The sequence below is a fragment of the Platalea leucorodia genome, assembly GCF_965183815.1.
Source record: "Platalea leucorodia genome assembly, chromosome: 4".
Taxonomy (NCBI): Eukaryota; Metazoa; Chordata; class Aves; order Pelecaniformes; family Threskiornithidae; genus Platalea; species Platalea leucorodia.
In genome coordinates, this window is record NC_138826.1 from 4,313,163 (window position 1) to 4,573,789 (window position 260,627).

Here is a 260,627-nt window from a genome sequence, read left to right on the forward strand (position 1 = left end):
ACCATTGTGTGTCTGTTTGAAGACACTCGAGAGCTATTTGCAAAATTTTGATCTGCCTCTAGTTGTACACTTAAGGCATAGCTTGGGCTTTGGATTTAGAGAAGTTTCCTGTTGTAATAGTTTGCTCTAAAAGGCTGTATGAATAACACTAGAATGATCCAAACTGTTCCAAAGGACTCCAGGGAAATTAATGCACTCCTGTGCTTTTGGTTTTGAAGCTAATTTTTTTTTTTTTTGTCTCGGTGAGCTACTGCTTCCCTACAAAATTGTGCACACTGCTTCATTCTTCTGAGGCCCACAGAACCAAAATTTCAGAAGGCTAATTTATCTCCTGAAATTTATAGTCCTATTTCTAGATTAAAAGGGATGTGTTCGGTTACCCTTGCATATAGATTTCTCCTCCTCCTCTCCAGGACTCTCTTATCTGACTCATGTCTCCAGACGTTAGTGGTTTGCCCCTGAAGTAGTCTTTCATCTGTTTATGGCTGAACAGTTTGTGTGCTACTGGGGCATGGCATAATAACTGCATTTGTATTAAATAATTAACATCAAATGAAACAGATTTTGCTGTAAATGTTATTCCAAGCCAGCATTACGGAACTACATTCAAATGAATAAACGCACCCAGGGAAACGCAGACAAGTTCCCCCAAAATGAAACAAAGCCCCAGTCCCCTAACTTTCTCTGGTGACAAAGATCTTCATTCAAATGCAGAGGCAGATCCCCCAGCCTCACTCGGGATGAGCCCTCCCTCGCAGTAAGAGGCTCTAGGGAAGTCGATGGGGTGTCTAGGAGAATAAGCTATTGCTCAACCATGCTGAGCAGAATTAGTTGCATACAACACACAAGCGATGAACTGATTTAATTTCACTGTCAATCAACAAGGAAAAAGGGCCAGCATAATGCAGATAGTCGCCTCTCTTCAATCTTGAGAAGAGCTTTGGGGGAAATATTGTAAATGTCATAATACAATATGTTAAATATAGTAGTTGAAATACTGTTCTGCAGCCAAATTCTCTTCTTAGACACATACACAACTCCCACTGGCAGGAGCAGGAATTGTGCGGGGTAGCCCCAAACGAGGAAAATCTTTTCCGGGGAGGGAGGGAGGGAGGGCTGGTCGGTGTGTGCCCTCTCAACTGAGCGTCAACAGCGACTTGTGGATATGAAAACATTCAGGAGGACTTTGAAGGCTAACGAGGAATAATTTTGGAAGAGATTTCTAATCTCGTGTTCCAGGACACTGGACCAAATCCTAGGTCAAAGCCAGCGTTTCTGTTCCTCTGTACTAATGAACCGAGGACTAAGTAAGCGCAGGAGTGAAGCCAAGAAGACCCCAGTCCTAATCCTGATTTTAACACTCTCTGTTTGTGGTTGCATGCAGATGACTTAAAGCTGCTTATCCCACACCGTGCAAAACCTTAAACGTAATTGTGCTGATAAGGGCAGCAGCTGTGGAGAGGCTGAACGCAAGGACTGTGCTTCCCATGTTCTGAGATCGCTCTTTCTCATCTAAAATTACAACAGCTGCACAGGCAGAGATTTGCTTTAACTAACGCCGTTGCTAACCAGCGAGCATCGACACTGCGAGGTCCCCGGCTCCAGCACTTCCAGCTACAAACGGCTTCCAATCAGTCAAGGCTTAACAGATGGATGAGACGAACAAATGGGGCAAAGCTTTGCTGTGGGGGTAGCTAATAAATACAAACAGATAAATATTTTCCTGGTAGTGATGGTTCCAGGTGGTAGCTTAGTCTTTGTAATTATGAGAAAACTAGGTTTTTGTAAGGAAGATGAGGACAGCAAGGAAGCATACTTCTGATGATTCCGGGACACCGGGATCGCCTGACAGGAGAAGATGGTTTAAATAAAACATCGTGACACCAAATGTGTCATCATCCATACTTTCCATTCACTACACCTGTAAGAAGCTCGAGGCATGCTAAGGCCATATTGTGATACATTTGATCGTATTCTTCTGTAGAAGCTGCACAGTAATTAAAGAGCCCAGAGTAATCAGCATGTGTGGACCCTGAAGGAGGTGTGAGACCACTGAAGGAGGAACGAGCCATTACAGCTCAGTGCAGTATAACTAGATCAATAAAAAGAGGAAGGAAGAGGCACAATCCATCCTTTGGACCTTTCCTATGTAAATTTGTCTAATGCCTTTAAAATCCGTCTTTTTTTTTTTAGCATTGACACACCAAGGCAAACTAGTTCCACAATTTAAGTAGATTTTATGTGAAAAAAGGGGTTCCTGGTATTTGCTTTACCAACTGCTCAAAAGTTTCATTTGGCATTCGCTTATTCTTAAATTGAGTAACGCATAATCGCTCCCATTACACCTCCTCCATGCCACTCAGGCTATTACAGATCTTTATCATATTCCCCCTTCAATCACCTCTTTTTCTAAGCTGAGGGGGATACAGGAGAACTGCACACAACGTTGAAGAGGTGAGCACGCATGAATTTATATAGTGGCATAATGATGTTGTCTGGTTTAGCGGTATTTTCCGGCGGTTGTGATGGGCTAAGGATATAGATGGAACAGAGTTCATAGACAGACGTAATGCCTTTTATTACACCAACTTATATAGCTGGAAAAATTAAATGAGCTTTCAGGCACACATCCCTATAATATTCTAGTTGCCTTTCTGGCTGCCTGTGAGCTTTGACTGATGTTTCTTCAAACTATCAGCAGTGGCTCTCAGATCTCTTTTCTAAGAAGTAATAGCTGAAGAAGAGCTCATCAGTGAGTATACAGAGGGAAGGCTGTTTTTTCCCTTTGAGCTTATCAGAGTTGAATTTGATCTGCTGGTTTGCCACGGAGTCATTTGGCACCGTGAGACCCTCCGCAGCTCTCAGATGGCTTTGCCTTTGACTTTTGCATCATTTTGTATCACCATTTCATTATTCATCTGTTTTCTGGAGGAAATTTGTAAAAGGAAGTGAATAAAACGCAAGGGTCAAATTAGTATATGCGTTTCTTCTGCACTAGGGCGCAGGTATTGATGGGCTCAATAGCTATTCAGAATGAACAATCACTCCAACATAAGAGTTTTTACTGAGGCATCGGCGGCTCTTTAAAATTGCAGTTCATGCGTACTTCTTTCATGCTGGGTCCCGATCATTACAGTTTCCAGCTGAGCAGCTGTCAATTTGGGCTTACCTCGCCTCTAGGATCCCAGTTGGGAAAGCCTTGTTAAACTCTCGTATTGCAAAGCAATCAAACATCTTTGTTTGTTTGTTTGTTTGTGATGATTTATGCTTTGATTAGGCATTTGATATTACACTGGTTAGGGTAAGGTGCAAGCAATCTCTTGAAACAGTGCCAACCCTAAGTCAATATTTCATTAAGACTCATTTATGAGAGAGCAGACGAAGTACTACAGTGAGGTCTCTACACGTTTCATATGCATCTATTTGGGTAAAGCAGTTGATTTTTTACAATATATTTAGATACTTGGTATAGTTATAACTGGCACAATTCCTAAGGTAAGAACAGTGATAATGATAAAAAGTGTCTTTTATGGACAAAATTTATTCTACTTCCCTACAAAAATGTGATTGTAAATACGTGAGCGTAAAGACATCGATACTGCTGTATCTGCGTGCATGTATAGACAAAGCTCTACAGAACAGCGGGAAAGTTGAAAGAAGAGCCTGGGCGATATTGAGACCAGGCTGTGCTGCCTGTGGCAGGATTTATTTATATTATTTTTGGCAAGGGCGTATATTTCCTCCCCGGCTTTTCCCTTGTATTCAATCTCTTTGCTTTCCATATCGCACACGGCTCATCCCCGCTGTCTGACCCCCACTTGCCAGCTCGGCCGGGGCGGGAGCGGCACCGGCGTCCGTCTGCAGCGGTGCTCATCCAACGTGGGACAACAAAAACGACAACAGCTTTTAAGACAATGGAAGTTGCCAAAAAGTAGATACAAAACCAAATGCAGAGCCAGCTGAGAGATATAAAAAGCAGAGTACGGGCCGGGTGCATTGCAAGAGCTCTCCTTGGCAGGTAGTGTCAGTTGAAGGGACGCTGCCTGTTTACACTGATGGGTGCACACTTTTCCTGGAGACCCAAAGGAGAAAATGTGCTTTGCTCAGATGAGAGTCCAGAGACACCTTTTTACCCCAAAAGAGATCTTTCTCAAACTCGGTAGCACCTTCATGCACCATATGAGGGAGAAGCATGCAAGTAAGTTGTTGGCCAGATGAGGACACGTCCGCAAGATGAGCTCCTCGGCTGGTACCCACTGACAAGGAAGGCTTGAGCACCACAGAAAGCCTTGTGTCGAGTGAATGAATGAAGTGAAATGTTAATGCCGGCCCTGACAAACAGTTGGCACCGGTGCTGCTGGGGAAGATTAATGCCTCCCTTCTCCTTACCTGCACCGACATGATGTTCTCTGACACTCAGATCTAATTGTAGGAGCTGAAGTGTAGGAAATGTCACCCTCGCTTAAAACGTTATCACGTAATCAGTCTGCGATGATGTGGAGACAAACAGGAGGTTAACAGATAGGTCTTTATCTTCTGCATGCGGAAGAAGGTCTGCGTGTCTGCCGCAACGATAGCAATCGCTGTGGTATGCGCTTTCCTGTGCTGGGAGGGAAATTATAAAGTGAGGTCAACATACTCGATGAGATGCTGCCAAAATATGTATTTCCTTTCTACAAACCTTTTTTGAAGAAAAGCCTCATGCTGGAGACTGTAATTAATAAAGGAAATATTTATACAGTGCCACAAAATTTACCAGTCACTTTATAAACATAGATGATCCATGTTCCCTGTCCCAAAGCACTTACAGTCTAAAAAAGGCAAGAGACAGAGAGCAGTTTAGATGAGGGAGAGAGCAGGGATAATTAATGGTGAGAAGAAAGAGGATGGGTTGCAGGAAAGGCTTCGTGAGGAGGGAAAGCTTCATCCTGGAGATGGAGGAGGTTGTAAGGTGAGGATGGAAAAGTTGAAGATTAAGGCAAAAGTGTTTTGAAGGGGCAGGTAAGGATGTGGGCACGCATCTGGGAGCAGAGGTTCAGGGGGCGATGCTGGTGGAGGGACTGATGAGAAAGCTGTGGAGGGGCTGGAGAGGTCTGGAGGGGCAGAGGGAAAGGAAGATGTTGTGGAGCAAAAGAGCTTCAGGCCGTGGGCTGTCATCGAGCAGCAGCGTCAGCGGAGGGGATGAGTGGAGGGCTGGAGAGCCCTGTGAGCTGGGAAAGGCGAGGGGAGCTAAGGGAAAGGTGGAGAGCCAGCGATGGAGAGGGGGAGAAAAGACAAGGAGTCATTGCAGAAAATGCTGAATGAATGTGCGGTGGAGAGAGGAGAAGTAGGGACGCAAAGCTGCAGAAAGGAGAGGAAGCGAGATAAAGGAAAGGAAGTTCAGGCAGCAAGAGTTAAGAACTTTGCCATTGATTTTGGAGACAAAGGAGGAAAATAAAGAAGAATGATAGAGAAGTGAGTGGGATTAGGGGAAGTGCTTGAAGATAAGCAAGGCAAGAAGGTAGAAAGCAAAAGACAAAGGCGGGCAGGCAGCACCGGGGAAGAATTAATTAGGGTCGGGCAACTGGAGGGGACAGTGAAGCAACCAAGGAGCCCGATCCGCTTCTGACATTGTAATTTTTCTCTTCTGGTGGGAAAAAAGAAATTAAGATTCCCTTCAAATAGCTGGGCAGTAAAACTGGGGCATTGCGACTACCCCCAGCCTGTCACTGCTTGATTGCACCCCGCTTGTGCGTTGGCTGGTGGCAGCAGCAGGGTGGGACTGCAGTAAATACTGCAAGGGGCAACGCTGCAGCTCCGTAACGCTGGGGGAAGCTGGTCCTTACCCAAAACCCGCAGAGTTCAGGCAATTCAAATATGCAGTAGTTTCCAATATTCCCTCAGAAAGATAAAGCCTACGTATGGCTGAGTTTTGAAGTAGTAAAATGCCACAGTATTTTTAGTCTTTGTTTGATCAAAGAAAAATGAACCAGATAGACAAGTAAAAAATTACCCAGGAGCTGAAGTCACTGGTGATGTCTTTTATTGCGCTATCATACAAATAGGAAGGATGTTCTTTTCATCTGACATAATGAAAAATGTATACCCTTTTCAAACTCACTGGTATTAATTCTGAAGTTAGCCCAAAAAAAAAAAAAAAAAACCCAGACGTTACCTAGAACTTGACGACTTCTGATTAATTTAATAGGAAAAATCTCTTGATATCAAATACCAGCTACTGTTCAGGAGAAGGTGAAGAGAATATGAATTTTATTTTAAACCCATCTATTACATACAAGTAATGATAAAGAGCAATTTTCAGACTTTTCTCGTACTAATATTTATTGTTCATATTAGATTAATCAGGATGGAAGTGTTCTCATAAGAGGTAGGGTTGGTTCACTCCTGAGTAGGGGCAGCTCAGCACGCTATCCAATCAAGTAGGCAAAATAAGATTTTTATCCCACGTGAAAAATGTTTTCTACTCCAAAATACCAGTGCCTTTGCATCACGGAGGTGTCTGCCGACACTGGGGCCGCGTTGTGCAAATTATGGGGGGCACTTTGAGCAAGCCGTCCTCCGTCCTGCCTTGCTAGAAGTCCAGTTGGAGTCCAGAAACAAAGTGGTGGTGGTGGTGGTGTACGACTGGGGACAGACGCCCACAGTTCAGTGACTTTCCCAGGGTCGCACAGGAAGTCTATGGCAGAAATAAAACCTGAAAGCAGATCTCTTGGGTCCTGTCCAGTTCCTTAACCAGAAAACGCTCTTGCCACATCCTGTGCAAGCAAAGTCTACGCATGTGTAGCAGCCCCTGCAAAGCAGACCTCGAGCTACGGTAACAGCAGGCTGTTGGGTCTCCTCTGGGCTCTCGCTCTGCACTTTTTAAAGCTGATGGCGAAAGTCCCGCTGAATTGAACGGCCAACAGTCAAGCCCCGAGGTGCTTTCGCTCTAATTATGCCTTTCATTTCATTTGGCATGATGTCAGTGAAAATGCATTCCTAGCACACAGCCCGTCGTGGTTTTGAAGCTAGTGATGGCCATATCTAGCCCATGTTTATAGCCTTGCCTTTGTACCTTATTAGTGCACCTTTACACTTCAGTAAGGAGAAGCATATGCTTTCACAGGCAGATTTTTATGGCAATTCATAAAGGCTTCTTTTGAGCTATGGCTTATCATAAACCGCAGCAGAAGTTAGTGCAATTTTGAGCTGAATTTGGAAGGCAAAAGAAGATCCCTCCCAAAATACAGTTTAGGGATACATTACTGCATCCACAGAGTATTCCCAAATAAATGGGAAAAACAGTTCCTGGCTGTGCCACTGGGTGGTACGTGGTGGAGGTGCAGCCGGAGAGAGCCTGGGGAAACTCTTCTGGCTCTCAGTGCAGATACAGCGGAGAAGTTTGCATTCCCTGCATTGCAGCCACAAACTCTAGAGCTAATGCATTTACAGGTTCTATTCGGTAATTAGTGTGGTGGTAGACCACACATTCTTACTTTTGACTGTGGTCACCATTGATCAGCTATACGTGATCCAGAAGCTGAAGGCTTTTGCTGCAGTGTGTAGCTAATTACATTAATAATTTTCTATTCAAGCGAATGATGGAGTGAAGACAAAACCACCAGCCACAGCCTGGGTTCTTGTGATACTGAGATGCATGGAAGCAAGGAGAAAGATGACTTCAGGTCTTGCTTTTGTCTTAAATTTGCATCAAAAATCACAATTTTATTACAAGTAGCTTTGCAGACTTAATACGTCTGCTCCCATGGTTTAAAAAATGCCAGTGTGAGCAAGTGATTGTAAGCAAGCGGCCCTTTGGCTGCAGAGCCTGACACAAACACTGGAGCAACGAGGACTTGCACGAGTCTGACCAGGCAGAAAAAATCAACAGGATTTATTATTTGGGTTTGAAGTCCAAATTAAGAAAAGAGCATAAAATAGCAAAATACCATGAATAGTGAGAGGAAAGTCTTTTGGAAACAGTTTGCATACTGTGTGATACTCTGTGCAGAAAAGGATTTTGCTTACACCCAGTGTGGAAATGCTCAGCTGATTTTCCCTTTAGAGCAATGTTAAACCCTGAATCAGGAAAGCCAACCCCCACGCACATCCTAAAGGGCTTTCCTGATGACCGATACTTTCCTGAACCGGGGCCATAAGGTTTGCCTTTCATTTGAATTTATAGCTCAAAATGGGTTGAATTGGTTTCTTTTGACCTTTTCTTTCTGTGCCCATCCCGCCCGCGTGACCCCGACCCCCCTGAGCCAGCAGCTCATTCCAGAAGCACAGGCTGCCGAGGCGAGCTGGTTGGGTCCAGAAAGGCTGGAAACCACCAACCCGAGGGATGTGCAGGGATAAAAACACCCGCAGCCCCTCCTGATACCGGTTCGGGTGTGGTTTTTTAATCACAAGCCAAAGTGGGCTTTGCCCTGGAAATGGCATTGCACACAGAGAAACAGGGATTTGTAGGTCAGAGACCGAGATGCACCAGATGAAAGGGCACGTCCTCTTTCTTGCAAAAAGGCCTTGCACGCCGATCAGGTGTTTATTGTTTTGTGCATTTTCATGGTGGGTCTTTAGGTTAGGAAGATGAAGCAAATGATGTTCTCATGTTTGCATTTGATTTGTCAGCTGGGATATTTAAAATATTTTTCTTCTGGGTACTCAGTGTTGCTTAGAGGCAAAAAGAGGAAAATATGTGGAAGTGGCTATGAGATGCTCCTGTGTGGAGTCTGGACGTACAGGTTCCCGAAGTTTCTTGCCTAGCCTGTGAAGCGCTAGCCATTCTTTCTGTGGACCTATCATGTTTGCACTCTTTTTTTGCATAAGAATAAGATTAAAATCTCCTTGGTGACCATGCCTCCTTTATTAATCCTCCCGGTGTTTTTACTATTTAAATTCAGACCAGTTTTCTATCCTGCCTCTATATGCTCTCTCCTGGAAGGTGTGCACAGCATCGCTGCCAGGGGAAGAACTGCCTTCCAGGAGCCTGCGGTGGCCTCATCCCACCGCTTTTCCACCGTCCATTCCCCACAGATTTGGTGATGCCAGAGATGGTTCAGGGCTTCTCAGCAGAAAAATGCAATTTCCCCATCCCAAGGATGACAGGCTGGACTCAGACCTCTCATGCCATAGGAGAGGACAAAACTGGGAGCTGTGGACATCCAAACTTCTTCCCTCTTCTGACGTTTGCTAGGTTTTTATTAGGGTCACCTGTATCTTTTGTTTTACTGGAGTAGCACTGTGTAGGCCTCTGCATGCTCGAATGACTGCATTTCTGTTGCAGCAAGGCTGCTTCTGGGTCCGGGCTGTTAATGTGCTCGTCGCTGCGGTACGCGATGGAGGGACGACCAGGGACGACCTGGCCCAAACTCCTCTGGAGCGGGCGCGAGCGCGGTCCCTAGCGAGACCCTGCGGTTTGCTCAGTACTCTAAAGGCAACCACGCTATTTCGGTTTTCTCCTTCGGCACGTGTATTGCCGTACCTCTCTTTCTCTCTTTCACTCCGTCTTCGTGCTCTGCGTGCATTTTCGGAGGTAAAGGTGGAGGTCTGGTCTCACAAGTTCCAGGCCAGTGGGACATTATAAAGGCTTTCACTTCGGGTGGCGAGGGAGGCTGTGTTTGCTGGGGAGAGAAAGGGACAGGCTCTGTTTTTGACAAACCGAAAGGTCTGTCTGTTGAAGCTTTTTTTTTTATCAGAAGAATCTTTTCCATGCTTTCCCCCTCTTTATCTCTCTCAGTAAGGGGCAAGCAGGGAAGGAGACAGTTTTCGAGGAATTACGCTGCATGAACCCTTCCTGTCCGCAGTCAGTTTTACCAGTAGATCCTTATCCAAACCTCTGGGGTGGAGGTTTCCTGCAGGTGGAGGCAGAAACATAGTATTTTTGTATTTCAAAGAGAGGGAATTTTTTATTTTCTAACAGTTTTCTTGCACAATAATAATCCCCACCACTTTGCAGGATCCTTGTCGTAAAAGACTTCTGGGATGGATTAAACTCCTTGGCACCTCCTCAGTGATTAATCAATCTCAATAGGCGTTTATTGCTTTGTTCACTACAGCGCAGGAGAGATTATCCCTTAAATATACTTGACTCTTTTGGTACCATTCAATTACACCAAAAAGAGCCCCAACACATATACAATTATTTTGAACTACTTCTCCAGCGAGGAGCAATTGATCTTTGAGAGTCTCTTCCTCTTCTTGTTATGCTGATTAATAGCCTTGGAGTTAGTCCCTGAGAGGAAAACATTTCCAAAAATAGATGACAGTTTCCATCTTCGTATTTTAATCCCTCGAGGGCCCTTTACATCCACAACGAAGCCTGGAGGAATTTTCCCATTTCTCCCCATCTTTTCTAACCTCGCCACCTCCATGACGGAGCCACCCGGCTCCCAGCCCAGGGAAACGAAACGGGAATCGTCAGTGCCTCTTTGCTCCCTTCCTCCATGGAGCAGAGGTCCGGTCACAGAGAGACGGACGGCTGCTGCCGAATGGAGGGAGCCCTTCTCCCCCCGAAGGCTCACAGGTGCTGGGGGGCATGGGACAACCTGTGGCTAAAAGCCAGGGCAGGTCCCTCCCATGACAGCAGAAGGAATTTGTCCATGCGATGTAGATTTTTAATGCTGCTGAATTGCGATATTGATCTCATTCTCCCATTAGGGAGGAAATAACTTGAGTGGTTCACGGCAACTGGCACTGATATAACCCACGGAGGTACTTCATGGCATCTTCAGAGCATGCGTTTGGGAAAAGTGCTGGTGGTGGTGCCAGTTCCCCGTTGCTGCTCCCCATCAGCACGGCTCTCAAAATCTGCATTTCTGTACTACCCTTGGTTTGGAGTTTGGTTCACCCATGACACCTTGTCTGCTGCTGAAGTTGGCCAGCCGGGACTGCATCACCCAACATGGGGGTCCCTGCATGAAGGAGAGGGTCACATCAGCCAGACCGATTCAGCATGGTGTGTGCTGCTGGAAGTGCGGTACTGGGGCTCTGGGGCAGGTGAAAAGATGTTTCACCTCCCCTTAGGGCCACCCTGTGCGTGCCTGCGTCCCGCGAAAGGATGTCGATGTCCTCGTGGTGACACACCACTCCGGGGGAGGACAAACACGGTGTCAGAAACCAGTGGCCGTGGCAGGGGAGGAGGGAGAGAGCCCGGTGCTTCCCAAGCAACTCTCCTCCAGTGCGGAGAGAAGCTGGAGCATCGCCCTTACCTACTGCGGTGGATATTCCCGGGTAAATAACGACAGACGTCCCAGGAAGGGGGAGAGGGCGGGTGGCAAAGACGGGGAGGGTGCCGTGATGAATTGCAGAGCGTGGCCTGGGGAACCCACCTTCCCGCTGGAGACGAGCCCATGCAATTTCCTACTTTTAAACATGAGTCTTATATCTAATTGTACACTGATAGCTGCTCTCATGGCGAGCAGATGAGTCTGCTAGTCATTTTGGAATTGCATATTGTAGTTACTCTTATCCTAGGAAATTTTTTTAATATTATCCCATACCAAATGAAAATAGCCAGAAGGAAGAGGTGACGGTAAATCTCAGACCTTCCCATCAACCACGAACAAATAAAATTTACTGTATAAGCAAAGCAATGCTGCAAAAACATCCACTGGCAAAACATACAGAATTGGAACAAGCTACTCCCCGGCCCATATGCTTACAGGGGATTAGGGCCTCGGAGCAACCAGCCTTGCTCAGACATTTGGGCTTTGAAGCTTTACCTCTGTTAGCGCACGCCACAGCAGATGTTGTGTAGCCGTTTCAGCAAACCACTTAATGGAGACAGGCAGATCTGCCGCCTGCGTTCCCGGAGTGGAGGACGTGGTCCTGCATCAGCATGGGTCCAGCATCCTCCCTGCACCATCCCTGACACCGGGGAACCGCACGGCGAGCCCAGGTTGCCACCACGGCAAGTGGTGTGGGCCCAGCCGAGCTCCCCAGAGCAGCCCCCCGTGTGATGCGCAGGGGCGCGGGACAAGGGCAGCACGGGACGAGCTGCGGGGAGAGAAGGGATTGCAGCTGATGGGGTTTGCATTGCCGCAGCATCGCACGGGCGTGGGGATTTCAACGAGGAATCGGCTCCTTTGGTGCAAACGGTGCCATGCCTCAGGTCCTGCTCGTGAACCGCTTTGCTCTCACCAGGAGAGGAGCAGGGCTGTTTGCTTTCCACGTCTCAGCTCAGGGCGTGCAAGCCCTGGTGCTGGGCGAGTGCCGGTGCTGCACATGTTTTCCCTTTAAAGGGATAACACGGTGTCGGTTTGCAAACAAAATAATGATCTTTTGTTACTTTTCAGGAAATGATTTTTAATATACTTTATTGAAGCGAGGGAAAAACAATTTAATTGTGAGAGCTGCTGTGAACCATATTTAACCTCCGAAGTACTAAACGGAGTGTTTTCAGATAAGTTATGGTTTTTAATCTAAGTTAAACCATTATGTACATAAGCACTATGTTTTTGCTATTCTAATAACTGCCAGCTTGGACTTACCAATTCTTTTTTTATCATCTTTTTCGTCTCCCAAGACAGACTGCTCCATTTGAACTTTAAGCAATATTTTACATTTTATTCTTCTTCATTTCTTTCCTACAATGCGCAGTGCAATACTGTATTCTTAAATCTGAGCATGATTTCCCTCAGCATATCTGTAACTTACTGGCTTTCCTAGGAGTTTTGAAATGTCTGGATAAAAGCCCTGCTTTTGAGAAGTGCATGCAAGTGGTCGCATTTCATCTGTCCTGGATGGCATCCAGCGGTCTGTTGTTAGTTCAACACTCTGATTAATATTTTACATGTACTTTACTAGCACTTGAAATGAAGTTTCTTCCCTGCAAAGATTAATTACTGAATGAACGGTATTGAAACCGTATTATTCTCGTAATTCATTTGGGGAGATAATCTTGGTAAAACATGAAGTTAATTACGTGACGGCAATGGAGAGGGTTTAAGATTTACACCGATTCCCCTGCCCTTTGAATAGCTGTCCTTAGGCTGCAACAAAACACTCTACAATAACAATTCCATGTGTGAGGCAAAAGAGAACATTTTAAGACAGAAAACTTGACTTTTTAGTTTATCGTTACATAAACATCACATCATTGCGGCTCCTTCCCAGTACTTTGTATTTCCATTGTGCCTTTCGTGCAAAGACCCAGAAATGCTTTACAACCACTAATTAATCAAAGCTTCTCAACAACGCTGTGGGTAGGTCAGGTCCAAGGGCCCGGCCGCAGCAGAGGCAGGGCGGGCACAAACAGGTTAAGGCAGGGAGGGAAAAAGCAGAGACGAGAGGAGAGCCCCGGAGAGCCGTGCTGCTTCGCCCCGGGCACGACTCGCAGTTAGGTCATCCTTACAAGAAGTATATTAATAACTCTTGTTTATTCCCACGTCCGGCGATCTTTGTTATTAAAAAATACATCAGAATCACATACTCTGTTCCCAGCAAACAATAATCCAGAGACAGTAATTTTAACAAAACTTCTTTTCTTAAGCGTTTTCTCCACCTTTGCAGAGAAATGAACATTTCTTCTCACACAAACCACTTTTCTAACCACTTTTCAAGTGTGCTCCAGGGACGCCTATGGTGCCTAGTCCCTATCCCACAGCAGCACCAGCAGCTACTGGCATTGCCCAATAAATGACAAAAAGCGGTGAGCACAGGTTGGGCACTACAGGGTTCAGGGACCCCGATGGAGTTGTCATTTCTCAGCTTTTATTCTCAGCCTTTTTCTAGTTAATTCTGAATATCATTTACCAAGTCTTCTAGCAATATTGATTCAACAATATCACGTTTAAAGTTATCCCCCACCTTACAGAACGGGAGATAAACAGCTAATCAGAGCAAACACCTCGCCGAAAGGGCAGGAGCCATTAAATGGCCCATGCAAGCTGGTTCTTCTCTCCTGCCTCTGTGTTCCCCTGCCCAGGCTGCATGAGGCTGCCAAACGAGGCTCACATATCTCATGGCTTGGTCATTTCACGTACTCTTCCCTTGGAGGTATGGCATTTAGCCAGCAGGAACTCCAAGCCCTCCTCTCTCTTGGTGGACCAACTTCACTCTCCAAGATCCCAGCCCTCTGTGGAGTTCCTGCCTATCAATGATAGGAAGACAACTTTTTTCCTTAGGATGGTTTCTTTTAGCATCTTCACCTGTCTCAGTTCTCTCCCAAACACACCTGAAGTATTCTCAGTCTCTAAAAGATCTCAGATTTTTTGGATTCTGGGCCTTTCAGTGTCCTTCAAGAATATCATCACTCAGCTTGCTACGCTGAAGTCAGTGACTGTCTATCCACAGCCTCCGTTGCGTTGAGCCCGAGTTGTGGGGTTAGTGTGCCGTGAGCAGGTCTGTTCTCAGGGAGGTGCTGCCAGCATTTGTCTTCCAAGCGGTATGAGCACCAGCAGGTTTAGTCTACAAGCAAGAAGGTCTGCAGAAAGAGGCCCATCACTGAGAAGACCTGTCCCCACATGGGAGCAGATGCCCTGTCAAACGCCAGAGCCATTAGACCGGCTCAACTGCAGTCCCTCAGGCTCTTGCTGAGACAAGCTCTCTCTTTACCACCATCGAAACACTCAGTGGCTTCGCTTCTACAATCTGTCCCCTCTACCACCCGCGGAGAGGTTTCCACCTTCGTTACAGGAGCCTGCACGTGCCGCTGGTGATTTCCTCCAGAGCTCCTGGACGAGGAGGTGCTCCCCCGGGGATTGTTTGCTCTGAGCTGAGAGGGCCCTTTCAGCAAGCAAGGATAACAGGGCATGCCCCCTAAAAAAAACGCTGCCCCCTAAAAAAATTGCTACCAACATAGGAGTTTATCTCTGGGACATCATCAGTAAATGATGATGAAAAAAATACTCTCTTTGGGACTGAAACCGTCAGCTTCTAAACTCCTCAGGAGGCTGCAGCACAGGGACACAATGTAAGGGAAGAGAAATCAGCGCTGCAATCGTATTTCTACTTTGTAAGTCAAACAGGCATTGTCTTACGCAGCCTTTTTCCACTGTAAGTCAGCTTATGACAACGGTTTCTACCAACACCAGCCGCATGCTGGCAGACTCCCTGTCTCTTGCTTGAAGATAAAGATTACAATAGCATCTGGGTGGAGGCCTGGGCGAGGAAACGCTTCCCACAGCATCTCCCGGGATGTTGTCCGGAGCCGCGGCAGGCAGTACCCGGGGGCTGACGGCCCTGCTGGGATTTGCAACGCCCGACCACCGAGCGTGCCAGCAGCCAGGTCTCGTGTCTCGGGAAAGAGGAGGAGGCAGGTGGGTAACTCCACTCGTGTCGGCTGCAGGGCTCTGCCACCGCACCGGCCGGTGCAGGGGCATGGAGGGAAGCGGGTCTTATCGCTTCCACTTATAGTTGGAAAAAAAAGAGGTGCTGAAAGACTTTGCAAGGTCGTGCCCAGGGATAGAGGACTTGGTCCTGCTTCACGCTGAGCACTCTTTTTCCAAATCAGCCAAGTCCTTAAGCATGTGAGTAGCCCTGATGAAATCAGCAGGATTACTCCTGTGCTTAAAATTAAATGCATACTTAAGTGCTTCGCTGGACTGGATCCAGGACTTGGGGAGAAAATGCTGTGCCGCTCACCAACATCCCGAGGAGCTGCTCCCCATCCCTGAACCCCAGAGGTGGCCGTGGGTCTCCTGGCAGATAAAAGCAGATAAAGCTCCATCGGCAGACGCCAGATGCATCCCACGGCAGCGCCTGCCTTGAGCACGGCCGCGTGAGCGCCTTGCAAAAGTTTGGGAGCTCCCTGGTTAGAGGAGCTACAGGACCCCGTCACCTCCGTGCAAGCGAGTCTCGCTGGTGCTTCCCCCCGAAATAAGTCGCACCGCTGCCGGCAGACAGCGGCACGCCTGCCCTGGGTAGTGAGCCCTACCCCCCAGACTTCGCCGAAGTAAACTCTTTGTGTATTGCTCGTCAGTCCTGCTGTCAGATATGCTCACAGTGCAGCGTATTCACATTTTTCCCTCCCTGACCCTCAACATCTCAATTTTCTGTCTGCCTTTGAAATCTTGGCTAATTAGGAGGCTACATGTTCCCTGTGAGACTGGCCTTTTGTGCAGAGTTTGTAATTAGAGTGACTGTGCAGTGCTCTATTAATTGCAAGAATTGTGATTTTTAGATTAATGAGTTAATTGCTAATATCTGCATACGACATTCCCTCAAGATGTATTACATTACAGTAAATAAACCTTGTGTCTGGAATGGCAGACATTAAAGGAAGCTGCCGTGATTAGTTTGAATACTTTAGATAGCTAAAATAATATTTACTCAAAACAGAATGTGTGTAAAACTGGATTTTAGAGCCTTTTCTTTCCCCCAGCCGCCCTCGCTAGACAACATTTATATTTGATAGCTCGCAGACAGGAGCTGCTGGGATGCTGCTCTTCCCGTAGAGGTCCTCCACCGCTTCCCCAGCCTGTCCTCCCGACCCAGCCGAACCCTCCCCAGCTTCCACCGGGCGCCCTCCATCTCCAGTGATGCTTCCTATCTCCGTTAGCCTTGATCCCACAGGCTGCATTTTGTCCCGGTTTCCTCCTGAAGGGATGCACCCGCAGCGTGCAGCGGTTGCTGCCGTCCCTGTACGCGTCCCCAGCCTGCAGCGCAGCAGCACGCAGGAGCCAGGGAGGAGCTGAAGCTGCAAAAGTTGCAACAGGATGGAGCGAATGATCCATATTTAAACTCCCAGGCCACTCCTGCTTAACTGTTGTGGAAAAATCCCATTGGAAATGTAACAGCCGGAGCTAGCCAAGACCTTGGTAACAGCTGAGTGATTTTCATCAGACAAGTAGCTGTTTGCTGAAAAGTGTAATTTTGGGACAGCTGAAACTATTTGCAAATTCATCATGATTTCAGGAAATAGTCTCATGTAGAAGAAAAGCCTCAAATGAAAAAGTTTCACAGTCTTCCAGTTTGGCACTTTCTAGGTTAAGCGCCTCTTTTTGTTTGAAAATGAAGTTTGATTTACATATTTATCTAAATTAAATAAAAACCTGCAGAGAATGAACGCAAATGCGGGTTAGCATGACACAAGCCCTTCTGGGTTGGCTCAGAGTAGTTCTTTCCTTCTTGTACTTTCTGTTTATTTGTTTAAACAAAACCTAGGCTCTACCCGAAACAATTTCCCAGGATTTGAGTTTATCCGCAGACTGAGTTATTCACATGAGTTATTCTCTTACTGGATAATGCATAGAGATAAAGGGAGGATGGGTTAATTCCAGTAACGAGCAACTTTCTTTCTGCCTGGCTCAGCATCAATATCCAATATACTTCTCAGAGGCATAGAGAAAAGTTGATATGGAAATCTGCCATTGCATTCGTGCTTTTTAAAGCTCCTGTTTGCTTACGCTGCTGGGAGCCAATGCAGCTGAAGCACCGAGGACTGTTCCCCCAGCTCTCCCTGCACGCCTCCCTCCCGGCAAACCGTGTTACCTACCCATTTCCCAGAGAGACACTAAACACCAGAGGCAGCTACGCTGCTCGTACACACCTTGTTAAATTTAAAAGTTCTGCTTTTGTGTTGCTGGAGCATGAGGTTAATGTGGTAGAGACTAATTCCGACGAAAACAGTCTCCTATTAATGGGTTCGGGTTGCGTTTGGCCTTGGGATGCTTTGAAGGGAGCTCTTTCACCAGGCTGATACGGCATGCAATTTGGGCACTGTCCTTGAGCCTGACGTGCAAGCAGAGCCGAGAGTCGTTTTTACCAGCGTACGTAAGTCACCAGGCTGCAGCCAGCCCCGGCAGCCACCCTACAAGCTCTGGGGACCCCGAGGTGGGACGCCTGCGGGCTCCTACCGGGGAGAGGCAGCTGCCGGCTGCTGCCCCTGCTCGGCACAAGGCACCTTCCGACGTGAGTGTGAAAGGGCACGGGTGTCTTTTCGTTCTGAAAAGCACTGGGCATGGCTGGGCTGCTTTATGGCTCCTCTAGTCACAGCCATTCTGCCTTACCTGTTTTCTCATTTGCTGTGAAATGTCAGGACTGGACGGAGGAGGAGGGCTGGATGTGGGGTGCTGGGGCCAAAATCATCAGTGTTGGGTTCTGTGAAAAATTGGGCATCGAGGCCAACGGTGAGGCATCCGATAGGACTGATGCTCACTACCTTCCTTGACAAGAATCACATCCGAGTTAGCCCCTATAGCTTTAGGTACCTGATTTTTAAATAAGATGGTTCGTTACATGAATTAAAATTTCCTTAGTGCTATTGAGAGAACAGTAGCATTAATGACAATCAAAAAATCCTCTTCACGTGTCAAAGTATTTTAGATTTTATCATTATGAGCCTGGTTAGTCAAAACTTCAGACTGCTCTTCCGAGAAGAGCAGCTGCCCTCCATGTTGCTGCCTGCTTGTGCATATGGTTATGTCAAGACACATGCTTTAGAGAGGACTGCGTGGTGGCTGGGCATTATCCTGCCTTGGGAGATCCGTCTGTATCCCAGATATCCACCCAAGTACTACCGTACCTCCCAGGGCTCTTCATCGCAGGTACTGTGGGTGTGCTTATTAAAGCCTTTGAGATACAAAGGTATTGTAGCAGAGGCCGTACAAGTACGCAAGATGAAAAGAAGAAAGTGTCCCAGACAAGGAAGGGTCCCATACGAGACCACAGCCTATATACACATTCCGTAGCTATGACATGTTATCACAGCACTGTTAACTAAAAAAGTCACCTTGGGGTGTCCTGAGTCTCACCAGGTTCTGTCTCTGAACCGCATGGAAGCTGGACTCCAGGCACTTCAGACTCATTCTTGCATTGCCGATGTGTCAGACAATGTGTAAGGTATCAAGACACTCAAAACATCCTAGATGGATTGATTCTTAGTACACTGAATCCATGAAAAATTTGTTGGCCAAGAAGGATGGAGCAGGTATGAAAGAGAACGGCAGAGACGGAGTAGTCGATCGGCAACAGCTTTCCTGTAGCAGCTGTCTCCGTTGTGCCAGCCCCTCCGCTCTACTTGTTGCCCACTCCCTCCAAGTGGCAAAGATTGACATCAGAAGCCTTCACTGGGTCTGGTTTTGCTCACCTGGGATGAGGCACCAGACACAAGCAGAAACTTGCTCTTTTTCCCCTAACGTGCTGAAAATCACTGAAATCTGGAAGTCCACCACGGCTGTGATCACGCTAATGCTCCGGGCATCCTTGATAACCTTTTACAGACACGCATCTAGGGAAACAGCACTGCTTAGAAGCTGGCTCCATTTACCCGTCACCACTGAATCCATAGTGCTCGTCAAAACGTGATGTAGGAAAGTATCAGAAACATCTCGTACTGGAACCTCCCTAAAACCAAGGCAGAAGAGTGTATGTACAAAAACGCAGGACCCAGCCGAGGGCTGGCTGCGTCACGCGCTTCCGCGAAGGTGCTGGAACAAACAGGAGCATCCATCACGTCTCTCTTTTGGGAGGTTTTGTCCTGACCGCAGATCCTGGGCATCGGGATTTCCTGGGGATTTAACGGCAAAGGTTGAAGGCATTTCTCTGACTGCCCTTTTCTGAAGTCTAATCAGGAAATAGGACCATAAGAGACCAGATTTTCTGTGCCTTTTGTCTTTCTCTTTAAAGGACTGGATTCCTACAGCTTATTTATTGCTGACCAAAAAATAAAATGCTTACTTAGAAACTAAGGACCGGTCTTTGCTGAAAGGTCTGCGGCTTTAATATAATTTCTGTTAAAGCAGCAAAAATCCTTGTGGGGACACAATTCAATCGCTAAAAGAAATGCGTACACCAGTGCAGCTTGTTCCAATTCGAAAAGTAAAATAAGCAAGATGGTACAGGGCGTGTTTACACCGGTATAATTATATCACAGTAGGACTTCCAGTGTATAACTGTTTCAGTTTAAAAAAAAAAAATCATATCTCTAGCTGTCACTGCTATAACAGTAGTACTGTTCTCGGGCGGACTGTCCTTTGCTTCAACGCACGCAATCTGGCAAGGAGCAGCTTCTGGAAGGATGGGCTGAGATTTGGCTCCGGTGCTTTGTTTTCCCCTAAGCAATCCTTCCTTCTAAATGGCGAGGAGGAGGGGTGAGTGCAGGTAGCTTTGCTGCTCGTGCATGGGTGGAATCACTCCCAAGTGCCCGATCGACCTCTGAGACAATGTCCCTTCTTTAAATTCCCAGTTAGAGATGGTGGCCGTCCCTACCGGTGATCGTGTCCATCGCAGGAGACTGCGTTTGGTCGCTCTGGGTTATTTAGATTACAGCGGCAGGTACAAGGCTCACACAGCTCAGGCCCCTTTGTACTGCACCGGCACCGTATAAATGCCGGGCAATCCATGGGCGCTGCCTTATCTGCATTTACCTCGCTCGGTCTTGAGCTGACACCACGCTTGCTACCTCTCTGGTGACCAGAGAGATTTAAGACCCAATTGTACTATCAATGAAATGCAACTTTTGCCTTCCAGGCACTTAAATCCTTGGAGGACCTCGTTCAGGGCTGCACTGCTTCAGTTTTATGCCAGTAACTTCCTAATTAGCACAAAAACGAAAGAGCGGTGCTCTGGTGAATAGGACGCTGGCCGGGGACTGGTGAAACCCAGCTTCTCCCTGAGCTACCGAGGGACTTCGTGTGAGTTACTTCATCTCTTTTCCCCCAGTATTTCTCTTGACTCTTCAGACTGCAGGTGCTTTGGGACGGAGATGATCTTCCTAAGAGCAGTCAGCGTAGGAAGGACAAGGTCGGCTCTGCTGCCTGGGCCCGCTCTGGTCCACCTCGCCCCATCTCTTGTCTCTAAGAGGGGTCGCAATGGATGCTTCAGGAGAAACTCTGAGAAACAGCAAATGCCCTTCTGCCTTCCAACAACCAGTGGTGTGAGGATTCCCCGAACCCAGAGACCGTGTCTAGATGGCCATGTGCAGTAATCACTGATGGACCTGTAGCCCGTGACTTTATTTCAGCCCCATTTATCCCACGATGTAATTTGGCTCCACAGCATTTTGGTGGCAGGCTGTTGCACAATTTCATTTTCTACTACGAGAAAAGATTCTCACTTTTAAAACCTGATACCTAATTGTGATTCGATACAGTCTTCTGTTATAAGAATTAGCGAATACTCGTTCCCTATTCCCTTTCCCATACCCTTCGGGGTTTTACAGACATCTGTCATACCCCCTTTGGCCAGCTCTTTTCCAGCCAGATCTCAGATGATGCCCCAGGCGCGACTGTAATTCAAACAGCGAGCGACAGCTAGAACAAGGCGGCCGTGAGTCGGGTCCAGCCTGCCTGCAACACGGCGCTGAGGACTACCAGCAAAACGCATTTCACTTCAACCACCAGTCGTGGCCATGCAGGGCGATTACCAGTGTCCCAGCGAACGGCAAATTACCTGGAAGGCCCAGTTCACCCTTTCATTTTGTTACCAAACTCTTTTCTATTGACATTATAACGTTAAATCTCCCAATAATTGGCTTACAAAACACTAACAAATGTGGAACTAGAGACTGGGTGCTGTAGTATTCCCTGTTAAGATATTAAAGTACGCTGAAAGCACAGGCAATTGAAGCAAGCCGGCGTTTATGGAAGGCGAACGTTGAGGAGGCCCACGGCAGATAAGGGGGAGGGAGCAGGAAGGGCTCTATGTGTCTTTATCTAATAACTATTTGTTTAGAAACACCTGGCACATACATCAAATTAGTGCATCCAAATGCCCTTCAAACTTTAAACCAGACAGATTGATTCAAGAACCTTTCATTAAACTTTCCTGGAAAGATTAAACATCAGCCGTGTGTTATATCAGCAGAACAATTCTGCTCACACGGCGATGACATTAAGATATTTTATAGAAGGGGTATACAAATGTGTATGCACTCTGTGAGGCTTTTCTCCAGACTCACGTAAGAAGATAAAATGAATAAAATGGGAAAAAAAATACCCCAACAGTTCTGCATAATGATTTCACACGCATGCGGGGGCGGGGGGGGAACCCAACAGGATTATCAAAAGAGAAATTTCTTGTATGTTTGCATCCTTTTGCTCATGTTCGCAAAGGGAAATGGATTTGAGAATTTCCCACCGATGTTGAATTCAGTGTCTGTAGTAGGGCAGAAGTAATACGTATTGCCTCTTTCTAATCATCGTTTCAATGCAAGAGTTCTCAGCATGTAACTCCTTTTCTTTCTCAACGGGAAAAAATTTGCCAAGAAGGGATAACACCAACATATTATGAAAAATATCAGCCGGTGCCTAAATTTGTGCGACTTTGTGAAAATCATTCAAAATCTGTATTTAATTCAATGTGAAGAAAGTATGATACCGAGTGACATCACAGAACAACTGTTACTCTTACAATCAATGTACTATTGAATTAAATCGGTTTATATATTGTATTAGAGCATCCCATGTGTTTTGCTGGTCTTACAACGCATTTGTTGCTGCAGTCGATGCCAGCGGAGGATTAACGTACTCCGATAAGGCGTGTGGGTATCCCATTCCCTGCCGGCAGCCCCTCTGCCACCCCACGCTTGTCTCCCCAACACAACCACGTCCCGGTATTTAACAAAGAAATATTTAACACCACTGGAGTCTTTTCATCCACAGATCCCGCAAAATGCAGCGTCATGATTCTGGGAGGGAAAACCTAGCGCTGTAACCTCTGCTGCACGGTGCACCGAAACAGTAATATATTAACACGAGGTCGTAGCCTGACAAATGCTTTTAAGACGGCATAAGCCAGCGCTGCCATAAAACCAGCCCTGCACTCCCTGCCCCGGCTGCTCCTTCCCACCCGCCTCAGCCTCTCCCCGCGCGAGCACGTGTCTCATGCGGCTGAAGGCGGAACCCGGTTGGGGATCAGATCCAGCTGAAAATAAGCCTTCCCCCCCCCCCCCTCCTCGCAGCATTAGCGTTCAGCTGGATCGGTTCCCTGATCCACTTCACCTTGCAGCTGCAGAAATGCTCGTGCTGGCAGCGGGAGGAGGCAGCGCGGGCTGGGAGCGCGTGGCCGGGGCCCAGAGGAGCCAACTGCTTCTTGAGGCACTTGCAGCAGCAGCTGAGCACAAGCCTGCAGACTGGCTATTTTTTTAATAGGCTTGGGTTTCTTTCAAAATTAGAAAGAACCGAGAGAGTTTCTGCACAGACTGCAAATAACCCGCACCTTTCCAACTAGGAGCTCAAAGCAGACCATAATCCCACGGCAGGGGATAACCGGGATGTGCAAGCCCTCGGCCTGCGGAGCTGCTCCCGGAGGCGGAGGGCAGAGCAGGCAGGGCGGGCAGGGCAGGCAGGAGGAAGACAATTTGGGGTCTCAGAGCCCCCACAGAGCACACACGACCACCCAGGTCAGTTTGGGATCAGAGCCTGGGGGACCCAGCACCTCGAATACCAAGGCAGCACCGGCGTAAGATAACGAGGGCTGTCTCCCATAAGAAACCCACTTGAAATACTCCCATGGGAGCGGGGAAGCAAAAATGCTGAGAAATATTATTCCTGGCAACCTCTGAACTGAAAGCTGCCTTGATGGCTTCTTTTTTTCTATGACAAGCAAGATTCCCCATGCTCTTCACCAGCAAAAAAAGACAAATCCATTCACCCTCCTTTCCCTGTGTTCCTACAGAGAACTTGTGGCATAAAGGAGTCCTTTTCCTTCACAGTAAGTTAAATACTGTTACGGTATGAAACTCCAGGTCTGTAGCGCAAACCTTTTAAATGTGTAAAAAATAATGTTACAGCAATTAAATACTAAAAACAAATTCTAAAAGAGGGGGTGGGGAGGGGAGTTGCCGATCTAATAAAGACCATACACTGCATTTAAGAGCAATTTTTTTCTACCCGTGCAATCCTTCAGACTGGATGACAACCTTACGGTAAATTATACAAGAAGTCATCTGAGCCACCCTCTTAATGAACTTACTTTTACAGGATTGATACCAAATGTTGGATTTTTGACTTCACACTAGAAGTAATAGTGCTCGATGGTGCTTGTATACCCGTGTCAGTCTGGTGTGAGATCAAAACTATAAGAAAAACAACCCCTCTTCTAAACGCTTAGCTCCAGAACAGTTTACCAAATATGTTTTGGAACAAATTCATCCCCGGTTTCCATCAATTACAGCAGGGAAATGAAGGATGCGTTTCTCTTAATGCATTTTAGAGTTAAACTAGAGTAATAATATTAAAAGCAGAGCACACAGTAAAATAAACCAATTAATTTCTCCATGCTCCAAATATACACTCACAAAAAACTTTAAGGAAAATTCCTTAATGTATTCATATTCCTGCTTATTGTATCTCTATCTTATAGACAGTTAAACCAAACTCTAGGCTTCACTTTCTAGGTCAACAGAACCGGTAGAAAATGAACGTTTGCTGCCACTAATTTGTAAAAAACCATGAGCACCTTCTTAAACATAGATGATTATTTTAGTATCCATTATAAGCTAGCCAACATACCTGTTCAAAACCAGTTACGTTTTAAAAACTGGTAGAAAATAAATGGGATATTGAGATTGGTGCTGGATACGTGGCATTATTCAACATACAAATTTCATTTCTAATGATCACGCGTGGTCTCTGGCTCAGAAGGATCTAGGCAGGGTTTGTGTCTGCCTGTTCCTACACAGCAATGAGTAACTAAGTGGCACAAACACTTGGAGCAGTAAAATAACTGGGCTATTCTAGTCAACAGATACTCGCTCTAAATCTGCAGGGAGAGATGCGTGCGCTTAAATTTATGCACCGAGAGTCATCCAGCTGAAGTCACTCTGACTCCTCACGCTACATAAAAGCTACGCCGGAGCATCATCTCGGCAGGATCAAGGCCCATATTTGCATCTGCAAATCAACCTCTTTAGGAAAACCGGATTGTAAATTTTTTTTTTTTTTTTCAGTTCCCTTGCAAGGTCTTGAGAGGTACCGGTGTAGCAGGAGGTGCTGCACGCGGGCTGAAGTGTGGAGGGAAAGCGTGCTTGTGCTCCCGGCTGGTGGAGTGCCTCCTGTGCCGGGCATCCAGCCGCTCGGAAGGCAGCATGTGGGTCAGGAAACAATATCTGAACATCACCGTCCTCCTGAATACGCTGCTCATAGAAACCAAGTTATTCACAAGAGAAGCATGTAATCCCTTACTAAAAATAATTACATCTTCATCAAATATAACTATTACAGACACAGGGGCTACGGGCTTTCTGTCGTATTTTAGCGAGTAGTTAAGCTGCACCACTGGACGAGCACAGCAAAGTTAATCAGCAGCAGCAGGGAGATGCGTTATTTCAGCAAGCGAGGTGAACCCTGGCTGACAGGGAAAAGGGGTGCCCCGTAAACCTTGCGCCCAAACACCCAGTTCCCATGTTGGAAGGACTCACAAGAAGTGCATTTTTTTAAAGTTCATTTGATTTCACAAAAAAATTCTGCTGGGAGGGCTCAGTTCCTAAACAGCGCAAGTAACTTTTCAGTACAGCTACCGATAGGTTCAAATAAGTAGAAGAGAGGGCGAGGAACAGCGTGGTTTTGCTTTGCTTTGCAAGCATCCCTCATAAACAAAGTTTTCAGGACTATTCTAGCAGGGATTATCTGCACAACCACCCCTAATTATTCCTTAAGGATGGGAGCCTCAGTCTTTTAAAATATAGTGAGAGAAGGAGGAGATGGGGGGAATCTGCCTTTTAGATAACAGCCTAGTGCCTGAAGCATCTGTCCAGAAAGTGGATAAAAGACAGAAATAATCCGGAGGAAAGAGGCCAGAAGAGAGGTCTGCGCCGCGCCTGCCCGGGCAGCGGGACGATCCTCCTGCCTCGGCTCCTCGGGCTTTCCCTGTCCCGGAGCTGCTGCTCCCGAGCGCCGGGAAGGCAAAAGGCCCCGCTCCCAGCATCCACCAAATTCTGCACAAACCAGTCAGGTACTGGAGGAGTTTAAGCTCCTTCAAGGTTGGGCAGCAGCTGAATGGAAGTTTTAAAAGCTACAACTTGAAGTTAAAAACCTATCGTTTCAGCCCCCCCCCCCCCGCCCCCCGAACCTACCGTGTGTCTTCTTTCCTACCATCTCATTACAAAGGCCATTTCACACTTGATGAATGTTCGATCGCAATCCAAATAGTTTGAAGAAAAATCCACATGCCTGAGGATTGCCCCCTGCTAAACTCAAAGACGCTTGCTTCAGAGCTTTCTCCTTTATGACCCGTAATCTAATTGCTCTGGTAATGAAATAATTATTTGTGTCTTTGGCCTCAACGTATGTCACTTACTTTGTTTATATCAACATTATTTATTGGGAGCAATTACTGTTTTCCTGTCCCGCGTCCCCATTCATTGCATATATAACGTTTAACAAAGCAAACTGGCTAAAGCAAAGAGAGATGGTGGCTGTGGTTTAAAAAAATCACCGCTGAAACGCCGCGGGTAAGTCCTCGCTTGGTGTAAATTGCTGTTACGCATTGCGGCCCAAGTCCCACGTGCTAAGGAGCTGCCCAGAATATTTTGACAGGTAGCGGCGTTGCTAATGATGGAAATTCAATAAATCCTGATAATACGGAGACTGTGATTTTCGTGGTGAGGTTTCCCGCAGACAGGCAGGGTTTTCTCTCCGGAGGGACTTTTGCCAAAGGGAAGAGTGCAGAATAAGACGCGGCTTCCAGCTGAACGCTGCTAAAATTTTGCTAAAATCTGCTCGGAGGCGCCTGACTGCGCCCCACGCCGCGCAGAGCCTGGGTATCACGGGGCGGCCGCGGCCGTCTCGGCCCCGACGCCCCAGGGGATCCCGGTGAGCTGAGGCTTCGGAGGCTTCAACTTCTGCGGGCAGGGGAGCAGCTCCCGGCAGCAGGTGCTGGGAGGACAAATGATGGACACGGTGTAAACACCCAGCCGGGATCCACAACGCGCTTGTAAGAATCACAATCTTTAGGCTCTTCACCGTCTAATTTCACCCACAAAAAGTGAAGCTCGCTTATTAATGTTGATGGACAATTGATCTGGTTGAAGGGTTTTATTTGACTAGAAAAGGAATGTGCTTTTTCACAGGCTGATTGAGAAGCACGGGATATATATAATGCAGAAGGCTCGATGATTATACAACAAAAAGATGGGATCACCACCTGCCCACACTCTTGTGATAAGCAGATGAAGAACGTCTGTCAAAACATTAATTCCCAAATCTATGGGGGTAACGCGGAATACAAATACAAATAAATGCATGTTGGAGTGCGCTCTCGTTATCTCGCATTCAGCCGAACGCCCTGGCGTGATTATACGATAGTCGCATCAAATTGGGTGCTCGGCGGGGATGGATGTGTCAGCCCCTCCGTCTTTAAGATGTCAACGGCGCGGGCTCAGCACGCCTGGTGGCCTTTATTCCCCGGCCTCACGACATCCATTTCAAACCCGGCGCGCGGGGCGCGGGGGGCTACGATATAATAACTGCACAGTCGAGCAGACGGACGCGGCCGGGGATGACGGCGATACAAAGGGGCGCAGGCCAGACTTGGGCACTGGATGCCGGGGGCTGTGCTGGGGTCCCCCCCCCTACGGTCGCCGGTCCCCTCGGGGCTGGATGCGGGCAGGGCCCGGGGCGGGGTTGGGGGGGGGGGGGGCGCGGAAGTCCCGCGGGCGCGCAGAGCGCTGGTGGCCGAACAAAGGCGACCGCTGGCCCTGCCCGTCCCCCCCAAGCCCCCACCCCGGGCCGCCGCCGAGCGCAACAGGCTCCGCGCCCCGCGGAGCCCCCCCCGGCCCGCGGGTGCGCCCGGGGCAGGCCCGGTGTCCCCGTCCCCCCCCGGTGTCCCCGTCCCCCCCGGCCCTGCCGCGCCGCGTCTGTTTGTACTTTAGCTGATCCACTAATCCCCCGAGAGAGCCTATTTGTAGTGAAGAGTATCTATAGGGGGCGAGGCTGGTCCATGTGGGTTTGTGTCATTGGTTTGCAAGGAGAGACCCCGCCTATTGCCCAAAAAAAAAAAAAAAAAAAAGGAAAAAAAAAAGAAAAAAAAAAAGAAAAAAAAAAAGGCAGCGAGAGCCCCTACCTCTCCCTCCGCTCACCCAGCGCGGAGAGGGGGAGCGTCCGCTCCGCCCAGCGCCGCCCGGGCACTTTCCCCCTTTTCTGGCTTAAAAAAAAAAAAAAAAGGAAAAAAGGAAAAAAAAAAAAAAAAAAGAGGGGGGAAAAAAAAAAAAAAAGAGCCAGCGACCCTCCCCCCCAAGTTGCAATTAGCATCCTCCCGCTGCTGCTGGGCGCCGCGGCGGGGCTGCGCTGCCCCCGTCCGCTCCCGGCGCGGCGGCGGGCGGAGCAGGAGAGCGGGGAGGGGGGGGGGGGGAAGGATTAAGTTGGGTTTTTTTGCCTTTTTTTTTTTTTTTTTTTTTTTTGTGCGGTGTGCGAGCGGGTGGCGTTTTTAAGGTGGATCTCCGGCAGGCAGAGCCCGGCGGTGGATGCGGGAAGGGATGCGGCGTTGAAGCGCGGTGGCTGCCGGCGGCCGGGCCGAGGCGGCCGGGAGCAGGTAAGGGGGCGGCGGCGACCGGGCACCCAGCGAGAAGGACAAGGGGAAGGCGAGGACATCTTTGCTTGGCTATCCGCGGGCGATGGAGGAGGGGGAAAAAAAAAAAAAAAATTAAAAAAAAAAAAGAAAAAAAGGGGATGTGAGGGGGGGTGTAATGGTGGTGGGAGGCGGCCGCGCAAGTTACGCGGAGGAGCGGGCGGGCGCGGAGCGGCGGGGTGAAGTGGGAAATCTTTTGTTGTGGCGGGGCCCCGCATTGTTTACTTAGTGCCGAGAGCCGCCGCCAACATCTGCCGGTGGATTAACGGGGCGGCGGCGGCGGAGGAAAGTTTGGGCAAGGGGAACCCCGCTGCGCGGGTGCGGACGCCAGCTCCGCGGACCCCGGCCGCCGCGTACGCGGCGGCCGGGGTCCGCGGAGCAGTCGTCCGCGGACCCCTGCGCTTGTCTTTTTTTTTTTTTTTCCACGTGAATATATGTTTATTTTTTTTTTAATTAATTTTTAAATGTTTTATTTTGGGGAAAAAAAAATTTTGTTTTTAATTTTTAATTTTTTTTTTTTTAATATTTTGGCTCCATACCCGCACTCCCCCCTCAGTCACTCAGCAGCGCGGTGGCGGTCCGCGCCTCGCTCTTTCCTCCCCCCCCGCAGGGCTCAAAATGCTCCATTCCCCCAGTACTTATTATATATATATATTTTTTTTTTTTCCCCACCTCCTAACTTGGAAATTTTTAAATCCTCCCGGATATCACTAGGAAGGAAAAACCAGAGGGGTTGCGCGGGTGCGGGGATTTAAGCGTGCTGCTCTGAGGTTGTTCTTTTCACCAAAAAAAAAAATATATATATAAAAGACCCCCCCCCCCCCCCAACTTCTTGGACTTGCTGAGGGGGAAAGAATGGCCTTTTGTCCTGCCGAGGGACGTGCCCCCAAGGTAAATCCTGGCCGGGGCTCAGCTCTTGGTACTTTGCCGGGTCCCATGGCCCTGCCTGGCCGTGCTGGGGAGGAGGAAAGTGGGAGATGGAGATCTCAAAGTAGTAGAAGTAATTTCTTCTTTCAGCTACACTTCTGCGCTGCCTTTGAATTGCCTGCAATGAATGTACGTAGCTCTAATTGAAGTACTTTAATCATTCACACTTGATTAAGTCTACCGTGACCAGAGGAGAGGGATACGCGCGGCTCCCCAGAACGTGAGGGATGGTATGACATTTTAATCCTGTGTTTTAAAAAACATTGGCGAAGCAGGAAAAATGAGAGCCGGTGACGGTTAGGTATAATGGACCGTTGTTTTCATACAGATGGTGGCTTACCGACGGGAATGAAATTGCAGTTATTGCAGATATTTTGGGGGGGGAGCACGTACTTTTCAGTTTGTTTAAGCGGAGTGAAGAAAATAATGATAGACGAGATGCCTGGTGACAAAATGCTTTTGTTCCCGTTTCCATCAGTGCATAAGGGCGCCGACCTGCTTTAGCATTCTTTAAAGGTCTCTTTACCAAGGAAAATTGAAGACGGTCTCATTATAGGAGAGTGTGTTCGGAATACTATGAGGTATTTATGAATTCAGAGGTGATTGTTGAATCGCAGACATTTCAATTACACATCCTGTAGTGTAAAAAAAAAAAAAAAAAATTTATTTGTGGCAATGTGTTCTGTAATCTGTTATTACCATAAAGCTGATTTGTGCGCGAGCTCCGGAGCCGGCCGAGGGAATGGGTTCGTCCGCGGGGCCCAAATCTTGAACAAAGATTTGTATTCTTCGCCTCGCAAAACTTTCTGCTGCAGGGGCAGCCTGAAGTTGCTATAAAAGCGATTTGTTTGGGAAACGTCAGCTATCGTCAAGTATTTTTCTGGAAAGTCTGGCGTTGTGAATGCAGGAGGGTATTTTTAGAAAGGAGCTTTTTATTTTTGGACGTGTTTGGGAAACCCACCTGTTAGTCATTAGCGGGGAGCGGGGACAGAGGTTGGCTTTCATCGTTAGCGAAGCCGGGCGCATCTGGGGGCTGCGGGCGGTTGCTCGCTTGATCAGGCTCTTCCAGATATGGGCAATCAAAGTGGCTTTCCCTTTAAAAGTCATAACCCAGTATTTCTAAAACTGAATAGAAGTGAAGATAGTTTAGTCAGAGCGGTGAACCACTCCTTGTGTTTTGAAAGGCGGCTTGCAGGAGCCTTTGACTTTTCATTTTTCCCCCAGAATTTCAGACCGAGATGCTTCCTCGGACCAGACTTCTTATTGTCAACTTTAGAGCGTACACATTGTAGATGCTGTTTTCTTGCCGTCAGCTTCCCCTGCTTTTAAGGTAGTTTTCGTCCCAGCCCAGCCGGTTTGGGATGCCGGAGGTCTGGGCGGCCCGGGAGCGTGCTGCGCCGCAGAGCCGCAGCCCCGGTCCCTGCCCGCTCCCTCCCACCCGCTTTTCGAGGGCAGAGTTGTGCCCTTTTCCACTCGTGCTTTTCTTAGTGGGAAAATGTTCAAAGGAATTTCCCCATAGCAAAAACTGGAGCCGCAGACTGTCGGCTCTAATGCTGTCATTTCAGTACAGAGGCTTGTCGCTGGGGTCCAGCGATAATACTCCTCGTATCAAGAAAAACATCAGCCTCAAAGTATGAGGTCCCAGGCACGAGTTGGAAGTAGCGTACCGAAACCTTTGGCCAGGAAAGTCGATTTATCCGTCAGGCTGGCTGCAGTTCAAATAAAACTTCTTCAGTTCAGCTGACTCTGGTAAGAATATGCACTTTAATGAAAAAAAAAAAAACACAAACCTGAATCTGGGTTTGCCCAACCTTTTGGAAAAGGTAGGTTAATTCACGCTGCTTTTTTTTGGTGCTGTTTACTAGCTGTGGGAACTGAAAGTGGCTTTGTGTTTAAGCAGAAGAAATGGAAAAGCTTCGCTAAACACTGGCAATTTGCAAGTGTTTTGTTAAGATCTGGTGGATGCTGCTGTCTCATAAAATCTGATAGGTGTCATATTTACTCCTCACATAAGAGCTAGCAAGGATTCCTTTCTTTGCTTGATGATCTAGCTGTAGTAAGTTGAAGAAGTGGAGAGTGGAGCTGCTGGTGAGGAGCTCTTCAGACTGGGGTGATCACACCTGCCCTAGGAATTTGGGATTTTTCCGTGTACAGCCACCCCTTGCCCCAGCAGCTTCCCTCTCCCCCCACATCTGTTTGCAGCTTCCCCCCTCAATGAAATCACCTTTTTGTATGTATGGTTATTCCACAGAGCTTGCGAACAGCACCCTGAGCCAGTCTCCTAGCTCCTGGGGCTTGGGTACAACAGGGAGTAAGGAAACGTGGCACGGATCTTAGTAATTTTTATACTTGTTCTCCTGCTCCAACAGGAATTACGATTTTGTCATAAGAAGGATAAAGCCCTGAAATATCTTTTATTTCTTCTGCACATCCCACTTAACTCTTAAAATGAAAATTATTCTTGCGCTGAGGGTGTTTAGATGATAGGCTCTGACGGGGGAATGGCATCAGGGCTCGCAGGCGAATAAGGACCGTGCGGGGTGGTTGCTGGGGTCCCCTCTTGCAGGGAACACGGAAACTTTGGAGGGGAGGTTTTGGCAAGTCACCCCTGGTTTCGCTCTTGACTGGGACAACACAAACATTTTAGCCGGGAATTGGTGTTTTCTGCACCGCCGTACGTGATGCTGAAAGATGAGATTCCGAAACGCGCTGTGTCACAGCCACGTGCGCCTGGGCCAACTCTCGTTCCTCCTCCCATCTTCCCGTGGCTCGTGGTTTTGTTCCTTCTCCTTTGCCAGAGGAAGTAAACTAAAGGTAAGTCTTAAGTGGAAGGGTGAAAAATGCCATGGCCGTGCTTAGCCCCAGCGAGGGCATGGAAACCAGCCCTTCCCGTTGTGCCGTGCGTATCTTCTCTTTCTGCTCAGTCCCATCGTGGTGAGGAGACCGGGATCTTCGGCGCTTTACAGAGTACCGGGAAGGCACCGGATAGCGTTTTCCGTGAAGTCGGCAGGAGTTTTTGGTAACAGAGCACAGGAGAATCAGTTGTTATTTAGTTCTGCGACGACCGGTGATGCTTTATGGGTGTGCGCTGCCCTTTCTTGCACGCTGAGCCCTGGTGGTTCCTTAAGAACCAGGAATTGTTTTCACAGGAATAAACAGCTGGAGGTTTTTAATTATTTTTTGTTTCTCCTCTCTGAGGCGGTAATGCTGGTGGGATGTTGCGTTTGGGAAACATGACGGTGAGATTGCAAAGAGAAAGGTGAAGACCTCTTGTTTGGAAAAGAGGTACTGGACTGTTGAGAAAGAGAAATCCCATTTTTGTCATGTATATCTTCAAGGCAAGAGTGGCCTGAGTCCAGATTTGCTCCAATCTCACCTAGATTTGATGCCCTACTTGAACTTTTTGTGTTGAGACTGCAAGATAATCCTTGCTGCGTGGGATTTGGGGTTTGCTTTGGTCAGTTGGATTTGTTGGGCTTGGTCTGGTGAGGGGGGAGCACGGTGGTGATGCGTGGGAAGATCTTGGTGGTCCTGCTGGCAAAGTTGGTGGTGTTTTTTCGCTGTATAATGATTTGTTAGTACCTGCGTTATATTACTTGTAACTTCCATGGGATTATTAAAAAGAAATAAAGCCGGAATAGTTGGAGGGGAAAAATGCGTGGTGGAACTAGAGTGGCCTGATGGAGAGGTTTGCACCTGCACGTCTTGCAGGTCAGCGCTGGTGGGTTTGCTTTGGCCAGTCTGAGGTCTGCAGTTACGTGTCCTGCACGAGGAGGAGTGTGGCGAGGAGCAGTGCCAGTGGTTTCCCCCAAAGATCAAAGCTGTGGTGCCGTCCCCATCAGTGCCGCATTTTGGGGTGTTTCACATGTGTGTCCTCCGGGGCGGGGGGATGCGTGCAGCTCCTGGGGGTGGGCATGCAGCTGCTGTCAGAGCCCTGCGGCAGCCGTGGGGAGGGCTCGGCATCGTTAGCGCAGGCCTTGATGGACCCGCCAACCCCTCACGGAGGTCATCAGTGCTGCTGCGTGGTGGGGTTGCCCACTTCTGGGATTTTTATGGGGTTTTTAGCCCATCCTGAAATTCCAGGCAGGAGAGGAGCCCACTCTGGGGGGATGCCGGAGGCTCCTGGCTGCTCGGCGGTTGTGCCGGGGGAGGACATTCCCTGGGACGCCGTCGCCTTTCAGGGTCCTCCCCCCGGCTCCACAGCTGACGGGAGCTGTGTGCGCTTGCATTACACGGTTGTTTTGGATAATTCAGCCTTGTTTTTCAAATACATGGTCTTCTGGGTGGATCGAGGTAGGCATCTTGATAGGCATCCGTAAAGTCCCATCTGTTCTGGGACTTTACTGTAAAATGCAAATAAAAAACAAGTTACTTGACTACATCAGTAGCAGATTTTAATTATTAATGACTTGCTCCTCCAACCTTATCTGGCAGTAATTTCATGTGTACTTTTAAGCTTATGAAAACCAGTGGTCCTGCTGAAAGTAACTGCCCTGCTTGCATCTGGGCTTCTGCCCATCCCTCCCGCCAGAAGCAGGTTTTATATGGTTAAAGCGCCCTGCTTGGTTGTTGAATTTGGGGCTCTGCTTCCCCAGGTCCTCTCTCTAATCCCCAGCAGCTGTCAGAGCAGCATGAGATGAGGAGGGACCTTTGCCACCACGGTGGCCCAGTGAAGGCTGACCAGATCACAGCCTTCCTGGGACCCAGGTGTCGAAAGCGCAGGGTGCCTTGGCTCTGAGTTCTCTGCAGAGATGCTGGTAGGACCCTCGCTGGATTGAGTTTTCACACGAGGATCGCCGCCGTGGCTCCCGTGTATGTTAACTTGTGTAATGTTGTCAAACACTCAGCCACTCTTTCTTTGCGACAACACATACCAATTACTACTTAAATAGACCCCTGAAGCACAGCGCGGAGGGAGAATGCGTGGATTATAGACATAATATTTACAAGGAGCCAAGTCTTTAATGAGACCAGGAATAATACAGATGGATTCTCTGTTGCTAAATATAACAGATATGTAATGGATGCTGCCTATCATTTTTTTTTTTTTAGCGACCCGTTCACTTTGGAAGAAAGAGGAGCTTCTGTGCTGAGGAGGTTGGCACAAAATTGTAGGATACTCCAAAACTAGCCTGGCTTTTGGTTATATATTGTAATAACTATAGTGTATGGCTCTGCAAGGTACAGGCAGTCCTGGCTGGGGCTGTGTTTTAGCCCCTTTGAAATGCTGGTGGGCTTTGGGAAGAGCGATGAGTGTTGGAGGAGTGCGGGATCGTCCCCGAAAGAGGCAGAAGGAGGAGGTGGCAATCCACTAGTTCCCACGTAGCTACGCACTGAGGGAGCCGGTAGCATCGTTGTTAGGGCAGAAAATAAACAAAACTGACAATTAATCACACAGCTGGTTCCCGCGCAGACGGTGGGTGTCACGCCGTGGGGTGCGATGAGCTCTGCAGGTCCTCAGCCTGCCTTTATAGATATTCTGGTTTATATTTAGGGGAAGCCGCCACATATGTACCTGGCTAAGGCTTCCCCAAGGCACGAGGTCTCCGTGGCCGCCTTATTCCTCTGCGGGTGATGCACTGGGAACGCTTTGGGCAGGAGGAGCTCATAGTTTATGTTCCAGATAAAGTGTTTAATTAAAAATTGGCCTTCTGCAGGCCCCTTTGAATAACTGCATCTTGGCTTTCCTCATCAACTCTCCTCCTTGCTTTTATCAGCGTACCCTTTAGTTTTATGATGGTATATGTGTGCGGGGAGGAATGTCCTTTATTTGTGTTAGCTGGAGGGAAAATGCTGTAAATTCGTCATTAAAAACGTGCAAGGCCAAATATAAGAGATAATAATGGTACCTGTAGAGCTGTCATAAAGTGTCGACTTTTTTAGTATTTTTATGCTGAAAACCACGTTCTGCATGAGAGGGGATGTTGGAAGAAGTCAGCAATTTAAGCAAAGTAATTAGGCTAAATACTAGATGTTACACTGAAAAGTTGAGAGACTTGAGCTTTGCTGTGATTAGTTGTGGGTGAAATTAATTTCAATTCCATATATTAAAAAAAAAAAACCTTTTCCTCAGCTTTCATGATCTTGCAGTTATCTGAAGTTTCATGATCCCACAGCACAAGCTCGCGGAGGTTTTATATTTCCCACTTGTCTGAGCCAGCACCTCTTTATTACAGAAATGGGACAGTGCACCAGTCGAGCCTAGAATCAGGGTATCCAGAAGTTTAGTACTGGAATACCTATGCTAACTTCAACTTTTGCCCTTTGCTAATGACAACAGCATTTCCTAGATGAAAAACCTATTCTACCTATTTTCCCTTACTAGAAGGAAACAGGAGTTTTTTATATGCTGTAATATTATTCCTAGGTGAAGCGCCAGGATGACATATTTTTCCCATCTGCAATGTTTGAAGAGCAGAAACCATATATCTCTATCTCTGTATCTGGACAACAAAAGTTATGAGTATTAGAAAGAAGCGGCATAGGCAGATTTGGGGAGACAAAGTGCAATTTCAGTTTTGTCTAGCCAAAAGTTTGACATACTTCTTGAATTTGTGCTTTCTTGGATGTGGCCCAACTTCACTAAATAGTAGTTCCAGCCTTGCTTGGAGTATGAAATCTCACTCTTGTTTAGCCCCGGGCAGCGAGGTTGCGGCCGGTGATTTTTGTTGAGGTGGTTTCTGAAAAAAATGTAGTCGAGTGATGTATCGGGAGGAAGAATCTGGCCAAGTGGGTCTCGGCTTGCCTGCTCGCCTCCAGCCATCGCCCTTCCAGCCCGTGCTCCGGGCTGTTGAAGGTGCTGGGTGCCAAAACGGGGTGCACAGCCCTTACGATCCGGTCAGCGTTGCACATCTGAGCGCCCGAGAGGGGAATTGATAGCGGAGAATAGAAATCAGAGCTTGAGGAAAGCAGCACAGGGATGCAGAGAGAAGCTGTGGCCGGTAGTGATGAGAACAACAAGCGGTTTCTGTAAAACGTTAGAAATAAAACTAGGTTACTAGGTGAAGTTAATAGAAAAAGACAAACATATTACACTGTTTTGGGGGGAAAAGTAATGGTATGTTTAGACCCTGTTATGATTGTGGTAGAAGTGAATGTTAAACAGCAACTGCTTTAGTCAGGCTTTTGTACGTCAGGCCTGGCGTCTCTCGTTGAAGAGGTTTACAAGAGTAAACTGAGCCAGTAATGCGTATTTTTCACCGAGTCTTGAATTTGTTGAATTCCTCACGAACCGTAGCGATGCTGATGATGTTCTAGTATAGAAAAGCAGCAAACGGGCCAGGCTGAGTAACTCAGACCTGTCAGCTTAACGTGAGTCCCGGGCCAAGGATTCGAGGGGTAGGGGACCTGTTTAGTGAAGGAGGCGATGCACTCAGTCTCCATCAGCACCAGTTTAGGGGCAGCACATTCTTTAGAGCTAACTTCTCTTTTTTCATTTAAAGAGCTCATCAATGGGATTGATAGAGGTAACTGTGGGGGGTTTTATTTACTTAAAATTCCGCAAGAAATGCAGCTTGGTGCAGCATGGCTTCTTTTGGCTGGGGATGTGCAAAAGAGAGACCGGCTGAGCCCTGGCAGAGTGTCAGTTCTCAAAATACAGTTGTAAAATCAGAAGTAATTTCCAAACATCTATTTCTAGCAGCCTCTCTGAGCACTCGTTTTTGTCCTTACGCTGCTTAACGTGTTTGCGAGCAACCCGTGATAAGGCAGAGAGTCACCCTTGCCAAAGCTTGAAATGTCACTAAGATTGGGAGAGCGGTAAATAATGAAAAGGAGTGACCGCTGGTAAAAGCAATTTGTATTGCTTGGATACAAGCAGGTAACATTTCTCAGATGGCCAACTGTAAATTTCTCTATCTAAGAGCAAACAACGCAGGCCGTACCTCCAGGATGCTGTCTGGAGAAATCATGTCTTTACAGAGGAGCAAGGAGTCATGAGCGAGCGGCGCTAATATGATATTATGGCCAAAGGTCTTGTGTGCTCCTTGCCTGCGCTGGCAGGTGGCTGCCGGGCTGGAGGAGGGACGTGGCAGCCGCCCTGTCCCCGGAGCCTGTCGAGGAGGGGCTGCGGAGGGCTGCGGGAGCGCCGGAGGAGCCGGGAAGGAATGCAGGGGAAGGGTCCAGGACCTCTGTCTGCTCGACTTATCCGGGAGAGTGTTGGGAGGTAAATTGATTAAGGCAATTAGCATTGTCGTGGGGAAAATAAATTGAATAATAAAGAGCTCTTGGGTCTGGCAGGCAGAGTTTTAACAAGACCTGATAGCTGGAAGATGAAGCCAGGGAAAGGCTGGAGTTGAGGTCTGTGTTTTCGGCACCGCTGATGGTGGAAGAGGCTGCTGAAGGTGCTGGCGGTTTCTCCACCTTTGGAAACGCCGAATTCAGGAATGTTTGTTCATTGGAATGAATGATGCTCAAGCAGGGATTAACTTAGGTTAGTTAGTGTGCAGTGTGTTGGGCTGGAAAATCACAGTGGTCTCTTCTGACCTCAAAATCCATGAAAGCCCATCGTTTAATGAGAGCATCCAGGTATTTGCAGATCCCAAGCACCAGCGTTGCAGATTTTCTTTAAGAGGGTGACTTGCAGAGAGGAGACCTGTGTCTGAAGGTGGAGATTGCAGGAGGTGACCTTTAGTGCTCAGGAAAGATCGCAGGTTCTTCATTTCCCACCGTTTCCCTAAAAAATCCCTTGTGTCCATCACAGGGATGAGGTACCTCCAGTGTCAACACCAGGTACTTAGCGCTAGGTGAGAAGCTGGCAGGGGCCGTGTTAGCCTGTATTATGGCTAATGCCTGCGTCAGATGTGAATGAATTTAGGTGCAGGAAGGAAATGAGGGAGGATTACTTTCTTTTTTTGATAGTCGTGTGCTTTATCTAATCGTGCAGAATTTATTCAAACTCAGAGTCAGCTCTTGGTGGCCACGGGACATCAGAAATAACTCCAGCCCTGGTGGGAAACTTGTGAGCAGAATAATATGGACAGGAGTACAAACTGATCAAAATGGGTCAAACACAGATTTAAAACTTAATTTTATGTTGCTTGTATCGTGGTTGGAACAAAACCAACACGTTTGTGTGCGAATTTATTTTTAATTTGAAGCGAGAATGTACAGCTGGATGCGTGCAGACTTAGTCTGCTTTTAGGTGAGTTTTCACATCGGTCTGTCCATCTCATCCGTCATTCACGGGTGAGGTTTGTGGGATCGCCGGGCTCCGGTCCGTGATGTGCTTGAGTGTGCAGGAGCTGTCATGGCAGGAATGTTGTTTCGGATCCCCTCAGTGTGTGTGTGTGTATGTATCCACACCGGTATGTGTCTGCCTTTTTAGGTCTAAAAGTTGAATATGTTAAAAGCCTAGCTGCAAAGAAAACGGGGAGCGCATGGAAACATTAGGCGGTGCGTGGCAACGTTTAATGGTTTATTTGGGCACTCGAGGTCTCCGTGCGCTGGCTGACCTCTGGGAGCGAAACTGGAGCAAAATAGGAATCTGTTGGTACAATTAAAAGCAGGATAGTAAGATGGGCTCGCATGGTAACACAGCTTGGGGTAATGCTGTGAATTAAGGCCATTTAGATGGTTGGCTTTGTATGATTTAGCTTAAACAAACAAACATCGCATTAATCTCATTACTCAAGCAAATGAAATAAACCTTTAAGGCACTTAAAACACGCCGATATTAGTTAGCTGTCAGATCAGCGAGGCCCGTTTCCAGACAGCGCGTCGACTCCTGCGCGTAACGTTACTCGCACGTGTAAGTGCTCGCAGAACAGGGAGTTACTCCGGGGGCGGCGGTGGGGCTGGATGTGAATTCAGTGGGAATTGCAGATGCAATGGGAATTGCGCTGGCCCGGCTGGGGAGAGCCGGGGGCCCAAAGGGTGAGAGGTCTTTTGCTGCCGAGTGTCGGGCACTGTTCACCGCCTTGGCACTGGGCATCCGTGTCTCTGCATTGTTTCTTTATCCTTCCGCTATAAAAGATGCAACTGCAGAAGTCCTTGTGGGAAATGTAATAAAAATCCCTAAAATTGTCATTAGAAGTGATGTATTCCTATGTACCATGTCCTTACATCGCTCTGGCAGTGTAATGGATGTGACAAACCTACGCCTGGAGAGGTTGGTGATTTTTTTAGTGTCCTGCACGTTGCGCTTTCCTTAGAGGAAAACATAAGAATTGTATTAACTTCGATGTGTTAGGCTCGCGCAGGAATTTTCTGTTGTCTTTAGGTTGCATTTGTTTGGGCTTTGGTTAGGCAGAGAAATGACTGAAGGACGTGTCAGGTTTATAAAATCAAGAGTACCTAGCTATTTTCATACAGATCTCTTAATAGAGATTAAACACAAAATAAAGCAGAATGCATCAACAGTGATATTCCCATAAGCAATATTGGAACTTGTATGCAGTGTAATTATATTTTGTACACTTGCCAATTAAGCAGTTACGCTTTAGAGAAAAATTACTTTCAAGAGATGGAAGAAAAGTATCGCAGTAAATCAAATAAAATATACATGTGTTATAGGGTTTTGTGTATGCAGCTAAAATTTTAAAATTTCCTGCTGTGTTCAGGTTGCAGTACGCGTAACGATGCTCTGTGTCCTGTAGCTTTTTGGGGATTGGAAAATAGCAGATAGGAAAAAAAAAAAGGTGTAAAAAATAAGTTGCTTGCTGGGATAGCTGTATGCCACGTGAAGCTGAGATGCTCAGGTGGTCCCGCTCTCCATCCTCACCCCTGCTGAGCTCCTGCCCGGTCACGCTGCCCCGCGGGAGGGGACGGTGTGGGTACCCCCAGCTCGGGTCCCTGCACCCCCAAAGCCCGGGTGGCCGCCCCGCAGCTCCCGGCCGCTGCAGCAGTCACCCCTGCTTCCCCAGTACCTCTTGTCGTTCCCTGGTTTGGCTGGTGCGTTGGAAAGGGGCACTCGGGAACGCCTCTGTCGGGCTCGGGCTGGTTTTTTGCCGTTCTCAAACAGTTTTGCTGTGGCCGATCTCGGGGCAGCCGCCTTTTCACCCCACGCCCCCTGCAGCAGCCCACTGCACGATGGCGTGGGACCACGCTGAACCTTCCTTGGGATTAAAAACCCTCAAACTAACCCTCTCCCAACAATTCAAGACTTACTTTTCTTCACCTTCATTGACAGCGATGGCACCCGCAGCGTGGGGAGTATGAAATGTCAGCATTTTGCTAACAAATTGGTGTTTGCCTGTAATTTCAAGGACCATCCTTTGGTATCTCGGGTACCTTCAGGGGTTAGACCTGCTTTGAGGAGCTGTGCAGGGCAGTCACTGAAGTGGTCGTTTCCTTACACCGAAGGGAAGAGAGCCTTGCTTTCCTCTAGGTATCGGTGTTTGTACGTGCGGTGGTGGGATAGGCACCCGATGCCCGACGTTGTGCCGGGGGAGTGATGCTGTGTTCGTGTGCTGCAAGCCCAGACCTGAGTACCTAAAATAACCTGCATGGAAGTGTACCCAGAAACGCCGGGTTTCCAGCGCTGGGCTTGCTGGGAATTACAGGGAACTCTGTAAAGTCATAAGGAAGTTACCAAAGTACTGTTATTTGCTGAACAGGCACGGTATCAGTTCAATATCTGGTTAATTCTCTTTCCTAATGTAAACTCAGTGCAAGGTGTTAGGGAGTTTAAGTTGCTGATAGAAGTGATACGAGGTTTTTTTTATTATACTATGAGGTCTTTATTTGAGGATTTCAAAACGTCTTGCAGAGCAGAGGTGGATTGAATGGGCTGGCCGAGACCATGCTGTGTCTCCGGAGCGGGGAGAGGGGAGCTCTATGGCTCTTGCTCCCCATCAGCTGTGGGAGCCTTTGCTTTTCTGTTTTTTTTTTTTTTTTTTCCCCTCTAAATCACTGATATATATATGTTTTTATCGGTAACCCACAGCGCTACTTTAAAAATCATTTTCTATCGTACAGGATTAGGAAGATCTCACTTTAAATGTGCCAAACAAATATAGTGAAGTAAAAAACCAACCCTCAGAAAACTCAAGATAAGGTCCGCTGGGAGGAAAGCGCTGCAGAAGACTTTTCCTCGTGTTGTGGCTGGTGGCCTGGCGGCCGTCCCTGCCTCACCGTAAGCCGAGGGACGCATCTGGCACCGGGACCTGGCTGCGGCGCCGGGCTCCCCTCCTGCCTCCCCGCGCGGGTGTGCGGCTGCAGCTTGGGTTCGGAAACAGCGTTGCCTCAAGTCGTAGGGCGTAGGTATGTACGTTGGGTAGGGGAGCAATTTCTCATCAATTTAATGATTTGGTGGTGGTCCTTGTTGAAAGGATACAGCATTTTCAGTATAATCCCCTTGTATTTTAAGGGTTTAGCCAGCCCAGGGCGTAGCTCCTGTGATGTGCATCTTTCCCAAAACCAACTAATTTTTAAAAAAACAAAGTTTTCAGATAGTTCTGACGTCCTTTCCTGAACTCTCTAATATAAAAACAGTGCCCTAAGTGAGATTAAGAAGGAATCCAAGCTAACCAGGTGTTTGCTTTTGAGGTGTGGCTGCATTTGTGAGGCACAGGGCTGGCAAGGGACAGTGTTGCTGGGGCCGTGTGAGCCTGAGCTCCATTCGACACACTGGGCTTGTGCACCTGCAGCTTTTGAAATAAAATGTTTGTCATCTCAACTGCTAATGTTTTAAATGTTAATGTCTGAGTGTGCCTGGCATGGTTTGTTGTGTCAGTGTTACAAATCTGCACGCTTTCAAAGACTTACAGAAGGTGTTTGCATGTAAAAGCTTTTGATGAGAGTTTAGTTTGAAGATGACAAAATAGAACAGTAAAAGAAAAAAAAAAATTGAGTGTGATGTAGAATCGGGTTACCAGCTGCCCTCCATCTCCATTCTGCTGGACCCCAGCTTGCAGCATCACCTTCCCGCGTGGGTTGTGCCAGCCTCTGCCTTTCCCAGCTGCGCTCGGGGGAGGATGAGGATGCTCTTGGGCAGGCTGCCGCTCGCCCGCTGCCATTCCGTGCCTGGTCTCCGCTGCATTTCCATGCCCGGTCTCTTGATGCCGGCGGTGAATCTCTTACCTTTTACTTCTTGGTTTCTGACGCTGTCCCTTTGCTGTGCTGCCCACTACTAAGTGCCGAATGCAAATTGATGACTGCAGGGTTGTCTTTTTTTCTCCTCAAGTCCTGTGCATTTGGTTCTTCAGGAGGCTGGCAGCCGAGGCGAGTTTATTTCTGGCGGTTTATTTTTAGCGTGATGCTTCTGGCCCCGCTGTTGACGCTGGCCGTCACTTTGCAATCCGATGGTGTGGAGCGGCGTAACACGGCGAGTCCGTGTCTGTGTGCAGGTTCGTTTCTCCGGGGCATTTACCTTGCTCGTCCCTGACGTGCCTGAGTCGGTGGGTATGGCCACCGAGCTCCGTCCTTGCACGCAGCAAGCAGGTGGTGTTTGGAAACGATGAGCGCTAATTACAGGATGCAAGCAGCAAATTTCAGAGAGGGTAAAATAAATACGCACCTCATATGTCCTGGATGGGTGCATTTTACAAAGTGTTTCTTGACGTTGTCACAGATTTGCTCCTGGCTTTATTTGCAGCTGCATTGCTTCCAGCAAGTTTGGGGGAATTGTCCTGGTATTACAGTCATGGTTTTTTCAGATCATGCACTTCATTGCCTTGAAAACCATACCATGAATCCCACTAATATAGTGAGTCTGAATTGGATCTGGTGTCATTTTTTTCCACCAACCTAGCACGAGCATGCCTTCCGCTCAAGATGCAGGACTTTGGTCGAATTGAAGAACTTCCTTCTCATACCTTGGGTTTATCAATGCTTCGTACCCTTTCCTTCTCTCCCTCCCGGCGGCCTGGCCACCTCTGCTAATTTTAATTTGAGAAGAAATAAGCCAAGGTATGCTCTGAGTATAAGGAGATATTATCACAATGGAATAATTACATTTTGGTACTTGATTTGATTTGTTAGCTGGAAGAGTAGTCTGAAAGCAGAGAAGAAAATGAATGCGTTGTTGACTGCAGGAAGTTATTCATGAGTTTTTACTTATGTTTAAAGGAATTCCCCTTGTGACCTAAGTAGCAGTGCGATTTATGGCCTTTCACATTTGATAGCTGAATAAATAAATAGAATAAAGACAGGAAGAACAAAAAGAAATGGTACCAGGTTTTGTGGGTGTAAAGTTTCTGTTGTGGAATGCAGGAAGCGATGGCTTTCAAAAACCCAACCAGACGGATCAACAAAAGTAATGCACGCGTTGCATTGGAAAAAGAACATGATCTCGGTGTGTTTTGCGTTAATTGTGTTATGGCAGGAGAAATGCTTACGTACTCACACGCTCTGTATGGGGCTTGTGTTATGTTTCTATAATTTTTCCATAACTATCTTCATGTAATATTCCTTCCATGGCTGCATCTCCTATTTCTGCTTCCACAAATCAAGAAAATAGCATGATCCAGGAGGGAGAAATGGTGTCTCTGCTGGACATCTAACGTTGGGAGCTGCTGGTGCTATTCAGTCTGGTGGCACTGTGGCAGATGGAGGTGGAGGAGGACGTGGATCTGCTGGACACGGGTTAGGAAACACTCAAGAAGTGAAGGGGCTACGTGGAGGTGAGGACAGGTTTGGACAGGACTGACTCCTGTGGAGGGGACTTTGCAGCCATCATTGGAAAGTTAACTGAGAAGCCAATCTGAGTGGAGTCAGCGTGTCTTCTGCTGCTGTCGTAGAGGACATGAGGTTGCATGGCCCTTCTGCAGACCGGCCTCCTGAGATGTGTCTGTCTCCCTGGGTTGCTCACGCAATGGATCAGAGTCGCTAAGTACCCGTCTTCCAGAAGCGTGCTCTTAGCACCAAGCATGCGTTATCACTTGACTATTAAATCTTGTCACTCCTTACTCGGTGTTTTTATGTTGTGTCCTGGGTCAGCAGGGTGCAGTAAAGTGGAAGTAAAGGCAAACCTCCTGCTCTGGCTCGGGCAAACGTTGGTGACGAGTGCGCTGATTCTGTCAGAGGAAATCAGGGATGCTCCTGCGCCTTGGAGCAGTGACGGGGGCCAGGCTCCGCTCTCTGCCGCGCTGCTGTAGTAATGCTGATTTACACCAGCCGGCCATGTGATCCAAAACTGTATTTCAGAGTAGCTCGGACATGGATCAGACTCGCTGCGCTTTCGGGAAGCCCATCGGGCAGATTTCATACCTTTTCCAGGTGACATGTCCTGCTGTTGGCAGTGGCTGGGAAAAAAATGCCAGCCAAAAAGCAGCCCGCTGACATCTCCCAGGGCTTCACTTCATGAGTATAACCTTCAGGGTTTGAAGGTCTTCTCCTCAGGGGAGAGGCCAGCTTGCAAATACTGTATATAAAATGTTTGGTAGTTGGTTCCTTCATTCTTTCTTTGGAAAGGCAGAAAGGGAAAGGAGTCCTGCCTGAAGTCCAGACCACTCGTTTCTGTGGACAAAACCTGCAAGAAGACCTTAGAGAGGCTTGGAAAGTACCGTGGACTGACTGACGTTGATTTAAACATGAAGAAAGCTTAAGTCTTGCGCTCCTCTGTGCTGCCGACCAAAGGGATTGGTGGGACTGGAATCCACAAATTGGTGGGGATGGAAACTACCAAAGCCGAGTTGGTCCCATTTACATCTCAGCCGTTTGGTTGCTCCTGCATTTGTGTGCTACCGTGTATAAAAGCACCTGGGTAAGCGGAAAAGCGGAGGTAAAACACACATTCCTTGCTGACTCCACACTGCAGAAGAGTCTTGGTCAAGGAGCGCTTTCCAGGTGCAAGGAATGGGAATAATGCTGCCCCTGCTAGGAAGAAGATTAGTTGTCTTTGTGGGAGCTGGAAAATGATTTGGACTTTGGACAGGGTAGAGCAGATTCTGTGCTGGCAGGTGCTGAGTGCCCTCACCTTGGAAGATGTTTCTTGCCATGTCTTTCAAGAGGCTGTATGAAGAAACGAGCTTTCACGTGCGGTGTTGAGTTTCTCTGGGTGCGAGCGGTGTGGTGGATGTCCAGCAGGACCTGCTGCGGTGGCCCGGCTGGCATGAGTCGCACAGAAGATGTAATTTGGGGGAGCGATAGGAGGAGCTCAGGGGTGGAACGGTGACTTATTTTGTGTATGTGAGAAACCCATCAAAAGTGATGTGCTTGACTACGGCTGTATTAAACTTTCACTGGTTTTACTTCAGCGACGTTCATGACGCTGATCATCAGTGTTGTATCAGCAGAAGGTATTGGTAGAGCCATGAAACATAGAGTGGCTGTTCACGGAGGGGTTATGTATTGATATTTATCGTTCCAAAGGGGGTCTCTGGGAACCCCCAGAAATCTTGGATGCCCTTTGCGATGGGTGGTGGAGGGCAGGGGAGGGGACTGGGGGCAGTCACTTGGTTGCCCCTCACAAGTTGAACCCGCTGGCGTGTATTTTCCATGGTGGATGGGCATGTATATGATCACCTTGGAGAGAGCATCGCTTGTCACAGGCAAGGTTGGGAAGTTGGGTGTTGAAGCCCAATGCGAAGTTCCTCTCCGTCCTTAACTACATTACGTTCATTTACGGCGTGATGATGAATGTCACGCGTGAATCCTCCAAGAAAATGCTGATTGTGGTCCTGGCTATTTTTGGGCAAGCTTGCTTTGGACGCCTTCTGCGGTGTGATCAGCACAGAGTGCTGCCAGTGGGCTGCCTTGTGTCCCCGTTGCCTGGCACGGACACACCTTCTGCAGGACTAAGAGTCCCTTCAGTAATTTTCTGATTTTTAAATACTGAGTGTAAGCTTTAAGTAAGCCAGAGTTGGTAGTGATCGTGATTTATGTTACAATGGCCGTGCTGTAATTTGCTGTGTTATGCACCAGAAAGTTGAGAGCATTAGGATAAAGTCTTTCAATAATGTGCGACAAATTCTCATCATCAAGGAGTAACTGTTGTATACGTTGTGTTGAGTAATTATAGAGTACAAGGAAGATTTGATATAGGAATTGTAGCTTAATCTCCTGCACTTCATTACATTTTCCCTGTGGTGGTAGCGAGAAATGGGAGGTATATTTTATTTTCCAATTTGAGTATGCTTGCTCAGGATGGCCTTGCTCTTAATGTTGCTTCATGGGGGAGAATTTACAGTGGGGATTTCCATTAATGCTAATGAGAGTTATGCCCATGCACTTCACTGGCCCGGTGATAGAGGAGGAGAAATAATAATTAAATTCTTTGTCTCCTAAAAAAATAAAATGACCCTAAAATGTCCAGTATGTCAGTGGGAAGTAACTGAGAATGGGAGCTGCCATCGTTGCTGCCCTTGGCCGTTCACTGGTAGCTGAGAGGGTTTTCCTCCGTCTTCTCTGTTCCTTGAAAGAAAAGGGGAAAGGAAAAAAATCCAGAAATGCATTCTAATTGAGGAGAATAATGACTAATCTAAGGATAGGATATTGTGATTATAAAACAAAACATACAGGTTGCTAACGTAAAGTTGTCTGAAATGAGTTGCAGTAGGTTTTCTTTATGCTCATGATTAATACACTCTTCCATTTAAAGCCATTAGGTATAGTGCTGCACTTGATTTAAAGTAAGTGCAGTTAATATTTTTGGCTATAAATTTCAGGCATGCTGGTAAGAAATCATCAAAAAGTACAATTCTTCATGTAAAGCAACCACAAATTCATATTAGTCCCCGTACAAAACAAGAGGCAGGTTCTTCTCCTGCAGCTGGATTTTGCTGGTTGGGAAGGGCTGGTTGCGTGTTGGGGAATTACAGCGAGCACAGCGTTAACAGGAGCTGTTGTGACACATCTTTTGTAGGGGAGTCTATCGAAAGGGAGTGAGGAAAGGGCTATACTTAATCAGTATAAATGTCAGTAGCATATTTTAATAAATTCTTGATTTTGCTTGGACTGTTTGCAATTGCATATTTAAAAGGAATCTGCCATCCCCTTTCGAAGGTATGTGACATTTAAAAGATCTGTAAAGAAGATTGGTTTGACAGCTTCAAATTACATTTGAAAGAGTTTTTTTCCTTTCAAAACAGAAAATGAATACTTCCTATTCTAAATGTCACTGCAAAGACATAAACATGTTTAATCAAATTATATATTTAATTTATGTAAAATGTAATTTTTTATTCATGCAAGAGACTCACTTGTTACATTTTTACCATCTCCAAAGCTTCGCAAAGTTGGTGAACTGCTGAATCTCTTGAATAAATCACTGCTCAACAGTTTTTCAGATTCTTCCAAAATAGCCGTCGGCTTGTCGTTGGGTCTCCCCACTTCCAAGTATTTGTGTTTCGCCTCGGGCTGCCGTGCCGCTTTCATTAGCGGAGCCAAGGGGTCGGCTGGGTCTTGGCAGGGGGAAGGGTGCAACTCCCACGGAGGAGCCGGCGTGGTTGGGGTGGTGGTGGAGGACCTCTGGGGATGGCCGGGGTTGTGGAGCCACAGCTGGGCACCAAGCTGGTCACTTGGCCTCTGCAGCATCGCAGAGGGTGGGGGCTGTTGGCCATCAGCGTGTATCCTCTTGGGAGGACATTTTGTGGTGAACCAAAGCCACCGTGATGAAGCTGCTGGGCCAAAACCGTGAAACCTCTCCTAGGGGAGAGAAAAAGCTGTTGGACTTGGTGCTCTGGACTCCAGCTTTCATGGCATGTGCATCAAGGGCAGATGTCTGAAAGAGCCCAGCAGGTCCCCAGAAGATAAGGAGCTTTGGCTGCTGGCAGGGCTGTCGGCCTTTCAGTGCTGCCGTGCGCGAGCTCGCTGGAGCAGCTATTGCTTGTCTCTGCCTCCGCCAGCAAAACCTCCCGGGCCGGAGCCGCAGGCAGCCGAGCCAGCAGTCCGGCAGCGGCTGCCTTTGAGGACGGGCTGCTTTTCAAGAAAGAAGATTGAGCAGTAATCCTGGGCGAGTCCCAAGAGCAAGAGCCTGCTTTAAGCAGATGTGTGTCATCAGGTGGTGTCACCCAGCCCAAGATAGATGGGTGTCTAGGGGCCTGGGCTTTCTTGCTAAGAGACAAAGCAATGGAAGAGGAATCAACGTCAAAAAACCGAAACTAGGGAATTCAGCTATTTTGCCTTGTTTCTGTTTTGATGTCTGCGAACTTCATGTATTTGCTGAGCAAATACAGGTGCTAAACTCATGCTTCTCCCAGAGAAGGTCAGAACTGCTAGGTCGTACCTACCCTGGTATGAATATAGCAGGGCTCGGCAAACCTTTCAGCACGCCCTGTTGTCCTGCGTCCGTGTCTCAGGATGACCAGGCAGCCTGTGGGTTAGCTCCGGCAGGCTGGAGGATGTTGTGCAGGTTCTAAAAGCCAAGAAGCAGCAAAGGGTGTAGTCATGTTACTGGAAGCCTCCTCTGAAGGAGGGAAGAGCAGGACCTGCAGACTCCTCTGCCAAGTCCTGAGCCGACAGTGGAGCGTTTTGCTCAGGTGCTGGCCTTGGAGAACTGTCTTGGTTTATACAACTCTAGTGATACCTTCCTTTTCCATTTTTTAATCTCATGAATAACTACACTTAGTAATTCTGGTTCAAGTGCTCACTGATCAGGGAAAAGTTATGGCCCTGGGAATTAATTGCAATTAACCACCACTGCCAGGCAGATCTTGGTTGAGGGCAGACCCAAACTACTGGGGACACAAAGGCTTGGGACAGATCAGAAGGCATAGTTTGATCGTGTATTTGGTAGAGGGGGGTACCCCCAGTCTTTCAGAGAAGACAGGCGTGCACAGCAAGGACAGAGCAAGCAGAGTCAGCGTGAATGCCGGAGAGCAAAACTCAAAAACCTGATGGTCCTCGGATAAATCCATCCTCTAGCAGGGAAAAGTGTCAGAAGTCTTTCATCTAAGGTAGATCGTGTTCTCACGATCTTTAAAACTTTTCTGTCCTCTTCATGTTCTCAGCGGGTCTATTTGTGTATATTTATTCATGTGGCAGATGGCCAAGCCAAAGCAACTTAAATGAGGATCTTGCATGCAAAGACCCCCATCCTGGAGCAGTCCTGGAGATTGCTCCGTGTAGATGCGGTGACTGTCAGGCCTCCCTTGAAGAGGAAGACTTTCTTGCGTAAACCCAAAGATCTGGAAGAGTTTGGATCTTTCAGCTCTTTTTTGCTAACAGCAAAGAGGGGTTGAGTGAATGAAGTAATATTGACAAAGCTATAATTTAGGTAATTAGCCAGCTGTCGTGTGTATTGAAAAGGACAGGGAATATTTCTTCCCTGGTTTGCAGTTTACTGAGAAGGGAAAAATGTATCTGACTGAAGATATGTAGGAACTCGCAGGTAGCCACAAGCATTGGATTTACCAAATGGGGGGAGACGTGCGTTTTTAGAGACCCCAAAGGGAGCTCCTGAATGTTTTCTAAGCCCTCCTCCCCCAGCGCACCTCCAGCGTTGGCCTGATATTGAAGTGGTACAGGAGGTAACAGAGAGGCTTTGTTTTGCACCTGCTAAGGTAAAATTTCCTGATCCTGACCTGCTCCTTCCCTGGGATTTGAAAGCAGCTTTTTTCAGGCGGGGGGACACCGAGTTCCCGTGCAGTGGGGTCAAAGCGTGGTCAAAAGGGTTTGTCCTTCATCTCCATCCTAATGTCAGGCTGGAACTGAAACTCAGGCTGGGCAGAATATTCTGGATTCGGGGTATATTTTATATTTATATTTTATTTCTTCAAAACAAAACAAAAAACCCTTGAAAATATTCCCAGCAATATTTATAGTTCAAGCACAGTAGATTGGTGTGGAGATTTTGGAAGACAGAGAGCAGTAAACAGGGGAGATTTTCAGTGTATTCCTCCTTTATGTTTTAGGGGAAATGCACAGTGTATAGTTTTTTTATTACCCATTTCAGTATGAAATATGTTGCAACATTAAGTTGTATATTTCCATTGAAATATATGGCAGGAATAAAATTCCAGATAAAAGGTAACTATTTGACATTCTCTATAGTTGTTGTCATGCTGTTAAAATAACACATTGGCTACTAACTTGATACGAGACAAAGATGAAGAGGAAGCTGTGTCAGCAGGATTTTCTGAGGAACCCTGTAATACCGACATCCAGGCGCTGCCTTCGCTCGCCGTACCCTTTCCTCTGAAATGCAAAAGCAGAGGTTGCCCTGAAATATTAACATCCTGAGAACTTCATTTTCTAAGTAAAATAATCCTCCCTGCCTCTTCCAAAAGAAAATATACTTGCAGTACATTTCAGCAAAACATAATGTTTAAAATTTGTTTTTACCCTGCATGTGCTCTGCTGTAGAGAGTTTAAATCTAAAATTAGAAGAAAGGGGAGGCAAACTGCAGTTCGTTAGCTGAGCTAACGAGACTTCAGGAGATTGCAGTTCTACACCGTACACTGACCAAAGCCTTAATGCTGTAAGGTGTAGCAGCATCTCAACTGAGTCAGCCAAAATTATTTTAAATGTTGCAGTATATATTTTACCCGTCAGTCCTAATTGCTGTCTTTTAAGCTCTTGCTGACCCACTACCTACCATCGATGGCCTTTGGCCCCTGTCAGGAGTACCTCCTACAGTTGCCATACTTGATGCAAAACAACCAAGTACGTGCAGAAATAAATATTTTTGCTAATGCAGTGTCCTGGTTTCAGCTGGAATAGAGTAAATTTTCGTCGTAGTAGCTGGTATGGTGCTGTGTTTTGGATTTAATATGAGAATAATGTTGATAACACACTGATGGTTTAGTTGTTGCTGAGTAGTGTTTATACCAGTCAAGGACTTTCCAGCCTCCCATGCTCTGCCAGGTGCACAAGAAGCTGGGGGGGGGCACAGCTGGGACAGCTGACCCAGACTGGCCCAAGGGCTGTTCCATACCATATAACGTCATGCCCAGTATAGAAACTGGGGGAAGAAGAAGGAAGGGGGGGACGTTCGGAGTAATGGCGTTTGTCTTCCCAAGTCACCGTTAGGTGTGATGGAGCCCTGCTCTCCTGGAGATGGCTGAGCACCCGCCTGCCCATGGGAAGGAGTGAATGAATTCCTTGGTTTGCTGTGCTTGCGCGGCTTTTGCTTTACCTATTAAACTGTCTTTATCTCAGCCCACGAGTTTTCTCACTTTTACCCTTCCGATTCTCTCCCCCATCCCACCGGGGGGGAGGGAGCGAGCGGCTGCGTGGGTCTTAGTTGCCGGCTGGGGTTAAATCATGACATATGGAATATTTTACACATCTGGTTACGTGCTTTAACAACATAGTTGAAGTCTAGTATGAACAGTAAGTCCAGCTACTGCCATGCAAGAATCTGGCAGGCAACCTGTAGAGCATGAAATAGCTGAAGGCAAAGGCGTCTAAAACAAGAGCAAAGCCAGTGCAAGTTTTATCAGCAGTTTGACGCGTTGCAGGGCTCGATGGTTCCTCCAGGCTCAGAGTCTAAACTGCCCCATACATCTCCCAGCGGAGGTGGGGGTCGTTCCCCAGAGATGCGACTCTGGACCGTGAACACCTTTCCTGTGCAAGCTGCGTGGAGCTGGTGGAGGTGCAGTAATGAGCCACGAACATCTCCGAACAGCAGACCAGGAGAAGCGGTTGGGGGCCCAGTTGTGTGTAGGTTGTTTAACAGCAGACAGCAATGGAAATGCATGGTAGAGCAGAGTCATGCAGGATGGGGGAGTGGACTTGCTGACCTACTGCATCCCTCTTTCCTCATCTCTTCCCTCAGCCAGGCTTATTTTGTCTCATTGTCTGGACTATAAAGGCTTGTGAGATGTGGGAAAGAGGGAGATCTCAGTTTCCAGAGGGTTTTTTTGTGCTTGAAATGCAGAACTGCCTGAATCTGTGCTTGTGGTTTCTCTAGTTAGTATGTATGAACATTTTCAGAGCTCTAAGGAAGCTGTATAAATGCTGAGCTTTTTGCTGCAGATGATGGTCTCGTCTGGACCACGCCGTTGTGGTCACAGATGTTCCTGCTCAGCTGGAGGTCACCATGGCCACCGTTGACCTACGGAGCTTGCGAGCGCTCCTCATCCACTCCAGTGCAAAGTTTGCCGTTGAAGGGGTAGCGAGGACGGTACCTGGGGCAAACCTGGTTGACCTAGCAGCGAGGCAGCTCAGGAAGCACCCACCAAACCCTTGCCGCTAACTCTGCCGCGCGAGCAGTGAGTTTGTAGATCACCACCGCTGTTTCTATGATTGTACATTTAAAATATTACTTAAGATCTAGTACTCGGGGAGTAACTGGGTAGGTAGTGGTGCGTTGCCCTAGCAGAAGCACTGTCTGCCTTGCCGCTGTCTTTCTGATACTTCAGACTTTCATTTCTGGTGGTGGCAGGACATGACCCTTAGCTGCGCCAGCATAGTTGTTTGGGCAACTTTTAATGCTCTTTCCTTCCAGCGGTCTGTGCGGTGAAGCATCCCGCTGTGTGTTTCCTCATATGTGCACGTCCTCTGGGTGTTATCCCCTCGTACTGCCCATTGCTGCTGATTTTCGGAGGCGGTGGGTCAAGTCCAGCGTCATCTCGTTCCTGCCCAGGCTCTCCTGGCACGGCTCCGCGCTGTTGCAGTGGAAGCTCAGGCTGTGGGGGCTGTAGCAGAAAAGCAAATGGAGCCATGCTTGTGCTTGTGTATCAAGATGCTGCACGGCCTTATTTCGGCAGGTGGGTCTCGCTGGTTTTTTTAAGTGCTTTGAAATTCTTGGGTTATATTTGAATTCCTGCTTGCGTGTCAAGGTGTTGTCCTGAAGCGGCGAGCAGTGACCCATCTCTGCTCCTGGGGAAGCCAGCGGGAGGCTAAACCCACCCTGCTCAAAAAAACCCTGCCCAGGGAGCCCCACCGAGGGCTGTAAATACGAGCTGTTATTAAAAGATCCTGGAGATAACAGTTGTAGCAATCTAACAGCAGAATGGAATAGCTTGACAGTAAATTAGATTTTTAGTCAAATAGAAGAAATGTTCGTTTTTCCATTGTAACTGACAAACTTGGTTTTTTGCACAATGCGTTATTTCTTCACTTTTCGTACGCGCATTTTCCTTGCTATTTATAGCTTTACGTGTGTGCAACTTGAAGCCAGCCAGTTTGAAATGTCCTAATCTCAGATTTTCCATAAACATTCCTGCCTGTACTGAGACCCCTGTGCACCGAGTTTATGAAAACAATCCCCTCTAGGCAAAGATTTTTCTAATTCCCTGAATATAAGGGGAGAAGTTTATAATGAAGTGCTGATACGACCTTTAGTGTAATGTTGTGAGTATGGCTATCTGCAAACATGGTAAGAAGTAGTTCTCGAGCATTTTGCTGAATAAAGGATAATTTTACCTTCGTATTGTTGCTTCTGTAACTTACTTTCACACAAAGTGTGCTTTTAAATATGTAAATAGTGCTGCTGTGACAACGTATACTTTCCAATTTCAAAATACCTCTTTCAATATGAAAAATTACTGCAAAATAATTGATTCTGCTCAAATGTCTTCTATTAAGCAGGTTTAATGTTTGATATAAGAGGCCTTGCAGAGTGTTATTTCAGACGCACACACAATAATATTCGGCTATTAGGCATTTCCCCCATATGTTAACACTTAAAGCCTGAGAGACATTAATGTTATTAAAGGGCTTCGCAGAGGCGGGCACTGCATTATTGCCGGGTGCTGTGATAATTATTAGGCTTATGGGATATGCAGGTTGTGGAGCCCAGCAGCTTTCTGTCCCCTCGCAGCGTCATGGGGTGGCGTGCTGGCGAGGGACCCCTTTGCACGGGTGAGGTTTGGGGGACGCAAGCCGATGCCGGGCGGCCCCGGGGCTGGGGCGGTGCAGGCAGCCTCAATGGCCTGTTGTGGTCCGTCCTCGTCCTTCATCGCCCATCCCAGGCTCCGTCACCCCAACCCGTTTTCAAACTTTATTGTCAAAGTGGCTGGCTCTGTAGCGTTGAGCAGTGTTTAGTTGAGACCAGGAGGCCATTGATCCTGGCATGAGAATAAAACCAATCCTGGGCTTTTTCCCGTGGTGGTGAGATGTTCCTTGGTGGACGCTCCTGCGCCGAGACCCACCGCACCAGGGAAGGGAAGATGCCAGCCACAGAATCCGGTCTTGCAGCTTTGCAGACAACTAAAAAATAAGATCATGTCCTTGGGTACTGCTGTGGCAGAAGCACTGTTTTCCAGGCTGCTGGTAGGTAAATAATAAAAAAATCTGTACTGCGGCCTGGGTTGTCCTTATGAATCAGCTGTGGATTTATACCAAAGTCCTTGGCGGCTTCCAGGTATTTTGCTGTGCTGGAGTTTCCTCTTTCTCCTGGTATCTTTTTTTCTCTTCCCCAACAGTACGTTAATGAGATTTACCGGCCCTTTGAAATGTTTAATATAACGTGGGCAGTGAGCAGCGTGTCCAGTCACTGGACCCTCTCCGGAGGCTGCTGGCATTCCCATCATCTGCGATGCGTGGCTGGGTACAGGAGAGTGCAGCGGGGTCTGAAAACACTCGGGAGTGCCCCTAACAGTTACGAGCTCACCTATAGGGGCCATATGTGTTAAGTTATGGAAGCCTGGGCCTCTTGTGGGTGCTGGTTCACTGGCAAATTGGTGGGCAAGAGGTCTGTGGGAGAGCTGGGCTGCAGCCTGCGTAGTGCCGATCCCGCCGTGGGGTTGGCCATGGTGCTCTCAGTCGAGAGGATGGTGGTCTTAGTCCTTCTCTTACCGGGAGCCCTTGTGGCACTGGTGTTTCAGGATCTTGAACTTCTTCGGGAGTCCCCATGGACGGAAATCCTAAATACACCTAAATGCAATCTTGATGCCGTTCCCACCTCCCTAGAGTTAACTTCAGAAGACTTTGGCTAAATCTTACTGGAACAGGACCACGGCTTGGTCAGCTCAGCATCTCTTCAGTCTGCTTTCAACAGCACTTAAAAAATGTTAATTGAAAACAGCACCTGTGTGCATCTTACCCCAGGCTCGGTTTTCTGCACTCCCTGGGTGCTCCAGATGACGGTTCCCGTCTCTTGGGGCTGCTGGTTGTACGGGGGTGCTGGAGCAGGATGTGCTTAGAGAACCTTTCTGGTAACACGGCTCCGTAATCGCGTGCAAGGATTGAACCGGGACCTCTGGATCAGGAGGTGTGAGTTGCTTCTGCCAGTGCTAAAAGCATTCTGTTTCCATTGCTTTTTGATTATTTTTTAGCTGTCGTTTTTAGGGTTTCTGGTACTCCAGGAAAGGTAGTTTGATGCTTTTGGTTCTAAAACACCTGACCCTTGGCAAAGGACACCTTGAAATTACTTACCTGGCTTTACCTGGCTCCTTTGTCTAAGGTAAATTTGAATACAGCTTTTAAAAGGTATTTCTCTCATGATTTTTTTTGGCTATGAGTGTTCATCTCTTCCGCACTGCTGCCGCCTCCTCGATTTCCTTCTCCAGCATCCCCGCCAGCTGCCAGGCTCGAGGTGCAGCCCAAGATCTGATATTTGGATGCAAAAATACTGGCTTCAAGTATTTGAAGTATCCATGGTAAAGGACCTCCTGGAAAGAAAGGTTTGCAGCAGGAGCTGGGAGAGCTGTAGCGATGGTGCTGCAGACTGCGCAGCGCCGCTGTAATGTTGTGTGAAATACTGTACCCTCGCATTACGTTTTAAGAAAAAAAGTGTTGTAGCAAACTGACAGTTTCCCCTTGGTGTTCAGCTAGTCCCTTCTGTACGCGCCGGACTGTGGCTAGTGCTGTGAAGGCAAGCAGGGTAGGATGATGATGATGGTGATGATAATAATAATAATAATAATAATAATAATAATAATGGAAAATATGGATCAGAAAAGGGAGAAAAGTGCAGGTTGGCATTTAGGGGGAAGAGAAGTAGTTTGTAAGATTAACCAGGCCCATCTGTCGAAAGAAGACCCCTCGCCCCGGGGTGCGCAGCCGGGACGGACCGTCCCTCCCGGTGTGCACAGCCCAGCCCGAGACGCTGCTCCCGTCCCTGTCCCTGCCCGGCTGGGTTTTCCCAGCCCGGCTGAACTCGCAGGGTATCTATCTCCACCTCTTCAACAAATTCGGGAGGGCTGGAGCGAGGATGGAGGTGAATGCCCTGCCCATGCCAGGCGGGATGGCACCGCACTTCTCCGCTCCACGCTGCACCCTCCTAATGCATGTGAGTGCTGCTAAATGCATCACCTCATTTCGTATTGCATTTGCAGAGAAAGTGCAATTTTATTGAACATTAGGATTGAATTCTTAACTGACTAATCAATTTTAGTAGTAAGTTAAAATGCCTAGTATTAATGGACAACTGCAACCATTAATCAGGGTTACAGTAGATTAACAGTTGTCAGCATTTATGCTAATAGTACTTACATACCGTGGGCTTACGGATTGCACTCGCCGCTTCCATATTTTTCTAAACATGTATAACGCTCTGGCTCTGCGCCTGTGGATTATTTTTTCCCTTCTTGGGCTCTTTGGAAACACAAGCCTAATCGACGTCGGTATAGGGCTTTTTTGCACACTTGGTTTCATGTCAAAAGAGATGGAAAAGGTTAATTTGTTCAACTATTTGACTGTTTAATTTGATCTGGTATGTGACTAAACCAAAACAAATAGAGTGTTTTTAATGAAACTATTTCCCAATCTTTGACAGCTTCCGAAATCGTAAGGCGTTAGAAAAATACAATTCAAGGAGTTTGGGTGGACGTAAATAAGAAACGCACTTCAGGATTCACTTACCAAATTCATTTTGCTTTCAGTATTTTGTCACCGTAAGCAGTTTCTTAAGGCAGTGAAGCAAAACAGAAACAGGCCTTAAACCTTCATGGGTTTTGTGAAGGTTTTTCCTTCATCTGTTTTATTGGGATATTTTTCGATTTGAAACTGGGATTTCCTAAAATCTTTTTAGTCCGTGGTCTTCAATTAGCTGATTACTATAGATTATATGTGTACTTTGGATACCTCATCAAGCTGTCTAATAGCTGGATCATATTGATTGTCCTTCAATTAATCATGTCCCCTATTTTCATTTATCAAAACCAAAATACATGTAATTAACTCTGAAGTGATATAGCTCTACCGTAAAGTGATTTTGCTACTGCTATAGAGATAACTCGGTAGATTATACTAATAGGAAATGCAAGTTGAAATTAAATTAATGGCATCGTGTCCATCACAGAAGAATAATTAAAAAAAACGAAAAGTGAGCGACCATAGCGAGGAATCCTTTGTAACGGCAGCTACGGATGTTTGTGTCTGTTTTCTTATTTCCATCTTGGGGACTTGCCATCCTTGAGCTTTTGAACGATTGCCATCAGGTCTCCAGAGGAGATGCAAGAAATGCCCCAAATTTCTTGCCAGGTGGGGAGAGGGGACCGAGAAGGTGCAGGGAGGGGAATTGCAGATTATTCTTTTTTTTTTTTTTTCCCCCCATCAGTGGGCCAATTTATGAAAAAACTGTACCAGATGACATTGTTTTGCTTTCAGAGCAACTTTATTAATTTGAATGTAATCTCTCCTTCCCCCAACGCTCATATTGAAATTGGCTCAATGTGCTTAATTCCATGACAGACTGAATTGTAATAAATAATATACAATATACCTAAACCAGCTTGCTTCAATTGGCATGATATTTATGAACAGCGAGTTTCCGAATTGCTCATCATGGCTGAGACTTTAAGCTGCAATTTTATTCATAAACACAACTGTGTGTAAACTCGGGGAGAGCAGAGTATTTGTGTGCATCATCACTCACGCTTCCAACTAAAATGGACATACTCTGTAAGTGCAGGCTTTTTTGGAATGCATTGGCACTAATTATTGAGGAACTCCTGTTATTTCAAAATCACTTTTTCTTTTTTTTTTTTTCCTTTTTTTTCCCCCCCTTACACCTTGTGGGTAGGAATACATTTGTTTCTGGAGCCAAGAAGTTACCCAGGTTATCTTAGGACTTGTCACGGATCCTTTGATATCCCTCAGGACCTTACACTGAAAACTGCTTGAATTATCTTCGTTATTTTTTTGATAGCAAGAATAAAAAGAAATTGATTTTTAAAAAAAAAAAAAACATTGGCTAGAATTTCCAATATGCTTAACTCAAATAATGTCCATGAAGATACAGATTAAAAATTATTTTCTTTGAGCTGGTTTGGTTAATCCTTGGAGAACAGGAGGTAGAGCTTTGTCAGTAGTGCTGTTTCACCACCACTTCAGCTTTCCTGCCTTAGGCACTTTGTTATCAGACATTAATATCTGCAACAGCAACCAATTATCTTGTAATTTTAACAAAGGCATCAGAAAAGAGAAAGTGCTTGTTGGTTCGATGGTCGTAAATACATAGATCACAAGCAAAGAGCCTTTACTTTTATTATGCAAAATAATGACTATGTAGCTGTTAATGGAATTTACTTTATACTATGACAATTTATACTTCTGCATGTCTGTGGAAGAGCTTTCCCACCAGGCTGTTTTGACAGCTCTCTGTAATAATATAGGAGAGTGATGTGTCTAACGAAGTCTCCGAGAAAAATACCTGGTTTGCATTTCAGAATTTGTCATTCAGCGTGTTTTGCAGTAGGAGATAGCATGGGGAAGATGCCTTCCATCTCCGGCTGCCATCGCATCCATACAGCATACCCAGGGGCTGCTGCCGCCTCCGCGGAGCTGCGGGATGGGAGAAGGGTCCTGCTCTGGTCCCAGCGAGCAGGGTCCAACCTTTAAGGAAAACTTTGGTTTTTCTGAAGCCGTGTACAGTGCTGTCTTTTGTTGGTCCTGAATCGCAGCGTATATTGGACTGCAGGGTTGTGATGCCTTTTTTTATTTTTTTTTTTTTTTTTTGGTGATAAAACTCTTCTTGCAAGCCTGACCATCTCGGGTGCTGCCTGCGAGCTCTGTGCTAACCCCATGGACGATGGGGATTTTAAGCTGTGGTTACTTGGGCTGGAAAGGAAAGACCTGCAGGACCTGTTCACTGGCTGTGTGTGGGAAGGGGCTGGTGATGGAATCTGCTCCGATAGAATAAGTGATCCATACACGCGTATGAAATGATGACTCTTGGAAAAATCTGTAAATAATGCGTGTGTATCAAAATAATGCTGTCAAGACAGTAAATGAAGTGTAATCGGTTGGGGTTCCCGTATCGGTGGAAGTGGGAGCAGTCAGCGGACGAGTCCGTCGATGCTCATGAGAGATGGCTACGGCTGGTGGTTCTCTGCTGCCTTTGCAGAAGCGCAGAGCTCTGATTTCTGAGGTTTGGGACCAGAGGGAGAGCGATTCTCACCCTGCCCTCCTGTACCACCGTAGCTGCGGTCCTCCGTCCGTCTCGGCGAGGTGCTCACGGCCAACGGCCTGAGGAATCGCCCTCTCCTGGGCTTCGGGGCTGCCCGGCGCGGAGGCGCGGGGAGATCTGGAGGTGGTGGTGGAGCACGTGCAGCCCCACCGCGGCTCGCCTCGGGGCTTCTCCTGGCCTCCGGCTGCCAGAGGGCTTTCGGGGTGCGCGGACGCTTCGTTGCGCGTTAATTAGTTTCATTAACTCCCCTCCGCGTTGGCAGGGACTTGTTTACCGGGAGAGGAGGCGGATCCCGCCACGCTGGGGTCTCCTGCCGGCTCTTCCCACCCCCGTGCCAGAGTGGACCAGGGTGGCGAGGGGGCTGCGTTTGGGCAGGGATGCGGCCGAGTTTGAGGGTTAAGTTAGGCTTTGTTGTTGTTTGTCTCTTCCTTTTCCTCAGCAAGCTTTTCTTCTCCGCTAATCCTCAGAAGCAGCCCAAGAAATGACATTTATGCATATTTCATAATGTGATTTCTGTAGGCATACGGAGCAAACAAATCAATTTCTCAGCAGCACGCTGTTTAAAAGAAACAGCAACAACCTGTGGGATAAGTTGCAGAAGCTGTTAAAATTAATTATAAATGGCAGAAGATATAACATTTGGGGGAAAAAGTGCTAATGTGTGAAGAATAATAAACATTCAGTAGATGAAAAGGAACTCTCTGTCGTCTGATTATTTAAACTTCATATATTTATAAATATCGTAACACGTTAAAACAATGTACTGCTTGCTACCAACAGCACATTACCATTTTATTCCGGAATTGCAACAGCCTCATCTGCTACCTCAAATATTAGCTTCCACCTTCCCAGGCTCGGAGTTTTACTGCAGATTCATGTCTGCGTGACTATAAAAGCACTGTAATATTTTTCCAAAAAAACCCAGGAGTCCGTCGGTGGGGAATGTCGATGGGGTTTTCCTGGTCAGTGGGCTTCAGCTGCTGGCTTAGGAGAGGTTTTTCTGTTAGGCAGGGTCTTGGGGACTACAGCGCTGACTTGCACTCGGGTGTTACAGCGTGGCTGTCGTCGATGGTGGGTGTTTTACTGGTGTCTGCTGAAGGATCGAGAAAATGGAAGAGGACATCTGTGAAGTGAGAATTGGGTAGAATAAGCCAAATCTCTAGAAAGTGGTGCTGATACAGAAGCGTTTGCTGGGGTGCAGTTAGTTTCCCTTCAGCCTTTTTTCGGTAGCAGAAGCTCCACGGTAGATACGGTCATACTGAAATATCTGATTTTTATTGGGAAGCTAGTGTAAATTTACCCAACTACAGTGGGTTTTTTTAATGCTACAGGCTGCAGTGAGAGTGAGGTAGGGCCTGCCAATGTATCTGTAGTCTGTTCAGGGTGGCTCTGGACCGCAGCGCTGTGGTTTCTGTGCAAGTAGCACTCGGGTTTCTTAAAACCGATCGTCCCACCGGAGCTATGGAGTTTGCGTCACTGTGATTTTTACATATATTGAGAAATGTGATAGCGTGGATGAGATCTTCCTTGATAACCAGGACCAATGCCACTGAAGTCAGCCAGGGTGCCGTTTCTGTACAGTGACTGTACACTTTGTACAGCCGTGAGCACGGGCACTATGGTATGAACTTCTCTCAGATTGCCCATACGGTGAAGAAGTCAGGTCATCAGTCAGGAAAATACGCTCTAATTAGAAATAAATTGTTATTTTCATCCTGCTTTTACAGATGAAATGAATGGAAAATACTCAGACGAGAGCACGTTCCTGCTCAGGATTTCTCATGGTCCGGGGCTTGGCAGTGTTTAGGTGGGAGGCTGCTCGTGGCCGGCAGAAAAGCTGCTGGGTGGCCAGCAGAAGGGCTGTGCGGGCACCCAAGGATGAGAGCATATTTCTGCCACGAAAGGGGCTCAGGGAGGTGGACGGGACACAGAAACCTGCGGCAGAGTGATATACCAAGAGTCATCAAGCCAGAGGGGTTTACTAAATCGTGGCTGGATTTTGCCCCGGTGAGCTTGGCAGGGTTTTGCCGTCGGCTTCTGCGGCACAGCGTTGGGTCTCCACCATGCCCATGAGCTTCCCCGTGGTTTTAGCAGCCTCCCGTTGTGGTTATTTCAAAATCCACCATTTAAATTCTTCTTTCCCTTTTCCCGAAGGTGCTGACCTGATAACGCAGCGTCAAAACCGCTTGGTGCCCGTCACCCCGCGGCCTGTCCGATGCGATGTGACACTTCATCCCCAACATATGTCACTCCGCGCTAGCGCGTTCTCGCTCCTCGGCTGCTCGCGGGAGACCTCCTCTTTTCTCTCCGTGCCGCCTCCGGAGCCCCGCTCCGACCTCGGGAGCATCGTGTGCCCGCCCGGCACTGGGATGCTGCACCAGGAGCCCAGCGGGGAGCGTTTGCCGAAGCCCGCGCCGGCTCGGGCTTGGCGGCCGTGACCTGGTCGGCGGCAGCGCGGCTTTGTCGCGGCGCAGGAAGGGAGCCGGGGTTGGGGAGCGAGGCCGTTTCGGCTGAAAGGCTGTTAGATTCAGGTCACTGAGTTTGGGCTGCTGCGTTTTCTGACAAAGTCTAAAAAATGCAGATTTGTAGCAACCCTATGTTAATGAATTCAGACTGCTTGAATTTTGCACTGAATAATGGCCGGAATTACCAGAGATAGTGACTTATGAGATGTGATTGAATATCATGCTTTTCTCGAGATTAAATTGATAAAATGATGTAATATCACATTATTTTTATTAGCACACTTTGATACAAAAATCTCAGTGGAGCTGAAGATTTCGTTACAATAAAACAAAGGTACTAGAATGACAAAAATATTCAATAAATTTTTAAAACGTAGTATCACATTTTAAATGCAATTTTGTGCATATGGTGAGTGAATGCAATACCTCTTTACCCTCAGGCCGCCCACTTTCATACATTAGAAATATTCTATTTAAATGCAGATTTTGATTTGCTATCTGGCATGGCATTCAAGGAGAAGAGACAGGAGAAAAGGAAGAATGTGTGCATCTCTTAATTTAATTACATGTTTCTTTTGACGTGCAAAGGTGCAAGCAGTTGTTAGGTGTAAGGGCATGCATGTATAAAAAAAAAGTGCAAGGTCGATTCGGGAAAATCTGTAAAAGAAAAGGTAACCTCACCCTTGAAAGAGAGTCCAGTGAGATCTTAGGGATGTAAATGTGCATGGATATGTATATGTGTGCATCGCCACGCGTGTCTTCCAGGCTCCCGCATCCCTCCCACCGGACGGCTGGTTCCCAGCGCCGTGACTGTGGCAGCACAGCCCTGCCAGCTCTCAGTTGAAAATAACTGCCCCATAAACCAGAAAGATTGTTTTTAGCCGAGATCGGTGCAATGATCTGGTTTCTGGTGCAGACCCATCCGGTGTGGCAGCGGGGTGCGGGTTGAGGGGCTCTCCCGTGCCCAGGAGGTGTTGGGGTGGGTGCGCCTCGTTCCGTTCGCGTGGTGTCATCCCGATGGATGTGGGTTTCTGGAATGAAAACCAAAATGGTTTCTTTATAACTACCTTAGAAATGCTGGAGATTGACTGCAAGGGGCAAAAGTGATGTAGCAAAACGCTTTGAACACCATGGAAGTGATTTTGCCATTCGATTGTGTAGAAGCCAGGGAGGTTGCGTTTGGTGTTGGTACTCTTTGTCTTCATTTGTATGTCGTACGAGTAAAAGCCTATTTTCAGAACTCAAGAATATTTGAATTTCAGTGCCCTGGAGCAAATAGGTTGAGTGGTATCAGAGATTATCAGATTTAATTCATTTATTTTAAATGTAAATTGATTTGAAGCCACTGGGAGCCATTAAAGTGTGCAGTTGTTGGCCTCCACACGTGCGTGTATTATTTCTCCTGCCATCCACCTCCGTCCATCCCTTCTCCCCATCTTTTATCAGACTGGTTTGTTCCTCCCCTCTCAGAGACCCGAGTTTGGGGGCTCCGCGCGTCTCAGCGTCGCGTATAAGGTGTGATGCCTCTTGAAGGTTTTGGCTTTGCCGGTGACGTGCTGTGGCCGCGTCCCAGACCGTCATCTCCCGGAGCCTCAATTTCTCCCCGTGTCCACTGGCGTTTCCCTCCCTTGTTTGTAACTCATAGATAATGCGGGTGTTTAATGGAGTAAGGGGGTGGTTTAATGGGGGTGGGTAATGGTGATTATTGCTGTGGTCCTGTGAGGGTGCTGGCCTGCAGTGGGACTGAGTTTAAAAGCCACTGGGCTCCCGACTGGGATCTCATCTCTGGGCTGTGCCGGGTTTTGGTGCAAAATACATGTTTTCAGGGGCTGCATGATTCACCACGAACAGCTTATAGTTTCCTGTAAATATAAATTCAGGGCTCTACCAAATAATGCCAAATGTGTATTTTTAAGTCTATGTATAAAATTATTTGATCTCTGAGAGCATCGCATTTGCCAATTTTTCTCTTAGGCACATAGATATTAAAATGATATTATGCACAATATGCGGTAGTAAAATTGAAGTTGCAATGGAAAGCAATGTTATAATTTTTTCCCTTTAATTTTAGTCTCAAAGAGTCTGTCCTTCTGAAGAAAAGGTTATTTGTCTAATATGCTGGAGAACAGTTCGCAAAATTAGATAAGAGTTATCCCCGTAAAATGAGCTGCAAAGAGAAAGCACGGAAACACTTGGGACTCTCAACCCGTCTCGGTTTCCCAGCACCAGTGCAAAGGCTTCGTCTCTGGCTCGTGGCGAGCGTTAGGGTGGGATTTGCTGGGAGGTGGCTCGGGTGCGCGGGGGCCGTCCGGGAGGATGCTCGGACCGGCACAGCCACTCCTCAGACCAGCGGGGCGGCGGCGGGAGGTATTTGAAATACGCCCGCCCTTTCCAGAAGAAGTAAATCCCAACACGCCACGCTCCTTCTTGGGCATTCAAAAATAAAAGTGTTTAGAAATGGCCGTAGCCTTAAAGTAAATGTTAATAGGTAAATAACAGACAGCTGATTTAAAACATCTGAGGACACCTTGATGATATGACCTGTCTCGTGAGTGGTTAACTTGGGACTCCTCAATTTCAGACTGATAAGTTTTGCTGGGTTTTGGGGTATTTTTTATTCCAAACGTGGTGGGGAGAGGAAGAAAATCAGTGGAATTGGTTTACGTATCGCCTTAACTACTCTCACAATAGTGAAAAGCTCTCATCAAGTATGTATCAGATTATTTTATTATGCCAACATTAATATTGGAAGCACACACGTAATCTGGAGTCAGCAGGTTCATACACTACTATCTCATTAAATTTTCAGGCAAAAGCTGCAAAAATTAATTGGAGGCGTGTAATAGTTTAGAATGTGAGCTGGCTTATGGTAATATAAATTACATGAGGAGAAGACAGTTTTATATACTGAGAGAGGGAAAACTGGTTTACTTTAATGAGAAGAGATAGAAATGTGGAGCTATTTTTTCATTACAGATGCACTCTAAACTGTTTGGACTTACTTGATGAATAGAGTTAATTCTCTGCTACAGTTCCAATAATTCATGTTGCACAGTTTAATGACTTCTAGATAAAAACAGGATTGAAATGTTAATTTCTATGAAGAAATTGGAGCGCTCTCATACATCAAGCTTTTTTTCTATTAAAGTACTAGTTAATTTCGCTAAACAAGTCTCTTAGAGATATTTCATGCTACATAGATTTTTGTATTTCTCACCTGCTTTATTTTATTCCGTTGGCCATGAGCATTGGCTACCGCAGAGCGCCACTGAGATGCAGAAAAATTTCGGTTGTACTTAACCTGCCGTTAGAAGAATTAAAAGAAGTTGTTTCTGCAGTACACACAGTGGCGTTTAGGCCTTTTGGTGTCTTCTCCCGTATTTCCAAGTTGATGCTACTGACCCACCTGGTGAGGGCTTTAGGTTCACGTGTTCACCGCCCTGTTGAGGGATGGGTTGGGAAGAGCTGCAGCTGATGCCGCCTCTGCCGCAGCCCCGTGGCGTGTGCCGGAGGTGAAGCAGCTCAGGACTCTGCTGCCTCTGCCACCCAGGCGTAGCCGGCGGGCTTCAGCCGAGGAGCGCGTCCCCTGCGGGCTACGGGGAGCTGCTGGGTGGCCGGCGACGTCTGGCTGCCGTGCTTGGACCTCCTCCTTAATTTGTTTTGACTAGTGGTCTTCTGCGTGCCGCGGAGAGGTTGGGTACCGCTGACTGATGCTTCATAGGGAGGAAATAATTGTTTTTTCTATTGCATATTCTTTGTTTTAGGAGTTTCTCTCTTAACTTGCATTTGTTTCCATTGTTCTGATTCTGTTTTCATCATCGTAGATACATAGTCCTTGCAGCAGCCTTGCCTTTCCCTCGTGCTTGGTGCCGTACCACTCACTGTTACATGCGCTCGTCTGTTTACTGTCCGTCAATTTGGTATTTGCAGTTTTATATCTGTGGGTTTATATTTGTGATATTCTGCAACGTCTTCACATGGGGACCTCATCATACAACCTCAGTTAGTAGAAACCACCTCGATCTTGCCTTTTCCATGGGATCGCAGGGCTCATCCTCCTGGTTGAGGTAACTCTTGCCCGTGACTTGCCTGCCCGTTCCCATCCATGCTGGGCTGCCGTCCCCTCTGCCCATGGCAGCTGACAGACACCGTGCTTCCAGCTCAGCCTACCCAGAGGGTTTCCTCCATTTTTATTTTGGGGTTTCGTGCATTTGTATTTCTTGCTGCGGCCAGGTGTCGCCCGCAGCGCTCAGCCGAGGCGCGGCACACCGCTGCGGCACTGTTGGGTTCTGTTTGCTTCATTGCTCGCTTCAGGTTTGCTGGGAACCGAAGCCCAGATCTGCAAAAACACTGACCTGCTGGGAGGTCAGACGTTTACTGTCCATACAGCGAGGTGATGGTCAGATGCTCATTTTTACTTATTTATGTTCACTTCGATGTAAAGCTGTTCTGCTTTTCTTTCCGCCCAGCTGGTGGGTGCTGAAGAACTTTCCCCCTTAGGCTGGTAAGATGAGGGCGAGGGAGATGCCGGGGCTGGCGCAGGAGTGCTGGGCTCCGCTGGGCTTCTTGCTTCAGGGGCTGTAGCAACCTTCTTGGTAGACTCCATAGGTGCACGTGCGTTACAAGATGACATCATTTTGGTGTTTCATCTTGGCTTTTCTTTGCTAAAGTGCCCTGGCTTCGCTGGGACCGCAGGTACCATCAGGAGGAGGACTCATGCCCGTGGTGGGGACCTGGGCTGAGTGCAGGCGCTTCGGGGGTGCGGGTTCCCTGCAGGGCTGAGTGGATCGTTGCCACCGGTGGTCCTGTCCCCGCGTCCCCCGCTCCCTGGCTGCCCGTCTTACGTAGCACCATTAGTGTGCGGGGAGACGGAGAGCCGGCGTCGCTGACCGGCCGTGCAGGGCGGGAGAGGCGCAGGCTGCCCAGCACGTGCGGCACTCCCTGCGGTTGTTAGCACGTGCTTCTTGAGAACAGGTCGTCACCTTTTATATTCAAATAAAGCTGGTTTTCGTGCACGCAAGAGAAACTTCTGACCTTGCACTCTAGACGTACAGTTTCATGGGGTTTTTGTGTGTGCGTGGAGGTGAAGAAGACATCGTCCAGGTGCAGGCTCTTGCAGAGAGGTAAATTATCAAGGTGAGCTTGGCCGGTGAGTCGGTGGCTGTGGGGACAGCACCGTGGAGCTGCAGGCGAGCTCTCCTTTGGGGCTGGGAGCGCTTCTGCCGACTCTCCTCACCCGCACCCTCCTGGTATCCATCTCCAAACCCCGGTGGGAAGTGGCCGACCCCAGCGTTTCGCCCAAAGGGGAAGGAATTTGGGGGCGTGGGGACACCAGCCAAGTGCCCGTCCAGGTCCCCTCAGCCTGGTTTCCCCCGGACCGTGCCTTGGGCTGTTCGTCCTGAAAGGCGTTTTTATACGTGGACCTTGTACCGCATTGTGCGGCCCCGGTGTCTGACACCGGATTAAACAAAGTGTCGCGCGTGCGAGGTGTACGGTACAATTATTTTAACCCATTTTGTTTTCTAGTGTGGAAAATCTGCTTAAAATAGGACTTGCTAAAGTCATTGTACCATATACAAAGGGGTTATTAAAATGCACTCTCGAAATAGAAAATAGGATTAGAAGAGACACTTTGGCTTTGAGGCCTTCTCCAGCCGAAAGAAGGCCTCGTGGCCAAAATGTCTCCTTTAATCTCATTTTCTGTTCTCTGGTAGGAATTTTATTAACTCTCCTCTCCCCCTTCCCAGCCCCCTGTCTCTGCCCACGTGCTGGTATCGCACCGCTTGGCTTTCCTCCCACGACTGGGGGCTCATAAGACAAAAGGATATTTTTCTCTTGTCATCGTGGCAAGACCTTTTATTTGTAGTCCACAAAAATCGCCTCGGAAACCCACGACCTGTTTCTATCAACCGACTTTTGGTTATTTGTAATATGGCTCTCATCTATCAGGATTCTTTGCTCTTCAGCCCTGGCGAAGGCTCATTGGGCTTCTGTGTCCTTGGTACAAAAAAACCACCTGGAAATCTGAATTATTTAATGTGAGATGCTGCATTTTCTGTCTCTGAAGGTAATTCAATAGTGGACATCTGTGGTGTGGATAACTATATATCTGTATAACTATATATATCTGTATATCCGGACATCTGTATATCTATACATTAGTTGGAAATGCAAAAACTGCATGCTGAACCAACAACTTAATGTTTTAAACACGTCCTATAATTTAAATTTGACCTTTCCTGGATAATGCTGAACTGATATGTAGTTGCTTCACAGCCTTCTAACATTTCGGTTCCTAAATGGAGTTTTTAGTTTAACATATAAAAATTTGTGTCCCAAATTAGGGGGAAAAAAACCAAATCTTGCTGTAATTCTTAATTACAGTTAATTACTGTATCTCTTAATTAGAGTCTTAATTTCCAACTATTTAACTTTAGTGAAACAAACTGAAAAGAAGCAGTCCACAGAGAACCCATCTAAAAGAAGCAGTCATGCTGTTTTCATATTTTTGTATTTTGAGGGAATTCTGAACGCATTGAATTTTATTTCTGTAATCAAGAAGGGCAGCAAACTTTGGTCGTAATTGCAGCGGGAAAATTATGGGGGGAGGGAAAAATACCCTATCTGAAAGGATTTGCATCCAGTTTGCAGGTTGGAGGAGGGAGAGAGGTGCCCAGCACCGAAAGCAGTTTGCAGAGGGTGACCTGCAGCATCTCCAGTAGGTTACTCGCCGGTTGGAGTAATAAATATTTAAAGAACTTGCCGGTGACCAGGTTTTTAAATGCGAAAACCTTTCGGATATTTACATTTGGAGCCTCAAAATCCTTCTCAGCTGGTTAACGTCGCCACGTACCCACCTGAGTGTTAACGTGAAGGTCCAGCTGTGGCCTTTGGGTTTCCTCTGAAGACGTGTGCTTCAGCAGCGTCACCTGCCCGGCCTCCCTGCTCCCCCGAGTGCCCTGGCTCTAATGATTTTTCTTTTTTCCTCCCAAAACAAAAGTAAATATGCAAAAAAAACCCCACCCGGGATGTTTGCTTGACATGCCATACCAGACATGAGCACATTTCTGCTTCAGAAAGGCTGATTCTCCCTCGGAGAAGGATACAAATGGTCAGCTTTAAACCTCATAACAAAAGGTTAATTTTTCTTCCTTGACGTCTTGCTGACTAAGTCAAACCCCGAACATGAGGTCGTTCGCTGTTTCATACGTTTCCAAAGACGGCTTTATACGCCCGTGATATCAGTTTTGTGTCTCTTGGCAACAGATTGGTTCTGGCACCCCGAGGACAGGGCGCGTTGGCATTCTTGAACTGCCAAGAGACACAAAGCAGATACCGGGGGTATTCGATGCCTTGCTGAAAATACATTAAAATACATTTGGTGCGATAATAATATGTTTTGAAAAATGAGCTTTTTTTGTTTTTTTCCCGAGCCGGTCCTCCCCCTTCCCCATTCATCGGTATGTTTTTAATGCCTTGGCTCCCGCTGCCCTTTGTGGATGGACGCGTCTATCTGGAACGCCGCTCGCCCTCGCCCAGGGGTGATGCCTCTGTCGCAGAGCTGTTTTCTTTCCCTTTTCCCTCTGCGCAGAAGGAGAAAATTGCTAGAACCACAAGATGAAAACGTTAATTTTTTTTTTTTCTTCAGGGAAACTGTCCACCTTAGAAGGAGCTGGAAATCTAGCATTTCACTGAGGTGTTTTCCTCAAAAAAAGAAAAAAAAATGTATAAAAAGAGGTGATTCTTTATATTATGGGGCTGATTATGATGTGTCTATTAGATGATCTTGGCAAAGTCTGAAGTGCCTTATGTGCATAACCAGGACGAGTGCTGAAACCATGTAGAATAATTTATAATGCACGGCACAGCCAAAAAATCTGCTGTCATTCAATCAGTGAATTAAATAAGCGTCATCCTACCTAGCTTTGCAACCGCCCCGTTTCGTTACCGCAAATTATGCGTACAGCGGTGAGGAGCGATGACCGCCGGGGAGGTGCTGCACAGGTATCTGCTTGGGACGGGAGGGATGAAGAGGGGACGGGGGGTTCCTGCGGTTTCCCTTGCCCGACAGCAGTTGCCAGGCAGACGCGGGCAGAGGAGTCGTGATGCCCGGAGAGCAGGTTCCCACTTTCTTTTGGGTCTGCGCGCCCTGCGCCCTTGGCTTCGGCAGCACCGGGCTGAGGTTTTGCATGAGGGCAAGGTGTGGAAGACCCCACTCAGAAGAGGCAGGCATGGGAAAGAGGAGACAGAGGGAAAGGGCAAAATGTTAAATTTTGAGGTTTTGAATGCAGTGTGGATGTGCTTGAGGAAATTGGGTGGAAGAGCCAGGCGGTGAGGCAGAGGTTTTGGGTGGTTTGCACGTGTGTGGCTCTGCTTGGAGGGGCTTGGGCTGGTGCAGTCATGGCCGCTCTGCCCTGGGCTGTGCAGAGCTGTTCAGGGCATCGCTGGTGCTCGCCTGAGAGCTGCAAAAACACATTTCTGCTTTATCCACAAAGGTAGAGTCTCATTTCCTTGGTGCTTATGCCACTAAAGACCTCCTGCCTGTTGTTAAGGAGGTGCTGATCAGGGTGTGCAGATACCGGTGAGATGTGTCTGGGAAGTTCTGTCTTGGTCTTCAGCTAAATCCTGATTTCTTATATGCTCAAAACAAGTGATTTTCTTTGCGTTGCTTCCTTTCATGTTAAATTACACCGTCCTCTTTGTTACATTCACAAATCATGAGACTCGATCGTCGTCTTCCAGTTTTAAATAGAGCACGGGGGAAGATCTAAGCAGGCAACTCACTCGCTCCGTGTCTACTGGGGACTTGATACACTTGCCAGCACGTACTCTTGTATTTATTCCTCTCCATTAAATTATATGCTCAAGACCGTTTTAAAATGTGTACGTATCCAATGTTAATTTCAAGGAGCCAGATTTTTAAAAATACATATACTTAAATGGTGATGGAACCCATTAAAAAAAAATCTATTTAAAATCAATTGTGTGCAAGAAGAAGTCAACAAACAAAAGGGCAGAGACAAGCATATCAGCTTTAATTTAGTACTGGATTCCCTTTGACAGGAGCCATTTAGATAGAGGGCAAAAAATTATCTCACTGAAAAAGGCAGTGATTGATCACATGTTGGTAAGTGAATCAAGTCTGCAAAAAACAGAGGCGATTAAGGGACAAAGAGGAATTATCATATTACAATGTTGCTGCCTGTCAAACCTTCCTTGTGTTGTGCATTCATGTGTCACGTTGTGACATTCGATCAGCGCTTAACTCCCCGGGACAAAGGGATGGTCGTTAAAAATCTTTAAATGCTGCTAGGAACTGTGCTGGGAGTGTAAATCCGTGTTTTGACTGCTGACAGAGATCTTTATGCCCACAAGAATAGATACGCGGGACCTGGCTGACAACTTATTAAGTAGATCTTAATGCCAGGGCCTTTCCAGCTCTTGCTGACTTTGTTGTTGCTTTGCTGGCCAAAACGGGACGGGTCGGGATGTGCCGGGGAGAGCGGGCTGGCGCGGCTCGTGGGAGAGGTAACAGCAGCTGAAAATGGGTGAAACCAAGTAGGTCAGTCTCCAGAAAATGGAAAACTGGGTGAAGCCAGGAGGTGGGCTGGTAAAATCCACTGTGAAAATCAGGGGGCTGAGGATGAGGTGGAAGGGGGTTTGTAGAAAGATGTGGGAAAAGGAAAGAAAACGCGCGAGCGGCAAAGCTGTAGGGAGCGGCTGTCCGCTCGGATGGACTTCGGGGGGTTAACAGCAGCCGTTAATGAGGCTGGAGACAGAGGAGAGAAGACGTGCGGTTTCTGTGTCAGCGTTTTCCACAGGCTAGACCCCGTTAACATCTAGACCAGATCAGCTTCGTTCGGGCGGCGGTGTTGGAGATGAGTGTCCGGGCTGCGGGCGCGCGCCGATGAGGAGTGGCAGGTACGGGGGCGAGGCAGGCTGGAGAGGCTGGAGCAGGCGACCTTGTCGGAGCACGACCTGCGTGTCTGCACCTCCCGGCTTGACAGCATCTCCTACAGCTTGGCATGTACTGTGGTGAGGTGCTGGTGTCCTGCTCCCCGCGGGCAGGAGGGGAGCAGAAGCTCATGGAGACCACGGCATGTTCATAAAAACTCTAGAAACCCAACAAAAAATGTGCTGTGCCATGAAAATTCTGTACTATGCTTAAAAAGAGTAACAAATCTTTAGTTTTTGCATTTTCTGGCTGCGGGAGGTGCTCCCAGGGTACCATCAGTGTGGCTCTGTCCTTTCCCACCCACGTGGCCTCTCCTCTGGACGCAGCAGGACACTTGGATCTCCCCCAGGCTGCCAGTGCAGGAGCTCCATCGGAAAAGCCCCCTTGCTCTGCTGTTTTTCGGAGTCATGCTCACGTCTCCTTCTCCTGGTGTTTCTGCCTCTGTCTTGCCTGCCTGGCTCTGCACAACATGTGTGGCTCCATGTGGTTTACCTGCTTGGGGCTTTTTATGGAAAAAAAAAGAGGGGGACAGCTGTGTGCCTCATCTGAGTACCAGCTCTTCCAAAAGAACACAGTTACAGATATCTGCATGACAAGGATGTGATAAGAGAAAAGCCGAAAAATCACATACCTGTATCTTTTTTTTACATAGTACATCAGCATAGTGGTAGAGCTCAGAGAACCAGCAGACATAGCTTGTGATTTTCCAAGAGCCGCTGTTTAAGCAAGGGTTGCGGGGTAAAAAAGCTTCCTCTGGATTAGAAAAAGAAAATAAGTAGAGCATCAGCTTTTTTTCATGGAAAAAGTTGGTGCTGGACTGCTCCAAGTATCTGCATCATGACTGCATGTCTGAATATTTTCATTAATAACCTGGAAAAAAGAGGTGGGCAGTGAGTTGGTGGCACGGAGGCGGTGGGAGACGGCACGGCGTCACCGGTGGGAGGCAGCCCCGTGAAGAAGGCGGCAGAGCTGAAGTTAAGCGAAGGAGGACCACAGGGGCAGGTGAACGTCGCCACTGCCGAACGCAAGGTTCGGCGCCCGGGAAGGAGCAGCCCGAGCTCCTCGTACGCATTGCTGCGCTTTAAATGAACTGTACCCGCTGGGGAAGAAGACCCGAGGGTCGCTGCGGACAGCTCGATGAAGACATCTGCTCAGTGTGCGGCCGCAGTCACAAAAGATCAAACAAGACGTTGGGCCGTAGGAAGAACGGGTGAGAAAATATGGAAAATATGGTAATGCTCTTAGGCGGTGTCCGTAGTGTCCTGATCTGGGTGTTGTGTGGAGGTCAGGCCCTCGCCTCTGTGGCACGGGAACCCCCGAGTTTTGGGAGGCGACAGCTGGACTGGGCACAGCTGATAGCGTCTCTTCTGCGTAGCTGAAAAGATTGGGACCGTTTAGAAAGATTATGTGAGTAAGAGGGTTCGTCAGAGAGGTTTTATAAACTAATGCTTGACATATTTAACCTTTCTCAAAATAGGAGAGCAAAGGAAAATCCAATAAAACCAGAGGCATGCATCGGGCACTCTGCACGGCGGCGTTTCTCCCCCAGGGCTCGCTGAAATGCCGGGGTCGTTGGGCAGCCCCCCGCACCGCCCCGGCTGCGGCCACGGCCGACCCGCTCCCTCCTCCCGCTCCTGCCATCGGAAGCATCGTCTGCTTATCTATCGACAAGCATATTTTAGCCCGTTTGACACTTTTTGGCAGCGTGTACTGAAACTGCTTTTCATACCATGTTAGAAATACAGTCAGTCACAGCGTGTTCTCCTCTGCTACCAAATCCTTGCTGAGAATCTGAAATATTTTGCAGTCACATTCAATTAAGGTGACTTCTTCTGGAGCACAGGGCTTCACTCAGCAGCGTTCTCATCAGCTTCCCAGTTTCCCGTTGTCGCACGGTCTTGATGCAAGCGATAGGGAAGCCTCATGCAGCCGGTGGGGGATCCCTGGCTGGGGATGGGGTACGTGGTGAGAGCGTGGAAGGCCGCACGGGAGGGTTTGCCGGCAGCCTTTCTGGAGGGGAGTGTGTTGCACACACATTCCTCTTCCTCACACTTTTTTCTTTGAACTCAAAAAGAGTTCTTGAACCGGGAGGGATGATTAATGCACAGATACTGAAAAGCCTAGTCGGCTTTTTAAAATTTAAGTTGCTTGGAAATATGGGCTGGCTGCCATGGAAGAGAGTGCTGTAGGAGTTTATCTGAATACAAAATACTGGAAAGTCAAATTTTACAGTCATTTAATTTGTCCAGTGTTTTCAAATAAGGATACTAAATGGATATATTTAAAACAATGTTACCTCAGGAAAAAATATTTATTTGACGGGGTCACTGCGAGTTCACTGGTACAGTACTGGAGCAGCACGATATTGTTTAAAGCGAAGATGGAGAGAAACGCTTGCTCAGTTTAAAGCTCTGGTAACGCTGCCCCACCTTTGTCCGTGGCGGTGGCAGCAAGCAGTCCTGCCGGCCTGCGGGGTCTGCGCCGTCGAAGGTGGCTTTCTCTGCACAGACAGCTTCAGCAGTCTGTTTTGTGTATGTGTTTTGGAAATTTGTCTGCTTTTTTTTTTTTTTTTTTTTTTTTTTTTTAAGATAGTTGCAAAGATTTAAGAAGCGTAGCAGCGCCGTAACAGAGCGGCCGGGGATCGTTTTCTGGCGTCACCCCAGTACATCAGCGGTGTGACTGGGAGATGTGGTCTGGGCGTTGTCAAAGAGAGGGCGGATGTTGATATACTGGCTGTATAATTATATCTGAGCCTTAATTGGTAAAAGATTAATTAAAGTAATCTAATCCATATAAAACCTGTAGAAGCAGAGCTCTCCAATGGACTGGAGGGCTTCGTTTGGTACACTGGTGATGGAGCAAGGGTGAGGGTTATCCCAGGTAGCTCACATCTCGTGGCCTGCGTACGTGTGACACCTCTTTGCTGCGGTCCGTTCGGTGAGCGCACACCTGGCCAGAAGACACAAAGAAAGGTCCCCATCCCCTTGGGCGCTAATTGTGTGTTAGTGAGCCATCACCACGAAGCGGGACGCTGCTCTGTGCTTCGTGCGTGGCGCCTGAGATGGCGGAGGGCTCTCGGTCTCCAGCAGAGCTGGGTGAGCATCCGATGGACAGCAGCTCCAAGGCCATTGCAAGGATTCAGAAATGTTTAAAAAACCCCCCTACTTCTCCGAAGAGTCAGAAGCGGCTCCAGCCAAACCAGCTCGGTGCCAGGAAACAGCTCGGATGGTGGAGTCTCCTGCCGGCATCGCCGCTCTGCCAGCAGTAATCCCCTGCGAGAGCACGGGAACAAAACTGTGCCGCTCGCACAGCTACTCCTCAAGCACAGTCTAATTAATATTAACCCCATATCGCTGCAAAATTCGCACGATATTTTTCATAGCTTACGCGCTAAGCATACCGCTTTGCCAAGGATCATACACCAAAACACGGAGTGCAGAAGTATGACGCTTGGCCCGCGCCGCCAGGTTTGCTCGGAGGTAAACAAAACCCTGGCACCTCTGCAGATGCCAGTCTGCTTTGTTTTCTGCTCCTTCGAAAGCACCGGTTCTCCTTGGGAGCGGGCTGGCGAGCCTGCGGAGGTGCGGGGACCATAGCTCACGGTACGTGCGTAGAGCCAAGCTTCAGAGCCCCAGCCTTAATTTTGGTGCCAAGCCCGATGCTTTTGTGCCGGGGAGCTGGATGCGTTGCTTGCTTAGTAAAGCAGGTTAATGCCTCGCTGGACTCCGACGTGCCAACGGCTCGGTCAGTTCAAAACAAACAAAATTCCAGTTTGGACTGAGCTGGGCCAAAATGAAATGCTTTGTTTTGTTTTTCCTCCTGGAGTTTTGGGCACATTTTCCCCACGTGAAGTTTTGTAGTTGGCTGGAGCTGCGTGTTGGTGATATGAAAGAGCTCCAGAGGAAGAGCGGATAAACATTTTGATGTCAAGGTGTCTAGCAAGGGAAAGTTTACATTTAGGCTGCCTTCAAATTAGGGGTTTTGGTGGACGCTTCATCTCTGTCCAGGAATTTTTCACATTTCCATCTCGTAATCTGTGGACCAGTACAGCCAGGTTTATAGGAGTTTTGGAAATGAATCCGTTCCAAAAATGGAAGTCGGTGGGCAGCTGAAGGCAGGTCTCTGCTGCCTCGGGCAGTGAATTTGGCTCACGTTTCCAATGTTGAGGCTCATTCTGTTCTCAGAGGAAGGATTTAAAAAGAAGTAGGGGAAAAAAAAAAAAAACCACTTCAGAGGAATTGCTGCAGGTGATTCAGAGGGGGACGCTGCTGTTCCGTCACTTCTGTTGCCCCCCTCTCACGGTGGCATGCTGCATCCTCGCCTGTGCACACAGCTCCTCCATTTGTTCTTCTCCTCATCAGTAAAGATGCTACAGCATTTTTTCAACAGCGGGAAGGCATGAAGTCATCCTTCGTGCTGTCTGTAGTTGCATTTTGATTCCTCAGAGGTCCCTGTTTCCCAGTGACTGGTGAAGGGAAGTGTTGTAATACTGTATCTGTATGTGTCTTTTGCTGTAGTTATTTAAAAGATGCTTTTTAAGTATTGCTGCCTTTAGTTATAAAGATGTTGAAATGAAGGCTACGGGAATTTGAAACGGTGACCAGAGAAATTGAACGAGTGCCATCTTCCTTCACAACTGGTGAACCCTTGGAGCCATTTTAAGCAGACCCAGGGTGGAGCCATTGGAGGTGATGATCTTTGAAAACAGGCAAAAGAAAACAACCACCGAAATGTTTGCACTGAAGAAAAAACCTACAACATGAGGCATCCGGTGGGCAAAGGTAGCTTTAAAATGTCCCAGTTCTGGACAAGCTTTGGTCAGCATTTGTGTGGTCTAGAAGACATGTGGGAAACCACGTTTCATGAGCTCCTGTGCTTAAAGAAGTGGTTGATGTTGATCACAGCTCCCATTGTTCGTCTTTTGGTGTTCCTTGGTTGCTGTAGTGGGTGTTACTCGTAGGTGATGTGTAGACGGACAGCCTGCTCCTAGGAGTAGTTGATGTGCATGAAGGGTGTCTCAGACCCCACAGCCTGTTTGCTCCTGTGCAGCTGAAGGCACGGGGAGAAAATTCCCACTAGCATTGTTCTGTGAAACGCTTTTTATTTAAGTCTCCTAAGTTTTCTAACCACTTTGCCCCTTCGTTCTCAAGTCAGTAGCTTTTATTACGAAAGCCCTGGTGTATTGATAACTAATGGGGAAATTCCCTGAGGCTGCTGAGCAGGAATCTGCCTTGATGACAGAGATGCTTCCAATTTTTAAGCAAAACAGCCTGTAAACTTTGCCATCAACTAACAAGTATGGGATCCCTGCTGTGTAATGTGTGGGATCCTGTAGTATTTTTATTTCCAGGGTGATACCCTCATGGTAGCATGTGGAGCTACAGCTGGGCCACCAAGGAGCATCCTGCTTTGGGAAGATGAACGGAGAATATGTTCCTCAGGATTGCCATGCCTAATTAGCCTCAAGTTCTGGTATTAGGAGATGTTAATGAGCTGGAGCATATAAACTAACTGCAGGAAAAAACCCCTTTTAATGGCTACACCAGCGGTAGGAAGAGTAGTGCTGCTGCGGGGGGAGCTGACTCACGGCTCGGGACCGGTGGGACAGAGCAGGGGGTCGCAGTGGCCAGCCTGGCCGCAGGGACCTTGCGGCACACGTGGGCATGGCCCGTCTGGTCTCAGTGGTACATCAGAGACGAGTCCCTCTAAGCTCGGTGATTGGTCCTTTTCTATAAAACGGCCTAATTAACACAAGGACGGCCTCTCTGTGTTTTTTTGTTCTGGGCATGCGGCCCTGGTGATGACCAGCATACCCAGTATTGCAGGCTAACAGCGTGCAGCTTCAGTTCGCACTGCCTGCTCCTATTTGTACGTTGTACTCCATTTACCTTTGTTTTTTCCCCTTTTTTTTCCATAGTGAAGATAATGGTTTAAAAACAGAAGTCGGAGATTGAATTCATCTGCAATTCTGTATAAAAATTCAGAGAGGTCACAGAAGTTCATTCTTTCTACTTCATTTTGGCTCCTTTGGCATCTTTCTTTAGAGGCAGGTGAGGAAGTTGCTCTTCCATTCTCTCTTCTTTCCACGCACCTCCATCATGCGCTGTTTTACCGTACCAGCTATTGTATTCATTATTTCAAAAAAGTGCCCTGTTTATGGGCAAGCTAAGCTGCTGCAGCGTAAGATTTTTATTTTTCATACTGGAAAAAAAGTCTTGTGTTTTTTTTTTTTTTTCTCTCATTGCTTTGAAACTGTGTAAAACAGACATGGGGGGAAAAAAAAACCATAAACCAGCTTGCCAGGCTCTTAAGTGAATTGATTGCATTGAAGAGCAGAGTTGGAGAGGAGCCAGCACAGAACCCCTGATCAGGCAAGAAGGGAAGGGATAACGCAGCCACGGCAAGGATGCGAGGCTGGAGGAGAGCTCTGAGAGGAAGAAATAATTGAGGTGCGGAGGCAAATGAGAAATGTTTGATCAAAAGATGTCGGTTAGCTACCGGCGTGGAGCGAGTCACGAAGAAAAGATGCGTGCGTCAGGCGGGGAATTGGCAGGGAGGGGTGTTACTGATGCCTCCGCAGAGCCGGGACACCCTGCCTGGGACACTGTCTGTGCTGCTAGCCACCACATCGATAAATTTAGGCTGGAATTTAAAATAAAGCTTATATTCAACTGAAGAGTGAAGTTTCTTAACTTCACAGCCCAAAGGAGTCGGTCGGTGAGGTCCCTTCCAGCCGCGGAGCCCTGGGTTCCTGTGGGACGTTTGCCCTGGGGGAGTGGGACCTCAGTAATATTTTAGCCGTAAACTCGGTGTCTTTATGCTGGAGCTCTGGATTATCCTTTTGGACTTGGTGGAGCACATCTGTGTGTGCTGCAGCCGCTAGCCTGTAGTCATGCAGCAAGTAGCCAGGGATAAACTGCCCGTCTCATCGTCTGCCAGCGAGGGGGGCAGCTTCACACGGCTCCCCATGGTCGGTTGCTTCAGCACATGGCCACTCCAGATAGGCTTTAGATCAAAGTTGCTGCCAAAGCCTGAGAGATGCACGCGTTTTTCCAGGACAGAGGACGAGCATCTGGGTACTCGGTTCTGACAGCGGCAAAATTGCCGCAAGAGTGCTCTGCTTGGCTGTCCTAAGGGCAATGCAATGAGGTTCTCGTTGGAAGATGCCTTCCAAGCCTGACTTTGCACTCCGGTGCCACCGGAGATGGCACGGAGGAGGCCACGTGCAAATGGTATCCTGCTGTAAACGCTTCTTGTGGAGGCTGCGGTGGCGGGGGGGCTCACCTGCGTGCCCGCAGCTGCCCGCGGGAGGGGAGAGCGGTGGGACGCGCGGGGCGTTTTGCAGCGGCTGCCGTTGGAAAGAACAACTCCCAGGGCCAGCGGCCAGCATGGAAGAAAGTAAATAAAGTCATCCCCATTTCAAGTTGTGGTATTTTGACTTAGTTAAAATATTTATCTAAGAAATCTAATGGGAAAATGTAAAAATGTAAGTTTATGAACGTTCCAACAAATAGGAAGAATGGAGAAGAGGCCTGGGAGAAAATACTGCAGTATTTTCATTCTTTTAATGATATCTGGCTGTTTTTTAAGTGCTTGGGGATGAAGGACTTACTGTATTGGTCTGATTACAAAGTACTCATAGAGCCCAAGTGTAACCGTTACAGGCAGTGCTCATTTTCTGACATCCCATATTCTTGCGCTCTGGAAGCGTAATACCAGCTATTCCCCATCCTATTTATTGCATCCAGCTTTTTAAGTAATGGGCCAAATAATGATTGCAGATGCTATAATCAACATTTTTTGTTAATGATTTAGAGCTCTATTTGCAAAACAATTAGTTCTGCACAGCTCCATGGTACAATACAAGAGGAATGCTCTCCTGACTTTTTATAGCCACAAGTTAATTGAAACTACAGAGCCCGGAGGGTGCAAGGCAGTCCAAGGGCGAGCCCGGGAGCCTCAGCCCCAGGCTTATGGTAGCCTGATGGGTGTGAAACGAGCTTAAACGTCGGCTGCGGACCCGCACTGCTACACACCTGGGTGCTTGGCAGAACCTGCTTGGTTCCCGATGGCAGCGTAAGTGGGTTGTAGCTGCTGCCTGTTAAAGTTGGGCTGTGCCCTTCGATCACCTTCCTTGCAATTTTCTATAGGTTCCTCGCAGCTTTTCTATAGGTTCACAGAAGACCCGTTCCGTGGACCCATGCAGTAATAACTGAGCTCTTGGGGATGGGGACCACAGGGAAACCATCCTGGTTTCTTACGGCAGCTAACGCAGAGACGGTGCCTGACAAACCCGAACGCCTGACCCATCCTTACTGAGGGGCAGATGTATCCTTAGAGCTTTCAAAAACCACTTGAAAGAATCTGCTCTTGCTATAGAAAAAAATAGATGTGCTCTGTGTCCTCCCCGCATGACCAGGACAGCGGTTGGGTGCAAAGCGGATGGGTTTTGTTGCTGCCGCGGCTCCTGGCCATACTGGACGGACTGGTGAGGTCCCTCGCTCTGTTTTCCCTTTTGTCTGTTTGGATTTTCAGCTCATGAGCAGAAAGGTCTTGATTCACGCTTGGCACAACATGGCTCTGATCTCAGCGGCAGATGCCAGATGCTGCCGGAATACAAAGAAATAATGAAAGTAACCCGAAATGTGTGAGTCAGCAGTAGGTGTGATGGGGGTGCCTCCTCTGCTTTGTCTGGCTTTCTCTGGCTTTCTTACTCCATCCGCTCTGCCTTCAGCTTTAGTCTCAGCTTCTCATTTCTCCTCCTGTTTTCTTCCTCCGGCTTCGTTCCCTTTTGTCTTTCTTTTCTGCCTTTCGCCATCTTCTTACTGCCCACTCGTGTGATGTGACCACGTAGTGGGGGAGTGACGTTCCCCACGACGCTCAGGAGAGCTTGACTTTCCTGGTAACTGGAAATCTATCTCCATTCCGCTTCAATTCCCTGGCACCCCCGGTACCATGAGTGCCGTCTTGGCAGCGGGCATTTCATTTATGGAAATTCAGAGTGTTTCTTCCTCCCATCTCTAAACACAACGCTGTGTACCGATGTCGTTGCAGAAGTGCTAACTGCAGCCAGTGCCTCTTTGAAAAACGCTGAATTGCTTTAGTTCTTCGTTGTGAATCACTAATTTTATTTCCTCCTAACACTACGTATAGTTTCTATAGTTCTGGAGGTCACCGGAGCTTTTTAAGTGCAGCCAAAAGTGTTTTAAATAGCCATTGTGCAGCATAGTGATACCATCAATCTCCCGTGCCGTTATTATATCTAGAAAGTTGGATTTGATATCCATTTTCATATTTAAAGCGAAATTACTGGCAAGCTGCCATATCCTGTAAGGCACAGAAAGTGGTAGCTTGTTCATAAAGGTTTATATGAGCGTAATGGTATTACCTATTGGTTTGGGATATTTTTCAACAAATCAAGAACTGCTGGCAGCCAAATGGTTTCTGAAGAGGGTCTTTTCTCCTTAACTGGTCTTATTTAATTCTTTCATTTCCAAACCTGTCTGTAGTCCAGCTCCAATAACGATTAGATTTTTTTAATTGGAATCTCATAAGCTTCAATTACCAGCTTGCCCAGAAATACTTTGCTTTTTGGCTTATATATATATATATATATACATGGAAAAAGAAAAAAAGGAAGAAAAAATCCAGAAAATAATAGTGGAATGTAAGTCTGCGGCATATTGAATTAATTTCCTGTTCCACTTCTGCATCAGCTAACCAGACAAATAACCAATTTGTTAAGGGCTCTGCTACTTCCTTCAATCACTTGCTCACAATACACTTTTTACATTTTATTTCCTGGTCTTTCCATTTCAATTCCTTGCATCCCCTGCAGGTCTCTCTGTTTCGGTGCCAACAGCAACATAGCCACTGAGGGAGGGCAGGGTGTGATCCTTCGCCTCCCAGCAACCCCGTCCTCTCTGTTTTCTGCAAGGTCCCCGACTCGAAGGACACCGAGCTCTTCGATGAGCATCCCGTTGCGTTCCCCTTGCCCATTCGCGGGGACCCAAACCGAGGAGCCCGCTGGTGCCGCTTTACTGCTTGGCCTTGCCTTAGCAGTGGCGGCCGGAATTACGGCTGTTTCAAACGGGTTCCCAGTTTATTGAGCCGTTTCTGAGAGCGCTGAAACAGGAATATCGCCGCGGCACGGCGGAGGGAGGAGGGTGTCAGTGGTCTGTACTGGGCAGCAGGATTAAGCAGTCATAACAGACAGAGCTTTTATTATTTTCCTCTCCTGCCGCATGACGGATTCTTTTGGAGACTGGTACAGCACTGGGTAACTAAGTGCTATGTGGCTTTTTGCTCCGTTCAGTGTATTTTGTGGGTTTCCATTTGTATTTAGGAAATTGATTCTGAACACTCTGCCAGGGCCGTCTTTCCAGAATTAAGGCAACAGGGAGAAAAAACCAACCACCACTCTGCATTTCTGGGTAAACGGCCTTAACTGCCAAACGGTTCCTTGCAGATACACGGTCCTATAGGAAAATCTGTAAGAAAAATAAAGATGTGTAATTTGAGACCTCTCGAGTAGAAGTTAAAGAGGGCTTTCAGTGTACTCTGATGGATAGGGGAGGAAGTACATCAATTCAATTGCAGTATTGTGTAGAGCATAATAAATATTTTATTACCGCAGACTATCATTTAGTTACTAAACAGCGCGGGGCAGGCTCTGCGCTCGGATGGTACCGCACATTTGCATCTGTGCGAATATCACATGAGTTCGTTTCTGTGGTCAAGGACAGCATTTGGGTCAGATTCTGCAAAGTCCCTGCATTAAATAGTCAAGCCCTGCACAAGAAAACTCTTTAGGCTGGCACCGTAGCAGCGTGTTAGGGCAGCAGTTGTTGTGAATCTAATGGTATTTTCTGGTTTGACCATAAAAATACTTTGGCCGAAGGCTGGAATTTGATAAATGAGATGAATTAGACTATTTCATTGCTGATGATACAGGATTATATGTATTTTGAAAGACACTGCGGCCAAATGAGAGGGGCGACAGCGAATGCTGTTTTGTAGGGTGAGCTGAACAGGCACAGTTGGTTAAGGAATCTTTGGTCTTCTAAAAGAGTCCTGGAGAGTCGTAGGTATTTCTGGGTTTCAGGAGTTTCTGCGGGTGTTTGCTGTGCAACACCCATGCATTTCTGTTGGAAGCGACACTCAAGCAAATTCTGAACAAAAGGTCAGTGAGTACGGATGGTCGGGAACCAACACCGGTGTGGATGGTGCGGCATTCGGCTGAAGCAGTTTAATAGCAGGTTTAGTGGTGGTGGGGGAAATAACTTGGGCAACTTCTTACCATTTGAGTTTCTTTTTTGCATTCAGTGTGATGCGAGGGAGCCAGAAAGCCAGTGGGAAAGCGGGGAGGGATCATGCCTGAAGACGGGCAGCAGCAATCTCATCGTTTTCTGGTAATCGTTTGTGAGCTTTCTGAGCAGCTACCACAGTAACTTTTACTTTCTGGTTTTCCTGCTGTCATACAGTAATAGTTTTAAATTTGTCATGCTGGAGGGAGATGCCAATATCAAACTGAGTATTAAGTAAATGGTTTTGATTGGAATTGAAAAGAAAATGTTCCCTGCCTTAAGCTAAGTTTTAATTTAACCTAATTACACAATAATGTAAGCAGTGTTTAGTTAATCCTGATAGGTAAAAATTCAGAAGTAAGGCAAGAGGCATGTCCCCACCCAGACAAGTTAAACGCTTTGCAGGTTGGCAAGGAGATGTGAAATTCCTTGCTTTGCAGGTTTACATGCGAGCGACTCTTCGTGTCCCTTCATGTGCTTTTCCCTCTGGGACCGTTTCGGGGCCATGTTTAATACAGAACCTCTAGGACACCCGTGAGTTATGGGATAATAATTCCGTGTCAGATACTGTGAGAATGAAGCTTATTTTACAAGAATTGCCTTTGATGGAAGTAGGGCCCCTAATTCAAACTTGAGTGTGTTTTAAGAGACGTATACACGCACACAATAAAATCCAGGGAGAACAATTTGCATAGAAAAGCCAGGAAACAGCTGGGCTTACAGACAGCTGAGATTTTAGGGGCTGTTTTCTGGGGGAATAGGGGGTAGAGTCAAGCAAAAGAATTTTAAATCCAGGCCGCTTTTGAGAACTTTGCTTAATATCGTATATGTTGGGATCATTTTTTAAAAATACAGCTGTGTGCTGGCTCCTGAGACCAGGTAATTTTACCTAACATTAATATTGAGATTGTTGTTCTTTGTTATTATCAGCTAACAGTAATGGTAAGAGACGCTTACTTGTCTGGGTCATATATGTATGTGTTTGCTCTTACTTTAAATTCTTTCCCATAGATACAATTCAGCACAATCAATGCCAACAAAATTATTTTGAAAGCAGATTAGATTAAAAATCCCATCCCTTACTGAGCTTCCCATTGGCATGTGAGATGATCCTTAGAGAATTAAGATTTCTGTCAGCAACACAAACGCTCGCATGAGATTGCTCAGCCTCTTGCTGGCCATTTTTTCTTTAAATACTTGACGGAATTGCCTGGCCAGGCTACATTCAGTCGGTGTAGTGTACTTCTGGAGGCTGATGACTAACACCAGAGCAGGAAAAAAGTATCTGAGAAGCGTTTTTCTGTAGAAGCATGTTTGTAAGTGGTTTTATTCCAGATTGTGTTGCTGGTGACTTAGGGCTTTCCTAGAAGGAGGTCAGGACTCTTCGTGTTGGGAAGGCGTATCTGAGCGCGGGCGGAATCATTTCCACACCCCAGCTGGCTGGGCTCTGCGTTGGGAGTATCGCGGGTTTGGTTTTGTTGGGTTTACGTAGAAACGTGATACCATTCGGTGATAATTTAAGCCCAATCCTTGCCCTCGCAGAACCAGGAGGATGCTTTCCAGTAATGTGTTTTGCGTTGGGGGACAAGAGGTTGGTGCAGGCAGCCCTGGATCAGAGTGATGGGACCCGTGCCCTGTGCTGCTCCCCAAAACCACGGTGCAGCGGAGGCAGAACAACCTCACCCCCTCTTTCTTCCCCCGGACACCCTGAAACATCAACCCCATCGTTCGGAGGCGTGACTGTGGGTTGTATGTGCACACACACACGTGCGCGTTGGTGAAACTGTAATAAAGCTAACGGGTTGGGGTCATGGCATCTATAAATGAGTCCTTTCTTCCCTGGATTTTGGTTGAACTCATCCCGCACACCGCAGGGCGCCCTTGCTGCCGCGAGCAGCCTCTCTGCAGTGGTGGAACTGGTTCTGGTCACGCACAGCGGGCGTCTGCAGGACTTGGACCTCAAAGTCTTCGAGGCAAGATCCTACCTTGTCTTTTCTACATTGCGTGAAAGCAGGTCAGAGCAGATGTGCGACTACTAAATGCGAAGGCTCAGCGTCCCCCTGCTCTGCCTGTGACCAATCCTTTTTTTTATAGTTAAGGGTAAGTCCCAAGACTGGAAAACCATTCGGCTGCCAGAACACCGTGGTTCCAGATGGTTTAGGATGATAATTTTGTAAAGGTATATTAGGGTCATTTGGTATCCTTGCCACTTCATGTATCTATTGTAGCAAATAATTTAATGGAAAAACAGGCAAGGCTGTGACTTTGGAAATAAAGTTTGGGAGCCTCCCATTTTTACTGCTTTTGTTGGGTTTATTTAAAACAGGAGTCACTCTTTTTATAGATTTATTGCCCCAGCCTAGCTTAAAAGGAGAGGGGGATGGGACAATCAACAGTGATTTATTTCTTTAATGCATTTTAAATAAGTAGACCCCCACGAACGAAGCAACGGTGCATAATTACATTACACCGGTCACAAAACTTGGGCTGTTCCTGCTGCAGGCTATTTATTTAACACCTGGTGAGCATAACTGAATGCACTGCTAGGGTTGGAAGCTGTGACTTAGTCCGGTTTTTACAAAGTCTCTTCTCTGGTAGCGATGTCTGTCTCAATTTCTGAAAGCTAACAAACATTTTTGCCATGTCTGGTGAAGCAGATGATCATAATGTTATCTTCCAGTCAAGGCGCTGTGTAGAGAGGTTTCGCCGAGCGTTGTATGGAGGTTGGCTCCTGTTGTCCTGCCTCCTTCTCCCAGCGTGAATGTGGGGAGCGGGAGGCTGGAGGAGGAGGAGGGACCGAGGGGTTTCCCTGGCTCACCCTGCCAGTAAAGAGGTGCTGGGGCTCGGAGAGCTTTCCCCCGTCGCTCACAGCCTGCTCTCTTTGCAGGGTTGCAAGTCCTGGACCTCTGTCCCAGGGACTCCTATAGCTCCGCTCGCACATCCATACGCTGCCTCTCCTCTATCCTTGTGTTCCTCTCCTATAGGCTGTGCTCTTCCTTCGGAGGAAGGGCTGCGTGGAGAGGCACGGAGCTCCTTTCCAGATTGCGATCTCCTAAATTAAAGCAAGCGAAATCGATTTCAATATTACATTTCCCTACAAGGACCTCCTGCTAATTTCTATGTTTTTTACAATTGCGTTTTCCTGTTTTTGTTTAGTTTTTTTCATCTTTATCACTTCCCTGCTGCTGACTAAAGGAGCTGCACAACAGGGGAAAGTGTGACTAACTCATTGCCTGCACGGGGGAAAGAGTGAGACTGCTTCTACACATGCTGGTGATAAATGCACAGAGTAAACAGAATGGAAGAGTGGAGAAAAACAGCTTTTTTTCCTACAATCTCTTTTTTTTTTAATAGCAATGTTAGTCATTTCTTCCAGCAAGTATAGGTTAAAACAACTTCCATCATAAGATTTCTTGCAGAAGCAGCAGTATCAGCTTAAAATTTGTACTTCCTTCTGAAATTGTTTTCAACGTCTGCTGTTGGAAGTTGTAAAAAAGAACGAAAAATGTTTTTCCTCTTTTTTTCCAGCGTCCTCTATGGTTTGACAGCAAGTCACATAGATGCAATTTTTCTCTTTCTCTCATGTGTTCAGGTCCTGCGTCAGCGTGGCAGGTATTTGCTATATCAGGTGGGAGGGGAAATGGGAAAAGGGCGGGGGGATCCACCCAGGCCTTGGTCCCGAAACTGGTTTTAACTTTGTTTGAAGTGGTGTAGATCCCAGATGACAGCATCCCTTTAGTTAAGCAATGTAACGTCGTTGATTTTAAGCCTGCTGAAATCAATGGAAAGATGCCGTGGACTGCAAAGGGCTCTGCAGCAGGTCCGGTCTCCGTTTGTGGTATAGAAATGATGCTTCAACAATTTAAGCCCTCGCTGACTGGGGTGCTAATGAACGGCCACGCTTTCCCTTCACGAACTGCTACGGCAGAGCGGCTTTCATATTTTTCCTCCGACTATCCCAGCGTGGCTTTGGAGAGTAAAGGAAAATCTCTTTTGCGTGTAAACACAGTATTGCGATGTTTGTTTAATGTCTTTGTTTACTTTGAAAGTTAGTCCCATACTAATGAATTTATAAAACCTACATTATCCATAAAACTGTCACCGGTGCAAAATCTAGTAATAACTCAGGTAATGTATTTAAACCACTGTTGAGTTTGCTCTATCCTTGAGTTGATAAATTGTATAGCTTCATTTGGTAGGAATCAGCAATTTTATGTGGCAGTTAATTTTAATGGCAATGGGGAGCCAAAGGACTAAATTTTTACCCTTGGTTTTCTGCACGTGTATGGGAATATCCTAATATTTATCGTTCGGGTTGCGGACCTGGGAAGCAGTGTGTGTGCGGAGGGAATGTCGCTTTGCAGGCGTTACGGCCGTGCTGCTCCCGCTCACAATCCAACCTGCCGGTTAAACCATTTGGGGGAATTCTCATCTTTTAAAATACGTGTCAAAAAGACAGCAGATGGCAAAAAACATCTGTCCCCAGGATCTGTCTCGCTTCACCCCCTCAGTTCTGCACGAACTTGCTGGTTGCCTTTTTTATTGTGTAAGTCACCACCATAAGGGACGATGCCAAAATCATGAACTTGGGGCCAGAGATGAGGAGATGAGTGTTTCTGAAGTGATTCTGGTTGTTTGTTTTCCCCTTTCTGATCTCTGATACCCAGCCTAGAAAGGTCCCATTTGTACAGTTGGCTGCAAGCCTATAATTGTGTAGGATCCGATCTGGGAACCGAAAATGCCTTAATTCTAATCTTAGCTCCTGCTACCAGATTTACATAGTGGTAGCAGGTCACTTTACTTCATAATTTATGTCTGTAACACTGACTGCATCCTCAGCAGTGTACAAAAAGCAGTGTAGTTCCCCTAAAGCTAAAATTGGTCTTGTAGCAATAGAAAATACCAAGGGAGGTGATGTGAGGGGGATTTATGATGCTGTTAAGTAACATCCACATTTTGGTTTTTGCTGTTCGTGAAACTGGCTGAAGAGAGCTGGGCCGCGGGGCGCGTTTGGGTATAGCTGGGCAAAAACCCACGGACATCGTTGGACCCGTGGGGTAAATGAGGGTTTTGTTTTGAGGCATCCTCCCTGCCATCGCTGCAGAGCACAGAGGTCTCTAAGGTAAGCCCGAGACCGCAAAGGATGACCGGGGATGGTGCACGTAGCTCCCGAGCCTTGCCTTTCGGGTGTTGGTCTCCCATCTATGACCTTGGAGCCACTGGTGGCTCCGTCAGCGCCACCGGCTCGTGTCTGTAGGTGGGTCTGCGTTTCGAACATCATTTGTATTACGCCTCGGTCAGTTCCCGAAGTGGGGTGATGGCCCCGAAATGAGGTTCGGGGAAGTTATGAGCGAGGTCGTGAGCCTGACAGAAATTTCATTTTGTCCAATATTTATTCTGCTGTTTGGGGTTGCATGGAGTTACTGGTCTGTAAAATGAGGTCGCAGCCAGGAAAGAAAGTTTGGGAGCTGCTGCTTTAAAGCTTGGGTTGAAATTAATTATTTGTATACCTTGGAGGGTTGCATTGGTTTTTAAACAAGACAGCTGGGTTAGAAAAACAGTCCGAATTCATTGTGAAACACGTTGTGTGGTGGCCAGCTTTTGAACCTTGCCCTCCCTTGGTGCGCTACCAACCAGAAATTTCAAATTGGCTGCTTAAAATTGGCCGTGTACTCACTCAGATATTTCATCATGTTATTTCAAAAATCCCAGTGGCCCCAGATGCTCCAGGGCGGTGGAGGAGTTCATTGTAGCCGCAGTTGGAAAAGTTGGTCTGGTGTAGCTGTGTAGCTTGCATTACACCCACAGATATTTAGGCAGCAGAAACGCGGATGCGGAAAGGCGGGCTGGCCTGGCTAAAACCAGCTTGAGAAGAAAAAGCCTAGCCAACGTAGAATTGGATGTGAAAAATGCCATGCCAAAGGTGTCAGCTTTGTGGCTTCAAAGGAAAATATTCTCTTAATTTTTCTAAGATTAAAGTGCCTCTAAAATAATACCCTTTAAAAAGCAGAGTACTCCTCAAACACCAATTCAAAATGCCAACAATTCTCAATTTGCGAAAAGAAAAAATCTACGGCAAAATGACTGTGTTTTAGTGCACAAAACCTGTGGGCTGTCAGGAAAACAAAAAACTGATAAAACAGCAGTGCCAGGTGCTTGCGTGTGCTTTTCAAGGGGAATTTCTCCGTAGGGCCTCCTTTCCCGATAACTCCCTCACCACCCCTTGCCTCTTCTTTCTACCAGTAACCTCTCTGATCTCCCTACCATCCTCTTTGCTCTTCTGATTCGGTATTGCACAGAGGATTAGTTTCGAGGTGAATGTTTATATGCAGGCCATGTTCATAAGAATGAGTCACTTATGTGTTCTTTGGAGTGGTGAAGTGCTGACTCTGGACGTTTATTTGTTTTTCTACTTGTTGCTTCCTTCTTAAAAAGTCCCGAAAAAATATTTAAAGGTGTTCTGCTTAGGCTTGAATTGCTAATTAATTTCCAAATTGCTGTGCTTTGGGGGTATTTGGTCGGAGGAGCAGGCACAGAGAGGGATGCCGCGCGGGCAGCTGCCGGTTGCCAGTGCTCCTCCGCTTGCAAACTCAGCACTTGGTGGAGAAATTTCTCCTCGCCTCATTATTATGGTTTGACTTGTGACTTTATTGTTGCGTGTTCTGAGTTCCAAGGAGGGGGGGAAAAAGCAGGAAAGGAAAGTGGGGTTTCGGTACGCTTCCTGCGCCATGGGGAGCCGTGCTCTGTGTTAGCTGCTGATAAGGAGGTCTTTAAACCCACAGGTTTTTAAACCAGCACATGGTTAAGCACCAGGGAAAATAGATGCCTTTTCTGTCTCTAAAGCAGCCATTCCCTGGCAAAGTCTGTGCCGTTTTGTAGCAGTCCACACCAATACTGTTTGGCTCCAGGGAAGAAATAGCCCCCAGCTCAGGGCCGACGCAGGCGTTCAGAGCAGCTCCTGGACCACCAGCCTCCTGCCCCCGTGTAGAGGAGAGGTGTGAAGAAGTGCCGAGGACTCACAAGCAGCAGACGCTGCTCTCCAGCATAGCTGTTGGCTTCCACGTTCCTGCAGCCATCACTCCAAATAGCCAAGCAGGGCAGGACACTGCCGTGCTGGTACGAGTTAGATGGCTGAAGTGAAATGGAGGCTGCATCAGAAAATTTGGATAGTTTCTTCAGCTGTTTTTCTCCGTTTCTGATCTGAATTCTCTCAGTGCCAGGAGGCACACAAGGCACGAACATCGTTCTTCCACTTCGATCGGTCTGCGGCTGCGTGCTCTGGAGTCCCAAGGGCCACAGCGCAGTCTTCTGTTGGTTTTTTCCTCAAGACACGACCGATCCAGTTCCATCTCCTCCTCCTCACTTCATTACTGATTTTCTCCATCTCCGCCATTTCGGGGTTTTTTTTTTGAAAGTTGATGCTCGTCGTTTCTGCAACTTTTTATTTTTTTTTCCGGGAGGAGGTGGTTGGCCTCCTGCCCAACCCCCATGACTTGGAGGGCCAGTGGTTTTTCTGTCAGGGTGGCCTTCCCTAAGGCTGCGTTGGTTCGCAGCACCTTCTTCAATTTTATCCGGTGCACCCTCCAGAGAGGGATCCCCTATCCACCAGCCAGGGGACGCGCCTTCTAGCCGTGCAGCCCCAGCTGAAGGTTTTCTCCGTTTGCCTCACTGGAAATGGTGGAGCAATGCAAGAAGTTGTTGTTCGTCCTGTTAGATGTAGTGGAGGTGTAGATTCCCAGACGGGTCTCCGGTAGCTGCAGAGATACGGATTTACTTGTCCTATTAGGCCACGTATCTGTGTGCATATGCAATGCTGCTGGCCAAACTTTGATTAAAACCACTTCATCCCTCGCTCAGTCTACAAAGCATGTTTTGATTAGGAAAGACTTAATGACCATCCTGTGCTCTGTCATATGTACCTTCCTGGGCCCCAGGAAGGACAGTGTTCGTAGGCTGCATCCAGCCTGCAAGACACGATGGCACACGTGGTGGCCATCTCTGTACTTGGTTGGTTCTCTGTGCTTTGAAATGCTGAAGCTTCCTTATTGCTCCCTCCTCCTCTCCCTCTTTCTCCCCTTCATTCCCTGGTTTCACAGCTTGCTCTTGTGAGCTTTGCATTTTTAGGCAACTGAAGAAATCGTCCATCTCCCAGGTTCCTTGGGTGGCACCGTGAGAAGACCGTGGGTGCAGGTGTTTATGTTCAGGAGTCACAGAGCTCCTGCATGCTTGCATTAGGTTCATGATGATATTTTATAAATCCCAGCCCATGAGACCATTCTTCCCTGCTAGCACTTAAGATGGTGTCTACGAGTGTTGGCAGACACGGCACCAACTCTGCTGCAGGCTGCCCCAGAGCGGTGATTGTATTTGCCTGCTTCCTAGCAACTTTGTGTGCCGGTTCAATTACAAAGGGCTCGGAGAAACGCGCTCCATCTGGTTTTCCAGCCCCAGATGCGACCACCCCAAAGAGTGATCTAATTCTTCTGTATTTAGACTTGAAAACTTCTCACCAGTTGGTGGTGCGGGAAATCAAATAAGAGTCCTTAGGAGCAATAAGATCCACATGCTGGCCTAATTGCGCATGGAGCTAGACTGCTGCTCCTACTCTAGTGTAGTTGCAATGCTGCTGTCAAAGGCGTATTGTTAGGCTAGGGGAAAACCCACAAATCTTAATCTGAGTAATAATTTAATGTGGTCCAATAATTAGCTATTCACGATAGGGGCCCCTTCACATCTGGTGTGGTGTGAGGAGAAGGCAGGCGAGCAGGGCTTGTGGGCAGCCTTGATCGGTAGACCAGGGTTTGTGGAAAAGGATAGTATCTCAACCTGCTCTTCAGCACCATTGTTTTAGTCTACATTAGATCATCTGAGAGTGTTGTTCTTGTTTTTTTGTTTTTTTTTTTTTAATTAAGACAAAAAAACCGGCTGCTTTCCACCTCTGCAGACTGAATCAGGAGGGCAGGGTGCATTGTGGGGAAGGAGAGGCAAAGCCCAAACTGGGGAGTTACTGAGGAATAGGAAAATGTCGCACAACCTCGATGGAAAGCTGGAGCGTAAAATTTCCTCCCTCCTCTGTTCTGCAGAAAGCGCTGTCCTGTTATTTCTTGGTTGTGAACTTTTTGTTGACATCGGGCTTGGGATCAGAGCTTTATCATTTTAAGCTTGTCCTTAGGCGTCGGTGGCTCGTCGCGCCTGGCCAACGCTGCGCTTCCCTACGCGTGAAGAGCCAGCTGGGGAAAGTTTGAAACCGGTTTCCTACGCACTTAAAACTTCAGACTGAGTCTTAACGAGGTGGTACCAGCCTTAAATATTCCCAGTGTTTATTGGAGCGAGCCCTGATTCACGCTGGTGGTTGTTTTCTGTCAGGGTTTCCTGTGGGAGCCCCCGCGCCGCTCACAGGAAGCGTGGCCGGGCCCGCCGCCATCGGCCCGGGAGCGGCGGTGGGGAGCAGCGCCCGGGCCGCTGGGCAGCCGTGGAGGTGAGCCCGCCTGTCCGCAAAAAAAAAAAATCACAAAAAATGCAAAAAGGCATGACCCCTTGGGACCCACGCTTCGCCAATAAATCAAGCAGGCTCTATTTTAAGCTGCTATGTACCTAACGCTTCCTGTTTTTCAGAAGAAACGTCTTGTTTTTTCGCTTTTATGTTGACGGATTTATTTTAACGGCTTGTTCCTGAGGCGGCGCGAAGGATTTTTTTTCGCCCCCCCCCCCCCCGAAGCGTGCAGGGTGGTGTCCCGTGAGGAGGGAGGGAGGCGGCGGGAGGCTCCCGGGGCTGCCTGCGGCGGCCCTGCGAGGGGAAGGCCGCCCCGGCCATCTCCCCTCTCCCCAGGGTGGCTCCGGGGGTTCCCGGGCCCACCGAGGGGCCTGGAAGGTGGGCAGCCGGTGGGATGGCCGCCGCAGGGCTTTCATCGTTCCCTGAACGCTGCTAAGTTAAGCCATGTGTGGTTCTCTTTCGAGGAGCGGTGGCCTAACCAATACGGACGAAGTAAATAGCATTCATTTCCTGCTGACCTTTTAACACGAACAGATGTTTTCTCTTACAAGTACCGTAGACCACTTCAGTCCCTGACCTCATCAAGCGGGCTGCTGCCGTTTTCATACTCGGCAGTCTATAAAACTGCTTTTTTAACCTGTTTTGCTGAGACCCGCCTGCAGAAGTGGGTCTCCCGCCTTGGTCAGGACCCATGTGCCTTTAATGTTTCTGACTTTCTTTTCTCTGGATGGACCAACCACTTCCTCCTCATTTTTGTCCTCCGTGGAGGATGGCAGATGTTTCCTCTGATGGGCTCTATCAGGCAGCCCGGGGGAAACGAGTTTCCCTTTATAATATTTTCCCTAGCAGTCCTTGCACAGGTTGGACTTGCAACGCCACGGCTGGGGCAGTAAGTCCGTCGCCCTTATCCCCGTTTGTGGTGGTTGAGCAGAATGAAAGGGGTCTTGGAGGCACCTCCAGGCTCGACAGTAAAAGGGTGGCAGTGCCGGAGCTGAGGAAACCATCAGTGTGGTTTCCCTTCGGCGCTCCCTGCGTCACTGGAGCCATCCTGGCACCTGCAGGTGCCTCCTCTGCTGCTGCCCCGTGGGTCTCGGTCCTGCTGAACGGAGTCAAAGTGATCTCAGCTCCATCCCAGGCTGCTCTGCTTGGATGTCACCTGGGCGTTGCTTTTTTGCCATGTGGTCTTCCCTGCCGCGTCTCTAGATCTGCTGCTGCAGATGGTGCTGGGTGGGATCTGTGAAGGAATTGAAGCAGTTTGGGAAGCAAATGTGGTGGGAACGAACAGTAAAGCTTCTTCGTTCCTGCCGTCTTTTAATTTGCTTTGGGCGAAGGGACATACACATCTGAGCATGACTTGTGTGTCTAAGAATATCAGAGATGCCTAGTTCTTCCAGGAGACAGCTGAAGGAGGTTTCTCTGCTGGTTCTCCTGGCCAGAGCCTGCTTTCTTCTGCCAGTCCTGCATGGAGACCACGGGAACAAGCCCTGGAGTGAGGTAATGGAGGAGAGAAACGTGGAGGCAGGCTGGTGTGCATACCGGGAATTCGTTTGAGACCTTGCCGTGTTGGTGAAGAGCCTTTTTCCAAAGTTGGCGTTGCAGTAGTGTCCAATCTGGTGGCATCAAGAGGGCGAGGTGTCTCCACGACTGTGGTGCTTGAGGGCTCATTGGCTTGCTGCGCTCTGCGGTGCACAGCTTGTGTTGCCGGGTTAGTGCCATTCCATTTGGAGAGTAAACCCTTCGCTCTTCTTTTGATTTCAGGTGGGGGACATTGGAGGTACGAATAAATACCAGTATGATTTTTAGTTATTGAATTATGCCACCTGGAAAGGAATATATGTTAATTTAAAGTTAATGGAATTACCTTTATAAGCGCCTTTTTTAATACCATGCTGAACGTAGGTTGATAGAGATTCCCAGCTTGTCACTTGTTGGGTTTTTGGCGTTTCCCTAAAGAGGTTTTTTGTTTTGTATTTGTTCTTTCTTTCTACTCTCCATATGTGTTTAGTGGAGTGTGTTCAGAAGTTTTACTCCATGAGTTGTGATTTCTATCCAGAGCAGTGGGTCTGTGCAGGACAAATAAGGGAAAAAAAAGCTCTTTCGGTGGGTCAGGTTACCCTCCTTTTCCTGTTCAATTAAAAAGAAAAGTATGCAAAATCTTAAAAATTCCTGAGTATTACCCAAACATTACCATTTTTATAGTTTCAAGTTTAGAGAAAATGACTCACGGGCATTTTTAATAAAGGATTTCTCAAAATAGAGTGGGGTGTGATTCACGTTACCAAATCAAGACACAAGAGAGGCAACAAAGAAGCCTTTAACCTGATACTCACTCTTCCCCATGAGTGTATCACGAAGCGGATGGCTGAGATTTCCCCTCTGCCCGTGGTGCCTGGCAGCGGGGGGAGCAGCATGCAGGGAAGGAGCAGCGATGGATGTTGCTGAAAGGCCACGTCTCTGCTTCTGGGCCAGCTGAGATGCGGTGGGAGCAGTGCACGGTGCGACCTGCCCCTGCTCCAGGTGCTGCGTGTCCTCTATCAGCCCCTGTTCAGTCCATCTTGCACGTTATCTGCTGATGTCTTCCTGGGCAGGTTGGTCGGAGAAAATGATCACATCCTAAGCATCTCCATCTGAGTGGTAAGAATCCTGCCCATCTTGTGTGTCGATTTTTATTGGTCAGTGTAATTAGGCACTGCCTAATTGTTGTAGGCAATGGTGAAGATCAAACCTTTGAGCCTAAAGTGGAAGAAAGCCTGTAGTTCGGTGCCTTTTGCAAACACGCCTGGCTTTCACTCACCAGCACTCAGACCTGAGCGTGTGTCCAGCACCGCGCTGAGCTATTCTGAATTTTGAGGTCAGCATGGGAAGAGAGATGTCGTGTCTACGGCAGTGTGCTGCTTGTAGGGACTTTGAGCAAGGAGCCAGCTTCTTTGGCTCTACCTGAAAGCAAGGAGCGTTCACAAAGCACGCTTGTAACACAACGCCTGTGAGAAGAATTGTTTAACAAATAGCCAGATAATCTAGTTTGCCTTTTCCGCGGTGTTTTAGTTTGCCCTGCGCTGGCAGTCAGCCTTTCCCAGGTTTAACCTTGCATAGAAGATTTTATCTTGCGAGTCTGCAGGGACGGCTGCTGGTTGTGGAAAACATCACTGACTTACCGAGCGGATTACTGGGCAAAATCGATTTTACTTGGTACATTCTTATGCTGAAAAGCAACATAATAGTGTCTGCTTTGCTTCCACACCAGCGAGGGGTAAGTGCCCCAACATGTGCTGGAGACCCTACACGAATGTGAGAGGCAACTGGGTGTTTTGGACCATATTCATCACCGCCGTCGCTCTGATGGCATCGTTTTGGCTGACCGAACAGGACCTGCAGAAATGCCTTAGGTATACATGCTGGTGTATATTTTGCAGCTGTCTTTACTTAAGTGTTAAACATTCCCTGTGAGCAATGAGAGCGGAGACCTTCCCTGTGCTCCATGCGGCTTCTTTGGTTGATATATGGTGTTTTCCCTCCTTTTTGTCAAAGTGTCCTCTGTTCCAGAGATAATGCAATTGCTATGCAGTGCCGTGCAAATACTCTTCTGTATTTGTATCTCTTTTCTATTTAATTATACTGTATAAATGTCCTCGGTAAATTTGATAAGTTGGGTGAAGGATATTGATTTTCGAGTCTCTCTTGTGCAGGGCTCCTTGTAGTAGCGGCAGCCGTTCGCCAGACCTATTTCCCGAGGAGGTTTTGAAGGTTCAGCATTTAAGTAGCTACAAGATAACAAAGGAATTTCTTTCCCTACACTCCCGGTTGAGCTGCTGATTGCAGAGTTTAAGGCCATAGAGAAAACATTCGTGTTGGGTGCGTTTTTTTTAAAGCATTAGACTCATGTCATCTGCAAAAGCAGGTGGGAAGGGAAATGAAGATACGGAATAGACCCATTGCCTTCATTCCTGCAAATAAAGCCTGCTACCAGCTTTGGGAAGAAATGAGAGAGGGATGCTTGCGGGGTCGGGTGGGGTCCTGGGGCAGCAGTGGGGACCCCAGGCTTGTGGCCAGGCAGCCCCCCGCTTACCCCTCCGTCACCCCACGGCTGGTGGCGGGGCAAGAGGAGCGGGATGGAGACCAGCAGGCGTGCGAGGAGGCGGAAGGGAGGAGAGGGAGTTTGCAGGGTGAAAATGGGAGGACCAATAGTCTATTTTTAACGGCAGTTTTCAATGTGAAGTGTCACCAATGGTAAAAAAAGCTCCTGGTAAATAGTGGGGAAGAAGCACGCGGTAGTGGAAAGCCAGCTGCAGCTTTTTGAACTGGGCGCTGCTGTTTGTGAGGAGCCTGTGAACACTTGGTTAGCGTTAATGTTTTAATTTTCCTTTTCTCAGCCTGAGGTCTCCCTACACAAGGGACTGCCTTTAAACCATGCGTAGCTTTCAGCCTCTTAAAATTATTTTTGTTCTTCAAGAGGAAAAGAAGGGAGAAATGTAGATATTTGTGCACTTCCCTATTGTGCTCGCTTTCTTCACGTTCTTTTGGAACATAAAATGTTTTCCTTTCCTTTTTTTTTAATGCTGAAAATTGGACACTGATTTTTTCTGGCTAATTTCCATGTATTTCTCATACAGGATTTTAGCCTTGATCTATAATGCAGGCCTGTGGCTGTTCTTGCTAAAAGTTTGGTCCCGCCGGGGCTTTCATTATAAATCCTTATTTTCAGTAGCAAATTGCTTTCTGCAAATGTCACCTCTCGGAGCCGGCTGGTTTGGGTGGGCAGGGGGGTAGCATCCCCACGCCTCTCGGCCGTCCACCCGCAGCTCCCCAGGATTTGGGAACCTGGGGATTCGGCGTGTTTGCCTGCTCGCTGCATTAAGGCAGGAGGCTGGAGCCATTGCGGTCTATCATGTCAGTGATCCGTGGGAGAATGCATCCCCACGTAGTGGCCGTTTCTGTGTATTGTGTCACCGATCTGTGCATTAAAGGGACCCCGAGTAGGTGTTGCTACAATAAACCATAACAGCTCTCTGGGAGCCGTCACAGTTCATTGCATCAATAATCTGTGTATTAAGGCGTCCCGAGCAGGCCTCGGCACACAATGGACCGTTATGGCTCCAGATGAGCCTGTATAAATTTAGGTCAATAACCTGAGTGTTGTTAAATCCCAAAATAGCCTTGCTACAGCGAGCTGGCAAGGCTTATAAGAAAGATGTGTAGATTATGCAAACCTGTGGTGGTTGCAGAGGGTACTCTGACTTACCACTGAAAGTTAGTGGCGGGAGAATTATTTCATCTTATTTATTACTGTTATCTAAACCTCTCTCTGCTCACTTGGCTCCCTCTTTCCCTCTCCTTTCACTCCTCTGGAAATTAAACTGCATGAGCGATGCTGCAAGAGCAGCAAAAGCAAGATGCAGAGGGAGAGACAGGGCTGGAGGGCTGGGAGGAGCGGGAGGAGGCAGCGTTTCGCAGGTGAGCCGTCCCAGAGCCGCCCCGCGTCCCTCTGAGCTCCTTCCCGTGGGATTTCATCGGAGCACTCACACGTTTCCATCCTGACTGCGCTTATACCTGATCCAGTGGGGCTTGGTGTTGTCTGGAGCATGAGTTTTGCATGAGGGGAGCCCCAAGGGCAGGAGGGTCGCCCGGGGCTCCCCAGACCCTTGCTTACTCCAAAAGCCACCCTCCATCCTCATCCCTGACCCGTTTCTTGTTCCAAGCCCTCCTTGGTCCTCGATGCCCCAGCACCTGTCTGGGGTCTCCTTGTCTCCACGGTTCTTAGCATCCTGCTCCTTCCTCCATTTCTCATTTCCCTCAGACAAGGCCCTTTTGTAGGTAGGTGGTGGGGAGAGGAATGCCTTCAGCGCAGGACGGAGAGACCGGTTTGCATTGTGGGTGTACGCCTGAATGGAGACGTAGCCTTGAACTCTTGAACTCTCTCTTTTTTTTTTTTTTTTTTTTTTTTTAGAGTAAAGCTGCTATGTGCTGAAAACAAACAGGACTCACTCCGATGGAAAGAGGTTCTATAGTGGGAACAGATCTCGGACCACAAGAAACAGGGTTTTCCACATTTCCATTCTGAGACTTTCTGTTTGAGACTTTGCCAGCAGTCGGGCAGCAAAAGATGAATTAGCTGAGCTGTTAAAGGTATTACATGTGTTTCCCCCTTTGGAGACTTGTTAGAACACATTTTCTTCGGTGATAGTAATAAGTGTTACAAACAAAACACAGTTTTCCCCTTTGAATATTCCTTTACACAGAGCATCATCTACATTAAAAAAAAAAGTACATTAAGCAACATGAATAGCTTCAGGCTATTTTATTTCATGTTGCTAAATAAGTCAATGCAGATGAGGACTTCTTATGTAAGAGTGGCTTGTAAATATAAGCACTAAGATAAGGGCAAATTATAACTCCAGAGATTTCCTGGAGATAGAAAAGTGTCACGGCTCCTTTTTGCTGTTCCCAGGCCAGGCAGAGCTCCCAGGACAGGTTCTGGGAGATTTGACAGAAAAAGTAAGCTTGAGATATCTGTGATACAATGAGAAACACAGGGAGTTTGTTCCGTATGGGGGAATTTGGTGTGCTAGTGGGGGGCTGTCTCCTGGTCAGCTGGACCATGGTGCAGATGGGGCACGAGGGCCTTCATCTCTGCTCTTCGGCTGAGCTAGGTCCATACTGAGGCATGAAGGTGCAGGCTGGTGTGCACCACTGTGGTCTTCACTGGGAGATGGGCATGCGTCCCCTAAGGAGCTGGGCTGAGGCCACCAAGGTACCTTCCACAATACGTAGCCATTGTCCTGCAGTAGTGTTTGGCCACTGTGGGACAGGGCCCAAGGAAAACGTCCTGTGTCACTGCTCATTGCCGGAGCCACTTGGGTCTTCATGTAAGATTTAATTGTCTGATCCTGATTATGGAAGAATTAATAAATTACCAGTGAAGCATAGTATTCCAGACTTGGAGACGCTCAGTTTCATATCCTGTAGGTCTGTAGGTGGGCTGTGCTGGCAGGAATGAGGGTGCTCTTGTCTTACGTCACCCCGCTGATGCACCTTACAACTCAGGATACGAGGTGTGCGCCGCTGCGGGAGCGGGGTGCCTTTGTGGACAGACTGCCAGGCGGAGATGGCGCAGAGGAAAGCAGCACTGTGCTCCCCGAGTATCCCATGTGTTTGCTTGTAAGGATGCGCTCATCTAGTTGCTTCTTTTATTATTTCTTTTATTTAGGAGCGATACAGAGCCAAGGACTTGCAAGAGTTGCAAAGACAAGTGGTCTTGGGTTTAGTGTTGGTCTTCTAGCCTGGGCACCTGAAGGGAAGTGCTGGTATCCAGGGTCCTTTTGGTAGTCTTGCTATTGCCGTGCTTGCTGTTTTGAACTTTCTGTTAAGGAGGAATTCAGGAGTAAATTGTGAGTATTGTGGCAGTATATACTATGTACAGATATTTAATCAAGGCAGGAGCGCTGGGTGCTCCTGTAGTATGCCGCAAAACGTGGCCACGGCCTCTGCCAGCCCTGTGCTTTCGGATGGAGACCAGCGAGGGAAGTGGGCTTGGCAGATCGGCGGTACGGAGTCGCGGGGACGGGAGAAACGTGAGGCTTTACAGGGGGGCACGGGGTGCGTGTGCGGCAGGAGGGGGGTGCGGAGGTTGGGAGGATGTGGCTCTCGGCCACATGAAGATTTTGGTATGCAGCTTGTACTCAGGAAGTTTGGCCACCCTGATTACAAACATACGTATATTGGAGATGTATAGCGAGATATCCGTCTCTTTCCTAATTTGATTTGTATTTAGATGGAGAGAGGAAAACCACCGAAGCAGGGAAGCGGGTGGCTTTGTGTGGTTTCCTAGCCAGCAGAAGCTGAAAACGGTTTAAAGTTCACATTTAGCAGTATAGTAGTAACTAGAAGGAGACGTCTGAAGGTAAGTGGCTGTGTCCTACCTCTCAGCTGTGAGAAAGCTGGATTTGCCTTTGTTCAGCTCCGGAGACAGATGAGCTCTCCCCTCTAGCTCCGGAGATGGGTAGTAGTGCCGTGGCAGATTTTACAGTTTTTCTTGGTTAATCATTTTCAAAACTTAAAACATAAGCTGCTGTTTGTGAGAGTAAAAAGGATGAAGTTTGCTCTCTTGGAGTTAGCGGGGGGAGAAGTGAACTGAACAAAACCAAACCTTGGAAGCAACAACAGCTGTGCACCAAAGTGTTTATTTAAACAGGACTTTTTTTCATAGCTATTTCATTTTATTTTCCTCTTGTCCTTGCTCTTGCTTGCTCATCTATATACAGCATATGGAAAGGTTGAAAAGTGGCAATTACTAAATGAGAGTAGACAGAAACTGTTCTCCAGCAGCTCCAGATGGGGGTTAGTGATGCTGTTCACAAGCTGTGTGCTGGCGCTTCACTCTGCAGTATAAAATGCCCTCTAATGGCCAAGTAACTGCATAGCTCATCCGACAAACCAGCAAACAGTCTTTCTCGGGGTTTCTAATTTGGCTGTGCTGATTTTGGTACAGGAGCAAATAACGGCTTGAGTAGAGGAGAGCTTTTGGTTATCCAGATGTGCAAACAGCGAAGGTTCGCCTCGCTCAAGCATTAGTCTTTGCGATTATTGAAAATAAATAACAAGTCATTTAAAGAACTCTGGTAAAATGTAGAATGAGATTTTATTTTTCAGTATGGCAGGGACCTTTGGAGATTGTAAGATTATTTATGTATCATTTCCTCTTGTTTTATTTCAAAAGTTCAGGGTGGTTTCCCAGCCAGCTATGTGCTGTAGCAATATCAGTGTGCACGTTATCAGCGTCAGATACTTAGAAAAACAAGATAAGAGAGGCTGAAGGAGGCCCATGATTAATTAGCAGATGGATTAGGTGCTCTCGAAGCTAAGTGGATAATTTGGGTTCAGGTCCTGGTTCTTGTTTTGCCCACCACCGCGCCCCTGAAGACTGTCAGTGCAAGGTAAGCAGAGCATCGACCGGCTTCGCTTCTGATGCCAGAAAGAGAGATGACAGGTATTTTCTTTAAAGCAATTTTCTTGCTGTCTGTTTGGGTTGCTTGTTTGTATTTTAGCTTTAGGAATGAAAGGAGTGCCAGTTCTGGCATTTCCTAGTTTTACTTGAAAACTCACAGAGGATCCGTGGAGGGCTGTTACTGCCTGACAGGGGAGCGTGCCCGGATCTGCTTTTCTCAAAGCCAAGAACTAGTCACTGATGCTGGAAAATAAAATCAGAAAAAAAAAAGTTGAAAAATAAAATAGGTATCTTAGTCCCCTCTCTTTTGTACCACGGCTATTCTGGCAACTTGAATATTGTCATTTCAGTAGGTCTCAATAACATCTTTTTGGCTACCAAGAACCCAATCTGGAGCACAGCTTGTAACCTGAAATACGATTTTTAAAGAAACTTTAAAAAAAAAATACCGATCCAAATAAAAACCTCTCTCATGCTTTATGCATCATTAAGATGAAGAGGAAGGAAAATGCTACAAACCCATATGTTTTTTTTCTTTCCTTTGAAGGGCATATATGTATAGTTGTGATTCGTCTTTTACTGAGTCAACAAGTAGCTTTGATGGAGTAGAACTGATGAGGGATACTCGCCGTGACTTTCAAGGGCTGAAGGGAATGCAAGATCAGGCCCTCGGTGTTGTCTTTGAAGCCTTATTATTTTAGCACAGTCTGTATCTTGTTGCATAACGTTTTAAGATGTGGTCTGCATCATTATATAGCGTGTTTAATTTAGCAACAGATGTGCAGGCTCATATGCCGTTATGGTACATTTTGTTCACTCATATAATAGCAAGTTCCTCAAAATTGTTACCAGTTCTTCAGCGCAAGACTCCTACAGCATGTTATTCTCTTTTTCTGTACGCTGAAGAGCAGAAGAGCTCTTTATTTGCCATCAGCAGGTGCTAACGTGGGAGTGCCAGCTCTCCGTGAAGCACATTTAACCTGCTGCCTTCCTGCTTTCTCTGCCGGGCTGCGGCACCCGGTGAGCGCGCTTTCCCCAGCAGTTTTGGGGGGAAGGCACCAGGTAGGCAGTGGAGGGGCAAGACTTTGGTCGTTAAGTTTCTGGGTGGAAAACAAGCGAGTCACCTGGACAAAAACCGCTTATTGCCACCCGCGGCGTCATCCAGTCATTCCCACGGAGGGGCCTTAATGCAAAACATCGCTGAATGCTCTGCGGCAGCAAAATCGTACCAATAACTAGTCAAAGCATTAAACCTAATTAACAATGGTTTTGTAGCAAGAGTCCTGCCCTCACTGTTTCGATGGTACCGTGGGTCCATGGGGGGGATGCAGGCTGTTGGGAGCCTGGCACTGAGGTTTGATGTACAGCCAGGGTAGTTCTTCCAGAAACTGGGAAAAAAGCCTTTTTTTCCCCCCAGCATCCTATTTCCCATGCAATGGCTGAGAGTGTTTAATGGAGCAGAAGTCCGAACCCTGGCCGCACAGAAACTGTGCGATTCCTCTTCCCAAGTGTGAGGGTTTACATCCCTCAGGCGTTTAAAAAAAAAAATTACCCTATTTTTTATTTTGGCTAATGAAAATCTATGTTTGTTCTCACTACCCGTATAAATGTTTAATCCATTTTTGGTTCCTGCTGGGCTATCAGGCTTAATGGTGTCTTGACACTGTGAGTTCCCCACGTTGTTTTATTGTTGTGTAAAAGAAAACATCCAAAAAAAGGATCTCAAGAAGGATCGTGTTGTCTGTCCCTTCCCTTCCATGTGCTTCCCTCCTCCCCTGCAGGCGTGCCAGGGCTTTAGGGAGAGAAGGTGAGCAAGGCATCCCACTTAAGGATGTGCCGCCGGCGTAGGGAGGAGGGATGGCACAGTGCTCACAAAGTGTTCCTCCTGCATTGTGCCGTCTCCTTTGTCCGCTTCCCTCCCCTGTCATTATCTCTGTGTGTCTCCTTCTTTCTTTTCCCCGCGTTTCCTTTCTTGCGCCAAACTCCACTTCTCAGCCCCTCCTGCCCTCCCCACGGCAGCTGCCGATGTCTGAAATGATCAGCCGTGGAAATGGCCAGCTAGTTCAGAATAGTTAGCACCCGGTGATGCTAACGCAGGGCTTAACCAGCTCACAGCTCTGAGGGCTGTTCTTGCATTGAAATCTCAATTCAAGTGCGATCAAGCTTTGGAAAACTGGACCTGAACAGAAAGGAGGCTGCAGGGAGAGTTGCCCTTGGCATCGGCAGATACGGACTTCACCATTATGGACCGCTTGGGCATCCTGGTCTCCTTCCAGCTGAGAGGGCTGATGTCCTGCAGTAATCACGAGTACAAAACCTCCTCCGGGAACCTTTCCTTTCCCAAGAGCCTAGGAAATGTCCCATGGTATCATCAAAACATTTGGACTGGATTTTCCCTTGTTTAAGTAAGGCCTTGTACATGTGGAAACCCAGTTTAGATGTGAGGAAGGATGGAAATAGGAGCTTTTGCAGTTTGTGGAGCTAGGAGTTTTCTGTAGTAGGGAATCTCCATTTTGTTGATGCCGTATTTCGTAGAGGGTGGAAAATGTAGTCGGAAATGTGAGCAAGAGGTTTGTGACTGCACTAAGGGCCTGGGAGTGTGCGCGTGCTTTTTTTGATGGTTTAGAAAGATGCTTGTATTTGAAGTTAAAGAGGAATGCCACTTAACCTACAACTCGGTATTCATTGGCAGAAGCGGTGCGTTCGTACCACTTGTTCACAGCTCGAAAGGCAGCAAGCGCGGTTTTATTGCATCCTAGCCGATGAGCTGCGGTTTGGGCAGGACTCAGAGGCGCGGTTTCATGATGCTAACCAAAGCCTGCGGCGCTGCAGCGGGGCTGTGCACTTGCATCGGCTTCGGCTCGTCGCAAAACGGGGTGTAGGAAACACCATTCCGCTTTCCCGGAGCTGTGCGCGGAGAGGGAACGTGTGAGAGACGGCTTTGCACGGAGCGCTGGGAAGGGGGGCTCTTAGGCACCTGCTGGGTGCCGCCGTGGTTTGGTGGTGGTGCGGGCGATGGGATGCTCTGCAATGGATGTAGCCCATGTTTGTGCTCCTGTGCTACCTACGCGTGCTGTGAAAAGCTGATAAAACAGGGCCAGTTGAGGGAGAGCTTAGAAGACAACACGTTCTTCCTGAAGTCACCTTTCTCTTATTTTTGTCTAACAGTGCATTTTGTTTTGGAAAATCACCTTTTCTTTCTCTTTGTTGTCCATCGAAAGCAGGAAAAATAAGCCCTAACACAGCTTTCTCTGCTCTCATTTTCTGGCTCATGGATTGTGGTATTTAACGGGCAGTATTAAGGAGCTATTTAAATGTGTTACGTCAGGATTGTTTTTTTCCTAAAACACTGTATTTAAGTACGTTCCTTCTTTAAATAAATAAAAAAACTGCTGGGCTATCATCGTGTCCGAGGGTTTTCAAGAAAATTTACATTTTGAAAGACACTGTTGGAGGCTAACACAGCCATGCAATTACTGTATGTAAATCACTTCACTTGTTTCCTAATCTTGCTGAAGATGAAGTGTAATTTTTGTGCGTGCGCCTCTCTCTCTCAAATTTCCTTATACAATGAGGTTTTCTTGTATTTTAATTGCTGACCATGATTTTTGTTCTGCCTAGCCTGATTGTATTTATTTTATTGTGGGGGACATTTAGCCTTGCGATTGTTTTGAGATTGGGTTGGATGTAGAAATCATTGAGGATAGATTGAAGTTGGGTGCGCAACTAATTGCGTCCTCCAGCCCTCAAATGGAAGAACTGCTTTCTTAATTACAGCTTCATAGGAAGGCTGGGGAGTATCCGCTTGTTTCTGTGCCCCGCACATCTGCTTTTCTCCATTTTATCCATCCCTGCCAAATCCTGCGCGGCAGCTCCTGCCACATTTTTAATAAGTCTTCTGAGTTGGGCTTTTGTTGCTGGTTGATATCATCACGGACACCTGTCAAACAAAGATGGAATAGTTAACATCATTAGGAAGGAGTTCATTCATGGGCATTACATTAAGCTGTGCGGGATTCTGATAATATGAGCAGTAATTTCTCATTAGTTTCTTTTGTAGAAAGTTTTCCTCCAGGGAGTAATGCAGGGAATTGAGATGGCAGGAGAAAAGAACTTTAATGGAAGCATTCGTCCATCAGGAAATGCACTCTGTCAAAATTAAATACACTTTGCATATTGATTTTGTTTAGGAAAATAAAAGGGGAAAAGTGTTGCAGACCCAACATAGTGAACCATTTGAGCATTTTCAGAACAAAATGCGAACTTTTTCTCTCCTGACATGACTTTTTTATAAGCTGCTATTTCTCTCTGAAAGTGGAGTGGGATGTAATAGAGGTAAAAATTCATGTGTGTACTTTTAAATGTTGATCATGGAAATGCTGTTAGCTACTCTGGCTTTAGCTACACTAACAGTTTAATTTTTGTTGTAAGAAGTATTTTGACTGTAGCAGGCTTCTGCCTCTGGAATTGAAGTTTTCTGCTTCTTTTAGAATGTTGCATGAATTATTAATGTGAGTGGGAATCGTGCTCTTTAGCATCCCTATGTTTAAAAAAAAATCAATTAATTATTGCTATAAATCTCAGAGATTATGCTGCAGTTGCGCTGCTGGGAAATTGGCCATTAACTACCAGGAAATCGCCTATCTTCCTTTAGTCAGAATTCAGTTGTACCAACACAAGCCTTTTCCTTTTATAAATTAACTATCAATGTGATGCATAATTGATAACCATTTATAATAATAACAATAATCTCCATGAAATTGTCATCTCGCTATGCAGCGGCTTTGTTAGAGCCTTTACCCCTCGCATGCTCAGCCCTCGCCTCTTGCGTTTGTTAACTGTGTTTTCTGGGAATTTATTGCTTCACTGGCGTGGTTTTAGGAGAGCCGTAAGCTGTTGCAGAGGAATAAAATGCAAGGTAGAAACGCCTGACCGGACTACGGGCATGTGAAGAACCTGACGTGTTTTGAGAGGATGGGTTAGTGTTGCTATCGCTGCTCTACAGAAGGGGAAGCAGAAGTTGAGGTTAAAGACGTTGCCCAAGGTCAACTTTTGGACATCGGCCTGGATTTTCCTGGTTCACGGTGTCGCCTTCTCGTCTGTCCTGTGTTATGGGAACCGGGCGGTTTTTTAGTCTGTCGTGAAAATTTTGTTTGCAAATGATGCAGTGTGAAAATTCACCTGCCACAGGGGAGCTGTTTTTGTTGTTTGGGGGTGAATTTGACCGAGTGGTACCGAGTTTGTGATTGTTACTGGCTATTCAGAATTTATTTATTTTTTTAACCCTTTCTAGTACTCTGTATGCAGAGTGGTTGAGACTTTGCAGCATGATACAGATGGCCACTCAGGAGAGGATTTCTTGCTGTGCTTGCACTCGTGCCTGCCTGCCTCCTCCCCTTCTCTCCTTGCAAGGCCTCCAAAAACATGGTGGTGTTTGCTCGTTTGTTTTGCTTGGGTTCTGGAAATCACAGCTTTCCGCTAATTCTGCTCTTTCGGCACCTTTGTGTAGGCTTAAAAGGGTGGTGGATGGATGGGGGGGGGCAGGAGCCTTTTGAGCAGGATGCATCCCTGGAGGTTTTGTACCTTGTATCAGGGTCGTATGTCTTCACCTTAAAATATAAAAGAGGGTATTGAATCACTGTAGTACAGCATAACTCAGTAAAACATTAGTGTGTGTAGTGTTGAATTGTTTGAATTCAGTTGTCAGCATGAGGTCTCTTTTTCAATGTCTCAATTCATGAATGCTGTTGTGGAACTTGCTTTGAAAAGCTCATACCTGGGTTTTGCAGTGCGGCTGTTGGGTAAAAGTGCCACGACGGCACGCTCAGGGTCTGCAGCCTGAGCTCAGCTCGGAGCCTTCAGGCTCTAAACAAACCTTTGGCTCTCTGTGGGAACAAAAGCATCGGACCTGGGAGGATCCATGTAGGGTCTTCCTCTGTGTCACCAAAACGCAGAAAAGCCTGCAGCTGCTGTCCCTTTGTAGAGCATTTCTTATAAATCAGCCACCCATGCCGCTTTATGGATTGCTTTATTTCATCGGCATTTAAAAGTGTGCATGCGAGAAACGACAGCTCTGGCACCCAAAGTTTAATGCTAGCCCTTCAAATATGAAGGTAAGGACAGGCTGCAGTGACAGCTGGAATATGTATCAAGGTCTAGTTGCAAATTCAAGGTCCGCTGGTGACTTTTACAGGGCAAGGCTTAAATAAGACATGAAAGTGGTTTGTGTGTGCATATGTGTGTGAAAGTACTGGAAGAGCAGAAACTACTTTCCCTTTTTTATATACTCTCTAATAATCTTTCAGTGTCTGTGAGCCTACAAAATAGCTTAATCGATTTTATCTGCTAGGAATAGATTTTTAAGACAGAAATAAAACTGGGAAGGCCATACAGCGCTTCAGCAGCTCTTGTGTACAACGCTGTTTTTTCTGATCGCAGGGAAGATAAAGGGACTGTAAGCTTGATTTGCAGTATAAGGTGTGTGACCGGTGGGATGCTGGGGCTAGCAGCCCTAAACTCGCAGCTGGCCTTCTAGAAACCCGCTCTGCTGTTGGGGACGGGCAGGTCCCACCCGGTGTGCTGGAAATCCTAACGAATCCTTCTGTTTCTCTGCAGGATCGACTGTGGCGGTATGCACGCCGATTCCTGTGAATTTTCCTAAGCTCCTGGGGGACCGCTTTGCGTTTTGAATCAGAAAGTCACAAAATACCGTCAAGAATGGCACTTGTGGATAAACACAAAGTCAAGCGGCAGCGACTGGACAGAATTTGTGAAGGTAAGAGTATGCTCCAGTTTTTCTATAAAAGCTGACAGATGGCTAAGTATATCTAATTTGTCCTTGTTTTTTACAGCACTTAAAGATAAAGAGATCCAGATCCAGGACTAGATCCCCTGTCCTTTGTGTTGGCTCAAAATACAGTCATACCAATGTTGAAACATTGGCAAGGGAAATGCTGGTTACTCATCTGAAAGTCATCTGTAGTCCTGTGAACAGGATTTTTGTTTGATTACCAGGTCTTCTCCTTTTATCCTAATTTCTACTGAAATGATCGAGTCAGTTCCAATTTGAAACATAGCATAAATTTATACTGTCTTTAGAAAAGGGTTGTGCTCTGTTAAATGTGCTGCTTTCTGGAGGTCTCCTCTAGCTGGAGAAAGCGCCGGGACGCAGAGGCTGGTGCTGCAACTCTTCCCTCCCTTCCCACTCCGAGCAGTGCCAGTTCCAGTGTCCAAGACTTCGGACACAAGTCCCTACCACTCCTCGGGCTGGCTGCAGGGCTGGGAGAGCACTGTGCAAGGCACATGGAGAGAGCTCAGCATCCTCTGGTTCCATGCAGCTGCTCCCGTACTTCCCTGGTTCAGGCTGTGGCTTGCTTCTCGGAGAAAGGCAGAAATTTGGCTGTCTCGGAGTTGAGCTTTAGTAAAGCCTTCGACACCATTTCCTACAGCGTTCTCCTGGAGAAACTGGCTGCTCGTGGCTTGGACAGGCATACTCTTTGCTGGGTAAAAAACTGGCTGGATGGCTGGGCCCAAGGAGTGGTGGTGAATGGAGTTAAATCCAGTTGGCGGCCGGTCACCAGTGGTGTTCCCCAGGGCTCAGTACTGGGGCCAGTTCTGTTTAATGTCTTTATTGATGATCTGGATGAGGGGAGATGGATGCAACTGCCTGAAAGGAGGCTGGAGCCCGGGGGGTCGGTCTCTTCTCCCCAGGAACAAGCAATGGGACGAGAGGGAACGGCCTCAAGCTGCGCCAGGGCAGGTTTGGGTTGGATATTAGGAAAAATGTCTTCACTGAAAGGGCTGTCAGGCCCTGGCCCAGGCTGCCCAGGGCAGGGGTTGGGTCCCCATCGCTGGAGGTCTATAAAAGCCGGGGAGATGTGGTGCTGAGGGACATGGTTTAGTGGTGGGCTTGGCAGTGCTGGGTTAACGGTTGGACTTGATGATCTTAAGGGTCTTTTCCAACCTAAACGATTGTATGATTCTACAATTCTTCACTCAGGGGGCATGAAAGTGGGTGATCTCCCATAATATTGACTATCATCCTATGGAAAATGTAGAAGTCATTGTTGGAGTATTTCTTATGGTTTTGGGGAAAATTTTAGAACAGCTTTTCATTGGTGTGTGGTGATAGGGCAGATTTGCTGAAAATCATTCTTTATTAATAATAGTATGTTACAGTGTGGCAGCACAGGTGACTTTTACCTTCTGTTTATTCAGTTTTCCAGCAGAAAAAGTCTGTAGGTAATGTTTTTTGTTGCAGGTCACATAGTGTAAGTTGCTTATGATAGAAATCAAGTGATAGCAAACAAGCTCTGACTTTTTTGGTGTACACTCCGATAATTCTCTTATGCAAACTGACACTCGTGCAGGTTTTACCATCAGCAGCGAAAGCAGAACAGTGTTATTTTAGGAAGAATATCTTAAGTCGTATCTCTTAAAGAGTTCCAGTGTTCATCTGCTCTTAAGGAGATGGATAGTGGCCTGCAGGGTAACAGTTTGCAGTATTACTTGAATGCCATGGAGGTGAAATAGGTTTTGCTCGTGGATGAAAGCGCAGAGCTCACAGGGGAGTTGTACTGTGTCCGTTCAAGCAAAAAGTGTGGGGCTTTTTGGAGTTTCTAGTGAGTGTAAAATGTTGATCAGCAGAACAGGGTGGTTTTTGCCTTGATTTTTGTGTTATATATTGCTTACTTTAGCACATCAAAGTAAAACTCCCTTGCTGTTGCTTTAAACTTGTCATGAGTTACTTAGCTCTGTTAATTTTTTAATTTCGGAGGCGGGACGCAAAGCAGAGAAGATGCAAGTTAGGCAGGAGTATCCAGGGTACACTACAGTGTGGAGCTGCCTATTTCTCCTATTGAATGGCATAAACACTCAGGTGTAGTACACTATCTCAGCTTCAAAATTTACTTTGAACTTGACTTAAAAGAGTTCTATCAGCTGAGCCTGGATTTTCAAAAGCTGCCTTCCCGGTTTGATGTTTACTATCAGATCTAGTTGCTGAGTGTACAAGAAATTCAAAAGGATCATACGACAAACCTGCTAACGGAGCTTTAGATGTGATTGAAGTTTAGATTATTTTCCTCTGATATATGAGCTTTTTTCTTCTTTCTTGGTCAAAACATATTCTTTTCTGATCTGTAAATGTGCAGAAGACATAACTTCTTCAAGTATACTTTGTCATTTGCCACTTGTTTTGTGATTTGATTGAAATGATGGGATTCACCATTGCAAGACACTGTTGTGTTGTATTTGTAAGCAACAGATTAGGACTGAATGTAAGCAACATTGTAAAAATTACCTTGAAAAATGCAAAAAGCTTAGGATTTTCCAAAATACTAGACTTGTAGGCCAGTGGTATACTATGCTGGCATCTCTGATGGCTATTTTTTATTACAGGCTCCTAATCTTGGATTATAGCATAGTAAAGCACTGAAAAGGGGCCATTCCAGCTGCTGTGAAAACATGCTTTGACAAAAATGGGCATTTCTCTTGGGTTTGTCTTGAAAGGTATACGGAATAATCCGTGAAAGATGATGAGAAATTAGGGAAGTACTTCATCAGACTGATGCGAGGAGTCTTTGCTGACAGCAGGTGTTCAGTGAGAAGAATCCCTACTGCTCCGTCAAGCCGAGTGCAACGTGGTCCAGAGAAGTTGCTTTTAACGAGTTCCTGTTCTGTGGAAGCACTTGTGCAGCTTTTCTCTTTCAACAAACGGATGGGACACAAAGCTATATTTACCTGATGAAAAGCTAAATGTTTTGTAGTACGTAGGTGGATTTCTGTGCTTTTTATGAAGTGGCGTATACCGTGCCATGCCTTTTACTATTCACAACACAAACGCTTGGAGAGTTTGCTAGGAACAGACTTTACTCCACACAGCAGGACGATGGCAGGTCTGGAGGTGAAATATCCTTGGGCTTCGTGTTGTAATCACTGTCCATACTGCCAGAGGATAACAGTTAACGCTTCAGTTCTTCGTTGTACTGTGCGAGCTGCTGCTGAAGGATTCTTCTTCATATGGGCTTACTAAAAACATAACTAGTCACATGTTGAGGGAAATAGCTTACAAACTGCCGCAGTTATTAAAAGAGTATATTAAGAAGCTGCAGTGTTTGTATTACTCTGTTAAACGTGCATCTGGCACGGAAAAATAATCCAAGCCGTGCAAGGGGGTGGTATCTTTGAAAACGCCGGTTCATAGCCTTTATGGGCAGGTTTATGAGTCTTCCAGGAAGAGGAGCAGTTCAGTCTCATTGCGTTACTCAGCTTGACCAGTTCCTCTGTTTTTTTAATATACAGTTATGACATCTTTGTATGACAGTGTTAATTTTTCCTCTAAGCAGGCTGTTTTGAAGAGGTGAGCTGTTTGCACCAGGCAGCGGATTTTGCGCTGTAGAAAAATACGGGTGGGATAAAGGGTGCAGACTTGAGGGGATAAAGACATTTTATAAAGACATTTAGAGCAGTCTGTTAAGAATTAAGCGGGTTTGTGATGCCTGTCTGAATGAAGCTAAGTCGGAGTGTGCTCGCAGTGATCTTGGCTTACCCGTTTCTTTCTTTTCTGGTTGTCCCAGAGAGTTTGGGTGCCGATTCTGTAATTGCATCCATGTGGCTGGAAAGATGTATCCAGTGAATGGCTGGGGCTTTTGAAAATAATATATGCGGAGTGGTTTACATAATTCCTGTTTGTGGAATTGTGTCTAATTACGTAGCGGGTCAAAATATGCTTTAGAGGTGGAGCTGCTGGTGCTGTGTTTAGTTAGGCTTGTCCAGCACCCCCTAGTTCAGATCCTGTTCCCATTAGCTTGTAATTTTGCCACATTTCAAATTTGTTTGAGCCGAAATGTTCCATTCCGTGATGAGTTTTTACCTCGGGGTGAATTAAAAAAAAATAAAAGTTCCAGCAAAAATTGCGGAGCCGTGTCTGAGTGGGAGATGGAGCGGGATGTTGTGTTTGCTGTGTTTGAAACAAAGCAGAACCACGATCCTGCAGCCGCGGTACCCGCCTGCTCTGGTTTGGGTAGAAAGGGTGTGAATTTTGCAGCAGAGCTGCTGTGGTGTCAGGAGCGTGCCTGTTATTGTCCCCAAATCTGGGGCAATTTCTCAGCCTTTGAAAGAAATGAAGTGGGCACAGCTAAGGCAGGTGAGGGTCGTGTCGTGTGCTCCGTAACGCTCCCCGGGCCCAGGGGCGGCGGGCGTGAGGGGGGACCCCTGCCAGAGCGCAGGCGTGCGCAGGGGGAGCAGCAGGGTTAGGTGAAGATGAGTGCAGAGTAAATCGGAGCACGGAGGCAGGACAGAGCCTGCGCAAGGAAGGTGAGATCAGCTCAGACAACTGACCCTCAAACTTACGCAAAATAAGGTTACCTTTCACGGCCGCCTTGATTTTAAGTTGTTAGGGCCATCTTGAATTGCATGATCCCGTAGATATGTGTGTTACTGGTGCTAGTCCTGTCAGCCTGGCAGTTTCCTCCTGCTCTTCGGGGGCTCCCCGGGGTCAGTCTTGGCTCTGCTCAGTTCCCACGCAGCCTCCTCTGCCTCCCTCTGGGCAGCAGAAAGTGGGTGAAGGTCCAGGTTGAGGAGAAGCCGTGGCAGGCCCTGCTAAGACGACAGAATGTAGGGAAGATGTGCAGTATTGCTGATAATGCCGTTTTCCTTGCTGTTTTGCTGAAGGGAAGGTTCAGCCGGAGAATCCGGCCGCAGATGGCTGTGTCCCCTGCTGCACAGTGCCCTGGTCAGCGTGGCTTGTTGCAGTGTGCGACTCACAGCAGCAATTCCAAACCATCAGCAGCAATAACCCTCAGGGCAGAAGCTCACCTGCCTTTCATTTAGGAAACAACAACGGAGAGCGATTAGGTGTAATTTTTTCTGTGCTACCTGTGGCAGAACAAGGTGTCCAGCAGTGCCTCCGTGAAACGTGAAGCTGGGAAGACCGTGGCACTCCTGGTGCATGGCGTCCATCACTCCCGCGGGACTCTGCTCGCACAACGCATTCCCGTGCAAGGAAGTAACTTGAAGCATCTCTTCTGCTGCCCAGCCTGCTGCTTGCTCAGCTGTTCTTTATGTTGTGCTTCTGTGAATATGGTTAAAAAGATATTAAATAATACCAGGAGCTAGATAGGGAGTGAGGAGGAGCCCTCCGCAGTTGCTGGCAGTGCCTTTGGGAACAGTCTGGCTGGGAAGCCAGAGGAGAAGGTGCTATGGCAGCGTGCAAGGTTGCGTTGTCATTTCCTCCTGAAACGTAGAAACTTAACGGGGACAAGGCCATAGTGGTGGCACACCCAGGCTACAGGATGGCAGTGTCTCACCTGTGTGTAAAACAGGAGTTTCCCAGCCCCACTGAATTCCTTTCTCATGATCCCAAGTGCTGCCTTTGCTCCGTACCATTGCAACTGTGCTACCGTGCTGTCTTCAACACCGGTGCCATGAAATTTTAATGCCTGACTTTATAGGTTAAGGTTTGCACTGACATTTATGAGTCAGTTAAGCTTTCAACACACACCCTGAAAATGGCAGCCCTGAGATGAACAAGAAGCAAAGAGAAGAAAATAATTGCAAGGCCAAGTGAGCCCAGACATTTTCTGATAGAGCTTTTGCTTCAGGATTTGTCATTATCCAGTAGGAAATCATGTCCTTGCGCATCAGTTTGTGCTACCAAGGCTGTCCGTACTTTGCAAAATAGCAGAACTGTTTGCAGTGCCAAACGAGCCATTCATATTCTTTGTTTTCTTTCAGGTCCTTTGATACGTCTAATGGCCGATAAATGCCAGCACAGTCATATAATACTTTTCAGTGCTTAATGCATGAGTCTCTTGGCTTTTTGACTTACTGACTTATATTCCGAGTGGCGCCCTAGTGTCCCCTTCAGATGAGGCTTCTCTGGTGCTACCCACAATTGATATTTCCTTCAGGAATTCCTTGAGTTAGCTATACTATCTATGTGTGGCCTTGACCCTCCACATCCCCTCCTTTATCAGTGGGAGTGGGGCACCATCGTGGATACGGATGGCTCTTGGATAGGTCCGAGTCCTTTGACATTATAGTTAGCCTTGAAAAGCTTGAATAAGCACCTTCCCGGGATACACCGGCCGGTTGGGATGGTGGTTTTCTCTCCGTTCTCCTATTTCCCCATCAATTTGTTGGCCATTCAAAGGAAAAGGAACAGGAGCGCTTGAACGACGTACTTGCATTTTCAGGCTGAAGCAGAAATCTGGGGTTGAACTGGGAAACGCCTTGGTTCCTCCAGCAGCCAGTTCAGTTGATTGCTCCTTATTTGTTTGTTTGCAGTGGTGTCTGCTGTTTGCTGGATTTTTACCAAGCCCTCATTAAGGAGGATCTCTGCTCTGAAATGTTCACAGCATAGGGCACCTGATGGTTAAAATAACATACATATGATCTGAAAAGGAGCTGATGTCAGCAGCTGCTGCTCGGAGCAAAATCCACCCCGCGTCCTGCAGCAGTCAGGAGACGACCTGGCCCTTGTGCTGCACATCCATGCACGTGTCTGCTCGTCGCTCTGAATTACTGGGTTGGGGAACTCTCCCAGCTGCAGTTGCTGAACCGTCCACAAAGAACCCAACAACCAAAAATGCGGAGAATTTTCTGCTGGGTTAGTGGTCTGGGTTTCCCGCTGAGTGTCCCGCAGGATGCGGGGAGGGTGCTGGGGAGCAGGACGTGAGCGGAGCGGGGAGCGGAGGAGGTGGGCGAAGGGTGGTAGCACTGGTGGGAGCCTAAAGCTGGGTCATTTTTTTGCAGAGGTGGGAAGGGGTCTCTAAAATGGGGGAGGGAATTTGGGGAAGGAAAGGATGGTTTCATCATCAACAAAGTTATCTCAGCTGTGGCTGCGTGAGGCTGGTTAAGTCATTTCAAGGGTGGACAGAAATTCTGTATCCCACGTTTCCACCTGTGATGGAAGTCAATGCAAACCATATCCGGTAATATTTGAATAAATAGACTATGTAATGCTGGGTACTCTGGCAAATACAAACCTGCATCTATGGCAGGGGTGCTTTTTACCTGCTCTTTATTTCAGTTTCTCATCCATAAAAGTGGACTTAATATTCACACTGTGAATTATTGCTTGTGGTGCACTTCCTTATCGTTAAAATCTTATTGTTAAAAAAAAAAGCCCAACCAAACATCCCTCAATAGAAGTGCCCCTGAAGAATTGTAATGGTTCTGGCTTTTCAGCAGTATTTGAACAGTGTGTCCTTGAAGTTTGGGCTCACACACCGCGAACAGCAGAACACGGAATAGGTTCTCATTCAACAGCTACAGTCCGTTCGCACTAAGACACAGAGGAGCCTTGCTCGTGGAAGCAGATGGGAAAACGTACTTAAAAACTACAAGGCAGTCAAAATGAAAGTTGTACAAGCAACCTGAATTCCGGTGTCCTCTCGTTTTCCAGGCCTCAGTGTTTTGTTAACACGGTATTGTGTAGGAAATAATCAGTTAAAAGACACTGTGGTACATGTAATGCCAGAAAATTAAATGCTTCAACGCTCAGCATCTCTCTTCCAGACCATTGCATGTCTGAGGGTCTCGGGAGTGACTTGGAAATTCAGGAAGGTGGCTGCCTCCAATTCTTGCTCCTTTATATAAGATAACAGTGGTCAAAACGAGTAGGTTTGATATTTGGGTGGAGGAATTTTCTTCCATTCTTGCAAATTTGAATGCCAAGTAGCATCTGATAATACTTATTTTTACTGCTTAGAAATACAATCTTACTATCTCAGGAAATTCTTATCACCACTAGTCATTTGATGAGAAACAATGAGTTAAAGATGATATCAAGTGTGGAAGAAACTGCTTGTCCTGAGTAAAGGTGACTTATTTAGAGTAAATATAGACCTTTTTTTTTCTAGTGGATTTGAGTTTCTTTGTTCCGTGAATGTAAAAACACACTACAAGGATTTCCCCCCCAATAAAGCTTTTTATACTTTTTTTTTGTTTCCACCTCAAAGCACATAAACTATCGGGCTTTTAAGGAAGGGTTGCTTGCCACGTTTTGCCTAGAGAAAAGGCAGAGTTAGCTTGTCAGATCTCTGCCCTTGCACCCTGTGCTGATTTATGCTAACTGAAGATCTGTCTGGCTGCTCCTAATGTTTTGCTCTTCTGAGAGCCCATGTGAAGTTCTTTGGCCTTTATGGAGGTTTCAAAAAAATCACTTCAAATTCATACAGAAGCTTGGTTACACCTCATTTTACCAACGTGGGCAATGAAAGGTATGCCATCCAGCAGTGCTCTTAATTACCCGTTCGCTGATAGAGGCATAGCAGGTTTGGGAATTACTTGTCATTAGTAAGTTTTGTTAAATTTTTTTTTAAAAAATTGGACAGAATCCTATGGATGAAGAAAGTTCAAGAAACCTCAGTGGCTTCACAGACATTAGTCAAGCTTATTGAGCTTATTCTGTGATTTTCAACCCTTTTGCTGTGCTGAATGAAGAACTCTCTCTATTTGTAAGTGGACGTTTTCTGCTTTGTGACGGCGGTACTGCGTAGCTCGTATCTACAGGTATGCTGTTGTCCTCACAGCATGGAGCCATAGGCTGCTCAAGTAGTCTTCCAGTTCTGTGTCGATTTTTTTTCTATACATTCACTTACATGCAGTCTGTCTCCTGTGCCGTGCCATAGGGGGATATGCATGACAAAATGTAGGACTTGAGCCAGATACGCAGCCAGCCTGACAAAATCCCCCAGGCATCCGGTAAAGGGTAAGACACATTTAGATAAGGTTACAGACAAAAATTTCATTAATTTGGTATGCAACTTTTTTGTAATAGATATGTGACTCAAGCTATTGCAAGAAGGAGAGCTCCCCTTTCCCTGAGACTTGAGTGCTATATGCACAGAAACAGGAAAAAATACTTCTGTTGTGTTCTCCTTGCATTTAAGCCCACATTTATGGTAACTTAATACGTGTCTAACTCTTAATTCTGCCTTGTATTTTTCCATTTTCCCCAGCCTTAGGACAAGGTTCCATGTAACATGCTTTATAACTTCATGTCATTAATTAAGAAACAATTACAGCAGATGACTTCAATACCATCAACTTAATTTTGCGTCCTTACCACATTTCCCATTTAAATTAACTGGTTTATGGATTAACATGTTGTCATCATATCTGTTTTTTTTCCTCCTTACTCTAAATCCTGCCCTGCATTTAAGGATTACTCAGAAAAATTATAATATCCCCAGAATATGCAATGAGAAACCATGTTAAGGGGTTGCTGGAGCGGTGGCCTTGGGACAGCCCTGTCGCCTATTCCCAAGCTCTGGAGTTTGGGAGCGCTGCAGAAGCCGCCTCCAGCACCCAGGGGGTGGAAGCTGGCTGCTTTACTTCTTCCAAATATGTGGTGGGGAATGATCAGTCCTTGGGGATGGATGAGAATGGGATGGATTTTCCTTCAAAACACCAGAAAAAACTCGTATCTAACTCCTAAGTTAGAATCTTTCAAGCGCTGACGACATTTGGATGTGGACCAGACTTTTAGGTTTGATTCTGACTCTACTGAATATTTACTAGTAAATATTTTGACAGGACTAGGACATCTGGCCATACTAAAATAAAGCTACAGAGAAACACATTACACAACTTTTCTTTTATATTTTTTGGCATCCACAAACAGATGTAATGGATCGAAGTGCCAAAACAGTGAAGGTTTTCATTATGTCTTTTATATCTGAGAGCTTGCTTCAAAGAACAAGTTTTCTAGAGTTGGTTGTGCATTTTTGTTGCCTCAAGATTAAATGGCATTGATCATTTCTTACTGACACGTTTATATAGCCCATTAGCTTAACGCTATTAATTTTTGTCTTTTTTTAGATTCTTTTTAATATTTTTTTAAAAAAAACCACTCTCTGCTGCCATCTAGCACCTCAAAACTTACTAATAAGCAGCTTCAGTTCACAAAATAGCCTACAGTTCTAGGTTGACACTCATTTTTGAGAGAAAATAGTGTTGCTGTCTGCTAGTGATAACAGGTATTTGACTGAATCAGCAAATGAACCTAAGGAAGGGGTGCGAGGCCGGCAGCTTCAGCCTCGGGGTCCTCCCCACCGGGGAGCAGCCAGCCCCCGTAGCCTTCCCCATGGACCACGGTAGGACGTACCTGCAGATGTGGTCCCTCCGCATTTGATACTTGGATTAATGCAATACAATAATACAATATATCAATCTTTTAAAAAAAAGCAATGCATAAGTATTTTTTAGCTAACATAATATTTCCTCCTGTTTTGGTTTGGTTTTGGTTTTTATCTGCGTTGGGTCTGCAAGGGAGGTACGTGTTAGAAGCTCTTGGCATCACCAGGGGAAGTAAAGCAGAGCGACACCCTGCACCCCAGCCTGTTTATCTCCTCAGGACCATGTTACAATCTAGTAATTAATTATTTTTTATGCAAAGCCCAGACATGCATGGCAGAGTTTGGAATTACAATATATATTCATTTACCAATGGATTTCTCTACTGCTTTCTGGGACAGACATAATTCCCATGCTTTTCATTACACGTGCTATTTAAATCTTGATCCTGAGTTCTTATTAAAAATGATGAGATTTGACCTCAAGGTCTAATACCCAGTTTTGGAGACAAGGTGCTTGATGCGATTGCTAGAGGATTATTTTTAAGAGCATTCGTAGATTAGATCTTTGTGAATAGTTGAGGGATGTGCCCAATGAACCTTGTCCACTGGCTTTTAGACTGCCGTTCAGCATCCAGATTGATTTTTATTTTGTAGTCCTTGGAAGTGTGTAGTTTTGTGGTGTAGGGATACATCTGATATTTTTATTATCTCGTTGTTGATGCAGGAATGTGACAATGCTGTTTCTGCTAACTTTTATTGGAGTCTCCCCTTACTTGAAGGCAAAATTGTTTCTGATTGAAGCTTCAAGAGCTTGTAAGGCTCATTCCAGTGGCTCAAAGTGTGTTTTACAGCTGGGCTTCTTGGTTTTAACTGCGAGTGTATCTTAGATGATTGCTAGCTTCCTGCATTTGTTACCTGCAAATCGATTTTCATCCCGGACAGCAAATAACCAGGGCTTTGCCAGGGGAGCAGGATAACACGAGGTGACAAGTTACCGCGGGCTCGTCGGGGTGCTTCTGCGCATACATATTTATTCTGCGATAAATACAAGGTAATTGGAGGTAGGGTACCCTTCAATGAAAGATGGGTGAAATGCCTTCAGCCGGAGAGTTGTTGGGATGTGGCAGTGATTTGAGAGGCGGCGTTGGCTGGCCGGGAGGGTGGAAAGGAACCTGCCTTCTACGCCAGACTCCTTCCGAGCAGAGGTGGGCACAGAAAAGCAGCAGAGAGGCGAGCGGTCAGGTCCGCAGCGATCAAGTAAAAGGTCACCGGAGTTTCCCTGTGTGAAATGCCGCCGTGCACCTTCTCAGCCCGACGCCAGCTGGTGTGCGTGGAAGAGGCTTTGCGTCCTCTCTCGTCACGTTGACATGTGGGGTTTGGGGGGATTCTTGGGAAATTAGTGAGAACGGCACTGCAATACTGTGTCGTCAGTTTTGAGAGTAAACGTCTGTTTTATTTGGCATGGGAGGTAGGCTCCTTTGCTGTGCCTCCTCATTTATTTAGGCACTATATTAACCTTTTATTTTCCATATGCACGGGCCCATTCGTATGTAGCCAGTGGGAACGGCAATTGAACCCAGTCACAGATTCCAGTTTGTGCGTAACATTTAGAGGCAGCGTGTGTTAGTGCATTCCTGTGACTTGTAATGCATGTGAGCCAGCGGTTACAGCACGTTTCTATCCCAGCGCCAGGGGGTTGAGTTAGAAATGGACGTAAGCTTTTGTTTTTTGCTTTAAAGTCATCAAAATCCAGAGTTACATGAAGCAATGATTGTTTAATAATCGGCTGATCTTAAGAGTGTTTTGTTGTAACGCACCAACAAATGGTATTTGAGAGTGTTTTGTTGAAGTTACAAAGCATCTATGCTTTTGGTTTGGAAATTAGTAAAAGCATGTGGCATGGCTTCAAGCGCTGAGTGCTTTCAGATGCTGTTCTGTTCCTTTGATTATTGAAAATGATTCCGGCACAATCCTGCTAATTTTCTCTTTGTCCTCCTCTAATTTCAGGAGACTGTTAGAAAGTCCATCTAGGCAGAGTGCTTATTGCCACTGTGAGATTTTTGCAGAGCCAAATTTTAGCAAATGCAGTAATTTCCAAGGATTTGGAACATTTTCTTCCTGCTTTTCTTCTCCCTTTTTTTTTTTTTTTTTTTAAATTTGTGCAAGCGCGTGCGTGTGCATTATTCACGGTGCATGCTATTCCTTTTCCTCTCCGTAGCATCCATGGTATACCACAGTTTAGTTTAGCACCAGCTCATTTCTGCTTCCCCGGCATCCTGCAAGCTGCACGTAGGAGGACGATGTTCAGAAAAGGCTTCCCGAGCTTTGGGGGTCATTAGGCACAATCACGCACGGTCCTTGAAAGCCCAGGCAGTGAGGGCAGCAGCATTTATCCTACCGGTAGCTTTGTACCTTGTCTCCTGAAAACATATGAGAAACACTGATTAATCTTAACACCATCTGAATGTGATAGGTGTATATTATTATATCCCTCTTGATGGAAGGGGAACCTGCGATTAAGAAATTAAGCAATTTACTCCCTGACAGTGGCAGAAAGAAGTATAAAGGCTGGGTGCCCTGGTACCTGCTCTCTCCATTAACATGAGATGTATTTGTTCTCTGGAGGATTTCTCACTACCGGGGGTAGGATTCCTTTGCCTTTAAAAGAGAAATAGCCTTTCCAATACTGATGCACCTTACAGGTTTTGCCAGAAATGACATTTGGCGTATTCACTACATTGCTTCAGTTGCACTCTCTCCCAGAAGGAAATAATTTGGGAGAAAACATCAACATTTTGCTACATTAAAAATCATTTTTTCCAATGGAAACAAGATTTAAACTTGTAATTGAAAAGTATTTTACAATAATAAAAAGCAAAACTAAAACCAATCTGTACTATTTTGTTGCACAGAGTAATTTCTTCAGCAACTTGCTTTCAAAATTTGAAATGAAATGTTTTAAATCAATGTGAATTGAATTTCACATCCAACCTCCCCCAAGTCAGTGCTACAGACACCAAAAAATGTTGTTTACACAGTTGTGTCGCAGCTTTAGCATCCTGATTTCTTATCACAGGTTTTACATGTAAACCAGGCTTTCTCCTCAGGGGAAGAAACCTGCACTTTCTAGCACTGTGTAAGAAACTTCTTTCATATCCATTGCGAGTTGTTTCCAGAACCGCATTTCATGCCATCCATTTTTGAAAGTGGTGTTTAAACGACGGCCCAGCTTTCTTCTACTCTGTCGCTACCTTTTTTTCGGAGCAGAATTCTTCTGTAGTTGTATCGTAGCAAAATGTACTGTGTATTAGAGCAACGCTAAACTGAAACTGAGGGTATTAAGTCAAAACTGTGCATTTTTCACATGATCTGAAATACCAAAGCATTTAATCTCTTGATCAGGTTTTTATTTTTTTTGCTTTTGTGTGTGCTTTTTCCCCCAAATACCTCTAGAATTAAAAGAAAAAGGGCGAATAAATTTTCTGCCTGTCCCACAGCCCTTCGTCTCCCCCTCATGTCAGGAATGCGGGTGCCGGTGCCTCCTCCATCCCGAGAATCGCAGATGAGATCAGTTATGGTGGTTGCGCCCCGCTGCCTCCGCGTCCTCTCTTGGCCATTGCTGCCTGCGTCTGAATTCAGAAATAGCTGCGGAGTTAAGGGGATTTGTATAGGCGCTGCTTTTAAGAGTGCCGAAAAAAGAAAAAGACGAGACCCTTATTGCCCATCCATACGTATTTCATTCCGATCGTTTCTTATTCGTTTCTTGATTCACTGGGGGTGTAACATTTCCTTTGCTGCCGTGGTGGCGTGGGAGGCTGCCCAGCTCCACGGCTCCTGGGCACATCTTCCCCGCCAGCTGCAGGGCCGGCGACGGCTCTTGGTCAGCAAGAAGAGGGGCCAGCAGAGCCCTCCAAAGAGGACATCTGCCCCGTGGCTGCAGGGAAGAGTCCTACAGCCCCAAGCACTTACCTGTGCTTAGCTTGGAGCCCAGGAATATTTAATTTGTTCCATTGAGGTCAGTGCGTATGGGATAAATCATCCCTATGCATGAGTGTTCCTGGCGGCAGCTCTGCAGTTCAAGTTTCCCGGCTCCTGCGAGGCAGGCGTGAGAAGGGCACGTCCTTCTGCCCGAGGGCTGCAAGGTTGCGCCCGTGCAAGGGCAGGCCGGTGCAATGGCGCGTGGGTGGTTTTCGGCGCCCAGGCGTGCGGCTGCTCCTGCGGTTGGGCTGGAGGGAGTCTGGAGATGGGTCGTCTGGTCCTGCTCTCGCCCGTGTCTACACTGGGACTGGGCAGGGCACAGCCACCAGTTACAGATCTGTTGGTTTGGGCGAGGTCTCTTTTGTGTGTCCGTCATGCGGCCCAAGGGCTTATTAAAGCTTTTGTTTTTTCAGAGGTAGTAAATGCTCCAAGCTCCCCTCTGACTTCCCTTGCAGTTGTTCCAAGATCAGCATTTTTGAAGTTTAATTTCTCTATGGCGTTTTTTTTTCCATTGTCAGCCAGGGCTTAACGTGGTGGCTATGTTCATTAGTGATTTCTTTGAAGACAATGGTGGAAGATGCCCTTGATCTATAGACCAGGATTTTATTATTTTTTCGCATATACATTTTTGGTAGCTTTGTTCTGCTGCTTCAGAACAGACAAATGGCACAGATCTCACTGTATCCAGTTGGGAATACATTTTATTCTTTAGCAAAATGTTGTTGTAATAAAATGTTTTTGTTTGTTAAAATGTTCTCTGCTTTATTTATAAGCCACAAATGTGTCTTCCCATTTTGACTCTCACAAAAGAAGAAATTTTCCAATGTGCCTTAACTTTGTTAGTTAATTCAATATGATGCCAATCAGATATTCTCTGAGAATTGCATAAATAATCTTTTGGGGCCCATGTTTTGCATGTCTCTGTAATATCCAACATAATTTTAAAGACTGTGGTTCTTGGGGATGGAATTGGAGGAGAGAATGTTTGAAGAGGATTTATAATATTTACTGCAATAAAGAAATTTAGGGATTACTCAAAGATCTTGTCAGTATTTGGGTCAGAAATATAGCCCAGAGGTATTAGTATGATAGGCAAGTAGAAGCATTAGGCTGTATTAGTGATTTAGCTATCATAATAGCACAATAGTCTATCATGTGGTGGCTAGTGCACCAGGCATTTATTGTGGTTTAGCCGGGAAAAATGCACAAGCTGTCTTGCAAACAGACCAGGGAAGGTGACTGGTACTCCTTTTACTGGGTCCGTCCTGGAAGGGGCACGGTGGAGGCGAAGAAATTTGTGATCACAGCAGAGAAAGGCAAAATCATTTCCGTCTGAAGATTTTTAATTAAAAAAGGAAAATGTTGCTTCACTGGCAGTGGTTAGGAAAATAAGGACCGCTTGACCTATTCTTCTTTGAAAAAGGAATATTTGAGCATGAGCAGCATGTGATAATTTAGATACAAGTTTTGAGGAGCCATTTTAATATCTCCTCTGAAAACGGTGACTATATATGGAAATTTTTATTACATTCCCAAGTAACAATTTTCTGTGGTGTGATTCCATCTAAATCCGTTTGCCTACTCTAAGTGTAAAAAAAGCTTAATCCATATGAATACTGAAATACCGCTAGATACAAATTGGGTTTTGTCTGATGTTTCTGAGTGTTTTCCCATCTCATAAACATGTAGTTTTTCCACAGGAAGACGGAGATAATAGGCAAAAGTCTCCTACTCCTTTTTGCTTTGTAAGACCAGGCTTTAGATCCTTTGATCCTCCCCTCCTTTTCCGTGACCTCTGCTAGGGTCTTAAAATTATACATTCCAGATTACACCTCCACAATTTTCTGTCCTGGGATGATGAAAGGATTTGCGTATTATGATAATAATGTAAAGAATCCTTTTGGAGCCTAGTTAGTACGGCTAATTTGAAACTACAACAAAAAAATGTAATTTCCAAAGCAAATTACAATATTCATAAAGTGTTAAACAGATACCTAACTAATTTCTAATCGCTCTTGTATTCTTGAGTATCTCGCGTTGGCCTTTTTTTAGGCCTGCCTGCTTGCTCCCATTTAATTTGTCCTTAGCTGTGTGCAGTGGATTAGCATTTCATCAGGGTGGATTAAGATTGAGCTGACACTGAAGCTTTCTTTTTTATTTTTACATGCGCGCGTGTGGGGACGAGCGGATATGTGCACGTTTCGTTACCTCGCTGCCGATTCCTGGTGGGTGCTGGTGCGGATGGGACCCCTGAGCTAACGAGGAGGGAGCCAACTGAAACAGATGAAACGCGTGTTAAAAACCAACATGCAAAAAAAAAAAAAAAAAAAAAAAAAAGAAAAAATCATTCCCCGGGGAGAAATTGCATTGAGGTTGCTGGCTGGGTCAGCGCGGGAGATTTCATCGGGCTAAAATGATGTCACATGGAGCGAGGGCTTTAGCGGTTTTATTTAGCTCCTAATCCCCACGCACTGCTCGGCCAGTTGTCCATGTGCGCGCGCCGTCCCCAGCGGCAGAGGATAAAGCATCTGGGCTGAGCGCGGCCGCCCTCTTCTGCGGCTGCACTGCACGGGAAGGGTCTCTCCCTCCGCCGACCTGGAGCGAGAGCGGGCGGCAGCGGCCGCTGCGTGCTTTGCCTACTAAGGTTTCGAAGAATTAATAATTCAGGCAACACTTTGAAAGGCAAAACCGCCGGTCGGTGGTTTCTGAAGTCCCGGGAGGGCTCGGGTGGAACACGGTCTGGTTTTGATGCACGACGGAGAAGTGCTGAGAAGGCAGGCGCCTATTCTTCTCCGTTTCGGCAGGAGCAAGCGGCCTTGTGACGATGCCCATCCCCAGCAAGCACCCCAACATCGGCCGCTCGCAGAGCTGGGACGCTGCCGGCTGGTATGAAGGCAACTGGGAGAGCGAGAACGCCTTCGAGTACCAGAGGCCACCGGGCCGGAGGAGCTCCTTGACCTACGGTGGCGAGGGCGGCTGGTATGAGCCGCCACGAGCGAACGATATCATCTTGCAGAGCGGTATGGAGCTGAAGCAAGAGGCGTACCCGTACCAGGATGCCGCCTTCGCCCCGGGGCCCCTCAGGAAGGGCTCCGTCCCCGACTTCGCCTACTGCGACCGGCAGGCAGCCATGGCGGGCCGGGGCTGCCTGCCGCCCCAGGATTATTACAGCGACCCGTCCCTGGCGGCTAGGTCGCCCAAGGACCCCCGCTGCTACCGCGACCACCTGGTGAGCAGGCCACTGGCGGGCTACGGGGCGCCTGGCAGCCGGCTGTCCTGGGACCAGGCCCCAGGGCGCCCACCCGCCCCGCCGGAGGCCACCCGCCTCTACAGGGACCCCAAGCTGGCCCTGGACGGGCAGCGGATGCGCGGCAGAGATGTCTCGCCAGCACGGTACGGCGCAGAGCCCCCCGGCCCGCGGTACGCGGCGGAGCCGCCCGCCTTCCCCGGCAGGCAGGCCTACAGCGACGGGGCGGAGCGGCCCCCCGAGCCGGTGGCGAGCAGGCAAGCCGCCCCCACCTGCCTGGTGGTGGACCCCAGCGGCAGCGGCGGCAGCGGCTACGGGCCAGGCCGGGAGAGTGCCGGCGCCAAGGGCCCCTATGACAGCTATGAGGCGGCGGTGGCGACCCCTTCCCACCCGCCGGTGCCCCCCGCCTTCGCCGGGCCGGAGGGGAAGAGGAGCTTCGACCCCGAGTTTGTGGCGCTGCTGCGCGCGGAGGGCGTCTCGGAGAGCACCTTCGCCGCCCTGCTGCAGCAGGGCTTTGACTCCCCGAACCTGCTGGCCATGATGGAGGAGAATGACATCAAGTCTGTGGCTCCGAACCTGGGACAGGCCCGCGTGCTCTCCCGCATCGCCCACAACTACAAGGCAGAAATGCAGCTGCAGAGGCAGGAGCGGAGGAGCGGGGCGCTGCGTCCCAGGACCCGCTCCAACAGCTTCAGCCACCGCAGCGAGCTGCCGGGAGACTATGGGGCACCCCTCGGCTCGGGGCCCACCGCGGATGGCCCTGCCGCCCCACAGCCCCCGCCTCCGCTACAGCCGTTCTCCCCGAGAGGGGGAGAGATGCACCGCCGGCCATCCAGCGCCCCGACCCAGCACCTGCTGGAGACCACCACCTACCCTGCCTCTGCAGGGGCTCCTCAGGGGCCGCCCTTCCTCCCCAGTTCTGGATACAACACCCCCCTGCCTTGCAACACACACCCGCGTCCAGCCTCTGCCTATTCTGCTCCAGCCGGCATGCCCATGACCGCGGCCAACCCGCACGCCAGCCCCAAAACGGCCTACCCCACCACCTACACCGTGCCCATGGAGCTGATGAAGAGGGAGCGGACAGCGGCAGCGTCGCCAGCACCCAGCCCGCACGGCAGCCCGCAGCTCCTCCGCCGGCCGGGAGCGCCGGGGGACGGCAGCCTGGCACCCACCGGACCCGGTTTCCCTGCCCAGCTCTCCCCGTACCCGAAGCTCAGCAGGCGCACGGGGCCCCCCGTCATTGTCTCCACCATGGCATCACCTGAACCAAGTAATTTCCGAAGGGTCTTAGCCCATACGGTAGTTTAGAACCGCCTTGTTGTTGCTTACTTTACCCCCCCAAAAAAACCACAGTGAAATGTATTGGGGTTTCACACCTGAATGTTAGACACTTTCCTGTTTAGAAAAGGAATGGGATTTCTTCGCAGGGCTGCGCTGGCTACCCGGAGCTAAAGATGCTGGTTCTCGCTCTGCGGTTAAATTCCAAATATACTATTTGTTTAGCCAACTTCAGTTAAAAGTGAGCGGTATTTCAAATAATGCTTCCAGGGTTAATCTTGCCATTCCTGTTGTTTGTAGAGAACAGGAGATTAGATACTGCGCTGGCTGAGCAATTAGGACTACAGGGTTTGCTGCAGATTGACTTTTTACCGCTGTTATCAGGCGCAAATGTGTTCCTCGGAGGAAATGGTTAGCATTGTTTTGACTAAATTCATCAGATAGCTAATGGTGTTATTCGAGAATCGACTTACCTTTGGCCATTACCTAAGTCTTTTCTTCTTATTATTAATTTGCTGTTTTATCAGGCATACAAAATAAAACCCTTGATTTCCTTCTAGAGATGCCTGTAAGTGAAGTGATATAGCTGTTAAAGTAATAGGTTTGTGCTTAAAACTAAAAGCCTGTCATTAAGCACTGGAACAATAAAAATGAGTGGTGGCCCCTCCTCTTCCCTTCCCCTTGGAGAAGTGCTCAGGCCCTTGGCTGCTCAGATGTGAAGCTGGATAAGCTGAGCAGGCTCCGCTCCTCCACTTCGGAGACGTACGCTGATGTTAACGCTGACAGAAACTAACCCCCAAAACCACACTGCGAAGTACGAGGAAAACGGGCAAATCCATTCATTTGTGGCTTGCCTTGTTTGGAAAATAGGGAAAGAAATCCCTTGAAATGTTTTTCCTGGTAGTGACCCTGCAAGCAGGGAATTTTCCCCCTGTGCAGTTCAGCTGAACTCCCATGCAAACAAGTCTCGAACAATGTGCCGTACCAGCGTACGCGCACAAAGCTTTAATAAAAGGATACCATTTATAGGCATAGAGATGGTGCCAAACTGGTGATGCCATTCCACAGGAATCTAAATAAAGAATGATTTTGTGAGTGGAAATGATAAAGTTGTCAAAATGCAGACGCTTGGCGCACCCCTTTCCCTGGCTTGCCATAATTACACAGCTTAGGAAGTAGATGCCGTTTCTTTCACGCTTACGCGTCCTTTATGTAGCTGGTGTAATGTATTGATTTCTAAAAAATGCTTAAATATTAGGCAACACGTTCTGTGTTGACATGGATCAGATGCAAAAGTAGTACATCCAGGCAGTATTTTTAAATAAACAATTTCCCGAAGCCTGAAAAAAAGACGAACTGGCATAATGCGGGGAACACAAATATGTTCATTTATTTGTGGTACGTCTGATTGAGCCGGTCGGTACCGATGCAGTGAAAGCCCTGGTGCGAGGGGCCGCCGGAGTACCTGCATTGGGAGCGGTCTCCTCCGCCACCAGAAACGGACCCCTCTTTCTGTGGGTCTCGTATATAAAATGCAAACCCCGCTCTTAAAAAATCTAGATACTATCCCTTCCCTTTATAAGAATTACCGGTGCGCAACAAGAGGAAGCCAGCAGCATTTCTGTGCTGCTGAGCTCTTCCTCGCTACTCAACCCCCTCTTTTTTTTTTTTTGCCTACGACCAACTCATTTGCATGAGGATGACATTTGTTGCTCCAGTAATTTCATCTGATAATGGCCAGCTTGCAAAGCGGATCTGAAAACATATTCCTTAATTATGTGTTGCTAAGCAACGAGAGGGTTTGGCCATAATCACAGAAAGATTATCTTCTCATTGAAGTCCCTGAAAGGTTTAGCTGAAGTAGGACCTGTAAAATTGTCTTCATTTTTATTTATTTCCCCTTTTTATTTTCCAAATAGGCTGAGAGGTTTTCTTCCTGTTAAACTGTATTTTAAAAGTAGAAGCCAAGGTAAGACACACGGCAAATGGAAGGATACGGATTAAAAATGGAAGGCGTGGCGGTTTGTAGATGTTTGAGCTGCGTTGAGGAATTACTCTTTAAGGAACACCATTGCTAAGGAGTGTTCACACACGTGAGGTGATAAGCGACTATTACAAATACGTTAAGGTGTTTTTAAAACATTGAGCAGCTGACAGAAACTTGACTAAATCCAGGAAAATTGTATTTGCCAGCAGGAAGAGACGGGATGCGTTTTCAGGAGCGACGAGCCTTCTCCTGGCTGTAGCTTTGGCTGTGGATACTTGAGTTGCAAGGTGAAAGCAAGTTCAGTATTAAACTCTGTCTCTAAACGGCTGCAAATATTTTCTGTCGGTATAGGTTAATATCTTCTCCGTCAGCGGAGGGTTATAAAATGTATGTTATAGTCCAGTGATGTTTTGAAGCTTGTTATATGGACAGAGGTTTAAAATAGGTCATTTTGGTTATTTTTGAAGTCTTGTTGGACTATGTATTGTAGTTTTTCTATGGTGAGTTGTTTCTAGATACCCGATTTGTGATTTTGTGCTGAGCTGTGACACTCCATGCAGATTCTGCACAGCTTCTGTTTACTTTGGGGTTCGGGCAGAGGGCTCGCGAGAGGGAGGTGTCTTCTCCTGCCCGGTGTTTCTGGTGGTGGCGACAGTGACCTGGGCAGGGATACAGGCACACGCCGCATGCTCATGGGCCCCTCGCTTCGCTGCCGTTAGTAAGGGAAAATCAGCAACGAGATTTATTGCTGCAACTTCTTTGCATTTCATAAAATAATTATTAAGAAGAATTCAGATAAATTGCCCGTCTGGGGAATTGCAGAGCTGTGTGAAGAGAAGGTGGTGAACGAGCACCCTAAACCCATTGCTGCGGTGGCAGTGCGAGCAGGGCACAGGAGCCAAGAGCCATGTCTCCGGAGCCAAGCCAGCTTCCCATCCCGGGAACTCCCCAACCATGGCTCTGGCAAAGCCGCCGCTCTCTGCGTCACCGAGACCTTGTGCGTGAAGCTGTCAGGAATGGTTTCCCTGGGGAGAAACGTCCTCGGGGCCGGCTGCTCCTGCGGCCTCGCCACCCGTAGCGTCACAGGTTAGTGGACGTACCAAGTCATCTCAGTGGCAAGCGGGAAAAATAAACCCCGCGAAGTCTGAGGGACAAAACCGCGTCGGCTGGCAGCCTGCTGCCAGAGCGGGTTTGGGGCCAGCCTCGTGCTCAAGTGGGCGGTAATGCAGGGAAATAAATAGCGTAGGTCAGCAAAGCTGGTAAGGGCAAACCATGCCTAACGGTCACTGATCAGATTACTTGAGCTCCCCCTCCAAAATGTTGCATCTTCAAATTATTACGTTTGTTAGTATTTTTATTAGATTACTCAATTTATAGTTTTGTATCCAAGTCTTAAAGCAGTTAGCTGATAAGAAGTCTTGTATTTTTGTAGCTAGCCTAGACTTCTCCCAAACGAGGAATCTGTCCAGATTTCTGTTTCTGATGATGGACTTAGGGAGCTCCAATGAGGAACAGTGATTCATTGCAAATAAGTGTCTTGGATGGTTTTTCAAACTCTAGTTCACATATGAAGATATGAAAGCAAATGATCACAGAGGGGGAGATGCTTCCCAGAGGGATGAGAAACGGGGCTGCCCCGTACAAGTCAGGTAGGTGTCATAAGGAAGGAGGAGCAAAATTAGTTGGCTGTAAGATGTGGTTAAAAGCCTGACCTTCTCCTGAGCAGGGAAAGCCAGGCTGAGGGTAGCTGCCTTCCTCCGACAAGAAGTTCTCTCCACTGTGAAGGGGACTCCTCTTCTACCAGCTGAGAGCCCAGCTAGAAATGCCTTTCGCTGTGATTAGCTCAGCTCTGCTTACACCGTTTAATACTTGATTGCAATTCTTTTTACTGGGATTTTCCACCCTATGGCAGATAAAAATTGTGTTAACTGCACATCAGTTGCAGGCTGAAGCCCTTCACGTGGGCAACCCCCAAAGAGCAGAAGGCATAGCCAGGAGCAAGAGCCTTGACGGTTGTGCAAGGATGGTAAAAGAGGGACAGTTGCCTGTTCTTTTAAGAGTAATGCATTGAAATTGTCATAGCTTTTTATGGGCAGAGAGTTTTGCGGTGATATTTCATACACAGTATAAATTCCATGAGCATTTGTTGAGGTTGGTTTATTCTTTGCGTAACATACCATATAGTGTTCAGCAATCAACTTCAGGTTTTCTTCACGTTGTTTTCTGTCCAGACTGTAGCATGTAATCACAATGTATACATGTAAGGCAGCTCAATTAACTATCCAGACTGAAACAGCACCAAAGGAGGCTCAGTGTACTGAATAAATCTGATTTAATTTGCACATTGACCTGACAGACCATAGCGAGTCCTTGGAGCCATTCCCAGCTAGTGCGTTACTGCAGGTAAAGTACGTCTGCACTGCATTCATTGGCAAAACCACGGACTAAGGATTTTAACTGGGACTGTAACTTCGGAACAAAAATACTTGATTGAAATAAGCAGACGTGTCTTGCTAGTGTCTGCTGCCCTGATGGTCACAGCACCATTTGCAAGACGTTAACATGCGATATGATAAAGGTATTAGCTGGAAATAGTCACACGGAGTTTGGGAAAGCCTTTTGAAAGGCTCACAAGGACCGGGCTGAGCGTTACTTGCACGTGCATACTCTGACCAGCCTCAGCTTGGTAGGTGAGTGTGCAGATGTATATTGTGTATGGATCTTAAAATTGAAGTCATCAGGACTGCTCGTATTAATAGGGTAAATGGCTGAAGAACAGAGCGTGCGAGAGATGCGCTGAAAACTACCTTGATAAAATATTGACTATCTTGGCCAATATGCACACGCAATTCACTGATTGCAGAGACTACGCTTTTAAAATACTTTTTTTAAAGGTTGAAATACGCTTTTTAGAATGGCTTTATCAAAAGCAATATAAAGTGTCAAACTCATTCCAGTTGCAATTCATTGACTTTAGTGCCATGGCAATAAAAATGAATTTGGCCTGTCGGAGGAGAACATGTTGTCAGATGCACAAGTGTTGTCATCTTCAATTTACACTTTCCTTTTACCCTGTGTCTGTAGTTCTCTATCATTGTTAGGACTTTCATATATCCAGATCATTCTCTGACTGTGTTTGCTGACTTTTTTTTTTAGCTTTCTCATAAGTAGTTTCCATAGCTACAAACTTAGCGTTCACAGAGGGAAAAAATTTTAAAGGTTTCTGATCATTATTGTATTAAATACCTTTTATATTTCTTCTCCTTGTCTTCCTCACAGCGTTACGCTACAGACCAGTTTAATGAAAATGCTGCACAACTGATCTGTCTGTTATTTTTAAAAGCGAAGTAGGTGCTGAGCTGAATCCTTAAAAAGCAGAAGACCAAAATCATTAAGCCACTGATTTAGAATAAATGTTGCAGACGCAGGACATATATTAGTAAGGTTTATATATAGCAACTGGCAGATGAGCTTTTGACTTTTGCACCTAAATAAAACCTGACATTAACAGCATTCCGCTGGCTTTTGGTAAGGAAAGCTAATATTTAATCTCTTCTGTCTGCTGCTTCTAGTGTTTTGTTAAAGATGAAATGTTACCGGGGGAGGAGTGTCACGTACGTTATTTTTCCTAGGCGATATTAGTTCCACCTCTCCATTAGAGAGGTGCTGGGCAGCCGTGCCCTGCCGCAGCGCAACCGCGTGCGTCCCTAGGAAGGCTTTGGCCAGAGGCGTGTTTGGCAGCGTGGCGGGACCCTCGCCCTCTGCACTAGAGCAGCTTTATTTAGCGAAATAGGAGGTTCATGAGTGCCTGGGCCTGGCTGGCGTGACTGCCAGCGCCCTGTCCAGGGGCCTTGCCTTCTGCACTCGCAATCCAATTAGCTGCTCCGGAGCAGATGGAGCCGATTAGTGCCCGGCTTTCCTTCCTCCGTCCTCTCCCCCAGCGCAAAGGGTGTTGAGGCCAACAATCGGCTTAAACGTGGGTCCCATGGCACAATGTAACGCGGTCCCAGCCCTGCCTGCGCAGGGCCACCCTGTGCCCCTTTCCGTGTGACACGGCATCCCTGCGAGGCTGCTGCAGTACAGTTCCCCAGTGTGATGTCTCTAGGTCTCAGGTAGTTTGGAAGACCTTGACCTAGCCTCATTCGCCAGGCATAAATACCTAAATTTCATTTTTTGTTTGCAAAGAGTGTCTGCAGACCCCGCTGCCACGTGCACGAGCAGCGTGCTCTGCGTTTGAACAGCCGGTGCCGTCGCTGCCAGCAGCGGGGTCAGTGGTGGAGGCTTGTGGTCCCTTCCCTCCCGCGGCGTTCCCTCCTGGGAGCACCCCAGGCCCTGGGGGTGCATCGCAACCACCAAACGTAGGGTGGCCAAGGGAAATGGCCTCTCGCCACATCTTGCGCATGAAGAAGAGGCAGCCAAGGAGAGGCTGGGAGAAGAGTGAGGGTACAGTACTCTTCCCGCAGTTCCCAAAGGCATCATAGTCCCCTGGAGGAGGGTGGTTTAGGCTCTGTGATCTGAGAGATAAGCAGGTTGTCACTGTAAGAAGGAAACCAGCAGAGCTTACCTGAGTGGTTGGAGCTGGTGGAGATACTAGGTAAATATTGATATGAACAGCCAAGATGGCATTCTCATGTTTTATTCATATATGCAGATACATATACACAGGAAAATGGGGAGAAAAACTCTCAAAAATATAATCAGTGTATCAGTCATTATCCATTTGGATCAGTACATCTGCAGAGTCTTCATTGTTTGCCAGAAGTGACTTGTTTTGTTTATCAAGCAATTTGTTATTATTTCCTAGGTTGTCATGCCGGCTTGGCAAGTAAATAAGCAGAGGGGACTTTGCTTAGACAGCAAACACAACGATAAGAAATAATTTAGGATATATTAGCAATAAAAAAGTCAGAAAAAGAAGATCAAAACTGAGGTCCCTTGAAACGTTTGGCATGTATTTTCCAGTTGTGAAGGTGGTATCCCCCGGTGGGTCACCTCCATGCCAAGGAGCCGCGCTGGGCGTCGTGGGGTGGTGGGATGCAAGAACCTGACGATGCCCCCTTGACTTCCTTGCTCGTCTTCTTAGCCCTAACACGTTTCGTGACGCTTGTTCTAACACTGCAAATCCCTGAGCGGTTTCAAGCTGCCTCCTACACGCTCCTTTACCGCCTCTATAGATTATTAGCCTTTTCTTCTGATGGTCCAGTCTCTTATTGGAGTCTCTCACTGTTACCCACAGACTGAAAAAAAAACAGGAACGGCAATGTCACACGCAGTCATTTGTTGTTTTCTCTGCCTTTCTCTGAATGCCTTATTATAAAGTTTTAAATGAATATTCAAAAAGTACAGTAGTTCATGCAAGTGCGTCTGTTTTGTTTTGTTGATGAAAGGAATCTTGATTAGTATGTATTATGAAAGATAAAAGAGAGTATTCAGTGTGGACAGCAGAGAGCTTATCAGTATCTAGACTGTCCTGTTGGGACACTGGAGTAATCGGGAAAGCCAAAATGTAGCTTTAGTTATCCCCCCTGGCCAGCAGTTCCAGTTCCTATTGATCTCAGGCTTTCCCGGTCTTTGAATTCTTGCTCATGTTGAGTGGACCTGCATAAGAGTGGAAGTTGTTCTCTTACCAGCTGAAACATTTGGCTGAAGGATCTTAAATTTCCATTTCATTCTTGTTTGCAGCGGTCGTGGTTCTGTTTCATCCGCAGCCAAGGCTCAAAGGTCCAGAAAGCAGAATTACTATAACAACACTGATGATTGCACTGTAACGCAATGCTGAGCAACCTGTCATGCTCTGCATTGAAAGTTTTCCCCTTATGGTTCATATTTATTCAGAAGGGGAAGGCGTTCTCTGTACTTGCCGTTCATCCTAAAAGCACGTGTTCGTCAGCAGCAGTGTGGCATCTCCCGTGCCGCGCTCCGGCCAGAGGGCGAGCCCGCGTATCATCTCGCTGGCCCATGATGAGCGAGATACAGCGATATATCGTGGTCTAGCAGCCCCTCGCTTGAGCTCATCAGCTCTTTTTTACTCCAGTTTTCTCTTTCCCAAGCTTGCATGAGAAAGGCCAACGAAATGAATATTTCTACATTTTGGAGAATTTCTTTCTGGACAAGCAGCTTCCAAAATAGGGCAGTGAGAGTAATAGTGCTTCCGTCTCAAAAATGGTAGTTTTGCCAGTGATTTCAATAGAAGAATGATTTTACCCTCCCCTGCAAAAGCAACCAGCTCCATATAACTTACTTATATTGCATTTCTTAAAATTAGATCTACAAACCCAATGGTTTCTTTAAGCAAGAGAAGCTGTAAATTTCATGCACTGAATGCCTGTGCATTATTAAAAATAATAGGTTATATTTGTCAAATGGATAATGAGTAGGTTTCTTTCTCTGTTTTTCAGTATTTTAATGAGTACAGGAAATGTTTGCTATTTATTTGCTTTCAGATTTTACCAAGGAGCTCTGGAGATAATTGTCAAATTTCCAAGTGTGTATCAATATTTCATGAAGTGCTGTTTTTCCTCTGTACGTTCAGGAGCTGGGTCATTAGCACTGGAGCTGTTATTAACAGTCTGAAGCAAGACATAAAAAGGAATTCCACCGAACACTCGCAAGTTCGCAATTGAAAATTTCCAAAACGAAATTCTAATAAAGGGCTTACGGGTAAAATAAATATCGGTAATATTGCTCGGTTTCAAATGTTGCGCGTTAAATCTGTTAGAGGATTGCTTGCTTGATCTCGGTTTCTGTGGTTTGTGGGCCTGATCCGGAGAACACCGCGGGCGGTGGGGATTGGGGGGGTGTTTGGCCCCACGCCTGGCACTTGCTACAAATTGGGGTGTACCTTACAGAGATAGGACATCCATCCACGTCATGCTTTGGGGGAAAAAAAAATCCACCTTTCTTATTAGCAGCAAATTAAATTCTGTTGAATTATTAAAGCTCAAATTGCTTTCAAGTATAGTACCAATTGGGACTGATGTTGACTATTTAGTTTTCTGTTATTTTTGCATGGTCGGCCCGACTTTGAGGGTTGTACTGGCTGTGTGTTACGAACTATTGTTCTGGTTTGGACATTTGCCATTTATAAGCGGTTTAGTTGCGCATGTGGTTGAATGTTTCTATTTTCTTCATTTCTGATATTTCAGTTTTACGTGAAATCATAATGTTCCCGTTCTTGTCCTGATTAGGCAACTTACCACATTTCTGGTTTACTCAGCCTAAAACTGTGATATGTCAGGCTGGCCTCTGCTCCTGATAATGAGCAGATAAGCCAGCCCGACTAGCTCACTGCGATGCTCTCAAAAAATAACTCAGAAAATGAAAATGATTCCTAGCTATGGACCCACTGTGCTCTGCTGTAAAGAGGGTGCTGTACAAAAATAATTGATAAAAACTATTGTGGCTTTTTGACCATTGTAAGTGGCTGGGTTGCCATACATGCTGCACTAGGCACAGCCGAGCGATAGCTGTGCAAAGAGCAAAAACTGAGACTTTAAACTTGATGGAACTACACGAAGTCTGGAGCATTAGCGTGGAAACCTGAACGTGTACAGAGAGCTGGAAGCTGGCTGGAAAGAGCATCCAGGTCTCCTGAAACAGAAAAAGTGTTTCAGAGTTAGAGGTGATTAAAGCGGAAAGGGAAAAAAACCTGAGGCTTTTGCGTCTCTGAGAATGAAGCGGGAGAGGACTTCTAGCTGGAGGCAGGTGGGAAGTCATGGGAGAGTCGTGCGAGGTCCCAGAACGGGCTGAGCCCCCGGCTGCCCGGAGAGAAGGATCCCAGGCGAGGGGATGGGACATGCTACGGCAGCAGGAGGTGGGACATGATGTGACAGCGGCAGAGCGGAGCTGGATTTGCAAGACCTGCGGAGCAGGAGGCACAGAAGGAGCTCACTTGGCTGCTCCACCACAAAAGCATCAATAGTGGGCAGGGAGCAGTGGCTCTTCCCTGGAGAAAGAGGGACGGGGCCCGTGGGAAAGGCAGAGCTGGCTGTTTTACAGAGGGGTTTGAAGAAGATCCTCAGACGCAGCAGAAGACATCAGAAGTGTCATATCTCTCTGTCTATATTTGGGGATAATTTTAAGATTAGTGATGCTATGGGCTGCAATAAACTGAAGGAGGCCACTTGTGAAAGCTAATGGCAATGGGAGTCGTGGTAGCAGTTGAGGAGGAGAAAGAGAAACGGCAGTTGTGCAATATTGACACAACAGAAGTGTGTGGAGATAATGAATTTGGTCGTGGCTCAGTATTATAAAGTTCCAAACTATAAACAGAGATATTTGTCAGAGGGAAGGTAGTGCTTGGGGTGAAAAACAGGTGCTTTGCTAAGTCAAAGCACCTTGTAAAGGATTTGCAGCTGAGAGAGGTGTGTAAGAGAAACCCAGAACAGATCCATTCGACTGCCTTGTTCTTTTAAGGTGGCACATGGAAAAGAGGGAGTTTGGGAAGTTGTAGTAAATATGACTTTTGTAACTTGTGCTTAGTTCTGAAACTGAATTTTTCTCTCTTGGTAGTTGTTTCCTGGTAGTAGATGAGCTTTGTCCTGGGAAGCGGAAAGGGAAGTCCCGTCCTGCTGGGGCTTCTGTCCCCGGTACAGCGGTGGGACTGCTCAAGCAGAGGTTGGAGACAACGCGTAGCCACGGTGTTAGGTAGTGGTGGCGTTAGAGAGAAGAGTGGTGCTGAGAAAAGGGAACCCGACCGTTTGGTACCCGTTCAGGTGCAGCCGGCAGGCGGGCTGAGGCAGGGAGGGGGGTAGGATCAGCGGAGAGGGAGACTGGTCTTTCGCAGTCGTGAAGAAGGCAAGCACATCGGCGGAGACATATGGAAAGCAGATCTCACAGAAGGATTGGGAGAAACAACATTGGCTCCTACAAGGCTCGGTGCTCGCGAGGTTTTGCACGGTGCAGATTCGTGTTACGCAACCGGTTTACAGTACGGGAAGTTGCAGAGCACTTAGTGAGAGCCAAAGGAGATGCTCCACCATTCTCCCAGGGGGAGAGGGAGCTGCTTTTGCTCCAGGAAGGAAGAGGCGTCAGATGCCAGTAAGGAAGAGTGCTGCTTTAACTCCTTCTGAAAAGCCTCTCGCGCTCCTCCCAGAGCCCTCAGGCTCCAGAGCAGCAGCTGGACTGGAGAAGATAAGCAGTTTGCAATGCAGTTCCTGTCTTGCTTTTGGTGGTTTTATGGTTCGGTCGTGGATTGCCTGCCCCAGGTGCCGAGAGTATATGATTCGTCTCCGCAATGCCCCCTGTAAATGGGGAGAATCTGGCCATGCTCTGCATACTGGGATAGTTTCCTGGGGAATCTCCAATTTCCTTTACTCCCACTCGGGGAAGTTATTAGGCATGCTGAGTTAATATGTCTCTTACCTATTTGTTTGTTTAATCCATTCATAAGGCACGTAGCCAAAGCACCGCAGTACTGAACAAGAAGCACTAAGAAATGCCGGACAGCCCAGGCAGCAGCCAGGCTGCCAGCACCGCTGCGCGTAGGCAAGGCTGGAAACTGCCCCGCAGAGTCAATGGGAGCAGCGTTCCTTCGGTGCAAACACATCTGGAGAAGTGGGAGAGGAAGGAAGAAGGTAGGAGAGCAGAAGAAAGGGGAAAACACCAGAGTCAGCAACAGTAAGCCAACCAAAATACTGCAGCAGGACAGACCGTGCCCTGAAGGTAGCCAGTTTCTAGGAGAGTATTCCAAGCTTGGGAGCAACACTGCCTTTAACATTCACAAAATGTTTGTGTTTTGAATTTTTTTGTGCTCCTCCTCTCACGTTGGCATAGTTACGTGCTTTGTTTGCCTCTAGCTTCTACCCTTCATGGTGTTAGAAATACTCTGACTTGGGTCCACCCAAATACAGCAGTGCCATGTTTGGTAAGTGGGTTGGGAGCCCTTGGGGTCTGAGCAATGATTTTCAAGCAGAATTTGGCAAAATAGCAAGTTAAAATTTTTGATTTTTTTTTTTTTTTTGAAAATGATTCTCAGATCCAAGATTTCACTCCATGTCATTTAAGATTAATTTTCTTGTAAACAGAATGTGTAACCTGTGCTTTGCTGCTTTGTATCGAGCCACGCAGAGCTCCTGGGTGTCAGATGTAAGGTAATTTTGCAGGTCTCTTGGAGTGATGGCCATATTCCTGCCGTAGAGGTGTTCGGGGCAGAGACCCTCCGAGGAGCTGCACCTCTCCCTGTCCAGTTTGGGATGATTCTTTTTCATCTCCTGCATGGAAGAGGATCGCGAGTGTGTTCTCTGAGATTTTCTTTTGGAGCCACACTCCGAAAACTCAGCCTTCCTGCTGCCATCGCTCTCCAGTCACCTGTCTGCAGCCCGCAGCCGTGCTTCTCCGCCTCCCGCACGTCAGGCACCTGCATTTCATTTCATTCTGGTGGCTGGTTTGAAGCAGAAAACCACAAAACACCCCATGCTCAGTCGCACAAGGTGGCAGCCCGCCATGGCGAGGAGCCGGCACAGCCCTGGGAGGCCACAGCTTCATGTTCAATTACAGTAAGAGCATCTCAAGTGCACCCTTGGAAATGGTCCATGACCCATGTTTCTCCTTGGCCAGAGTCTTGTGCTTAGGAGAGGCATCAGTATGTTGGTTTGCTGCTGCAGCCAAGGAGCGTTTTCTCGTTTTGCCTTCCCGGTCTCCCCAGACGCATGGCACAGCTGCCTCTTCCCCGGGAGCGCTCTTTTGGCAAGCGGCCGTTTGAATTTCCATAGCGGGATGCTCAATCGTCTCAGCATGACAGGTATCGGCTTCTTTCTGATCGCAGGTGTCAGGTGCTGGTTGGATTGACAGACCTGCATGCGACCGGCACAGGGGAAAGCTGCAGTTTCTCTCCCTGTGGTTTTCTACACTTCTCTGTGCAGTTATCTATCTCTCTGTTGGGATGTACCCTCTGCTGGCTTGAGAGATGTGTACAGTCTGAAATGTCTCTTCGTAGAGAGTTTATTGTGTTATCACGATGGGATCTGGTCTGCTGCTTAAAAAAGCCCACAACCTTCCTGGTTAGTGTTTTCCGTTTGCTACGCGGCTCTCTAGTTCTCCTACAACAGCACACGAGGTCTCCACGAGGACAGCCAGGCAAACCTGGCCAGCAAGCGAGCAGCGAGGTGTGGGTTTCTCAGGCTCCCTTCCAGTTGGTCGCACAGCGCGGGGTGCCTCTGTACTCTCCCATCGCCCATCAAGTGCCAGAGCAGGGCAGAGGGCTGAGAAGACCACCCCTGCCGCTCTGCCGACGGGGATTCTTGGCCGCTGTTGAAGCTGGGTTGACTGATGCTCTGAGAACGTGCCGGTAGTCTCGTGGACCACGTTGTGTGGTTGCAGCCCGTGACGTGAAATGCTTAGCTGCGGTAGGGATGTCCGGGGGATGGAGTGACAGCTCATCAAAGCTAGACAGCAGTTCTGTATTTGACATCTTGAGGTCAAAACCTGTCAGTTCCTTGATTTTTTTACGGTGTCTTAAATCGCCTGGGGAGTGTTTTGAGCCTTGTCAAAATGTATTAATTAAGGCCAAGTCACATTCACAAGCTTGTACTGCTCTGATTCAGCAGCAGGATCATGCTTGATTTTCAGCCTAATAATTACAAGTGGTTTCGGAGGATCTAGGGGGGCCGATAGAGCCGGTTTCTGTTTCCTCCAGAACTGCATGTGCTACAGTTTTTACTTGCTCTTTGCCTTGGCTGTCTGTAGCATTGTTTTCCTCCTCCTTACGAACGCAGCCAACTTTCTAATTAAGGAAACCACTCTGCAGCCATTGTGGCTGTTCATTTGAGTTCTTTGTCCATACCAAAGTTTGCAGCTCCCCCAAAGATTTTAAGTCGCTCCTTACTACAGCTGAAGGAAGATAGGAGCTTTGGCTTAGGGCAGGCTTCTCCTTTAACTCTGTTAAGAAGCTGGCGTGCCGCACAAAGCACTGCCATGTGCAGCACATTCACTTCGTCAGAGCTTCAAATCCATCTCTGGCTATGACAAATACTGCTGAGGTTATTTTTCTATTGGATTCTTATACAAAAAAAAATAGTTATGAGAAATAAATATCACTTTGTGCTGGGCTTTACTGCTTACCGGGCTTTGAGCCTGAAAGGATTTAAAAGTCATCATGCTCTAAGGGAAAGTTGTAGCAAGAAGGAGGAGGTGGAGGGTTGCTGCAGCCAGCTGTTGTGATTTGGGAAAAGGCTTGTCCGGATCAATGGAAAGGAGACGGAGAGGCAGCCAACGCTGGCGTGTCTATGCCCAGTGAGATTAAGACCAAATTAGAAACTTGGCTTGCAGGGGTTTATCATTTCCTTTATATTGTGACATTTATAAATGCAAATATTTTTTAACTTAGTTGTTATCCTCTCTTGTATCTTTTGTTAACGGGCATTGTCCTTACTTTATGCTGCACTGATAACTGTATGAAGAGGATGGAGACATATTCGCATGCGTTATTGTGCCGTGCAGGAGTACCTGGGTGTGCGAGGAAAGAATACGTGTGCTTCTTAATGCCTGTGTGCCCGCTCCTCTTGTCAGCCTTGAGTTGGGCGAGAGTCCTGAAAACAATGCCATGTTAATGCATCACAGTTCAGTGCTTTTGATATTTCACAGCGAAGCACAATAACTTTTTTTCTCGTTTCATTTCTGAAGTACACAAAATTCGGAACATATGCACCGCGTCAGGATTAATTGCTTTTGCCAGTCAACCCAGAGGAAACACTCAGATCAGGCCCGGTCGCTCACCCAGAGGGGACTCTTCGTGTCTGCTCCTCTACCTTTGCATCCCTAGCAACAGCAGCACCTTCTGCTTTTCAAATTCATTGCAGGTTAAAAATAAACAGCAAAGACCCAGCCATTCAGACCTGGTCGCTGTGGCAGTTTACACCTTTTTGAGAGAAGCAGCATTTGTTGCAATACTATCGGAGCATCCTTGCGGTAGAACTGGGTGCGTGGAGGGATGGTGGTGGGTGCATACAACACGGCGGAGGATTTGCCCAGAGCCTGCTCTGCACCATCGGTCTGGGGTGGACCGGGAAGCTGGGGCAGGAGAGGACACCCAGCAGATGCACGCATCGTGTAGGTGCTGCACTGCAGGGCCAGCATGGGGGAACACGCCCGCACCCCTGCCGGGCTGCGTGGCTCCGGGGGACGGTGAGCAGCCGCGGAGCTGCCCAGTTTGCACCCTTTGCCCTGGACTCCTGCACAACGTGGCTTCGCTGTGGAGGGCCGTGGTGGCTCGGTGCTCAGCTGGGGTTGGGCTCTCCATCCCAGTAGATCTGCTTTCCGTCCTAGATAGGTCCCATATGGAAGGGAGCACTGTACTAGCCAAAATAAAGACACTCAGCAATCTGCCAGAGCCGGTTAAAGCATGTAGTCTGTTACAGGCAGAAAGAAATACAATTTGGGGTAGAGGATACAAAATACATTTGAGCCTGATGCTGAGACATTCTTTCTTTCAATGTTGTTGTTGCCAATAGCTTCTCTTGTGCTCAGACCAAAACTATTTTGGGTGGAACATTTGCTCCCTACTTTCTAGCAAGCCTGGTCGCAGGAATGAAGAATGGATTCTTTTCACTGGCCGCAGCTGGTTTGAATGATCCCCACACTGAACCCATTGACTCCAGGCACTCCTCATGTGAATGTCAAGGAAGTAGCAACTGATTTTTTTGTTTATGTGCCTGACAGGGGCAGAAACAGCGCGGCAGTCTCAAGTCGGCTGAATGCTTGCATCCAGGCACATGCCGGGGAGGAGTCCTGGTGTGCGCTCTGTACCTAATGCTGGCAGCGAGCGTGGTTCACCAGCCCGGTCTGAAGTAAGGAGGCAGAAGAGGGTGAGACGTGTTTCTGTTGTGGGTGTCTGGGCCATGTCCTCTCCAACGCTTCCTGCGGAGCTGCTGGAGAGCATGGCAGTGTGGCTGCGGTTGGTACAGAAGATCCATCATGCTCATTCAATGAGAGCTTGAAGAGGAGTCCTTCGAGAATGGTGACCCTTGCCTTACGTACAAAGCAAAAAAAATAATCTTGAAGCCCATCAATGTCAGTTGGCTAGACCTTGAACAAGGCATTGAGAGGGATCTGCTTCAATGCAGATCTCTCAAGGTCCGCTTCTTCTGAGGAGCAACGAAATAGCTTGTTTGAGAAAACTCACAAAATCATTTCTAGACCCTGTGACCAAGATCTGTGTAGCTTCTTTTAGGTGATCCCTCTGTTGAGAGCAACTTCTAACAAGTTCCTGTGGAAGAATCACCTTTTTCCTTCTGGTGGAAGAGGGTATCAGGGAAACAAATGGGCGCAGAATCTGTCCGCTTGCAGAGAGGGAAGGTGACCCATTTATTGGGCTGAGAACCAGGGGGAGATGTGGGGAAACTCTTGCTGGAAGTAATGCCACTAAATGGAAAGGGGTTTTGGGGTAATTACGAAGCCACCTCGGTATTCTTAAGTACTCTTAAGAATATCAGCTGGCCATGTTTTATAGAGTTTTTTCACAATATTGGGTTTTTCCTTGTACTATCAAAGGTATTAATTAAAGGAATAGATTACACTGAGTATTGTACAGTTTACCTCTTGGGTATTTGTGGAATGAACCATGAAAACACAGACATATTTGTGTGCGAGATTGTAAAATGCTCATTTCGCTGGGTTTCTTGATGAGTACCATGTCTTACTTTACCTCTTTGCCACGCCGTCTGTACCTCTTGATTGCGGCCAGCGGGGTGGTTTCATGTCAGTGGCAGCTAATGTGCGAGGGGCTTTGGGATCCCCTAGGACACGGGCACTACCTAAGATCATTGTTGTGGCAAGAGCCTTCTTTTTTCAGGATCCCAGAGAGTTTTCTCAGCCCACTCGCTTCATTTGCTATGTTTTGTAATCTGTGTGACGTAATCGCGTGTACAGATCTGTAGGCAGGGGTATGATGCATCAGCATCCATCTTTGCCAAGCGCTTTCTAGTGCAAGGCAGGAAACTTTGTCAACTTTCTGGCACTTCAGGGCCGGACTTTCCCTTTCTCCCCCCTCCCTTACCTCCTTCCCAAGAAAGAAATGAAATCTGATTAGTTCGTTTTGCTGTACCTCGCTCTTCCAGTGGGTTTGTGGCACAATTTTAAGATTAAAAAAAATCAGTTAATCGAGAATAAACATAGGGTATGTAACTACAGCTTTTAGGTTGATAGGTGATGGGTTTTATTGAATTGATAAAATATAGAAAACTGTTAGAGGAAAACAGCTTACTGCAGTGGTATCATTCCATGTGATTTACAGTTTTATAACTGTAGGCAAATTTGAAATATTTTTCACTATCTTCAGTATACGTTATTAGATAAACCCATAGTCTGTGCTTACCTACATCAGCATTGACTTTCCTCTCTGTGATAGTGAAGAGACATAAAAATGAAGATGTTTTCAGCCCATTATAGTTTAACGTGGTTTCAAGAGCAGTCAGTCTCTCTTCAGCTTTGGATTTTATTCGTCGTTTGAGGCACCGAAGAGGTCTGGGGGAAATGCCTCCCAGCAGCCGCGGGAGTTGCAGTGCAGCTATCCTTTGCAGGCACAAGAAAATAAGATACCTTAAATATGAAGATTATTGACCAAAATGTCAGCTCATGAAAAACAGAGAGAAAATACAGATCCTTGCAGGAGTGCTTTATTCCAGCATCCTGATCTCCTTCCTTTAGCTCTTGCGTTGCTGAGGTTGCCCCCATGAGAAAAGCCATGCGTCAGAGCCGGGGGAGGCGAGGGCAGGCTGCCCCATGCTTGGATGAGGTCCTTCATGCCCCACGCCGTGACCAAATGAGTGTGGTGAACTTTGGGGGCTGCTGGGCCGCAGCCTGGAGCTGGGACAAGGCCTGGGAGAAGCCGGGGCTGCGGCGGTGCAGCCCCACGCCGAGGCGGTGGGAGGGTGGGGAGAGGGCGGCCGTGGTGCCCCAGGGGGGTGGTTGGAGACCTCCGAGGGGCCCCGCGTGGCTGAGGGAGAGGTGGGTGTTGAACTGCTGTAGCGCAGGAATAGCTCATCGTTCTTGGAATCGAAAAATAAGAATCTGCCAGTGTGTTATCTAGATTAATGAAGATGAAATGTGCTGTATAAATACATCAGAGGCATAATTGTGCCGTTATCCCTTGGGCTACTCTGGCTCACAAGGAGAAAAGGTTGATTTGTATTTGTAGATGATTTCGCTTGCTCTGCCAATGTTCATTTTTGTTTTATTAGAAACGCAGGGAGCGTGTATTTCTTTTGCTCAAAGATGTAGCAGATTAGCAAAGATTTTTCTAGATTATCATAGCTTAAATAGCTCTGTCTTAAGACAAATTTTTCATCTATTATTACTTGGGAGGGTTTTTGATACTATTTTAAACACCAATGATAAATTAGGGACACTGTAAGCTCTATTATTCAAGGAACTGTGCAATATTTGGACATTGAACGTGGTTTCCATAAACCAGAAGACGCTTGCATGCGGCCGACCGGGCTGAGTGCCGTCTGGCTGGTGTGGGAGAGGTGGGGATGAAGCAGCTACAAGGGTAGGATTTGCAAAACAATGAGAATTTAATCTAGCCTTGACTCGAGCCCACCCTGGGCGTGCAGCAAAACCTCATGCAGAAACCCTCGCCGGGGTGATCATCACTTGTGCTGACAGGCGCGGTGTGTCAGGGGGAATGGGTACTTTTGGTATCAAAGTTAGTGTCGGTGCTTACTAGTCATTGCTTGTCTTAAATTAAGATGTGAAATGTGTGGCCGTGGCTTATCACTAATCAGAGGAGAATGTGTTTAGGGTCAGGGATGAGAAAAAATGTGAAGTATGTTCTCGCCCGTTCCTGGTGCGTGTTGCTCATCCAGGGCCCAAGAACAGCCCAGCTGGAAAGCTCTGGAGGGGTTTGTTTCAGCCTCCGAAAGCCTTGAGAGGACCAGGGAGGCGAGGTGGGGTGGCCAGAGGCACCGCAGCTTCCACCCCAGTCCTTGTTTGGAGCTTCCTTCCAGTGTAGCAAAAGAAGTCACGTCTCCAATGTTATTTGAGATCTTTTTGGGTGTTCTGGCCACGTTCAGGTCCAGAGGGGGTCGAGGTGGTGATGTGTCAGGAGGAGGTGTGTGGAGGCCGGGGCTGAGGTCCCCGGCGCTGCCCGCAGGTGGGTGCGTGCAGCCCCCAGACCCGCAGCCCCTGTTTTGCGGCAAGGCAGGAATGCTAGTGGCCAGAAAAAGCCTGATAAAGGGGGAAAATAGAGAACATGAAAGTTAATAATTAAACTTTTTCTGTTATCTTTATTCAGCCAGGAAAACTGAAGCTAGGCAAGGTTTGCAGGGAGAGATAATATCTTTTATTAGACCAACTTGTATAGTTAGAAAAACACATGTGCTTTTGGGACCGCGTGCTTTTCTTCAGATCTCCACAAATGCACATTACATTAAAAATAAAATTCATTTAATTTTCAAAAGGTTTAATGGGTATTTGAAAGAACTGAATTTAAAGGCAACTGACAAAAAATATCTCATTTGGTTTAATTTGATTTGGACATTTTAAGAAAGATTTAATACCCCTGAATTACAAAAGACTTTTTTCTGGCTTGAAGTTTACTAGTAGCAACCTGACATCTGTATACACGGAGTCAGAATTTCCACATGCAGTCTCAAAAGCGTGTTCTTTTGTGTGCCTGAGGAGGCTTTGTAAGTGTATGGACACGCTCATATTTCTTTCTGAGATACTTGCAATGCCCATGTGCAACTTCAAGATGCTCTCAGCGTACAGCAGTTATTAGCGAGCGGCTAGTACGGCTCTACCAAGGTGCGAAGTCAGAAGGTTTAAAAAGGGTGAGCTTAAAATACAAAGAGTTCTCTGCCCTGACCGCCGCTTTTTTCCCTCAGTCTAAAAAGAAGATGATTAAATTATAATATGCTAAGATTTGGGAGTTTGTTACTAATCAGTGTATTGTTATTAATCAGTGTACTTTCTATGCTACAGGAGATAAGATGCTATTATTAATAACATTTCCAGTTAGTACGGTTTAGTACGTTCACCCTGACCTCATGAGATCTTCAGCTTACAATCCAGTTTTGTGTTGAGTTTTTCCTTTTTTCTTTCTGGAGTGCTTTTTTTTTTTTTTTTATAGCCTTCTACATTGCCCAATACATCAATTTAAAATTCCCTCAATCCAGCTTAGTCTCAGCTGTATTAATGCATGGCTCGAGGGCACAAATAGCTAAAAAGGACTGTATTGTGTGGCATCTCTAAAATCTTTTTTCAGAGAAGTTGGATAAAGACATTGAGGTTTCTTGGGGGGGGGTTTATGGGTTGGGTTTTTTCCCAGCTGAGTGAGCAGCCTTGCAGGTGACTCTGAAGGAGACGTCAGGGTGGGAGATGCTGCTGCGCCCTGCGTCCCCCCCATTCCTCTTGGCCTCTCCAGCAGAGCATGCTCCTCTGGGAAGGTGGCTGCAGGCACAGCGTGGGATCCTTCTTCATGTTACTGATGTATCTGGGGAGACAGCTTTACAATGATATTAAAAATAATATAAATATATTAGTTAAGGAATATGGGTCAAAGCAGGAGTGAGTTTCTTTGCCATCCTTTTCCTAGGACATGACGTATAGAGCTCTGTCTTCGTAATGCAGTCATGACCAGTAAATCCTGCCCATGGTGGAACCAGTCTTTTCCAATATGTAGTAAAAAAAAAAAAACAGAAAATACTGGAGTTGAGTAAGATTCAGGAAGTATAACCCAAGGGGAAGGTCAGAGCGAGCTGCTTGTTCCCCCAGCTCTGCCGTTGCCCGCAGCGCCGTGCCCACACAGAGCTGCTGGGCTGGCGTGTCTGGGGGACGATGCTCCCGGATGAGCTGCTTCACTTTCCTTCCGTAGCTGGGAAGACCCACAAGGCGAACAGCCTCCCTCCGTAAACCGTTCCTCCAAAGGATAAAATCAATTCTCATGTACATCTTTCCTGTGCTGTGTGGTGCAATCATCTTCTTTATCTCCCATGACAGTGCGCCTTCTCGCCTGGCAAATATTTGATAATGTGCCTCGAGGGGATATCAGCCCGATCCAAGAAAGCGTTGCTGTTAAGGACAGCACGCGCTGAAATACGTGCTGAGCTGAAGTATCTGCTTAAGGGTTGTCCTCCACCGCGGGGGGTTTCCCCGTGGCCTCGGTGACTTCCTTGGGTGAGAGCAGAAGGGCCAGGAGCTGGGGAGCTCGGGGAAGGGCACCCTGCCTTTGGGAAACCTCCCGCGCTCGGGGCCGCAGACGTAGCGGAGCGCAGATTTTGTTCGCGAACCTGTGGGGAGCAGGTGGGTTTTGGTGGTCATTGCCAAGCCTGAAGTTTTGTTTACTGTGTTTTTATGGTTCTGGGCTGTTTTAAATGTCAACAGGAATTCAACATGTGCCCTTCTTTTTTCAGTGTAACGGCGATAAAATCCTACGATACACTTATAAAGCATTAGTTGTAAAAGTAAATCAACTTTAATAGCAAGTAGGTTGTAGTTAAGTGCTTTTGAATGTTAGTATTTAGGGTTTTTTTTCTCGCTTAGGTATGATCCAGCGCTGTGAGGAAGTGAGAGTGTTTATCTTGGGGAAATGAGTGGGATTTGCAGGCATTCAGCACCTCCCAGGACCTTCCAGGGTTATTCCCTAGCTCATGTATTTCCATTCTGCCATCCTTTCTGCACTAAGCAGAATTCATCTCAAATTCCTCAAAGAGCGATGGGAGAGCACGGGGGGCTCTGGATACAAACCAGGACAGGGAAAGAAATGGAAAAAAAGTGAAGCAAGAACCTGGGATGACAAAAGCAGGAGCCCTGTATGGGCTGCAAACGCGCTGCAGAAAAGCTGGAAACGTGGCGGTGGTTGGGCACCTCTCCGCAGTGAGGTTTCCTTCGCTTGATCTTCGCTGTGGAAGAGAGGTGGGGATCTGCGAGCAGGGATGCGGACGGAGCAGCGATGGGAAGGGGGAAGATTATCAGAGATTCAGGGCCCTCGGCAGAAACATTTCGCGTTCGTAGGTCGAAGAGTGGCCGTTTTCAGTCTCCAGAAGGGGTGACCTTGCAACAGGGTCACTGAACAGACGGTTCCAGCTGGGCTTGTGCGCTTGGCAAGTGCCCAAGAGCTATTTTAATAGGTCTTACAAGGGACGAGGCCTTGGCAAGACCTGTGGGTTTTGGAGTGAGCTCACTGTCTTTTTTCCTTTAGTAGCTAGCGAGCGTCACTCGAGCTGCCGGGAGCACACAGAGTGCGTCTCACAGGGCTCGGGGACAACCCTCGTGCTTCTCTTTCTGCTGGTGTGCGTCACCGTGAAAGGCGTCACTCGCTGCCCATGGCTTGAAAGTTTTGCACCTTTTATCACTTTGAACGCAGATGCTGGAGAGATGTCCAGGTGGACTGAAAGGATTGATACCATCCCTCGCCCCAGGCCAGGGCTTCGGGTGCTCCCTGGGTGGTCACGGCTCCCACCGCAGCCCACGGCCCATCTGCAGCGTTTGCAGGAGGAACCAGGGCAGCTGCCAGCCCTTTTTGGCACTTTGCGCTTGGCGAAAGGTTGCTTTGGGGAGGCTCTTAAAGTCAAGCTGGGCTCTCACTGAAGGCTCCCACATTGTCCTCATGGAAAGAGCGCTAGGTAAAGCCTGGGCTGGATCCTCGATGGGTTGGTCTCCCTTCTTGCTGCAAACGAATGACTTGAGATGACAACAGCTACAGGTGGATGTGGAGAGGAGGATTTACCTTCCCAAAGGCTGCCCAGGCTCCCACCCCAGCGAAGCGGTCCTGTGTCACCAGCTTGCTCATCTGTGCAGTAGGAGCATCACTGCACAGGGAAGGCTGTAAGCCAGCAGTGAACAGCAACCGCTGTCCTCCCCAGCACAGAAGCTCCTCCGACGCCGTCTCGTCCCTCCTCTGGGATCTACAGAAAACCTCCACCAGGTATCAGAAATGCCAGCAGCAAAGCAGAGCAGCGTATAGAAAGCCCTATGTATATCTTGCTTAGAAGATTGATAGCACTTTCTGTTCGGCATAATGGGAAGGACTAATGTCAGTGGTTAACATCAGCATAATTTAATTCCCTCAAGTATCTCATAACGTGGCATTTTCTTTGTTTTCCACTCAGAATCCCTCATTATCAATGTGCAAACGCAAGTTTTAAAAGGTGCTGGTGGCACACAGACAGCTAGTGTGATTGAACCCTCTCGCTTCACAAAAGCTGAATCCAAGTGCTTGCTTTGATGGATTACCTTTTTTTTTTTTTCATTCGAGGGAAGTTTCCAGTCTCTAAACCACAAGGCTGTCAGTTGTCCGTCTGTGCAATAAAACCGAGTTCGCATCCCGCAACGCTGGTACGTTGCCGGCAGCCCCGCTGCTGGTCTGGCGGTGATCTCAGGCGGCAGTGTTCAGCCTTGATTTTTGCATCTCATCGTCCAAAATGTCTTTAAAGCCTCCAGATCCCTCGGGGTGATTTGAAGTCCAGGCAGCCTCCTGCCCAGATGGCTAATATCAGCGGCACTCCCCTGCGCCCTCGTGTAAAGCATCAGCATCGTTCTCCTTGGGTTTATTTATTTTATTTTATCTTTTTTTTTTTTTTTTTTTTTTTTTTAAAAGAACAATGAAAGCTGTCCGTTTCCTGGAGCAGCTCATTTGTTTTTTACTGCTGTAGTTTGTTTCCATTGGGATAGAAGGGAAAAGATAAATGGATACAGAGGATAGGGAGGGACCCAAAGGAGAGCTGGCGTGGGATGTCGTCCCTCCTGCATGATGCCATAGGGCTGGAATGTGTGTCACAGGGGTGAACGTCACACGTATGCAATGTAAAGAATATATGCTGCAGCTGAGGTGGCAGCGCTGCAGGGAAAGTATTTTCTCAGGTTTCTGGATTATATCAAGAAAGCCATCCACTAAGCACTATGAATATAATTTGTTTTCAGCACTGCGCTTGGTAGTGGAGCACGTTCGAGGGGAATTTACTGGGGGTTTTGCTGCCTTCTCCATACTGTTTTTAATAGGAGCTGCAAAGAGCTCAGCCCTGGGCAGTGAGATGGTTTGAGAGTCCGTATGGTGTCTGAGTCATGGAATCATAGAATAGTTAGGGTTGGAAGGGACCTTCAGAGGTCATCTAGTCCCACCCCCCTGCAATGAGGCAGGGACAAGATAACCCCAATACAAACTCTAACTGCATTTTTTCCCTTTTCTTCCCATCTCTTAAAAAAAAAATGAGTACAAGAAACCGAGCTCCTCTGACCAAGCATTTTTTCTTCCAAGTGCGTCTTTTAGCTTTCTTGGTAGCATCCCTCACCGCCCCATATGGCCTCTCCCATCTGCTGTGCCATCTCCCTCGCGTGCCCTGGCAGCTCCCACTGCCTCCCCGGGGTCGCCATCCCATCCGTCCGTCCCCTGCTCCGCACTCCTGCTTCTCAGGGTCCCTGGCCCGCCCCTGGGGCCAGCACATCCCTCGGGCACCCCGCATCTCCCATCGCCTTGCGTGCCCATTAGGAGTTTCACCCCGAGACCTTGTTTAGCTCCTCTTGAAGTCGCTCCGGTTAACTCACGTGGGAGCTGGGGCAGAAAGTCACAGGTTGGTGTTTGTGGGCACAGATTTACCCACCTGGCAGCCTGGGAATAACCAAAACACCAACAATTTGATAGGGAAGGTATACAGCAGAGGCTACCTCTTACTCTCATATTACTTTTTTATTGTATTACACCAGTTTATATACTTGCAACTGTATCTGGAGTGCTCCTGGATGAGATTTAGTTCAGTCCAGAGATTACTTCACAGAAGAAGAGTGCTTCAGAGTTTTGCAAAGCTTGTGCTTTGCTTTCCTGCTCCGAGACAGCATCCCCGTGGCACTGGCAGTGGGTTACGTATATCTCGGTGCTTTAATGAGAGTACACAAAAGGAGGTGAAGAGGTGTATCTGTTTCTGGTGTGTGTATCTGCCGGAATTCAAATAAGAGTAAGAAAATACCATGTATATATACTCCCTGTATTTTTACTGGGCATTTCTTTGTGGTTGCTGTCTGCTTCTGTAGTTCAGCTGGGGAGTGTAATCCCAGTGTTCGTATCAGCTAATAAGGATATAATTTTATATGGGAATTTCCTATGAATTTTTAAAAATACATTCTTAAAGGAAGCCCTGAAAAGTTATCTGAAAAGGGAACTGGCAAAAAGCCAGCCGTTATGTGCTGACAGGAGGAAACGCGCTGGAGAGGTCAGGAGTTTGCACAGGCTCTTCCCGACAGCAGGTACGAGTGTTTCCCTTTCCAGCAGGGACCCTGCCCCTAAGGGGAAGGATGGCCCTTGCTGCCTCTTTGGCCATCTCTCTGGAGCTCGGGAGTTTCTCTGAAGCGTGATTTCCCTCGCCGGAGGGGACTGCCATGAACATTTGACCACTGAAGTAGCCTCTGCTTTGCCATCGTCGCCCTTCCCCGCGGCAACCCTGGCTGGGAGCGTGGAGCCCGTCAGCTCCAGCTGCCGTACGGACATCGGTTCAAACACCCAGGTCTCCTCCGAATGAGAAGATTTCGCAGTCTTTTCCTGGTAGGATCCTGGCAGTCTTAAAGATGCTTTGCTTTAAAAAAAAACGCACCGTGATTATTTATAAAAAAAGAGATCTGACGTCACTTTCTAAATTGTCTGTGCCTTCGTGTGGCTTGTGTCTGTACAGTACCAAGTGCCTCCAGAGTATTTACAATTAGAAATAACAGTAAATATCTGTTTTCCCCTGACTGCGAGATAAAGACCGTGTCTTATTTCATTTTTTCGTATGCATTTATTATGAGAAGCATTTATTAACAGGAGAAGTTAAGTGAAAGAAAGAGCATCACTTGTGAGTATGCTGCGGTAGAGGAGGCTGGTCCTCTCTGTCCTGCAGCATCCACAGTGCTTTCCAGAAACATCCCCGTCCTCACAGAAACCTTCCTTCAGCACTTGGTCAGTGGCACCTTCGCAACTCGCTTACGCCTTTCTGCTTGCAAGTGATACTCTAAGGTTTGAAACCACCATACCGTGTGCTCTCTGTGACCCACAGGGGTGCCGTCCCAGAGGTTTCCCCTCCGTGCACCCCTGCAGCAGGATCAGTGCCGGTTTACAGCCTGAAGACAGGGTGGTCCAGGGCTGCCGAGGAGCGGGGACCCCTGAGCCACCTCGGAAAGGCACTGCGGGACCGCGGCTTGCCGGCTGGTGAAGCAGGGGTGATGGCTGGGACAGTAAATCTGCAGAAAATTTGAAGTGCTTCAAGCAATGGTAACGTAAGTTCAAGAGAAAGATGTGCCTAAATCCCCTTGTCTTGTACTCGGAGACCAGATTTTAGGGAGGCTGACAGGGCTTTTGACGTTTATGTTACAAGTCAGTACCAGCTTTGGGTAATAAACCTTTGTTCTCCTTATTCTTGACCTCGTCCTCTGATTCCAGGACTCTCCTGGGCACCCAGAAGCATCCGACAGGATCAGCAGGACCCTTGCCTGGCAGAGGGCCGCGTGAGCCCGTGAATTGCTGCCCGTTTCTCCTGCGTGTTTCCCTTGGACTGGCTCTGGGTGGTTCAGACCCCCTCGGTCTGCGAAGGGGAGGGATGATGCTGTTTGAACCAGCGGGATGGTGATGAAACGGTGATGGAAGACACCAGGTCTGTGCAGGCTAACCTTGTTGCTGACACATTTCCCCATGTACCGCATTTGTCCCAGGTAAAGCATAGTCGCCAGTACCACCAGTGCACTGGCGGTGCTCTGGTTCGTTTTTGGCTTCCGTGGCTGAAAATCAGTTTGACGAATCCAAGTACTTTGCAGAAAGGCCACCTAGATCCCTCTGCTAACTAATTTGCACCGCTCTTTAGCCAGGGAATGACAAGATGCAGCACTGACAGTATTAAACTGGGAGTGAGATGCAGATTTTTTCCCTTATTTCGCGGATGAGGGTTGTCTCTAGCTCTTGCTGCTGCTGGCCGTGACTACGGCAACTGGAAAGAGAAAAAAACGAACAGCTCCAAGCTGTGAGCCGCTGCAGGCTGTGGAGACGGGGCATCGCACAGGTACGACCTGCCCTCTTTCCCCGTGTCCCACAGCGGCCCTTCCCCGCGCTCTGCAGGACTCTGGGATTGGGATGATGATGATACAGGGCTGTTTTTACCGATTTGGGACAAACTGAGCAGGACCAGGAGGTGGGTGTCTCCAAGAAGATGTGAATCCTTCCAGCAAGTGAGTGTCGTTTCTGATGCTGAAAACCAGTTGATTTACACATCAAGAAAGATACTTGGCCCTAGGTTTCTGGGTGCTAGATGAGATCAGCGCAGCCTTGCTTTCCCCCAGTGCTTTGTGTTTGTTTTCGTGGTGCTGTATCAGCCTGTTTCTGGATCCTCGTTCAATATACTCTGCATGGAAAGGCATGTTTCATTTTTAAGTCTAAAAAAAAAAAAAACCACACACAAAAAAACCACCCAAACAAACATAAAACACAGCGTGGCACAGATTAAATCCATTTGAGACGACTCGAAAAAAACGCCGTATGTGCAAGTCAATAGGAGGAGGGGAGTGGAAGGGGGAAAAAGCAACTGTGACATATACAAACCCTTTAGTGTGCATAGCATAAGATTTTTTGGCTGGCACTCACATGATTTTATTCAAGGGCTGGGAAAGAACTACGATTAGTTAAAAGCTTCGGCAAAGTCTGGAGGGAGTGCTCTGAAGAGTTGGGAGCCGAGCAGAGGTGACTGTAACTCCTCTCGCAGTTTCAGACTATTCTTCTGTGGCTCAGGACAAAAGCCTTTTCTTTTCCCTCCGTGTTCAAAGAGACATTTGTCTTGAGATGTTGCAGCTGTGGGCCGCGGGATTGCTTGTTTGAAGATACCCCCTCGTAGACGAAAGGAGAGGCAACGCACTGAAAAGTGGTAGTATTTTATCGTGTGTGGGTTCCCCCCCCTCCTCCTCCCTCCCTCCTCCTCCACTGCCATGTGTGGTTTTTAATAAGAAGAAGAATGTGGAGGCAACATTTTCCAGGCAAGGGGAAATTTCCTGTTTCTTTTCTGTTTGTTTAATAAAGTGTGTAGTTGACTGTAAAACTGTAGCTACTTTGTTGTGAACGGGTAATTCAGGCGAGTGGCAGGATCGCTTCTTGATGCACTTTTATATACTGCAAGCGAACGTGTTTAAAGCGTTTTTTCTTTTTTTTTTTTTTTTTTTAATGCTGCGTGGCGTAGGCAACTGAGATTAGTAAGAATTAGGCAAATGGCTTCTGCTTTTGTTTCTGTGAGATAGTACCAGCCGTCTTGCGGTCACACAAAGGCTGCCATTTAGCAGGGAGCGCTCCCTAATTCTCTTGGCAGGGGTGCCATTGGGATCGGATACAAGTGGGTGGCAAAGGGGAGGAGCGGCAGGAGAGGACAAGCAGGCTTTGTGTATTAAAAATCAAACAAAAGCACTTTATACGCGGGGCTGCGTGCAACAAGCGGCGCTGCCTGTGAGCCGGGGTGGAGTTTGAGTTCTCACTGTGACTGCAAAACCTTCCTTTTTTTTCTAATTTTTTTTTTTTTTTTCCATAAACCCTTCCTCCTCTCCCTCTTCCTTACCCAGCTCTCCCTGCAATGCTGGCGAGGGTCTGCGGGCGGCTGAAAACGCCTAAAAAAATACATACCGAACAATATTTGCCACAACTTTGCAGGAACGGCTGGGGCTTTATCGGCAAAATCGGCTTCAGATGGCGGGGGAGCCACCGAATTTGCCAGGCTGGCGGGAGGGAGCGTTGGTCCCACCGCAGCCCCAAGGAGAGCGGCTCCGCTGCCTCCTGCCCGCAGCACCCCGGCTCACTCCGCTGCCCGCGCGCGGGGAGGCAGCCACGGGCTTGCTTTGCACGGCGTCGTACCCTCGGCGCGGCGAGCCCGGCGGTTTTTGCAACGCGTGGCAGAGCGAAAGGGTTAACGGCTGAGATGTTTTATCAGAATTTCGGGGGGGAGTGGCTGGCTGTTTAATTACTTTCTGATCCATGGCATACCTCGTTCTTAATGAAGCAGTCGCATGCAGAACAAACACGCTGTATGAGCTTGGGTAAAAAGAAAAGCGTACGGAGTTTAGCTTGGTTTTGCCAGCCCAAATGTTTTGCTTTGAATGTGTTTGTGCAGGAGATAGGAACCAGGACGGTGAAGAATAGACACGGAGTGGTGGAGAGGCAACGAGAGAGGCAGGCGAGGAAAACACACTGTGGTTTAAGTTGCAAACTTGCCAATGGTTTTTATTAAAACGTAATTTCCATACATTATGCACTTCATCTCGTATTGATTTGCTTCAAAACTTTCCTTGTCAAGCTGAAGTAAATTCCCTCATTGAAGCAGGAGAAATGAGAGGCATTCCTCTGACTGCCTCGCAGTTTCCAGCCAGCATTCACCCTCGGCAACTGCATTTCTGTGTGCGGGTGAGGGTGACATGCCTAAGAAGCCTGTGTCATCATGCACAATTACATCCCTAATCCCGAGCAAAGACACAGATGCTGTTTCAAAAAAAAAAAAAAAAAAGCTGTGTTTCGTTTGAGTTTCAAAGAAGCTTATGTAATGGCAGCATAATAAAACTGTTATTTTGGGGCTCGGATTAAATGTCAAGGTTTCAGATAACCCGTGGTTTTGTCCTCCATGTGCCGTGCTCGCAGGAAGCCACCACCAGCCTCTGCTTGCCCGCCGCGCTGCCTGAGGATGGTCCCGGTACCCGGTGGGCACCCAGCTCTGAGCTCAGCTTGCCCAGGCAGAGGCGTACGGCTGCAGAGCGTGGGGATGGTGCCGGTGGCCACCGGGGCTGGGACCACCACGGCCACCTTGCCCCTGCATCAGGTTCCTTTTTCTTTACAGTTGCGGTGTGAGGCTGATAGGTGATGCTCTAAGCCTTGGAGATCATACATGTTAGTAAGCGTTTAAGTCAGTGTTATAATTCACTTGCTTGTTAACCTGAGAAAATAATCTAGCTGCGGTATAGCATTTCACGTAAGGATTGTGTAAGCGCTCTGAGATTTGTACATGTTTTTATTCTTGCTTATCTGCTTATGGCAAGCTTCTTTCGGTTATCCAAATCGTCTCGGCACTCTACCCTGGCTACTGACACAGTTGCACTTCCATCTGGATGAAATGCATGCAAACATAATGTATTACTTCCAGTACGTGCTAATGGAGATCTTGGTAGGAAAGACGGAGAGAAGGACCTGTTCCAAAAACGTTCACGTGTAATGCTGAAAATCTTCAGTCAGGTCTCCTGGGTTGTTCGGTTCTTCATTTCTTAGAGCAGGTTCAATAAAACAGGAACGGAAAGCCATTAAACCCACTCCATTAAACCTGCCTGTTTCCACGGGGTTATCTTTTCCCATGTAAAAGAAATGTAACTACGTGCTATCCCGCGTTTCATACGCAGCAGAGATCCCTCCCCGGGGCGATGCTCTGGGTGCCGGCGTGATCTGGGAGGCATCGCTTTGGCCTGTAGCGCCCGCGTCTGTCACATACGCATCAGCTGCTGGAGATCTTGCTAATGCTTTACCCGACAGCAATCTGGACAAAAAGGCACACTGAATTTTCCCTTTTTAAAAAAAAAAAAAAATCAGTGCATTGCTCTTCTCATTAGTTTCTCTCCCTTGTTGTCGTTTTTCTGGCACGGGGGGCTGCGGTGACACGATTCCTGGTGTTGACCACAGTCCAGAGGGCTGGAGCGGTACCCAGCCCTGCACGCGAGGGCCAGCAGAGGAGCCTCCCGCTCTCAGCTTTAGTCCGACTTACTCAAACAGTGCCACAGGCAGTAGCATTTGTTCTGTAATACTCCATGTGAGATGTTTGACCTCCCAAAATACCCCAAAACAACTCCACGGAGTTCCCTCAGCCCAGCCCCGTGCTGGTCCAGCTCACCAGCATCAGCAATTTTACTGCGAGTAAGTAGTGATACCTGTGATGTAGAGTGGCAGGGAAAAACGCTCTTACTCAGAAACGGTGAAGGCGTTACTGTGTCTGTTAGCCCCTCAATAAAAGGCTCACGCACCCACTAGGCTTAAAGGCGATACAGATGTTGGCTGGTAGCCCTGGAAGGTTCTTGTGCAGAAGGGGGGGTTTTGGTAAGGACAGGGGCTTCTCTGAGGCTGCTTGTGAGGGGGCTTGAAGGTTTGAACCCAAATCCCCCAAGCCTGGCCATCTCTTTGTGCGGCCGCAGAAATAAAATATCACTCGGTGCCCAGAACACCCACTCCCCCACCTGCGCTTTTCCCAGAAACTGCCTTGTGTAGCCAAAAAAGATAGCTGAGAGATTTTGTACAGTCCTAATGTAATAAATGCCCTTACCGAGTGGTAGAGCGAAATGTAGAAATTTCTAAGTGACTTGTCCAAAAATGAACCGGTTAATCCCTGGCAGAGCAATAAATAGGATATAAAAATCAGCCTTCTGCGGCCCTCGGTGGTGATTGTTCCTTTCCTCACCTCAGTCTGGAAAACATGTCGTTGTGAAATGAGAAAAACTCAGCACAGCTGAGCAGACCCCTGAATACACATATTTTCGTGGGAGCAGCCCACGACGAGGTGTGTGTAAGCGTGAGAAGAGCGATGTCCTGCACTGGCACGAGCGCCCTCGCCGCCGTGGCGGAGCGGGGCCTGCAGCCATTTCATCCTGTGCGTGCAGGTCCTTCACGTGGGCTCCAGCCGCACATCCCAGAGCATCCCGCGGGATGCAGGGATAGACCGGGTTTGGTTTTACAGACCAAGCTGAGCTTCGCCGTCCCCGCCTTGAAGCCTTTTGGTAGTTGGTAATGTAACAGAATATATGCCTGTTTGCTAAAGAGGTCTGCGGTGTCCTGCTTTTTCTGTGATTTTCCGGTAACCCGTTTTTTTTTAGTGGATGGATGTTTGGACTTGTCTTTCTGAGGTGATCAAAATGGTAAAGTCATTCCTTAAAAAAACAGACCACGTGCCAGTGTACATCTGCGGAACGAAACCCTGGCCCTCCTGCAGGCAGGGGAAAAAATTACTGCTGGCTTGGGTTTCGCTCCTAAGATGCTAAATAAAACGGTTGAAGAGGCCGGCAGCTCTGGCTTACGCAGTCTGGTTGAAACGTGGCCTGTGTCGGTGAGGATGGGCACTAGTGGAGATACATCCCCATAAAGTCACAGGTGGCTGAAATGGGATTGTCCGTCCCTGCCCTGGAGCAAGTCTCCCTGGGTTTTCTCTCCATCTGGGGCAAAACTGCGGCCATACTCCCAGAGGAAAAACCAGACCTTGTGCTAAACTTTGCATTGCATTGCCATCATAACCCGAAATTTGTTTTGCAAGCTGAAACCAGGTGCCGCTGCCCCTCACCTGACACAGGAACGGTGCGCAGGCACCACCGCCGCCGGGGGACCTTCCCGCTGCCGCCGGTGTAAAAGCCACGCTCCTTCTGCTTGCAGGTATTCGCCCTCAGATCATGAACGGCCCCATGCACCCCCGGCCGCTGGTGGCACTGCTGGACGGGAGGGACTGTACGGTGGAGATGCCCATTTTGAAGGACTTGGCGACGGTGGCATTCTGTGACGCACAATCAACTCAGGAGATTCACGAGAAGGTAACGTGAGGGGCGCGGGCGGGGGCGGGGGGACGGTGTGCTCGAGCCTTCCTCTTCCAATTCATCTCCAGAACACGCTCTGAGACCATCAGCAGATAACATCAATAGAAGTCGCTGTAGATGAAAATTCAGTGAGGCTGTTTTAAAAGCCAGATGTTATTTTGGAAAAAAAAAAAAAAGTCACCTTATCTCTCAGCATCAGTTTTTTACATCAATATTATTAACATTTCTCATTTTTTTTGAAGTCGGCTTGCTCGGCGCAGCAGTAACGGCGCTCTGCAGCTCCCCGGGGCGCGGCGCAGTTGGGCTGGCTTTGCTGGCACCATCCCGCGCTGCAGCTGATGGGTCTCCTCGGGTGCTGGCTGCACCTCAGCAGCTCATTTCTCCCCAGCAGCGAGCGGGTGAGGTCTGGGCAGCGTGCAGGCAGATCCGTGCAGTGTGGATGGGTGTCTCTGCTTGGAAGCTCAGCTTATTGTAAATACGTGTTTTAAAAGTATTCTTTGTGCACATTTAGATAACTCAAATGAGGTCTGAAGGGATCAGAAATAACTTTGAGGATCTGGGAAAGAGAACTACAAAGAGCATCAGTGCTGATCTTTGCCGTGCTTCAAATATTAAATGCGGGGGAAGGAGGATGGAGTTTTTTATGAGACATTGATAGATGAGCCAGTCTTGGAGAATTTGGATAGGTCTTGGGTTTCCCGAGCACCGAGGTAGCTTATGGTGAGCACTGACGAAGGTTTGAATCTCCATTGAAGGGGACGGAGTACGGCCTTACGTGGCTGTACAGCCTCACACAGATCTTTTTAGGTACAGGAAAGGTTAATGTGAACAGTGTGACAGGTATTTGTACTTCCAACGTACAAAAGAAGGTCGAGGAGTTATGAGTGACACACAGTTGTGTTCAGAAACAATAGATACTGCCATAAAACCTAATTCCTTTTTAAAAGCGGAATTACTGCTGGTCGGAAGCAGAGGGATTAGCAGATAACCACCTGGAAAAGGGTCTGGGTGAGCGACAGGCTCAGTTTTCCTCTGCCTTGTCTCCCCAGATGTAACATCATAATTTTCAGATATCCATCCAGTCTGTTCCCAAAGGGAATGGCCTCGGTGTCGGTAGGTCACACCCCTGATAGTTTTGGTGACACCTGGAAGCATCAGCTTGCACCACGCCTGGGTCAGACAGTAGGTCAGCGGTAAAAATGTACAATTTACTGTGTAATATTCTGGATTCAGGAGCTGCCGGCGTCCCCTCCAGGTGTCCTGGTGGCTCCTGACATCTCTGTTCTGTTCCAGGTATTAAATGAAGCTGTTGGGGCGATGATGTACCACACCATCACGCTGACTCGAGAAGATCTAGAGAAGTTCAAGGCCTTACGGGTCATTGTTCGAATAGGCAGTGGCTACGACAACATTGACATCAAAGCCGCGGGGGAGCTTGGTAGGTCTCAGCTCTGCACCACAATTCCCTCCCACATCCCTCCGAGTCTTTAAAATGAGCACAAGTACCTGCTGCTTCCCAGGGGAGCGTGCTGGCAAAGCCGAGTTGCAGGCAGGACCTCCCAAAGGGGCTTGATTCAGCCCTTACAATCGCAGGCGCGGTTCACATTTTTTGCATGTAGAGAATATTACGACAAGAAAAGTTGACCATGAAGTAAACAAAACGGTGCAGTTTTAGAAGGCAGCTTTTAGGCTCACACTATGTTAAAACTGCCCCATCTGAGTCCCTCGTTCCCACATTGTCCCCAGTTCCAGGTGCCCCCTTGTACTGATGGATATTGGTATGGCTGTTCTGTTTCTGGCACAGGAGAGTTGATCTCGCTTTAGAAAAATTGGAGGAAGGGTGTTTTATTGTATTTTGTTAAGCAAGATTAGTCTTTTGATCTGATCTGGTTCTCAGAGTTATGCCCACACGGCTGGGACGGCGACATGTCGGACGGTGGAGCGGGAATTGCGTGTTGGGTTGCTGCTGCCTCCTTTGCCATCTCATCAAAGGTGCCTCAGGATCTTGAAAAAGAGATTTACTGCTGGGTCATGCTATGTGGACTGCCAAAATAGGGAGGGACACATTTTCAAAAAGGAGCCCCTGTGTCCAGCAATGGAATTTTTCTGCACACCCGGGTTCGGGAGGTGCATGTAGGCTGCGTTGCATGGCTGTCAGACTGTGCTGGGGCCACCCCATTTCCGTACTGGTTTGGATGGTCACAGAGACCTTTGGCAATCTGCACACCCCCAATGGGAAGAGCTTAATTGTATCCGTGATTTTAGCAGCTGAGTTACAAACGGTTTTGATCGTCTGCTCCCAGGATTCAGTCTATCAAGGAGCCCTACAATAGTGTTTAGGATATCTTGTATTAAAGGTTATCTCTGGGGAAGTGAAGAATAACAGCCGTTTCACGTGAGCCATTTTGCAAGGATAATTGCGATAAGAGAGTTTCAAATAGTCATTCCTAAAAAAGCAATTCTCAATATAGCGAATTATTTTTTTTCAAGAGGAGAACAGTATCTTCTCAGTGTAATGGTTTCTTCATGTTTTTAACTCTTATTGTTATTATCCATTATAACAATGTTCTGAGGCTTTGAACATCAAGAAAGGAAAAATATAACGAATAAACTAATGGGAATCTGCAGTATAATCCTTCTTTTTATACTTGGCAAATTGGGTGGCCAAATGATGTGGTTTCGAGTAGAAAATGTAATGACTACCCACAAATGTAGCGTAAAGTTTAATTGGTATTGCTTTCCATAAGGTAGTTTTTAAACTGTGCAGTCAATAAATGACCAGTGTCTAAACACGGTGCCTGGCCGTGCGCTGTTAGCCACGCTGGCCGGGCTGGCCAATCTGACTAGTTTTGACCCAGTAGAAGACACCCCCAGAACAAGATGCTGGCGTTGAAACCTCCACCGTGGGTATTTAACCCCCAGTGCCGGCAGCTCCTGCTCCTGAGAGCACGGCAATAAGTAACAGCGTAAGAAGCTCGTGGGGAAGGCAGCCTGGTTTCATCCAGCTCTACAAGCGAGCGGTCCATCAGAAAAGGGACAAGTGCCAGCTTGGTGATGGGTGGGTGATGGGGACCCTCGGCAGAGCTGCCCATCGCCCTCCAGCCTTCTTGTCTCGTCTCTTCCCCATGAGCACCCACGGCCTCTGCCTACAAATGAGCAGGAGCAGTTTGCCTGGCACGTAAACGTGTGGTCTTCTCGGGAAACCCTCCCTTCCCCTTCCTTAGGGGCTTGGGCAGGTGGTCAGCGTGGTTTCTGGGCTGCAGTGGAGTCCCCGAGGTAAATCAGAAGTTCCCTTTGGGGGATGTCAAATGAGACAGCATCAGCTTTAGGAGCTTGCAGGGAGCAGAGCATCGTGTCCCTGTCGCCTGAAAGGGAGAGGAGGTGGACAGTGTTTTCAGGGGCTGGTTGCCAGTGGGTTTTTTCTCCCTGTAGGGTCGGTCAGTTGTCTCCTGGTTTCTGCAGGTCTTCCAAACAGCTACAGGGTGGAAAACAGTTTTAAAAACAGAAACACAGGTTCCTGGGAGCAGGGAGATTGGCAGGGGGATGGGAAACAGATTTTTCAATTTTGAATCAGTGCCCCTCGCAGTGGAAGGGGATTTTCTGAATATCTTACTCTGTCTTTATCTCCTGTTTTTCCATGGGTTCTACTCAAAGACCCCAGTCCACTCTTTTAAAGCATTTAAATACACATCCATCTTTAAACGTGTGTTTAAATCGCATTGAATCCAGTGGGATATAAGCATGTGCTTAACTGCTCTGCTGAATAGACGTGAAATGAAGCACACTCTCACTGAGCCAGAGCCTGGACGGGGTGATGACTGGGGAGGCATTTTCCAGGCACTTAATACTCACCGCTCCGAGCAGGGACGCAGCGGTTTAAAATGAACCTTTTGTGGCAAAGGGACAAAAAGTCTGTTACCGAGACCCATGCCGGCTCAGGCAGGGGTGTGCAGCAGCGGTGGTACAGGGGTACAAGAGCTGCTCCAGCGCAGCCGTGCCTCCTTCCCATCCCAAATTTCGGGAAAGCCTCCGAATGTTGTGGCAGGAGTGATTGGTTCCCCTTGCAGCAGTGTGGGGGACGTTGGTGGCGGGTGGAAGCTTACCAAGGCGTGTTTTGAGTCGACTGTTTTGGCACTTGGTGGTGGAAGGAGAAGCTGGCCCTGCCACGCTGACCTGGCGCACCATCCTGCTCGAGTGCACCCAATTATTGGTCCCTAAATAATTTAATGGTTGAACAGCCTTATTGGGGAAAAGGAGTGACTTCTGCCAGCACGATGTAAGAAAGGTAGATTAAACAAGAATAAGCCTTTCTATTGCAAAACAAACTTTTGCTCCTGGAGTTACTCCTGCATAGCTATCGCACTTGAAATCTGCACTTATCCTTACTCCAGAGAGATGCCGAGGTGTAGGGACCCCTGAGCAATTACCGCTCACGGTAATGAGACTTTTGCAGAGATCTCAGGCTGCTGTGCGTACACCGTGCACGTCCTGGGAAAACATTACTCGAAATGCTTAAAAAATGATGGGCTGGGTGGGAGATGTGAGGGTGAAGGGCCAGGAGCCCCTCTGCTTTGCTTGGGTGGGAAGCGGTGGGGCGGGCGGCCGGGGCTGCCCCCCCTGAGCCACGGTTGTGCTTTGTGCTGTTGCCTCTGCAGGGATCGCCGTCTGCAACATCCCCTCGGCCGCCGTGGAGGAGACGGCCGACTCCACCGTCTGCCACGTCCTCAACCTCTACCGGCGAAACACGTGGCTCTACCAGGCGCTGCGGGAAGGCACGCGGGTGCAGAGCGTGGAGCAGATCCGGGAGGTGGCCTCCGGCGCTGCCCGCATCAGGGGGGAGACGCTCGGCCTCATCGGCTTCGGTACGTTGGCAAAGGGCAGCAGGCAGCCTGCGAATGGCGCGTGGAGTGCTGCCAGCCCCACGTTGAGCCTTCGAGGAAGCCTCAGTGCCACTTCACTGCCCTAGGAAGGACCTAAAATGAGTGTTCTCAAACCCAGAACAGTGGATCGGTGTGAATCTTACACTGCTTTTTCAGGGAAGGAGCTGTACTTTGTGAGCCTTGGCTGTGAGCCCTTGGAGGAGTGCTGGTGAAACCTGGCAGTGCCCCAGGAGGGACCGCACCTGGTAGTGCTGCCGTCCTCTCCGGAAAAACCCCGTCCCTGAGCCACAGCTACACCAGCCCGAGTGTTCCTGAGCCATTCTGCCCTGCACGGTGGCAGGGCTGTGTAAAACGAAGTCTGTCTTCAGTTCACCCGTAGCTAGAGAGAGTTTCGGCATCAGAGGGAGCGTCAGCACCTCTGCTGACAGCCCTCTTGGATATCCCTTTTGGGAGCAAAGTCCAGCCATCGCAAGATGGTTCAGGAGGTGCGTTCAGGCAGCAGAAGCACTTGGTGGCCGGACAAACGCAAAGCGGCAGAGATGCGAGCAGAGATTTGGCGAGGTGCCGGGTTCGGGAGCAGTTCTGGCTGCTGGAGGGTGGCTGCTGGTGAGGGAGACCACAAACGGCGCAGCACTATTTCCACTCGCTTTCTGTGCAGCAGCCGTTTTCCCCACTTGCCTCGCGCCGCTGTCTTGCAAAGCCCTCGGCTAATTCGTGCAAAAAAACTAGCGTATACGCATGTTTAAATGGGGAAACTGAGGCAAGGCGGGTGGGTGAGGTTAGAGCAGGAGATGCGGGTTAGCCCAGGTCTGTCTGGCAGGGCCAGGGTGAGGGCTGCAGCGCGTGCCCAGCTGTGTGTGCGCAGCTGGACGTCCCTGCAGGCACCCAGCTGATGTCTCCCGGTCAGCCATGCATCTCTGGTGCACGGGGACGGCGTCGGGTGTGTGCATGCACAGGGGAACGTTGCTGTGCACCGCTAACCAGGCGCGTGCTGGGCTGCCGCGCTGCTGCTAGCTGGAAAAATTAACAGAAAAATAAAGAATTGAGGCATGGCACGCGGAGCCTGCACAGCCCGTGGCGGGGACAGGCAGGGGGGGCTCCAGCAACGCCGCAGACATCCTCCCCCAGCACAGTGGCTGTAGCAATCCTTTGCTTCCAAGCCACGACAGTTGTCTTCGTCATGCCCAATTAACCGGCCGTGCAGCGAGAGGCTGAAAAACCTATCACAAACAAGTTGCCTAAAAAAGGCGGTGCTTTCTTTCTTTCCTTTTTTGGCTTTTCTTGGTAGACACAGCGCCGCAGAGGATTGTTTCTCTGCGATGTCCAGAGCTGGACGTCGGTGGGGCTGACCCACACGTTGGGCCTTCCCTGCCAGACCTGCCTGCCGTGGGTGGTGCCACGTGTTCGAACGGCCGTGAGCCGGCAGGTGCCTATGGCCTCACTCTTCATTTTGTTCATTTTTTAAAGAAAATTTAACGCAAGCATCTCACCTTTGCTAGAGCCAAACACAGCCCTCCCTGTGCAAGGTGGCCTGGGTTTGCCCTCCAGCCCGCAGCCCCTCAGCGGCTGCCTGGGGAGCCCAGGAGGTCCCAGGGGACCCCCACGGCCGTCCCCAGGCCAGGCTGGGGGCGTCAGGCCACGGGGCAGCTCAGCCGCCTGGAGTGAGGGCAGTGGGAATGAGTTACATTAACCCCTCTCTTTCCTTCATGCACAGGTCGCACTGCGCAGGCGGTTGCGGTCCGAGCCAAGGCGTTCGGCTTCAACGTGATATTTTATGACCCGTACCTGCAGGACGGGATAGAGAGGTCCCTGGGAGTCCAGCGGGTCTACACGCTCCAGGACCTGCTCTACCAGAGCGACTGTGTCTCGTTGCACTGTAACCTTAACGAACATAACCACCACCTCATCAACGACTTCACGATTAAACAGGTAATTCGCCTCGCGCACACGACCGAGGAGAGCGCTCTGCTCTTCAGTGGGCAAACCCCAAGCGTCAGTGCTGGCCGTGAGTCCGTCTGCGGTCATGGCCACAGCAAGCCAGTGCCTTAGTGCCTACGGGCTGCTTCTGACATAGCTGCTTGCACCCAACAGCCCATCTGTCTCCCCGTGGTGTTTACCAGGGAGTAGCATGCTATCAGGTGAGCAAGCCCGACACCCATGGTGTGGAAGTGATGGTGGGAGCGGGTTTTGTTTGCCAGTACCAGCCAGAGCTGGGCTTTCCATAGAAAACCCACATGCACCGGGACGGGGCTCGCTCTGGGGCAGGAGCACAGCCGCTCAGCACGAAAAGCGGGGTGCAGTCCCGGCCAGGGGCACCCCAGGGCGCCTGCTGCTGCATCGGGGCAGGGGTGGGACCGGGTCGCTGCACCGAGCTCACTCCCATCTCTCCCCGGCCGCCGGCAGATGAGGCAGGGAGCGTTCCTGGTGAACACGGCGCGTGGGGGGCTGGTGGACGAGAAGGCCTTAACTCAAGCCCTGAAGGAGGGACGGATACGAGGGGCGGCGCTTGACGTGCACGAGTCCGAACCGTTTAGGTAAAGCTCTGGCTTCTCCTTGGGTTGCCGTCTGTACTGGCGTGGCCAGGGGTACACCACCGCCGCATGCCCTGTCACACAGTCCTGCTGGTTTAAGGCCTCGGGGGTGGGCTAGCACCAGGGTTACCGGTGTTTGAAGGGACGCTGGGCGCTTAGAACAAGCGATCAGCCTGTGTTTTTAAAAAAGTGCTCTCTAGTGCATGAGAACAAATGTACTGCGTTGAGGGTTGGGCATTTTTGCCCGCAGCCTGCTGCTGCTAGCTGGGAAGGGGTTGGTTGTAAGCAGGAGCGGAGCTCCTCTCGCCGCAGATTGGGGATGGGGGTGGTACTAGTGGGTTGCCTGTGTTTTCAGAAAGGATTTTTAAAAAAAGGAAGTGTGCTCCTACAAAGGGGGAACCCCCGTGTCCACCCGCTCCCACCTTGTGCTGGGTGACCTGCAACCTGTCCCCGCACCTCCAGGCTGCTGCAGAGACACCCCCAGGCCTGTATTCCTCTGGGAACACCAGGAACAACCACCCAGGGGGCTGGGTTTTCAGCCCCGTTGGCTCTTTGTTTTGGGGCATTCCATGGCCATTCCGGGCTGGCAGGTTGCTGTTGGGCTCCTTCCAGCCCAGGTGCCACAGGCACTGGGGACTGAGGCTTGCGTACGCAGAGGGCAGGCCACAAGCCTTTTGCTATTCATAACATATTTTATTCTCTTTTTAAACATTGATTAATCTTTCTTTTTTTCCTCCCTGCTCCCAGTTTTGCTCAAGGCCCATTGAAAGATGCTCCTAATTTAATCTGTACTCCGCACACCGCTTGGTACAGCGAGCAGGCGTCACTAGAGATGAGAGAAGCTGCTGCTACTGAAATACGGCGTGCGATCACAGGTACCCAGCCCCGCGGGGAAGCTGGGGTTAGCTCACCTGTGAGCCAGGAGGGGTAGAGACAGGGCTTCACCTTCCCCAGGAGACTGGGAAAGGGGTCTGACCCTCATTTTCTTCCTATCAAAAGAGCTGAGAAACCAAACTTTACTTGTCTGTCATTCGGGCATGTTTGTGCTTGGGTGAAGGTTTTTTGTGGGTTTTGGTTTCTTTGGGTTTTTTTAAATCAATGGGGCGGGGCGCTTGTGCAGCACGCCAAAGGCTGGTGCCGTGACTGGGAAGAAAAGGACAGTGAAGCCATAATTGCTGCCCCTCTCAGTGGTGCTAACCCAAACGATGGTGCAGACCACAGCTGACTGCATGCCAAAACCAAATCACAAAACCCTGAAAGCACCTCTGAGCAGCTCTTGCTGTAACTGAGCTTGCTCCGAGATGGTGGGCACGCTAATCCAGCAAACGAGTGGTTCTCTTGTCCTAAAAATTGCCCCCCTTGCTAACCTGGATGGCATAGCTTCATGTCCGGCTGGCCTCTGCTTTGAAACCAGCTGGCTCAAGGCAACAGCTTTTGTGAAAGCAGAGAGCTGGGACTCGGGGTCGGAAACTGGTTTCCAACCCTGCACCTCAGGACAGCCAAAACATCCTCCTGAAACAAGGGATACGGGATTTCCGTGACTCCCCCGCCTTTGTACTAACAAGTACAGTGAAATGGAAAAATTGTAGCTTGTTATTAGCAGGCGATAAAGCTAGGACTCGCCTGACGCATACTTACCTTTATTACCAACTCCAGGGCGCATCCCAGAAAGCCTAAGAAACTGCGTGAATAAGGAATTCTTTGTCACAACGGCTCCGTGGTCAGTAATAGATCAGCAAGCAATTCATCCAGAGCTCAATGGTGCCACGTACAGGTAAGCCGGAGAAGAGGCCGTGGCAGCAGCCCGTTCCCCTCCAGAGGTACGGTTTGGGATTCCAGCTGCAAAGTCAGCGCGAAAGCCCAAGCACCGGCTTCTACCTTGGCTCGGCCGGTGCCTGCGGAGTCCCCCTCCTTGGGGACCAGCAGCCACATCGCTGGGATTACTAACGCTGCTTGATTTGATCGCGGGTTTATGAAGCCTCCCGTTGATAAAGCCTTTGTGCTGGTGGGCCAGCCGTCACTTGGGTGGCATCTCGGTAAGCGCCAGGACCCCCAGACCCATAAACAAGCAGGATGTAACTTCTAAACTGAAGAAGCGATTGCAGATTTGCTCTGCACTTCTCCCCATGCGCTGACTGCTTGGGCTGTGAGCCCGGCCCAGCTTGTGGGGTAACACGCCAGGGTGAAAACTCCAAAGATAGGTCCGTAGCCAGGTGGCCTAATTTCCACCTAAATCCCTGAGATTAAGGTTCCTTATTGCTCCACTTTGGACGGCTCAAAGCGCACTGATGGAGACATTAGGCAGGAGGACTCAGCTGGAGCACGAGCAGCCTTCAGCGTCTCACCATTGCCAAAAATACTCTGATACAAAAAAAAAACCAACCCGTGGGGCGCATCAGGTCGTGCGAGAGGGCAGGGGCAGGCAGCAGCGCGTCCGGCAGCACAGCCCTCGAGAGGGCGAGGCCCCGGGTGACGCGCGTGCCACGGCCCCGCACGCTCCCAGCCGCCTGCAGGTCGCAGGCAGCCATCGCTCGCTTTGACTGGCAGAGCCTGTGGGCTGAGGCGTCCAGACCTGGGGAAAGCATCCCCCTTGGTCCCGCTCCCTGCGCGAGCAGTGCCGTTACCCAGGGGACAAGCCTCGGCTTCCCGGCTTAACCTCCGCCGCTGCAGGGTGCTCCAGCCTTGCTGAGCCCCTCGGGAGCCGCGGCCCCGTAAGCTGGCAGCTGGGGTCCGCTCGGCGCCTTGGCGGGCAGGCAGAACCCCCCTCCTCCCCGCGATGGCGGCACCGCTTGCGGCCGGGTCCCTCAGGCCCCACGCGTCCAACAGATGGAGGGGTTTGGCCTCGTTGCCCCCACATCACGTCCTCCCTGTGGACAGCTCAGGAAATCCTCATTTCTTTTTCCTTCCTCAAACCCAGTGTCATTTCTTGGAGTATGTATCATTCACCTTGCTTTTAGAAAGGAAGACGCACCAGATCCAACCCCATTTTTCAGCTGTGCTCTGGTTACACGAGGAAGACGCAGCTCCCCTTCCCCAGAGGGAAAACTCACCGACCAGGTGTAGGTGCCCAGAGGCATTCGCACGCAGGGATGACAAAGTCAGCGTGCTGGCGCTTGGCCTTTCAGAGAGCGTTCAGAACGATGCCTTAACCAGTTCAAGGAATTAGCCTTTTTAAAAGAGAAAGGTTGTCTCATGGTTCAACAACCAGTTAGAAGGTACAGAGCAAGTCGCAGCCCCGGTATCGTGGTGGCCGCTGACCCAAGAGCTGTGGCCAACCTGTTCCTCACCGTGGGCGTGTGGGAGTGTTTAGAGCTGATACAGATTTACCCAGCCAAGGCCAGGCTGGAGCTCTGTAGGAAGAGCTGCACAAAAAAGACCTGACAGTAGAAAGGAAGAGGGAAAGAAACAGAAGAGCGGAGAGAAACCAGCGTCCCGAAGGCAAAGCGGTGTTACAGGCGCAGGGGTGACGGCCAGCACCCTTCCCTGCTGGTCGCACGCTGTATGGGGGTACAGAAAACACAACCCGAGGCGGGGCGGGAAGGGAGCGGATGGGCTCCCGCGAGCGCTGCGCGGTAACTGCTGTTCGTCGCAGTGGCCGCTGCTGTCCTGTGTCCAGTGAATGAGCTGCAAAACAAGCCAGAGTCCCTCTTGGAGAGGAGTACTCACTCCTCTGCACTTTACCTTTCTCTTGTACTAGCTTCCAGTCTGACGTGGCTCCTTTTGTCAAGGACATTTGGTTTATGTTAAAGGAAATTAATTTGTGCCCATCTCTTAACGGGATGCCTCAATGTACAGGCATCTTGGAAAAGCACTCCAAGCAAGTGATTTCTGTTCCAACAGCTTTTAAAAACACCTGAGGAGTCAGGCGTTGCTGATAAGAAACTTCAGTTTTAGGCATAAAGGTTTCAGGTAATTCAAATCTCCCACCGCGGGGGGGGGTACGCTCAGCTTTCCCCGCCGCAGGATCAGGGCCTGCAACCAGCCCGCGGATAAGGAAAGTGCCCTTCTCCTGCCGAGAAGAGTCCGTGTAGCTGGCTGCTGCTCATTCCTACCTTTGTTCTGTTTTTCCCTCAGCTGATGATTGGCAAAATTATTTGTCCTCTCATGCAGTGAAGCACCAGGAAGTTGTTAGTATAGGTCATGGTATCACAGCTCTAGTATGTCCTTTCAGTATTAAAGAAGTGTGGAGTTCAGACAAACTGCAAGAAAGGTTTAGAACAAGCTGACGCTATCATCATCTTCCTCATCTCTCCTCTGTCACTGGAGGGTTTGGGGTTTGACATGTATGAGAAAGTACTCTACAGAAACAAAACCCTTTCAAAGCAGAAACTGTCCTGGCTCATCAAGTAGTGCCAGCACGCAAATACTCCGTTAGGCACAGCTTGCTCAAGGGTTAAAACCAAACCCAACCCCTTATGTACACAAGTTTTGGTTGCAAATCTCTGCTTTGAACTTGGGCGTGAAGCCTACACCAGTGCTCGTTTCAGGTAATTCTGACCGTAACACGGAGCCTCACGAGGCGACGGTGTCGGCGTTTACGGCCACCACCGCTGGTGCTCCTGCACGAGTGGGAAGCCGAAGCCGCCAGCAGGGAAGGAAGGGAGGAGGTGTCGTGGATGTTAAATGACAGATAGCAATTTTGACCCACATTGCGCTATCCTTCGTAACTTAAAAGAAAACCCAAAGTGGGCTCTAGTAGAGAAGTGGAATCTCTTTGCTGCTCGGTTTCCCCGTAGCCCCGCCATGGGGGCTGGCGATTCGCGCTGGCAGTGGCGAGCTCTGCCGTGACAACCCTGCCTCTCTCTGTCCCCTCTCCCAGGTATCCACCTGGGATGGTCAGCGTCGCACCGGGAGGGATACCGGCAGCTATGGAGGGCATCATTCCCGGAGGCATCCCTGTTACTCACAACCTTCCCACAGTGGCACATCCTTCCCAAGCTCCATCTCCCAACCAGCCCACAAAACACGGGGACAACAGGGAACATCCCAACGAGCAATAGCAGATAATTTAAAAAAAAAAAAAAAAAAAATCATTCAATAAACTTGGGACCAAGAGACATTGGAAAAGAAGTTATACATGAACTAAAAAAAGAATTTGATACGAAATTTGTAACGTTGATTTTGGACAGACGCATCATTGATGTTCCAGTGTTAACGACAAAGCGATAGCAGTCAAGACTGGGGAGAAGCCCTGAAGAAGTCACCTGCTTACTGAAGCGCTGAAAACTAGGATGTGATACATTAATGATCAACTTCTGTTATTGTGTGTTAAGTTTCCTTCATCTGTGCATCAATCACATGAATAAAAATAGATTTTTTTTTCCCTCAGTTCCTTGGGAAGAACAGGGCTTCCGCACCTGTTTTCAAACCACTGCATTGAGCAATCCTTACAGAGTTAACTTAGAAATGTAAGAGGAAACCATTATGTGGCTTCAGCCCTTTCCTTACTCTTGTATCTGGTTACCTCTTCTAACGGGAGGCATCAGTACTGGCTTAGAAGTGGAAGAAAAAAAAGAAAAAAATAATAATAATAATCCTTTTTGCAGTCTCACAGGGCCAGTGCCGCGTAACCGAGGTTCTCCTGCCAGGTTTAAGTTCCAGCCGGGATCCCTGGGACCGGGAGGGCAGAAAGGGCTCCCGGCCACGGCCGCTGCCCTCCCCGGCTGACGAAAACCAAACCGCCAGGCTCTTCTCTGCCCAATACACTGAATAAAGTAGCTGTGCATTCACCTACGCCCGGCAATGATGCAAGAAAAACAAAAAAAAAAAAAAAGGAAAAAAAAAGAAAAAAAAAAAAAAGAAGAAAGTATTAAGTTTCACACACTATTTGTACTCAAATATATTTTCTCAGTTTTAAATCTGCAGCTATTTTATCAAGTGGAAAAAGTCTTGAGCTGGAAAGGGTTCAAGAATAATGTTGCATTTCCTTATGTCTCAGGAAACACTTTTTATGGTAACTTGTCAGACTGTCTATGAACAAAACCCACTTTTTTAGACATTGATAAAAGTCTTCTTTTCTTCACGTGATATTTTATACAAGAACACTTCAAAATGTGTTATTAGATGTGACTGATTTTAACAAATCCTATTAGATTTGTATCAGCTAGTTACATGTTATATTCATAGTCTTTTGTGAATCATCGCCTTTTTGTTTTTAAAAAGATGGCCTATTTTGAGCCTTTGTATGGGTACATTCCTGTTTCTGTGACAAAAAAGAAAAACCTTAAGCTGTCCCAAACAGAAAAAAAGAAAAAAAAAACCAATGGCTATCAGAAGTATGTTTTGTTTTAGTGTGTTACCGTTACTGTATTTGTTTATTGTAAAGGTGGACATTTAGCGTTCAGTGCAGTTTTCAATAAAAAGTGATAAAATTTCTATAATTTCTGAAAGGTAAGAGCTCTGGCTGCAGTCTGACTGATGCTTTAAGTTGAAGGCAAGGCACAGAAACGCAGCTCCGACCACTCTGTGCCCTCCTGCGACGCCGAGCACCCTTTCGCAGCGGAGCGTGGGTAAGTTTTCCTCGAGTCCGACACAGAACCTCCGGCGCCGGAGCAGCAGCCGGGGCCGCTCGCGGGCTCGTACGGAGAGCGGCGGCCGAGGACGGGCCCTGGCCTCCCTGCAGCAGGCCTGGAGACGCGCAGGGGAAGCTCGGTGCAAGCTTGCTGCGTCCAGGTCAGTTTTAAAATCGCGCTGCTGGGGACACGGTTGCTGGAGTTTGTTTCCTATCCAGATTTCCAGGTGGTGCTATCCACAAGCTGTAAACTTACTCACAATTTGTGAATATTTCACATCAAGTGCGACATTATACGCAGCCTAGGTGGAAGAAGATCACCGTGGCTTCCATTAAGCTACACCTCAACATTTTTTGTACGTAAGAAAAGGAAGCGTTAACAAACCACTAGGGAACAAAGCCGAAAACGCGCCCGAGAGGCGCCAGCAGCTGCAAGCCTCGCGAGGCAGAAGGCCGCTCTTTCCTTGCCACCCAGCGCAGACGGCGTCGGACGCGGCCGAGAGCCCGGTCTGGAAAGGGACCACAAAAAAGCTGAAACCAAAAAGTGTCTAGGTTACAAAACTCTGTATTTTGTTGGCTTTAAATTAAACCGAAAACTAGTTACCAGCTTCAGACACATTTAAAAAAAAAAAAAAAAAAAAAAGAGGTCAGCTTTCCTTGATGAGTGACCACTGTGCCAGTGACCAACACAGCACACCAGCGATATCCACGGACACCACGAGAAGCCAGGAGGATAAAACGGGTTACTTACAGAGAAGGTGTTTGGGAAACACTGAAATGACGGTAAAAACCAAGAGGAAAACGTTGTTAAGGTTTAGAGTTGTTTTAAAAATAACCTAGCTCTGGTACTTTCATTTGGTTTTAAGAAAGCGGTTGCATCCCAGCTGGGTGCAAGCGCTTCCCCGTGTCGCAGGATCTCGCGCGCCCGCTGCCAGTGGCGAGGGGCTTCGCTCAGACCCCCCCCGAACGGCAACTGCTCTGCGTTATCATCCAACACCCAACCAAAACCACGGGCGGGTGCAAACGTCGGCAGACGGCTCCTACCGAAGTGCTACAAGCGCGACGAGCAGAAATTAAGAGAGCGCAAGGGTTACAAGCTTAAGGACACATTTAGTAACAGACTGCGGTTTTAGGAGTCCCCTCCGCCGTTGGGTCTCAAGCGCCCGCAGCGCAAACACCAGCAAAACGCACACGGAGAAGATCCATGGAAGCGGAAAGGGAAGAGGATCCTGGCAATCGAGACACGCCGACACGCCGGGAAGCGGCAGCTCTCCGACGGAAAATGAGCGGGCAAAGGAACGGGAGGTAAAGAGCTGCTGGGGAAGGTTTGTGCCGTCCCTTTGCCGACGGCCGTACTGCTCTTGTGGCACTCGAGGAAGGCTGGCAGGGAGGCTCTCCGTTGATGATGGGTGTCAAAGTAGCTTGAAAAAAGCAGCTTGAAGGTGACAGACACACACAAAAACACCCTAAAAAAAGGGGTTAAGGGAAGTACTGAACAAAAGGGGAAAGAAGGAAAAGCGGCAATTAAATACAGGTCTGTAAATGCACACAAACCGATTTTGTTAATGGAGTAAACACAATCTAGTAATATTTGCCGTAAGCCATGCAGCAGAACTTTGGAAGAATCCAGAATTACTAAATTTTAATATATTAAAAACAAAAGAAATACAGGGATTTTCACCGAGGAATTCATAAATAAAACCAGAAAAAAACCGACCAGATGTAAAGGAGGTAGCAATGAAAAGCCAAGTTCTGTGCTAGGAAAGCGTGTGCTACTGCGAGCAATAATATGAGAAAAGTAACACTGAGAAACCCGATTTTATATATATATATATATATATATATACTTGGCTAAAGGAGCAGAACTTGCTGACAAGCTGCAAGGTAGCATTTGCAAATTAATCTCAGTATTTGTAAACTTTCAAGTCTGTAATTCAAGGAGAGAACCCATGAACATACACTGACTACTGTGCTAGCACGAAGCAGGGGTTTGCATCTCTTTAATCTACAGGTACATGAGGTTTGGATTACTTTGATTTTGAAAAAAAGATACTTCACCAGTTCCGAAATGACCTGGGAAGCGCGTTAACCTGAACATACCATCGTACAGCACATCAGAACAAAACAATGATGATAGGAAAGCCAAGAGCTCCGAAGTACCAGGACTGTCCCCTCATACCAGAGCTAGATAAATATCGGAGAGCACGGTGCATGCTTCTGAAAAACGGCTGAACTGACTGCAGGGTGAGCTTCCACTGGCTACGGTCGAGGGCTGGTCGGGGCCGGGGGTCCTCGGGCCACAAGGCCGGCTGCCCCCGCGCAGCAACGGGAGCTCGGGAAAGGCGTGCTCATCCCGTTTGGCTCAAGGCAGACTTTCACATTGGTTTTTCTCCCCATGTTACGAGGAAGCTTTACTTCCTTCAACGGAACAGTACTGCAGAAAGCAAAGTGGGGGATGTTACAATTCTGCACGGCATTTTGCACACCCCTTGGAGTAGCCTACCAAAGGTAGGAGCTTATCCTTTCGTCCATTCAAATCACGGTCTGCACAGGGAAGCTACTCCTGGGTAAGCCAGGATCTGAATTTACAGCGATCTGGTTCCTGAACGAGAACTTCTAAAGCTGGCATACTTAGTCCTGAACTAGAAGGGTACTGGGTTGCACCACGACAGACGAACGATGCCACCGAGCCCACGGTGCAGCCAGCTCAGACCACGGAAATTCTCATCCCAGCTTACTCTGCATTCAGTTCCCCTGACAGAAAAGCTTTAAGTCCTCAGCTAGACAAGGTATAAAAGGATTTCACGGCAAGGTAAGAAAAAGGACAAAAAAAAAAATACCAATTTAGAAAGCAAACTTGAAACAGGACCGTATGCTTGTGACAAACCTCTTCAGTATCTGCGGTTCGCCTGCTTAGTTCAGGGACTCGTACGTACAGTGCAGAGAAGCATGCATTCTTTTACCTGAAAGTTTGCGCATGCACCGATCAGAGGAGATGTAATGGCCAAAAAAAGGTGAAGCCATTTCATAATAAACCTCAATAGAATCTGTGATGGGGAAAAAAAATCGCTAAGTTAATACAGTACTTCATTATTTCTATACTTCTGGTGTCGACACCAAGTTTATGGAGGAGCTGTGCACATTTCAACACCATCTAAGCAGCATTTGGAACAAAAAGCAGCAAGTTCCTCAGGGTTTCCATAGCTCTGAACTACGTAAAAATATGTGCTATGGGGCTTCTTTCCAAATTCTAATGAAAACAATTTCATCTACTGCAAAATTCCTTATTCAACCACCACACCATCCAAAGTGCTTTTCAAGACAACCTGAATTGCACTGTATATGTAAAAACTGGCATTAACCTTTAGTGTTTAAGTGAGATTTTTAGATAAACTTTATCCATTACAGGTTACATGGCTAAAGTTATCAAATATAATAAAATTTCTACTGGAGAATATACTCTGAACTTACAATCTTAGGAACTTACATAAGTTTAAGTATGGCCACATCAATCAACATGCAAGAAATTCCCAGGTTTACATACTGAGAAATATATAACACGGTGCTTTTAAAAACAACTTTAGCATAGATTCTTCTTTTTAATTAGAACTGCCGAGTGTATTCTCACTAGATTGAATGACCGAGGAGTAACCCTTTAAAAAGGTGTTTTTTCATTTGCAGCAATGTTTAAGTTGATGAAAGAAGAAATGATAAAATGATACATAGTTTGTATCACAGCAAGACGGAGTTTTGACAATATGAAATTCTCGATCATGTCTGACTTTGCAAATTTCACACAATTTTGTTTAGTGTATGCTCACTGGAATAAAATCCCTATCTTTTAGGTCACTTGTCTGAATAAATATTCTTACATATACTGAAAGGAATCTATTAACTATTAAAGGAAAAAAAAAAAAAAAAGAAAAAACCCAAAAGACTTTTTTAGGAAACAAATCATTTCACTCAATGAAAAATTTAGCTTCTCTTCCAGTTTGTTCCGTAGAGTTTAGATTTTATTATATGGGCACAGCAGTAACTAAAGTATTAGTAAAATAATGAATGTATTTTTGCTTATGACTTGCTGTGGATGTTTTGTGCAAACAAAAAAAACCTCACAGTCTGACCTGGGCACTAGTGAGATTTCACAGAAAAGGGCCTTTCATGGAAATGTGCCAGAGTATCTAGAAGGTGACGTAGAATACCAAGTTCTACTGTAAAAGAGCCTCGGAGGGAAGAGAGATCCATCTAACATGTGCTTTCATAAGTGCCCTTATTTGAAAAATTTCTTTGCAATAATTAAGATGCTGGTATACTTTTCCTATTACACAACCTCTTACACAACCACATGCGGTACATTTATAGACAGATTTACAATCAGAAAGAAAAATGTTTTTTTCTGTCTTGATAATAAAATTAGCTGTTTTTTGTTTCTTTGTTTTTATACAAACTGCAGTCCAGCCCATTTCGCTCTCTCCACGCAGCAGATGAGCTTCTAGGCTCTCTCCATGCTGGTTAGAAAAATCCTTTAACAGCACTTTTCCCCTAGAACTGGGTCGTTCCGCAACGAACTGCTAGAGCACAACGCTAACTCCGGGTCAGACACTCTGCGCTGGTAATCTTCTTTACAATTTCTTCATCATCATTCATCGTCATCATCCTCATCTTCCTCGCCGTCGGAAAGGGATGTACAAGGGCGGATCTGTCGGTAGCGATCGAGCCACTTCTCTACCATCTGGGTGACCAGAGGATGATTGCGCCTACGAGAGCTTTTCTGCATCGCAACGAGAACCCCTCCTTCCGTCACGCAGCAGTCCAGCCATTCCCGGAGCAGCTTCTCTTGCTGCTCCTCATTACCTATCTTTGGGGGAGAGAAAACAGATTGAGAATGAGGCTTGAAAGATTACCAGCAACGTTAAGCAAGCCGCCTGCGATGCTCCGAAATGCCCAGGCTCGAGGAGCAACGCAGTTGCTTTTCAAAGCTGACAGAGTTAGCATGCTACCGCGCCGCAGCTGGGGGTCTCCGACAGCCAAACTGATGCACGCTGTGTTTTCAACCAGAATTTGAAGGCTCTGGAAATACTCTCCGGCTAGTCTTTCCTTCTAAATCTTTCAGATGTGCGTTTCCAATATAGCCTTCCTATACTTCCGTTAGTTGTGAGCAACTCATTATTTATGGTAGGCACAATATATAAGGAGGATGTGGCCTACAGAGCCTTCTGGCTTTACAGAGCAGTTTTTAGGAGTCTAGCAGTTCTTGACATGCAACGTTTCCTCTTGTAAGACATAACAAATGTTGTGGCCTGCTGAAAAAATATCCCTCTCTAGACTTAAAGCCCATGCTTTTTCTCCTTTATCTACAGGATATCCACTTTTTGAAATTACTTCAGGTTCCTCCACGTACACACTTTACTGAAGTGGTTCCCCATCTTTATCATAGTTATTAAAGAAGAAACGAGTTGAGTTTCATGAAAAAAAAAAAAAAAAGAGGTAGAGCATGCTGTAACTACTGGCCAGTATTTATGTTGCATCCTTTAAAAAAAAGGCCTATTTCAGTCCCGTGTTAGTGTCAGAATCCTTATTTCTGGGCCCTTCTCAAGGTGCGCTTGTATTCACACACACAGCGAAGTTACGTTCCATTTACAGAGCTATAAACAGGCATCAAACTTGCGGGAAAATATCTTTCAGCATCACCTCAAATGATGGGGAAGGGAGCAGTGTTAATTAACCAGAAGAGCATACTCCCTGTCATTCCTCGAACTACAAAAACGTGCGGGGCTACAGAGGCTGCCGAGGCCACGGCGCAGCAGCGGCTGTGCCAAGGGCCACCCGCTACCCGACCGCTCCTTACCTCTTGGGCGGAAAGGAAGTGAATGTGCAATAATTTCCTCTCGCTGTCCACCAACGGCAGAAAAGTAACAGTAACATCATCGTCAGTGTTCAAGTTAGCACCAGCACCTCGATTGCCATAACCATCGTTCTCCATGGCAACCAGAGCGGAGAAATGGCCCCTCGTGTAGCCCAGAGCAATAGGACTTTTCCAACAAAAACTCTGTTCCCATAACAAAGGCAAATATACACCTACGGCAAATTAAAACGAAGGGTAAGACTCAGAACTAGCGTTCAACAACGAAGAATTTTGATAGGAACCTTTTGCTTTTGGCTAAACGCCGTAACAGCAGCGCTTACGAGCATTTAAAACATAACTTGGTTTGGTCTACGCTAATGTAAGTCACCCTCCTCGGTACAGCTCATTATTATTAGGTTAGCATGAGGTTAGTCAAGCATCTCTGCAACTGTACAAGTTTAGACATAAAAGCCATTACAATTACAACCGGACCGCACTACCATTCCCCTGAAATCTATGATCTATAGTATAGCGATGAACAAAAAACAAGGTTAGAAAAGCAGTCTTGTACGTTTGGTAACTCTTCTTAAAAATAAAAAAAATTATGAAGAAAAAAAAAATCAGATGCTGCATCCCAGAAATAAAAGCTGCAGTCAGATGTCTATTTTTACCAGAACAAAAATTCCACCATCTGCTTACGAAGCTTTTATTAATAAAAGAACTTACTGCACTAAATATTATTCAGTACCTAACTATGTAGCCTATCCCAGAGACAATGGGAATTCTCATAAACATGGTATTAATAGATTAACCCACATCAATTATACATATCTAGTCTCAAAAAAACCCAAACACCCCACCCAAAAGCTGATACTGTTTTGCCCAGATACAACAAATTACGATGTCACAGATTGTAAAAGAAACTGCAGTTTTTCTCCCCACCATTTTTAGCCATAAAGACCGTAATTCGCTTGAGGTGCATGAAGTCTCAAAATAAAACGAGAACTCTTTACTTCTAGGAACATTAATAATTCTTGGTGTGTACTGCTGCAAGACAACTTAAGCAAAAGCATGCCTTACCTTGTGACAGTTTAAAAATAGCCATGCATAAACTTAAGTGCACATGTAGCATAGCAACCTTTCATAGTACAGCTGCTGCCAGTAAGTTAGGAATAGACGCTGCAGCAAAACAAGGCACTTCACTTCTCCAACATCCACGGAGATGGAAAGGCAACGCGAACACGGAAATCTGAGGCAGGGGGTAGGTTTGGAGGTTTTACTGAAGTTTAGAACTCCTCTTTCTTTGCTGCAACAAAAATTAGCGGGGGCTACCGGTAAATATTGGTCCCTTTTCCCGCCCATTCTTGAATTAGCAATCAAGACATACCTAAAAGTCCTTCCACTTCTTTTAGATTAAGATTCACACAAGTTTTTACAACATCTAGATCTGAGGACAAATCGTCTAAGGACAATGAAGTCTCACTGTAATTCAATGCTAAACACAAAAGAGGCAGAACAAGGGTTAAGCGTTAGCCAAAAAATTTCAAGCCTTTACATCTAGGGAAAGAACCAACCATCTGGTCAAAATTCAAAGTTACGCTGAAAATAACATACTAACAGTCAAATGTAATGAAGACAGTCCCTCAATTCCTGGAAATTCCTTCATGCACACACTGAGAAATAACATCATAAACTTTTTTCCAAGCTTTAGTTTGAAGCATCAAAGCAATCAAGCATTGAGGGTTGGAAACTAATTTATTAATATTGTATGCTTCATTTAAATATGACGGTGCTATCTACATACACGTTGGTTAGGTCACCGAGGCCTTTCAGAACTGAAAGCATCAGCACCCTCAGGATGACCGCTTACCCCCTTTCTCCCACAAGTTATGATCATAGGGATATATCAAAAGGTCCCCTCCTTCCACTCACTAACTGCGTCAGCTCCTCAGGGTACTTACTCTAGTGTGGCGGGCTGACCTTGGCTAGCTGCTGGGTACCCACCCAGCCGCTCTCTCACTCCCCCTCCTCAGCAAGACGGGGGAGAAAGCACAATGAAAGCTTGTGGGTCGAGATAAGGACAGGGAGATCACTCACCAGTTACCATCATAGGCAAAACAGATTCGATTTGGGGAAGACTGATTTAATTTACTGCCAATTAATACAGACAGTTAATTCCCTGCTGCCCCAAACTGGTAGATTTTAGCCCCAAGCACTACTCAGTGTTGTCAGGGCTACAGAAATCACTGATAAGCAAAGAGCCTCATCTCTATTAATATCTCACGTCTCATCTAATGACACAGAACTCCTGCATCAGGCACAGCTACATGACCTGTTCAGGAGTGGAACTAATCTGTGTACCTCAACATAATCTCTACGCTGAAATTCAGCAACTTTTTGGAAAATTTTTTCACTGTTGTTTTATCATAGTAAAAATGCCACACTAATAATTTCCCCAAGTCAGAAGGCTGTGTTATACTTTCCATTCCTCCTCAACATTATGTGATGAGCTGCACAAGAAGGGAATTTCAGGCATTACCACGGAGAATATCCAGTGCTCTGAAGTTCTATGAAAGTCAATCCAATATAAACTGAGAAGGTAGTGTGACAGTACTCGTGACGTGCACACAAGCCGCTGAAAGTAAAGAGTATGGGTAACACCTATCCTGGAAGCCATCCACATAGGATTGAGTTTCTCCAACCTGATCTGATGATCATTTCACTCAGTCACCTTTTTTCCTGCTTAGTTTTAAAAGCTGTATATTCATGCCACTAAATACACGCAGTTAGACCAGAAGCATACTCGGGCTCAGTAAATGGATCTTTCACTGTTGAAGCCTTAATATTTAAAGAAGCGTTAACAGTCCATTGCAATCTAGGAAACAAGGAGGCTGTCAGTTATGGGATTCACAGCAGTTACAGCAAGGATGCCAAACTGGAACAAGGAATCCCTGGAGAAAAATATTCTGATCAGGGGGAAGATTTCGGGGGCAGATAGGGAGTTCACAGTACCTTCCAAGGTGCTACGAACTGAACCATGACATTAAGTAACCGTTAAAAAAATTCATTTCTCCATCTCTGTTATAACCCACAATCTTTCTCTCCTCTTTCTCTTTTGGTGATCTTAAACACAGGCAGGGTGCTATACAGCAAGTCAGAGAAGCCCAAGCACTCCTCAGTGTCACCGAAGGGACACGTGCTAAGCCAAGCTCACGCACAAGCCCAGAACAGCAAGTCTCCTACCATTTACAGACTTGTCTTGGCAGCCCATAGCACTCCGAGTCCGACGGCTGTTTGGTTTCAGCTGTGCTGCTAGCATTTAATTAGCACACATTAACCACAAAAATGTGGTTGGACAAGGATAGAAGTACTCCAGGTAATTTGACACAGGACTCCTAAGTTCACCTGTTCAGTGTTGAGTGCTTCTACGGATGGATGTGGCTTGTGGCAAGCAAATCACAAGTCATAAATATTTGTCTGAATAAGTTCCTGGAAACGCGTGTCTAGCAAAAGGTTGTCCCAGACACCTGATTACCTTCTGGTTCACAGAGCAAGAAAACAATTTCAGCAGATTTACACCACGTAACACTTGTCTGCCTCAATGCCCAATCTATAAAATAAAAGCATTTTGCAAACCGCTCAGCCTTTCGGTGAAAAGCAACACAAACCTGAAGTGTCAGATCTGTATCACATGAGTAACTGTTCTTTCCCAGTCTATCCTTTCATCATCTCAAATAAAAGATAACATGTAACTACAAAGAGTACCAAATTTTTATACAAGTATTTCATGTCCTCACATAAAGAGGTTTTGTCACTGCCCCAGACTTACAAGCCAAACACCTTCTCAGATTTTCTGAAGACTCTAAATAGTTATAATAGGTTATACATTTGACGTTAGCTCCGCAGCCTGGAGTTCCTCTATATAAGGTTTGCCACCTCCCAAAGTTAGTGTACTTTTTTAAAAATCACATTAAGAGATGTTTCAGGAGGTCCTCTACTAAGCTATAAATCAAAAGTGATGTACTGGTGAAAACAACTGCAGGGCAGTAGTCAAGCAGATCTACTCCAGGCCAGGAGGACGAGCCACGGGCAGAAGAAACCCCCCGACGCCCCGTAACGCAGCCGCAGTGCCTCATCAGTTCTTTCCACATCAGCTCTGTTTACTGCTGAGCACGTACAGATGCTCCCAATCCCTTCCTATGTTTTAATTCCTGTCGACAGGCAAATATTAGAGTGTTAGCATCTAATGCAGAGGAAAGTTGCCCAAACACGTATTTGGCCTGCAAAATAGAATACACATCTTTACAAATCTACAAACATCCATCCAAGCAAAACTGGACTGAGTCAGCTAAACGTCTTCCTATTTATCTTAAGGATAGCTAGGCTGTTTGCCCAGAAGATTAGGAGGAGAAACAGTCGGAAAGAACCTGATCAAGCGATGCAAAATTATAGCCCTACTTCAGAAACAGGTCAGTATTTACATCACACTTGCTGTAAAGTGTGAATTACTGAAACAGATACATTTTAAAAACTTTCTTTTCACTACATCATGAAATTCGATTTTACAGAAAGCAAGATTTACATTATCAGTCGACCAATATTTTGTAATTGTAACTAAGTTGCCTAATCTTACACGTCACACATAGAGCATTTATGAACAGAATTCCTTCTTTTTCAGCCTCTACGGCATACATTCAAGTTGCCACCTCTTTAATCAGCAACAAAAAAAAAAAGAGCTCAACTTTATCATTCTCCAGCCTACTTTAATTTCTCTACCCTTCTTTGTATACCCTTGCCTCCTGCTTTAGGGGTGACTCCTTTTCACTGCTCTGAAGTGCCGCCTCCCGCGACAAGGCATGCCCCCGCGTCCCGACAGCGCACCCGGCAGATACCGCTGTCCTGGCGAGAAACCCTGCCAACGCAAACACCTTCTGCCTGCCTCGCCCCCAGCTTTAGGGGCCTCCTTCAGGAAATGCTAAATACAGTTTAGTTTCTAAAACGAACGCTTACAGCCATTAGGACCACAAGCGAATGGAATTTCGGATTCCATTTATTAAACCTCTTGTGTCTTACAGCAGCACAAACCACGCAACTTTTGACAAGTTTTCACAATCGGAGTATTTTATATAAACTATAGACTAATGGCATGTTGAGTGGAGGTCAAAACATGAAAAACTGCAAGTTTTGAGAGGATTGTTTTGTTCTTTTTAATAGCTAATGAAAATTTACCTACCACATTGCTCCATCCTCTTCCAGCTAGCAGCTTAACGTCACTCTCGACTTCCTTTATGATTTATAGCTGAACCTTTTTTAAAAATGAAATTTGAAAAACTAAAGGCTTACCTTGAAAGCGGGTATATCCTAATGTTTCTCCTCGGAAACTCTTATAATATTTTACTCCATAAACTATAATTGGTCTTCTAAGAATATGTGCAAGTACAAAAATGTGTGTCTGCTCCAAACTCGCTCCAGGCTGAACCAAACACAAAGAAAGACAACACTTGAAACAGAACTCATCGTTCCTTACTTTGAAATTTGAAATATAGTCTCCAAATTGAGACAGAAAATCCTTGTAAGAGTGATCTAGCTTTGACAGGAAAAATGAAAGACTGGAAGACTATTGCATATCAGTTGGAAACAAGCAAAAACTTTTCAGCTTGCACAAGAACTTAATCTGTCAGTAATAATTCTTTGTCCTATTGCCCAGATTCAGTCTAACGTATTTCCTTCCCCAGTTAGAAGTGAAACTCTACATAATGCTTAGTCTAAAAATAATTCACTCGTCTGAAGAAAGGTTAAGGTAAATACCTTTTGATGATAGGAAAAGAGCACATCCAAAACAAATCACAAGAAAATAGCACCAAAATCATGTTTATACTTTAAAAGAGGCGTTAAACACATTCCTATAGTTGGAAGCTTATAGGAATGTAAATCTCATTTTGGAGGGGAGTTATAAAATATCAGCTTGCTGAAGCTGTAGCAGTGTAAGCTTACAGATCTGTAGGTACGTTAGGAGGTAAGTGTTGCAGGAGCTAGGAGGCAGGGCATTAAGTAGACGATTGCGTATTAGTTAATTCTATGGGCTTCACTCTGACACCAAAAGAAACAGACTTTTTTGTACTCTACTGCTGAATGGCAAGCTCAAAAATTAGAATTTTAAATGAACTTTTCCATCTCAGCAGGAAGAGTCTACCCAGTAATACTTTAAGATTGCTGGCTTAAGAGGAATGTTTTCCTTTATAAGTGAAAATTCTTATTCCTGAGGAACACACTGAGTTTCTGAAATTTCTGTTCAGAAAGATTAAAATATCCTTTCTAACAACCATCTTACAAAGCAGCTTTCTTACCTGGCTTGCAAGAGAGAGTATGAATGCCCAATCTTCCTGCCACTGTTCCTCTCGCAATGAGAAATGTAAACCAAAGCTTTGGGAATACCACGATTCCCACTCTTTCCAGCGTGTATAGAACCTAAAATGTTAGAGAAAGAGTGGTAAAGACAAAAATATTTACTCAACCACCTGATAGCAATATTCAACCCTCATAATTCTTTATCCCAACTCTGTATAGAAGGGGGAAGAAAGAGAGTATACATCAATAAAACTGCTTTTTTTTTTTTTTTTAATCTTCAGGAGACTCCATTTGCTAATCTCATTTAAGAAATCACTTGGGATCACAATGCCTACAGCAAACATGCTGTAATAGGTGCAAGTTCCTAACAGGCTGCTGGCTAGTTTGATATTTGCTGTAATACTTTTTTTTTGAAGCCTTATTTAGGCTTATTTATTTTTAAGTGATGATGTGCAGGGAACAAAACCAAGACGTTCCATTTCAAGTAAGAGGAGCTGCTCCTTCTTCTCATACAAACAATACAGTTATGCTCTATTGCTGACCATATCATGAGCTAATTAACTCCAAAGTACTTGCCTATCAACTTCAAATAGACCGTGGTTAAGAGGCAGAATCTGGTTTATATCACTTTTTGGAGCAAAGAGTATGGTAATTTCACGTTATATGGAATAGTTATAAAGCAGCGTAGATAAGAATCTAACATAGTGGGATTAATCTACACTGAAAGTCTTAAAGTCACTGGATTTGTATTTTTCTGTTTAAATTGAAACTAGCATTTTTGTACGCTAGTTTAGTCCTATCTTTCTTAATAGATTACAAAGAAAAATGACCTACACGTTCAAAAGCAGATGTTGACTTTTTAAAATTTTAAACTCAGTCCGATCGCCGCACTATGGAAAGGCCACAACTTCATATTAGGAACACGGGTTTAGTGACGAGTGCTAAGCCAACTTTTAAACAAAGGCCTTTACTGTGAATACAAAGAAACCATTCTGAAGTTCAGCTTATTAAAAAAGTCATTGAAATGAACTCATTTAATTAAAATCTGAGAAAATTAACGGGACAGTGAGTGCATGTGGAAGAAACCTTTCCTATGCTTTCAGTAAAGATGTAATCATCCTAAAATCTTGGTGTCTGTAACGGCTGTCACCAACCGGGCTGGCCTTCCCAGGTACAGCTAAAACCTCTGCATGGCTTAGAGGGAATCTTCTGGATCTATCCACATTCCAGTTTCTATCCAAATACATCAACTGCTTCCATCTTTGCAGCTGAGAGGTATTTTGTCTGATTTCCCCCAGAAATGTCTAACCAAACACCTTGAGCTAAATTAATTAATTGCTAGGTCTCCTGAAAGAAGTTTAATCAGACTCTGCTAAAAAAAACAAACAAACAAACAAAAAAACAAAACAAAAAAACAACCAAAACAAAACCAACCAACCAAAACAAACAAACAAAAAAACCCACAAAACACAACAAAAAACCTACCAACCAAAAGAAAAAACCCTACCCCACAAAAGGTCTACTGTGATAGTGTTTTCCTAAAGAAGTTTCTTCTTGAGTTAGTCAGCCAGAGAGTTATCTGTAGACGTTCACAGGAGGTAGCCTTGTGGACAGAAGTCAAGGCTCAAGATTCTGATCTCATTTAAAGCAAACTTTTCAGTTTAACACAAGAGAACTGAATGCACTCGTAAAAAAAAAAAAATCTGAAAGCCAATTTAGGGCATATGCCCGTTCTCCATCAAAAGCTAACAGTGGAATACAAAAAGAGACAAATCAGTAAACTAAAAAAGTGTAGTCATTTCAAAAGCAAGTGGAAAAGACTCCACAGGCCAGAGCCTCTGGGAACTTCACTATTGAGCTTTTTCTGAGTACCAGACACTAGACCGTCTCTAGTAAATAGATTCTTCTTTGTTCAGCATCTAAACAAACATAACAAAATGAGGCCAAATGAGTTACATGAGTGTTCTGTGTCTGACTATAAAAATACCCGGTTTTAAGTGTCTTTGCGAAGGCTTTGAAGAACAATTCCACTAGATAAAAGTTTAAGCATACTGTCGTTGAGACTAGTGATTGCATTTAAGAGCCTATTCCTTCAGCAACTGCCATTAAAGCCAGTGACGACAATGTCACTTCCTATCTGCTACATGTCCTATCCCACAAAATTAAAAGTAAATGCATCTTGGCCAACACAGAATCTATACAGCAAGTATAGATATAGGATGTACAGGATGATCAATTCACAACAGAACTTAAAGATTTTTTTTCTAATTTTTCCGATAACAAACTAGCAAATAGATTATCCAGACTGAAGGCAGGCAACTGATTCGAACAGCTATAAAGGAACACATGAATCCATTAAAAAAAATTCCAGTAAGGATGAAGATTAAGTAAATTCAGAGTAAAATGCAAATACTGTCTAGAACATGAACTAAAAAGCTTAACCGGATTTAATACACTCTAAATAATGAGTGTTATGTTAGATACAACAGTAAGTCAACAACAGTTAACACTAACATTTTGAAAGATTGGTTTAAACCTCAGTAGTTTGCAGCATGTTTTTGGATACCACGCTTGTTTTTGTTACCATAAAGAACAAAACCTGATCTATCATTAATTTCCGTTCTGGCCTCAGGGGAACTGCTTGTGATGCCAGGGACATTCCCGCGTGGCGGAGATGCACACTCCGTTATAAACAACTCTAAAGCAGTGACAGATCCATTCGGAGACAGGTTCTCAGGAGAACTGTCACAGAAGCACCACTTTATTGAATCCAGCTCTGGATGCTAATTTGGGGAGTTTTCTCCAAACAGCAGGCATCCGGGGACAGTGATCACAAAAGCTACTTACAGGTACCCCTAAAATGAACCTTTGTTGTTGACCTCCTGTACAGCACATACAGCAAGGGGACAGGCTCCTTCTCCAGTAGGCCTGCTGATAGTGTTTCTCTTGTCCTTGACTACAAGAACATAAGAAACCCAATCGCCTGTGTCTTACACTATTAGTCTTTATCAATCTCTTCCCTTAGCCCCATTACACACTTGAGAGCAGGTGGACGCCGCTGGGGGTCCAACTGTAAGAATTTGTCCTCTAGTCCGATACTGTGGGTTGCCTCTGCTAAAGAAGGTTGCCAGTGTAAAACAACAAAAGTTGTCTTACAGAACGATACATTAATTCTATGGCCAAATGACAGCACTAGTTAAATGTCAACACTCTGCTTTACTGCCATTATTTTAGCAGACAGAACAGGAACAAAAAGAGCAATACCGAAAAAAGTTGTAACTAAGCAGATGGAATGAAAATACCGAGAAGTTTATACAGGAATAAAAGGCTATCTTCTATCAACGATCTTCTGCAAAGCTTCCACCAACAGCAGCGAGGCACGGCATGTGCATGATTTACATTGCAAGTAAATTCCAGTCTTAACTGTGGTTAGCACACTCTTGACAAGCACAGAGCTACAAGAACATAAAATATTCTCTGAAAATATTTTACTCTCTTTTAAATGCTATTTGCTGAATATCACATACTGTCACTGAGTTCAGAATGTCCATGTTTCCAGTGCTGGCATTTAAAATACGCTAGATCTAGATTACTACATGAATCACGCTGTGACTCAACATCTTTGAGGCACACAATCCACAGTAAATTGAGGAGCAGTGGTTGCGCTTCTTTTTAATACTATACTATCAACTACTATGCTACATGGAAAGTTATCTTTTAAGTCAACATAGAAACTAACTTACCAATGCGAGCAGTCATGTAAACTGTCGTGAAGAGCTTTCCGCAGCACTGAATCCTTGTCGTAAATGCCCCAAGTGGCCTGTAGGACTGAATCAAGCAGGCAGTCCCCCGCAGTCCGATTCCAAAGTGCATATAACCTGCTGTCCAAGCGCGTACCCAGTTCCAGTGACCAGTTAATAATGGGAGATTCCTCCTCTAGCTCTGCAACGTGACAATAACGTCTTTCAAAAGCTATATTCATTTGAAATCTCAGAGAATCTGAACAGCACAGTAATGGTGTAATCTCAACAATTTACCAATTTACATGAATAAAACTAAGTTCTCCTTCATACTACAAAGACAGGTGAACTACAATGGCTAAAGGCATTCCTTGGGGAAAATACTGTCGAGAAAAGAAGAAAAAAAAAACAAAACAAACCATAGCCTTAAACAAAGCATCACATCATTTGTTTGAGGATTGTTACTGAAGTGGAAAGATTTGTTCAGTTTTCTATAAAGAGCCTGTGACTTAAAACTGTAAAGCTTTAAAAAAAAATCTTTAAAATTCAAAGATACATTACAAGCATAATTTCTACAGACTCCATTCTCTCTCTGCCTCGTAAATAGACTGTAAATGTTAAAATTAAAATAATTCCAGGGTGAAGATTAACACTGAATCTATATTTAAAACAAATTCAGACAACAAAGCCACATATACTCACACATGCACTTTTTTTTTTTAAATAACAGAAATATTCTCTAATAAAAAGCAAAGAGAGACTCTAGCCATTCTTGGAGCACTGAGGGACAGACTTTTTAGCAGGGCCTGTTGCAATAGGACAAGGGGTGATGGTTTTAAACTAAAAGAGGGTAGATCCAGACTAGATATAAGGAAGAAATGTTTTACAATGAGGGTGGTGAAACACTGGAAGGGGTTGCCCAGAGAGGTGGTAGATGCCCCATCCCTGGAAACCTTCAAGGCCAGGCTGGACGGGGCTCTGAGCAACCTGATCTGGTTGTAGATGTCCCCGATCATGGCAGGGGGGATGGACTGGATGGTCTTTAATGGTCCCTTCCATCCCAAGCTATTCTATGATTCTGTGATTCGTTTACCTTTCTGAACATCTCTATCAAGTACTTCGTCAAATAACTTTTCTTGGACTGTGGGCGGTAAGTCTTCAATATCTGAATAAACAGAAAGCAAATACAAAAGTCACTTAACGTTACTGTAAAAGACACACATTACCAGCCGATGCGAAGCAGAACTTATGCAACAGCTTCCACCCTATCATCCCTAGTGTCTCCTCTGAAAAGCTGCTGTTATTTTCAGATCTGCCATGTGTGACCACAGGCTTCATAGAGTGCACTGAAGGAGATATGTATCTCAGACTGACTGTCATACCTTTTATGCAGAAAGGATCGTCACAGCACATGTAGGGTAAGAATGGATTTCTCTGAAGGAGAAAGTGAAGTAGAGAACCACTTTGAGGTGGGATAAAAAGAGAGTATTTTCAACCCTACTATATTTAGGACAGCTTCAATCCTAAGGAGCAGTTTTCCACCCATCTGACTGACTCCCCCTCCCCGGTTCTCCTCCAATGGACAGGTACAGTTTGCCGAGACTTGATCTTGTACAGAACACCCACTTTCTTAGTCGGTTCATGTAGACTTCAACAAAATAGTTCAGAGAACCCCAATGGTCTGCAGGCCACAGTTTGCAGGTTAGAAAACAAGAAATGGGAAAACTATTGAGCTGTGACATGGAAAATGCCACTACTGACAACTGTTCCAAGAGCTTTACAGACAGGCTCTGCAACTGTGGATCTACTGTTATTAAAAAAAAAAAAAAAAAAGGGCAGAAAATTGTGTAATGGGCAAAACCGGTGTAACTCCTGTATCACATAAAACACTAAACAGACTTTGTAAAAAACTCAAACATTTGCTACACCTTAAAGATTTGCTCATGGCCTGCATTTCAATACCACGTAAGTAGTAAAGGGTTGCTAGGCAGATCAGCAACTAGAAAAACTTTGCTAGCTTCAGCACAATTGTGAAACTTAAATAAGGGGAGTAAACCAAATAGATAAACAGAAACATCTAGTACCCCTCCAGGCAGTCTAGGGGATAATGCCTGGGCTCTACGTGGTATTTCAAGGGCAGAAGATCTCTTAATTCCAGTGTGGGATCTGCCAGTCCTGCTCAGATGTCCAATACCCTAGGGCTTCTAAAAGTGAAGTCCACATTTAGGCACACGAGTTGCTACTGAAACATACTGTTGTTTGGTGCAGGCAGGGTGTTGTGGCAGGGTCTTTTTTTTTTTTTTTTTTTTTTTTTTTTTATGATTGTTCTTTTTAAACTAAAACTGGCTTACAGTGGCCAGCAATCAATATAAGAGTTTTGCACTCTCATGTTTGTGCATTGGCCCTTCAGGAGGATCCTATCCATTTATTTGAAAGATTGAGCGGAAGCTGGTTCCTAAACTACACCGTATAGGTAATATCTGAATAGGATTGTGTGATTTATACCACTATCCTTGGAAATGCTGTCTTGAGACCAACTGCTAACTGTTGACTACACAAGATATTCAGTTGACCAAGTGTGATGGAAGTGGAAATACATTGACAGTCTTGATGTACGGAAGCTTTTGAACATTCTTATTCCTTAATTATTTAATGGCTATTATGTGTCAAAAAGCTGCACAGTGGTTTAAGACGCGTCTCTTGAAAATACTGAACAAATTCCTCAGTTCTGGCGAGAGCAACATTTCTCACGTGTGTTATGAAATGATTCTGTTGCTCCTCTTTCCCTTCTCTCACCCAAACAGCAATGAAGTGTTAGTCTCTAGACACTTTGTACACCCACGCCGTCTGCTTCTCATACATGACCCACAGAATAAGACTGAATACAGCAACTCAAACCGATAGTTGTAGACAAGTGGTAAATATTATCCAGACTTTTTGAAGAGGAGGAGAGGAGGTAACACTCAAAGAGGTTCCAAATATAATTCTTACAATGCTACTGCTTTATAAAAAAAGACAAACAGATCTGCTGATTAGTACAGTTTCCGTCTATACATTTTCTTACCTCTGGTAGCATTTCTATTAAAGGAAACAGCTACTGAAGATTAAAAGTCTTTAATAGCTTTTTGTTAAGACAAACATTCTCTTGATCGCAGAGTGCCTCAAAAGTATTTAAAGAGTGCTATTGCTATAACCAGGTGCAAATGCAAAGAATAGCTCTGGGCCTTAACAGAAAGGACTAACATAGCCATGTGAAAAATCATACTAGAGCCCAGAAACATCTGGGCTCCAATCTTAACTTTAAGCACAGCCTTTCCTTAGAATACACCACTTTTCTTCAATTTCTTTGTGTCTAAAGAGGACACCAGATGTTCACTTCACAGGAACGACATACGGGTTAAAGTGTGCCAAAACTGAATATTAATAAGCAAATTCAACTACTAGATCTGATCTAAGCTATTAAAACTTAATAAATAAAATCTATACACACACACCACCACCATCAGAAAGTTAAAGTACACATCCAAAACAAGCAATTCTCAAGTAGGTGACCAAAAAAAAAAAAAAAAAAAATCTTCCATCAGTAAGAAGAATTTTGTAACTACCTGCAGGTAACGTAAACGTTACAAGGTCAGTCAGAAAATAGCAAGCAAAGTCTCCCTTTCGTTGATGAAGAGATGCAGCAATTTCACGACGAATTTGTTCTGTGACCTCTGGACACACCATGGCAGGAATGCACTTCGCTGCATGTTGTGATACCTGTAACATAACGCAATTACTGCGCTCAGTATTATTTCTAGTTAAATACGAAGACTTAGGAGTGATAACCACCAGCGGACAGTATTTTGTTAGCAAGTCATGCAACAGAAGTATAAACACTGGTACCCTGAAAGATTAAATGTTTAGTGACTTTCAATGAATTAATGTCTCATTTGTCATGTAGCTGATAACATAAAGCTGGTTAAAAACCTCTTTAAATCAAAGAAGTGAATTAACAGGTGACCAATTCCAGCAGGAAAAGGAAAACAAAAAAAATAGATAAGAGCTAGAAACCAATAGGGAATATACCTCAAATTTTATGCGTGAGCCCAGTCTACATTTAACAAAGAACTTCATTACCACAGCGCAAGAGAGTTTCCTACAAAGGATCTTCCCAAAAACTATTAAGCTAAGATGCTTAAATTTCTCCAGATTCTAATCACCACTGGCAGCAGGAACGCATTCAATGACACAGGGCAAGTGACACAGGGATGACACTGGATATATATTAAAAAAAAACAAAACAACCTTTAAGACATTTTCACTAGTTAATACCCTAGCAAAGGAAAGTATCACTGTGGCTCAAACACTACTAAGCATTTTCACAAATGGTATGTTGAGTAAGTATTCCTAGAAACTGAAACAAAACCAAACAAAAAAACCTGTGAGACAGTATTTCAGCAAATTAACTTGTTTTTAAACGTGTAACTCCATCCCCCCGAAAGCTAAGTAAGCAGCACAAAACTACTGATATTAGCTATATATAAATATATACTCTTCTCAAGGCTTTAGCTACCTTTGTCTTACTTCACCTACTCTTTTTAATTACTCAACCCTATGCATTCCATCATCCTTACGCGCTTCTCGGGCACGCTACTTTTCTCAGGAACATGCGCTTTCAGAATTGCATTAACCATCAAAAGAGGGAAGGAGGCAGGATAAAAATTTGGCTCTGATCAGGTGAGGAAACAGAAGTCTGAGGTGAAGAAAACAGACAAAAAAAGATAACGGAATTATTTATGGGCTTAGGAGGAGGGCAAAGATGGAGGCGGGCAAAGATCACCAGAAGTGAGGTAGACCGTACAAAAATATACAGGGAAATGGAACATGCAAAGAGACCACAGAGAGGAACCAACCAGTCTATAAAGTGGGCAAAGAGTGGAAAAAATGCAGCAGTTTTGCAAAGCAAGAAATTTGCCTTTCTTTAGAAAAGCAGCTCCAAAGAAAACCAGGGAAGAAAGACCAGGTAGACTGATTCATTAACAAAATTCAGAAAAAACGACACTGTCATTGATGCCTGTGTTTTGCTTTCAGGGCATTTCCTCTCCCCCACCCAAAGCGCAGGAAGCCTCACAATAGCTCACTTCCACCGCCAGTAAGGTCAGAACCTGTGCCAAGACTGCTCATTAAGGAGAAAACTGAACGTCCTCAAGACCACCACATATATACAGTCTTAAAGTAAACTTGCTTCTTAAGTAGAAACGTCAACAAAGGCACAAAGCAGTAATTCATGTAGTCTAATAACACTAGCCTCTATCTTCTAGCAAATAAGGTTACATGTCACTGGCTGCAAACAATGGTACGGTTACATAAGGTTCCTATTCAGTCTAGGCAAGGGCCAAAGTAACTCACCTCCGTAAGCAAAATTGCTAGCATATCTTGTCTCTGAAAGCGTATTGCCAGATGTACAAGTGTGTACCCAACGTCAAAAGCAGAAGGGCGATTTAGCAGGCGTACTTCATCTGCAGTAAGCTGGCGGGCAATATCTCCTCCTGATGACTTGTAAGCTTCAACAGCAGCTAAATCACCTTCTACAACTCCTGAAGATTAAAAAAAACAAACAAAAACCAATTCATTTTAGCTAGTGAATGAGCCGCTCTGGATGAAACCACCTTATTTAACACAGTTTACCTCTATCTATTCCAATACAAACCTAACATACAAAGATCAACTGCATATCAGGAAACTTGCAAATTTTTATTTCTTTCTTTAAACAGAAGACTACAAAATATTTACACTTACCTCACCTCCTAGACCATTTCCACTATCCAAACTAGTCAGAAGATATGGCAGATATGAAGCGGGGCTGAGGCCCCTTGATGAAATACCTAGCATAACGTACTCACTAGTGTTTCATTTGATCAGCAGTACTGAGGGAAAGTCATTCATTCATAGTACCAAGATTCATTTGATTATTACATCTTCCCTTTTAACTTATCTTAAAAACAAACTACCAGATCTAAGAAATAGATCTATTACAATGTTTTTGGAATAAAAGTCTTTTTTGTTTTCCCAAATATGGTTTAAAACAGCGTTGGAAGAGGGTACAGAGCACAAAGTTTCTCTTCAGCTCACCATCTCTGCTACTAATTGAACTTACACAGTTATCATTCCGGGTACTCCATTAAAACTGAATTAAAGGGAAATTACACACACACAGAGTATATACTTTCTAAAGCAAGATGGGGGAGCAGGGCAAACCCCTAATATCTTCTAGAGTCCTTGGGAAGCTTCATATCATGCCCATTCATGCTGAATGCATTCCTTAGCTGCAATTATCAGAATACACCATCAGCAAGATGTGGTGGCCTTAAAAGTATTGGTTCCAATAGAATACTTCCTAAATTTAGAAATTCCTTCAAATATAAAGATTCTATTTTAGATATATGCTTCATAAGAGAACAGTGCAATGCTGAGTTGAGAAAATAGAAAAGTGAACTTAAAGCCATCTTTAACAGAGAAGTAAACAGAATACTTCTAATTCACTATTGAGAAGCAGCCCTATCTGCAGCAGCTCGAGAACAGAAGAGTAAGGGTGCAGATCACAGAAACAAGAAAACCCTCTCCCCTGTTTTCTCTAGCTAAACCTCCTTGCCAATCCCCAAGAGTCAGCAGTTGAGCAGAGGCTACGAGGCTGGAAATTGAGACCCTAGTCTATCCTTCACTCAATTTGCTTACCAAGACTCAAAAATTGATCAGCAGGGAAAGAGGCAAGTCTCAATCAGGGCACTCATTCCCATTCAGGACTAAAATTCAAACAACAGACAGAAAAACCAACCAAACAAAAAAACCCCCAACCAACCAAAAAACCCCACCAAAACCAAAAAACCCCACACAACGAATTGAACTGCCTGCTACCATAGAAGCACACTAACTGCTGGGTTGCTTGTTAATCCGGGATTTAGGAAAGCATTCTTAGCTCGGCCAAGAAGTCCATTATTTTCAATACGGAGATTATAAAGCTTTCAGATGAAACACAGGGGGGAAAATGCATTATCAGCGCAAGACATTTCTCTACGAAGTTATCAGCTCTGCTTAGTAAGCCTCTACAGATAAAAGTTAGATTATTCATTTCAATGGTGGCCTAAAGCAGACAAGTTCCAGAATACAAAGTCAACCGCAAATTTCAGTCATACAACACCTTCCCATTCATGAAGGACTCGAAAGTCCTAACAGGCCAGGGCAGAACGAAAACAACAGAGGACAACAATTCCTTAGTTTTCTGATGCCTGTTTCTAGTCCGCCAGAAGACAGTCCCATTCCACTCCAGCATTAATGTCTCATTCTGCTTAAGTGCCTGCCTGTGTATTCACCCCAGATGAGTTAAAGAATGAGTCGGACAAGAGTTATGTCTGTCCAATTTTAGTTCTTGTTCCGTAAGAGTTAGAACTTTGCTGATGAAAAAATATTTTCTTTTAAAGCAAGGAACTGCTACTGATGGAGAAAAGCTACTTGAGTGAAGGGAAATGAACACTGAAAATTCATTGGTTTTTGAGACGTTCTCCAAAACACGCATCAAAGGAACGCAATGTGGGATGCGCGACCAACATCGCTGCGCTCCTGTTGCAGCGTTTCCACTTCTGGGTGGAACTAAAACATACCGAAGCAAAAGGTAGAGTTTTGTCAATATATGCTGTATCCATAACAAGAATGCCAAGCGTAGCATTTTATTTCCATGCAATCGCAGTTATGCCACTTGGCAATACCAAGGCTGCTTGGGATATATCATTCCGACCAAATGCAGCAAAGTGACTTGTTGGGGGGCGTTTTTTGTGTAGATATCTACGTATACATAGATAGCAAAATCAGACAGTTTCTCATGACCCACCCTCTTAAAACAAGTCATACTACAGCTCTGGCACAAGATCACCTGTTAGCAAACGCTCGAGAATCCACAAGGAAAGAAGAATCTTGATAGAAGAGCAGACTCTCTGCTACCTTATGACACCTTCCATTTTTTATTATTATATTCATTTAGGAAACACATCTTGTTAAAGACCAATAGCCACCTCATACCCTTTTACATTTTAACCACTACTATTGACAGAGGAAAGATTCCAGCTACCGCGTCCGCACCTTCCGCCACACCACCCAATGACAAACATACCAAAGACCACCCAAGTGTGGTGGGTAGCCACCCTGACAATCCAAATATCCCAGACTAATTTCAAAATTCAAACAATCAAACATCCCCAAAATGATCTTTCTGTGACAATCAGACCCAAGTCATCAAAACAGCTCCAGTCGGCCAGCCTGTCACACTACGCAGCAGTACATGCTACTACAGCCTTAAGTCAGTGCCGGGTCAATTCATATTTGTCATTACTCTTTTAAGCCCCCAGCCTCAGCTGCTAAGGCAACTTATTACCATCGCACTCTTAACCAAACCTCAGCAACAACTGAGGTCCAAGACTGATGCTGAGAGGCGGTCACGTGAGGTCTGGCAATGCCTTCAAGCACTAACTACTACAAGCTGCAACAAGGATCCAAATCAGTGACATGTGCTGTACGCAGCACTGCCAGTTCTTGCCGTTTATTCCCACGTCTTGCAATACTTGACATTCCTAAAAGCCCCATGTCCTAGAATTAATTACTGTTATATAAGCTGTCATTTAAAAAGTACATTTCTAAACCTCACTGATTAAGTTTAAGCTAAAGATCAATACATACATCAAAAGCAGGCAAACTGTATATGCTTTCTAGGCCTTATTTAAAAAAATTGAGATTGTAAATGTGTTTTAGGTATAGGGCTGGCAATACTTTATCTAAAAGTGAAGAACAGTGATGATGTGCTAAATGACAGATCAAAGTAGCACAGTTACAGCTCACGAAGGGATGGCAATGCGACCATGTGCATGCATCGCATCTGGTCATCCTCTATTCCTTCATCCAAACGGCCAAGTGACTATTTATGGCTGAGAGAGGGAAGGGGAAGAAAAAACAAACAAACAGGATAAAAAAAACCACGCATCAGGAAATTTTTAGATCAAGTCCAGACAAACTCAATTCTGGATGCACTAACCAGTTTGTAACTGAGTCTCAACAGACAAACATGACACACCAAATCAAACCATACAGAGCTCATTCCGCAAAATTTCTGCACAGAGCCCATTACAAGTTTATTTTCTTTAAGAAGCTTCCTCTTGCAAACCTGCCGCATGCTCTCATGTCTGGTACTAACCTGCACTGAAATACTGTGACCCAAGTACCCAGGGCATCACTACTGCCGGGCCCATACTCTATGGTCATCACAAACCTCTTTGGCCCCTCTTAGCCACAGCAAGGAAAGTCCTTTTTAATTTCTCTTTACTCATTCTACCAAATATCTACTCCATTTTAGCTGCTTCAAAAGAACAGGGAAAATTCCTGACAGCTCATCAGGTGCCAGCCTGTTCACACTGCCAGTCAGTACAATCCAAGGCTGGAGTGAACACTGAGTAAAAATACAGGAATAACAGGCAGATTGCCAGAAATCTGAACCAGAAAACACAGATCTTGCCCCAAAACTATGGGGTAAACTTGCCTACATGAAACATTCCTAAGAACTGCCTGCAACTCCTAAATTCAGTATCACCACTCCAAAACGAGGTCTTAATATGCTTTTATTGACAATAGGAGGCACATTCCTACAATGGCTTTGATTTCTGTCAGATGAATGAGTGCCTCCAATTCATTAAGTCTATTTAAATAAAGCTTAACAAAACACTATTTACAAGAAATATTACAGAAATATTTACTGATGTTATAATCCACTACATTTCATAACACACAAGTGCCTGATTACTTACACAAGCAGCCTTTGAATCGCGTTCTGATACAGTGCCGTGCCAGTTGGATTATTCCCCACTGACACCCACCGCATTCCTCAGACTGTTAAAATGTCAAAAGGAAGAGTGGCATTTGCCTGAAGATTGTTCACGCAGCACCCGCGAGCGCTCCAGCAGCCAGACCTCTCGCGAGGGCACCGCTCTGATTAGCTACAAGAGCTGCACAAATGCAAACAGATCCTCATGACTCAATGTCCACTTCTGATCCACAGCAAGAACAGCTTTTCTTTTAAGTGGACTCCAGAAATGTTAGTTTGGTATTATCGCAACCGAAGACACCACTCTGTGCACCCCGCCACCCCCCAAAATTGTGCTTTGCTTAATGCACAAACACGTGGCTATAGCCTGACATCCTAAGGGACAGGACAGAACGCCAAGTGCTGCCCCCAAGTCAGGAGAAAATACAAGCGCAAGTCAGTATTCGGCGTTTGCAGGTTCAACTGCGTTCCCATTTGCCATTCAGGCATTTCCTCTTATTGGAATATTCTTTCACAGCACCGGGAGCCAAGGCTTTTTCTTCTTGTAGTAAAGCCCCGACTCTGTATTACAGATAGCACATATCGGGAATACACAATCTCGGTATGCATGAGAAGATACATGATAGAGATTAAGAACGTTAATTAAAAGTAGTAAATTTAAAAAACATTAATCGCCCAATAACAACTATTTGTACCATCCTGATACCACATTTTTCCTGCTACAACCGTTCCAACCATCATCTTTATTAGCTATCAGATACTACCTTCGCTCATATTAAATAAGCCCATGATTAGCCTAGCTGCTAAAACCAAATTACTTCAGCTGAGGTGCTATTAAATTTACTCTTTAGAACATGTAAATATTTATAGGGTTTAGTGCAGTTAAGTAAATTTGGAAAATACGCAAGAGCTTACAAGCATATCTAGAAAACTAAATCCTGTTTGCCCTAATTACACAGTCCCAATGACTTTGGAACAGCCAGATGTAAAAGTTTCCAGAGAAAATACTACAGCAGCAGCCTTTATTTATTTCACTGTCTTTCTGATAGCTCTGGAGCACACTGGCTGGCACAACTTGCAAATGAAAGAGGCAAATTCTTTCAAATAGACCGCTGCAGTTCTGTCATTTTTCTACAGGGCAGCAGAGAGGCCGGGGGAGACAGAACCGGGCAGCGGCCCTGCCTCAGCGGGTCAGGACTCCACCAACAGCTCCCACCAGCAGCAAGGCTTAAATACGCAGTGACAGAGACTAAAAGCAAGTAATAACAGGGAATAGTAACCCTCGCCTCGAACACGTTTGCTGTTAATGTAGTTAAAGGTTCCTCAGCAATACCCCAGTTGAACTGCTGTGGAGACAACCGAGCAATTGCAGAGCAGAGAAGAGCAGGGGGTCAGCCAGCCTACAGCAGCCGATTCTGCAGGAGGCTCCTGACCCTCAAAAACTGTAAAAGCATGACTGTCTCTTACACAGGCACATACACAGTCTTGCAGATACTACAGGGCAGGCATTCTAAATCTTTGAAAAAGCTGAACAGGATTAAGCTGAAATGAAACAAGCAAAACCAAAGAGAATTAATTTCAATAATATACCTGCTAAAATAAATAACAACACTTTTTGCTAAATTAATGAAGGAGTGTGAAGATGCCTTTGTTTAGATAAAGTATCTAAAGAACAACCCAAAGATTCGAGACTTCTTTGATTCAAGGAGGTAGCAATGCTACGGTAAACAACGTGTTCTCACGTTTGAGTAGACTACAAAAGGAAACACTTCATCTTAAGGAGGTCATCGTGCCTCGTATGTGGGACAATTGTAATCAACTTGCTATTCCTTGAACGGCTTAGTAATAGAAGGCAAATTCCTCAAACAACCAAATTACGCATTTTAAAAGTCAGAAGTAGAGACAGATCCTTCTGCCACATACACCAGATCAGAAACACGGAGCCCTGTGCTGCTCCTCTTCTGCTACAGATACAACTGCAAATGGTCTACATCATAGACGTGCTCTCATTTACTCATCTACAGACCAGTCCTCAGATCGGTTTAAAGTGCCAAGGTGACCTTCCAGCAAGTGAGGGGCTGATCAACTGACACACTAAAGCCTAATTCTGATGCTTGTTCAAAGTCTCGCTGCTCCTCTAGCCCCGCGAGCGCCGAGGGGCTGTGGTCTGACCCGGCGAGCTGTAGCGGTCTCTGGAGCTCAGCCCTCACCCTCTCCCAGCTATTCACCATGGGTGCATCAGGTGGCCATAAAGCAAGCTTTGTTATCGATAACTACTCCATTTCAGCATTTTGAACACCAAAAACATTCAGTCTGAGAAGAATTTCTCCTCTTAGAGGACGAACTCCTTTGCAAGCAAATATAACATCAATTAATATAAAAGGGAGGGACTGTCTGAAAAACCTTTATGGGCCTCTAACCACACCCTCCCGTTCATTCTCCTCTTCCTTCATTTCCAGGACCTCCTTTGTCAGTATTAGCACACAGGCAACAGCAGACCACTCTCTAGGTAACGACAGCTTGAGACAGAACCTTCTGTATACTAACTTTTTTAAATTCTTCAAGCTCAGCAACTTGCATCAGCTTAAAAATAAGTAACTAACTTCCAAGAAGACATGTACCTTAAACTTGAAGCCACCCAATGCATGAGAGTATGACTATCACCTATTCTTTTTTCCATGCCAACAGCTCTTACACCTACATACAGTCCATGTAGTATGTTTCTAACGTATCATTCATTACAAGACAAAGCAGCACACATACAAGAACTGCTGAAAGATGTCCTTATCCCCTCTCCTATCTGTCAGAGGTGTCCACATCCCTTGCTGCATTAAAGGCCAATCGGTTGTTTGCAGGGTTGCACCCTAAAGGGAGGCTGGACAGTAGAAAATCATGAATTAAAGTTAACCATCAGTGCTTCCAAGGCAAGTTTATATAACTATTTTTAACTTGATCATTTATTCAATCATTTTTAGCATAAAATATCACTGAGCATTTAAAAAAAGAAGTCAAGAGACCAAAATAAAAGTGTGTTTCAGGAATAAATACTTTCTACCGATGAGTGAGGCATGCAGCGTTTTACCTACTCTGAAAGATATACACACCCCCCAATGTAAAGTAGTTCTCATAGAACACACGTACAGGACACAGACAACACCACAGCAAGATTTCTTATCCAGGTGAAAGTTGTAAGCTTACATCACTGTTACCTGGCACAGCAGACAAGCATGCCAAGTCACGCTCCTCAGCACCACGAGGGAACGGGGGAAGGAGGCCAGGCTGTACAGCTCACACCAGCGACTCTTCCCCCCCAGCCATCCCAACAGGCACTCTTTGCCACCTCTAGCCAAGGCCAACGTGGCAGGTAGTCACCTGTCAGTGACTAATTCATGCTGTGCTTCCCCTCAACTGACACCAGCAAGGACCAGTGCACGACCCTTCCCCACCTCCAGCAGCTGGTTGTCACCCATACACTTCCCACTCCCTTATTACAGCACAGACAACCCCAGCAGGGTTTAGCTGTACCATGGATGTGAGGAGGAAATCAGTTTGGGTTTACTAAAACAGCAAAACAAACAAACAACCGACCACACCCCCCACAAAAACATCCCCTAATCAAACTCAAAGTTCATTTGTAGCAAGATTAGTGTCCAGACGCACTTCATTGCATGACAGCATGCAAACACACCAGGAGGAGGACAGGAACAAGCAGCTAGGAGGACTACTTTGGGCAGCAGTGCCAGCTGGAAGCACCTTGGTAGGTCAGCCCCTTCTGACTGCCTTTACCGTCAGCGAAGAGCCGCAGGCTCTGCGAGCCACGGATCAGGAGGCGGCCCCCACCCCTCCTGCAGCCGCAGAGCGGCCCCGGACACTGCCCAGCCAACTTCATACCTACGCCTGGACACAACGACCCTCCTTTCCCACAGGGTCCGTGAATGTTTGGGTAACACATTTGGCACCATTTCAGAAAACTGAAGGGAGAAAAGGACACAGGAAAAAAAAAACCTGTAAGAGAGATAAAATAGTCAACAAAGGAAAAACTAAGCAGACACATATGTAGGAACACTAGGAATGAACTAACAATCCTTTTAAGGATGTACCACAAAACAAGATTCATTACAGATCACTCTAAATATTTTGGATTTGTTTAAGAAACATGCTCTTAGCTGTTTCTTTCACACAGCTAAGAAGAATGTCTGCTTGCTTTTCGAGCCACCATCCCCAGCAGGGAAGTCTGGCCCACGATGGCAGCAGCTACCTTACTGACCTGAGCCGAAAGACAAGAGCATGCTCTCTTGCAGCAGTTAATAAGCCGGACTGGAGAAGAAATGAAAAGGAGAAGAAATGCAGTTTACTTTTAACCTGTGGGCTACGGTTCAAGCTCAGGAGTTAAAGACACAAGGCAAGAAGCCCCAGCAGTGCCCTGCAGCAACCACACTCCGCTAGCAGTGAAGCCCAGCCCTGCAGCGCCAGGAGAGGGGAAGCTTCAGCAAGTACTGAAGTATAAGCCCCGCGCAAACTCTGAAGGCTAGAAAGGTTTTATAGTCGTGACCATCTTCATCCATTTCTACTACTTAAATCCACAGCCAGCTGTAACCAGCGTCACCAGGCCCACGGCAGTACTGCTCTTCTTACACACCAGCTTCCCTAAGCCCCGCAGGCCACCAAACCTCTCTGGCAATCTCTTTGGCATAGATACCATGAGTCATATATTAGCTCCACTGTCTTTACTGCAAATATACATTAGCTTCCCCCCCTCCCCCAAGAAATGAGAGTCACCTTGGACTTCACATTAACCTTGTACGAGGCCAGTACAGTAGAGAGCATTGGTGTCCTTGCAGAAGCCATTTGTAATTTCTCACTGTAATTCAAACTGACATTTCATAGAATCATAGACTCGTTAAGGTTGGGAAAGACCTTTAAGATCATCGAGTCCAACCGTTAACCCAGCACTGCCAAGCCCACCACTAAACCATGCACCTAAGCACCACATCTCCCCGGCTTTTAAATACCTCCAGGGATGGGGACTCAACCCCTTCCCTGGGCAGCCTGGGCCAGGGCCTGACAGCCCTTTGGGGGAAGGAGTTTTTTCTAATATCGAACCTAAACTTCCCCTATTTGTAGCAAGTCATGTTACTTAACAGCCATACTTACTAGATGTTCTGCTTTGATTTTAATAAATTTTAACTAAATGAATCAATTCTAAAATCTCATCCTTTTGAGAAAGAATCATTTGACAGATACATCCACTGCTGCAAAAACCAAGCCAATAACAAAAATAACATCCAAGTCCATTTACTTGCAGAGTTTGAAAGGGGGAATGCCACTAATCCTTCTGATTCAGAAAGAATACCCTCCATCAAGGAAACTATTCATGCAGAAACGCGAGTTGCACTCTTCAAATTTTGTACAGCCTAGATTTGCAAGGAATAGAAGCCTTGATGGCGTATTTAGTTACTGAGGTGGGTAGAGCATTAATGTGTGTCTCTAACAAAACAAAAAAAACACAAACACGCACAGGCACTTTTCCAAATCCACACAAGGTACACATTTATCTTCATGTCTCAGCTAAAAAGAACAAATGTGGAAAAAAAATAGTCTGATGCGTGTTTTTAATGAAACTTGACATTAAATTTAAAATCTAGTAAAAAGAATTTTATATTGGAGTTGAAAACAGGGAGTTCAAGTAAGCAGCTGTCCTGAAGTATCAAACATTTTCCTTCCTACCTTCTGAAAGATAGTATCTTCTAAGAGAAAAGAAAATAACCATCTGCCAATAATTACTCCTACTCCTCTAATCTTTGTTTTTAAAGTCAGGGAAAGCTACACTTTGTACATCCAAAACTTTAAACTGATACATCTCTCCCACAGAAGACAGACTCAAAGCAAATGGACCCTCCACAACCGACTGAGCTTAAACTCGGAGGTGCGCAGGCTGGAGCTACCGAATCCTAACAAGCCACCACTTGTCAGCTGGACCACGACAACAGACTACCCACCAACTCTTACTCCATCCATTTTCACAAACTTACTTGACATTTAACATGAGCTTGTCCTATTTTATAATTGTGTTTGGCTAAGGATTGACAAGTGTTCAGCTCAGCTAAAAGCCCACAAGAGTTCCAGCTGGCTAACAAACAGTAACTCGCTAAGTCACAATAAACTCTGTTGATTTCAATGGCAAGACCAAGTGCTTCAGGCACAATTGTTCAATTGACATTTAAATTAAGTATGTCACACTAAGACAACAAAACAACCAGCACAAATGTGGCCTAATCCTTTTAAAATGACTGGTTAAACTGGTGTACCTTTCCAATATAGATACGCTCTGCGAAACGTCCAGAGACAACCACAAAAGGATCTATTAAGCTTTCATCATTCTTCCTAAGGTTACTCCTGCTACAAGTATTTGGAAAAATAAGACATCTGTGATATGCAAAATGAAATTCTGAAATGAAGGACTGATAGTTGACAGCTTTGGTTGCTGTCCCGTCGTTCCCCCCCCCCCCCCCCCCCCCCCAGTTAAAAAGTTGAAGTATAGTAAGTGTTTAAGTTACAGAAAGGAATCCATGAGATCCTTCAGCAGAACACTAGTAAAAATCAGCAGAACACTAGTAAAAATCAGCACACAACTCCATTTGCATTCTGGCTTTCTCATCAAGATCCCTCCAAGATCAAACTATTTCCATTTTAAAAGAATCAAATCATTATTGCCTTACAAAATTTCTATGAACATAGTTTTGTGTTTCATGTACAATTGTATAGTCACAACATTAAATACTTGCAAAACTCATGTTCTTAAATATAAACACAACCGTTCCCACACAGATTAAATCTGAAAGCGTGAAATATTTTAAGCAACACTGGAATAGTAAAAAAAAAAAAAAATTTTTCACTTTCCAAACAGAAGAGGAAAAAAAAACCCTAATATTTAATACAATTGCTACCAGAATGCAAGATAGACTCTTGTAGGGCACAGGAACGACCCCCAGCAATTGATCTTGGGTATTCGATAACTTACAAAATACCATACAGAATTTTAATTGCTTAATTTCAGAAGGAAAAAGCACCACTCATCTGCTAGCATTAAAGGAGCTGGAAGTATAAGGAAATATTGAGGCATCTAACTATTTGCAAAAGGAAATGTGCTTGTCCAACTGTTCACACAACACAAAAATAAACTGGAATATTTATTAGCCCAGAGAAACCAAACCCATGACACCCATAAAAAATTTACACCTCATCAAATATATTAAATAAAGCAGCTCCACAAATCAGTTTTTCAATTAAAACAACCACGAAGTGACTTCATGAAACATTAAGGAACAGTATGAGACATACTAGTAGCACCAGAGTTTCAAATGAAGTGTTTTACTCTAAAAATAGTTGCGTATTTCAAGTGTTTAACCTGCTTGTATGCTAGGGCACAAGATATCTGCTTCTGGGAAGTTACAGCACAAAAGTTAACTCACAAGGTCAATAACTGAAGAAAACCCTGCTCTCACATGTCTCTGTTCTTTAACAGCATTGGGAGAATTATCCAGAATTTCCTTAGGAAAGCACTAAAATACAAAACAAAATGGGTATTTGAATTTTTTGAAGCAGTTGACTAGAAAAATACTTTCAGAAAGCCTGTAAACATTTACAACACAGTATCTGTATTAATACAACATTATTACTTTCAAGGTCAGTATTACACATGCAGTTTCTTGGAGCTACATATTTTGGTGTTATTTTTAACATCTGACAGAGCATCTTGTACTGTTGCAAGCTCTACACTGTTTACAAATACTCCCAAGCTGCAGCTGCTGATTCTACTAGCATATCTTGCCAGAGCAAAAAGAAGAGTAATTTTAATTATCCAGTAATGGCATTTTTTACGGTACTATATGCATTACATTGTTCTGTAGACTGGTTTTGTAATTTTTCCACCTTTCGAGGACTACACAGAACAAGAGGATTTGGTTACAAGGACATCCATTTCTACAAAAGGTCAAAAAAGTCCAAGCATAGTTGGGAAACACATCTAACCCTGTTCGGATTATGGATGAACTCTGCTCCCTCTCTTAGCAGGTGCTATTTCAGGAACTTCTACATTTGGTTTACTTTTTAAAATTAAAATGCAGAGATTAAAAAAAAGCCATTTCAAAATCAAATGTCAAGTTTATGTTTTAATTCTTCATACCCCAAAATACCTAACCACAGGCATAACAGTATAAGGTAACAGCAAAAACTTACCAACGCAAGCATTTAGAAACAGCCAGTCAGTCTTTTTCATTCTATTTTTTATTTGCTTTAGTTTTTTGAAGTCAACTTCAAGTTCTTCCTTGCTGCCAACAGCTCCAGCCAATTCAATTCTTTGGAAGTCCATTTTCACGTCAGATTCACGTTTGGTTGTAGGTGGAGATCTTCTTTGGCTATTACCACTACTACAGCTTCCTCTCCATCGAGCTCTGTCTTGCTCGTTTATGATTGAAGAAGCCTCTTCCGTGTCCGCCAGTTCTATTGCTTCTATGTTGTTAGGTCTGGGATGATCACATACAACACATTTCCTGGCCTTCGCCCAGTTTTCGTATGTACAAACAGAACAAGTCCAGTGCTGAGCCCTTGTGTTTAGTTTATTTCTGTCATTATATTCCTCACACGGATCAACAGAAAAAGGGACCGGTCTTGAACCAGAACCTGAAGACTGAGGAGACTCTGTGGGACTCCTGGTCCTACGTTGAGACAAGCACTGAGTACACCTTATCGCTCTTGGCCAGTTCAAGTATGTGCACATGTGGCACGACCATTTATTTGCACTTTCCATACTGTAAGATGATTTAACCCTTGGTCTCGCACTAGAATCTGGACATATCAAAGGACTACTCCCTCCTTCAGTGCTCGTAGGATCCCAGTCTCTACCAATATCACTTGAACCACTTTTAAATGGATCTTCTGTGATAATTGTTCCACTAGGTCTCTGAGCACGACACATGGTACATTTGATTGCAGATGGCCAATTTTCATATGTACAATACTCACAAGCCCATTTAATTCCACGCTCTGTCATCGTGCACTTCTTGAAATGAACTGCTTCAGGCAGAAAGCTAGGTAATCAGAATACATCATTAGTACACAATGGTTGCATAGGAGCTCTGTTTCAAAAAAAAAAAAAAAAAAAAAGTAAATGAGATTTAACCCAGTTGATGTGTACTGCACCAAATACAAAAATCAGGCTGGGCAAGTGGGCAATCTTTTTTTCTTTATACTATTAGAACATCTAGGGGGAGAAAAAACACTATGAAAAGCGCAAGACGTGAACTAACAGCATTTTAAATGCAGAATTCAGGATCTCTTAGTGCAGAAATGAAAGGAAAACTTGGTCCTGCATTTCTGAAATTTCTTAAATTTGCACAGAGGCTTCCAAAACAAATTCAGAAAATAGACATGCATTAAGCACTGAGAATACTGGAGAAGAGACCAGAACGGCCACATAAACGAGTCACAAATATTAAATTATTAAAATAAAACTCAATATGAATACAGCAGCACAAGAGAAGGAACACAAAGTCTAAATCCTGCGAGGTCTCTTTTGCAAGACTTCACAGGATTTGGAAGGAAGGAGTGTATCAGGTGGGCAGTTATACAATGAGTAAGCAGTTCCTTCTGAAAAGCAGGGTGTAGGAGTTTACATAAAATGCATATATTTGAAAATTTTATACGTGTGCTTAACCAAGACTAGGCCTTGATTAGACAGCACTCGTAACAGTAGTGTTACGGAGTTAAAATACCGCTTGAAAGCAAGCACACAAGCTGTGTGTGTTGATAAGCTAACATAGTATTTTCATTTTACAAATCCAGATTACAATCCAATTCCAACTCACTTTTTCTCTAATGAAGAGGGGATTCTGTCTTCATGCTGGCTCAGACCTTTTCCTCAGATTGCCAAATATGAAGGATGAGACTAAGCAGATAACTATTCCTGTAAACAAAATGAAAACAGACTCATTATAGGTTTCCTACTGGACCTGAGTAACCAGAAAGTTAATTATTAAATGCCACACCTCTTCTGGTCCCAATTTACTTGTTTAAGCTCAGTCATGACCTGCTGAGACTAACATATAGGCTGGTTAAAATAAACCAATAAAGAACCAGTCACCACACAAGCGATCAATCCGCTGAAGTAAAAGAATTGGATCCAAGCAACGTCAAATTCACACCAAAACATCTATAAACACTCTTACTGGAATCTGAAACTTAGGATGGGGAAGGGAAAAAAGCTTTGATCCCCTCCAGTTTGTGTGGCCGGCATAGCAGAGGGAAAGGGTGAGGCAGGTAGCTAAAGGACAAATAGAAAAATATATACAGTCTATTTCCTCCCTTACCACAGAATCCTTATCCAACATACGAGACTCAATTATGTGCTATTTTTAAGCATGCAAAACTGTTTAAAATAAAAATTTTTCAGATCAATTGACTGACAATTCCCATTCATCACATTGCAACTCTTGGATAACAAAAACACCCAGAGTCCAGTAAACAAAAACTCAAGAGAGAAGTTACACAACAAGATTAAATTCAAAACTAGACACATCGAACTCAAGATTAGTTTACACCTCTTCTCCAGTTAGGAAGTGTTTTAGGAGTTGGTACATCCTTTACTGAAATACCTTCACACACACCTTGCTCTACCAAGGCACAGCTAGATGTCCACTTGAATTTGTTGCCCTTATTGCTACTATCTCCCTTCTGTGGACTCCAGCAGGCAGCACAGGTTTTTTCCCAACAGCTCGACTCTGATCTATTCACCAGATCAGGTGGCTGCATGAATGAGGGGCTATCGCATGGCCAGGACAGAGGGGAGTGAAGGACTATCCTTTTCAGCAGCGACCCATATTTATGCTGCATGAAAGCAGATGAGCAATCAGGAACATATAAAGCTTTCTCATAAAGGTCGGGTTCTAACGTTACTTGTTTCAACAGCCTGCAGAGCACTTCACTCCCACCTATACGTTATAAAACTGTGTCAGACTAAGGAATGTGCTGAGGAGGCAATTAGACTTCCTACTGCTTCCCCTCCACTGTTCCTCATAAATGTCCATGCCTGTGCATAATGGAAAAAAAAGGAGCGAGATCATACCAGGGCCCCCATACCTGTAATAAAGTAAGTGAAAAATATATACATATACACAAGAATAAAAAGTCAACTTGATTTTACTAAAGGTGACTTTGTAAAGATGACTTTTCAGGAACTTGGAGGAAAAACAGTTTCTCTACTCCAGAAACAAACTAAAGCTTTGCTAAAACACCTCCTATATGAGTACACCATACGCTAGATTTATCTACTCCGCTTGACCAAGGCTTTTTTCCCCAATTCCCAAAATAAGTTCCTTAATGACTTTAACATTTCGTAATAAGCTTGTTCTCGCTATAGACTGTAGAGAGCTTTCTGAGACATTAACGTTTCCTAGTTAGGAACTGAAGACAGTTGAACATGGTTTTCAGAAAGGAGAAGGAAGCAGCGCACCGTCCGTGCACCTGCCAACCGCCACCAACAGATCCGCCAAGAGCAGTTTCACTTGGGCCACCAAGGGCAACCAGAAAGTGGCTGTCCCAAGACTTCAATGCCCCACACAGGCTTGAGAATAATTTCTACCTGAGCAGAAGCTGGTATGTTTTCAGTAGGTGATGCTTTCAATCAAAAGCTAGATCAGCATACGATGTGTGCTGGAGCCCAAGAGGGATCTGTGACTGTGAATGGTGTCTTTCCTGCCCTAGTTTGTAAAGCCTTAAACCCAGCAGTTCCCACTGCAAACAAATCCCAACTCACATTTGGGATGGGGCAAGAAAACAAAGCATCATCTGTTTTACTGACATTAAGGCTCGGAAAGGAGACTGCTGCTCAAGTTGAAAAGCAGCTGGTTGCAAAACCGATCTAAACAAATACTGAGATACTATTTATGAAACTAAATAGCACAGTACATACCGTGTTACAGAAAAGCTTTCACATGTATCATGAGATTAGGTTTTTAGCTGCAATTATTCTCTGCGCCCCTTAAAAAGCTAGATGCTTTCAGATATAATTCCTAGAGAGGCTGAGTATCTGCAGCTTCGAAAGCCGCCGAGATACAAGCTCACCACCTCCGAACAGGAGGCCTCGGGTTATTAGCAAGCAAAGGAGATAAAAAGGCTCAACGGAGCAATGCAATTTCTCTTATTTGATAGCTCTGCCAACACCCACTACAGCACAGCCAGATGAGAAAATTTAGCAGTTGGACATATCGGGTTTTTATTACTTTTAGGTCTTGGTCTGACCCCAATGGCACCCCACCCCCGGGCACCAGAACCATCCCATTTACTGGTGATACAGGACCATCAGCCAGCCACTGAGCACTCTGAAGCTTGTCACATTTTTTCAGAATTACTCCTTTGCCCCTCTGTCTTCAAGTTAACTTGTTATTTTAGATTCTTCACAGAGGAGAAGTTGAATCACGTAGTACCTCCTCTCACAGAGAAATAGCACAACAGTGACTGTGAGGTGCGGGTGCATGCCTTAATGTCCAAAAAGCATGAGCAGACAAGAAATTAAAACCCACAAAACTCCAAGCAAGTTCCAATTGATCAGTTTATACAGTGTGCTAAATACCTTCCAGACTGACTAGTAGAGTAACTCAGTGCATTAAAGAGGAGAATATATTAAATTCTGATAAATTAAGTAACAAAGACAAATCAAAACTTTATCAGACTACCTTTTTATTAAACAAGGTCAGCCAGAAAAGGTCACCTAGACCAGTCACAAATTTTTCTTTAACTTTTAAGAATATTCTTCTTTTTCGGTACATGGGAGAACACAAAATGGCACACAGAAATTGGGAAGAAACAATGAAGTCCTCAAATAACATTTTTGTGACAGGATATATTATACTCCCCTCAATTTAATTATTCACTGTGTCCAGAAGTTATTTTTCCTTCGGCTCCAACAAGGAACGATATGGAGCTCCATTTCATCAAACGGTCAAGCCCTTCCCCGTAAGCAGGCCAGATGCCGATTTAGACCAGTCTACACTATGGATTTTCTGCTGGGATGGTGCTGGCATCTGTGCCGGCACAAACCTCACGTAATTATACTGATCACATCGGTGTTCCCACCTTAACTCGTTTTGCTCACGCATACAGATTTTCGAACAAAGCCAACTGCTTCTGTATTTACAGGGAAAAGGGAGCTTAGGTATCAACTTAAGCCTTCAGCAAGACGTGCAAGGCAAAAGAGATCCACCCTCCTTCCCCTCGCCGTAGCTGCCTCTCTGAGGCTGCTCCAAAAAGAAAGGCAGGCTGGTTTGTTTATTTTTATTTTAAAACACCGAAGCAACTTTTCAGAGGAACAAAATAAGCAGAAGCACCTTGTTCTGAAAGAAAGAGAGGTCTCTCTACCCAAACGCAGAATCTATTAACTCAAGAGTTTACGACTGCAGAAGTAACACCTTTCACACATCCAGCCACAAAAAGGAGCGGAGAGGAACGGGACTGCGAGTCAAAGCGAAAGATCAAACAGCAGCACTTTCACTGACTGTATTCTTTATGTATTACGAAACATGGTGTATTTAAATCTACATCTACCAAGAACGGGTCTCAATCTGACAGCTGTAATTGCTCACTAACAGCTGGATAATGTTGCTGTGAAGTTTATATACACACATGATGGACAAACAGCTTTTCAAGAAAAACTGCCTATGATTAACCCCGCATAATTTGACACATTTTCAGAAGTGTTCGCCCTTGTACGTCACTACCTCAAGTTCTCTTCCAATTACCCATAAAAAATTAGCATACTTCTTAGAAAACTGAAGTTCGTTTATGCACAAATAAGCTTTCTAATTAAAGCTGTAAAAGGAAAACCTGTTAAAACCACACATCTGGATTATCACCTTAAATGGGTATGATAAAATATGCACTAGTCTGAATTCAGATACTTGTAGCTGGTTTTGTTCTGCAAAACTGCAGAACGTTTTTAAAAGATGCACAAGATGAATTTGAGTCAACTGTTCACAGCAGGAAACAAAGCAATGGTTTAATTTCACTGTTTCCAAACAAACACATTCATAAACACTGCCACTCTGTTGCTGACTCTAACCATGCTATCTTTTTAAAGCTCATATAAGCTGTATCAAGGGACTCAAAAGTTTTGCCAATTTTTAAATACAGCCAGTAGGAAGGTCTGGAAGATAACAGAGCTGTACACTAGCTTAAATCAAAAAGGCCAATTTGTTTCTTTCAAACTCGTAAACTCTCTGAAAGCCTCCTCCATGACTTCTTACATAAAAGACTGCTATTTAACTGGCTCAAATTCACTTTTTGTTATCTGGGTCCAAGAATCCTTGTGAAGTATCACACTGTCCATACACTTCAACAAAAACACCTTACATTTTTAAATAACCTATTTGAAATTTATTGCCAAGTATTAAGAATCGATTTTCACATGAAATTTGCCTTGCCTAATTTTCTAAGGTGGAATTTTACTGACACTTTCTTCTCTTAACTTACTAAATTTACTTACTCTACCTTCAACTATTTGCTATTCCTGCATGACTGCTTTCTCAAGAATTCAGTGTAAGCCTCAACAGATCAGTATATTAGAAGCATAAAACTTGAACCTAGGCTTCTATAGTTTGAAGGGAGCTAACAATAAGTTCCTTTGTTGTCTCTGCAAATTAGTTTAAAAAAAAAAAAAATTAAGAACGTTGACCTTGTCAATGGGACAACCAAATCAGATCAGCGCTGAATCTGGAAGCTTTGCGGTAAGGGCAGTAACTACGTATTATAATAAAGAACGGAAAGGTTAATGCAAAGTCACAAATGTAGAAGCATTTTCTGTATTAGCCTGAATACACCAAAGGAAGGAATTTAAGAGGTAAGCATAGTTTGCTTTGGTTGTTAGTTCCTTAAAAATGGAAGGATACTGTCCCAAACAGATCAGCAAAAAGAAGGAAATAATCCACCATCTCAGGAAAAGAGCACCGGAATTGTTTTCTGCAAGCTGCTCTATGAGGTGGGCTTTTTTGCTTAGGAAATTTTTATTTCTTTAAAGCACATTGGCTGCCTATTTGCACTACAGACAGTATGAACTGGTCTCAGACTGCAGCTACCGTTACAGAAGGCAGAAAGCCCTTTCTTACAAAATACAGATACAAAGCAAGAACTATGCGGGAAGACAGAAGCTTCTGTCAAACTACGTTATCCTTCCCATCCTCATCCCAGTAAGAGCACTGCTCTTAAAACACACAAGGATCACCTTTGCTCTTCTGAGTAGTAGGGCTGTTCCTTTGCTCCAATAACAGGGGTAACAAGAATGGTGCTGTCCTAAGAGAGGCATCATTGAGTCAAGATTGGCACAAATCTCAGTTCTACTAAAACCCAAATCACTGCTACGTAAATCACAACCTAATCTACAAACTATAACATTAATGGTGCACGAGAAAAGAAAAAATTAAAATATTTTAGTTGTAACCAAGTAACTATTTACAATCTAGTATGTTAAATGAGTTTTAACATTTTTCTTCAGTTTTGATAGTCTAGCCTGTCAAGAAACCCTCTGTACTGCAGATTTTTAGGTATGACCTCCCTCATTACGTACGAATTTTCATCTACTCTTGTAAGTGGGCAATTAGTTAAAATCCAGAAGACTTGATCTTTCACAAGGAAACACGCTGCAAGAAATACAGGTCTCTTAAAAAAAAAAATTCTGAGAAAGTAAGTAGTAACTTTTGAAAACATTTAGAAGTCTGTTCATTGGGTGAATTCTGACAGGCTTAATTTACATAAAATTAATAAAAAATTGCTTGTATTTTGATTTATGCATTCACATCTCATTTCAAAGCATCTTAAGTCTACTTTATTAGGTATTTATGGTATTCAGAAAAATTACGCTGATTTTGCTTCAGCTTTCTTTTCAATATTCTATTCACACTTGCAATCCAACTGCTATCATTTCAAATAAACCTTAAAGCCTGACTTTGCATAAGCAAGAGAATTTATATGCAGTTTTAATGCAAGAGGATGCCTAATTTTGCAAACGTTCTATGCAGTAAGAAGTCAAACATTCGGGAGGTTGCAGATCTCAGGAGACATCCGACATACAAGAACTGACAATGAACTTTAGGTTCGGCTGTAGACCTACCTATAAACAGATTCTTCTGCAAAAGCTGAAAACTCATCACAGGATTAACACGTATTTGACAATACTAAACGTTTACTCTTTCTGCTGTCTTTTTTTATTTTGATGTTTACCCCTTGAAGCATTTTTGTGCTCTTAACCACTACGGTTAATCCTGCTGACTAACTTGCAAAGTACAAATTTCCATTTTATTTGTTACTCATCTCAAATGGGTCAAACTACATATAGCTCCATTAAATTTGTGACTAAAAGCTAGGAAAACCTTAACTGCTGAAAACAACCTATAAAAAACAACAGCAGCGGCTCGCAGTTCTTGCTCTTTCTTATTTCAGGAGAGAGTTACATTTTTCAAGGGTGTTTTGTTTTGTTCTAAACTCAATTAAAAGTGAACAACTGTTCAGATGAGATGTTACTGCACATTAGGATGGGCTAAATACGACTGCTTACTCAGAAACCAATACCATTTGGGCAAATGAGAGTAAGCAGATCAACAGTTACATAATACACAGCATCTCCCACACAATACTAATCAAAAACCAAGCAAAGTGACTCAAAAAACGAGCTATGACAGAATATTCGCATAAATACAGCCAGCAACATTTAATGAATCTGACCATCGTGAACAGTCAGCAACAGATGAATACCGACTCGAGATAAGATGTAAAATACAGTAACAAACATAACATAATAAAACACAACAGAATTGTTAAAACTTCATTCTTAAGACATTTGCCTTGGACAAAGTACACAAGTTGAACAAGAGGATTCTTTATAAAAAGCAAGGTCAAATACAAAAATATAGTTTATCTGTGTTTAGACTATGTGCCTAAAACATGAGGCTCATTTTTGTTTACATCTCGGCCATCCTCACACAAGATGAGGAAAACCAGATGTCATGCTCTGACTAAAAACACGCTGTGGAGTCAGACATCAAAACTGAAAAACACTTAAACCTGTCCAACAACCAAGGAACACGATATTAAGACTCGTACGTTTGACATTCAGTTCTAGTAATTATCCTCTGGACCTCCTCGATACTGGCTGACCATAAATCAGATCATGGCTAGATGCAGACAGATTGACCATTTGGTGGAGAAAAGCCACCTGCCTCCAAATGAAACAAGGAAACGCACACTCAACAGCAACTATTGTGTAGTTTCCTCCTAACTAATGGCAAGCCACTTTCAGACACAGTTAAGGACCATCTCTGGTATACGCATTTGCAATTGGGCTATATTTAAGACTAGTTCTAGTTCAAGTACACCATACAAGCTACACTCATTTTATCCAGCTCTTCTTAACGTACTGGCTAGACAGCAAGTATAAAAAAAACAAAGAAAAAAAAAAAAAGAGGGAGAAGCAAAAATGCTATTATCACAGCACAGAAAAACCACTACTGTGTATGTTGCTGCTTAACACAGTGCAAAGAACAAGTATCAAATATCCCAGGGAAAACAAATTCAAACTCCCAGAGAAAGAGTGATACCACATTTAAAATAAAAAAAATCAGGTTTTTTTAACCTTTGATTAGTAATCTGTATTTTGCTCATAATACATAGCCAACAACTCCCGGTTGATCACTGCAAGGCATTATCTGAGCTGCTAGAAAGTTTCAGAGTAACAGCTCTAAAACAGTAAACCTGCTTCTGGGGAGTGGGAACCACTTTGTGCTAGAGACAACACTGAACAACCTTCTTGAAATAAACCATTTAAAAGCCACGAGGTGACAATTATTTTTATCGCCGTCAAGCTAAATAGTAATACAGAGGTCAAAAAAAAGTGTAAATAGTCCAGCAGACCATCCAACCCTTCAGCAAGACAAAAGTTAGCTTCTCAGCAAGCACACAGTAAGGGGAAGCCTTGGTAGCCAAAACCAAAACCCATAGGCCCATCCAGCAGAAGGCATAAATGGTAATCGGACATTGCTAAGACATTTATTACAAAGTACTCCTGACTTACCATGGTAGTGTGAGCTTAAAAAAAAAAAAAAAAAAAAAAAAAAGCAGCTTAGCATGAAAACAAGCATATACTCAACACTTCTTAAAACTGCAGAAGACTTAAGACTCTGACCTGTAGATTGAAGCTGTTTCAGGGGAGCATTCAGATAGCAGCAACTAATAAATACATCAGCTGTCTACTGAATCCCTGCTTAGATACTGAGAAGATGGATGGAGACAGAAGAAATACTTTCAAGCCCATTAGCCTGAAAGAAGTACAAGTCAACACTTACGCAATGCACTTACAGTCTTTACAACCCCACGCAATAAGATTCTCTCATAAATTGACGATCACCTTCGTAAAGCAAATTTTTTGTTAAAATTATCCACACTTATGAAATTTATGACAGTCGTTTTTCTTCCCAAATAATCAACTGACTATGCACCAAGAGCCGCATAGTTTTCAAATGAATGGACCTACAAAAGTGCGTGCAACTTCAAAGCCACTAAAAGATTACTTGATCATAATAGTTCTAATCTACTGAAAACAAAACAGACGACTCAAGTTTATTTTTCTTTCCAGAGTCACATAAACCACGGTTCTGACAATTTTCTTTAGCTCAGGAAAACTAACTCCTGAATATCTGCAAGACAGCAGAACACCAACGTAACTTAGAACTAAGTTTCTTAATGTCTGTAAACTCCCCAGTAACTTGGACTTGTTCTGTTCCATTAAGAACAGGTACTCAGGACTAGATCCTAAATCAAATCCACGTCAAAGAATCACATGGAAGATTTTTAAACCTTAACTTTTTTTTTTTTTTTTACAAAAATAATGGCACACATAACCCAAATAATACATCACTGTGTACTGGCTTCTGGCACAGTGGGAGGAAGGAGAAGGAAAAAAAAAAAAAAAAAAAAAAAGAAAAAAAGACTGCAGCCTCCTTGCTCACAACTGACAGTTTCAGAAAGAAGTCCTATTTACACCTACCAAAATAGACACAGGTCCATCCTTCAAGTCCCCCCATCCCCTGGACAGCACATTCAATGCCTGGTATTCGTTTTGTACCTAGCTCTCATTACTTCAAGTATTTTCAGCTCAATTCTGAACTCAGCCTTAAAGACGGATGTAAATTCTGTGCCTTCCCCAGCACACGTCTTAGAAGTACTAACTTTCATTAATTTAAAATGCACACGTGAGTAGAAGCAAAATTAGCAGCCATTCCCAGAAAAAAAAATCCGCCTTACTAGAAATAATAAAAAATAATCATAATGCAGTAGTATCCTTGTTTTAAGCACAAGCAGAACAGATATCAGGATAAACTCAAATAACCAGAGGGAAACACGCCAACTTAATTATATCTGCTGTACAGCAAAAGATGCAAAAGGGCTGCAAACTTGGCTGCTTCGTAGGCAAGATGGCCTGCATATACCAGCACCTACCACTCTTTCCAATATATTACCCATGGATGGTCCTTGTAAAAAAATCTACCATTCCTTCTGCTTTCTTGAACCAAGGTCTCCATATCAGCCCCCTCTTGAAGACAGTTCCCTCTTCAAACGTCACTGCGCTCATTCCCTACTTCAGCCCCTCCACACCTCTCCTCTCTTTGGTCTTCACCAAAATGAGTTTCTGCATAAATGGGACAGCAGCACAGGAAAAAAAGTTGTTCTGAAAAATGCCAGGTGGATACAACTCCAGTTTGACTACAGAGCTTCTGAAAACCTGCCCATGCCACAAAAGAAGGATATCAGAAATCATCTGTATTATTATAGACTAACATGTTCTCAGAATTGATGAAGTACTACAGTTCTTACTTTAAAATTATGTTAACTGTTAGACACCGAAGAGATAACAGTCCTATTATTAATCTTGTATCTCAAGAAAGTTCCGAAAGAATTAACTAGGTACGTATAAGAAGCTGTGCTTCAGCAACTGATGATGCAAAAATGAACACAGTCGCAAAATCAAACCAATTCTGTGCAAGTTAAAGCAATGTCAGCTATGCAAGCAGTGCTATGAAAAAGAGTAAGTACCAGGAAAGTGTCTGAATTCTTAATTAGAAGATAGACGTTTTCTTTTTAAGGTATAACAAATTCCATTCAACTGACATTACAAAGTTGTAATTATCTGTTATTTAACTGATTTTACCAAGCTATGCCATTTGACAAGTCAAGTGGTAAGCTCTTCATCAGATGTGTTGAAAAAAAATCTCTTTTCAACTATGCCTCTTCATACGTAGTACTAATTAAAAAAAAAAAAAAAAGAAAAATTAAGAATTCTGTTACAGCTAAGCCAGCCATTTTCAGCTGCCAAACTAAAGTTTAGTTCCATTTTAGTACCAGGAGACTGTGGATCATAATTCAGGCAGTTAAAATGAGGATTACTTGTTGACATGAATTTTGAACAGCTCAAAATAACCCAGTCTTCAAATTTTGGGGGGAGGAAGGGCCATGAGATTACTAACAGAACTGGCAGTAGCAGTTTAATGCTTTGCTCTGATTAGTAGATGGTACATCACGATAAAGAATGTATTGATCTAAAGTTCTGCACAACCTCAGCCCGGTGCAAAACTGATATGGGAAAGAGAAGCTGGACAGAGAAACGTTAACACTCAAGTTAATACCACATGAAGGAGCCGGTAAATCTCACATTAAAGTGCCTGAGAGTACATTTGATTATTTGATTGACTGTATTAAAAATAACCTCCCATACAATCAGTAAAGTATTTTCTACTTACACTTCTGACTTATTTACAGATCCATCTTGCAAAGAACACCAAAGATGGATGGGATTTCCCGTCCCCAAGGAATTTACATATCGAATGACGCACAATTAGAATGGCCAAACACTAGGCTAAATAAGCCTGAAAATGTTGCCTTGACCAATTTTGTGTTTTAACTAGTCTCCAATTTAAGTCATGCTTCTGTGATGAATCCCATTGATGCTTTTATGCCACTCAGCATTCCAATTCAATATTTTTAATTATACTTCTGAGAAAATGCTAATGGATACAACTCTACAATAACAGATTACGGCCTCATCGGTCATCCCCATCTGCCTGTCCTTACTTAAGCGGCGTAAGAGAAGTAAAGGTAATAATTTCTTTTTTCTTCAAGAGAATTACAGCACATAATTATGAGTTTCACAAATCCTACAAAATGCAATGCATCCAGAAGCATTATTCTCTTTTAATGCTGTGACAGACTTAAATCAGAAGTGATCTTTTACATACGACGTGCTAGACTCCGCATGCTGAGACACCAATTCAACTTGGCCTTCGGAAGGAGGCAAATAAGAGTTCCAGAACACCTCCTGCTGCTTACCCGTTTCCCCCTGAGTAACCACTAAAAAAGGAGGAAAAAAAAAGAAAGAAATGGGCTTCACAAATCTCTTCTGCAGTCACCAAAGACAAAATGCTAGACGAGCAGAAGGAAAAGCAAAATTAAGTGCAACAGATCTCCCTTGGACTACTGTTACAAGGTTCTGCTCACACTAGAACGAGCGTTAACACAGTACATGTTAGAGACAGGAGGAAGGTACTGCACAGAAGACGTCTCACCTTTCAATTTCTGCATCAACAAACGTATCAATGTGTTAAACTCACATGCCAGTTCCACCACTTACGACACAGTGGGTAGCTAGTGAGTAGAGACTGTTCAAGCACAGCACAAAGCCTGTCAAACAACATTTGTTTACTACACCGACTCCTAAGAATTCTAGAAAAAGTTGTCGTTATTGTTATCACCGAAAGTCACCATGGCAGCAAAAAGTCCTCAGCGGCCGTGCTGCCCCTGCCACGCGAAAAGACCCAAATTAATTTTCTCCCACCATTTCTCCCACCCGCTGCTGTTAAAGAGAGCGGTGAGAACTGCGGGGCCGGAGCGCTGGAGACGTGGGTTGAGGGCTGGCAGCGGTGCCTTTTGCCGCTCCGAAGGAAGGACTGACAGGCGCATCCGTCACCTCCGCAGCGAAGTTTACCTTATCCCGGCAGGAAGCTGCCGCAGTCTGGGACGGTGACGGCGGAGTCGGAAAAGCGCTGGAAGCGTGGATTACCAAGGTCTGCCTCGCTCGTTAGCCGAACTTTTCTAATTTGTTTTTTTTTAAACTTCAGCTCACAAATCGAGCTTTTGAAATACTCCCCACACCGTACTTTATTTCCGACAGAGTACCGGCAGCACGCGATACCGTGCTATAGGCGCTGTCAGGTAAGTTCTGCTATCCAAAATTCAGGGACACAAGCACGGAGCCCCCATCACCGCAGCGCACAGCGGGCACGGCCAACACGAAAAATCCGGAGGGGGGAAGCGGTGGGAGGCAGCAGCGGCATGATCTCACCCCACAGACCGCGGCACGGCAGCCCGGCGTTCGGAGGGGAGAAAACCGGAGTTTCCTGCCTTTGTACCCAGCCCCCGGCCGCCGCTCGCCGAAAGCCGCGTTACGGGACGGGGGGAGCGACGCCGCACCCCGCCGGTTACCGCCGGAGCGAACCCCCCCTCCCCACCCCGCTTTCACTCGGGACGGCGACCCCAGCGGGGCCCGAACCGGTCACGGAGGAGCCGCGGAGGAGGTGACTCCCCACCGCGGGCCACCCCCGGCCCCGCAGCGCCCCGCCCCGCCCCGCCGCCGGGCGAATCCCGGCGGGTCACCCACCGGCCGGGGAACCGCCGCCGGGCCCCCGCGGGGGGCAGCCGGCCGTGCCCCCCCCCAGCGCTGCCCGGGGAGGGGAGGGGGGCTTTACCTCGCCGCCGCCGCCGCCGGGAGCCGTCCCTCAGGCGGACGCTCGGCGCTGGAAGCCGCCTGCGCCCCGCGCCGCCGCCCCCCCCCCCCGGCCCGCTGGCTGCGGCGTCCTCTCCCCGCTCAGGACATGGTCTCTCCCAGCGCGGCGGGCTACCGCCGCCGCCGCGGGCGCTCCCACTCGGCGCGGCGGGGGGGGGAAGCCTCTCGCCCCGCTCCCCGGGCTCCTCTAATGGCGGCGGCTGGAGCGGCCCAAAGCAAAATAAACCCCCATACGGCCAGCAGCCCGCACGTCAGCCCGGCCTGCCGCCCTGCCCGGCGCCCATTGGCGGAGGGGAAAGCGTAGCTTCCGCCAATCGGTGCGCGCCTCTTTGGGAAGAGCGGGTGATGTCATCCCTACCGCTGGGGCGCCTCGCCGTCGGGGGGGGTGGGGGTTCTGGGGTTCGCCCCGCCCCGCCGGGCGCCCCGCCCACTCTGGCCCCGCCCCCCGCCGCGCGGGCGCCCGCGCTCCCTCAGCGCCTCGTCTCCTCCGTCCCTCGGCCCCTCAGCCCTTCAACCCCTCGTCCCCTCCGTCCCTCAGCCCTTCAACCCCTCCGTCCATCGTCCCCTCAGCCCTTCCACCCCTCGTCCCCTCGTCCCCTCCGTCCCTCAGCCCTTCAACCCCTCCGTCCATCGTCCCCTCAGCCCTTCCACCCCTCGTCCCCTCGTCCCCTCTGTCCCTCAGCCCTTCAACCCCTCGGTCCCTCGGCCCCGGGCCCACCGGGGGGCCCGCTCTCCTCACCGCCCGGCTGCTGCCCCGTAGCCTTGGCCTCACACGCTGCCCGCTCCACCCCGCTCTACGGCCGCCCCCTCAGCCCCTGCCAGGGCCCTCCTTGAGGCGAACCTGTGCGCCGGGCCCACCCTGGTCAGCAGCGCCAGGGAGTAATGCCCAGAGCGGGTTGGAAGTGGGAACAAGACCATCCGCTTGGCTGGACGTCCGCGGTCGTAGGTGGTGTATCGACATAAAGCCTCCTGTGGAAATAATCCCTCATAAAAACCCCTTGCGATGGCACATGGCCGGACAGCAGCCTTTGAAAATACCTCCTGCATACGATAAAGAGAAGATTGCGATGGAGGGTCTCGTGCCCCGGCTGTACAGCCCCCAGCCTTTGGTAGATTCCCATTAATTCCTTCAGTTCTTCCGTAGTAAAATATTTCCCTGAGCGCTGCTAAGAAATGAACTATCAAGATTTCCTCCACGTGTCCCTAACTCGGCGCGGTGAGCGTGCGGGGTTGGAGTCCGGGACGCCCGCCCTGGCCCGAGGGACTCCAGCCGGGCAGCGGCCGCGCGGTGCGGAGCCCGTTCCTCTCCCGGGGGGACAAGGCCAGTCACGACTGCTCCGCCAGCCCTTGGGTTCGGTCCTCGTGCTGGCTGGGCAACCATTTCTTTTGCTTTCTGCTCAAAAGTTGAGAGTCTGCATCTTCCTTAAGTTGCTATCGTAGGCTTACCGACAGAAAAAGCGTATTTGCCCCCATCCTCGCTCTTCCCTCACAGGTTTTATGTCATTTGATACCTGACTTTTTTTTTTTTCCCACCACAGTTCCTACTTTGTATTTCAGGCTTTCTCAGATGCTCTAGCACTTTTTATTTCCATGGTTTCACTCCCTGTTCCCAGCCCAGGCGATAGAGGGGACTCTCTTAGCTAATGCCTCGGGCTAGGGGCTGCCTTGGGAAACTCGCCCTCTTCTGACCAGCTGGATCCATCCCTCCTCGCTCAATCAGCGTAGAAGAACAGCACCTGAGATGTCCAAGCAGAGCAGTGATGCCTTGCGCTAGAGAAAATCCCTTTGTCCAGCAAACAACAAGAACTGGAGTCAGGACAAGTAAAATGTAATTGCTTATGGAGACTGAAAGAGAAATTTGTCTTCATTTGCGATTAAATTAGTTCCCTATAAACATCAAAAACTGTTGGGGGGAGGGTACTGTGATTTGTCTCTCCCAGACTAGTTATTTACTAATTTCTCCTTCTGACTCCACTGAACAAGCTGGACCCCAGCCTGCGTTTTGGGAAACACACCAACAATTACGTATATTTAGCTATAGAAAAGATGGGGACAGCTCTATTTTCTTCCACACAGCCACCTATAAGATCCAGATGAACTTGGATAAGTCATGGAAAAGAAATATTCCTTATCTTCAGGAATCGCACCATCTCTGTGCTTAGAAATAATTCAGAAAACATATCCCTAGCTCTTGGCATCTCGGCAAGATGTGGGAAGAGCTGTCATGTAAGCAAACAACAAGCAGTGGGGTAAATCCTGAATGCTGCCACAGCTGTACAACAATGGGAAATTTCCAGAAATAATTGTTATAGATTAGACTGCATAAAAAAGGTATGAAAATAAAAGGAATATGTAATTTGGGGGAAAACATCACTTCAAATTCTTCCAGAATACTTCCTAAACCTGTCCAAAAACCATTTGGTGATCATGGAAACATATTTTAAACAAAACACAGTGCACTGTAGCATATTAGGAGCGTGTAATGTACTTTTACAACCCAAAAAAGAGCTTTAAAGAAGCTAGACCCGTATCTCTTCAAAGAGTTTTATTGCACGGGAAAGGAAAAATAATGGCCAACTAAAAATAAAGCTATCTGAAGAATTTTAGTTGTTCTGCAGAACAGAAGCATTCCAAGTAATGAAGCAGGTACCTGTATAGTATATGAAGGCAAAACACATGTGGTAAAACTGAATTTGAAAATAGTTACGGGAGCAGTTCGTTTCAAAAGCGAATCCTGGCTGTATCTCCCAATCACGGGACGTTTTTGATGTTGGCGATGTTATTCCTAAAGCCAGGTCTTTGGCTTTATCTCAGAGAACTTCTGGCATCCCCCCGCCAGGTTTACCTTGCAGGAGTTTGCCATTTGCTCTAGACTTAAACAATAAAATACAATAGGAATGACCTTTCGGTGGTTTAGAACATTGATATTTACACGTATATTTTATCCAATAAGAGCTTTCAGACTTCTAATTTGGAGAGAAATCAAAATCTACATGACTTGATAACCCAGTTCTCAATAGATTTGGTGTTTGATCATCTTTTTTCTTTTTTAAATGTCAGAAAGATAATTCTATTTTTGTTAGAGGTAGCAGAAGTTGTATGCAAGTACTAATTTCCTATATTCCACCCCAAATTTTAATTTTATTCCACCAGTTTAAGGACAAATTTTAACTCCCTAGTAAGGAATTTGGAACAGTCATACTCGTTTGACAGCTTAATGTGTTATTTTGGGAACTTTGCTTTGCGGAGCTGAATTCACTCATGCTTTGGAGATTATGTGCCTTCACTAACTGGGCGTGCAACTGCCCTCTGCCACTCGGAATAAACCCACAGCAAAACTATGCGCCTTCATTCACATCTAAAAATATAGTTTGCACACGTGTCTTCCAGCTTTCTTTTTTTCCCCGCTTCTCGAACATCGTAAATCCCTGCGCCTCTGACGCCCGCTGCTGTCTCCCCACCTTCCTCGGCCGTGCTAGGTCCCTCCGATCTCCGTTCCTTCCTTCCAGTTCCTCTTGTAGAAGAAATCGCTGCTCAGTAAAGAACTGACCGTAAATTTCCTTGTCAGAACTCACAGATTTGATGAAATCCGGGTGGCACGCGCAAGTCACGCGATTTCGCAGGAATATCGGTGGAACCCAGCTCCGAAACCCGCCTGGTTCCTGCGCCGGGCAGCCCGGAGCTGCACCGCCGGCGCTCGCGCGGCAGCCGGTAGCGCAGACTGCCTGAAGCAGGAACCCTTTGTGTCTCCGAGGTGCGAGCCTTGCTGGCAGCCAGCAAGGCAGATGGCGGGGAAGTTCCCTTCCTTTTCTGCAATCAATTTATAAATTTAGGATTTTTTTCAGAATAACCCAGAATTGCAAATTGCCGCTATCTCCTATTAACCAAGAGCCCTTTGCACCACACTGCCTTGCAAGACACCCTGTTTCTTCTGCCCCGGTGCTCGCTGTCAGTAAAAGGTTTCTTCCCTCAACCCTCCCTGCCGTTTCTGTTCTGATTCATCCTGCTTATAACCGAGCAAATGATACCAAAAGCTATAATTAGAAAGCAAGCGTCGAAACATTTCACAGTTTCTGCACATTTCTCGATGTAGCGTGCAATAGCTGGGGGACTCGGTGAAGCAAAATTGTGCTTCAGGTAAGCAAAAAGACAAATACCAAATTATTTTATGCCGGCATGGAGTGTTTTTGTGGTGCAGCAGAATTGCCTCAGCCTGAGTGCAAAGATTACATCTAGTTAACGATGTGTAAGTGCAGATCTCGCTCTCGTGTAATTCTCTTTACCCTGGTAACTACTCGCTCTCAGGCAGAGCGCTGGCTCCCATTAAGCAATTCATCCTCGGCTCATCCAGGAGCGGAGATGTGCGTGCTCACCAGATGGTTATGTCTCACTAGCTGAACTTTGAATACGCAGAGCTCCCTACTCACACCGGCTCCTCGAATCCTGCTCTTGCCACTGCTTTATTCGGTGTTTTCAGGCTTTTTGTGATCAAGGAAGACTTGCAACTGAACCGAAACACTTAAAAGCTGAGGAATAGAAATGCACAAAAAAAAAATCCAAAGGAAGCACGGGGTTTGAAGCTATTGAGAACAGGGTATTTTAAATGGTTGACTGATCTGTTACCATTTTTCCATCCTCTCTCTGAGTCAGCCTCAGCCTTCACACCCAGTAAATCTCATACTTGTGGCTCTTTTTCCCATTTTAGTTTGAAACATAAAAATATTCGACTACAGCTAGATCACTACCCTCCCTATCCAGACGAGGATGAAGTCAGAGAAGGCGTAATGCCCCGACCGAGTCCGTTCTTCCCCGCCACAGCTGTTGGGTGTTGTTGCAGGCTGCCACCCTGAGACCTGTAAGCGAGCTTCAAATATTTGCGGCTGGCCTCTGGGCAGGAAAGGAAGGCAGCGTCCTTCCCTGCGCTCCCGCGTGCTCCCGGTCCCGGTGGGAGAGTTACTGCCCTCCCGCTAGCCCTGGTCCGGCCTCACGGCCGCATCCAGTGGGAAACAGCTTTGTTCATTCTACTCGTTGGGTTGGCTCAGTTTTTAGTCATTTCTCAAAAAAAAACCCCATCCTTTAGAAAATATTTCCAGAGTCACAAGATTTCTTCTGACTTCCCGAGGGGCTTTGCGCTAAGAAGGGATGTCGTGTGTGGATCAAGCCCTTCTCCTTTCGGTCTTTTTTACTACAAGAAAAGCAAGAGTTTATCCCGTACCCTGAGCCACCGAAGACATCGGCACAAGGGGCAGGGAAAGAGCAACCGAAGAAGAAACTACCCTTTCTGCCTCGCCGTTTGTACCCCCGGGAAGAGATAGCGACCTTCTCCCAGGCGTGGTCAGGGGTAGGAGCAGCTCGCGTTGCACAGCCGAACACTCCCCGACGCGTTCCTCCTCTTCTTCAGCTACGGGGCTGCCCTACGGCAAAAGCACGGTGGCTCTCCGTGGGGCCAGCAAACCCCTCCAGGTGCTCTATGCCCAGCAGAGGTGGTAGGGGAGCGTGTGTGATTGTTTTGGGGACAAAATATCTGGGAAAGATAGAGAATAAACAAATACAGCTAGGGAAAACTGTGCAGAAATATGACAAAAGTATGTACTGGGTTGTTATCTCCTCGATCACTTTGAAATGTATTTCAACAGCAAAAAGAAAAAGGTTAAAAGTGGGGAGCACTTGTATTGAAAGCTTCAACGTGCAGCATATTTTTCTTCCTTTCTCTCTGGTTCCACAGGGAGCGGAGGAAGGGGGTGAAGGAGTAAATCCATCGGGACACGGCTTTCCAGGTGAAGGATTTGAGCCACATGATCAGGGAATCTTAGAAACTTTCCTCGGTTGGGCAGATGCTCAGTAGGCGAAGGAGCCTGTGCTGGATGGCCAAGAGAAAAACAACACGCACGGAGAAAAATGGGAAACTGGGAGGTGATGGGGTGGCTGTGGTCCAGCGTGCGCATTCGGTGTGGTTCTGGCGACTCCGGGAGGCTGCGGGGTCTGCCCGTCCCAGATGGCGAGCGCAGCGTGGCTGCTGCCGCTGCTCTAAGCATGCATCACCAGGTTTGTCACAGCAAAAGAATGCAGGGGGGAGGACACAGAGAAGGGGAGAAAAAGAGGGAGGGAATTAAGGAAAATGTGAAACAGAGTATTAAAAACAAAGGGAAAAGAAGAATAAAACAGGAAAATGCAAAGAGCTCCCTGAATGCACCCTTAAAGTCATGCGGGAGGACAACGACAAGTAACAATGCGACTATAAAAGGAAGCAGCAGCCTGAGTCCCTTTAGGGGCATGTACGACATTTGTGAGGACTTGAGACAAAAATCCATGAGAAAAATGGACTAAGATCCATTAACTAATTGCTGTATAAGAATGTCAGGCCAAAAGAGGCTGGATCCCTCTGTGCAATGGCTGGCATCTCTCTTACCCTCAACAATGATGGATTTAACTACTACCAAACACCGGGACCCCTCCAAAATGCTCCTGCCAGCAGAAGAAGAAGTGTTGACAGAATTGTGGGGTGAGCGTAGCACTGACTCCTCCGACGGCTGCTAACTGAGGCTGGATAAAAATACCACATTATGCCAGCACTGGTTTTGATGCCTGGGTTAGGTACCTCCCTCCTCGGAGTGCTGGCTTGTGTGAGCCCCGCCGATGGCGTCCCCCCTCCCCAAACATCATCTAAAAGTCATAGATGCTAAAGTCGGTGGCCGTAGGGTTGGCTGTGAAGCTGAGAGGCAAGAACTCGTGCATTTTTTCTGCTTTAGGTGAGCGCACCACTTTTCCTATGTAGCAAGGCAGTATTATCAGGTGGCATTAATATATTATAATTATTAGTATGTTTTTATTATATAGATATGTTATTATAATTAATATATTATATTAATATATTATATTAGTTATTATTTATATATTATATATAATTAATATATTATATTAATAATTAATAATAATATAATTAATTATAATTATATTAATATAATAATCCAAGCCAAAGTTAGCAGCCATTAGTGGCCGGCGAAAGTGAAAAGGGAATTTATTGTAAAAGAAGGCTATCTAGGAGCGTACGAGGCAACAGAGAAGGGACGTTCTGTGTTCGGTTTACAGAACACAGTACCTCATGCCGAGCGCAATCAGTGCCAGCTAATCAGATTATTTGATGAGCCAGAGGGAGCAAAATCCATCTTCGAGTTGACGTAATCCACCGATAGACTGCTTAAGGATTCTGGATATGTTCATTACATGTCTCAGAAGCCTTCCCCTTACCTATTCATTGAGACTTACCCTTTTTATGAGCAAATCTAGGATTAAACATACACGGTTCGAATAAAAAGCATCAAACAAAACAGGTAAGAGTGAGAATTCACGGGAGCGTAGCTAAGGGAGCGCTGCCAGTTGCCACACTACTGGTTTAGCAAGGTAGTGAAAGAATACCAGTGACACCAGGGACACTTTAATGCCGTAAGTGGAGACCTTATAAGGCTGGTAACTGATGAAGCTAAGTCTGGAATTAAAATGTGGAAAGGATGATTTTCTGGAAAGTCCTGATGTTTGGAAGAGAATAGATTTTTATTTTAATTCAGGCCTAGCCTGAGCCATAAATTCTTATTACTTTAATACCGTTGCCTTATTTTAGAGATATGTTCTGCAAAAAATCTATCCCTTCCCCCAGCATTTCTCATCACAAATAGGCAGCTTCAACAACTGGATAAAAAGTAGCTTTCAATCTTATTCCTGCTTTTAATCTTACAGAAAGCCATTTAGCAGGATACCTCATAATGCTATGCCTTATTTACAGATACAACGAGGGGAAAATCAATCAGAGAAACAGAAAAGTAAATCATTTTCAAACCAGATTACTCTCCTGGAAGGACAGTTCTTCGATTGCTTTTATTCCTCACTTTAAAAGAAAATAATTTAGTAATTAAACATTGAGCAACTATTGTTTACTTTTATCAGGCATCACAGAAGCTGCAGTGCCTTACCTTTTTGCATGTTATGCTAAAATGATGGCTAGGAACAGAATAAAATAATTTCACTAGAACATTGTCTAGGATCACTGTCTCCCTCCCACTGCATAAAGAAATGCTGAAGCAAAGCAAAGACATTTATCGAGCAGCGGGAGCTCATTAGCTTGTTGTCAGTACTGTCTCCCATTGATAGCTCTTACGTGGCTATCTAGTAGGTAAGCAGCATTATAAATAGTCTTTTTGTAGCACGCATTTCTGCTTTCATATAAAAAAAATATGTTTGTTGCCTCCCAAATAATCCTTGCCACCCCGAGAAATACAGATTTTGTGATTCAGGAATGGGTTGCTTCAGTATTCCAACCACATGTCTCAACTGCATGTGAGCTTGTCTTGCCTAAGCTCTTTGAAAAAAGTTTAGGCTTCAACAGCCTCCGCTTCCGTAAGACAGACAGCTCTGGAACTGCCCATGTCCAGCGACAATTTTAAATTTACGGAGCTTTAACACAAAAGGACAATTTAGAATATATATTGGGATTGTATACAGCTGAAATTGCTTAAATATTACAGCAAGTTAGATCTTCCGTAGAGGTCAGAGTAAGGACTGAGTATTAGAGAATTCAGAAGTACATTTAACTGAGGGGTAAACTCCTGTCTCAACGATGGATGTCATAAGCCAGCCAGACCCATGCATAATCATTTGTCTGTACACCTCATTACTGGCCAAGCAAAACAGAGGCAGAGAGGGCGAGCCAGTGACTTACGTTTGCCCAATGTAATTCAGGTTAATCAATAAAACCAATTTTACAAAATTATGCAAAATGTTGAGCTCCCGCTGAAATAATTGGAAATTGGTGAAGCTGCTCGGTCTCACGAAGGTCACGTTCCTCTGCTGGAGCCTGAACCTTTACAAACATTGAAATCCTTGAGCAGGGGGATTCACATGCTTCTCTCCCTGGACATTGCACCGCTCTTCTTGCGATGCCAGAGGTTTCATGGAGCCCAGTTTCCCCCAGACTTCCCACCACACGTCTCCCTGTCAAGTCAACTGCTACAGTCAAAGGGCCTGGGCAAACACCCAAGGCCCAGTGAAGAAGTTCAGATTTGGACCTTTGCCCACAATCCATATTTGATCGGTACAGAAAAATCACATTACACTGAGTATATTAGTAATATTTATTACACAACTGATGTAGATAGAATCCAGGCTACACTTGTCAGAAGCAGAAGGCAGCCGTTCAGATGAATGGGGCTGATTACTTGCATCAAATTAGGAAGCTTATTTTTCAAATGGAGCAAAAATCTGTTTGGATTAGTGCTTTCCTACCACTCTGCAGAAGAAACAGAAGTTCTACCATTTCATTTTGCTGCTGCTTCTCTTATCTTGCCATCCTGGCTTTGAATTTCCCACTTTCTTATTCCAAGTGTACCTCTTGCCTGGGTAGCTTAGCCTTCAAGAGGTTTCATGTTGTTCTCAGGCACTCAGTGGTCAAGTGGAGCTGGTCTTCTCTCAGAGCACACATCTCCGAAGCTGAACCGTATTCATTTCTTGGCTGTCTTCCTCTCATATCAGAGAATATTCCAAATAAGGTCTCACTGGTGTATTGCTCAGAATCAAAATAGCTTCATCTTATTTAAGTTTGATAACCCCTTGAGAAAAGTCCCTTGGACTTTGACTTCCCTTTAGAGCTGTTGACTGCCTCGGCATATGGTCCTGTTAGATCTTCTCAGTTAAACACCGTTAAATCACAGTTCTGTCAACTCTCAGTATTTTAATGTTTTTCTTGGAATATTTGCTTTCTGTCCTAGACCTCCTGCCTCTAGAGTCAAGTGATTAAGTTAGACTCTGGGATTTTATTTTCAAAGTAGAATTCTAATCCTCCAGGCAGTGAAGAAAAGCATAAAATATGGACTAAATATAACCTCGGTGCAATCTGAAGGTTCAGAAACTAGAAGTCAAGACAAAAAAAAAACCACAAATATTGGTTCCTTAAACTCGTTATTTAAAAATATATTCCAAGGTTTTTTTAGAATGACAAATCGGTTAATTTTTTTCCCAATGTTTTTGACTGCCAGTTCCACAATGCAGAAGACGTTTCTTTTTGTGCCAGTGCTGGACCAATATCGCAGCTTAGGGCAGAGGAATGAGTAGATTTGCTCTCACCACGAGGTCGCTCAGGCTGAGGTCCTTACATCTAGTAGTAATCACTGTCTTCCTAAAACATGCTAGGAAAAATAAGGGATATTAGCGTCTATGTTCTGGGTTCCATTTTGGGTAAATATGTTCTGTTTAGCTAATTTTCTCAGATAGCAGAATACCTACGTATTCCTTTTCTTTCAGTACCATCAGTCATTGCATTTGGACTGCATGGCTGCAGTAGTCCATCCCAGAGATGACTGTGCCATAGCTTTGGTACAATAGTTTCTTTGTACTTGTAGGCATCACCTACAGTGTTACACAGCTTTGGTGTTAAATGTGTATCAGATAATGTCATGGAATCTGTCCTGGTTTCAGCTGGGATAGAGTAAATTTTCTTCTTAGTAGCTGGCATAGTGCTGTGTTTTGGATTTAGGATGAGAATAATGTTGGTAACACACTGGTGTTTTAGTTGTTCCTCAGTAGTGTTTATGCCAGACAAGGTCTTTTCAGCTTCCCCTGCTCTGCCCGGTGCACAAGGAGCTGGGAGAGGGCACAGCCAGGACAGCTGACCCAGACTGGCCCAAGGGCTGTTCCATACCATACGACGTCATGCCCAGTATAGAAAATGGGGGAGCTGGCCAGGGAGCAGCGATCGCTGCTCAGGGACGGGCTGGGCATCGGTCGGCGGGTGGTGAGCAATTGCATTGTGCATCACTTGCTTTGTATATCCTTTTATCATTATCTCTTGAACTCTGGGACTTGCTCTCCAAAGCTCTCCAAAGCTCTCAGATGGACTCTGAAGTGATGGGGACATCTCGTCACAACACGGGATTCCTCAGAGATAGACTCTGTCAAGTCCAAGCCACCTCCCAGTCCCCCTGGCAAACTGGCAGGGAGTTGACTGGAGCACTTGTTAGCGTACCTCAAAAATGTGCTGAAACTCATTAGCTTGTGCAAAACAGTTTGGTTTCAACAAACTGCCGTTTACCACAACATCTGCATTTTTGGAAACTGTCTAGCGAGCAATATTTCCCATCTAAAAGGAAGTATTTTGCTTATCATCTAGCAGCCATCTCTCCAACAGCCATTTACCAACGAGCTGTTCTGAGATGTCCTATCTTCTCAATGCAAGGAGAAAGCACCGTATGCAGCTCGCCACACTTGAAAACGTCTCCGTACATTTCACTGCATCTAAAATAGGCTAAACAAGTTACATCCTAGGCACACTGACCCCTCGGGGGAATACGAACAGTCTAGTTCAGACTACAGTCACATTATGAAGACCTAATTTAGTCCTGATGTTTTGAGATACACATGCAAGCTGCTTTTTACAAGGTCACCCCCAGCAGAGACAAGAAATTTTTTACTGTTAGCGTGAAGACCTTGAGTTTTGAAAAATGCTCTTGCCTTTCATCATCATCTGCATGCTCTTTTTTTCCATCTTACTTCCATTAAACGGTCGGTAGAAGAGGCTGTAATTTATGCAGCACTCCAGACAGCTATCTCAGGGGTTACATGTAATGCAACCACCTTCATTTAAATGCTATTTTTAAATAAATGGTCTCAAAAACACCATCTACTCTTAAAACTGAAAAGACAACGGAGGCTACCTGGTATGGACGAAAAACTGAACTGCATTTGGCAGCAAATTAAAGCATTCAGCCACAAAAACGATGACTAAGAGGAGATGAAGGAAAAAAATGGTAGAAGAATGTTAAATTAAGACATTTTGATATTTAGGCACATTTTTCCCTCTCCTTACGTAGCATATTTTTAAAAGGCCAGTCCTGATCCTGTGTAATTGTCCTTAAGAGTTAGTACCAAACACTTACCCAGGAAAACGATTTGGATCTGCCAGTCAGTAATTACCCGTCCTTGTGGTACCCATTTCCTTGGGTGCTCTGTTTTTCTCCATCGCCGTGACAACACTTCCCACACCAGAGGAAATATTTAGCTCGCATCTTCCTGTAGAGTAGTAATTTCCCCATTTTCATAACTCAGGCCTTCCTCACCCAGCAGCTGCGGTATCTGCTTGAATTGTTGAGTATTTATTTTGTATTTTTTTTTTAAGTCCTGATCAAATTAGTTTGAGGGAAAGATACCTACAGGACCTTAACGAACAGCTGTTCTTTACAAATCAACCCCAGGAAATATTTTGTCTGTTTATATTATGAATTGGCAGAACATAGACTTCTGTATCCTGAAATATTCTATCATCTCCCATTAAACAAATAGGGAACCGAATCTCCGTTCCTAGCTACAGACCACAAACGTAAGCAGGAGGAAAGTAAACATCCAGTTTAGCTTTCACCTCGCTGCGTTTGCCGAGATCCGTATTGCATTATCTGGTTCTAGTTCACCTGAAATTTCTCAACAATATCCTTCGGAAAATAAGCGAGTACATTGTGGGTTTTCTTCTTTTACTGGGCATCAGTTTCTCTGCAGTGCTCACGTCCTTCTTGGCTAAACTCATACATGCTAGACGGATAAAGATGACTATAAAAAAATTAACTCTTTTCTAACCTTTGCCTGGCCAGGGGCTAAAGCAAGCTGTGTGATGTTTAATCTTACATTTGCACAGCGTAACACTAAAAAGAAATGTACAGTGGAGCTCTGAGGGGCTCAGTCAGCCACTCCTCAGTCTGTTTTTCAATGCTAAGTTACCTGGAAATCTTCTCCTTCAGTTAAAAAAAATATTGAAAAGGTATATATGTTTTATTTTAGCACAGTGACATTGGTGGCTGTGGGTTTTGGGTTCTGATGATTTTTTTCCTGTAGGATTTCTAATGGCAGCAAGGGTTCCCGAATCCGGCATTCATCACGCTCCTGCTAGCTGCAGGCAGAGCAGCAAGGACGGGACCCGCGATCCTGTGTCAATCTGGTAATAAACAGTAATAAGAGACTCTAAGCTGTCATAAGAGGATATGACCAAGCCTTGTTTGGGTAATGGAGAATTCAGCCATGTCTGATGACTGTCAGCTGAGGTGATCTCCGAGGGAAGGGAATCTGCCCACAACAAATGGCTCGTTGCCTGCCCACAAATACGATGTACCCCTCCACAGCCATGTTCCCGGCTTCCCCCCTCCCAGCATCCCTTCTCCGCCGTGCTCCCTGTGCACAAGAGTTTGCGTTAGCCAGCAGGATCCTTGCAGGGGCAAGCTCAGCTCTCTCCTCTTCTGGACCAGGTGGTCAGAACTGGATGAATTTTATTTTGTCCTAAATGTGATGTAAGCTCTGTGTTCTCGCTATACCACAGCTTGGGGGTGGTGGGGGGGGGAATTTTAACCCCCCCACAAGATTTCCCACCCTTAGGGATTCCCCGTGCCTGCACGTGGACTGCAACAGGCTTCGTACAAGCGATGGAGCTTCTACAAGTCTTTGCATTTTGGGGGAGCAGCGGTGGTGTAGGAGCCTTACTGCCCAGCCTGCCCTAGCTCCAGCCTGAGCTCTTCCCCGGAGTAGCAGGGCAAGCAGCTTCCCCATTTTTGTCTAGGAAGTCACACTAATTACAGAGCTATTTTCTTCTTCATTTAAGCAGACAGCATTAACCCCAATGCTATTAAAATCTCAACGTTTCCAGCTTTCCTCAGGAGCAGTGAGTGAAGAATGGCTATTCACAGAGCAAGCTCATACCCACGCCGCTCTTCTGTGGTGACACTGGGAAAGTGGCAAACGCTGCACGGTCACTGTAAATTCCTGTTTTGCTGGCCTCCTTACCTAGGAGCCAGGCCAGAGCAGCCTGGAACAGGATCTGTGCTCCTGCTTCCTACTGTGACAAAGAAGGTGCCACAGGAGGGCACAAGGAAAGTGAGTCATTCCTGTGATCATTAATTAATTAGTGCCCTGCTGCTCCTCCAGGCAGGCCAAGCAGATTACGCATGGCAAAATTGACATAAACAAGTAGAAAATTCTGCTCATAAAGGAACTTGGCAAGGCGTTCACAGTCCCCAACCTGCCGGAGCCCCGGACGGTGAGCCAGTCTGCTCCCTTTTCAGGATGCTCTTGGGTGCTTGGATCCATTAAGCTTCTCCCTAATGAAGGTGGGGTTCCCAGATTAGAGGATGCTCAGAAATGACTCTCCCTGCTGAAACAAACGCTCCTCTCCAGCCTGGATGGGTGAAGCTGTAGGGTCTGCCTAAACCACCACTTCCCAGCGGGAACTCTGTCTTTCCTGGCAAAAGGCAGACACCTCTACAGCCAGCGCCGAGACGAGGAGTTAACAGCAATCACTGCATTGCCATCCCCAGGTTTCTGAGGTGCCTACCTCTGCGTCCCGTGCCAGCGGAGAACTGGGTGAGTCGGGTGGACGGCATCACTGCCATCACGGTCAGGAGCCTTCAAGGTTGCTGAGCCCACCCCGAGTGGGGCAGGCGGGAGCCCTCCTCTGTCTCACCTCCCTGCGCTCAGAGAACTGCGTCTCTTTAAAACTATTGCAGACGTACACGGGCGCGCTTTGTAAGAAAGGCACTAGTAAAAGCCAAATCTCATCTGGATTTGTGCACTCCCTTATCTCTTAGCGTTCCTTGCCTTGGACAGCAAAAGCAGTTGCCTGCCAGAATACAGCCTTCCCTGGTGTCCCCTCCGCACCCCATCCCAGAGCCACCCCAGAGCAAAAAGCTCACGAGAAAAGGCAATATTACTACCAAGAAAGGGATCTTCCAGCCCCCACCTGCTCAGAGAAAACGAGTCTGGGGAGGTGGGCTCAGCAGGAGGGTCCCTGCTGCCTGCCTGCCCTCGCCATCCTCGCGGCGGTCTGTCCTGCTCCCCAAAGCTGCTGGCAGAGGGGGGGCAGCGGCTGGGCACAGCAGAAGGCAGCAAACGTGAGCGATACTCCCAAGAGCGTGGGCTGCCTGCCAAAGAGCACTGCCAGGTGCTTGCTGTTTAAATTGCTTAATATATTATATTAAACTATATATAGATCAATGTCAGATACATGGTCTCCATCCCTGTCTTAGAGCATGAGCTTGTCCAGAGCACGCAGCACGCCACTGCGGCTGCACTGGGGCACGGACTTCGATGCATGGACGCATCTCCTGAAGGCAAAGCTCACTGTACCACGTCGATCGTCCTCTGTCTTACCCCAACCAAAGGACTGGAGGCGTTGGGAGAGTGCAGAAACTCTTAAACTGACCCTCCGCAAATTCACTTTTTGCTAAAGTGCAAAACCACCCTCAGCAGGGAAACTACGGTAAGGGAACCCTCTGGCCTCTGTCTGCACGAATCTGCCTGGTCATGGAAAAGACCTCAAACCTCAGAGAAGGGTGCGTAGCCCCAAACTCACTTTACCGAGTCTGGTAAGTCATTTTGAGACTGAGGGATAAAGCCACAATAGAGGACCAAACCTTGTTGTCCGTCCCCATAAAGGCGAGGTCCACCATCCTTCCAACTGCTGTAGGCTCAGGCCCAAACTCTAATTGCTTTATTGTTCTGGAGTTACAATGGCCTATGATAAAATCTCCAGCTATACGGTGCATTTCCCTGGCACGGATTCAGAGCAGCAGATGCACCTCGATGCCTGAGCCGTAGCAGAGCTCCCCGCAGCCGTCCGCTGCCTCGGCACCCAGGGCGCAGCCACCAAATCCCTGCTCGGCAGTAGCCACATAGCACCGAGGATGGCAAAATTTGTTCACTAACAACTTTTTCTGGACCTCTGAGTTAAGGATAACGTACTGTACTTGGTAAGTAAAGTGTATGAGGTCTCACAGCTACAATAGTTTATTAATTTGCCTCGTTAATCTAATTCCCTAGACTCTTGGGAAAGATTAAATGAATCATACGTAGACAAGAAAAGTCAGCGCAAGGGGAAGAAACACGGAGGCCTGGCACAGAAAAGTCAAAATTCATTAAAAAATATTGGATAAGTGTTTGTGGTGACCAGAAGCTAAAATGATCAATATTTGTTACTAGGAGGAAAATTCCCCTCGCTTCTGTAGGGTGGAGAACCCTATGGAAACCCCGTGTAAGAGTATAAGCGAGCACAGTTTATAAAGATATCTGCTCTGCGTGAAGCTGGGAACCACAGCTTGCTGATGGGATTTCTGTGATATGTTTACATTTGTGGATGGGTGCCTCTGTGCTTCTGCTTTCTTAAGTATAGAGATGGCTTTGCAAGGAAAGACCCAGAATTACAATGTGCGAAAAGCAAAATGCTAAAGCAAACCTCGTGGTAGGTCACCACAACCCCTGGTAAGTCAGATGTGAGATAATCTTCCCATGTTTACCCCGTGAGTTATATGTGTGGCCAAGGCCACAGTTAATACTTGGATGTTTTCTGTAAATCAAACTGGGGAAAAGATTTGCTTTCAGATTTTCGGTAATAAAAATTTTCCCAAGTCACATACTGTAGCAGAAATTCTCAGAAACAGGCTGGAAGCTGTCTGATGCAGAGCTTAAAGGCAGGTTCCCAAGTCCTGTTTACCTGACTTTTTAAAGGCAGGTGAGACACTTGACTAAGAGATGGGTTTCAGGGTTTAACCCTTAACCACACAGAGGCACTGGGGAGACCTGGAGCAGAGCAGGGTTTTAGGGATTCTTCCCACCAGGGGTTAACTTTGCTTCGCGTAAATGGGCATTTCCAAAAACCTCATGCAGAACATGCAGAGAACAAATGTATAGGGTCAGCCTCCCTATTTTCTTCCACAAAATAGGCTCCCTGTTAGCAGTTATTATGTTTAGCTGTTTTGCATGACTGAATTTCCATTCCCCAACGGCACGTGATGTCCCAGCTTGGAACTGCCATCAGTTTGATACTTTAAAAGGTCTGCTCTCCCCTAGACATCAGCGATGTCAGATGATAGCTTGTCAGATAACTCCCATCCCTGGTCTGAACTGCAGCTCAGTAGTTTTTCCCCTTTGCTCTCATATAAACCATTTGATCAACCCTGTGAAAAACACCAGGTCTTGTACTGTCTCCACAGGAGACAATTAACCCAAGACAAGGGTCAAGATCTGGTCCCATCTCTTCAGGATTTAATAATCCTTTCATCATTAGCATACTTTAGGAGCCATTAACTGTTTAGTTTACCTCATTTTCAGAAAGTTTCCAGCCCAGCTGTCAATATCTGCCTTATCTAAATTGAACATCGCTGTCATTTCTTACTCAGACATCTTAGAGTGTATTGATCATGGACCATCTCAACTTCTGCTGCAAGATACTTAGTACCTGAAAATAATTCAAGGGGACCTTTCTGGGACAGATCCTTCTTTCATTGGGAAACCTGTGGACAGGATGAAGCATTCGTCAGATCCCATGTTCAAAATGAGCCTAGGGTGGGAAGGGAGACCAATAAATTTAAAGCAGATTATCCCAGCATTAAATGGCTCAGGCCACCAACATGGTCCTGCAGGAACAGAGTGGGGAGGGTGGGGGACAATACCTGGCCAAGTCCCCGTCCCTTCACAAAATTTGGGCCTGGCTAGAAGACATTTTGTCCATCAGACACCAGCCAATTTCCCAAGCAAGCGCGATCCAGGCCCACCAACCCCTAACCAGGCACCCGCAGTGATGGGTGGCTGCACGTTCCTCTTAGTGTTTTGGGGTTTGTGCACAAGAGGGATCGGCGATACACGTATAAATGGGCAACAGCCTGGGGTTTTGCTTATAGATAGCACTAGTGGTGGTCACACAAATGCCATTGCTTGCTGTTTTGCATGCTCTGGTCTGGTGCTAGGAGAGCCTGCTGCTGAGGCTGGATCCATCCCCGGGCGTGCAGCGGCAGGCAGACAGCGCCTGTCCGCTCTCTTCCCAGGCGGTGGCAGGGCTGTTTGCCTTCACCCATCACCCGTCACCCATCACAGCGATTTTCACAAAACCGCTGGGAACTGCATGAGGTTTGAGCATCTCCCTCTCTGTCAGCCACCTGAAGTGGGCAGCATGTCCAAAAGCCACCCGAGGTGAGCCGTGAGCCCGGGGACTGGCAGGCACTGGGATTTCCTTGGGAAATCAGGCTAGAAAATAACCTGGCTCACACGAGGGCTGTAAATAAACACCCTATAAACAAACGAAGGTTGTAGCTTTACGTTCCCCTGGCCGGCAGCCTGAATGACTGTCGGAATCAGCAAAGGCCACGCGGTTTCCAGGTCGGAGTCCAGCCCTGCCTGCTGCTGCCCGCTGGTCCTCGCGGTACCTGTGCCGCCTGCCAGGCACATCGGCAAAGCCTTCCTCCCGCCCCGGCATCCTCCTGCTTCGCTCCCCCTTAGCTGTCCCGCTTTCTCCCCCTACGAATAAAACACGGTTATTTCCTGGAACGTTTTTAAGGCTTTTGCTTTGCAGAGATCAACTTTTTCCCTGCGTGAAGCCAGCCGCATTTGAAGAGGTGGCTATGCCACACAGCAGCATATTTATTTCCACGCAGAACTGACGGGATCTGCCATCGCCTGCCTCGTGCTCGGTGTTCTGTGCAGCTGCACTGAGCTGCAGTTTAAAACGTGGCATCGACGTGACTCTCCCATCCTTCTGCAAGGGATTTTAATATTTTCTTCTATGTTTCTGTGATGAAGCAGCAGCGGGCTGGATTTCTGATCAGCCCACTGAAGGGCAGGCACGGTGCAAGGACCGTTCGGGCGGCCACCCGTGGCATTTGGGAGACTCGGCCTGGGCGCAGGGGGTCGGTGCAGGGGCCGTGCCGTGTCTGTCGGACGCCGGGGGACATTTAATACTGCTGGGATCCCCGAGAAGGATTACTTGGGGGGGGCGGGGGAGGTCGGCATCAGCTGTCAAATTGTAATCCCTGCCGTGGCAGCGACTCAGTGATGAGTTTTGGGGTGATTTATTTCTCTCTCTGCTCTTACCCGCATAAAGAGGATATATGGTTCGCTAACAGAGATCCCAAACTGGAGGAGTTTAATAGCTTCAGCAGAAGAATCAGCCTTAAGTTTGTCTCTACCAAATACACAGCAGTGGTCAGAAATGTCATCCCCATCGCGCACGGGGAGCCGTGCGTCCCGCTGCACCCACACCTCCCTCGCCTGGCTCCCTGCTCTCTCCCGCTGCATTAATCAGACCTTTTCCAAAGACATTTACTGGCTCTTTCCCTGTTCAAAATCCTAAAATAATTGTCAGTAGCTATTTAAAGCCCTTCACAGACCGGCACACCACGGGTACAAACAAAACCCTTCTGGGTCAGCCCAGCCTGGCTGTTTATAAACAGGACACAAAAAAGGACAGTCACATTGCCCAGATAAGCACAGAGATTCCTGCTCGTCAAGAACATCCCGGAGGTTTGCGTGGCCAAGCCCATGGGTCACGCAACTGCGCTTTGTTAATCTGCCTAGGCCACAGCCAGAACAGGCATCGCAGGTTTGGGCAATGCTCGGTGCCCCTGGAGACATTTGCAGCTTAATTGATGAAAATACTTCTTCAAACACGCCCGGGGCAGCAGCGCAAGGGAAGAGGACCTCTACGTCTTTTTGGGGTTTGTGGGACGCTGTGGCACTGCTGCAGGGGTGCAGCCTGCAGGAGAAAACAGCAATGACGCTCGGTGCAGTAGATCAGCAGCCCTGGGCTTTGTATCCAGAGAGGGAACATGAAAACATGGGCACAGAAAACAAGCAAGCCGTCCCAGTGAGCTGCAGGGGCATCCGAGCTGTCATTTTGGCCGATGGTTTACTCCAGAGTTTAAGAAACCATAAAACAGATTGCAAAAACTTTTTGCAAATTGACAGGGGAATTAGAAATACAGAGAATTTCTTGCCACAAATACTATGCAGCGCACAAATGTCAGCAGAAAATCTTCAAAGTGGCAGTAAGGTCATTCCTATGAATAAATCATCCTGGCCCTGAGGAGCCCTACGGAGCTTCCCGGGAAATATGCATCCTGGCGAATGGGATCTACCCTGAAAGAGGAGACAGGTAATGACCGCTCCTTTCAATGCTGCGGGAGCTGAGAGTTTAAATAGGACCAACAATAGCTACTCCATTTTTTCATCTCTCTGATGAATAATGCAGCGCATTCGATAAGACGATGGGCAATGTGTTCCAGCAAACTGATGTTGAATACCAGCGGTGCGTGCAGTCCCAGGACTGTGTATTCATTTGGAGGGTAAAAGCAGAGATGGATCCACTTAACGTGAGTCGTATTTGCACGCTCGGGTGCGCTGGGGCGCACACGCGCAGCGCCTGGCACATTTAGCCAGGTAGGCATCCCGTGTGCTACTGCGTGGCTTGACCTGAAATTAAACCTTACATAGGCAATCATGCAAACACCTGCCGTACAGCAACGAGCAGAAGAAAGAGCACTAAATTACCTCCATCCAACCTGATGGCCCACCGTACAGGCGTGAGCCGATCAAACAGGCAAGCCTTCTGCGTGGCTTGAGGACCAACAAAGAGACAGCTGCTTTGGTGGGTCCGTGTCTGAGAATTTCTCTGAAAACAAAAATAATCAGCTGGCAGAGTGGGTACCACGCAGGAGGTGATGTCCAAGCCCCATAGGAAGCTCATTACATGGGTTACATGGGACAAGGTCGGCGTTTGGCTGCAAGGCATGCTGTGCCACTGCTGCGGCCAGAAGTCATCCATGGGTGAAAGGAAACAGTAATATGCAGGGAATCATCTGTGTTTTAGTATTTATGCATTGCAGAGCTTACTATAAACTATTCTGCAGGCAGAAATTTCAAGTTGATGAGAGAAAGCATTAGGGCTAACGCAAGCATTGTGCGCTGCCCAGGGTTTGCGTGTCTTGTGATCAACTTCCATGGCCATTACACTGAAACGACTTGCTGTTCTTCTGGAAAATAATTGGATTTGGAAAGAATAAACCATAATTATTTTTTAAAGTACTATTACTCCATCCTGATCCTAAAGCTTCTGCTGACCTTGAATAGCGCAGATCAGATCCACGCAACACCTTTTAATCTCAACCCACTTTAAAATATTAATCCTTACGCACAGCACAGAATTATTATCCCCTTTCTGGGGCTGGGGAGAGCGTGGCAGGGAGATGGGCTGAGCTGCTGGAGCTGCAGCGAGCCGGGGGCGATGCACTAAAGCCCCTCACCTCCGGCCGAGTGCTAGCTCTTGCCGGTGCCGAGCAGAGAAAGGGGGACGGGGCAACGATGTGCTGGGCAGAGCCGGGGGCTGGGGCGAGAGCGAGCCCAGTGCTCGGCTCCTGGGGGAAATCAAAAAGGATGGCACCGCCCCAGCACACGGGAGGTTGACTAAACCCATTACGAGGGAAAAAGGCTCTTACTATAATTTCTGCCCTGTTTGAGGAAAAAAAAAAGTGTGGTATGATATTCTCGTGGTAAAATTATCTGTGCCATTTTTTCAGTTAACATAAAAAAAAATAGCTACACTGGGATGCAAATCAACCTCTGATTTTAATTATCTTGCTTTGGAAAAGAGAAGGGATGGGGAAGGTTTCTAAATGAGAGGCAACTGCACTAAAGGAGGGAACATGTTCTTTGTGATTATTTTTCATAAACGATGAGAATGGTTGACTAACCTGAAAATACATCAGGAAAGGTTCACTTTGGGCTGAAAAGGCTTTTCTCTCAAAAATGGTTTAAACAGAAAATTTTTGATCAATAGCCAGTTCAGATTTCATAATGAATTCAACTGAAAATGGGTGGTAGACACGTTCACATCCTACGGTAGCGTTAGATGGATGAAGCAACCTCCTCCCTAACTTCCCACGCCTTATCAAACACCGTGCAATCAGGAGATGTTGCCAGTAGCAACGATGAGCGTTTCACCTGTTTGAAGGTCTCTCTCTCCTTTGCTTTAGCTGCCGATCCTGCTGCACGGGGCATATCACCAAAGGCTCTGCACTTCACGGTCTGTCCTTTCTTTTCCACCAGGCGTGCAAATGGAGCTCCCTGGAGCTCGCAGGGGCTGGTACAGACCTTCACAAGATGCCTGGGCACTGCATTTCATGCTGTGCTCATTTGGCATCCCCGTAAGGCCAAGTCCCTGATGTCGGAATAGAATAGAAGAGAACAGAATAGTTATAACGGACCTACAACGATCATCTAGTCCAACTGCAACGGGATGGCATGGGTCAGTCCATTAAAATTAGGAGCTCCAAGAAGAGACTGAGTGAAGCTGCCCAAGGACTTGGTAGCTCATCTGTCCTTCTAGTTATGAAATCAGAAACTGCCAGGTCACATTCTGAAAACAAATGTGCAGATATCATTCGTCAGACATAAGCCAAGCGATGTAGCGACCTTACCTTCTCCCAGCTGTGGCCAGCAGCCAACCTTCAGTCTTCGTGTCTTCAAACAGATCCTGTTCCCTGGTGTTCAAAATTCATATCTGCTCACCCCAGGCGGTCTCACCAACTGAAATGTTTTCTGAAGATGTTATTAAAATGTAGAAAACAAAATGAAAACCGCAGCTGGGATTTTTAGTGAATAAACGATGTTAATAGTTTTGAACATTTTTATAAACTTAAGCTGTTCTATTTTTAAAAAAACTCTCAGCCATTTTTACAAGTGGATCTTCCCCATGAATACGCTTTGCACTCCTCCAGCCTCCCCCCAAGGCAAGACAGCCAAAGCCTTGCTGCAGACAGCAGTTGTCACAACAGTCCCCATTTAAAGAGGGGCTAGGTTATTTAGCGCTTTACAGGTGGTAAACAGCACAGCTCGGCTCCGTGCACCCTGCGGAGTCAGCACCCAGCGAGGACCCCACCTGCTTCTCCTCGGGGACCTCTCCCACGCATCCCACCTCTCCGTCTTCGCAGCTATCGATCAACGGCACCGTTCATCTGGCCGGGCTGCAGCTAGGCCGTCAGCACCAGCTCTTCCCAAACACTGCTTGGTTTTCCTCAAGGTCTTACCAATGCACAAAGCATCCTGAAAGCCAGAGACCAAAGCGATGATAAATGTACTGAGCTGCTCTTCCAGCACCTGCTAAAAAGTTGCACTCAACTTCATTCTATTTAGTACTTTTTGGGTTCGCTCGCCTTCCCCTGAAAATCATTTTTTTTGGTTGTTATTCTGAATCCATTTGTGAAATGACAACTCTGAAAGACTTGAGTCAGTGCCTTTTGTAACAGTAACTAAAAAAAGGGTAGATGAAATATCTGCAGAGAAGTTTGATGGAGCAAAAAGAGCATCAGCACAATAGCAGGTGTCAGTCTGTGAAAGTATTTCTGGAAAAGGGAAAAATCACAGAGTGTTCATATTAGAAACGTTTTGATTATAATTCCCCCCCACAATGACTGTGCAGTTACAGCTAAGAATTATTCAAAGTTATTAAAAATGATCGCTGGGGGAAAAAAAAATAGAAAAAAAGAAAATGTAAGGCAGAGCAGCAGCTTCTGTCAGGTCAGGTACTGAGCCACCTCCGTAAGAGAATCACGTTGTATTCATGAAATGCTGTCTCTAATGAGCCTACGAGTGTGGCTGGAGTCTGCCACTGTGGGGCATTCACTTTGAAGCATTCATATGCTTTTTTCCAGGTGACATGGAAGGGTTCTCTGTCTTGGGGCTCCTCTTTCAGAAACTAAATCCCCTTTTTCACTTGGCAACGCTCTGCCAAAATGCAGTCCTCTGATTGCTGCTGGTCAGTGTGTCACAGAAAAGCTCCCCCTTTCTTTGCCCAGGATTTCTTTTAAAAATGCTCTTTTAAAGGAAAAAGAAAAAGGCACAATTAGGAACAGAAGGCAGTGGAATAAAAACGGGGTTACATATGCAGAGAATACCCTCAAAGATCTGCTCAGTCCATCCCTCCTGAGACGGTCTGTGATGATGAACGGGACTCTGAGTGCGGCTGCCCCGGTCAGCTCACAGGACCACCTTTGTCTGATCCGAACACCGTGTTGCAAAGCCGGACTTCGGATGCTCACTCCGGTACGAGTGGAGTCTGTTTCCAACACGACCTACATCTGCTGTGAGAGCCACCGAGGTCCACCAGCACAACCTGGGCCTGCTCCCGCGCTCCCCAGGCTCCCCCACGAAGAGCCGTTTGACTTGCCACGCAGGGCTTTCTTCTCCCTTGCGACCCGCTGTCTGAAGACGATTCCTGCAAACCTTTTCAGCTCTGCCTGAATATCTTCAAACCTTCCCCAGGTGCTCTTCAAGTTCGGGAGTACTTGAACGGCTCGTGAGGAGCAGGTTGCGTGAGGTTTGCCCACAGGGGAGCAAAGCCCAGCTGGTCCAGAGGGTTGAGCAGAGCCCATTTCTGCCCAATTCCCTGTGCTGGAATTGAATCATCGCTCAGTGGAGAAAAATAGAAAAGAGCCAGCTGCCGCCTGCCCTCTGCCTGGCTCACGAGATGTGGCTAACTTAATTTCGCCCAGCCGTGCTCGGAGCCACGGGTCGGCTTCCCGGGCCCAGATCTGTGCCTTCACCCCCAGCCCGCACCGGCGTAACCCGTCGCTGCCGTGCAGGAGATGGGGCTTCCCAGCAGACTCCAAAGGATGCTACTGCATCTCTGCGTCCCACGCGAGGACCTAAACCTGCAGGCGTATGAAGCTGCACGGTCCGTGTTGCTCTGAAAAACTGAAAAGTTTGTCTTCCTTTGCCCACTGGATAGGCTTCGAGGCCTCCAAGTGAAGCCATTTTAGCGGCTCCCCAGCTCTTTTATGAGTTTTCCAGCCAATGCAGGCTCAAGCTGTGATCCAGGCAGTGAAAAAGAAACCTGAGCACAGAATAAAAATAACAAAACAAAACAAAACAAACAAAAAACCAAAACAGCAACAACAAAACATGAGCCATTTCAGGTTTTTTACTAAATCAAGACAAATAACTGTAAAGAGGATGAATACAAACCTTGTGGGGAAAAGCTCTTTAACAGGTGGGTGAAGCCTCTCTGAAGTAGCTTTGTTATCCCACACAGCTTCAGTGAATGCCCTCACTACCCTGTGGGTCCAAGTGAAGTCATCTCCAACGCAGACTCTTCTGTTGCCTCCAAAACCATAGATGAGTTTCTCCTGAACACTACCAGTCCACCACTGATCATCCCGAAACCTGCCAAAAACTTTGGGCAAGTTATCAAACACCAGAACAAACCTCTCATCTCTTGCTCTGCAGCTAGCAAGTGCAACTTCAAAACAGTATTCATGAAGAAAATCGATTTTTCAGTGTTCCTGTTCTCATCTAGAGCTCAGATGGCAGTTCGGATCCGAGCAGATAATTTTAATACTTGAGTTGTTCACTCACATCCTATTAAAATTGCAATACCCTGCAGCCACAATGTATGCTGTAACCTGTTCTAGAGAGAGATAAAAAACCTAAATGCTATTCCCGGAGATCAGTTCCATCTACAAAATTTATCCAAAGTAATTACATGGACCCAAAGTCCTATAAACGCATTGCATCATCAGCTGGTGACGTGCAAAATTCCACCTCCTTGCTAGAAACTGGCTTGAATGCAGTTCAGCAGCTCTGATAGATCACTCCTTAGTCCAAAAAAACCTCAAAATTAAAACAAATCAACTTTCCTCTCATGTATTCATGGGGGTCATCCAACTTGTTGGATGTAACACTTCACCAGAAAGCAGTCCGAGAGCTGCCAGTGAGTCCTGAGTTGGCTTTAAAACATATTTGCTACCACAGTCTGATACCCAGGAGCCCTGTTGTACCATCATAGAGATCTATAAATAGAAATAAATGAAAAATCCTCAAACTCTTCCAATTCAGAAACAAAATCTGTGGTGCTACTTTCAATGGGATGCTGGAAAAAAAAGTACAGTCCCATCCGTTTGGAGAAAATTCAGGTTTTGAATACGTTGGTTCACTATTATGTTGGTTACCAAACCCAACTGGAGCCCGCAGCTGAAAGGCATGACCAGGGTAGGCTGCTCTTCACCCATTAACTCACTTTCTCTCTCAAAAACATGCTGGCAACCAACATCCACTGCCCTGGAAGGTTTCTTCCTGCTCCTTGAGCACATCGGTCTGCTGTCGTAGTGGAGGTTGGCACAGATTTTGTTTTGGAAAAGAGATCTTCCTTGAACATGTACCAGCAGACAGGAGTTGTGAGACAGATCAGCATCGGGGTCACCCGAGGCGAAGAGCGCCTTATCCTAAGTCCACGTTCAAAGTGTGCAAGCTATTTGCAGCCTCCTGTGGTTGATCTCCAAATATAGGCCCTGATTCAGCGAGACACCCCGGCACGTGTTCCCCCTCAAGTATACAAACTGTCCCATCACAGCATGCGGTACAAGGTGAACCTTGTGATTCGGTGTTTTCCTGGAGCTGGTATCTGGAGCCGCCAGCCCTGCTTCTGCTCTCCTTTCGGTCAGGGAATATTCAGATGGAAAACAATTATGCAGAAGAGGGATGGAGCTGGCCTGGGTTTTTTGCAAGCATCCCTGGCTCAGGCAGCCTCAGTGGGATGTCTGAGAGCGGAGGGTAAAGCTCCGCTTGCTGCAGTTCCCCGGGAGGGAAGGTCGCGTTTGCCAGCGGGATTATTTTCCTCCCATCCCAGACGCACGCAAGCAGCCATCACCGCTTCGGGTGTGCATACCAGCCTGACGAGTAACTGGGATAGCACAGCTGATGCTGGGAAGGCAAAGCTAAACACAGCCCCATCAGTAAAAACAGGCTGCAGGGATGGCCTGAGGCCATCTCTCGGGCTCAGAAGTGGAGACCTTCCTGATTTTTAGAGCATTTTACGCAAATGGCACCCTGGCTCAGAGGAGCAATGGCAGAGAGGGTTGAGTGGAGAAGCTGGGCTCCATCACAGTTGCAGCCCTGACCCCTGCCTCGCTGGGAGCACTGGTTTAACCAGACGGACGTGTTAAGAGAGACATTTCTTGCTTTATACCCCGACTACCATTTCGCCTTCTCCGGGGGCGAGCACCCCACCACGGGGGCATTTCCCCGGGACGCAGCTGAGCCACTGCCAGGATGGACCCAGAGGGCCAGCGGCCATCCCGGCAGAAGTGCCTGGGGGCCTCCGGGCGCCCTCGGGGAGCTCCTTCAGGGGCCAACTAACCGCAAACACTTCTTTTTTTCTTTTTTTTTTTTTTTCAATGGAGGTGAGTACTACTCTGTGCACTCAAAAAGGATTTTTAAAAATCATGTTCTGGCAAAGCCACTGATCACCCCTCAGTAGGAGCTGGCTGTTTGGAGAACATGTTTCTTGGAAAATCAGGGCCTGCTCCGCTTCCACACAGGTGCTCTCACAAATCCTGCAGGAGGAATTTTAAAGAAAGGGATTTTTTTTCTATTAAATGACTGAGTTGTGGTATTTTAGGCTGACTCTATGCGCCTGTGACATCAGGAACATCCCCCCCCTCAAGGTATTTCAACAACCCTAGCTTAAGTCTCCTGCTTCAGTAAAGGATGATACCAATATTTGCAATGCATTAAAGCATTGTAGGAAAAAAAAAAACAAACATAAACCAAAAACACACCCCGAAACCACAAAACCATCCCTACTCAGGACCCTCACAGCATCCCTGGTAAGCAGGTCAGAGCTGTTAGCGGGTGAACAGAACCAAACCGAGATTCAGCCGTGCCCTCACACCGCTGGGGTGAGCTTCAAATGCAAACTCCTGGCTGCCATTTCTGCGCTTGCAGAAAAAGCAGCAGAGTGCACATTGGGCTGGAGCCTGACTTGGGTCTGCTTCATGATTTATCTCATTTGGAAAGCATGCGCAGTGCTGTCCTGCAAGGAGAAAAATGCCTAGCAATACACAGCCATCACGCAGAAGAGAGCAAGACATCTTTTAAACCAACAGCAGAGCGCTCGCGCTGCTGTCTGCCCGCGTACGATGGCGTTTGGGCACCCAGGGCTGGGCAGACAAGAGAGAGGGCAGAGGATGCCAGCGGTGTCACGGTGACAACGGTGGGATGCTCCCGGGATGCTCCCTCGGTGCTCGGCATCGCCCGTGTCACCGCAGGGAATCACCATTTCATGGCCTCGCTCCCCAAACCTGCCCGTTGCCGCTGCGGCAGGAGCATAAGATCATGGCGAGGCTGCGTGCAGCCAGGAGAGACCTGGCTGGGATGACCGTGCTTGGAAGCAGGGGGTGAGACATGCTTAGCAGGACAGCGTGCACAGGAGATGCTAATCCCACGGTAATGAGCCTTGCAGTGCAGCCGGGGCACTGCTCCTGCCCAGCAGCAGCAGCAAGCCAAAGACAGGGGTGATGGCCAAGTCCTCGGCAGACCTGGCACGACCCCTCTCAAGCCTCTACAGGGACAGAGGTGGAAGGCCAAATTGCTCTGTGTTCAACGCTGGAGAAGGAGACACTTTTTGCCTTTGAGCCTCTTATGCTAAATATCACACCTGCCCCCCGAGACACGGCACACGCGTTCGGGTTACGCGCTTGGGAAGAAGTCGTCTGATGCAAGCCCACTGCTGCTGCAAGCAGTGCTCCCTCCTTCCCGCATTGCGTGGGGCCAGAAGGGTTGTTGATGGGGGGGTGTGGGTGCAGAAAACTGGCTTGAGAACAGCTGCTGGTGGCCTCAGCCAGCCCCGCGGTGGGAGAAAGCTCCAAAAACCTCGGTCACCAGGAAGGCGTCCCACCACGTCCCCTTGGGCACCTCCCTGGCACCTCCCAGGATTAGGAAGCAGTTACCTAAGACTGAAGTTAGAGACACACCGCGTACAAGGATGCTGGATTTTCAGAGCTTGCCTGGCTCAGGGCACAGGCGCGGGGCTCCCAGGTTAAAGAGAAAAACCTCTGTCTCTTCAGCTCCCGCACACCGGGTGGATGGCAGCACCGCGAGGCTCTTGGCCAACAGCTCCCCTCCGTCACCTGCGCTGAAAGCAGGAGAAAAATCGGTGTGTACACCCCGGCGCTGGCAGCCGGTCGGCTCATCCCTGAGGAGCAGCAGGGCCGAGAAGCAAAGGTTGCTCTGGGGAGATCTGGGGGACCTTGTTGCTCACAGAGGAGCATCTGTAACACAAAAAAAAATTAAAAAAAATTGATTTTTGGAACAGATACAAGTCAGACTATGCAAGGCTAGAAAAGATTGTGTGAGTGACAGTTTTCAGAAGAAAACTAAAAGGAAAGCCCTTCTTGCTGCCACTAAAAGCTCCGGCTGTTGTCATCGGATGCCAGGCGTTTCAATTCACGAGCAAGGTGCTTTGGCACTGGCACCCTCCTGAGCTCCTGCTTGGTCCACCTCAGGGGTGGATAAAGCCACATCTTCACACTTGTGAAGGCTGAGCTGCTGCTCCAACAGCTGCTTCCTAAAAGTGCATCTATGTGTAAAAAAAGCGTAGTTTCCATGCTGTTAAAGCTGTCTGGTAGCAGTGCACCTGGTAGCAGCAAAACCTTCACTTTGCAAGCAGGAGTCCCTCTCTGAATTACACATGTATTTCTGAATTACACGACGTATTTCTTTCCATCCGGAAATGCTACTGGGTTTTGTTACCTGAAATTTAAAATCAAATTGTGAAGGTATTTTAAATGAAATGGGAATGAAGACTCATGGTTTTGCAGGTGATTCAAAATACTACCTTGCAAAACTCTGAGATTTGCCCCTTTCTAACAGGGAATGAAGGTATTGGCGTCCTAAAAGACTCACTCTCTCAAACAAATAAGGATGAAGGCCTAAGACAGAATAAAAATAAACAGATAGGCTTGAATTTAACCCAGCATTAATAAAGCTTTAGAAATGATTAGGTTACGCTTGAAAAACACATTTAGTTTGATTCAGCAGCTTGTTTGGGTTTTCCTTCAAACTAGAGAGCTGGTAACAGATCTCTCTGTTCGCAGCATCAAGAGGCTGGTCCAGCGGCCGCGGGCAGGGCGAGAGCCGGCGGCTCACGAAAAGCGGCCGGCAGAGCGGCACCGTACGGCTGCAGGTGGGACGGGCACTCGCTGGTACAGGGTGGATGGAGCTCTGTTCCCACGTGCTTTGGGTCGTGGGAGTAACTGCGATGGAGATGCGTTAGCCTGAAAGGAAAGGGCGACTGAACCCAAAAGTAATTCCGCGTCTTAGAATCGTAGAATGGCTTGGGTTGGAAGGGACCTTTCAAGGCCATCCAGTCCAACCCCTGCCCTGAGCAGGGACATCTTCACCCAGATCAGGCTGCTCAGAGCCCCGTCCAGCCTGGCCTTGAAGGTTTCCAGGGATGGGCCTTCTCAAAGGAAGTTGCACTCAAGTCATTGCACAAATGTGATCATTCCAGCTTCATTTGCATTTACTGAAATAAAACACCTTCACAGCTCCGCTTCTTCACAGCCACCGTACTCTACTGGGGATAAATTCCTCCCCATTTCCATGGCCTCACGTTACAACCAACAGAAGCCCTCATCCTCACTGCCGCAATCCCATTACATCTTGCATTAACGTTGAAAATGAAAGCCTAACATTTATTATATGCATTACAATAGAGAGTAAGGGCCTGCCCAATTCAAGGTCCCGTAAAGACAGGCAGATTTTAAACTCCTCAAAGCAAGGACCAGTCAAACAAAACAGGGGTGAAGGGACAACGAGAGACAAAGTCTCTCGCACATAGAGCGGGACAGGGGTGGAGGGAAGAAGAGCACTCGTCCCGCAGATGCATTCAGCATCCCATCCCTCTAACTTCGTGGTGCCCTCAAATCAAACCCAACCATGAAATGGAAAAAGAAGATCAAAATAGTTGTACCTAATGACAGAGACATGAACAAGAAAACAGAGAAAATAACATTCAAGCCAAATAGAAAAGCCGTGTGCTGTGAAATCAGAGTCACGAGGGACTCGATACCGGCCCGTTTCTCTTGCAGGGGAGGGACTCCTCAGACCCGATTCCCAAGAGCAAAAGATGAAACGCTACGGTGGGGTTGCTAGGACAACTAAAGGGAATCACTTGGCTTTCCGTGCGATGCCAGGTATTACGACTGTGGATTTCCGCTGATACAGCCTGTAATGCGTGCCAGTCTGAGCTGAAGATCAAAGCAATCCTAGTGCTCTGCCTCCTCCGCCGAGGTTACTCCAGTGTTACAAAGGGAGTTACTGCACGATTGGGTCTGGCACAGGGAGCTCCTGGCGTCTGGAAATCATTGATTCAAAGGGGGCAAGCCTGTTGAAAGCTTGGGGGTTAATTCAACACCGGGTGATTTTCAAATGACCCTTCTCACAACACTGAAGGCCACGATCGTTTTTTAAATCTTGCCAAATCGATTGCCTTCCTTGGGAATGTCAGCACAGAAGTAATGACCGAGATAAGTCCCATCCCCTGTCCCCATCGATTGTACACAAAGCGTCTACACACACCGTAGAAATGATCTCTCGCTGCTCGATATTTTTTTAGTGCTTCACCTGCTTTGAATTGCAAGCGCTTTGATAAATGAACTGAGAAGTTCCCTGGCTCCTCTGCTGCACGGGTAAGTAGCTCGGTATGAACTACCAAAACTACAGAGAGATTTTTCACAGCAATGCCGACTGAATCACTGCTAACGCGTCCGTGCCTTTTCCTGCGCTGCAGCACAGGAGAACCTGCTCGTTTCTTCTTGCAGACTTCCCATCTCTTCCAGCACCAAGGCACAGGCACATTTTTGGAGATGAGCTCAACAGGCATAGTTTGAATTTGGGTATAAAAGCTTGATTTAAGGATTTTAGTCCAAAATCATCAGCTCAGCAGGATGCAAGCAAACATTTCCCTGCTAGCAACCTGTGGGAGAGCTGTTAAAAACGGGAATAGCAGTGCTAGGCTTCACGCATCCACCATAACGTGCCCATTTTTATTTGCTAGGGAAAAGCACAGTGGTTGGTCTTGCTGGGTTAAGATGCCTTAAATGTACCAAAGCCAACAACTCATCTGGATTTAGACAATTAGCAACCACATATAAATGGCAGAGTGAGAGCCCCCCCCGCTCCAGCTACCTCCACTGAGCAGCCACGGGACTGACCAGGAGTGGGAGTCGGTGACAAACCTGCTGCTAAAATAACAGCCTTAATCCCACTGAAGCGCCTGGATTAGGCATTTATAAGGATAACCGGCACGTCCGTTCTACCAGTGGTTCTCCAACGGGGTAAGGAGTGCGAGGGCTGTGCAGGTCCAGGAGGTGGGCACCCCGTGGGCGCTCGGTCCCCCCGTCCCTCTGATCAGGCTCTCTATCTCCTCATTTTCTGTTCGGGGATTTATTGCATGCCGCCTTGAAATTTGAGGCAGGATCTAGGATTAAAAGAGCCTTGCTGAAATTTGAGGCAGGATCTAGGATTAAAAGAGCCTTGCTGAAGTGCGTTGGAGCAGTATTCTCCATCCTCTCTCTAAATTCTGATCATCCTGTTTGCATAGAGGAGACAGTTCCCATTTTGCAGCTGCGACACTGTCTTGGTGCAACTGTCTTCTACTTCTGTACTGTGTTCTTTGTTAAAATAACTCCCCGTGGTTTCCCTGGGCTCCTTCCATTACCCAACCATCCTCAGCAGCAGAGATATTACATTTCTCATGCTTTCTGAGAGTGTATGAGGTCCATCACAGATGCAACGTGCAACCGAGCATTTCCAATATTAGAGGAAAATGAGTGACCTGCACAGTGGCACTTACCAAAACGAAGGCCTGAGGAGTCCGGTGGTATAAAGACAGACGGGGAAAAATTCTTCAATTCAGGCAACAATTACAGTTCTTACCTAAAGCAGAGGCACAGGTGGTGTAGTGGGGAGGCATGGGCAGGTTCATCACCATCCTGCTGCGTAGGGATCAGCAAGAGACCACCACCGCCTCCTGCACGGCAGCAATAACGCACCTTCTCCACCACGGGTGGACGTCAAAACTTTCTCTGCCTGCTTATACGGCGTTTGAGACCCTTGGGCAGAAGGGCAGTATTGGAAACGATGCCCCCAGCGTGCTGGGAAGTACAATGCAAGAGGCAGACTGTAAGGAGAGACCGTGGGAGGACTCACCCAGCGTTCAGTTAGCAGCTCGGGAATCAAGACTCCCACCTTCAGCTCCGCGGCTGATGCACACCAGTACTCGTTGAAAGTTCAGCTTTCCATTCTTCCAAGTGTTCAGGCTGTATTAAATTTAACATCACTACGTTAAGAGTTATTATTAGCAAGTGACAGCTAGTTGAATATACTCAAAGTCAGCAAAGCATTAATCTTTCTGCACACCAAAGCCTTATATTATTTCACCGGCGTGACAGCCAGCAAATGAATGGTCCAGACCTGCAAGGCCTCAGAGAAACTAATGGGTGAGAGGTTTGATTGCCAGCTGGAATCTGGTCCAAAATAAAAGCTTACCATGAATTGGTGGGCAGTTTACTGCTGGTTGAAGTTGGGGGGGGTCACGGTCTTGCTCACGCTTCCCCTTTCTGGACGTTCAACAAGCAGTTGGGTTTGGGTTCCCATCTGACATCCCCTCTCCCCTGAGGTCTCCTCGAGATTGGGCTGCCTTGTCCCTAAACTGCACATCTCCTATATGGTTCCTTATCAGCTCTTTACATTTCTGCTTCCAGGGAAGGAAATCCCGTGACACAGCTGCCAAAACCAGTACGATGGCTGCCCCGTCCCCGGGCCCTCCACGAGCTCCCACCTGCTTTCCAGAAGCCAAGTTCTAGCATGTGTTTGATTAACCAGAGAGTCCCTCAGGGACACAGAAGAGGTGAACAATGTGACACAATTATTTTGTAAAGATTTTTTATATGAAAGACATAACCAAACCCAAAGAAGGATCGCAGCAAAACCTTAACATCATTCAGCAAATGAGCATATACATTTTATCCCCTCTCTATCTTCACAACTCCTGGGAACTTTGAGGGTCCAGCTGGTGCTCTAAGCAAACCAGGATCTTTTTTCTTCTACGCTGGCATAGTCTCACCTTTTTGCTTTGGCAGCCTCTTCAAACAGATAGTAAGGAAAAAAAAAAAAATTATTTTCTAATCTAGCCTTCCAGCCTGCTCTAGACTGAGCGCCCTGGTAGGTGAGGAAAGATCTCAAAATTATCCACCGCTTGCTTAATCCACAGCACACCTAGAGAAATGCATTTAGGCTGGAAGCTTTCTGTCCACAGATGGTCAATTTGATCATCAAAGTTGAATAACTTTATGTTCTGTGCAGGAATCTTGCCTATCAGCTGAGAGGCCGTGTAGCATCCCAGGGCCACGACAACACACGTGCAGGTTCACAGTAACGCTGGTTGCTCACAAAGCGATACTTTGAGACTCCAGGAGACAGGTGACAGTAATAACTAACCTGCCAAAATGCCATGGTAAATGAGAAAACGGTGCTCAGAGAAGTCACGTCCAGAAGATACTTATTTTCTAATTCATGGCCAGCACGGAGCCAAAGCTGTGCTTGGGAAGTTACCTGTCTTCATACCTCGAGGTGTCACAGGTGGACGACGTTGGTTTTGCCTTTCCCTGGTAGTAGGCAGGAGTCTGAGAAGAGTCACTCTGCTGTTGGTTTGCCCAGGACCAGGAGAAATACCACAATACCACAGCTGCCCAGGGGCAAGTCCAACACCAACATCACCAGCCCCAACGCTTTCACCACCCATTTATATGGATTTTAACAAAATAAAAGTCCTAAAAAACCCAAACCCAACTATAGCTAACACCAAACATCAGAGTTATCCTCAGATCTCGCAGATTTATGAAGCAATTACTTCAGAGATAAATGTACATTTTCTCCAAGCAAGTGCTTGCACTTCACATTAATTGAGTATGAGGTGCCCGGACAACCTCACAGTGACGCACCACATGTTGGAGGAGCAAATTCAAACCTCTCTACAAGCTTACTTAAGACAAAAAGACGACAGACTGCAGACAATCCCAAGTTGGGTGGCAGTGTCGATCTGCTGGAGGGCAGGGGGCCCTGCAGAGGGCCCTGGCCAGGCCGGGTCGATGGGCCCAGGCCCCGGGGTGAGGGTCAGCAAGGCTCAGGGCCGGGTCCTGCCCTGGGGGCACAGCAACCCCAGGCACCGCTGCAGGCGTGGGGAGGAGCGGCTGGGAGCTGCCCGGGGGAAAGGGCCTGGGGGTGCTGGTCGACAGCCGCTGGACATGAGCCAGCAGGGTGCCCAGGTGGCCAAGAGGGCCAATGGCACCCTGGCTTGTATCAGGAATGGTGTGGCCAGCAGGAGCAGGGAGGTGATGGTGCCCCTGCGCTGGGCACTGGTGAGGCCGCCCCTCGAATGCTGTGCTCAGCGCTGGGCCCCGCACCCCAAGGCGGCCATGGAGGGGCTGGAGCGTGGCCAGAGCAGGGCAGCGAGGCTGGGGCAGGGGCTGGAGCACAAGGCTGGGGAGGAGCGGCTGGGGGAGCTGGGGGGGCTCAGCCTGGAGAAGAGGAGGCTGAGGGGAGCCCTCATCGCTCTCTGCAACGGCCTGAAAGGAGGCTGGAGCCGGGGGGGTCGGTCTCTGCTCCCCAGGAACAAGCGATGGGACGAGAGGGAACGGCCTCAAGCTGTGCCAGGGAAGATTTGGATTGGATATTAGGAAAAAGTTCTTCACGGAGAGAGTGGTCAGGCCCTGGCACAGGCTGCCCAGGGAAGTGGTGCTATCACAGTCCCTGCAAGTGTTCAAAAACACGTGGACGTGGTGCTTCGGGACATGGCTTAGAGGTGAACCAGGCAGTTAGGTTAATGGTTGGACTCAATGATCTGAGGTCCTTTCCAACCTCAACGATTCCACGATTCTGTAACTAGCTGAAGAGCAAGCAGTGCCTTTGGTGCTGCCTTTCAACCAGGAACTCTCGCTGCTCGGACGAGAAGGTTACAGCCACAGCATTGGAGCGACAGAATTCTGTTTAATGAACTTCTCCATGGGTCTTGAATAAGAACATTTTATTTAAGAAGGCTTCATTTATGGCTAAAATTAGCTATTCCTTATTAGTACTACAGACCACCAATGATCTCTGCTCACAGCTTCGAGACGGCAGCTATAGCAGCCTCTCGCTCTTGAAAATGTGTTAGAAATCACAAACTGGCACAAAAAATTACTTGGAACAATCCCTGTAGTGGAAATAGGTCTCTGAAGAAAAAACCCTTAGCAGTACTATTTTCCCTCCTTTGGAAAAAAACATTTTCCCAAAGAAAAATGCTGAGCACGAAGAGAACTCTGGTAAAAATAAAAAAAAAAATATATACTGCTTATAATGGAAGAATTTCAAAGCAGCTGTATGCTTATTCTATTAGTGACTTGTCTCTTGAGGATTTTCAGATTTTTCCTCCCGAACACCTTCTCCAATAGAGTCAGAGGAAATAAATGTATGTTACACGAATCCTCCCGAGGGAAATGACCAGCTATTCCCCTTGGTGGTGACCACCGAGAGCCCGGTGCCGGCAGAGCCACCCAGCACGCCCCGGGCACCACGGGGCCTCGGGAGAGCCGGAGGTAACTAATGGAAACCCCGCAGCGACCTGCGAGTGCCGCAGAAGCAGCGGCTTTCCCAGCCTCGACGGCCTTGAGCTCCTTCTGCAGAGCTGGGCGGGCATCCTTTCCCTCACACATCTGGAAAAGGCAATAAGGTATTTTCTTTTCACTGGCCAAGGCCTAGGGAAAAGGCAAAGAACTGCAAGTTAACATCTTGTTTAAAGGTCAGAAAGAGGAAAAACCTACCTTCCTAGATTTCCACTGGCACACAATCTACTGCAGGATTTAATCCTAACCCACCTGGGTCTGGTATTAGGTGCCAAGAGATGCTGATGCGATTGAGATTACAGTCCCCTCTTCCATGAAGGTGTTCAGCTGACCGGCTTTAACATCCATCTTCATTTGCAGCACTTGCCCTGGGAAGCTGAACCTGCGAGTCCCTCAAAAGAAGGTGGTTGAGCTCCTAATGCATACTTTACCGAGCAGCTGGAGCTCTTCTAAAATGAGCTCTCCGAGGCCCCCGATCTCCCTGCCTTGCAAGCCTGCGGAGCGCAGGATTTGCTCCCTTTGGCAGCGGAGCGGAGCAGCAGGCTCACCCCCCCGACCGCACAAACTGTCGGTCTGCCTCCAGGGTGCTTTGCTCTCCAAGGGGATTGGTAAGTGCTTCTGGTCATTCCAGAAATGCAATCTGTCTTCAGAAGGATTCAGAGGCTTCGGATGTCATTAAGGTAAAATTACCATCAGATTTACGGGGAAGTGTAGAAGCTTAGCTTTAAAAAAAAAAAAGCGATTTCATCTGAAATCAATCATGAGAGCAGTGAAAGAGCTTGCAAATTTAGCAAGTATACCCCCCTGCTACGGTATGTCTGAAGTACAAAGCAGCCGCTCCCGGTATGAAGGCGCAAGGACCATCCTTTAGGTCTAGACCTAGGAGGAAACAAAGGTCTTTGCTGAGAGGCTATGAAAAAGCACGGTCATCCTAAAGCGCTGGCCTAGACCGGCAGGCCTTCGGCAGGAGCTACGGACCAAGCCAGGCCGCTGGGCTGGGCAGGACACACGTGCCATTGCTAGTTTGCCCCAGGGAAAGGGGTAACACCAGCACGGCCGAGCCTCCAGGGCTGACCCATCATTTCCCCGGCCTCTCGGCTGCCATCCTCAACTCAGCAAAATCGGAGCATCGCAGCCTGGTTTCCTAAGCAGTCAAAACAACATGGAGATTTGTCACCCGTTCTAGCCCCTCTGTCCCCCACAGTCATCAACGCCCCCAAAATTTTGTTTGAAGCTGGTAAGTACAAGAGACAGCCCTCTCTGCTTCCAGCAGCAGGAATAACACCAGCCGTTCCAGCGAGGAATCCGCAGGTATTTTTGCTCACAGCAAGGGAATCTCTCCTTTTTTTCTCCTACTAGCAACTGCAGCTGAGATGCTGCCACGCAACAGAAGGTTGGCAAGGGCGAAGAGTAAGAAAACACAGGAGTCAACAATTGGAAGAAACATCCTTAGGCTTTGTTAGATGAGGTGTGAAACGTGAAGCAGGCGAGAGCTTTGCAGGAGTCCTTCGCAGGTGACAAACGCAGATTTGAGCAGCGGGATGTTCTGAGCACAGGCTAGGCCAGGTGTCCAAGCATTTAGCAATTTGCTAATGAAACTCTAATTAAGCTTCTGTTTTCTTCCTAAATCTCTAAGCTATAGAAGCGAGCAGTATAAAGGCATACTACATGCAAATACACACACATGCATTTGTAAAAGCAAGTCTAAGTGCATATGATGGAGGAATACTTAGGAGAAACCACCATCATTTTATATGGCAAGAAAAAGCTGGGGAAGATTCTTCTCAGAGGAAGCCAGAGAGATCGACACCTTTCAAGCTGATCTACGGACTGCTCATAAGCAGCCGTGGAAGAACCAAGCAAAGCAACCAAAAGGCTTAAAATTAACCTTGCAGGTGTCCGCAGTACTGAAAAAAGCAAAGCTACAGACTGACGAGTCAAACAAGCACCGACAAGCACGAAGGCGTACCCTTTCGCATAAGGCAGCCCACAGAAACGGTACGGAAAGCACCACCAGCTGCCCCAGCAGCCGTAGCCCTTGGCAGAGGTTCACCCCCAAATCCAAAGTCCACTACCACGCACCCTCTAC

At 46.6% G+C, this 260,627-nt stretch overlaps 2 protein-coding genes across 12 annotated transcripts; one reads left to right on the forward strand and one right to left on the reverse strand.

Moving 5' to 3' along the window:
* Positions 1–28,265: 28,265 nt before the first annotated feature.
* CTBP2 (C-terminal binding protein 2) lies at positions 28,266–173,422 on the forward strand. 8 transcript variants are annotated; one of them, XM_082310808.1, is made up of 10 exons: positions 28,266–28,392; positions 108,250–108,409; positions 159,528–159,682; positions 160,979–161,123; positions 164,341–164,547; positions 166,280–166,494; positions 166,969–167,099; positions 167,844–167,971; positions 168,753–168,870; positions 171,916–173,411. In XM_082310808.1, exons 2-10 carry the CDS (start codon positions 108,352–108,354, stop codon positions 172,094–172,096), a joined length of 1,338 nt encoding a protein of 445 aa, XP_082166934.1. In that variant the 5' UTR covers positions 28,266–28,392; positions 108,250–108,351; the 3' UTR covers positions 172,097–173,411. The 8 variants fall into 8 exon arrangements, with proteins under 8 accessions (XP_082166934.1, XP_082166935.1, XP_082166936.1 ...); XM_082310809.1 differs by lacking the exon at positions 28,266–28,392 and adding an exon at positions 86,732–86,812; XM_082310810.1 differs by lacking the exon at positions 28,266–28,392 and adding an exon at positions 93,560–93,582.
* Positions 173,423–177,547: 4,125 nt separating this feature from the next.
* Positions 177,548–222,374, reverse strand: ZRANB1 (zinc finger RANBP2-type containing 1). Of its 4 annotated transcripts, none has more exons than XM_082310804.1 (11): positions 222,220–222,374; positions 209,251–209,348; positions 207,623–208,473; positions 194,932–195,119; positions 193,146–193,299; positions 190,634–190,705; positions 189,544–189,742; positions 185,800–185,920; positions 184,796–184,925; positions 179,456–179,685; positions 177,548–178,465 (listed from the first exon to the last, which is right to left on the reverse strand). In XM_082310804.1, the coding sequence occupies exons 3-11, from the start codon at positions 208,434–208,436 to the stop codon at positions 178,247–178,249; spliced, it is 2,127 nt and encodes a 708-aa protein (XP_082166930.1). In that variant the 5' UTR covers positions 208,437–208,473; positions 209,251–209,348; positions 222,220–222,374; the 3' UTR covers positions 177,548–178,246. The 4 variants fall into 4 exon arrangements, with proteins under 4 accessions (XP_082166930.1, XP_082166927.1, XP_082166929.1 ...); XM_082310801.1 differs by having other exon boundaries at positions 177,551–178,465; positions 207,623–208,521; positions 222,220–222,373; XM_082310803.1 differs by lacking the exon at positions 222,220–222,374 and adding an exon at positions 221,460–221,962 and having other exon boundaries at positions 177,551–178,465; positions 207,623–208,521.
* Between the last annotated feature and the right edge of the window lie 38,253 nt (positions 222,375–260,627).

Excerpts from the sequence above, each read along its gene's own strand:
- CTBP2 (XM_082310814.1), top strand. The coding sequence starts at position 127,003 with ATGGAGCTGATGAAGAGGGAGCGGACAGCGGCAGCGTCGCCAGCACCC. Across the intron at positions 127,217-159,527 it reads CATGGCATCACCTGAACCAA|GTATTCGCCCTCAGATCATG; the intron begins GTAATTTCCGAA and ends TTCTGCTTGCAG. Across the intron at positions 159,683-160,978 it reads CTCAGGAGATTCACGAGAAG|GTATTAAATGAAGCTGTTGG; the intron begins GTAACGTGAGGG and ends GTTCTGTTCCAG.
- ZRANB1 (XM_082310804.1), bottom strand. The coding sequence starts at position 208,436 with ATGACAGAGCGTGGAATTAAATGGGCTTGTGAGTATTGTACATATGAA. Across the intron at positions 193,300-194,931 it reads TAGCAATTTTGCTTACGGAG|GTATCACAACATGCAGCGAA; the intron begins GTGAGTTACTTT and ends GTTATGTTACAG. Across the intron at positions 185,921-189,543 it reads TTACATGACTGCTCGCATTG|GTTCTATACACGCTGGAAAG; the intron begins GTAAGTTAGTTT and ends CTAACATTTTAG.